The following is a 288,358-nucleotide window of genomic DNA, read 5'->3' on the forward strand; positions in this document are numbered from 1 at the left end:
CATTTGAATATTGTTTCCTGCCATCTTGGACATAATAATTCAAATGGTTTCCTCCAATATAGTCTTGCAGGATTAAATAATTTGTTGTACAGATACCAATTGATGACTAGATCTTCAGGAAGCTGCCAGTGATCTCACTTAATTAGTTTAGGTGCCTGTGATATGTGATTTTTTAAGAATCTATATTCCACTTTCATATAATTTAATTGTAGTAATTATTTATTTCTCTCCCTATAGACTGAAACCCCAATAAGGGAAAAGAGTGAGTCTACATTGCTCATTGTTTTATCTGTCACATAAATAGTGCCTGGTACATTTCATGTGTATCATAATGTTAAAACAATGAAAGTTAATAAACATTATCTTTCTTTATACTTTTATTCTTTTTTTCTGAATGATTTCAAAGGAAGATTTTAGAATTTGGGAGTTTGTGACCAACTTATCGTGGTTTTCCTGGAATTGCCTCAGTTTTATCATTGAGTCCCATGTCCCTAGAACCTACTCAGTCTTGGCCAAACCTGGATAATTGGTTACTCTATTAGTAATGGACATTACAAATATAAGACTACGTAAAAATAAGAATTATTTTGAATAACAATGGTCTATCTTTGAGAGGTCTCTTTCACTCGAAGAGTATCAGTAGAGACTGGCAACTACAGTCCATTCCAATGGCTACAGAGATTATAATTAGACATTTATATATCTATGAGGATGCCAATTTCTCAAAATGTGATTTATGGTCCTGGGTACTGCTTAAATATAGCCTTACCCCAGGTTAGCTCAATAAATACTTTTAGAGATAAGGCCTGAGTTTCTACCTTTTATTTTATTTTATTTTTTAAAGATTTTATTTATTTATTTGAGATAGAGATAGTGAGAAAGAGCACAAGTAGGGGGGAGAGGGAGAAGCAGGGTCCCCACTGAACAAGGATCCTGATGGGGGGCTCCATCCCAGGACCCCGGGATCATAACCTGAGCCAAAAGCAGACTCTAAACCAACTGAGCCACCCAGGTGCCCCAAGTTTCTATCTTTTAATAAACTGTATAGGTTAGTCTGATACACAGTAAAGTTTGAAAATGGAATTTAACACTAGAATTATTATTATTTATTATTTATTATTTATTATTTTTATTATGTTCAGTTAGTCAACTTATAGTACATCATAAGTTTTTGTTGTAGTGTTCAATGATTCATTAGTTGCGTATAACACTCAGTGCTCATCCCAACACACGCCCTCCTTAACACTGGAAATATGAGGTGAAAAGTAACACAATTACAACAATGTAATCCTATTGCTACTGAATGTGGACTGATTTTCTTGAGGAAACAAAGCAATAGGAGGAAAGAAATAAATCATATTTTGACCTACTGCCAATAATAAATAACTTTCTGAGTATTTACAATATACTAGGTTTTGAGAAAAATGTTACATTTATAGTCTCACTGAGGATCTGAGATTTGATCAAGTTAAATAACTAGCAACAAAATAAATTGGATTCCTCATTTTACAAGTCTTATAAACTGGGGGTCAGCATAAATAAAATGGAGGAAAGTTGCTATACGTTATATTAGAGAGTAAATAAAATGACACACATTCCAAAAATTTAAGTAGAAAATGTAACCAGCAGGAAATTGGAAAATAAATGAGGAATACTGTCATAACATTTGACATAGCTCACTTGGCAGCAAACCACACTATATCAGGGATAATTGGGACTCAGAAACGAGAATAGAATTATCAGATGTAAGAAATAAATGGTCATGGAAGAGAAACAAAAATCATATCATCCAATGGCAGTCTTTCCAATATTTGCAGCCATTATTGTGTCCTCCCTGTATCTTCTCTTTTCCAGGTAAAGCATCCACTATTGTTTTTATTACTTTTCATATCGCTTGGTTTCCAGACTCTAGTTGAGCTCTGCAATTTTATGCTTTTCTATTTCTTGTTACATTAATTAGGTAAACTGTACTTTTGACTCTCCTTTTACAAAATGAAGAAAGTAATGCTATCACAACACATGTTCAACAGCTTGGCTGCTTATAGACTTTTATAATAAAATCATTTTCCCTTATAAATTTGAAGGCATCACTGCATACCCTTCTGGAACTTAGCACTGCTGAGGAGAAATCTGCAGCTAATATGATTCATATTCTTTGGAGGTTATCTTTTATTTATTTTAAACTGTAGAAGTTTTTAGGATTTTATTTTTATTCTTATTGTTATCAAATTTTATTAGGAAATTACTACATGGGTCAGTTTTTCTCTTATTCTGAATGGCATGCTGCAAGCTCTTTCAATCTGACAATTTTAATCTCACTTCAGCTCTGATATATATTTTTCTATTACTTGTTCCATTATTTTCTGTTGTAACTCTTGGGTTTATCTTCTAAGACTTTCTTCTTCTGGTAGTGTGTATCTCTATGTCACATAATATACCTTCTGAGGTAATTCTTCAACTTTTTTTTCTAGCCCATAGGAGACTGGCACAATAATGCCATAGAGGAGTGAATAGAATTCAAATCAGGGTGGTGACCATAGAAATTGAATAGAATTGGTGAATCTGAGAGTGAGTTTAAGATTTAACTCACACTATAAACCAGTATTTCAAAAATTTCAGATGAACAAAAGACTTAATTGTAAAACTTACACCCAGGAGTGGTTGAAATTTTAAAAAAAGGGCAGGGGGGAGGAAATGAAGAAATTATTCCCTAACCTGGAATATAAATATTATATGTTTTCTGCTAAGTATAAAAGCAAAAGCAGAAAACCAACAAACTTGATTACATAGATATTAAAATAATCTCTAATTATAAAACAAAAATGTGTCTTAATAAAAAGCAAACTATATTCATCTGTTGAAGGGCATCTTGGCTCTTTCCAAAGTTTGGCTATTGCGGACATTGCTGTTTTGAACATTGGGGTGCATATGGCTCTTCTTTTCACTATATCTGTGTCTTTGGGGTAAATACCCAGGAGTGCAATTGCTGGGTCATAGGGTAGCTCTGTTTTTAATTTTTTGAGGCACCTCCACACTGTTTTCCAAAGTGGCTGTACCAACTTGCATTCCCACCAACAGTGCAAGAGGGTTCCCCTTGCTCCACAACCTCTCCAACATTTGTTGTTTCTTGCCTTGTCAATTTTTGTCATTCTAACTAGTGTGAGGTGGTATCTCAATGTGGTTTTGATTTGAATTTCCCTGAGGGCTAGTGATATTGAACGTTTTTCATGTATCTGTTAGCCATTTGTGTGTCTTCTTTGGAGAAGTGTCTGTTTATGTCTTCTGCCCATTTTTTGACTTGATTATTTGTTTTTTGGGTCTTGAGTTTGAGAAGTTCTTTATAGATCTTGGAAATCAGTGTTTTGTGTATAGCGTCATTTGCAAATATCTTCTCCCATTCTGTGGTTGCCTCTTTGTTTGGTTGACTGTTTCCTTTGCTGTGCAGAAGCTTTTTATCTTGATGAAGTCTCAAAAGTTCATTTTTGCTTTTGTTTCACTATCCTTTAGAGATGTATCTTGAAAGAAGTTGCTGTGGCTGATGCCAAAGAGGATACTGCCTATATTCTCCTCTAGGATTTTGATGGATTCCTGTCTCACATTGAGGTCTTTCATCCATTTCAAGTTTATCTTTGTGTAGGGTGTTAGAGAATGGTCAAGTTTCATTCTTCTGCATGTGGCTGTCCAATTTTCCCAGCACCATTTATTGAAGAGACTGTCTTTATTCCATTGCATATTTTCCTGCTTTTGTCGAAAATTATTTGACCATAGAGTTGAGGGTCCATATCTGGGCTTTCTACTTTTTTCCATTGGTCTATATGTCTGTTTTTGTGCCAGTACCATGCTGTCTTCATGATCACTGCTTTGTAATAAAGCTTGAAATCTGGCAACATGATGCTCCCAGCTTTGTTTTTCTTTTTCAATATTTCTTTGGTGATTTGGGGTCTTTTCTGATTCCGTACAAATTTTAGGATGAATGGATAAAAATGTGGTCCATATATACAATGGAATATTACTCAGCCATCAGAAAGAATGAATACCCAACTTTTACATCAACATGGATGGGACTGGAGGAGATTATGCTAAGTGAAATAAGTCAAGCAGAGAAAGTCAAGTATCATATGGTTTCACTTATTTGTGGAACATAAGGAATAGCATGGAGGACATTAGAAGAAGGAAGGGAAAAATGAAGGGGAGGAAATCGGAGGGGGAGATGAACCATGAGAGACTATGGACTCTGAGAAACAAACTGAGGGTTTTAGAGGGGAAGGGGGCGAGGAGATGGGTTAGCCCGGTGATGGGTATTAAGGAGGGCATGTGCTGCATGGAGCACTGGGTGTTATATGAAAACAATAAATTGTGGATCACTACATCACAAACTAATGATAAGTGTATAGCGTCATAACAAAATAAAATAAAATTTTAAAAAAACCAAACTGCAAAGTAAAGAAAAGTTATGGCATATGATGTGTTGATAGCCTTAATATAACAAAACTAGAGATTAGTAAGAAAAATAGATATAAGCCCCTAAAAAAACAAAGAATGGGAAGGGACAGTTTTTTTACAAAGGAAATAAAAGCAGCTCATAAAACATAGAGCAGGGATATTGTTATGTTTACTTCTATGGCTTCAGCAACTTTAAATAATCTTTTAGCTCAGAAGTTCAAGTAAGCAAATAATCAGCGATGTTTCAAAAGATTTACCTAAAGTATGCTCAGTACAGTGTATTTTATAATAAACCAATTTATAAATTACTTAAATGACCTAGTTAGTATAAAGATTTGACTAAATGAATTATGACAATCCAAAGGTTGGGATGTATTTAGGAATTAAGTCTTGTGTGATCAAAAATATATAAGAATCTGTAGAAATGCCAGTTTATAAGTGGAAAAGTAGTGTGAAAAGTAACAAATATTATTTCTAAACTTGGGCGCCTGGGTGGCTCAGTTGGTTAAGCGACTGCCTTCGGCTCAGGTCATGATCCTAGAGTCCCGGGATCGAGTCCCGCATCGGGCTCTCTGCTTGGCAGGGAGTCTGCTTCTCCCTCTGACCCTCCTCCCTCTCATGCTCTCTGTCTCTCATTCTCTCTGTCTCAAATAAATAAATAAAATCTTTAAAAAAATATTATTTCTAAACTTCACTGCTTTTAAGAAAATTGTGAGTCCTGTTTACTGAGGGCTGTTGCTTTCCTGAGCACCTTGATGGGAATGATCATGAACATTGGGGTAGCAAATTAGGCAGGACTGAATTATCCTGCAAAATACATGAGTGGAACAGTTGAAATTATGTTGGGAAAATCCTGATGGGAAAAAAAGGACCTAATAAGGAACTGCAGGAAGGAAAATTATTTTATACCTTTCTGAACTTGACCAGGACAAGATTTTAAGAATATAAATGTCTAAAATAAATTTTAAATTGTTTGTTCTAGGTATCTGTTCACTGGGGAGGAGTGACAGAAGGCAAGGATATCTGGGAATATGAAATCCCTATTCTGGTTCCTCTACAAAATCTTCAATAAAGTTGACATTTTTTAATATGGCTTTTATGCATGATAATTCAAATGGTGAAAACTGAGACTGTACACCATGTGAATGATGAAAGGAGACTTGTGTATTGGGAATAAAAAATATTTAAAAATACAGTATAATTCCTATATTTAAAAAATGATATGTGCAAATTTTATGTGTTATTCATGTGAGAGGTGTGTATATGTGTATGTGTGTAGAGAGAGAGATTGGGACTGGAAGTACATACACACACACAAAAATTGAGTGACTATCATTGAATTGTAGGTTTTTATGATTTTTTCATTTGTTCATCAGCATATTTCAATGATTTTATGATAAAATATTTTGTTTTTTAAATTAGAAAAGTATCCATTAAATGGCTGGAGACATTATGTTAACGTTATTGTAAAATTCCTCTCTGGTCTTTTTTTCCTTCATATAAATACCTCCAAAATGTATATTCAGAACAGTTTAAAGAACCAGAGAATTAAAGGTGCATGAACTTTGTCATAATATATTTTGAGTACTCTTTGAGCATTCTTCTCCTCTTCAGACATGGCACTACTTAAATCATTAAAACTAAAAAAAAAAAAAAAAAAAAAAAAAAAGAAGTTCTTTTTACAAAGTTACTGACAAAGAATTCCTCTTAATTTTCCTGGCACGGTGGTTATAGTTAGATTCCAAAAGGAAGAGAGCAATGTGACAGACAATTGCCTTTATCTGGGACAAATGATGAACTGTTTCAAGTCTCCCAAGCTTAATGAAATAGAAATAAATACCAAGAAAGCAGAATCTCTAAAGTAGTGCTTTTCAAGTTATCTGTGATGAAGAAGCAGTTTTTTTTTTTTCAATCTCTTGGGCATAAGTACATTTGTAAAATGTAATAAAATGAATTCCTATAAAAATATTGACTTCTTTATCTTTTACCAGAGCTCTAGAAAATATAAGGTGGAAAACTACAAAAACATTAAAAATGTAAGTTATTGTTAGGTTTAACAGATATAAAACAACATCAAATGATTAAAATTTCTAAATACTTAAAATTGCTGCATTTATTTCTTCATTGGACTGGTAATGGTTTGTGGGTCAGCATGTGTTATAGATGACAGTTTGAAGGGCTCAAATTATACAGTACAGAGAGTAAAAAACAATAAATAGAAAATCTTTTCTCCTGTTTTATTCACTTTACGTGGCCCATAATTTAAACACCTACAGCTGTGGGCTCTATTTTAAAGTGGATATGGAAGAATCTGGGAATTCTAAGAACAAGAAAAACTAATGGGTGAGAAAACAGTTTTCATAAACATAACAAAAGTGCTAAATTTAGGGAAAAGAAGAGAAAATATTTTCTTCAGAAATATAATGATTTGTTTGCTTTAGTTCCTTTATTACTTTTTTTGGTGAAAATAAAACATGGATGCAAGAAACTACACAAAACAAATTTATAGCTTACCTTATATATTTTTTTTTTTTTAAGTAGGCTCCATGCCCAACATTAAGCTTGAACTCACAACCCTGAGATTGTCATATGCTCTACCAACTGTGCCAGCCAGGCACCTGTATAGCTTACCTTATTATGAGGAAAACACCCTTGTAACCACCACCCAGATCAAGAAATAGAACTTTGTTAGCCACCCCAGAAGCATTTCTATGTGCCCCTCTCAAACCAGAGCTTCCTCCCTCCTTCCAAAAGTAACCACAATCTTCACTTTTAGAAGTATCTGGCTTGTATTTCTTCATGGTTATATCACTAAATTTTCCCTCCATCTCTTTCTTTTCCTTACAATTTGTCTGCTGAAAGACCTAGGTCATTTAACCTAGATTTTGCTGATTTCAGACTCACAGAACAATTCAAATTGTTCCTCTGATCTTTGTGTTTCTGCAAATAGCTGGATCTAGAGGCTTTATCAGATTTAGTTTCGACCCTTTTGCCAAAGCTATAGGAGGTTATGTGAGATTTTTAAGAGGAGATATAATAATATTCGATTTCATTCTTTAATTGTGGATTACAAAATGGTGATAATCTAGCATTTTGTTTTATTTTTTAGCTGGAATAATTTTACATGAAGACATTTTCCCTGATAGAATATGGGTTAGCCAGTGGCACAGAACATATATAAATGGCAGGAAGAGTTATTATTTTGTAAATTTTTATTTAGCTAGCCTTCAAGTTAATGAATTAGCTCCCCATCCTCTTCAAGTAACAATTAGTTTTTTTTTTTTTCTTGAGTTCATAATTCATACTTTGAATTTCCTGAGTTTCAATTCAGGACTAGACATTTTACTTAATCTTTTTCATATTAAATATGTAACTGCTTTCTCCCACAACAAAAATCTTGCTTCTCAAAGACACATGGAATTATATAAATATAAGAATCCATAATTGCTCATTTGCTTTATCCCAAAACACACATGAAACAGTCTCAGAATAACAATATTATTTACTACCACTGATTACTGAAAAGTAAGTGGGAAAAAAGCTTGCATATGCTTTCTGTAATCTTCTATTTTTTAAGGTTGTTCTATATCTACATTGTCAGATCATATAGCTATATTTTATTATAATTGCTCCCTTTAACTCTCATTTAGTCTTAGTTTTGCATATAGCTATATATTTAGTTCTCAGTACCAGCCTTATATTACTGTCTCATTGGTCATTTCAGATGTCTGAAACTTATTCTCCACAGATTACTTAGGAAGAACCTCTGGGAACTATATTTTCTATGTTCTTCCTTATTGGTAATTTGGGAGTTTGCCTGTGGGATTCAGGAAGACCCAAAACTGTGCTACCACCAGCATGGCCATTTTCCCAGAATTTCTTTCTTTTGTTTGTTTGTTTGTTTCTTTTTTTTTAAGAGCATTGAACTCTTTATTCTTCACAAAAGGCTGAGTGGAAATTGTCTTAAATTAAGGCTTAAAGTGTTTCAGGCCAAATTTCTTGGAATCTGTGAAAAGATAATAAAATAAATGTTCTTCTACCTTGGTACAGTTAGCAGACCATCTATATGAAATCTATGGGAATGAACTAGATGATCCTTTCAGAATTCTTCTAACTATAAAATTACAGGACATGGAATTAAGTTCTCCACAAAAGAATACGTCCAATTTTTATCTGAATATCTCTCAGATTGTTTAGCATGTTGGTCAAGATAGAGCCAGAAGTTGTTATTTTTGTTGTGATCCCCAGGGTTTACCAACACATCTTGTCAGACTTTTACATCCTGCAAAGTCTTCCACTATTTCTTCTAAAATAAGTCATCAAAACAATGTTTTTCAGTGCCATAGTATGGACTCCAGTGAGCTATAAGAAGGTGGGAATAAAATAAATAAGTTGAGTTGCTCTAAAGGTATATGCTGTTAAAAAGTAAACTAAGACATATTAAAATTTTTAAGAGCTTTGAGCAAAAATTTATTTGAATTGGGCAGCATCCAATCTAGCAGGCAGAAAGGAGCTCTGAGAATATGTACAAAATGAAATACTTTTATAGACAGAAGGGAGCAGGATCTAAGAAATTATACTAGGCAAAAAGGTGGTCAGTTATTGCAAAGTCATTTTCCTTTAGGGTATGGCAGGGGTCTATCAGATAGGTTACTTAATCAGTGCTGATCTGGCTATTCCTGACTGATTGGTTTAAGATTCCATTTCTGGGACAGACTGAGCTATAATTAATTATGGCTCAGTTTAGTGATGTGGGGCTTAGCATAAGTGATTCCATTTTGGGCCTGTTGTCTTGCTTTTAACAATGCAACACTATAGTCAAGGAAGTGAGAAATTGAAAATAAATTTGGCTTTACAGAAAGAAAATATATTTGCTTTTTGCATTTTTCACCAAGAAGAACTAATTCAATACTGGCACAATGGAAATCCAAGTATGAATGTAATACCTCTGCAAAAATTCAGCTCTTTATTCTGTAAAGAAAGTTTTCTCTGGTTATAATTATTTCTTCCTGTGCTACTAAGACACTTTTTTCTGTTATAATTCAGGCTGAAAATTAGAGATTTATTTATTTATATTAGTACCTTTATGACAATTCAAGGCTTGATGATCCCATATTATACACTTTATTTGATCTGTTCTGCATAAATTAGAGCAAACCTAGAATATTGTGCTTTATTGTGGATACTATTTAAAAGGTGCATTAATAAACTGGCATTTTTCCAACTACAAAGGTTAAGGGTCTGATACATGAGGGTAGTTGATACACAAATATTTTAGCCTAAAGAAGTCACTTTAATGATAGGATTTAAAACTTACTAAAAATATTTGATTCATGAGAAGAGTTACTCTCAGCTTACTCTGAGTCAAGAAAAGAGAAGTATCTACCAAAGAGTGAATACATTAGGGAAACAAATTTTTAGATTAATATCTGGAAAAACAGCAAGAACAATATACCAAATGAAATGGACTTTCTTAAAAAGTGTGTTTCTTAACACTGAAAGTAATTTATTGGAGGCTCGCTGAGAATGTTTGCATTTGTGAAAGATTTTATGGAATACTTGGAATGGAAGGAAAGGCAGTTAAATCTCTGAAATCTCTGAAAGGGAGATTTAATATGGCATATACGGTTTGTGACACACATTTTGAATCCAAAGTGCAACATTTTAAACTGGACCACAGATAACTTCTTCTATTGAAATCCTGTTTGGCTTTCACTTTTCCCTGTCATTTAAAATCAAGGCATCATAATATTCCCAGCCTAACATTTCATTGAAAACTTTAATCCATGGGCGCCTGGGTGGCTCAGTCATTAAGCTTCTGCCTTTGGCTCAGATCATGATCCCAGGCTTCTGGGATCGAGCCCCGCATCAGGCTCCCTGCTCAGCAGGAAGCCTGCTTCTCCCTCTCCCACTCCGCCTGCTTGTGTTCCCTCTCTTGCTGTGTCTCTCTCTGTCAAATAAATAAATAAAATCTTTAAAAAAAACACTTTAATCCATGGTATACATAAGGCTGAATTTCAATGCAGTGTCATTTTATTAAACCTTAGGACATTCATGTCTTTACATATAACCCAGATTTCTTCCATTTTTAAGATACTATGAAAAATGATTAAAATTTTTATAATATTCAAGTTTCTTAATCAACTATTTTCCCAAAATAATGTATAAAATAACAATGAACTAAGTTCAACAATTGGAAGTTATTTAGAATGCCCACAATGAGATACAACATCAGCGAGATTTTTATGGTGGTAAAATAGTCTGTATCTTGTTTGCAATGGTAGTTACATGAATCTACTCATGCCTATTTCCTGGTTTCATAAGATGTAACTATGGGAAACTAATTAAAGAGTACATGGGACTGCTTTGTACTATCTTTGCAACTTTTTGTGAATTTATGTTTATTTTCAAATATAAAGTTTAAAAATAAATAGTAATAAAATGCATTCCTAGGTACTTATGATCCAGCTGTATTTTGCTCTAAGTTTTGTTTAATCAGCAGTCCTGAAGGGCTTTAGGATACCTTTACACTCATAAAATTATTGAGGACCTCAAAGGGCTTCTGTTTAACCTGAGTTATATTTATAGATATTTACTGTACTAGAAATGAAATCTGAGAACATTTAAAAAGTATTCGTCAATTTTTAATTTAAATATAATAATAAATCCATTATATATTAAATTAACATTTTATAACTATGTTTTACAAAAATTGTAATATACAACATACCATAGTTTTCCACTTTTACAAATCTCTTTAATACCTGGGTTACTAAAGACAGCTGGATATTATGATCCACTTCTACATTCAACACACTGCACTGTGTTATGGTAGTGGAAGAATATGGAGAAAATTGGCTCACACAGATATGTAGCTGGGAAAAAGAATGTTAATAGACTTTTCAGAGTGTGTATATTCTTCTATAATACTAGACCAAAACTACACAAGTGGAAGTCTCCTGAAAGTTAGTCAAAATGTCTACTCAGAAGCCATATCAATGAACTTCTCATACTGTTTCCTTAAAATCTACTGTTTAATCTATAGTTTAGTGGCTTTTCCATGCATGTATTTGTAATAACATGTGTTGGTCATATGTTTAGTAACTTTTAATGTTATATTCATGTTCCTTGAAACTTCATCTGTACTAAATAATTAAAGCTTTTATTTAAGATGTGTTTCTTCAATGAAGGTTAGCATTTGTTTCTCTGTGTTACACTTGAAAACTAAAATTTCAATTTCTTAATTTTTTATGGAAGAGTCATGTTGGTTTAAGAAATGTGGTCTCAAATCTGCCTGATCGGTGTATTAATTTCTGTCAGTTGTAATAATAAATTTCCACAAACTAGGTAGCTTAAATGAACAGATTTTTTTTGTTGTTGTTTTATAGTTCTGGAGGCTAGATGTCTCATATAAAGGTGTCACCAGGGTCAGGCTCTCTGTGATGACTTTGGGGGAGGATTCTTCCTTGACTTTTCTTTTTGAAAAAAATTGATAAAATTTATAAACCTCTAGCCAAACATCAAAAGGAAAAGGAAAGGACCAAAATAAATAAAACCACAAATAAGAGAGAATAAATTATAATCAATATCACAGAAATACAAGCAATTATAAGAGAATATTATGAAAAACTATATGCCAACAAATCAGAAAACCTGGAGGAAATGGATATATTCCTAGAAACATATAAACTACCAAAACTGAAAAAGAAGAAATAAAACTTGAACAGACCAATGACCAGCAAAGAAATTGAATCAGTAATCAAAAATCCCCCAACAAACAGAAGTCCAGGGACAGATGGCTGCACAGGTAAATTCTACCAAACATTAAAAAAAAAAGTTAATATCTATTTTTCTCCAACTATTCCAAAACATAGAAATGGAAGGAAAACTTCCAAATTCATTCTATTAGGCCAGCATTACCCTGATTCCAAAACCAGATAAAGACCCCACTAAAAAAGAGAATTATAGGCCAATATCCCTGATGAACATGGATGCAAAAGTTCTCAATAAAATACTAGCAAACCAAATCCAACAAAACATTAAAAGAATCATTCACCAAGCTGAAGTGGGATTTATTCTTGGTTTGCAAGTGTAGTTCAATATTTGCAAATCAATCAACATGATACACAGCATTAATAAAAGAAAGGATAACCATATGATCCTTTCAATAGATGCAGAAAAAGCATTTGACAAAGTACAACATCCTTTCATGAAAAAAACCCTCAACAAAGTAGATTTAGGAGGAACATACTTCAACATAATGAAGACCATATATGAAAAACCCATAATTAATACCATCCTTAATGGGGAAAAACAAAGCTTTTCCTCTATAATGAGGAACAAGACAGGGATGTCCACTCTCACAGCTGTTATTTAACATACTACTGGAAGTCCTAGCCACAGCAAGCAGACAACAAAAAAGAATTAAAAGACATTCAAATCAGCAAGGAAGAAGTCAAATATCTGCTATTTGCAGATGGCATGATACTCTATATATAATACTTGAAAGACTCCACCAAAAAATTGTTAGAACTGATAAATGAATTCAGTAAAGTTACAGGATATAAAATCAATGTTACAGAAATCTGTTCCATTCCTATATACCAATAATTAAGAAGCAGAAAGAGAAATCATGGAATCTATCCCGTTTGCAATTGTACCAACAACCATTAGATACCTAGGAATAAACCTAACCAAAGAATTGAAAGACCTGTACTCTGAAAACTATAAAATATTGATGAAAGAACTTGAAGAGGACACAAAGAAATGGAAAGACATTCCATTCTCATGGATTGGAAGAACAAATATTGTTAAAATGTCTATGCTACCCAAAGCAATCTACACATTTAAAGCAATGCTCATCAAAATATACCCAGCATTTATCAGAGAGCTAGAACAAATAATACTAAATTTGTATGGAACCACAAAAGATCCTGAATAGTCAAAGCAATCTTGAAAAAGAAAAACAAAGTTAGAGGTATCATAATTCTAGACTTCAAGATATATTGCCAGGCTCTAGTGATCAAGACAATATAGTAGTGGCACAGAAATACACACATAGATCAATAGAACAGAATAGAAAACCCAGAAATGAACTCACAACTATATGGTCAACTAGTCTTTGACAAAGCAGGAAAGAATATCCAATGGGAAAAAGACAATCTCTTCAACAAATGGTGTTAGGAAAACTGCAGAGGAACACATAAAAGAATGAAATGGGACCACTTTCTTACACCATACACAAAAATAAATTCAAAATGACCTAATTGTGAGACACGAAACCATTAAAATCCTAGGGGAGAACACATACAGTAACCTCTTGGACATCAGCCATAGTAACTTTTTTTTTTTTTTCTTACTAGGTATGTCTCCCTAGGCAAGGGAAACAAAAGCAAAAATTAACTATTGGAACTTCATCAAGATAAAAAGCTTCTGCTCAGTGAAGGAAACAATCAACAAAACTAAAAGGCAACCTATGGCATGGAGAAGATATTTACAAATGATATATCTGATAAAGGGTTAGTATCCAAAATATATAAAGAACTTAAAAACTCAATACCTAAAAAACAAATAATCCAATTAAAACCTGGGCAGAAGACATGGGTAGACATTTTTCCAAAGAAGACATCCAGATGGCCAGCAGACACATGAAAAATGCTCAACATCACTCACCATCAGGAAAATACAAGTCAAAACTACAATGAGACTTCACATCACACCCATCAGAATAGCTGAAATCAATAATGCAAAAAACAACTGGTGTTGGTGAGGATGTGGAGAAAGTAGAACCCTCCTGCACTCTTGGTGGGAATGCAAACTGGTGCACCTACTCTGGAAAACAGTATGGAGCTCCCTCAAAAAGTTAAAAATAGATCTACCTTACTATCCAGGAATTGTACTCTTGGATATTTACCCAAAGAATACAAAAATACTAATCCAAAGAGATATATGCACCCTGATGTTTATAGCAGCATTATCTAGAATAGTCAAACTATGGAAAGCACCCTTGTATTCATTGACTGATGAATGCATAAAGAAGTGATATATACACTGAGATTTACTGAAAGGTGTTATGAATAGTAATTGGTTATTGGCATTCTTTAAAGCACTTTCCTTGGTCAGAAATGTGAGAAGCCTTTATATTTGAGTGGCTTCAATGGATTATGTTTAAATATATTTCTATTTATTATCTATCTATCTATCTACCTATCATCTATCATCTATATCTATCTATCTATCTATCTATCTATCTATCTATCTATCTATCTATCTATCTATCTATCATCTATCTGTCATCCATCTATCCTTATATATTGAGTGGTCTATAATATTTGCCCTGCTCTGCTAAGAGCCAAAAAAGGAGTAATGCATCTGAGCCCTGGTCTTCCAGAATGTGAGCTATTAGAGAAAAAGGAACTCTATTCACATGGAGCGTAAGCTAGGTTTAAACTGCAAAACCTGAGATGCGAGGATATCAAAGTACAGTCCTTTTCATCAGTTTGTTAACTTTAACAAAAGCTCAATACTAGATGGTCTGAATGTGCAAAGAGAGACATACACCTTTTTGTCCCTAACTCTTAATTCCAGATAACAACTAAATACATCATTGTACTTAAATTTAAAGGAATACATAATGTTTTATAGTGCCAAATCTGTCCCCCAAGTGCTACTTGTGATTACTGGAGAACTAATTTTGGCTCATTATCTTCAAACGGCAACATTTAAATCTGTTTCTGTGTCAGATGTGAAAATCTTACACAATGAAAAGATACACTATAAAAAAATACTATTAGTCTCGGGCGCCTGGGTGGCTCAGTTGGTTAAGCAACTGCCTTCGGCTCAGGTCATGATCCTGGAGTCCCGGGATCGAGTCCCGCATCGGGCTCCCTGCTTGGCAGGGAGTCTGATTCTCCCTCTGACCCTCCCCCCTCTCATGTGCTCTCTCTCTCATTCTCTCTCAAATAAATAAATAAAATCTTAAAAAAAAATACTATTAGTCTCATTTCTTTCAACTCTGCAGAGTGAAATGATGTATTCCAAAGGGGATGGAAGAAAGAACTTATACTATCACAAACACATCCTAGTTCTTCCAGTCTGGACTTTAGATGTAGAGCAGGAGCAGGAATAGAGAGTCACTGTCATTCAGCCAAAACTCATTTTCAATTTTAATTTTAATATTTCTCATATAAGTGGTTTGGGGGACTGTCATATCATTACTGAAAAAGGTTCAGAAAGTGTAATGGCCCTCAAGATCCCTGTGATTAGTAGGATTTAATCAGGGGTCTAGCTTCATCACTAGATTCTATTCCTTTTAAATATCACTGCATAAATTTCTCCCAAAAAACTTCCCTCAGGTTTGTATTGGTCCAAGAATGACAATCATAAATGCTGAATAAAAATCATTCACTAATTATATAACATAAAAATTGAGCCAGAATCTACTGGATGAGGAAACTACTCTAAGGGTATTCGTGGGACACTTTGGGCCACAAGGGAAGCATTTAGAACAATGTAGAATCAGGCTAATAAAAAGGTGATGTGTGAAAACCTATGTCACTATCTAACATCTGGCTTCCAAACTGGTTAAACCCTCTTACATATGTATGAAGAAATCAGTAGAAACCAGTGTTTCCCTACTTTGTGAGCTAAAAAGTAGATGCACAGAGACCATAGAAGATCGTCTCCCCATAACTTAGTGACAAATGCAGTAGTGGAATTCATGCCATTTATTTCTCAGTCTGAACCTCTGTGGCTAGGCTGTGTAGCTTTAGAATAACTGAGGAATCGGAAAGCACCTGGTTTACTTGAGTGACAATATTCACATTAAAAACATTTTGGTTGTGATTTATAGTCTCTACATAGACTATGAAGTGAAAAAAGGTACAAGATGTGAAAATGATCAGACCCTGAATACTGCTGATCACAATGACACTGGCTTACATTGTTTTGTTTTGTTTTGTTTTTTGTCCTCCTGGTGTGCATACCTCAGTGAACACTAAAAGAACTCCAGCTAGTGTCCTACAGAGCAGTCTACTTGAAGAGCGTTATGAGCCATAGGGATCAAAGCACACCTGTACTGCATTTGCCCCATTGAGTTTAACCCAGTGCATCAACTATTATGGAGGACTTTCTATGTTCACAGAACAATGCTAGATATGAAGGTAGATACAATAATAATTGAAACATGGTTCTTGCTTCTATAGGAATACTGACTTCAGGGTAAGTTAAAGGTTTGGGACCTTCTTAAAATGGTGTTTTCCTTATATTTATCCAACTCTGCCTATTGCCTTCAAGTGGAAATATTCACTGAATAATTTCAGTCATCCCTCTACCACGATCCATTTATTCATTTTAAATCATTTATGTGGCAAACATCATGTGCCAGGGGCTAGGCAGTGTGCTGGGGATAAAGATATGAGTAAATCACAAGTGCTGTCCCAATGGTACTCAGAGTCCATTAGAGGGAGACAGCATAAAAAGTAACCTTGACATTATATATTAATTTGTAAGGCACTTTTATATATGTAAATATTTACATGGGCATTTGATCAGAGAACATGCTATCCATGATATCTTGACTCTTTCATAAATAAACTAGATTATTCAATATGTGTGTTATTTTCTCCCTATAGAATTGAATTCTGAAGAAAAAAGGACATTTTAAAAAGACTTTTTGATACTTTCATTTAGAATAAGTCCAGATAAAATTCTTATGATTGGATCTCCATGGATCACATCTAATTTTGCTTCTAAACAGCCTTATCTTTAATATATAACCTTTTATTTATTTTTATTAACACAATAAAGGGGGAAAATTACTTCTTCAAAAATATAATTGATATACATTGATACAGTACTTATTCAGTAAAATCTACTTCAAAGTGTTTATAATATCCATAGAAAAGCTTTGCCATAGATATGCCATTTTCCCAATTGATTAAATAAATTTTAAAAGGAGCAAATAATAATTGAATAGGTTTAGTACATTATAGTTTTCCAAAAAATAATTTTTTACACTTTTGAAATATTTCAAAAATACATAACAGTAGAATACTTTATTGAATAAAATGACATAAGTGGGGTAAATTCATCAAAAATGCATTTTTTCTTACACTATTCTTTCAGACCCATTCAATAATAAATCTATACTTGGACAATTTCTTCAGATGACCCCCTACATTATGTGGTAAATTTCAGGTTTTAACATAGTTTTACTCATATATATTAAGAAGTCCAGTCCAATCCGAATAAAAAAAAAAATCTCACAATCAATTTAAACTGTATTCCTACACAGAGAGATCTTGCCCTGAATCAGGTTCAAAAACTTAGTGAAAAGATGGAATGACCTGTACCTATTCTTCCTGCTTCACCTCTTCCACAACTTGATTGACTACTTCTATTTCCCTCAGGTTCTGGTTGGAGAAGAGGGGGTGAAAAGGTTGAAAAAGTATTACCTGACTAAACAGAATCTATATTCTTGATTATTAAGTTGGGACCTGGAATTGGTGCCCACTGTGGGACAGATGCCCAGACTCTGGCTCTTTGTTTATGCAGCAATTTGGTGGCTTCATTGGGGGAAGTCTGTGGGGACTTCCCATTACACTATTATTTGAAAAGGCAACCCACTTTTTGCTTACTGCTTCTAATTCCCCTTAACTCCTGGTTCTGGCAGTAAATTCAGCACAGATCTCTCTGTTGGCAGATACATGTCTTTGGGTGGGATGCTAAGATGCTGTATGTCCAGCTATATTCTTTAGTGCACATTCTGGCTCATGGGAAGCATGGTCCACTCAATATTCACCCCTAACCCCTGCCCCTGTTGACCAATAATTTACTTTCTGTCTCTACGAATTTGCTTATTCTGGACAACTCATATAACTGAAATTGTACAATATGTGCCTTTTTGTTTTTGATTTCTTTCACTGAGCATATTTATAAGGTTCATCTATATTTTAGCATGTACCAGAACTTTACTTTTTATTGCCAAATAGCATTTCATTGCATGAATACATCACATTTTGTATATCCATTCACCTGTTGATAGATATTTGGGTTGTTTCTGCTTTTGGGATATTATGATTAATGCTGCTATGAATATTGGTGTACAAGTTTTTGTATGGACATATGGTTTAAATACATAGGAACAGAATCACTGGGCCATTTAGTGAATCAGTTTAACTTTTTGAAGATAGTGAAAGATTTACTTCTTTACCAATTTGGATGACTTTTATTTGTTTGTTTGTTTGTTTGTTTGTCTGATTGCTATGGTTAAGAAATTCAGTACTATGTTGAATAGAAGTGGTAAGAGTGGATACCTTGTCTTGTTCCTGACCTTAAGGGAAAAGCTCTCAGTTTTTCCCCATTAAGGATAATGTTAGTTGTGGGTTTTTCATATATGGCCTTTATTATGTTGAGGTTTGCTCCCTCTAAACCTACCTTGTTGAGGTTTTTTTTTTTTTTAATTTTATTATATTATGTTAATCACCATACATTACATCATTAGTTTTTGATGTAGTGTTCCATGATTCATTGTTTGTGTATAACACCCAGTGCTCCATTCAATACGTGTCCTCTTTAATACCCATCACCAGGTTAACCCATCCCCCCACCCACCTCCCCTCTAGAACCCTCAGTTTGTTTCTCAGAGTCCATAGTCTCTCATGGTTCCTCTCCCCCTCTGATTCCCCCCCTTCATTTTTCCCTTCCTACTGTCTTCTTTTTTTTTAAACATATAATGTATTATTTGTTTCAGAGGTACAGGTCTATGATTCAAAGGTCTTACACAATTCACAGCACTCACCATAGCACATACCCTCCCCGAGGATTTTTATCATGAATAGATGTACTTTGTCAAATGCTTTTTCTGCATCTATTGAAATGATCATATGGTTCTTATCCTTTCTCCTATTGATGTGAAGCCCTCTGTCTTTGGACTTTTGTTTGTTTGGAGATTTTTTGATTACTGACTCATTTTCTTTGCTGGTTAATTGTCTGTTGAAGTTTTCTATTTCTTCCTTCTCAGTTTTGGTAATTATATGTTCTAGGAATTTATCCATTACTCTTAGGTTGTCCAATTTGTTGGCACAATATTTTATAATATTCTCTTATAATTGTGTGTATTCTGTGGTGTTAGTTGTTATTTCTTCTCTCATTTGTGATTTTATTTATTTAGATCATTTTTTTCTTTTTGATATGTCTGGCTAGAGGTCTATCATTTTATTAAATTTTTCAGAGAAATAGCTCCTGGTTTCATTTATCTGTTATATTGTTTTTATTGTTTGTATATAATCTATTTCTGCTCTAATATTTATTATTTAATTTATAATTTAATAATCAAATGCCCATTTAATAATAATAACATTATTATTATATATTATTGCTTCCTTCTGCTGGCTTTAGACTTTGTTGTTCTTTTCCCAGCTCCTTTAGGTGTAAGGTTATATTGTTTATTTGAGATTTTTCTTGCTTCTTGAGGTAGGCCTGTATTGCTATATGCTTCTCTCTTAGAACCACTTTTGCTGCATCCCAAAGGTTTGGACCATGTGTGTTTTCATTTTCATTTGTTTCCATGTGTTTTTTTAAATTTATTTTCTTATTTCCTGTTTGACCATTCATTGTTTAGTAGCACATTATTTAACCTCCATGTATTTGTGGTCTTTCCACATTTTTTTTCGTGTGATTGACTTCACATTTCATAGCCTTATGGTCAGAAAAAGTGTCTCTGATTTTCGTGAATTTGTTTTTTGATTTGTGACCTAGTATGTGATCTATTCTGGGGAAATTTCCACATGCATTTGAAAAGAATGTGTATTTTGCTGGTTTAGGGTGGAATGCTCTGAATATACCTGTTAAATCCATTTGGTCCAGTGTGTCATTCAAATCCATTGTTTCCTTGTTGATTTTCTGTTTAGATGATCTGCCCATTGATGTAAGTGTGATGTTAAAGTCTCCTACTATTATTGTCTTACTATCAATTAGTTCCTTTATATTTGCTTTTAATGATTTTACCTATTTGGATGCTCCCATATTGAAAGCATAAATATTTACAATTATTATATCTTCTTGTTGGATGGTACACTTTATTATTATATAGTGCCCTTCTTTGTCTCTTGTTATAATCTTTGTTTCAAAGTCTAGTTTGTCTTATGTAAGTATGGCTGGTCCAGCTTTCTTTTGACATCCATTTGCATGATAAATGTTTCTCCACCCCTCACTTTCATACTTCGGGTGTCTTTAGTTCTAAACTGAGTATCTTGTAGGCAGCATATAGATGGGTCTTTTTTTTTTTTTAATCCATTCTGACAACATATGTCTTTTGATAGGAGCATTTAGTTCAATTACATTTAAAGTAATTGATAGATATGTAATTATTGCCATTTTATCACTTGCTTTGTGGTTGTTTCTAGACATTTTCTCTGATCCTTTCTTGTGTTTCTCTCTTTCATGTTTTCTATACTGATACATTTGGATTTTTTCCCTCTTTATTATTTGTATATATATATTAATTGTTGTTTTGTGGTTACCATCAGGTTTGTATATAATATCTTCTGCATATAAGAGCATATATTAAGTTTATGGTCATTTAAATTTGAACCCATTCTTTTCCCCTGTCCTTCCCACATTTTAGGTATGTTGTCATAAACTTACATCCTTTTATTTTGTTAGTCCCTTGACTGATTTTTTATAAACATATTCATTTTTAATGCTTTTGTGCTTCCTACCTTCATAACTGTCACATTTGGCCTTTCTTTTATTCAGAGTCCCCTTTATTAGTAATTGATGGGCTGGTTTAGTGTTCATGAACACAATTTTTTAAAGATTTTATTTATTTATTTGACAGAGAGAAAGATAAAGAAAGAAAAAGAGAGAGAACACAAACAGGGGATGTGGCAGGCAGAGAGAGAAACAGGCTCCCCACTGATCAGGGAGCCCAACATGGGGCTCAATCCCAGGACCCTGGAATCATGTCCCGAGCTGAAAGTAGATGCTTAACTGACTGAGTCACCCAGGCACTCTTCATGAATACCTTTAATATTTGTTTGTTTGTTAAACTCTTTATTTCTTCTCCTATTTTGAATGTTAGCCCTGTTGTATAAAGTATTATTCACTGCAGATTTTTCCCATTCAGCTATTTAATATATCATGCCACTCCCTTCTGGCTTGGAGAGTTTTTGCTGAAAAATCTTGTGATCACCTTATGTGTTTTCTCTTATAAATAACTATCTTTTTAAGATTTTTTTTTCTTTTTTACTATATTTTGCCAGTTTAATTACAATATGTCGTGGTGTTAGCTTATTTTTGTTGATTTTAGTGAGAGCTCTGTGCCTCCTGGATCTGCATATCTGTTTCCTTCTCCAGATTAGAGAAGTTTTCAGTTTATTTATTCAAATTAATGTCTTGCCCCCTTTTCTCTCTATTCTTCTTCTGGGAGTCTTATAATATGAACATTATTATATTTGATGGAGTCACTGAGTTCTTTACATCTAATATTGTTTTGCGTAATTATTTTTTCTCTTTTGTTCAGCTTGATTACTTTCCATTACTCTGTCTTCTAGGTCATTAATACCTTCCTCTGCTTCTTTCAGTTTGCTGTACATTGCATCAAGTATGTTTGTAATCTTGTTAATTGCACTCTTCCTTTCTGATTGTTTCTTTTTAAACTCTTTTATCTTTGTGGAAAGGGTCTCCCTGATGTCTTCCACTCTTTTCTTAAGTCTGATGAGTATCTTTATGATCATCACTTTAAATTCTCCTCAGGCATGTTACTTATCTCTGTTTTGCTTAGATCTCTGGTCATACCTTATTTTGTTTTTTCATTTGGGATAAATTCCTCCATTTAGTATTTTTTCTAAGCTTGTGCTTTATTCTCTGCATTATAAAAGCCAGTTATGTCTACTGATCCTGAAAGTAATGGCCTGATGAAGAAGAGGTTATGCAGTTCCCAGGGCTTAGCACTTCAGGGGATGTCTCTCTTGTGTTCTGTGTGTGCTCTGCTGTTGTGTTCTGACTGCTTTATCCTTCAGGCCAGTCATCTTCAGAGGTGCTCCTTGTCTACTGTGGGCAGTGTTTGGTCCCTGGCTTGAATTTGGTGAGGTGTGCTCTGGTCAGCTTGTAAAATGAGACCTGTCATCACCTCCTCTGGAACCAAGGCTACAAAACTGTCTGGTCAGGAGTTGTGCTGCTAGCAAGGGTTTGTACTGGTCCTCTGGGGGATGGTGTCTATCATGCTGGAACTGAGTAAATGTGACTGAGGACATAGGGAGAGTGGGGCTTAATGTAAACAAGTTAGGCAGCCAGTGTCTACACTGTGCTGGTTTTCACAGGTAGCTCTGTGTTTATGCTGAGGTGCAGGGGAGGGAAACGGTTTCAGCCATCTCCTTTGTTCCTAGAGAGGTCTTTCTATGAATGCTGCCTCTCAGGCACATGCTCCAAAAAGAACTAAAAATCTCCCCACTGTGTGCCCCAGGCACAATTCACATTGCTGTTCCATGCTGTATATACCCAGGTTGTTTGTCTGCCTTCTTTCCAGGAGCAAGGCAGTACCCTCTGGGCTCAATCCCAGCCAATCCCACTGACCTTTAAAACTACAAGCTTTGAACTATGGAAAGAACCTAGATGCCCATCGACAAATGAATGGATAAAGAAGATGTGGTACACACACACACACACACACACACACACACACACACAGAGGAATATTATGCAGCATCAAAAATGAAATCTTGCCATTTGCAATGATGTGGATAGAACTAGAGGGTATTGTGCTAAGTGAAAGGAGTCAATCAGAGAAAGACAAGTATCATATGATCTCACTGATATGAGAAATTTGAGAAACAAGACAGAGGATCATAAGGGAAGGGAGGGAAATGTGAAACAAGACAAAACCAGAGAGGGAAACAAACCATAAGAGACTCTTAATCTCAGGAAACAAACTGAGGGTTGCTGGAGTGGAGGGGGTTGGGAGGGAGGGATGGCTGGGTGATGGACATTGGAGAGGGTATGTACTATGGTGAGTGCTGTGAATTGTGTAAGATTGATGAATTACAGACCTGTACCCCTGATAATAATATATATTATATAATTATATAATATAATATATATTAACATATAATAATATATGTTAATAAAAAATTAAAAAAAAAAAAAACCCTCCAGGCTTTAAGCCTCACTGGTTTCAGGAGCTCAGGAAATTCAGCCCCTCTCATTTCCCAAGCCACTGTCTTTGGGAATGTCCTCCTTGTTCATTCCCTTATGTGTTGGTGTCTCTCTCACCCTTATCCACAACTGTATTACCCTCCCCTTGAAGGTAAACTCTACCCTCCAATATACAGTTGTCTTTTTTTTTTTTTTTTTTAAGAGAGAGTGCACAAGAGATCATGTAGCAGTAGGGGGACAGGCAAAGAGAGAGGGAGAAAATCTTAAGCAGACTCTATTCTGAGTTCAGAGCTCAATGCAGGGCTTGATGTCATGACTCTGAGATCATGACCTGAGCTGAAATCAAGAATCGGATGCTTAACTGACTGAGCCCCTTAACCCAGGTGCCCCTACAGTTGCCTTCTTGATGTTTCCATTGGGAAGACTGAAAACATTCTCAAACTTAAAATGTATGAACTTAAGCAACATAAATGTCCACCAATGAATGAATGGATATACAAAATGTGGTATATAACATACAATGGGATATTATCCATTAGATGTAAGATGAAAAGTTTCTGTAGATCTATTGTAATAAAATGTGAGATCTGCTAAACTGTATATTTTAAAAAGTTTAAAACTGTCAATTTATGAGTTTTTTTCACAATTAAAAATTATATATATATGTATCTGAAATTAACATAAACCTAATGATATATTTAAAAATCAGATATATATATGAAGTTAAATTTGTATTTTGCACCCCCAATCAACTTTTTTTAAGTCTCCATCTCTCCAGCATAACTCAGGTGAACATGCCAAACACTTGTGAGTCAAATAATAAATACCTCCCTATCATTTCCCACAACAAATCCATCATCAATTCCTACAAACTCTACCTGTATAGTATTTCATAAATGTATCCATTTATTTTGAGTTTCAGTGTCCCAAACTTGATGTAAGTCATTATCATTTCTTATGTAGACTCCTAATGTGTTTCCTAACCCTCAGTTTTGCTACACTCCAATATAGTATTCTCACAGCATGCAAAATCTTAAAAATAGCAGTAAATTGAAATATGCCATGTCACTTATTAAAATTCTTCTATGGCTTCCCATTACTCTTGAGACAAAGTTCATAATCTTTAACATGGTCTTCAGGGCTGTATACCAGCCTCATCTCATGTCATTCTCACTTTCAATTTTGACATTCCTGCCAGACTGGTCTCTTTTCATTTCCTCCAAAATGTCAAACTTTTTTCTACCTCAAAGATTTCATGTGTGGTGTTGCCTCTGTACTCGACTCTTCTGAAAAAAAGTCATATTCGTCTTTCTCATCTTACCTTAAATGTAACTTTTTCAGAGGGACTTCATTTAACTACTAAACAGTGTTTTGTTTCATTTTTTTTAACACAAACATGCACACAAAGTGCATATATCATAAGAGTAGAGCTCAGTGAATTTTTAGAACCTTAAAAACAAGCATATAACCAACACCTATATTAAGAAACAGAAGCATAAACTCTTTATTAGCCATGAACCCTATTTTTAACAGTATAGATTAGATTTGCCAGTATATAAATTGTATATACATGATATAATACTATGTATACTCTTTTGTGAATATTTTTTGCTTAATATTATGTTCATAAGACTCATGCATAGTGTTATTCTGGTTGTTGTAATTTTAATTGCCACATGGTATTTCATTATATAAGTAAACCCAAATGCATTAATCCATTTTATTTTAAATGGGAATTTGTTTCTAGATTTGCCTATTTCTAATAATATTGCTATACACATATACAGCATCGCTGTGTGTATGTGTTTGTGATCAAAAGTATAAAAGTCTGTTGGATATTTACTGAGGAGTGAAATTGCTAAGTCATAGAATAAAGCCTTGTTCACCTTTAGTAATATTGTTAAATGGTTTTCTAAGTGTGTGTACCAATTTACAATCTCACAAGTATTGTATGAGGGTTACAATTTCTCCACATTCTCGGGGCTCCTGGGCAGCTCAGATGGTTAAGCGTCTGCCTTCGGCTCAGGTCATGATCCCGGGTCCTGGGATCGAGCCCCACATTGGGCTCCTGGCTCAGCGGGGAGTCTGCTTCTCCCTCTCCCCCTGCTCATGCTCTCTCTCTCTGTATCTCTGTGTCTCAAATGAATAAAATAAAATCTTAAAAAAAAAAAAAAAACAATTTCTCCATATTCTCAACAACACTTGTTATGCACTGTCTTTCATTTTAGCAATTCTGGTGTGCATGTATTTACATTTTGCATTTTCTTGATAATTAGTGAACTTGAAGACCTTTGAATATGTGTTTTGGCTCTTAAGTTGCACTTTTTTTGAATGGTCTAATAAGGTCATTCTGTCTATATTTTGGTGGGTATTCTGTTTTTTATTTTCCTTTTGAAATTTATGTTTTTAAATAAATTTCAAAGAGAAGCTTATATATTCTGGATATAAGTTCTTTACTGGGTATATGTATTACAAATAACTTTTTACACTATACAACTTGCATTTTCATGCACTGCATAGTATCTTTCGATAAGTGAAAATTCTTAATTTAAATGTAGTCAGTGACAGAAACAATAAAAAAAACTAAAAAGCAACCCATGGAATAGGAGAAGATATTTGCATATGACATATCTGATAAAGGGTTGAGATTTAAAATATATAAATAACATACAACTTAACACCCAAAACTAAATAATCCAATTAAAACCTTGGTGGAAGACACAAACAGACATCCAGTGGCCCGGAGACAGATGAAAATAAGTTAACCATCAATCACCATCAGGGAAATACAAATCAAAATTACAATGAGATATCACCCCACACCTGTCAGAATGGCTAAAATCAACAACGCAAGAACCAAGAGGCATTGATGAGGTTGTGGAGAAAGGGAAACACTTTTGCACGGTTGGTGAGAATGCAAATGGGTATAGCCACTCTGGAAAACAGTTGGACATTCCTCAAAAAGTTAAAAATAGAACTACCCTATGATCCAGCAATGGTATTACTAGGTATTTACTCAAAGAATACAAAAATACTAATTCAAGGGATATATGTACCCTGATGTTTATAGCAGCATAATCTACAATAGCCAAATTAATGGAAAATGCCTAAGTGTCCATCAACTGATGCATGGATAAAGATGTGGTATATATATATATATATATATATATATATATATATATATATATATATATATATATATATATAACAGACTATCACTCAGCTGTAAAAAAGACTGAAATCTTGTCATTTACAATGATGTGGATGGAGATACAGATTATTATGCTAAGCAAAATAAATCAGCCAGAGAAAGACAAAGACCATATGATTTCATTTATATGTAGGGTTTAAGAAACAAATGAGCATTTGTTTTGAAAAAACAAGAGAAAGGAAGGCAAACCAAGAAACAGACTCAACTACAGAAAACAAACTGGGGGCGCCTGGGTGGCTCAGTCGTTAAGCGTCTGCCTTCGGCTCAGGTCATGATCCCAGAGTCCTGGGATCGAGTCCCACATCGGGCTTCCTGCTCAGCGGGAAGCCTGCTTCTCCCTCTCCCACTCCCCCTGCTTGTGTTCCTGCTCTCGCTGTCTCTGTCAAATAAATAAATAAAATCTTTAAAAAAAAAAAGAAAACAAACTGATGGTTAGTTATCAGAGGGGAAGTGGATGTGTGGTTGGGTTAAATAGGTGATATGGATTAAGGAGTGAACTTGTCATGATAAGCACAGGGTGATGTATGGGGTATGAGAGTGTTGAATTATGGTATTGTACACCTGAAACTAATATTACACTGCATGTTAACTAAATGGAATTTAAATAAAACTTGAAAAAAAATAAAGACCGGGGTGCCTGGATGGCTAAGTCAGTTAAGCATCTGACTTTGGCTCAGGTCATGATCTTGGGGTTTTGGGATCGAGCCCGGCATTGTGGGGGGGAGTCCCCACTCAGCAGGGAGTCTGGTTGTTCCTCTCTCCCTCCCCCCATTCATACTCACTCTTTCTCTCTTTCTTTCTCAAATAAATACATAAAAATCTTTATTTTTTTTAAATAAAGACAAAAATGGGGTCTAAAATAATTAAAAAGTAAAAACAAAAAAACAAATAAATAAATAGAGTCCACATTATCATTTTTCCCTTTATGGTGATCATATTCTCTGCCCCATTTAGGAAATCCTTGCTTAATTCTATTTTATGTAGATTCTCATATTTTTATAAAAGCTTAAATGGTTTAAATTTACATTTAGGTTATAAACTAAATTTGATTTTGTATATGGCATAAAGTAATATCAAGATTTTTTGATTCAACATGGATATTCAAATAACTCAGAAGAATTTATTGAGAAGACCGTTTTTTTTCCTCTACACCACAGCATTGTTATTTATTTATTTATTTTAAAGATTTTATTTATTTATTTGACAGAGTGAGAGACAGCAAGAGAGGGAACACAAGCAGTGGGGGAGTGGGAGAGGGAGAAGCAGGCTTCCCGCCAAGCAGGGAGCCCGATGCAGGGCTCAATCCCAGGACCTTGGGATCATGACCTGAGCCAAAGGCAGACACTTAACGACTGAGCCACCCAGGCGCCCCAACAGCATTGTTATTTTTGTCATAAATGGGTTGACCAATAAATGTGTGGATCTACTCCTGGATTCCACATCATGGCCTTTTAGTCTATTTGTATACACTTGCACTGATACAGTATACACTTAATTATATAATTTTGAAATTAGATATTAATTTATAGAAGTTTATTTCTTCCCGTTTTGTTTTTCTTTTTTAAATTTATGCACTATTTATCAAGATTTCCTTCACTATTCATGTTTTTTCACTTCCTTCTAAAATAACCATAATTTTCCACAATAAAACATGATAGCATACTTTAAAAAAAAAAAGATTGTATTTATTTACTTGAGACAGAGAGTGAGAGAGAAAGAGCATGAGTGGGGGGAGGAGCAGAGGGAGAGAGAGAAGCAGATTCCCCTCTGAGCAGGGATCCTGATGCAGGGCTTGATCCCTGGACTCCAGGATCATGATCCAAGCTGAAGGCAGATGCTTAACTGACTGAGCCACCCAGGCACCCCATGATAGCATACTTTTAAAATTTCACCATTAAGTATAATGTTTACTGTTGGGTTTTATAGATCATCTTTATCATACTAAAGATATTTTCTGGGGCATCTGGGTGGTTGAGTGGGTTAAGTGTCTGTCTTCAGTTCAGGTCATGATCCTAGGGTCCTGAGATTGAGCCCCACGTCAGGCTCCCTGCTCAGTGGGGAGCTTGCTTCTCCCTCTGCCTCTGCCCCTCTCCCAGCTTGTTTTCTCTCTCTCTCTTTCTCTCAAATAAGTAAAAATCTTTAAATAAAATATAAAATAAAAAAATAAAGATGTTTCCTTTCTTCCTAAGTGCATTTTTTGTCTTACCATAAATACATTATTTTAAAAAATATATATTTTTGTACATTGATCATGACTACCATGATTTTCTACTAAAAAAATGTAATGTGCATCAACCAAGAAATCAAAGAAGAAATAATACATTACATGGAAACAAATGAAAATGAAAATGCAATAATCCAAAATTTTGGAGATGCAGCAAAAGCAGTTCTAAGAGGGAAGTTATAGCAATGCAGGCCTATGTCAAGAAGTAAGTAAATCTCAAAAAAAAAAACAAAAACAAAACCTAACTTTACACCTAAAGGAGTGAGAAAAACAAAATCCCAAACCAGCAGAAGGAAGAAAATAATAAAGATTAGAGGAGAAATAAATTATATATAGAAACTAAAATAACAATTGAACAGATCTGTGAAACCAGGAGATGGTTCTTTGAAAAAAATCAACCAAATTATTAAATCTTTACCAAAATGAGAGAGAGAGAGAACCCAAATCAACGATATCACAAATGAAAGGGGAGAAATAACAACCAACTCCATAGAAATTCAAACAATTGTAAGCGAATATTATGAAAAACTATATGCCAACAAATTGGACAACCTATAAGAAATTGATAAATTCCTAGAAACATGTAAATTACCAAAACTGAAGGAGGAAAAAATAGAAAACTTGAATAGAGCGATTAGCAGCAAAGAAATTGAATCAGTAATCAAAGAGCTCCCATCAAACAAAAGTCTAGGGATAGATGGCTTCACAGACAAATTCTACCAAACATTTAAAGAAAAGTTAATACCCATTCTACTTAAACTACTCAAAAAAAAAAAAAAATACAAGAAGAAGGAAAACTTCCTAAGTCATTCTATGATGTCAGTATCACCCTAATACCCAAAATAGACAAAGACATCACAAAGAAAGAGAAATACAGGCCAATATCTCTGATAAGCATAGATGCAAAAATTGTCAACAACATTCTAGCAAACTGAATCCAACAATAAATTTAAGAAAATCACCCACCACAATCAAGTGGGCTTTGTTCCTGGGTTGCAAGGGTGATTCAATATTCACAAATCAATCAGCATGATATATCACATTGATAAGATAAAAGATAAAAAAATATGATCATTTCAATAGACTTGGAAAAAGCATTTGACAAAGTACAAGGTCCCTTCATGATAAAAACCCTCAACAAAGCAGGTCTAGAAGGAATATACCTCAACAAAATAATGGTGTATTATGAAAAACTTACAGTTAACATTACACTCAATGGTGAAAAACTGGTAGATTTTCCCCAAAGGTCAGCAAAAAGACAAGGATGTGTGCTCTCACCATTTTTTTAAAATATTTATTTATTCATTTGAGAGAGTGAGAATGAGAGAGAGTACATGAGAGGGGGGAGGGTCAGAGGGAGAAGCAGGCTCCTCGCTGAGCAGGGAGCCCGATGCGGGACTCGATCCCAGGACTCCAGGATCATGACCTGAGCCGAAGGCAGTTGCTTAACCAACGGAGCCACCCAGGCGCCCTCACCATTTTTATTAAATGTAGTACTGCAAGTCCTAACCACATCAATGACACAACAAAAAGAAAGAAAAGGCATCCAAATTGCTAAGGAAGAAGTAAAACTTTCACTATTTGAAGATGACATGATACTATATATAAAAAACCTGAAAGTCTCTACCAAAAAACTACTAGAACTGATAAATGAATTCACTAAAGTCACAGGATACAAAATCAATGTACAGAAATATATTGTATTCCTATACACTAATAATCAATCAGTAGAAAGTGAAATTAAGAAAACAATTCCATTGGGCACCTGGGTGGCTCAGTTGGTTAAGTGACTGCCTTCGGCTCAGGTCATGATCCTGGAGTCCCTGGATCAAGTCCCGCATCGGGCTCCCTGCTCGGCAGGAAGCCTGCTTCTCCCTCTGACCCTCCCCCCTCTCATGTGCTCTCTGTCTCTCTCATTCTCTCTGTCTCAGATAAATTAAAAAAAAAAAAAAAGAAAGAAAACAATTCCACTTACAGTTGCACCAAGAAGAATAAAATATTTAGAATAAACTTAACGAAAGAAGAGAAACAACTGTACTCTGGAAACTATGAAACGTTGATGAAAGAAATTCAAGATGACACAAAGAAATGGAAAGATGTTCCATGCTACAGATTAGAAGAACAAATACTATTAAAATGTCTATACTACCCAAAGCAATCTGCACATTTAATGAAATCCCTATCAAAATACTAATGCATTTTTCACAGAACTAGAACAAACTATCCTAAAATTTGTATGGAGCCACACAAGACCACAAATAGCCAAATGAATCTTGAAAAAGAAAAACAAAACTGGAGGTATCACAATTCTGGATTTCAAGTTATGTCGCAAAGCTGTAGTGATCAAACCAGTATGGTACTGGCACAAAAACAGACACATAGATCAATAGGACAGAATAAAAAATTTAAAAAATGAGCCCACAACTATACAGTGAATTAATCTTTGACAAAGGAGGAAGATTATACAATGAGAAAAAAAAAAAAACAGTATCTTCAACAAATGGTGCTAGGAAAACTGGACAGCAACATGCAAAATGATGAAACTGGACTACTATCTTACACAAGACACAAAAATAAACTCAAAATGGATGAAAGAGCTAAATGGGATACCTGAAACCATAAAAAATCGTAGAAGAGAGCACAGGCAGTAATGTCTCTGACATCAGCCATAGCAACTTTTTTCTAGATATATCTCCTGAGGCAAGGATAACAAAAGCAAAAATATATTATATATATATATTCTGTTTTTTTTGTTTTGTTTTGTTCTGTTTTTGTCTGTTTTTATCTTTTTCTTTCTCTTTTTTTTCTTTTTCTTTTTTCTTATTTTCCCTTTCTTTTCCCTGGCTTCAGGTCTCTTCCGATTTGCTTAGTGTATATTTTCTGGGGACATTGTTAACCTGTTAGCATTTGTTCTCTCATTCATCTATTCTCCTCTGGACAAAATGACAAGATGGAAAAAAGACCTCAACAAAAAGAACAAGAGGCAGTACCGACTGCCAGGGCCCTAATCAATACAGACATTAGTATGATGTTGGATCTACAGTTCAGAATCATCACTTTAAAGATACTTGCTGAGCTTGAAAAAAGCATGGAAGTTATTAGAGAAACCCTTTCTGGAGAAATAAAAGAACTAAAATCTAACCAAGTCGAAATCAAAAAGGCTATTAATGAGGTGCAATCAAAAATGGGGGTGCTAACTGCTAGGATAAATGAGGCACAAGAGGGAATTAGTGATATAGAAGACCAAATGATGGAAAATAAAGAAGCTGAGAAAAAGAGAGATAAACAACTACTGGATCATGAGGGCAGAATTCGAGAGATAAGCGATACCATAAGACAAAACAACATTAGAATAATTGGGATCCCAGAAGAAGAAGAAAGAGAGAGGGGGCAGAAGGTATATTGGAGCAAATTATAACAGAGACCTTCCCTAATTTGGGGAAGGAAACAGGCATCAAAATCCAGGAAGCACAGAGAACCCCTCTCAAAATCAATAAAAATAGGTCAACACCCCGACATCTAATAGTAAAACTTGAGTCTCAGAGACAAAGAGAAAATCCTGAAAGCAGCTCGGGAGAAAAGATCTGTAACCTACAATGGTAGAAACATTAGATTGGCAACAGACCTATCCACAGAGACCTGGCAGGCCAGAAAGGACTGGCATGATATATTCAGAGTAGTAAATGAGTAAAATATGCAAGAATCCTATATCCAGCTAGGCTGTCATTGAAAATAGAAGAAGAGATAAAAAGCTTCCAGGACAAACAAAAACTAAAGGAATTTGCAAACACGAAATCAGCCCCACAAGAAATATTGAAAAGGGTCCTCAAAGCAAAAAGAGAGCCTAAAAGCAATATAGACCAGACAGGAACAGAGACAATATACAGTAACAATCACCTTACAGGCAATACAATGGCACTAAATTCCTATCTTTCAATAGTTACCCTGAATGTAAATGGGCTCAATGCCCCAATCAAAAGACACAGGCTATCAGGTTGGATTAAAAAACAAGACCCATCAATATGCTGTCTGCAAGAGACTCATTTTAGACCCAAAGACACCCCCAGATTGAAAGTGAGGGGGTGGAAAACCATTTACCATGCTAATGGACACCAAAAGAAAGCTGGGGTGGCAATCCTTGTATCAGACAAATTAGGGTTTAAACCAAAGACTGTAATAAGAGACTAGGAAGGACACTATATCTTACTGAAAGGATTTATCCAACAAGAAGATCTAACAATTGAAAATATCTATGCCCCTAACATGGGAGCAGCCAATTATATAAGGCAATTAATAACAAAAGCAAAGAAACACATCGACAACAATAAAATAATTGTGGGGGATTTTAACACCCACCTCACTGAAATGGATAGATCATCTAAGCAAAAGATCAACAAGGAAATAAAGACTTTAAATGACACACTGGACCAAATGGACTTCACAGATATATTCAGAACATTCCATCCCAAAGCAACAGAATACACATTCTTCTCTAGTGCCCATGGAACATTCTCCAGCATCGATCACATCCTAGGTCATAAATCAGGTCTCAACCAGTACCAAAAGATTGGGATCATTCCCTGCCTATTTTCAGACCACAGTGCTTTGAAACTAGAACTCAATCACAAGAGGAAACTTGGAAAGAACTCAAATACATGGAGGCTAAAGAGCATCCTACTAAAGAATGAATGGGTCAACCAGGAAATTAAAGAAGAATTAAAAAAAAAATCATGGAAACCAATGAATATGAAAACACAACTGTTCAAAATCTTTGGGATGCAGCAAAGGCAGTCCTAAGAGGAAAGTACATAGCAATACAAGCCTTTCTCAAGAAACAAGAAAGGGGTCTCACATACACAACCTAACCGTACACCTAAAGGAACTGGAGAAAGAACAGCAAATAAAGGCTAAACACAGCAGGAGAAGATAAATAATATCGATCAGAGCAGAAATCAATAAAATAGAAACTAAAAGAACAGTAGAACAGATCAACAAAACTAGGAGCTGGTTCCTTGAAAGAATTAATAAGATTGATGATAAATCCCTGGCCAGACTTATCAAAAAGAAAAAAGAAAGGACCCAAATCAACAAAATCATGAATGAAAGAGGAGAGATCACAACCAACACCAAAGAAATACAAACAATTATAAGAACATATTATGAGCAACTCTCTGCCAGCAAGTTAGATAACCTGGAAGAAATTGATGCATTCCTAGAGATGTATCAACTACCAAAACTGAACCAGGAAGAAATAGACAACCTGAACAGACCTATAACCACTAAGGAAATTGAAGCAGTCATCAAAAATCTCCCAACAAACAAGAGGCCAGGGCCAGATGGCTTCCCAGGGGAATTCTACCAAACATTTAAAGAAGAATTATACCTATTCTTCTGAAACTGTTCCAAAAAATAGAAATGGAAGGAAAACTTCCAAACTCATTTTATGAGGCCAGCATTACCTTGATCCCCAAACCAGACAAAGACCCCATCAAAAAGGAGAATTACAGACCAATATCCTTGATGAACATGGATGCAAAAATTTTCACCAAAATACTAGCTAATAGGATCCAACAGTCCATTAAAAGGATTATTCAACACGACCAAGTGGGATTTATCCCTGGGCTGCAAGGTTGGTTCAACATCTGCAAGGTTGGTTCAACATCAGCAAATCAATCAACGTGATACAATACATTAACAAAAGAAAGGACAAGAATCATATGATACTCTCAATAGATGCAGAAAAAGCATTTGACAAAATACAGCATCCTTTCTTGATCAAAACTCTTCAGAGTATAGGGTTAGGGGTACATACCTCAATATCATAAAAGCCATCTATGAAAAACCCACCGCAAATATCATTCTCAATGGGGAAAAACAGAGTTTTCCCCCTAAGGTCAGGAACACGGCAGGGATGTCCACTCTCACCGCTGATATTCTACATAGTATTAGAAGTCCTAGCCACAGCAATCAGACAACCAAAGAAATAAAAGGCATCCAAATCATCAAAGAAGTCAAACTCTCACTGTTTGCAGATGATATGATACTTTATGTGGAAAACCCAAAAGACTCCACCCCAAAACTGCTAGAACTCATACAGGAATTCAGTAAAGTGGCAGGATATAAAATCAATGCACAGGAATCAGTGGCATTCCTCTACACCAACAACAAGACAGAAGAAAGAGAAATTAAGGAGTCGATTCCATTTACAATTGCACCCAAAACCATAAGATACCTAGGAATAAATCTAACCAAAGAGGCAAAGGATCTTTACTCAGAAAACTATAAAATACTCATGAAAGAAATTGATGAAGACACAAAGAAATCGAAAAACTTTCCATGCTCATGGATTGGAAGAACAAATATTGTGAAGATGTCAATGCTACCTAGTGCAATCTACACATTCAATGCAATCCCCATCAAAATACCATCCCCTTTTTTCAAAGAAATGGAATAATCCTAAAATTTGTATGGAACCAGAAAAGACCCTGAATAGCCAGAGGAATGTTGAAAAAGAAAAGCAAAGCTGGCGGCATCACAATTCCGGACTTCAAGCTCTATTACAAAGTTGTCATCCTCAAGACAGTATGGTACTGGCACAAAACAGACACATAGATCAATGGAAGAGAATAGAGATCCCAGAAATGGACCCTCAACTCTATGGTCAACTCATCTTTGACAAAGCAGGAAAGAATGTCCAATGGAACAAAGACAGTCTCTTCAACAAATGTTGTTGGGAAAATTGGACAGCCACATGCAGAAGAATGAAACTGGATCATTTCCTTACACCACACACAAAAATAGACTCAAAATGGTTGAAAGACCTAAATGTGAGACAGGAGTCCATCAACATCCTAAAGGAGAACCCAGGCAGCAACTTCTTTGACCTCAACTGCAACAATTTCTTCCTAGAAACATCACCAAAGGCAAGGGAAGCAAGGGCAAAAATGAACTATTGGGACTTCATCAAGATAAAAATCTTTTGCACAGCAAAAGGAACGGTCAACAAAAGCAAAAGACAACTGACAGAATGGGAGAAGATATTTGCAAATGACATATCAGATAAAGGGCTAGTATCCAAAATCTATAAAGAACTTATCAAACTCAACACCCAAAGAACAAAGAATCCAATCAAGAAATGGTCAGAAGACATGAACAGACATTTTTTCCAAAGAAGACATCCAAATGGTCAACAGACACATGGAAAGGTGCTCAGCATTGCCCAGCATCAGGGAAATCCAAATCAAAACCTCAATGAGATACCACCTCACACCAGTCAGAATGGCTAAAATTAACAAGTCAGGAAGCGACAGATGTTGGCGGGGATGCGGAGAAAGGGGAACCCTCCTACACTGTTGGTGGGAATGCAAGCTGGTGTAGCCACTCTGGAAGACTGTATGGAGGGTCCTCAAAAAGTTGAAAATAGAGCTACCATATGATCCAGCAATTGCACTACTGGGTATTTACCCCAAAGATACAAAAGTAGGGATCCGAAGGGGTATGTGCACCCTGATGTTTATAGCAGCAATGTCCACAATAGCCAAACTGTGGAAGGAGCCAAGATGTCCATCGACAGATGAATGGATAAAAAAGAGGTGGTATATATATACAATGGAATATTATGCAGCCATCAAAAGGAATGAGATCTTGCCATTTGCAACGACGTGGATGGAACTGGAGGGTATTATGTTGAGTGAAATAAGTCAAACAGAGAAAGACATGTATCATATGATCTCACTGATATGAGGAATTCTTAATTGCAGGAAAGAAACTGAGGGTTGCTGGAGTGGGGGGTGGGGTGGGAGGGATGGGGTGACTGGGTGATAGACACCGGGGAGGGTATGTGCTCTGGTAAGTGCTGTGAATTGTGCAAGACTGTTGAATCTCAGATCTCTACCTCTGAAACAAATAATGCAATATATATTAAGAGAAAAAGAAGAAGGTAGCGGGAGGGGAAGAATGAAGCGGGGGAAATCGGAGGGGTAGACGAACCATGAGAGACAATGGACTCTGAAAAACAAACAGGTTTCTAGAGGGGAGGGGGTGGGAGGATGGGTTAGCCTGTTGGTGGGTATTGAGAAGGGCACATTCTGCATGGAGCACTGGGTGTTATGCAGAAACAATGAATCATGGAACACTTCATCTAAAACTAATGATGTAATGTATGGGGATTAACATAAGAATAAAAAACAAAACAAAACAAAACCTCAATGAGATACCACCTCACACCAGTCAGAATGGCTAAAATTAACAAGTCAGGAAATGACAGATGTTGGCGGGGATGCGGCAAAACAGGAACCCTCCTACACTGTTGGTGGGAATGCAAGCTGGTGGAGCCACTCTGGAAAACAGTATGGAGGTTCCTCAAAAAGTTGAAAATAGAGCTACCCTACGACCCAGCAATTGCACTACTGGGTATTTACCCCAAAGATACAAATGTAGGGATCCGAAGGGGTACATGCACCCCAATGTTTATAGCAGCAATGTCCACAATAGCCCAACTGTGGAAAGAGCCAAGATGTCCATCGACAGATGAATGGATAAAGAAGAGGTGGTATATATATACAATGGAATATTATGCAGCCATCAAAAGGAATGAGATCTTGCCATTTGCAATGGTGTGGATGGAACTGGAGGGTGTTATGCTGAGCAAAATAAGTCAATCAGAGAAAGATATGTATCATATGACCTCACTGATATGAGGAATTCTTAATCTCAGGAAACAAACTGAGGGTTCCTGGAGTGGGGGGTGGGTTTGGAGAGATGGGGTGGCTGGGTGATAAACACTGTGGAGGGTATATGCTATGGTGAGCGCTGTGAATTGTGCAAGACTGTTGAATCACAGATCTGTACCTCTGAAACAAATAGTGCAATATATGTTAAGGAAAAAAAAAAAAAAAGAAGATGGCAGGAGGGGAAGAATGAAGGGGGGCAATCGGAGGGGGAGACAACCATGCGGGACGGTGGACTCTGAAAAACAAACTGAGGGTTCTAGAGGGGAGGGCGGTGGGAGGATGGGTTAGTCTGGTGATGGGTATTAAAAAGGGCACGTTCTGCATGGAGCACTGGGTGTTATGCACAAACAATGAATCATGGAACACTACATCAAAAACTAATGATGTAATGTATGGTGATTAACATAACAATAAAAAATTTTTAAAGTGTACAGATGCTCATCATTGAGGACATTAGAGACTGGTCTGTTTGTTTGTTTATTTGTTTGCTTTGTTTTTGTTGTATTTCTCCTTGGAGGGAAAGAATTTTAATAGCAGAGTCAGTTTGTTTAATAGACATAGGTAGATAATTTTCTATTTTGAATAGTTTAGTAAATTGTTCTTTAAAGGAGCTTGCTAATTTTACCTAATTTGTCAAAATGTTTTGTATAAACATTTTCATCATGTTGTCTTCACTGTTTATATTTGTAGAACCTATAGCAATGTACCTTTCTTTCATTTTTGAATTGCTAATTTTGTTTCTTCTCTTTTTATCTTGATTTATCTTGCCAGAATTCCATCAATTTTATAAATAACATAAGGCAACTATTGCTTTATTCATGATATATGAGAAAATAATTTCATAATAAATGTTTCTTATGTCTATAATGAGCTTGTAGATTGTCTCTATTTCAGTCTATGTGTCAGCTAGGCTTGGTTTAGTGTTTTTCATCCTCTTTTCCTCATTTAGTATTTTATTTTGCAATAAGTGGATATGCTTTACTGTGATGCTTTAGCTTGTTTATTTATAAACTATTTTCGGAAGGATTTTTTAAGTAGTTGCTCTAAAATTTAATATATACATCTTAGCTTATCAGAATATATTTCTAATTTACACTAATTCCAGTGAGATATAAAACTTTACTCTTACTTACTCTATTCTATCCCCAACTCCTGTTATATGCTATTATTGTTTTACATATTATGTCAGTAAATGTTACAAACCCGACAATACATTTTTCTAATTAATACTTTATGCAATTTTGTCTTTTAAATAACCTGAGAGATGAAAGGAGGGTAAGTACATATTTATAAAGATATTTTATTAACCATTTATCTTCACTTCTTCCTGTGAATTTATTATCTAGTGACATTACATTACTGCAGTATAGCTTTGTTCCCAACCTACACTTTGTGCTATTATATTCCAATACATTACATTTATAAGTGTTATAGACCTGACAATACAATTATATATACATACAATATTCTGTGCAATCTTTTAAAATCAGTTAAGAGAAGAAAGGATAAAATATGCATTTATACTCTATTCTATAATTACTTACATGAACATGTGTACCAAACAACCTTTATTTTTTTTTACATATGGACTTGTAATACTCTCTAATGTCACTTGATTCAGACTGAAGAACTTACTTTAGTGTTTCTTGTAATGTGGGTCTACTTGCAATATATTTTCAGTTTTTGTTTATCTGGGAATGTCTTTATTTCACCTTTGTATTTGAAAGATAGTTTTGGTGCATATAAGACCTAATTAACAGGGTTTGTTTGCTTTGCTACTTTTACTATGTCATTCTACTGCCTTCTGAACACCATTATTTATAATAAGAAGTTAGCTATAAATTTTATTAGAGTTCCCCTGTGCTTGATGAGTTGTTTTTCTCTTGCGGCTTTCAAGCATTTCTATTTGCCTTCAACTTTCAATATTTGACTTTGTTGTGTCTGGTTGTAGGTTTCTGTTCTTATCTTACCTGAAGTTTATTGTGTTTCCTGGATGTATAGATTAATGTTTTTCACTAAATTTGAGAAGTTTAAGTCATTATTCTTTCTTTTTTTTTAAGATTATTTATTTATTTATTTGAGAGAGAGAGAAAGAATGAGAGACAGAGAGCACGAGAGGGAAGAGGGCAGAGGGGGAAGCAGACCCCCCGCTGAGCAGGGAGCCTGATGCGGGACTCAATCCCGGGACTCCGGGATCATGACCTGAGCCGAAGGCAGTCGCTTAACCAACTGAGCCACCCAGGCGCCCCATGGTCATTATTCTTTCAAATAATTTTCTAATCTTTTCTGTATCTTCTACCCCCTGGTATTCCTATTTTATATATGTTTGTGTTCTTAATGGTGCCCCACATTTCTCTGAGGTGTTATTCATTTGTCCTCATTTTTTCTCTCTTAGCATAATTTATATTAATGTGTATTAAAGTTGGTCCATTCTTCAGCCAGCTCAAATCTACTGTTGATCTCCTCTATTGAATTTTCTATATTAGGTATCATACACTTTAACTGCAGAATTCCCATTTGTTTCCTTTTTATAATTTCTATAACTCTATTGGTATTCTCTATTTGATGAGAAATTATCATCATAACTCCTTTTAATTCTTTCAGCATGGTTTCCTTTAGATCTTTAATCATATCTATTGTAGTTGTTTTGGCATGTTTTCCTGCTTAGTTCAACCTCTGGGTTTCTCAAAGGCAATTTCTATTGCCTGCAGGTTTTCTTGTGCATGTGTCACACTTTCCTGTTTCTTTGCATATCTCATAATATTTTGTCAGAAACTAGAAAGTTTAGAAAATATATTGTAACCACTCTAATTCCTAATCCCCTGTACACAGGACTTGTTTTTGTTGTTCTTGTTTATTTAATGACAGGGCTAGACTAGTTCAGTGAAGTCTATTTTTCCCACAGTGTGCAGTCTCTGATGTTTGTCCTCAGAGGCCATAACTTTGTACAATCACATAATCTCTCTAAACACCAGGAATGACTGGTGTTATATGAGTTCTTTTTTATTATTTCTTCCCCTGACCTCCTGATTAAACTTCTGGTCTATCTGCAATATTGGTATCACACCCACCTGTTAGCTTTATCTAATTGATAACTCTATTAATTTTTGTTGTTTTGAATTTATGTCCTAAGGTATAAATTATTCCACAGTCTGATTCAACTGAAGTTGGGCCCTTTTAAGTTGTCAGACTTTGAGGCTTGTTCTGACGCTACTCTGGATAGAAACTCTGAGTTACCTGGAAATGGAGGAGGCAGAATGAGGAACTCAATCTTCATGGCTGCTCCACCTAGACCCTCCCTATGTAGCAGAATTTGTATGTATGTGTATGATTGGGGTGGTGGTGACACTTTGTTGCTGCCCTGCCCTTTATGGATTTTCTACAGCCCCAGCCCAGTAAGAATGAGATCTGTCAATGCTCACCAACTTCTGAGTTTACCAGAAATATATCTGCCATCTCAGTAAGCTGGAAATATGGGAGCTGCCATCAGCTAGTAAGTACATTGAAGCAGCTTTCCTACAACATAAAGCTATGCAGGAAAAGAGGGACTGCAGTCTTCACCAGCTACCCCACTGAGATCTTCATTACATGGTGGGAGCTGGGAGTGAGGAAACAAGTACCACCTGGCTGGTACTACTTATTCAATTTAAGCCATCAATGACACAGAGCTATAGAAAATGGGATTTGCTCATATTCATCAGCTAACAAAACCATCAGGAATCATTCTGAATGACTCTCCAGCCTCTTAGCATAGCTTATACAGCATATTTTGACTATAGGTGCTGGAGCTATAGATGATAAAGGCTATGGCAACTGCTTCAAGTGCAATGAGACATCCTTGTAAACATGTTCTTCCTCTAGTGCAAATGAATTATACAAGAAATAATTTAGAGAACTGCAGAAATTTTCTATAATTTGTAAATGAACATTTCTCTGTGTGTGGGTTCTAAACTACTGTAGTTAAAATTAAAATTTTAAATATCCTCGCTTTCATTCATCCTTGCTAGTCATAATTCCCATTGCTGCAAATAACTAAATGTTGACAATATGGTCATAATTATTCCTCAAAGGTAAGCATTTCAACATGAATATATGTAAGACATTATACTTTTCAGAACACCAGGGTGATTTCATCAATAATTACTTCAGTGTAGTCAATAATGTTTTAGTGGCCTGAAAACACCAAAGTGTGTTCCCAGTGTACTTTTTGTTCATTTAAGATATAGTGTATCCACAGGAGCCCCTGAATAACATATGGATAATGCTTCAGCAGAAATGTACAATATTTTAAGCTTGACGAAAATTAATTTTAAATAAATTTCCTTATTTCTCAATGATTTCAGTGTCTACTTCATATATGAATCAACACATATGCCTAGAATTGTTCTTTATATTGTGAACTATATATTTCCCATTAGAAATGTTTATAAACATCACTTTCTGTTGGAAAATACATTATATTTCTAGGTTTTACATCCATTTTCCTCCCTATACCTTAATAAAAGCTAATGGGACTAAGGGGATTTCTTAATTTATAAAATTAAGACTCTGATCCAAATTATATTGAGGAGAATAGATAGGATCTTATACAGAGGATATATATTTCCTTTTCATTGCCATATATATATATATGGCATATATATATATAAGGATATATATATAATGGAGAGAGAGTGAGCCTCTAGCAATGAGGCTAGAGACTCATATATATATATATATACATATATATGTATATATACATATATATGTTTGTTCTTTTATCTGCTTACTAATGTGGCCAGCTTAGCTGGCTTTAGTAAAATACAGATGACAGAACAGAGAAGAGTAGGCATAGCCATTCATTTCTACAACTGGAGGATGCTTTAGTCATAAAAAAGGAACCAAGAAGAGGTTCTCAAATTCAGGAGACCATGGAAATTTTACCAATGAATGGAAAACTTCAAGGGAAGTTACATTTGGTGACCCTGGTGGGGGGTGTGGTTAATGCACAAATTGATTCCATTCTCCTCCCTTGCTATACCACTGTGTTAATATTCATTTGTTTCTTTAGGTTATTATAAGGGAAAAAAAATAAAGGCAAATTTAATAAACAAACTCAGCTGTTCTTCATTTAAGGTGCTGATGAAATTATGCATTAAGCAGCTTAAGTGGAGAACATACACAATTTTTAAGTAGTCATTTTTCAATGTTAAATCATTTCCCACATGTTAATATTCTGTTAAAAATGTTCCAGTTCTGGGCAGGATGGAATAGGCTATTCCTCCCAGATAATCTTACAACTTCAAAAACCTTGAGATACAACATAATAAACAGGCATAAGAAAACTAATGAGTAGAAAGAAGTTAGACTACTTACGGAGCTCAGGACTTGACCAACAATATGCCAGTGACTTTCCTTACTTATTCATTCCCATATATCCGGAAAAGGTTGCTGCAAGAGGTTCCAATTCAGAACCACCAACAGGTACATTCAAAAGAAGCTTCAGGAAAAGCTTATTTGTTGTTGTTGTTTGTTTTTGTTTTTTTGTTTTTTTGTTTTGTTTCATTTTGTTTTGTTTTTTTTAGCCTCGGGACATAAAAAAGTATCTTAATAACAGAAAAGCTGTTTTGGCAATATCTATTTTACATTACCAGACACCAACAGGAAAAGCTCTTCCTTCCCTATCATTTCAGTGGGGCTGAATAAGAAACTAATATGCTACCACACCACACAAAAGCATGTTGTAGCACTCCAATTCTTTTCTTCTGCGTAGTAATGTTGGTATATCCCAAAACAGGGGGCTAAATGATCTCTTTGGTAGAAGCAAGTGATACTCTCATTTCCCCATTGGATTGTGTTGGCAGGGCTGAGGAGAGAGCTATTCCACTGACCTCTCATTGGAAGCAGGGAACTTTTTGGTTCCCTTGTTGGGGCAGCATCAGTGAAGCTGAGTAGGAGTTGATTTTCCATCTCTCATACAATGGAAGCAAGTGTGCTAGATTTCCCTGCCTGAATAGTGGTATTGGAGTTAACATCAATATGAACATCCATTCTCACTCATAAGCAAAGGGAGTTAATAAGACAGTATGAAACAGAGTTAGTATTCAATATGTTTCATCCTCACCCCAGTATCAGTGGGTTTCATTGAGGATCTGAGCCTACACCCCACTTGGGATCTATGATACAGAATAAGATGGTGTGAATCGAAGCTAGTCAACACTTCACTTTCCTTCTGCTGTCAGCAGGCCCAGGGAAAGTTAAATGTCCATAACCATCTGGCAACAATGACACTGAAAGAGAAAGTATGAAACAGGACTTCTTGGCACCCTGTCTCCCACCAGTGTCAGCAAGATCCAATGAGCAACTAAGCTTATACCACCATTCAGCATCAGTGTCACAGAATGAGGTGATGTGAGGTAAGGATAGTCATCACTCTACTTCTCTACCTCCCTTCATTCAGTAGGATCCCATAGGATGCTGAGCTTTTACCTTCACCTGGCATCAGTGAGGTAGAATATGGGGCTAGAATGACAACTGCTTCCTACTCCCCTCCACAATTATCAGCAAGGTCAAGTAGAGAACTCAGCTTTCCACTCCACCCTATAGCAACAAAATATTAGAGTAAGCCTTCCATTACTCCACTCCCTGGTGTCAGTGGGGCCAAGGAAGGAGTTGATCTTATACCTGTCTCACTCAGAGGCAATGAGGAGGTATGAAGAAACGCCCTACTTCCACTAGGAAGGTGTCAAGAGTGCTGAAGGAAGAAGCTTAACTCCCACCCATCCCCACCAGTCTGTAAAGAAACATTGTGAAAAAAAAAAAAAAAAAGAAAGAAACATTGTGAGCCAGCATTCCACTTTTCCTATGGTATATCAGGAGGTCCCAGAGGGAATTTAAACATGCATGCACACACACACACACACACACACACTCACCTGTCCCTTTTATTGCACTTCAACAGGAGATTAAATAGGACCACTGTCACATAAAATAATATCCAACAATGTCTGGGATACAATCATAATCACTTATTATATCAAGAACCACAGAAATTACTATATAAATGACAAAAGACAATCAACAAATGCCAACACAGGGTTAAATCAGAATTTGGAATTCTATGACAAAGATTTTAATAGAAGTCATCATAAAAATTCTTAAGCCAATACAAGTGAAAAAAAAAAAAACAGAAAATATCAACAAAACATATGAGTTATAAAAATGATCCACTTTTAGTTGCAGCAGAAGATGAAATAGACCACGTTACCTCACACTTTTCTTCTAAACACAAGAAAATTTCCTGAAAATAATTCAACAGACAGTTATAACTATGAAACGTGTAAAGAAGTTTGACTGGCTAAGGTCCTCAGGAGTTGAACTACAACACTGCAGTGAATTCCTTGTGTTTTATTTTTTTAATTTCTTTATACATGCAGTTCTGGGCAATAAAGAGCTCTACATGTGGGGCGCCTGGGTGGCTCAACCATTAAGCGTCTGCCTTCGGCCCAGGTCATGATCCCGGGGTCCTGGGATTGAGCCCTGCATCAGGCTCCCTGCTCTGCGGTAAGCCTGCTTCTCCCTCTCTCCCTCCCCCTGCTTGTGTTCCCTCTCTTGCTGTCTCTTTCTCTGTCAAATAAATAAAAAAATCTTTAAAAAAAGAGCTCTACATGTGGCAACCACAAGACATAGAGAGACAAACAAAAAATAGAAAAAAAAAAAAAGAAAAAGAAAAGAAAAGCCTAATCTTGTTAGGCAAGTCACTGGGAAAGGGAAAGCCCAGTGAGGACTTGGGAGGCAGAACCATACTCAATGACAGGAGTGGCTAATCTGCATACTGCAATATCACTAGCAAAATACAGTAAAGCTGCCCAATTCCCACATCACAGTGGTCAGCAGAAGTAGCAAAATCTACCATGAAAACATCACTAGCAAAACCTGAAAGGGCAAACCAATCACTGCCTTGCATCAGCTAGCTGCAATAGGTTGTATCTTCCTGCAGAAGCATCATGAACAGAATCTGGGTGGATCAAGACATGTGTTGCCTCAAAACTGCTGGCAGTGGTGAGTAAGCTCTGTATGCATCAGTGGCAACAGTGAAACCAAGGAGGGGAGAAGCCATCCCCTACTCCACATCCATGTACAGCCACAGAAGTATTTGAAGAAATAATGGCTAAAAAATCCCAAACTTGGTGAAATACCTAATCTGTTATCAGCATCATTACCAACAGAACCTGCGGGCCAACCCATTCTCCATCCCACAACCACTGACAACAACAGGCCTGATCTAGCCATAATGAGGATATTAGCAGAGCTCAGGAGAGCTGCCAGAATATATATGATAAACCCATAAAGAATGACTGCTTGGGTGGTGCTTGGGTGGCTCAGTCATTAAGTGTCTGCCTTCGGCTCAGGTCATGATCCCAGGGTCCTGGGATTGGGCCCCGCATTGGGCTTTCTGCTCAGTGGGAAGCCTGCTTCTCCCTCTCCCACTCCCCCTGCTTGTGTTCCCTCTCTCGCTGTCTCTGTCTCTGTCAAATAAATAAATAAAATCTTAAAAAAAAAAGAATTACTGCTTGGTAAAACAGAAATTGAAATGGGGTTAAAAAATCCCCTAATATAATATCCAATATGTTCCAGATGCCATAAAACATTACTAGTCATCTAAGAACAATGACAATCATAACTTAAATGAGAAAACACAATCAATAGAAAACAATAAGATATATCAAATATTGAAATTATCTGATGATTTTAGAAAAGACATTATAAAATTGTGTCAAGAAGTAATTATGATGATTCCTCTTGAAATGAATAAAAAAGAATCTCAGAAAAGAAACATAAGTTATTAAAAAAACACAATAGGAATTAAGGGTTGAAAAATAAAATAACCAAAATTTAAAATTACCAGAATTAATATGTAGAAGAGATGACAGAAAGAGTTAGTTAACTTGATGACAGATCAACAGAATTTCCATGATAAACAACAAAGAAAAAATAGACTAAAAATGGACAAAGACTCAGAAACCTGTGGGATAATAATCCAAGATCTAATATTCATATAATTTGATTTCCAGAAGTAGAGGATACAGTGATTGTGACTGAAGACATTTTTGAAGAAATAATGGCTGAAATTTCTCAAATGTGATGAAAAGAATGAACTTATAGATTTAAAAAGCTGAGTAAACATCAAATAGATGTATGCCAAATATGTCATAAAGTTCTGAAAACTAAATACAAAGAAAACAAATATTAAATGCAACCAGAAAAATGACGCCTTACCAGTAGGAGGATACCAATTCCAATAATTGGATTTCTCATTTGAAATCATGGAGATCAGAAAGAAGTGGTGTATTTCTTAAAATACTGAAAGAAAAAAAAAACAGTTAACTGAGAATTATACATTCAATGAAATTATGCCTCAGAAATGAAGGGTAAGAGGAGATATCCATGGACAAAAAAATACTAAGATAATTTGTCCCCAGCAAATCTACCTTTGACTAATGCCTAAAGGAGGCTCTTCAAACAAAGGAAATGATAGGTATTCATTTGCATCGACATGGATGGAACTGGAGGGGATTATGCTAAGTCAAATAAGCAAGCAGAGAAAGACAATTATCATATGGTTTCAATCATATATAGAAAATAAGGAATAGCAGGAAAGACCATAGGGGAAGGGAGAGAAAACTGAAAAGGGGGGGATCAGAGAGGGAGACAAACCATGAGAGACTATGGACTCCAGGAAACAAACTGAGGGTTTCAGAGGGGAAGGGGGTGATGGGATGGGGTAGCTGGGTGATAGCTTTTAAGGAGGGCAAGTGATGCGATGAGCACTGGGTGTTATATGCAACTAATGAATCATTGAACACTACATCAAAAATGAATGATGTACTATATGGTGACTAACTGAACATAATAATAATAAAAAAACACAAAGGAAATGATAGGAAATGTTGGAACTTAATAAATTAAAGAACAGCAGCCTGGGTAAAAGTAAAGGTAAATATAATCATTTTTTTCTTCTTCCAATGAATTCCTTAAATCATATCTGACTGTAGAAGCAAAAATTATATCTGTTGCAGTGTTTAATATTTGTGGATGAAATACTAAAAATATATATTTAATAGTTGGGGAGTGTAAGCAGAGTTTCAATACTTCATTTGAAGTGGTAAAACACTGAGTATCAGTAGTCTGTGATAAGTTACATATGAATAATGGAATATCTAGGGAAACCACAAGAAAGCTATAAAAATGATATATTCAAAACAAGTATAATTAAAGCAAAACGAAATCCTAAAAAAAAGAAGTAATCAACAAGAAACCATGGAAAGAGAAAAAGACAATAGAGGAAGAGAGGAAACAAATAGAACATAAATAATAATATGGCAGGCTTAAGTACTAACATATAAATAACATTATTATTATTTATTTCTTCCAATATTTTATTTAAATTCAAGTTAGCTAACATATACTTGGTTTCAGGAATAGAATTTAGTGGTCCATCACTTACATATAATATCAATTGCTCATTAAACAAGTGCCCTCCTTAACGCCCAACACCCATTTAGACCATCCCCTCCAGCAACCCTCAGTTTGTTCTCTACAGCTAAGAGTCTCTAAAGTCTTGCGTCCCTCTCTGTTTTTATCTTATTTTATTTTTCCTTCCCTTCCCCTTTGTTCATCTGTTTGGTTTCTTAAATTTCACATATGAATGAAATCATATGGTATTTGTCTTCTTCTGACTGACTTATTTCCCTTAGCATAATACACTCTAGCTCCATCCACATTGTTGCAAATGGCAAGATTTCATTCTTCTTAATGGCTGAATAATGTTATGTGTGTATATATATATATATATAGAGAGAGAGAGAGAGAGAGAGAGAAAGAGAGAGAGAGAGAGAAAGAGAGAGAGAGAGAGAGAGAGAGAGAGAGATACTTCTTTAACCATTCATCAGTTGATGGACATTTGGGCTCTTTCCTTATTTTAGCTATTATTGATAGTGCTGCTATAAACATTGGGATGCATATCTAATGGGAAAAATTATCTTCAACTAATTGTGTTGGGAAAACTGGACAGCACCACACAGAAGAAAGAAACTCACTACTTTCTTACACCATACACAAAAAATAAATTCAAAATGGATAAAAGACCTAAATGTAAGACAGGAACCCATCAAAATCCTAGAGTAGAAAACAGGCAGCGACCTCTATGACCTTGGCCCCAGCAACTTCTTGCTAGACACGTCTCTAAAGGCAAGAGAAACAAAATGCAAAATAAACTATTGGGACTTCATCAAAATAAAAAGCTTTCACACAGCAAAGGAAACCATATGGTAGACCAGATGGACTTAGGAGATATACATAGAATATTCCATCCTAAAACAACAGAATACTAATTTTTCTTGAGTGTACATAGAACTTTCTCCAGAATAGACCACATACTGGGTCTCAAATCAGGTCTCAACCAATACTAAAAGACTGAGATTATTCCTTGTATATTTTCAGACCACAGTGCTTTGAAACTGGAACTCCATCACAAGAACAAAATTGGAAGGAATTCAAACACTTGGAAGTTAAAGAGCATCCTGCTAAAGAATGATTGAATTAACCAGGAAATTAAAGAAGAACTAAACCAATTCATGCAAACTAATGAGAATAAAAACACATTGGTCCAAAACCCATGGGATACTGCAAAGGCAGTCCTAAGGGGGAACTACCTAGCCATCCAAGCCTCTCTGACAAAAATTGGAAAAATCCCAAATGCACAAGCTAACCTTACACCTAAAGGAGGTGGAGAAAGAACAGCAAATAAAACCTAAAGGAACCAGGAGAAGATAAATAATAAAGATTAGAGCAGAGATCAATGAAATAGAAACCAGATAAACAGTAGAACAGATCAACAATACTAGAAACTGGTTCTTTGAAAGAATTAATAAGATCAATAAACCTCTGGCCAGATTTATTCAAAAGAAAAGGGAAAAGACCCAAATCAATAAAATCATGAATGAAAGGGAAGAGATCATGACTAACACCAAGGAAATAGAAACAATTATTAGAAATTATTACCACCAACTATATGCCAACAAATTAAGCAATCTGGAAGGAAAGGATGCCTTCCTGGACACTTATAAAATACCAAGACCGAAACAGGAAGAAACAGACAATCTGAATAGACCAATAACCAGAAACGAAATTGAAGCAGTGATCAAAAACCTTCCAATAAACAAGAGTCTAGGGCCAAATGGCTTCCCTGGGGAATTCTACTGAACATTTAAAGATGAAATCATACTTACTCTACTGAAGCTGTTTCAAAAAATAGCAATGGAAGGGAAACTTCCAAATTGGTTCTATGAGGCCAGCATTACCCTGATCACAAAACCAGGCAAAGACCCCATCAAAAAGGAGAATTACAGACCAATATCCCTGATGGACTTGGATGTGAAAATACTCAACAAGATCCTAGCCAATAGGATCCAACAGTACATTAAGAGGGTTATCAATCATGACCAGGTGGTAATTATTCCTGGCATGCAAGGGTGGTTCAACATTCACAAATCAATCAAGGTGATAGAGCACATTAATAAAAGAAAAATACAAGAACCATATGATCCTCTCAACTGATGCAGAAAAAACATTTGACAAAATACAGCATTCTTTCCTGATTAAAACTCTTCAGAGTGTAAGGATAGAGGGAACATACCTTGATATCATAAAAGCCATCTATGAAAAGCCCACAGCAAATATCATTCTCAATGGGGAAAAACTGAGAGGTTTACTCTTAATGTCAGGAAGACATAAGGGATGCCCACTCTTGCCATCTTTGTTAAACACAGTACTAGAAGTCCTAGCCTCAGCAATCAGACAGCAAAAAGTAATAAAAGGCATTCAAATTGGCAAAGAAAAAGTCAAAATATCTCTCTTTGCAGATGACATGATACTTTATGAGGAAAACCCAAATTACTCCACCCACAAATTACTAGAACTCATTACAGCAATTCAGCAACGTGGCAGGATACAAAATCAATGCACAGAAATCTGTTGCATTTGTATACACTAACAGTGTGACTAAAGAAAGAGAAATTAAGGAATTGATCCCATTTGCAATTGCACCAAAAACCATAGCATGTCTAGGAATAAACCTAACCAAGGTGGTAAAGAATCTGTACTCTAGAAACTATAGAACACTTATTAAAGTAATTGTGGAGGACACAGAGACATGGAAAACATTCCACACTCATAGATTGGAAGAATAAACATTGTTAAAATGTTATACTGCCCAGAGCAATCTACACATCAATGCAATCTCTATCAAAGAGACATTTCATATCAGAGAGACTACAGACATTTGTCATAGAGTTGGAAGAAACAATCCTAAAATTTGTATGGAACCAGAAAAAACCTGAAAAGCTGAAGGAATATTGAAAAAGAAAAGCAAAGCTGGGGGCATCACAATGTCTGACTTCAAGCTATATTACAAAGCTGTGATCATCAAGACAGCATGGTATTGGCACAAAAAAACACATAGATCAATGGAACAGAATAGAGACTCTAGAAACAGACCCTCAACGTTACTGTCAACTAATCTTTGATAAAGCAGAAAGTAATTGAGGAGGACACAGAGACATGGAAAACATTCCATGCTCATGGATTAGAAGAATAAACATTGTTAAAATGTTATACTGCCCAGAGCAATCTACACAATCAATGCAATCTCTATCAAAGAGACATTTCATATCAGAGAGACTACAGACATTTTTCACAGAGTTGGAAGAAACAATCCTAAAATTTGTATGGAACCAGAAAAAAACCTGAAAAGCCAAAGGAATGTTGAAAAAGAAAAGCAAACTTGGGGGCATCACAATGTCTGACTTCAAGGGCACGTGGGTGGCTCAGTCGTTAAGTGTCTGCCTTCGGCTAAGGTCATGATCCCAGGGTCCTGGGATCAAACCCCACATCAGGCTTCCTGCTCTGCAGGAAGCCTGCTTCTCCCTCTCCCACTCCCCACGCTTGTGTTCCTGCTCTCTCTGTGTCTCTCTCTGTCAAATAAATAAATAAAATCTTAAAAAAATGTCTGACTTCAAGCTATATTACAAAGCTGTGATCATCAAGACAGCATGGTATTAGCACAAAAAAACACATAGATCAGTGGAACAGAATAGACACTCTAGAAATGGACCCTCAACGTTATGGTCAACTAATCTTTGATAAAGCAGGAAAGAATATTGAATGGAAAAAAGACAGTCTCCTCAGTAAATGGTGCTGGGAAAATTGGACAGCCACATGTGCAGGAATGAAGCTGGACCATTCTCTTGCACCATACACAAAGATATACTCAAAATGGATGAAAGACCTCAATGTGAGACAGGAATCCATCATAATCCTAGAGGAGAATATAGGCAATAACCTCTTCCACATTGGCCACAGCAACTTCTTTCAAGACACATCTCCAAAGGCCAGGGAAACAAAAGCAAAAATGAACTTTGGGGACTTCATCAAGATAAAAAGCTTCTGCACAGCAAAGGAAACAGTCAACAAAACAAAAAGACACTTCTTCAAATAATACATACAAATGGTTAACAGACACATGAAAAAATGTTGAACATCACTCACTAGTCATCAAAGAAATACAAATCAAACCACAGTGAGATACCAACTTACATCTGTTAGAATGGCAAAAATTAACAAGCAGGAAACAACAAATTTGGACAAGGACGTGGAGAAAGGGGAATCCTCGTACACTGTGGATGGGAATGCAAGCTGGTACAGCCACTCTGGAAAACAGTATGGAGGCTCTTCAAGAAGTTAAAAATAGAGCTAACCCTATATCCCAGAAATTGTACTACTAGGTATTTACTCCAAAGATACAGATGTTGTGAAATGAAGGGACACATGCACCCCAATGTTCATAGCAGCAATGTCCACAATAGCCAAACTGTGGAAAGAGCTGAGATGTCCATCAACAGATGAATGGATAAAAAATATGTGGTCATTTATACAATGAAATATTAATCAGCCATCAGAAAGGATGAATAACTACCATTTGCATCAACATGGATGGAACTGGAGGGGGTTATTCTAAGTCAAATAAGTCAAGCAGAGAAAGACAATTATCATATGGCTTCACTCATATGTGTAACGTATGAATATCATGGAGGACCATAGGGAAGGAAGGGAAAACTGAATGGTAAGAAATCAGAGGGGGAGACAAACCATGAGAGACTGGACTCCAGGAAATAAACTGAGGGTTTCAGATGTCAGGTGGTGGTGAAATGGGGTAACAGGGTGATGGGCATTAAGGAGGTCACATGTTGTGATGAGCACTGTGTGTTTTATTCAATTAATGAATCATTGAACACTACATCAAAAACTAATGATGTACTATATGTTGGCTAACTGAACATAATAAAAAAACAGTTAAAAAAAAAAAAGAATGGATGCTGTATTTTTTTAAATGCTTTTTCTGGGGGTACCTGGGTGGCTCAGTCATTAAGCATCTGCCTTCAGCTCAGGTTGTGATCCCAGGGTCCTGGGATCAAGCCCCACATTGGGCTCCCTGCTAGGTGGGAGGCCTGCTTCTCCCTCTCCCTCTCCCCCTGCTTGTGTTCCCTCTCTCACTGTGTCTCTCTCTGTCAAATAAATAAATAAAATCTTTTAAAAAAATGCTTTTTCTGTATCAATTGAGAGGATCATGTGGTTCTTGTCTTTTATTAATGTGCGCTATCACATTGATTGATTTGCGAATGTTGAACCACACTTGCATCCCAGGAATAAATCCCACCTGGTCATGATGGATAATCCTTTTAATGTACTGTTGGATCCTATTGGCCAGGATCATGATGAGTATTTTGGCATCCACGTTCATCAGGGATATTGGTCTGTAATTCTCCTTTTTGATGGGGCCTTTGCCTGGTTTTGGGATCAGGGTAATGCTGGCCTTATAGAATGAATTTGGAAGTTCTCCTTCCATTTCTACTTTTTGGAACACCTTCAGTAGAATAGGTACGATTTCATCTTTAAATGTTTGGTAGAATTCTCCAGGGAAGCTGTCTGGCCCTGAACTCTTGTTTTTTGGGAGGTTTTGGTCACTGCTGCAACTTCGTTTCTGGTTATTGGTCTGTTCAGATTTTCTACCTCTTCCTGTGTCAGTCTTGGTAGTTTATAAGTTTCCAGGAATTCATCCATTTCTTTCAGATTGCCTAATTTGTTGGCATATAGTTGCTCATAATATGTCCTATAACTGTCTGTATGTCTTTGGTGTTGGTCATGATCTCTCCCTTTTCATTAATGATTTTATTGATTTGGGTTCTTTCTCTTTTCCTTTGGCTATGTCTGGCCAGAGGTTTATCGATCTTATTTAATTCTTTCGAGGAACCAGCCTCTAGTTTTGTTGATATGTTCTTCTGTTCTTCTGGCTTCCACTTCATTGATTTCTGCTCTAATCTTTATTATTTCTCTTCTCCTGCTTCGTTTAGGTTTTATTTGCTCTTCTTTCTCCAGGTCTTTTAGGTGTAGGGTTAGGTTGTGTATTTGGGATTTTTCTAATTTTTTGAATTAAATTGGTTTGCTTGGGTTCCTATGTATTTCCTTCTTAGGATCACCTTTGCTCTATCCCATAGGTTTTGGACCAATCTGTTTTTATTCTCATTAGTTTGCATGAATTGTTTAAGTTCTTCATTTATCTCCTCATTGACCCATTCATTCTTTAGCAGGATACTCTAACCTCCAAGTGTTTGAATTCCTTCCAATTTTGTTCTTGTTACTGAGTTCCAGGTTCAAACATTGTTGGTATGAAAATATGCAGGGAATAATCTCAATCTTTTGGTATTCATTGAGACCTGATTTGTGACCCACTAAGTGATCTATTCTGGAGGAATTTCCATGTGCACTAGAGAAGAATAAGCATTCTGTTGTTTTATGGTGGAATGTTCTGTATATATCTGGGAAGTCTGCCTGGTCCAGTGTATCATTCAAAGCCCTTGTTTCCTTGTTAGATGATCTGCCCATTGTTGTGAATGGGGTGTTGAAGTCCCCTACTATTAATGCATCATTATCAATATGTTTCTTAATTTAGTTAGTAATTTGTTTATATAATTGGCTGCTCCCACCTTGGGGGCATAGATATTTACAATTGCTAGATCTTCTTGTTGGATAGACCCTTTAAGTAGAATATAGTGTCCCTCTATGTCTCTTATTACCATCTTTATTTTAAAATCTAATTTATCTGATTTGATCTGATTTATCTAATTTATCTGATATGAAGATATGAAGCTACCCTAGCTTTCTTTTGAGGTCCATTAGCGTGGTAAATGGTTCTCCATCCCCTCACTTTCAGTCTGGGTGTGTCTTTAGGTCTAAAATCAGTCTCTGGCAGACAGCTTATGAATGGGTCTTATTTCTTCATCCAAATCTGATGCCCTATGTCTTTTAGTTGGAGCATTTCACCCATTTACATTCAGAGTAACCATTGAAAGATATGAATTTAGTGCCATTGTATTGCCTATAAAGTTCAAGCTCCTGTAGATTGTCTCTGTTTCTTTCTGGTCTATGTTACTCGTTGGGTCTCTCTTTGCTTACAGCAGCCCCCTTAATATTTCTTGCAGGGCTGCCTTGGTGGTTACACATTCTTTCAGTTTCTGTCTGTCCTGGAAGCTCATAATCTCTCAATCCATTCTGAAAGATAGCCTTGCTGGATAAAGTATTCTTGGCTGCATGTTCTTCTCATTTAGTACCTTGTATATATCTTGCCAGCCCTTTCTGGCCTGCCAGGTTTCTGTGGATAGGTCTGATGTTATTCTGATGGTCCTCCCTCCATATGTAAGGAACTTCCTCTACCTAGCTGCCCTCACGATATCTTCTTAGGTTCTAAGATTTGCAAGCTTTACTATTATGTCAGGTTGTTGATCTATTTTTATTGATTTTGGGAGGGCCCTCTCTGCCTCTTGGACATGAATGCTTGTTCCCTTCACCAGATTAGGATAGTTCTCAGCCATGGGATTTGCCCCAATATACTTTCTATCCCTCTTTCTTTTTCTATGCCTTCTGGAATCCCAATAATTCTGACACTGGTTCATTTCAAGGCATCATTATTTTTTTTTTATTTTATTTTTTTTAAGGCATCATTAAATTCTTGAAGCCTTTCTTCATGGGCTATTAGCTGTCTTTCTCTCTTTTCCTCAAGTTCCTTCCTTTCCATCAGCCTGTCCTCTAGATCACTTATTCTCTCTTCTTCCACATTGACCCTAGCTGCTAGAGCATCCAATTTACACTGCATCTCTTTCATAGCATTTTTAAGTTCAGCCTGATTAGATCTCATTTCTGCCCTTAGAAATTCTGTACTATTACTTATGCTTTTCTCAAGCCTAGCTATTAAATTTATAATTGCTATCCTGAATTCCATCTCTGACATCTTGCTTATATCCATATCAATTAGCTCTGTGGCAGAGAATATTGCCTCTGGTTCTTTCCTTTGTTTTGAATTCCTCCTTCTAGTCATTCTGCCCAGGAATGATGGTTGAGTGAATGAACAGAGTCCAAAATATCATCTATGACCCAAGCAAAATGCACCCTAGAAAAAATCCAAATTGGTCAGAAGACACTACAGGAAAGCAAACAAAGCCAAAATGAAACAAAACAATAAAAAGCCAGGGAGAGACTATAATGTCACAGGGTGGACAAAGCAGGGTGATCCACTTGTTCCTGATTGAGTTTTGGTCTCTGTGTTAGAAGATACTACATCCATAAATAAATAAATAAATAAATAAATAAATAAATAAATAAATAATAAAAAATTAAAAAAAGAAGACACTACATCCCAAAATTACAAAGAAAGCAAAATTACATATATGTTTATATATAAAATTAAGTAGAGTGGAAAAAGGACTAGAATGAAGCATACAGCTATAAAATGTGATGTGAAAAAATAAAAGTTAAAAAGCAACTTAAAAAAATAAGTTGGTAAAATAAGAATCTGGTTGAAACAGGAAAAAGGGGAAAAAAAAAGACAAAGAAATGGAAAATTTTAGACTGAAGGGAAAACGAGTTGCTAGGAAACAACTAGAGCTCAATATACTATTTGCCTCCGGTGCAGGAGTTTTACATTTTGGGATCCATAAGCTTGTCATTTACCTGTTCTTCCAGTCTGTCTTCTTGGGGAGGGGCCTGCTGTGCTGCTTTCTCAGGTGTCTTTACCTGGGCAGAGTTGCCCCACCCCTTGTCAGGGGGATGGGCTCAATGTAAGCTGGTCATCTTTGTGGCTTTTTTCCCTTCGTGGCTTTTCTAGCCTCTTCAGAGGGTCAGAGCAAAAATGGCCATGCCTGTATATTGTGGTCTCCCTCTTCAATAAACCCTCCAGGGCAACCAGTTTCCACTTCTGTGTGTGCCAAACTCTGCAGAGTCCCACTGTTCATGCCCACTGCAATCCTCCCAGGGGGCATCCCAGGGACCTGGGAGCATCACTGAGGTTTGTGTCTTTGTGACTGCAAGCAGTTGTGGGCTCCCACCTGCACCCTGCTCCTCTGTTCCCGGATCATGGCTGGGTGCCACCCTACTGTCCTTTCCAGGGCCACCACTACCCTGAGAGGTGTTGCCCAGTCGTGGGCACAGCCCTTTTGTCCCTCCCAGGGGATGGTAAATGGCCCACACATTCCAGTCCTTTTCAGGGTGCTCAGGCAAAGAGCCGTCTCCTTATTGGCCTGGCTCATGGTTTATGGAGACCAGAGCTGAGATTCCCTCCTGGGCTCGCTGACCATAACCAGTTTCCCTGCTCCACTGCTTGCATACTCTATCGGTTCAGGCACCCCCATTCTTTCTGTGTCTCCTGGAATCCTGAGACCACAGTGACCCACCCAGAATTCTGCCCTTTTCATCCCCCAAGCATCTTTCAGAAAGGGATGTCTCTCAGTAGAGCAGATTTCTAAGGGTTCCAAATTTGCACTCTAGTGTTATATCATTTTCCAGTAGCCAGCTATAAAGACTCCATCCCTGCTCCATTTATCTTCCATTATTTCCCCACAGATTCACGACTCTGTACCTCCTACCTTGCAAAAAGTTGTTTTTCTGCTTGTAAAGTTCTAGATATATTTTCTTATCTCTCAGGCTGAATTCATGGGTATTCAGAATGGTTTGATAGATATCCAATTAATTCGAGGGACCAGATGAAATGAGGTCCCCTACTTTCACCATCTTGCCTCCCCAGTGTTTGTTCTTCCAATCCATGACCAATTGAATGCTTTTCCATATCTTTGTGTCATCTTCAGTTTCTTTTATAAGTGTTCTATAGTTTGCACAGTATTGATCTTTCACCTCTTTGGTTAGGTTTATTCCTAGGCATCTTATGGTATTTGGTGCAATTGTAAATGGGATGGATTCCTTGATTTTTCTTTCTGCTGCTGCATTATTGGTGTATAGAAATGCAACAGATTTCTGTACACTGATTTTATATCCTGTGATGTAGCTGAATTCAAATATCAATTCTAGCAATATTTTTTTTGTGTGTGGAATCTTTCAGGTTTTCTACATAGAGTATAATGTTATCTGTGAAGAGTGAAAGTTTGACTTTTTCCTTGCATATTTGGACGTCTTTTATTTTGTTGTCTGATTGCTGAGGCTAGAACTTCCAGGACTATGTTGAACAACAGTGATGAGAGCAGACATCCCTATCCCGTTCCTGACCCTAGAGGAAAGCTCTCAGGTTTCTTTCTTTCTTTCTTTCTTTTTTTTTTTTTCCCCATTGAGGATGATATTAGCTATGGGTCTTTTGTGTATGGCCTTTATGATGTTGAGTTATGTTCTTTCTATATCTACTTTCTTGAGAGTTTTGACCAAGAAAAGATGCTGTATTTTGTTAAATGTTTTTTTTTTTCTGCAACTTTGAGAGAATAATATGGTTCTTATCCTTTCTTTTATGAATGTGGTGTATCATGGTAATTAATTTATAGTTATTGAACCACCCCTGAAACCCAGGATTAAATCCTATGACTGTGGTGAATAATTCTTTTAAAGTATTGTTGGATTTGATTTGCTAGTATTTTGTTGAGAATTTTTGCACCCATATTCATCAGGGATATTGGTTTGTAATTCTTTTTAGTGTGGTCTTCATCTGGTTTTGTAATCAAGGTAATGCTGGCTTCATAGAATGATTTTAGAAGTTTTCCTATTTTTTGGAATAGTTCAGAAGAACAGTTATTAATCTTCCTTAAATGTTTGGTAGAATTCTCCTGGGAAGTCATCCAGCCCTGGATTTTGTTTGTTGGGGGATTTTTGATTACTGATTCAGTTTCTTTGCTGGTTATGCATCTAATCAGATTTCCTATTTTTTCCTGTTTCAGTTTTGGTAGTTTATATGTTTCAAAGAATATATCCATTTCTTTCAGATTGCCCAATTTGGTGGCATATAATTGTTTGTAATATTCTTGTATAATTGTTTGTATTTCTGTGGTGTTGGTTGTGGTCTTTCCTCTTTCATTCATGATTTTATTAATTTGGGTCTTTTCTCACTTATCAATTTTGTTAATTCTTTCAAAGAACCAGCAGCTATTTTTGTTGATATGTTCTACTGTTTTTTTTTTTTTTTTTTAAGTTTCTGTATCAATTATTTCTGCTCTAATCTTATTATTTCCCTTCTTCTGCTGTTTTTAGGCTTTATTTGCTGTTCTTTTTCCAGCTGCTTTAGGTGTAAAGTTGGGTTGTGTATTTGATATTTTTCTTGCTTCTTGAGGAAGGTCTGCATTGCTATATACTTTCATCTTAGGACTGCCTTTGCTGCATCCCAAAGGTTTTGGACTATTGTGTTTTCATTTTCATTTGCTTCCATGTATTTTTTAATTTCTTCTTTAATTTCCTGGTTAACCCATTCATTCTTTAGTAGGATGTTCTTTCTTCCATGTATTTGTGGCCTTTCCAAATTTTTTCTTGTGGCTGATTTCAAGTTTCATAGCCTTGTGGTCTGAAAATATGCATGGTATGATCTCAGTCTTTCTGTATTTGTTGAGTCCTGATTTGTAACCCAGTATGTGATCTATTCTGGAGAATGTTCCATGTTCACTCATAAAGAATGTGTATTCTGCTCCTTTAGTATGATGTGCTCTAAATTTATCTGTTAAGTCCTTCTGGTCCAGTGTGTCATTCAAAGACATTGATTCCTTGTTGGTTTGCTGCTTAGATGGTTTGTCCATTATTGTAAGTGAGATGCTAAAATACCCTACTATCACTGTATTATTATCAATGAGTTTAAGTTTATTATTAATTGATTTATAGTATATGTGCTGCCGAAGCAAGCACTATTATTAATTGATTTATATATTTGGGTCTTACCAAGTTGGGGGCATAAATATTTACAATTGTTAGATCTTCTTGTTGGATAGACCCTTTATTATGATATAGTGCCCTTCTTCATCTCTTATTATAATCATTGTTTTAAAATCTAGTTTGTCTGCTATAAGTATGGCTACTCCAGCTTTCTTTAGATGCCCATTAGCACGATAAATGTTTTTCCATTCCTCACTTTCAATCTGGAAGTGTCTTTGTTTCTAAAATGAGTCTTTTGTAAGGAGCATATCAATGTGTCTTTTTCCCCCCCTCTGTTCTTATATCTTATGTCTTTTGATTGGAGCATTTAGTTCATTTACATTCAGAGTAATTATTGATAGATGTGAATTTAGTGCCATTTTATTACTTGTAAAGTCACTGTTCCTGTAGATTATCTCTGTTCCTTTCTAGTCTTTGTTGCTTTTGGTCTCTCTTTCTCACTCACAGAGTCCCCTTTAATATTTCTTGCAGAGCTGGTTTAGTGTTCATGAACTCCTTTAATTTTTGTCTGGGAAAATCTATCTCTGCTTCCATTCTGAATGACAACCTTGCTGGATAAAGTGTTTTGGGCTGCATATATTTCCTATTTAGTACATTGAATATATCATGGCACTCTCTACTGGCCTGCCCAATTTCTGTAGATGGGTCTGCCACTAAGATCATGTGTCTACCTTTGTTGGTTAAGGACCTTTTGTCCCTAGCTGCTTCTTGAATTTTTTTTCTTTGTATTTTGCAAGTTTCACTATGATATATCTTAGTGTTAACCTGTTTTGTTGATTTTGAGGTGGGTTCTTTGTGTCTCCTGGACTTGAATGAACATTTCCTTCCCCAGATTAGGGAAATTTTCAGCTATAATTTGTTCAAATAAGCCTTCTGCCCCTTTTTCCCTCTCTTCTTCTTCTGGATATCCTGTGATAAGATATTATTGTGCTTTATGGAATCGCTGAGTTCCCTATGTCTATATTTATGATCTAATAGTTTTTTCCCCCTTCTTTTCAACTTTGTTATTTTCCATAAGTTTATCTTCTATATCACCTATTCATTCCTCTGCTTTTTCCATCCTCATTGTGATTAAATCCAGGCAGTTTTGCATCTCAGTAATACCATTTTTTTTCTAATTTGACCTGACTAATTTTTAGGTCTCTTTTCTTCATAGCAAGTGTTTCTCTGATGTTTTCTATGCTTTCTTCAAGCCAAACTAGTATTCTTATGACTGTTGTTCTGAAGTCTTATTCAGACATATTGCTTATATCTGTTTAGAGCAAATCCTTGGCTACGATTTCCTCTTTATCATTCTTTTGGGGAGGATTGCTCCATCTTGTCATTTTGTCTAGAGTTTTTTTGTTTGTTTTGTTTTGTTTTGTTTTTTAGTGTTATGAAAGCTTTTTATGTTTCCTGCTACTGAGAGTAATGCTATATTAAAAAGGGGCCATACACTGTCCAGGGTCTACTGCTTCAAGAAGAGTTTCTGGTGTATGCTGTGTGCACTCTGCTGTTGTGTTTTGTCCACTCATTCCCAGAGGTCAATCCTCTGCAGAGTTCCTCCTTGCTTGCAGTGGGGAGCGTTCAGACCTTTAGCAAGATGTGCTTTGATTTGTTTGTTAAAATTAGAGCAATTAAAAAAAACTGATAAAAAAAAGAAAAAGAAGAAAAAAAGCAAACAAACCAACAAACAAAAATGATAAGGCTGATTCCAAAGAAAAAGAGGGAAAAAAAAGAAGTCTGATCTAAAAAACTGAGAAAAAGAAACAAACAAACAAGCAAACAAAAAGCTATAAGCCTGATTCCAAAGACAAAAATAAATAAATAAATAAATAAATAAATAAATAAATAAATAAATAAACAAACAAACCTGGTCCTATTTCCACCATAACTGAAGTTGATGTTTTGGAGCACTCTATGATTAGTAGATTTGGTATAAGTGGGGGACTGTGTTGGTCCACTGGGGGAGAGGCCTACTGCACTGGCTCATAGTCCAACCTGCCCTAGTAAAGATGCCCTTGCAGGGTGCAGGGTGGTGGGGTTTGGTGCAAGTGCCTCCAGCCTCCATTGGGGGTTCTGTGTTGTTTGCTGAAGTCCAACTGTGCTAGTGGGTGTGTGGGGGCGGTGGGGAGTGGAAGATGGTTTCATCCTGCCCTCTCACCCCAGGGAGGGGAACTTGCTCCTGCCACTGTTCAGAAAGTTCTCACAGAAAAGCAACAATCTCCCCTCCATCTCAGGTTTCCATCGGATACCTGCCCTCAACCTGTCTGTGCCCAGACCACCAGCATGACCAGCACCTCAGTTCTGTGTTTTATCTCTGGTGCACAGATGGGATTCCAAACTCCAAATCTTAAAGGACCTGGCAAGGTGGGGACCTACTCCCTTCCCCTGGAGGAGAGCCTCACAGCATTGCACCAGGCGTCAGTCTGTCCCAGAAAGGCAGTTGCATAGTCTTGCAAGTGCCTGGAGTCTATGGTGAAGCATAGCAAAAAGCTGCAACCAGGTTATCTGACCTGTGTGCATGTCTCTGTCCCCTGCTGTTGAATGACCACTCAATGACACCTGCTAGGTCCCTTGTCTTTGGAAAGGAAATATAGCCTCTTTCAAATGAACTGCAGAAAGGGGAACATTCTCTTCCAGTGCAACCCAGGGGATGCCCACACCATGCTGTCCACACTCTGCTCCAGGCCTTTACGCTCCCTTTCCCTGGGAGCACTCCAGTAAATGGTGTGGACTTCTAAAACCTCAGAATTTGAGATCAACTGTTTGCAAAAAAACTTGGTATCATCAGTTCCTCTCAATTCCTCAGTCAATGGTCTTGAAGTGTTTTTCTTGCATGAACCTGACACACTGTTCTTTCTCCCCCCCCCACCGTGCCCCTCTCTCCCTGTCTTCTCTCTTGAAAAGGGTGCCCTCCCCTCTGCAGCACCATGGCTTTTCTTTCCCCCAGTTCATGTCTCTGCACCTCGCACCTGCCACTTTCTCTCCCTCTGATTGTACAGATTGTTATTTTAATTCTCAGATTGATTTCCTAGTTGTCTAAAATGATTTGATGTTGATCTAGCTGTGTTTGAGGAATAAGGCAAGTCCAGGGTCTCCCTATTACTCTGACATCTTAACTTCGTACCCCCCCAAATAATAACTTTAAATGAAAATTGTAACTATACTCCAAATAAAATACAGATTGGCCAAGTGAATTTAAAAATTGACTCTACTGGGGTGCGTGGGTGGCTCAGTCTAAGTGGCTGCCTTTGGCTCAGGTCATGATACCTGGGTCCTGGGATTGAGCCACACATCAGGCTCTCTGCTCAGTGGAGAGACTGCTTCTCCCTCTCCCTCTGCCTGCCACTCTGCCTACTTATGCTCTCTCTCTGTCAAATAAGTAAACAAAATCTTTAAAAAATGACTCTACTATAGGCTGAATAGAAGAAGTACACTGCAAAATAAAACATAGGTTGCAAACAAAAAGATAAAAAAATATGTCATGCTAACATTACTCAAAAAAGCAGGAATGGCTTATTACTATCAGAAAAACTTCATAACAAAAATATTCTAGTGACAAAGAGGCACGTTACATAAAAGGATAAGCCCACCAAGACATAGCAATCCTAGATGTGTATTCAAATAACAAGAGGGCTTCAAAATACATGATACAAAATCTGGTGAAGCTGAAAGGAAAAATAGATGAATTCACAAATATAGTTTGATATTTCAAATTCCCATTACCAGTAATTGGTAGAACTACTATATAGAAAATTAGCAAAGATATTGAACTCAACAACATATTAGTTAATAGGATCTAATTGACATCTATGGAACACTTTACTTAATAACAGAAGAATACACATTCTTTGCAAGTGTCCATGGAATGTTCACCAAGATATATCATGTCTTGGATATTCAACTTCAACTTATTTTTAAAAGTTGAAATAATACAAATATTTTCTCTGATCATTATGGATACAAAGTAGATATGATAATAGAAAGACAACAGGAAGATCTACAAATACTTGGAAATGTTCTTAAAAATATACATTCAAAGAAACCAAAGAAGAAATTCAAAAGAAAGAGGTCAAAGTGAAGTCTAAAGAAAATAAAATGTTAAACAGAACTAGATGAAAATAAAACACATAAAAATTTTGGGATATAACTACAGCAGTGTTGTAAAGGAAATTTATAGTACAAAATGCTTACATTAGAAAAAAGAAAGTTGTCAAAAAAGGAGGAAAGGAGAAAGAAACCTAACACAAGCAAAAAGAAATATATAGTAAGAGCAGAAATCAATGAGATTGCAAACAGGAAAATAATAGAGAAAACAAACCATTAACTAGTTATTCAAAAATTTTGATACAATTCATAAATCTCTAGCAAAACTGAAAAAGATACAAACAGAAAAGACACTGATAGCCAAAATCAGGAGCAAAACAGAGATTTCAACACAGAACTAGCAACTATCAAAAAAAAAATAATAATATAAAAAATTATGGTATTAAACTGGGCAATTCAAAAGAAATGGACCAATTCTTTGAAATTCACATATCACCAAAACGCAACTAAGATGAAATAGTGTAAATAGTCCTATAACAATTAAGAACATATAATTTATAATTAAAAATCTTCAAACAAAATTCCAGTACCAGATGGTTTCACTGGACAATTCTATAAAATATTTATGAATACCAATAGTACACAATTGTTCAATTACCTTCTATTCATATATTGGTGAAGGAGGAGCTCCCACCCAAAATAATAAGAGATGGCAGAACACCCAACACCCAGCAATGGAAAGATTATATTTGCAGTTTATTAGTGACATATACTCACATCCTGGGGAAGAAGAACATGGCAAACCATGCAGGGCTGCATAAGGGTTGTACTCAGGAATAGATTGAACCAACAGAGGTTGTGGAAGGCAGGCTTTATAGTAATTAAAGGGTGATGTGATCTTTGTTTTTGTTTGTTTTGTTTTGTTTTAGGAGGATGCAATTTTCTTGTTTGAATAATTTCAAAGGCACACAGTAAAGTGAAACCCATTAGTTTGAGGACTGGGTGGGTGGCAGCTGATCTGGATGATAGGGGAATTAGATAGTTCAGGAAACTTTCCCTTTGCATGGGGGCCTATCTGGTGAAAGCAAGAGAATGCATGGCTAAGCTTTTGAGGCCATATGATCTTCAAAGTTAGAAAGGCAGCATATGAAATTTTAGTGCTTATAATACAACAGCTTCTTCCAGAAAATAGGTGAGAACACTTTTCAATTAATTTTATGAGGTCATTATACACTAATAATAAAACCAGACAAAAGCAGGACAAAAAGAAAGTTACAAACCAATATCTCTCATGAACTTATATGCGAAAAGTAATCAATATAATATAAGGAAACTGAAGTCAGCAATGTATAAAAAAAATTATGCAATATGACCAACTGGGATTTATTCCAAGTATACAAGATTGGCTCAACATTAAAAAATCAATCAATGTGGCAGGGCTGACACAAGCTGCTGAACTTGCTCAGAGGAAGTCCCGCAGCCTTATGCTCTGGTGAGAATGCCCTTCTCAGTCAAGCTGCTGCACTCCCAGTGCAGCAGGCCCCTCAAGAAGACCAGCACAAGCCATTGCCCACATCACATCTTTAAAACCTGGAGTTTTAAAGGTCAGCCTTCTTGTCAGGGATAGAACCAGGAGGGCACTGCACTGCTCCTGGAGAGAACGGAGGCAAAAAACCTGGAGGCAGACAGTGTGAAAACAACAAACTAAAAAATGCCTGGGACACACAATGGGGAGATAATTTTCTCTTCTCAGAATGCTTCCCTGAGAGCAGTGTGCACAGAGACCCCTCTCTGGGGAAAATGGAGCTAGCTGGTGTTATTTCCCTCCCTCCCCCAGAATAAAAACAGAGATACCCACAGGAAACAGCACAGGGCCAACAGAGCCTCCATAACTTACAAGTCCCACACCCCTGCACTCTGAAAGGACTGCCCTTCTCAGTCAAGCTGCTTGAGTCTCATTACAGGCCCCTTCCCCAGAAGACCAGCAGAATCCACTGCCTACACCACATCTCCTGACCAGATTCTGCAGGGCTTCTTTTTTACTGGAAGTAGTATCAGGTCTCATTGAACAAACAGACAAGTGCACACTTAGTTAAAACTCATCTCATTCTGGTCAAAGACCAGATACTGCTCACTGCAGACAAGGAAATCCTCTGCAGATTACTGGCCTGAAGAATAAAGCAGCCAAAGCACAACAGCAGAGCACACACAGCACACACCAGAGACATTCCATGAAGCACCAAGCACTGGACACTATGTGATCTCTTCTTCACAAAGCCATTACTCTCAGAAGCAGGAAACAACTGGCTTTTCTAACACAGAAGAAGGTAGAAACTCAGACAAAATGCCATGATGAAGGAATTCATCCCAAATGAGACAACAATATAAGGCCATGGCCAGAGCTCTAAATGAAACAGATGTAAGTAACAACCTGATGGAGAATTTTAAGTAACAATCATAAGGATACTCATTGGGTTTTGGAAAAGAATGGAAGAAACAGGTAGACACTGCAGATATAAAAGAGTTAAAAAAGAGGGGCGCCTGGGTGGCTCAGTTGATTAAGTGTCTGCCTTAGGCTCAGGTCATGATTCCAGGGTCCTGAGATCAAGCCCCACATCAGGCTCCTCACTCTCTCTCGCTATCTCTGTCTCTCAATTAAAAAAATAGTTAAAAAAGAATAAATCAGAAATTAAGAATGCAAAAAATGATTTGGAAACAAGTTTGATGCAATGAACAACAGTCTGGAAGAAGCAGAGGAAAGAATTAGTGATGCAGAAGACAAAATAATGGAAAATGATGAAGCTGAAAAAAAGAGAGAAAGATTTATGGAACATGAGAATGGACTTAAGGAACTCCGTGACTCCATAAAACATAATAACATTCAAATTATAGGAGTCCCAGAAGAAGAAGAAAGAGAAAAGTGGCAAAAATGTTATTTGAGGAAATAGCTGAAAATTTACCTAACCTGGGGAAGGAATCAGACAACCAGATCCAGGAGGGACAAAGAAGTCCCATCAAAATCAACAAAGGGGGCGCCTGGGTGGCTCAGTTGGTTAAGCGACTGCCTTCGGCTCAGGTCATGATCCTGGAGTCCATGGATCGAGTCCCGCATAGGGCTCCCTGCTCGGCAGGGAGTCTGCTTCTCCCTCTGACCCTCCCAACCCTCCCCCCTCTCATGTGCTCTCTCTCTCAGTCTCTCTCAAATAAATAAATAAAATCTTAAAAAAAAAATCAACAAAGGCAGGCCAACACCAGGACATAATGCACTTAAATTTGCAAAACAGAGTGATAAAGAAAAATAATCTTAAAAACAGCAAGACAAAAGAAGTCCTCAAATTACAAGGGAAGACCCATAAGGCTAGTTGGAGATTTCTCAACAGAAACTTGGCAAGCCAGAAGGGAGTAGTATGATGTATTCAAAGTGCTGAATGGGAAAAATCTGTAGCCAAGAATACTCTATTCCAAAAGGCTATCATTCAGAATAGAAGGAGAAATAAAGAGTTTCCTAGACAAAAACTAAAGGAACTCTTGACCACTAAACCAGGTCTGCAAGAAATATTAAAGGGAACTTTTTCAGTGAAAAGGAGAGACCAAAAGTGACAAGAACAAGTAAGTATCAGAGAAAATCTCCAGAAACAATGGCAAAGCAAGTCATAAAATGACACTAAAAACATATCTATCAATAATTACTCTGAATGTAAATGGACTAAATGTCCAATCAAAAGACATGGGATGTAAGAATGGATGAAAAACAAGATCCATCTGTATGCTGCCTACAAGAGACTCATTTTATATTTAAAAACACATGCAGATTGAAGGCATGCAGATTGAAGGTGAGAGGATGAAGAAATGTTTATCACAAAGATAAACATCAAAAGAAAGCCAGAGTACCAATACTTATATCAGAAAAACTATATTTTAAACCAGAAACTGAAACAAGAGATGAGGAAGGGCACTATATAGTAATAAGAGGAAAGATCCGACAAGAAGATCTAACAATTGTAAATACTTATGCACCCAACATGGGAGCATCCAAATGTATAAAGCAATTGATAACAAACATAAAGGAGCTCACTGATAATAATACAATAATAGTAGGGGACTTCAACACCCCCATCACATCAATGGAGAGATCATCCAAGCAGAAAATCAACAAGGAAACAAAGGCTTTGATTGACACACTGGACTAGATGGATTTAACAGATATATTCAGAAGATTTCATCCTAAAACAGCAGAATATGTATTTTTTTTCAAGTGCACATGAGACATTCTCCAGAATAAATCACATACTGGGTCACAAATCAGGTTTCTACTGCTACAAAAAGATTGAGATCATACCATGCATGTGTTCAGACAAGAATGCTATGAAACCTTAAGTCAACCACAGGAAAATATTTGGAAAGACCACAAATACATGGAGGTTAAAGAACACCCCACTAAAGAATGAATGGGTCAGCCAAGAAAATTTAAAAATAAATTAAAAATTACATAAAAGCAAATGAAAATGAAAACATGATGATCCAAAACATTTGGGATGCAGCAAAAGTGGTCATTAGAGGGGAGTATATAGCAATATAGGCTTACCAAAAGAAGCAAGAAAAATATTAAATAAACAATCTAATCTTACACCAAAAAGAGCTAGAAAAAGAGCAACAAACAAAGTCTAAAGTCAGTAGAAAGATGGAAATAATAAAGATTAGAGCAGAAATGATATAGAAACTAAAAAACAATAGAAAAGATCTATGAAATCAGGAGCTGGTTCTTTGAAAAAACAATAATAAATTGATAAACCTCAAGCCAGATTTATTAAAAAGAGAAGAGAAAGGACACAAATAAATAAAATCACAAATAAGAGAGGATAAATAACAATCGTCAACAAGAAATATGAACAAGTATAAGAGAATATTATGAAAAACCATATGGTAAAATTTGACAACTTGGAAGAAATAGATAAATCCCTAGAAAAATATATACTAATAAAACTGAAACAGGGAGAAATAGAAAACTCAAACAGACTGATAACCTGCAAAGAAATTGAATTAGTAATAAAAAAATTGCCCAACAAACAAAAGTTCAGGATGAGATGGCTTCACAGGCAAATTCCACCAAATATTTAATGAATTACTTCCCCTTCTTCTCAAAATATTCCAAAAAATAGAAAAGGAAGGAAAACATGCAAACCCATTTTAAGTTGCCAGCATTACCCTGATAACAAACCAGATAAAGACTCCACTAAAAAATAGAACTAGAAACCAATATACACCTGATGAACATGGATGCAAGAATTCTCAATAAAATACTAGGAAAACGAACCCCACAATACATTAAAAGAATCATTCACCATGCTCAAGTAGAATTTATTCCTGGGTTGCAAATGTGGTTCAATATTGGCAAATCAATCAATATGATATACTACATTAATAAAAGAAAATATAGGAATCATATGATCATTTCAATAGATACAGAAAAAGCATTTGACAAAGTACAGCATCCATTCATAAGAACCCTCAAACATGTATGTTTAGAGGAAACATAATTCAACATAATAAAGACCATATATGAAAACCCAAAGCTAATATCATCCTCAATGGGGAAAAACTGAGGGCTTTTCCTCTACATTCAAGAACAAGAGAGAGGTGTCCACTCTTACTACTGTTATTTAATATCATAGTGGAAGTCCTAGCCATAACAATCAAACAAGAAGGAATAAAAAGCATCCAAATAGGCAAGGGAGAAGTCAATCTTTCACTATTTGCAGATGCATGATAGTCTACATAGAAAACTTGAAATACTCCACCAAAAATCTTTTTAGAAGTGATACACAAATTCAGTAAAGTTGTAGGATACAAAATCATTGTTACAGACATCTGTTGTATCTCTGTACACCAATAATGAGGCAGTAGAAAAAAAGGAACTAAGGAATCAATCTCATTTATAATTGTGCCAAAAACCAAAAGATACCTAGGAATAAACCTAAACAAAGAGGTGAAAAACTTGTACTCTGAAACTATAAAATACTGGTGAAAGAACTTGAAGAAGACACAAAGAAATGGAAAAACATTCCATGCTCATGAAGCAGAATAACAAATATTGTTAAAATGCCTATACTACCCAAAGCAACCTACACATTCAATGCAATCCTCATCAAAATACCACCAGGTTTTTTTCAGAGAGTTAGAACAAACTACCCTAAAATTTCTATGGAACTACAAAAAATCCCAAATAGCAAAGCAATCTTGAAAAAGAAAGCAAAGCTGGATTCCAAACTTCAAGTTATATTACAACGCTGTAGTGATCAAAACAGATTGCTGGCACAGAAATAGGCACATGGATCAATAGAACAGAATAGAAAATTAAAAAATGAACCCACAAATGTATGGTGAATTAATCTTCGACAACACAGGAAAGAATATCCAGTGGAAGAAAAGCAATCTATTCAACAAATGGTGTTGGGAAAACTGGACAGCAACATGTGAAAGGATAGAACAGGATGATCTGAGTATACATACCATACACAAAAATAAACTCAAAATGGATTAAGGATCTAAATGTGAGACATGAAACCATTAAAATCCTAGAGAACACAAGCAGTAACTCCTTTGACATCTGCAGTAGCAACTTCTTACTAGATATGTCTCCTGAGGCAAGAGAAATAAAAGAAAGAAATAAACTATTGGAACTTCATCAAAATAAAAAGTTTCTGCACAGTGAAGGAAACAAATCAACAAAACTAAAAGGCAACCTACAGAATGGGAGAAATATTTGCAAATGACATATGTGATAAAGGGTTACTATCCAAAATATACAAACAACTTATACAACTCAACATCCAAAAAACCAAATAATCCAATTAAAACCTGGGTGGAAGACATGAATAGACATTTTTCCAAAGAAGATATCCAGATGGCCAACAGACACAAGAAAAGATGCTCAACATCATTCACCATCAGGGAAATAGAAATCAAAACTGCAATGATCTAACATCTCACACCAGGCAGTATGGCTAAAATCAACACAAGAAACAACAGGTGTTGGCAAAGATGTTGAGAAAAGGGAGCCCTCCTACACTGTTGGTGGGAAAGCAAACTGGTGCAGCCACTCTGAAAAACAGTATGGAGGTTCCTCAGAAAGTGAAAAATAGAACTATCTTACTATCCAGCAATTGCACTACTGGGTATTTACACAAAGAATACAAAAATATGAATTCTAAGGGATACATGAACGCCAAAATTTATAGCAGCATTATCTACAATTGCCAAACTATGTAAACATCCCAAGTGTCCATGGACTGATAAATGGATAAAGAATTGGTGTATGTATATACAATGGAATATTACTCAGCCATAAAAAAGAACGGAATCTTCCCATTTGTAATGATGTGGATGGGGCTAGAGATTATTGTCAGTCAGAGAAAGACAAATACCATGTGATTTCACACATATGTGGAGGTTAAGAAACAAAACAAATAAGCATGGGGGGGAAAGGGGCAAGAGGCAAACCAAGAAACAGACTCTTACATACAGAGAACAAACTGATGGTTACCTGAGGGGAGGTGGGTGGGAGTATGTGTAAAATAGGTGATGGGGATTAAGGAAGGCACTTGATGTGATGAGCACCAGGTGTTGTATGGAAGTGTTGAATCACTATATTGTACACCTGAAACTGATATTACACTGTATTTTAACTAGATAACATTTTATCAAATATTACTGGAATTTAAATAAAATTTTTAAATAGATAAAAAAAATAGATCCATGTAATAGAAATGGTAACCCAAAAATACAAAACCCATCCAAATCTGCCCAATTGATATTTGAGAAAGCAAAAGAAAAGAAAAATCAAAGGAGAAAGGATATCATTTTCAACAATTAATGCATGAGAAATGAGACATCTATAGGCAAAAATAAATAAAAATGCATACACACACAACACCACCACCACCAGCAAAACCTCAAATCAAAGCAGAAACAAACCAAAATTTTAAAAAGCATTCTCTATCTAAATGTCACACCTCATACAAAAATTAACTTGAAATTGATTATGGACTTGACACAGAAAAAATTATCAATAGAACAAAAAATTGATAAATTGGACCTCATCAAAATTAAAAAATATATATTCTGGGGGCACCTGGGTGGTTCAGTCAGTTAAGCACCTGCCTTCAGCTCAGGTCATGATCCCAGGGTCCTGGGATAGAGCCCTGAGTCGGGCTCCCTGCCCCCAACCTGCTCTAGCTCTCTGTCTCTGTCTCTGTCTCTGTCTCTCTCAAGTAAATAAATAAAATCGTTAAAATAATATTCTGTAAAAGATCCTGTTAGGAGAATAAAAAGACAAGCTAAAGAATGGGAGCAAGTGTTCAAAAACCATATATCCAACAATGGAGTAGTATTTTGAAAAGAACTTTGAAAACTCAATGGTAGAAATCAAATTAGAAATGGACAAAAGGCATGAAAAGATATTTCACAAAGAGGTTATACAGATGACAAGCACATAAGATATTCAACTTCATTAGCCATTAGAGAAATGCAAATTAAAACCATAACTAGTTATCATTATAAACCTATCAGAATGGCTGAAATAAAAGAAAAATAGTGACAATACCACATTCTGGGAAGTATGTAGTAAAATAAGATAACTTGGGCGCCTGGGTGGCTCAGTTGGTTAAGCGACTGCCTTCGGCTCAGGTCATGATCCTGGAGTCCCGGGATCGAGTCCCACATTGGGCTCCCTGCTCAGCAGGGAGTCTGCTTCTCCCTCTGACCCTCCTCCCTCTCATGCTCTCTGTCTCTCATTCTCTCTCTCGCAAATAAATAAAATCTTAAAAAAAAATTAAGATAACTCATACATTGCTGGTGGGAATATAAAATGGTATAGCCACTCTAGAAAATGTTTTGGCAGTTTCTTATAAAATTAAACATGAAAATACTATAGACCCAGCATTGCACTCTTAAGAAATTTACCCAGAGAGGGGCGTCTGGGTGGCTCAATTGGTTGAGCGTCTGACTCTTGGTTTTTGGCTTAGGTCATGATCTCGTGGGTGGTGGGATTGAGCCCCAAGTCAGGCTCCACACTCAGTGGGGAGTCTGCTTGAAGATTCTCTCCCTCTGCCCCTCCCCCCACTCGTGTTTTCTCTCTCTCTCTGTGGGATAAATAAATCTTTAAAAAGGAAAAAAAAAGAAATCTACCCAGAGAAATGAAAACTTATTTTCATATAAAAATATTTATGGAAATGGTAATAATAGCTTTATTCATAATAACCCAAAGTGGGAACAACCCAAATATCCTTCAATGTGTGAATGATTAAACAAAACTGTAATACTCCCATACTAACAAATACTCAACAATACTCAATAATAAAATGAATGAATTATTGACACACACAGCGGCTTGGATAAGTCTCCAGGGAATTATTCTGAGTGCAAAAAGCCAATCACAAAGGTCACATATTATATAACTTGATTTATATAACATTTTTGAAATGACAAAATTATAAAAATGGATAACAGATTAATGGTTGCCAGCCATTTGGGATAAAAGTTGGGCGTACTGGTAATACCTGTGGCAAAGAAAGGGTGAGGGATCCTTGTGGTGATGCAGCTTTTCTGTACTAATATCAATAACCTGAATTCCAATATTAAACTATAGTTTTGTAAGATGCTGCCATTGTAGGAACTTGGGAAAGGGGCACAAGTTATCTCTGTTATTTCTTACACCTATATGTGAATTTAAAATTATCTCAGAATAAGATGTTTAATTTAAAAAAAAGTTCTCCACCCACCAGTGATGTGATTGTATTACCCAAAGTGGAAGAGAAGTGGAAGAACACACAGCTTTTATTTACTGAAGCAGTTGCTTGGGCTGGAAAATGTTACCCTTTCTGATAATGTTCCCTTCTGCACACTCCTTTACTGAAATAGCATGCAGCTAATTAAGTTTGTAAACACAAATATATCTCAAGTTCCTGAGCTTTTTATATTTCTTCCAGCTACATGTTCAGAATTTTATGTTTTTTAAAGGATTATTCTTAATGCATATATTTCTATGTAGTTGTTATATGATGCAATTTATTATTATTATTATTACTATTATTTTATTTAGCTCAAACCTTGTGTTTAGCAAATAATAATTTGAGTAACATAAACCATGATAAAGAAACCAACAGGAACTTATGAGCTAGCAATTATTTTGCATAAAAGAAAGATAACAGGCCAGAACACTCATGTGTTATCTGTTTTGTGCTGCTGCAAGCAAACCTAGTTTGTAGAATTCCCTGTTATAGCTATACTGTTTCTCGGTGTTTTTTTTAATCATTTTGCATAATTATCACCAAGTTTCCTGTATCCTATTTCTTTGCTCTTTCTTGCATGCAGAACATGTTTCCTGCAATCTGTTCTCTTTTCCCTGAGTGTTTCTCTTAAAGAAATCAGTTTGCATTGACACTGCGTAGACATTAGAAGAGTCCTGCTGGGTGCCCTCACCATAACCTAATTTCCTTCCTATTTGTTCCATGGGAAATGGTTACCTGCAGTGTTTAAACACACTTTTAGATTGCTGATTCAGAACTAAACAACTTAATAAAAACATATAGAAAGGGGATTTGCAGGATCATTTGGAACATTAGAGCTTTTGCTCAAAGAATTTTTGAACAACAGAAGTAGTTATTTTTATAGTGACAGCAAAGTTTGGGATGCAGAAATTCAATTTTGTTATCATAGTTATGATATACTATGCATGACTCTTAGGTGACATTCCGCATCATGTTGGCATGTGTAATTATTTTAAACGTTCTTATTCACATAATATACTTCTCACAGTTTCTTAAAACAATATATTTTATTTCTGATGCATTTCTAATTTTTTAAAGATTTATTTATTTATTTGAGAGAGAGAGTGCACTAGCGGGGGAGGTGGGGCAAAGGGAGAGGGAGAGAGAATCTCAAGCAGACTCTCTGCTAAGCACAGAGCCTGACATGGGGCTTGATCTCATGACCCAGAGGTCACAACTAGGAATCAAATGTTTAACCAACTGTGCCACTCAGGCACCCATGAAGAAATTTCTAATTAATCCTACAGACACTTCAGTAGGCTCTGGAGAGCTCTTGAGATTGATATTAAGCTTGGAATCATTTGAAGATGTGGTTATGGTTCAAGCAAAAATTTCTCATTATCAGATAGCTCTTTGGTGACTTCTGTGAAAAGAGATGCCAGGGTCTTGGTCATGTTCCTGAAGGAGAGGTAATCACTAAAGGGTAATTGTTCCCAGTTACTGTGAAACTCGAAAGTCCAAGAACTTAATGAATCGTAAACACAATACAATCCAGCAGTGAGGTGAACTCACACGGTTTTTCCACATTCACGATGTGCTAGCTAAAAGTAAGATTCATTGCCAGAGGTTGTTAAAGTAGCAATTCTTAGCATTACCAAGGCCATCCATTAAATAAATAAATAAATAAATAAATAAATAAATAAATAAATAAATCTTTGAGTAAGAAATGTAAGTCACAGATTTCTAGGTCATGTAACCAACACAAAGATCCTAGAGTTCTAGTTATTGGAAGATTAAATTTCCAATTGATTAGAAAAGATTATGTGTTGTGCCCATGCCATAAGCTAGTATATCAAAATAGTCTGTGGTGGTAATTTTTTCCTGGGATTGTGATTATGGACTGAATATTTATTCTTTCAGAAGTTTCAGGAATTTTTAATGATAAAATCTGATAGAGGTAGAATTCCATTAGCTTATTTTTTTTCCATGTACCACTTGATCTTAATTACTTTGGTTTTATAGTAAGTTTTGATTATTGGTAGGGTAAGACTCTTTATATTTTTTTTTCTTTATAAAAACCTTTGTTATTATTGGCCCTCTGCACTTCCATGTACATTAGAATCATTTTGTTAATGTCCACAAACTGCACCCTTGGCATTTTATTGTAATTGCATTAAATTTACAGATCAGTTTGGATAGAATTGATACCTTTACAATATTGTCTATAATGAACAAGGTATATCTGTACATTTACATTAGATCTTTTTAAAGTTTGAAGATTTTGTTTTTACTGAATATGGTAACTTTAAATGTTCTAACAGTTGCTGGTGTAAATAAATAAGCATTGGCATATTAATCTTACATGCCATGAACATGCTATATTATTTTCTAAATTTTAATAATTTCTCTGCAGATTGCATTGGGCCTGTATATATGCACAATCATATAATCTTTCAATATTGAGTGTATTTTTCATTTCTGCTCTTTTTTAAAAAAGATTTTATCTTTATTTGAGACAGAGAGAGAGAGAGAGCACAAGTGGGGGAGCAGCAGGCAGACGGAGAAACAAGCTCTTCCCCAAGCAAGGAGCCTGATGCGGGACTTGATCCCAGGACCCCGGGATCATGACCTGAGCCAAAGGCAGATGCCTAACTGACTGAGCCACCCAGGCATCCCTCATTTCTACTCTTAATAGCTTCATTTTTATTTTTACTTTTTTACTGGTCAAGACATCAATTTTGAAATAGAATAAAAGAACTGACAGAATATATTCTTTTCTTTTTCCAGATTTTAAATTAATTGCTTTCAATATATACCATTGAGTGCAATGTTTATTTAGATTTTGAGTAAATGCATTTAATTAGTTTGAGGAACTTTTTTTTTCTATTCCTAGCTTGCTTGAGTTTTTATCATGAAATAATGTTGAAGTTTTTTTAAATGTTTTTTTTGTACATATATTAAGAAGTCAAATGTTGTCTCATATGTGTTAATGTGGAAAATTACACTAATTGGGTTTCTAAAATTGAACAAAATTTGTTAATAATATCCATTTATACATTGTTGGGTTTAGTTTGCTAATGTTTTATTATTCATTTATAATTAAGTTTTTTAATATTTTTGGTGTCCAGGTTACATTTGTGACATGAAAACTGGATACTCCCTTCTTTTTACCTTAACTGTAAGGGCACATAAAAATTTATTTTTATGTTTCTTGAATATTTGCTATAAAATTTTTTTCTATATAATGATCTGGGCCTAGTATTTTGTTGTTTGTGAGATAACTTTTAACTATGTATTTATTTATTAATAAAGAAATGTTTACTTTTTGCAATTTATATTCAAGAAACTTTTTCACTGTGATTAAGTTTTCAAATATACTGATATAAACTTGCTCAAAATTTTGATTAATCTTTTCAGATGTTTTGACTTTATTATTTTTTTCTAAACACAATTTTTGGCAATGTTGAACCTCTCCAATATATTCATATATCAATTCTGTTTTAGTTGCATCAAGACAGGTTTATGTGATTTTCATTTGCTGCAAGTTCTAAATACTTTAATATTTATTTGTGATTTATTCCTATGTTTATATATATAATTTTTATTTTTTTATTTTTGTGTTTTTTTTGGCAAATTGAGATCAACTTTATTTTATTTATTTATTTTTTTTATTTTTCATTATGTTCAGTTAGCCAAGTTTTTCATTATCTTTTTGTTGACTTCTTAATTATGTTTTTTCAGAGAATGTGTTCTTTATGATACCAATTCTTTGAACCTTTTTGAGAAACTTACATTATAGGCTAGGATACAATTGAATTTTGGAAGTGTTTTTTCAAAAATATGTGTTTTATATTTGATGAAATTTATTGTAATTTGTTGTATTTCTACTCTTTTAGTTTTTGTTTCGTATAAATGATACTCTGCTGTATGTTATGTGCTGGATGTCTAGTTTGTGCAAGTACACCCTGAATGTCCCTGTTAATCACAATCTTGAAAATGTAGAGATCCCATCTTCAATCTATATTCCCATCAAGGAGAATGTGTAGAAGACTGTGTTGTTTAGCATTCAAGGTTGGGGACCAGGAGTGGGGTGGCCAACCCTGAGCATATCCCTTTTAAGGAAATGTGCCTGAATGACAGGCCTTGATTTCCTTGGAATACTGGCCAAGCAAGGAGGGAAAGGGCTACAGATAACTTACTAGGCTAAGTTGCTGCATGATAAAAGCTTGAAGCATGTAGATCTCAGCAGCAGATGCTTTGTCCAGTTGGCTACTCCTGACTCCCTGTAAAAAAGTTCCCCCAGTAAATCTATGTCTCCATCACAGTCTCAGAGTCATTCTTCATCTTCACTGGACCATCATCCACCCTTGCCTTTCAGTCTGCTGGGGTGTTGAGACACAACATATTTTTTTTAAGAAATTTGAAAACTATATATATTATTTTTAAATAATAGATATATATGTTCATCTTAATGAACAATACAAGTGCTTTAAAATACTTTATTTCCAATCACCTCTATAAACTTGTATGATATTTTTGTTCTTTGTTTTAGTTTTATCTTATATTTTTAAATTCCAGAAATTAGAAACCATTGGTATTGTCCTATCTTTTGAATTATTAAGCTAATCTTATATTTTTGAGACAAATATACTTAGTCATTTAATCAATTTAAAATATTGTTGGATTCAATTTGTTAATAAATCATTAAATGATTTGCATCTAAGTTCATGAGAGATACTGATCTATACTTTTATTGTAATGACTTCTTCAGGATCAAAAGAAATAGGTTATAAAATAAAATATGTTGAGAAGTGTTCTCATCTCATATATATATATATTAGTGGGTTTGTGGAAGATTTGTGTTATTTCATTATTAAATGATATGTGGGCTTGGCGGTTTCTTTGTAAAGAGATTTGTGATGATAAATTCAATCTTTTACTAGACAGAGGACTATTCACATTTTCAGTTTTATCTTCTGTCACTTTTAATATTTTCAAGGAATGTGTCTGTTTTAACTAGATTGTCTAATTTGATAGCATAAAATTGTTTATAATATTCTTACTTTCTTTAATGAGTATAGAATCTGCAATGATAAGCCCCATTTCACTCTAAATAGTGATGATTTGTATTCTCTTCCTTATTACTGATCAAGCTAAGGGTTTGTAAATTCAGTCAATCATTTCAAAGAACTATATTCTGTTTTTTTATTTCACTGATTTTTAACCATATCTTTAATATTCCCTTTCTTTTTCTTATCTTGGAATTAATTTTTCTACCTTTGTAAGGTAAAACATTAAATTATTGATTTAGACCATTTTTCTTTATGTTTTTACACTTTTAAAGCTATACATTTTTCTTTAAGCACTGTTTTACTGCAACCCACAATTTTGATATGTTTTATTCTCATTAAGTTTGAAAAATTTCTGATTCCAATTATAATTTTTTTCTCTAACCCATGGAATTTATTGCATTTTCTCTAAATATCTTATTTTTCATGATTTTTAATTTAATTCTGTTGTGGTTAGAGAACATACTCTATATGATTTTAATCTTTTTAAATTAGTTACTTTTTTTTTAATAACCAAACATGTGGTCTATCTTGGGAAAGCATTAAGTTCACTTGAAAAGAAAATGTATTGTGAAGGACTTAAGTGTAGTGTTCTGTAAATATTATTCAAGTCAAAGTGGTGAACAATAGCCATCTGTGGAAGGAGTCGAGATGCCCTTCAACAGACAAATGGATAAAGATGTGGTTCATATATACAATGGAATATTACTCAGCCATCAGAAAGGATGAATACCCAACATTTGCATCAACATGGATGGAACTGGAGGAGATTATGCTAAGGGAAATAAGTCAAACAGAGAAAGACAGTTATCATATGGTCTCACTTATTTGTGGAACATAAGGAATAGCATGGAACACATTAGGAGAAGGAAGGGTAAAATGAAGGGGGGGTAATCAGAGGAGGTGATGAACCGTGAGAGACTATGGACTCCAGGAATCAAACTGAGGGTTTTAGAGGGGGATGGAGAATGGGTGAGCATGGTGATGGGTATTAAGGAGGGCACATATTGCATGGAGCACTGGATGTTATACGAAAACATTGCATCGTGGATCACCACATCAAAAACTAATGATGTACTGTATGGTGGCTAACATAACATAATAAAATATATATATAATTAAAATTAAATAAATAAAAGGTATAATAAATCAAACAAAAAACAAAAAACAAAACAAAACAAAAAACCCACAAAGTGGTGAATGATGTTATTCAGATCATTTTTATCTTCATTTTTTGTCTATTCTTTTTTCTATAAAATGCAGTGAGAGAGAATGAGAGAGAGGTATTAAAATCTCTTATATTATAGTTTTGGCTATCCCTTCAATTCTTTCAATTTTTGCCATATTTATTGTGAGTCTCCATTATGACGTACATGCATACTTCTGATTGTCAGTCTTCATGATGGATTATTTTATCATTATGAAAGTGTCCCTATTTTCATTTTACATCAAAGTCTATTTTGTCTCACTCCAACATATCTTTGTTAAGTCTACTGATAGCTTTAAATCTATTTTCCCATCTATTTATATTTCATGTCGTCTATTTTAGATAGTTATAGTATCCTCTACTTAGTAAATCCAATATACACAGTCTTTGAAGTCTCAGTTTCATATTTTTTTTCTGATTCTCAAACAAGATGGCTTGTTTGTTTAGAGATTTATTGATTTATTCATTTATTTACTGTGAACTTATATTTGGTCAAATGTTATCTGTGAGACATTTTGAAGTGAGAGTTTAAATTGTATTCCTGTATAGGAGATTTTGGCTGCTCATGACAGTTTTTTTTTTTTTTTTTTCCCACAATCAACACAGAAAAATGTAAACTAAAGTTTCAGCTTTGATTATCTTCTGCAGTTCTTCTCTAGACAACGTGTGAATTTACACAGTATTAAGGGACCAGTCTTTGGTAATGAACATTTCCACATTTTGGTTACCAAGTTATAGGTTCTGAAAATCATAATTTTTTTTTTAAGATTTTATTTATTTATTTATTTGAGAAATTACGAGAGAACAAGAGAGAGTGAGCAAGGTGAGGAGCAGAGGGAGAAGCAGGCTCCCTGCTGAGCAGGGAGCCCGACGTGGGGCTCGATCCCAGGACTCTGGGATCATGACCTGAGCCGAAGGCAGCTGCTTAACTGACTGAGGCACCCAGGTGCCCCTGAAAATCTTGATTTCTAAACATTTTGTAATTATAGGCAGCATGAAGACAATGTTTAACTCATTGATTACAAACTTAGTGCATGTTACATCAATGGTTTGATAATCGAACTTCTACTTTTGGACTTGTACTCATTGTTCAATTGGGCTTTCCAAATCTCTCTCCTTTTGGAAATTTTATTTGTTGGAAGAATAAGGAGAAAAATTCTGGAGATATAGGGTGGGGTATCAATACAAAGACATTGGATATACAGTTGCTTATAGAAAGGAACAGAGAAATTCCAGTCAAGATGGTAATATAGAAAGACCCTGAATTTACTTCCTCCATGGAACGCATCAAATTACACCCATTTATATGGCAATTTCTCCTAAAGAAGAACTGAAGGTCAACTGAACAGCTTCTGTACAACAAAATGTAAAGAGAATGGCAAAAGAGAACAATAGGAGATACAGAGACATGGTAACAAAGGGAACCCCCACCCTTAACACCGGGAATTGCATTGGGGAGGGGTAGTACTGAGGGTCCAGGAATAGATTCATCTTTCCTTCAGCACAGAAAGCAAACAAACCAGCACAGTTTAAAAGATCAACTAGTATATAAAAGAGCCAGCCCTAGAACTTGCTAAACTGCACGGGAGCTGCTTGAACTCTCTCTGGATGGGAGGGACTGACAGACATGTTTTATGCTCCCCCTCCACCTTAAAAGCACAGACCAGTACATGGTCCAGACAACTTAACCAGCCTGTCACATCAATGAACCCTAGGCGCCTAACACACCAGCCCCAGCAATTCCCACCAAGGTGGTCACAGGGTGGTGTACATGGATGGGGACACCTCTGGTTAGCACTCAATACAGCTCCAGTCTTCCTGCCAAGAGGACATAAGTACAAATTACCCCAGAACTCTCTAGGCTCACACCACTTTGACTTCAGATGGTTTGCTAGGGCACCTACAGAGCAAAGTGCTCTGGAACCTCCTGGTTGACGTCTGCTTTGGATCCATTTCCCCTGCCAGGGTGATCCCTTTGCAGAGCACCCTGGAAACCCCTGGCATATGCCTACTTCATTTCTAGCCATCTTGTGAAGGAATTCCCAGCATGAAGTGAATAGGATACTCCAATGTGCACTCACTTCAGCTTCAGCTATCCTGCCAGGGTGTGCTCTACATGTCCCCCCATGTAGAACTATGGGACCCCCCAGCCTACACCCACTTCAGCTTTAGTTGTCCTGCCAGAATTCCAGCTGTGAAGAAAGCTCTTGGGCCTCCCAGTGTGAATCCTGCTTCAACTCCATCCATCTCAACAGGACACCATATGTGCAGAAAGCCCTGGAGCAGCTGAGATAACCTACTTCAGCTTCAGCTATCCTTCCAATGAGCCCCCCTTTATGCATAGCCTTGCAAAACACTGGCTTGCACTCATTTCAATTTCAGCTGTCCTGTCAGGGCATCCACAAGTTGGAGAGGCCAGGGAACTCCAGCCCATACCAGGCACAGCTCAAGCCAGACAGCAAAAGTCACCAAGAACACATATTCTACCTAGGGGATACCCATTCACAAGACCAATCCTTCAAGTTTAGGAGAAGTAGCTGTTCTGCCTAGTTCTTAGAAATAAGCACAGAGGGTGCCTGGGTGGCTCAGTTGGTTAAGTGACTGCCTTCGGCTCAGGTCATGATCCTGGAGTCCCGGGATCGAGTCCCACATCGGGCTCTCTGCTCGGCAGGGAGTCTGCTTCTCCCTCTGACCCTCCCCCCTCTCATGTGCTCTTTCTCTCTCATTCTCTCTGTCTCAAATAAATAAATAAAATCTTAAAAAAAAAAGAAAGAAAGAAGCACAGAAAGTCAAACAAAATGCAGATACAAAAAAATATATATATATATGGTCCAAACAAAAGAACAAGACAAAACCTCAGAAAAAGAACTAAATGGAATAGAGATAAGCAATATGCCTGATAAAGAATTTAAAGTAATGGATGGGGGGGCAAGATGGAGGTGGTTTCATCTGGTCCCTCGAATTTAGCTGGATATCTATCAAACCATTCTGAACACACACGAATTCAACCTGAGATGTAAGAAGATTTATCTGAATCACTACAAGCAGAAAAAACAAATACTTTTTGCAAGGGAGGAGGTGCAAAGCATTGAATCTCCAGGGGAAATATTGGAAGATAGAGGGGAGGAAGCCTCCATGAGCAGAATGAGTAGACACCGGAAAGTGATATAGCACCAGAGCAAAAGATCAGGACCCTTGGAAATCTGCTTTGGTGAGAGACACTCCTTTCTGAAAAGGGCACAAGGGATGAACAGGGCAGAATTCTAGGTGGATCACTGTGGTCTCAGGATTCCAGGAGACTCAGAAAGAATGGAGGAGCCCGAACTGATAGAGTGCCTAAGAAATGGAGCAGAGAGATTGGTTATGGTCAGTGAGCCCAGAAGGGACTCTCAGCTCTGGTCACCATAAACCATGAGCCAAGCCAGTATGGAGACTGATCTCTGTCTGAGCACCCAGAAAAGGACTAGAAGGTTCAGGCTATTTAACATCCTAAGGGAGATACAAAACGGCTTGTGCCCACAACAGTACAACAGCTCTCAGGGCGGTGTGGCCCATGAGAGGACACTGGTGCAAAACCCAGTATGAGCTGGGAGCTGTGGAGGAGGGTGCACATGCAGGCCCACAACCACTAGCAATTGCAAAGTCACAAAGTGCAGAGACACCCGTGGATCACTGTAACTATCCCCTGGAGAGGTGCAGCAGGCACAAATAGCGTGAGTCTGTGGAGTTCGGTACACAGAGGAAATAAAGATAGTTTGACCTGGACGATTTATTGAAGAAAGGGGACTGCAACCTTGTGCTCTGGGCCACAGATTCCCAATGGCCATATTTGTTCTGACACTCTAAAGAGAAGCAGAAAGCCACCAAGGAAAAAAAAGCCACACAGATGACCAGCTCACATTAAGCTCATTCCCCTGACAAGGGGTGGGACAACTCCACCAAGGCAAAGACACCTGAGAAGCCAAGCAGCAGACCCTCTACCAGAAGACAGACTGGTGAATGATAAGCTTATTTCCCACAGGACTGTAAAACTCCAGAGCCAGGGCAAAATAATATAGGGAGTTCCAGGTGTTCACTCACGACTCATTTATACTTCAGGCTAAAATTTTACATTTCTTCTTTTGTTTCTTTTCTTATTCTTTCTTTTTTTTTTCTTTTTCTTTATTTTTTACCCTGTTCCCATTTCAAATAGATGCTTATTTCCCAGTTTATGTTTTTAAGTCACTTTTTAACTTTTATTTTTTCATATCTACTTTTTACAGATTTATGCACCATACTAGCCCATTTTTCACTCTATTCAATTTTATCTTGATATATATAAGTTCTGATTTTGTTACAGTTTTGGGATATAGTGTCTTCTAAAACACAGACCAAAAATCAATCATAAACAGGCAGATCACCCTGCTTTCTCCACCCTGAGGGATTATAATCTCTCTCCCTACCCCCCCCCTTTTTTATTGTTTTAGATCACATTGGTTTGGTTGCGTATCTGTGGTAGATTTCAACCACTTCAGATTTTTTCTAGGGTGCATTTTCTTGGGTCATGGTTAATATTTTGGACTCTGTTCATTTGCTGAACCATCCCTCAACAGAATGACTAGGAGGAGGAAATTTCAACAAAGAAAAGAATCAGAGACAATGTCCTCTGCCACAGAACTAATGGATATGGATATAAGCAAGATGACAGAGATAGAATTCAGGAGAGCAATCATGAATCAATAGCTAGGCTTGAAGAAAGCATTACTGACAATATAGGATCTCTAAGGACAGAAATGAGATCTAATTAGGCCAAAATTAAAAATGCTATGAACGAGGTATAATCTAAACTAGATACTCTAAGAGCCAGGGTGAATTAGGCAGAAGAGTGAATCAGTGATTTAGAAGATAAGCTGATAGAAAGGAAGGAAGTTGAGAAAGAGAAATGGGCAATTAGTAGACCATGGAATTAGACTTAGAGAGATCAATGATGCCATGAAATGTTCCAATGTCAGAATTATTGGGATCCCCGAGGGGGTGGAGAGAGAGAGGACTAGAAGGTATATTTGAGCAAATCATAGCTGAGAACTTCCCTAATCTGGGGAAGGAAACAAGCATTTGTGTTCAAGAGGCAGAAAAGACCCTTCCCAAATCAATAAAAATAGATCAACACCCTGACATATAATACTGAAGCTTGCAAATCTTAGAGCTAAGGAAATTATCCTGAGAGCAGCTAAAGGGAAGAGATTTCTTTTTTTTTTCCTTTTAAACAAAATTTATTGAGCTTATTGTTTGCTATGTCCCAGATTATGTCCTTTTTTAATTTTTTTTATTATGTTATGTTAATCACTATACATTACATCAATAGTTTTTGATGTAGTGTTTGATGATTCATTATTTGCTTATAACACCCAGTGCTCCATGCAGAATGTGCCCACTTTAATAGCTATCACCAGACTAACCCATCCTCCCAGCCCTCTCCCCTCTAGAACCCTCAGTTTGTTTTTCAGAGTCCAGCGTCTCTCATGGTTAATCTCCCCGTCCGATTTACCCCCCTTCATTCTTCCCCTCCTGCTATCTTCTTCTGCTTCTTCCTTTTTTTTTTTTTTAACATATAATGCATTATTTGTTTCAGAGGTACAGATCTGTGATTCAACAGTCTTGCACAATTCACAGTGCTCACCATACCACATACCCTCTGCAATGCCTATCACCCAGCCACCCTATCCCTCCCACCCCCCACCACTCCAGCAACCCTCAGTTTGTTTCCTGAGATTAAAAATTCTTCATATCAGTGAGGTCATATGATACAAGTCTTTCTCTGATTGACTTATTTCACTCAACATAACACTCTCCAGTTCCATCCATGTCATTGCAAATGGCAAGATTTTATTCCTTTTGATAGCTGCATAATATTCCATTTTATATATATATATATATATACCACATCTTCTTCATCCATTCATCAGTCGATGGACATCTTGCTCTTTCCACAGTTTGGCTATTGTGGACATTGCTACTATAAACATCGGGGTGCATGTACCCTTTCGGATCCCTACATTTGTATTTTTGGGTAAATACCCAGTAGTGCAATTGCTGGTTCATAGGGTAGCTCTATTTTCAACTTTTTGAGGAACCTCCATACTGTTTTCCAGAGTGGCTCCACCAGCTTGCATTCCCACCAACAGTGGAGGAGGGTTCCCCTTTCTTCACATCCCTGCCAACATCTGTCATTTACTGAATTGTTAATTTTAGCCATTCTGAATGGTGTGAGGTGATATCTCATTGAGGTTTTGATTTGGATTTCCCTGATGCCGGGCAATGCTAAGCACTTTTTCATGTGTCTGTTGGCCATTTGGATGTCTTCTTTGGAAAAAATGTCTGTTCATGTCTTCTGCCCATTTCTTGATTGGATCATTTGTTCTTTGGGTGTTGAGTTTGATAAGTTCTTTACAGATTTTGGATACTAGCCCTTTATCTGATATGTCATTTGCAAATATCTTCTCCCATTCTGTCGGTTGTCTTCTAGTTTTTTTGACTGTTTGTTTTGCCATGCAAAAGCTTTTTATCTTGATGAGGTCCCAATAGTTCATTTTTGCCTTCGTTCCCTTCCTTTGGCAATGTTTCTAGGAAGATGTTGCTGTGACTGAGGTCAAAGAGGTTGTTCCCTGTGTTCTCCTTTAGGATGTTGATGGACTGCTGTCTCACATTTAGGTCTTTCAACCATTTTGAGTCTATTTTTGTGTGTGGTGTAAGGAAATGATCCAGTTTCATTCTTCTGCATGTGGCTGTCCAATTTTCCAAACACCATTTGTTGGAGAGACTGTCTTTTTTCCATTGGACATTCTTTCCCGCTTTCTCGAAGATTAGTTGACCATAGAGTTGAGGGTCCATTTCTGGGCTCTCTATTCTGTTCCATTGATCTATGTGTCTGTTTTGTGCCAGTACCATACTGTCTTGATGATGACAGCTTTGTAATAAAGCTTGAAGTCAGGAATAGTGATGCCACCAGCTTTTCTTTTCTTTTTCAACATCCTTCTGGCTATTCAGGGTCTTTTCTGGCTCCATACAAATTTTAAGATTATTTGTTCCATTTCTTTGAAAAAAGTGGATGGTATTTTGATGGGGATTGCATTGGATGTGTAGACTGCTCTAGGTAGCATTGACATCTTCACAATATTTTTCTTCCAATCCATGAGCATGGAACGTTTTCCCATTTTTTTTGTGTCTTCCTCCATTTCTTTCATGAGTATTTTATAGTTTTCTAAGTACATGTTCTTTGCCTCTTTGGTTAGATTTATTCCTAGGTATCTTACGGTTTTGGGTGCAACTGTAAATGGAATCGACTCCTTAATTTCTCTTTCTTCTGTCTTGTTGTTGGTGTAGCGGAATGCCACTGATTTCTGTGCATTGATTTTATATCCTGCCACTTTACTGAATTCCTGTATGAGTTCTAGCAGTTTTGGGGTGAAGTCTTTTGGGTTTTCCACATAAAGTATCATATCATCTGCAAAGAGTGAGAGTTTGACTTCTTCTTTGCAGATTTGGATGTCTTTGATTTCTTTTGTTGTCTGATTGCTGTGGCTAGGACTTCTAATACTATGCTGAATAGCAGTGGTGATAGTGGACATCCCTGCCATGGTCCTGACCTTAGGAGGAAAGCTCTCAGTTTTTCGCATGGAGAATGATATTCCCTGTGGGTTTTTCATAGATGGTTTTTAAGCTGTTGAGGTATGTACCCTCTCTCCCCATACTCTGAAGAGTTGTGATCAAGAAAGGATGCTGCACTTTGTCAAATGCTTTTTCTGCATCTATTGAGAGGATCATATGGTACTTGTTCTTTCTTTTATTAATGTATTGTATCACATTGATTGATTTGTGGATGTTGAACCAACCTTGCAGCCCAGGGATAAATCCCACTTGGTCATGGTGAAAAATCCTTTTAATGTACTGTTGGATCCTATTGACTAGTATTTTGCTGAGACTTTTTGCATCCATGTTCATTTTGAATATGGGTCTGTAATTCTCCTTTTTGATGGGGTCTTTGTCTGGTTTGGGGATCAAGGTAATGGTGGCCTCATAAAACGAGTTTGGAAGTTTTCCTTCCATTTCTATTTTTGAAACAATTTCAGAAAAATAGGTATTAATTCTTCTTTAAATGTTTGGTAGAATTCCCCTGGGAAGCCATCTGGCCCTGGGCTTTTGTTTCTTGGGAGATTTTTGATTACTGCTTCAGGTTTTCTTAGTGGTTATGGTCTGTCCAGGTTTTCTATTTCTTCCTGGTTCAGCTTTGATAGTTGATACATCTCTAGGAAAGCATCCATTTCTTCCAGATTATCTAATTTGCTGCCATAGAGTTGCTCATATGTTCTTATAATTGTTTGTATTTCTTTGGTGTTAGTTGTGGTCTCTCCTCTTTCATTCATGATTTTGTTGATTTGGGTCATTTCTCTTTTCTTTTTGATAAGTCTGGCCAGGGGTTTATCATCAATCTTATTAATTCTTTCAAAGAACCAGCTCCTAGTTTCATTGATCTGTTCTACTATTCTTTTGGTTTCCATTTCATTGATTTCTTCTCTGATCTTTATTATTTCTCTTCTCCTGCTGGGTTTAGGCTTCATTTGCTGTTCTTTCTCCAGCTCTTTTAGGTGTAGGGTTAGGTTGTGTATTTGAGACCTTTCTTGTTTCTTGAGAAAGACTTGGATTGCTATATATTTTCTTCTTAGGACTGTCTTTGCTGCATCCCAAAGATTTTGAACAATTGTGTTTTCATTTTCATTGGTTTCCATGATTTTTTTAAATTCTTCTTTAATTTCCTGGTTGACCCATTCATTCTTTAGTAAGAGGCTCTTTAACCTCCATGTATTTGAATTCTTTCTGACTTTCTTCTTGTGATTGAGTTCTAGGTTCAAAGCACTGTGTCCAGAAATATGCAGGGAATGATTCCAATCCTTTGGTACTGGTTGAGACCTGATTTTTGACCCAGGAGGTGATCTATTCTGGAGAATGTTCCATGGGCACTAGAGAAGAATGTGTATTATGTTGCTTTGGGATAGAATGTTCTGAGTAAATCTGTGAAGTCCATTTGGTCCAGTGTGTCTATTAAGGTGTTTATTTCCTTGTTGATCTTTTGCTTAGATGATCTGTCCATTTCAGTGAGGGGGATGTTAAAGTCCCCCACAATTATTGTATTGTTGTTGATGTGTTTCTTTGCTTTTGTTATTAATTGCCTTATATAATTGGCTGCTCCCATGTTAGGGGCATAGATATTTACAATTGTTAGATCTTCTTGTTGGATAGACCCTTTAAGTATGATATATTCTCCTTCCTCATCTCTTATTACAGTCTTTGGTAAAATCTAATTTATCTGATATAAGGATTGTCACCCCAGCTTTCTTTTGGTGTCCATTAGCATGGTAAATGGTTTTCCACCCCTTCACTCTCAATCTGGGGGTGTCTTTGGTTCTAAAATAAGTCTCTTGCAGACAGCATATTGATGGGTCTTGTTTTTTAATCCAATCTGATAGCCCGTGTCTTCTGATTGGGGCATTTAGCCCATTTACATTCAAGGTAACTATTGAAAGATACAAATTTACTGCCATTATATTGCCTGTAATGTGACTGTTACTGTATATTTTTTGTGTTTCTTTCTAGTCTATGTTGTTTTTAGGCTCTCTCTTTGCTTAGAGAATCCCTTTCAATATTTCTTGTAGGGCTGGTTTTGTCTTTGCAAATTTCTTTAATTTTTGTTTGTTTCAAAGCTTTTTATCTCTCCTTCTATTTTCAAAGACAGCCTAGCTGGGTATAGTATTCTTGGCTGCATATTTTTTCTCATTTAGTGCTCTGAATATATCATGCCAGTCCTTTCTGGCCTGCCAGGTCTCTATGGATAGGTCTGTTGCCAATCTAATGTTTCTACCATTGTAGGTTACAGATCTCTTCTCCTGAGCTGCTTTCAGGATTTTCTCTTTGTCTCTGAGACTTGTAGGTTTTACTATTAGATGTCGGGTTATTGACTTATTTTTATTGATTTTGAGAGGGGTTCTCTGTGCCTCCTGGATTTTGATGCCTCTTTCCTTCCCCAAATTAGGGAAGTTCTCTGCTATAATTTGCTCCAATATGCCTTCTGCCCCTCTCTCTCTTTCTTCTTCTTCTGGGATCCCGATTATTCTAATGTTGTTTCATCTTATCGTATTGCTGATCTCTCGAATTCTGCCCTCGTGATCCAGTAGTTGTTTATCTCTCTTTTTCTCAGCTTCTTTATTTTCCATCATTTGGTCTTCTATGTCACTAATTCTCTCTTCTGCCTCATTTATCCTAGCAGTTAGAGCCTCCATTCTTCATTGCACCTCATTAATAGCCTTTTTGATTTCGACTTGGTTAGATTTTAGTTCTTTTATTTCTCCAGAAAGGGTTTCTCTAATAACGTTCATGTTTTTTTTTCAGTCCCAGCTAGTATCTTTAAAATCATCATTCTGAACTCTAGTTCTGACATTGTACTAATGTCCGTATTGATTAGGGCCCTGGCAGTCGGTACGGCCTCTTGTTCTTTTTGATGCGGTGACTTTTTCCATCTTGTCATTTTGTCCAGAAGAGAATAGATGAATGAGAGAACAAACTGCTAACAGGTAACAATGTCCCCAGAAAATATACACTAAACAAATCAGAAAAGACCTGAAACTGGGGGAAAAGAAAGGGAAAGAAAGAAAAAAGAAGAAAAAAAAGAAAAAGATAAAAACGAACAAAAACAAAACAAAGGAAAAAAAGAAAAAACAACAGAATATGATCAAATATGATCAGGCTGGTGCACAGATCAGTGCCACACACTAGATTTTGGGTGTATTTTGGTCTTTTAGAAGAAAGTGCCTCCCAAAATTTTAAAGAAAGAAAAACTTATATATGTACAAAAATAAGGGTTAATACAATGAAAAGATGGTATATGCCTGTAAAGATGAAAATTATAAAAGATTTTATCAAAGGAATTGATAAGAAGTTGGTTGAAAAAAGTAAGAAGAGGATTAAAAACAAAAAGAAAAAAAAGGGAGAGAATGTGGTCAGGCAGAAGACTAGAACAAAACCATACACTAGAGATTTAGGGTATATTTTGATCTGTTAGAAGAAACTGTATCTCAAAATTTTAAAGAGAGAACAACTTATATATTTATACCAAAAATAAGGGTAACTACTATGAAGTGATAGAATATGGCTCTAAAAATGAAAAATGAAAAATATATATATATTTTTTTAAAAAGGGATTGATAAGATGTTGGTTTAAAAAGGGAAAAAAAATTTTAAAAAGACAGTTAAAAAAATAACTGAAAGACTAAAGAATCATGGTAAAAAAAAAAAAAAAAAAACATGAATTCTATGTGCAGTATTCCCCTAGTGCCGGAGTTCTGCCATTCTCATTGATTGGTAAACTTGGTCTTGGCTGGCTGTTCTTGCTGATCTTCTGGGGGAGGGGCTTGTTGCTGTGGTTCCCAAATGTCTTTGCTGGAGGCAGAATTGTCCCGCCCTTGCCAGTCCAGGCTAAGTAATCTTCTAGGGTTTGCTCTCTTGCTTTTGTTCCCTGCAAGCTTTCAGTACAGCTTTGGAGGATGAGAGTGAAAATGGCAGCCTCCCAATCTCCGCCCCGGAAGAGCTGAGAACTCAGGGCCCCACTCCTCAATGAGTCCCCGGAGAAAAGCAGTCAATCACTCCTGTCTCCTGGGTCTCTGGCCACACTCCGTGCTTACCCGGCCTGTGACCAAGTGTTTCTATCTCTAGCACCCAACCCCGTGTGGCGTCTCCAAACCCAGCAGATCCCTACAGTACATTCTATGAAAGTCTCCTTCTACAGTTTGAGTATTGTGGACATTGCTGCTATGAACATTAGGGTGCATGTGTCCCTTCTTTTCACTACATCTGTATCTTTGGGGTAAATACCTAGTAGTGCAACTGCTGGATCATAACGTAGCTCTATTTTTAATTTCTTGAGGAAATTCCATACTCTTTTCCAGAGTGGCTGTACTGAATATATATGTATCAGGCATTTATTTATTTATTTATTTATTTATTTATTTATTTATTTATTTATTTATTTATTTATTTATATACTACACCTTATCTATCACTCATCAGTTGATCATTTGGGCTCTCCATAGTTTGGCTATTGTTGATAATGTCACAAAATAGTGGGGTACATGTATCCATTAGAATCCGTATTTTTGTAGCAGTTGGGTAAATACCTAGTAGTGCAATTGCTGGGTCATAGGGCAATTCTATTTTTTAACTTTTTGAGGAATCTCCATACTGCCTTCCAAAGTGCTTGCACTAGTTTGTATTCTGAGCAATAGTGTAAGAGCATTCCCCTTTCCCCACATCCTTTCCAACATCTGTTGTTTCCTGTGTTGTTAATTTTACCCATTCTGACAGGTGTTAGGTGATATCTCATTCTAGTTTTTATTTGTATTTCCCTGATGACGAGGAATTTTGAGCATCTTTTCATGTGTCTGTTAGCTATCTGAAAGTCTTCTTTGGAGAAATATCTGTTCATGTCTTCATTTCTTAACTGGATTATTTGGTTTTGGGGTGTTCAATTTGACAAATTCTTTATATAACCTCTTATCACATACATCATTTGCAAATATCTTCTCCCATTCCATAGGTAGCATTTAGTTTTGTTGATTAGTTCTTTCACTGTGCAGAAGGTTTTATCTTGATAAAGTCCTAATACTTCATTTTTGCTTTTGTTTCCCTTGCCGTTGGAAACGTGTCTAGCAAGAAGTTACTGAGGCCAAGGTAAAAGAGGATGCTGCCTGTGTTCTCCTCCAGGATTTTCTTGGGTTCCTGTCTCACATTTAGGTCTTTCATCCATTTTGAATTTATTTTTGTGTATGGTGTAAGAAAATGGTCCACTTTCATTCTTCTGCATCTTACTGTCCAGTTTTCCCAATACCATTTGTTGAAGAGACTGTCTTTCTTCCATTGGATATTCTTTCCTGCCTTGTCAAAGATTTAGTTGATGATATAGTTGTGGGTCCATTTCTGGGTTTCCTATTCTGTTCTGTTGATATATGTGTCTGTTTTTGTGCCAGTACCATACTGTCTTGTTCACTACAGCTTTGTAACATAACTTGAAGTCTGGAATTGTGATGCCTCCAGCTTTGTTTTTCTTTTTCAAGATTGCTTTTCTATTTGGGGTCTTTTGTGGTTCCATACAAATTTTAGGATTGTTTGTTCTAGCTCTCTGAAAAATGCTGGTGGTACTTTGATAGAGAATGCATTAAATGTGTAGCTTGCTTTGGGCAGTACAGATATTTAAACCATATTTGTTCTTCCAATCCATGAGAATGGAATGTTTTTTTTTTTCATTTTTTGTGTTATCATCAATTTGTTTTATACGTGTTCTATAGTTTTCAGAGTACATATCTTTTACTTCTTTGGTTAGGTTCATTTCTAAGTGTTATATTGTTTGGGGTGCAATTGTAAATGGGATCAATTCCTTGATTTCTATTTCTGTTGCTTCGTTATTATTGTAGAAAAATGCAACAGATCTCTGTATGTTAATTTTGTATCCTGTGCCTTTGTTGAATTCATGTATCAGTTCCAGTAATTTTTTGGTGATATCATTCAGGTTTTCTACGTTGAGTATCATGTCATCTGCGAATAGTGAAAGTTTGACTTCTTTGCTGATCTGGATGAGTTTTATTTCTATTTCTTGTCTGATTGCTGAGGCTAGGACTTCCAATGCTATGATAAATAACAATGGTGAAAGTGGACAACCTGGTTTGTTACTGACCCTAGAGGAAAAGCTCTCAGTTTTTCCCCATTAGAATGATATTACCTGTGGGTCTTGTGTATATGGCTTTTATGGTGTTGAGGTATGTTCCCTCTATCCTCACTTTGCTGAGAATTTTTATCAAGAAAGGATGTTATACTTTTTCAATTTTTTCTGCATCTATCGAGAAGATCATATGGTTTTTATCCTTTCTTTTATTAACATGGTGTACCACATTGATTAATTGACGTATGTTGAACTACCCTTGCAACCAAGGAATAAATCCCACTTGATCGTAGCAAATAATTCTTTTAATGTACTGTTGGATTTGATTTGTTAGATTCTTCTTGAGAACACTTTGCATCCATGTTCATCAAGGATATTGGCCATTAATTCTCCTTTTCAGTGGGGTCTTTGTCTGGTTTTGACAAAGTAATCCTGGCCTCATAGAATGAGTTTGGAATTTTTTTTTTCCATTTCAATTTTTTGAAACAGTTTGAGAAAAATAGGCATTAATTTCACTTTAAATGCCTGGTAGAATTCCCCTGGGAAGCCATCTGGCTCTGTACTCTTGTTTGTTGGGAGATTTTTGATTACTGATTCAATTTCTTTGTGGGGTTTGGGTCTGTTCAAATTTTCAGTTTCTTCCAGTTTGTTTTGGTAGTTTATATGTTTCTAGGAATTTATCCATTTCTCCCAGATTGCCCAATTTGTTGACATAGAATTGCTCATAATATTATCTTATAATTGTATATCTGTGGTGCTGGTTGTGATCTCTCCTCTTTCATTCACAATTTTATTTATTTGGATCCTTTCTCTTTTTAATAAATCTGTCTAGGGGGTTATTAATTGTATTAATTCTTTTAAAGAATCAGCTACTAATTTCATTGGTCTGTTATACTGTTTTTTTGTTTGTTTGTTTCTTTTATTTTTTTAGATTTATTTATTTATTTGACAGAGAAAGACACAGCAAGAGAGGGAACACAAGCAGAGGGAGAAGCAGAATTCCCCTGGAGCAGGGAGCCCGATGCGGGGCTCTATCCCAGGACCCTGGGATCATGACCTGAGCTGAAGACAGACACTTAATGACTGAGCCATCCAGGTGCCCCAGTTTTTTGTTTGTTTCTATGTAATTTATTTCTTCTCTCATCTTTATTATTTCCCTACTTCTGCTGCTTAAGGTTTTATTTGTTGTCTCTTTTCTATCTCCTTTATGTGTAAGATTATATTGTGTATTTGAGACTTTTCTTCCTTTTTGAGGTAGTCCTGTGTTATTATATACTTCCTTTTTCAGACCACTTTTGCTGCATCCCAAAGGTTTTGGACCATCGGGTTTCCATTTTCATTTGTCTCCATGTATTTTTTTTTTTATTTCTTTAATTTCCTTGTTAACTCATTCATTATTTAGTAGGATGTTGTTTAATCTCCACATATTTGTGGTCTTTCCAAATTTTTTCTTGTGGTTGATTTCAAGTTTCATAGCATTTGGTCAGAAAATATGCATGGTATGATCGTGATCTTTCTGTACTTGTTGAGGGATGATTTGTGACACAGTATGTGATCTATTCTGGGGAATATTCCATCTGTACTTCAAAAGAATGTGTATTCTGCTTCTTTAGGATGAAATGTTCTGGATATATCTGTTAGGTTCATCTGGTTCAGTGTGTCATTCAAAGTCATTGTTTCCTTGGTGGTTTGCTTCTTAGATGATCTGTCCATTGTTGTAAGTGGGGTATTAAAGTCCCCTACAATTATTGTGTTTTGATCAATGAGTTTCATTATGTTTTTTTATTAATTGATTTATATATTTGGATGCTTCCAAGTTGGGGGCATAAATATGTAAAATTGATAGATTTTCCTGTTGGATAGACCCCTTTATTATGTATGATATAATGCCCTTCTTCATCTCTTTGGTTTAAAATCTAGTTTGTCTAAGTATAAGTACTCCAGCTTTCTTTTGATGTCCATTAGATTATAGATGGTTCTCCATCCCCTCACGTTCAATCTGGAGGTGACTTTAGGTCTAAAATGAGTCTCTTGGAGACAGCATATAGATGGCTTTTTAAAAAAAATCCATTCAGATAGCCTATATCTTTTGGTTGGAACATTTAGTGCATTTACTTATTGATTATTATGGATATGTATGAATTTAGTGCCATTTTATTATCTGTAAAGTCATTGTTTCTGGAGATTTTCTTTGTTCCTTTCTAGTCTTTGTTACTTGTAGCCTTTCTTTCCCACTCATATAGTCCCCTTTAATATTTCTTGAATGGTTGGTTTAGTGGTCACAAACTCCTTTAATTTTTGTTTGTCTAGGAAACTATCTCTCCTATTCTGAATGACAGCCTTGCTGGATGAAGTATTCTTGGCTGTGTATTTTACCCATCAGATCATTTGAATATATCATGCCACTTTCTCTGGCCTGCCAGGTTCACGTGGAGAGATCTGCTGCTAACCTTGTTTTCCCCTGTAGGTTAGGGATTTCTTTACCCTGCTGCTTTTAGAATTCTGTCTCTATGTATTTTCAAAATTTTACTACAATATGTCTTGGTGTTGGCCTCCTTTTGTTGATTTTGATGGGAGTTCTCTTGGATTTGGATACGTGTTTCCTTCCCCAGATTAGGGATATTTTAAGCTATAATTTGCTCAAGTAAACCTTGTACCCCTTTTTCCCTCTCTTTTTCTGGGGCCCCTATGATATGTACATTATTATGCTTTTTGGATTTGCTGAGTTCTTCTAAGTCTACATCTGTGATACAATATTTTTCTTTTCCTCTCTTTTTCAGCTTCATTATTTTCCATAATTTTATCAGTTAATCATTTCTCTCCTTCTTCCATCCTTGTAGCCATTACATCCAGTCGGTTTTGCATCTTGGTTTTCACATTTTTTATTTCAGCCTGAATAGTTTCTATATATTTTATCTCTGTGCTAAGAGACTCCTTAATTTTTTCTTTGCTTTTCTCAAGCCCAGCTAGTATCTTTATGATTGTTGTTTTAAATTCTGTTTTAGTCATATTACTTGTATTTGTTTTGATTATATCCCTGGATGTGACCTTTTCTCATTCTTTCTTTGGGATAAATTCCCCCATCTTGACATTTTGTCTAGGTCTCTGTCTTGTGTGTGTTAGGAAACCCTGTTATATTTCCTGCTCCTGAGGGTAATGGCTATATTAAGAAGAAGTAATATACTGTCTAGAGCCTGACACTTTAGGAAGTGTTTCTGGTGTGTGCTGTGTGCACTCTGCTATTATGTCTTGGCTGTTCTTTCCCTCAGGTCAGTCCTCTGCAGAGTTTCTCCTCACCTGCAGTAGGGAGTGTTTGGACCTTGTCCACTGTGTGGTGAGTTTTAACCAAATGTGTTTTGGTCTACCTTTTAAAAGAGGCTAGATCATATTTCCCCTAGAGCTGAATCTTTGCAGCACCCTATTGTCAGTAGACTTGGTGGGTGGAGAGGGCTTGTGCTGGTGTTCTGGGGGAAGGACCACTGCTGTTTTGACTCTAAGGCACACCTGTTCTAGTAGAAAAACATCTGCAGAGCACAGGGGTATGCAGGGCTTGGTGTAAGCGGCTCAAGCCTACTCTGTGGGTGCTGTACTGCTCACTGCAGTCTGTCCATGGTCATGGGCAGGTATAAAAATGGAGTCAGCTGGCTCTCTCATCACTGGAGAGGGGGTTTGCTCCCACTGCTGTTCAGGTAGCCCTCACAGACAATTTCTCCTCATGGGTCCCAGGCATCCCTTAGATCTCTGCACTCACCTTTTTGTGCCCGAGCTGTCTGCCCACCCAGTGGCAGTGCTTCTGTGTTTTATCTCAGGCATGCTGGCAGGGTTTCAAAATTCCAAATTTTAGGGACCAAATGGTCATGGACACTCACTGATCCTCCGGGGGTGGGTCTTGCCAGACTGTGGCCCCTGCCATTTTGTCCCATAATGGCAGTTGTATGAATTGCAGGGGTTGGAGTTTATGGTAAAGTGCAGCAAAGAGCTGCCATCCAGGTTGGCTGCCCTCAGCAGCTGTCTCTGCTCATATGTCAATGAACAGGGCAGCTCAATGGTGACCAATGGCTCTTTTGTTCCCTGAGAGGCAGTGAAACCTCTCCCTAATGCACTCCAAAAAGGGTAATTGTCTCTCCCAATGCAAACCAGGCGATCCTCGAACCATGCTTTCCAGTCCTGGGTCTCTGCCCTCCTTCACAGAAGCACTGCTATGCCTCTCAGGCTCCACCCTGGTGATGCTGCAGACTTCTAAAATTTCAGACTTTGAGCTCTGTTACTTGTAAATATTTGCAATTATCAGTGCCTCTCATTTTCATCAATTGTTTTGGAGAAGTATTTTTCTTGTGCAATAGCCTGTCTATGCTCTCTCTCTCTCTCTTTCTCTTTCTCTCTCCCTCTCTCTCCTTTTCTTTCCTCTCTCCCTGATTCAGGATCACTCCCCTCTGCAGTCAGTGATTCTTTTCTCTCCCAGATCACATCTCCACACCTCCTACTTTCCATAATGTGACCTATTTTCTCCCTCTAGTTGTCTACTTTGTTCTCTCATTCCTCAGATAGATTTCCTCTCAATAACCACTTTAATGTAAATGGCCTAAATGCTCAAATCAAAAGACATAGGGTGGAGGAGTGGATGAAAAATAAGATCCATATTTATGCTGCCTACAAAGGGCTTACCTCAGACCTAATGGCACACATGGACTGAAAGTGAAGGGATGGAAAAACATTTACTATGCAAAGGGAAGAGAGAAAAGCTGTAGTAGCAATACTTACATCAGACAAAATAGAATTTAAAACAAAGACTAACGAGACAAAGAAGGGCATTACTTAATAATAAGTGAATCAATTCAAAAGTCAATATAACAACTGTAAATATCTTTTCACCCAACATTGGAGCACCTGAATACATAAAGCAAATATTAATAGACTTAAAGAGATAAATTCATGGTAATAGAATAATAGTAGTGGATATTAACACCCCAGTTAAATCAATGGATAGATTATCTAGGCAGAAAATCAACAAGGAAACAGTGTCTTTGAATGATACAATAGACCAGATGGACATAACAGATATATAGAGATCATTCCACTCCAAAATAAGAGACTACATGTTCTTCTTAAGTGCACATGGAATGTTCTCAAATGTTAGGCCACAGAGCAAATTTCAATAAATTTAAGAAGTTTGAAATCATACTATACATTTTTTTTCTGATCACAATGGTGTGAACTAGAAATTAACCACAAGGGGAAAAAAAAAGAACTGGGAAAACACAAGCACATGGAGGCTAAACAACATGATTCTAAACAACTAGTAGGTCAACAAAGAAATATAAAAAGACATAAAAAAATGCACTGAGACAAATAAAAATGTAAGCACAATTGTCCAAAATGTTTGGTTCATAGCAAAAGCAGTTCTAAGAGGGAATATATATAATAATACAGATCTATCTCAAGAAACAAGTAAAAGCACATTTAAACAATCTAACCTTACACCTAAAGGAACTACATAAAGAAGAACAAGCAAAACTCAAGTGAACTAGAAGGAAGGAAATAATAAAGATCAGAAATAAATGACAGAGACTAAAAAAGGAGAGAGAGAGAAACAATGAAATCAAAAGCTGGTTCTTGGAGAAGATAAAATTGATAAAACCTTAATAAGACTCAAGGAAAAAAAAAGAATCTAAATGAATAAAATCAGAAACAAAAGAGAAGTAGCAACTGACACCACAGAAATATAAAGTATTATAAGAAAATATTAAAAAAAAAATATGCCAACACCTTAGTCAATCTAGAAAAAAAGGATAAATTTTTAGAAACAAACAATCTTCCAAAACTGAATCAGAAAGCAATAGAAAATCTGAGAATATCAATTTTGAGTAATGATATTGAATGGGTAATTTAAAAAATATTAAAAATTAAAAGTCCAGGACAAGATGGATTCACAGGAGAATCCTACCAAACATTTAAAGAAGAGTTAATACCTATGCTTGTCAAAATTTTCCAAAAAATAAAAGAGGAAGAAAATTTTCCAAATTCATCCCCCACCCCACCCACCTCCCCTCTAGTAACCATCAGTTTGTTCTCTATTGTTAAGAGTTTGCTTCTTGGTATGTGTCTCCCCCACCATGTTCCTTTGTTTTATTTCTTAAATTCCACATATGAATGAAATCATATGGTATTTATCTTGCTCTGATTGACTTCTTTCATTTAGTATAACACTCTAGATCCATTGGCATCATTGCAAATGGCAAGATTACATTTTTTTTATGGCTGAGTAATATTCCATTGTCTATATATGCCACATCTTCTTTTTTTTTTAAGATTTTATTTATTTATTTGAGAGAGAGAATAAGAGACAGAGAGCACGAGAGGGAAGAGGGTCAGAAGGAGAAGCAGACCCCCGGCTGAGCAGGGAGCCCGATGTGGGACTCAATCCTGGGACTCCAGGATCATGACCTGAGCCAAAGGCAGTCGCTTAACCAACTGAGCCACCCAGGCGCCCTATGCCACATCTTCTTTATCCATTCATCAGTTCTTGTACATCTGGGATATTTCCATAACATTTGAGTAAGTATAGCACCCATTCATGATAGAAACTCTCAAAAAAGTAGGTTAAGAGTGAACATACCTCAACATAATAAAGGTCATTTATGAAAAATTCATAGCTAACATTATACTCAATGGTGAAGAACTGAGAGGTTTTCCTGGATTAAGATCAAGAACAATACAAGACTGTCCACTCTCACCACTTTTATTCAACATAGTACTGGAAGTCCTAATCATAGCAATCAGATGATAAAAAGAAATAAAAATCATCTATAATTGGTAAGGAAGAAGCTAAAGTGTCACTCTTTGCAGATGACACATTTTTGTACATAGAAAACCCTAAATACTCCACTGAAAAACTACTAGAAGTAATAAATGAATTCAGTAAACTTGCAGGATACAAAATTAATATGTAAAAATTGGTAACATTGCTATACACTAATAAATTAGCAGAAAGAGTAATTAAGAAAATAATTCCACTTACTGTTGTAGCAAAAAGGATACAGTACTTAAAAATAAACTTAACCAAGGAGGTGAAAGGCCTCTGATCTAAAAACTCTAAAACATTGATGAAATTGAAGGTGACACAAACAAATGAGAGAATATTCCATTTTCATGGATTTGAAGAACCAATATTGTTAAAATGTCTATACTATAAAAAGCAATCTATATATTGAATGCAATCCCTATCAAACCACCAACACTTTTCACAGAACTAGAACAAATCATCATAAAATTTGTATAGAACCACAAAAGACCCAGAATAGCCAAAGCAATCTTGAGAAAGAAGTAAAAAGCTGGAGGTATCACAGCCCCAGATTGCAAGATGTACTACAAAGCTGCAGTAATGAAAACAGTATGGTACTGGCACAAAAATAGACACATATATCAATAGAACAGGATAGAGAGCCCAGAAATAAACCCACACTTATATGTTTAATTAATCAATGACAAAGGAGGCAAGGATATACAATATGAAAATTCACATTTTCAATAAACGGTGCTGGGAAAACTGAGCAGCTACATGAAAAAGAATGAAACATGACCACTTTTTTACACCACACACAAATATGAACTATAAATGGATTAAAAATCTAAATATGAGATTAAAGCCATAAAAATCTTAGAAGACAGGCAGTAATTTGTTTGGCATCTACTGTAACAACCTTTTTCTAGATAAGTTTCCTCAGGTAAGGAAAACAAAAGCAAAAATCAACTATTGGGACTATCTTAAAATAAAAATCTTCTGTACAACAAAGAAAACTATCAGCAAAACAAAAATTCAACTACTGAATTGGAGAAAATATTTGCAAATGATGTATCCAATAAGGGGTTAATATCTAAAATGTATAAAGAACTTATACAATCAACACCAAAACGCAAACACTCTGATTAAAAAATGGGCAGAAGACATGAAAAAAAAAGACATGAATAGACATTTTTTTCCAAAGAAGACATACAGATGGCCTTAAGACGCATAACAAGATTCTCAACATTACTAATCATCAAGGAAATGCAAATTGAAACCACAATGAGATGTCACCTCACACCTGTTAGAATGGCTAGAGTAAAAAACGCAGGAAATGCAAAGTTTTGGTAAGTATGTGAAGAAAAACAAACCTTCATGCACTTTTGGTGGGAATGTAAATTGGGATAACCAATGTAGAAAACATTATGGAGGTTCTTCAAAATAATTAAAAATAGAAGTACATATGATTTAATAATTCTACTGCTGGGTAAGAAACAAAAACACTAATTTGAAAAGATATATGCCCCTATGTTTATTGCAGGATATTTACAATAGCCAAGATATAGAAGCAACCTAAGTGTCCACTGATAGAAAAATGGGTATGTCCATAAAACAGGATGAGATCTTGCCATTTGTGACAACATGGATGGACCTAGAAGATATTATGATAAGTGAAGTAAGTCAAACTGAGAAAGACAAATACCATAAGATTTCACCCATATGTGGAATCTAAAAAAACAAAACAGGGGGCGCCTGGGTGGCTCAGTTGGTTAAGCGACTGCCTTCGGCTCAGGTCATGATCCCGGAGTCCCGGGATCGAGTCCCACATCGGGCTCCCTGCTCAGCAAGGAGTCTGCTTCTCCCTCTAACCCTACCCCCTCTTGCACGCTCTCTCTCACTCTCTCTCAAATAAATAAATAAAATCTTAAAAAAAAAATTAAAAAACAAAACAAAGAAACAAAAAGCAGAATTAGACCTATAAATACAGACTGATTAATTTTCAGAGGGGAGTAGGGGATGGGAAAAATAGGTGAAGAGGAGTAGGAGATACAGACTTCCAGTTATGGAATGAATAAGCCGTAGGAATAAAAGGTACAGCATAGGAAATATAGACAAGGGTATTGTAATAGCATTGTATGGTGACAGATGGTAACTATACTTGTGGTGAGCATAGCATAATGTATAGATATGTTGAGTCATTTTGTTGTACACCTGAAACTAATGTAACATTGTGTGTCAACTATACTCAAAAAAATAAAGAATATCAATAAAAAAAAAAAAAAGAAAGGAGCAGATAAGAGGAGGAAAACCGAGAAGAAAGACAGACTAAGTTCTTGGCTGATAAGGGGACATAAGTCCTGAAGATAAAAGGACATAATGAGTAAAGAGGAGGGAATGAGAGATCAAACAAAAGACAGCAGGAAATAACACTGGGTAGAATTGATGAAGAAGGGGCAGATATGAATACGTGAAGTAGGTCTGGGTCTTCTGGATGCAAGAAGAGCTGAAGGTTTGCCTTAAAAGTCCTCTCTCTTTAACCTCACAGGCCCCCAATGGAGGTTGGGAAATCATTCTTAAGATTGACAGTATATCCTGTTAGTATAATTCATGGCTTTATTTCACTAATTTTATCTATTTATCATATCATATCTATCATCTATTTATCTATCTATCATCTATCTATCATCATCTATTTATCTATCTATTTTGCTGAGAGGTAGTTTTGCTTCTCTCACAGAGTAAAATTCATGATCTTTATAATACACATTTTCTGATTAAAATATACTTTACTTTCTAATTTGTGTTTTTGTTCCCTGTAGATAAAGCTTCCCAGAATTCTGGCCTATGGATAAATAGAGACCTGACAATTTGGAAAATGAGCAGGCATCACATTTGTTACTAAGGGCTTCCATTATCACTATGACAGACTTACAGCTCTTTAAATTTCAATCTCTTTACCCTGATAGTTATTCTTTATTCAAGAGCTTTCTGGTCTGAGTTAAACATCTGTGGGTACACTAGCCAAAACCTCAACTTAATTATGCCTTTCTCCTTGGATTATAAACTGCTTAAGAATTTCTTGATGTCATTTTCAAGCCAGTGGCTATACTCAAACTAGAATTCTCAGTTGAGAAAAAGCATGAGAATGCATCTTATCCTTATCCTTATTCAAAAATTCCTACCATGTTTTTATCAACCGAGCATCAAGTCAGCATTCTATTTCTTCTATCCTTTCCTGAAAGGACCAAATTTTCATTGGCCTTGGGATCTTTCCTATTATGCCAACTTTCAGAAAAGAAGATGACTGCAGTAGTGGTTGTTTGTGGAATTTGTGTGATATTTTAAAATAAAAATAAAGTCTTAAGTCATGAGTTTTATAATCCTATACATAACGGTTTCTTTATGGGTGTATATAATCTAAGTATTACATCTACTAATGTTTGTCTCTGGCTTAATTTGAGTCATAAAATATAAAAATAAAACTATGTCACCTGAAAAGATATTATCTTTGACACATTTTCTTATCCCATTAACTGCCTGCCATTTTTTAATGTTAATTAGACTATTAATCCTTGTTTTGTCTTTTTTTAGTTTTCTCATGCAGCACAAGTTGGAGCATTTTGAATCTTCCATATGTACCAGGTCTTTCCTTTCTGCCATTATTAAAGCACTGACCATGGTTAAGTTCTACAAGTTATAAATTGATAAACCACTTTTAAAGATAAGTACATTACAGAATGAAACATAGCTTTTGAAAAACTCAGCTTCATTTTCCAAAGCCTTTTAAAACAAATGATTCCCCCAGCCCCCCCTCCCCCCCCGGCCAAAAAAAGTACCAATAGCTTCATGGAAGAATGAGGTTTGACAATTAACTGAGTACTTATCAATTCCATGACAGTACAAGTTCCAGAATTTGAGTTCAAGCTAATAGAGTCAAAACTTTTAAACTCAGTATTCACTCTTTTATTGTTTCAATACTGTATTTTATCATTTCATCTATACTTAGTTACAATGTTCCTGACTTAAAAAAACATATTTCTGACTGTTTAGCACTTTTTTTCAAATATACTATAAGAAAAATCAAGGTATACACTTTTGTTATTTAAATTTTGTAGGTTAGATTAATATTTGGAAAAAGATACAGGTAAAATATTATTTTACTTTTCTGCTACTAACTTTAAACTCATCATGTATTTATAACTTGCAAATAAGGAATCCAGACACCTTCAACAATGAACATTAGGCCCAGTTCCAACATATATTATGCCAGAAAAATTGAAGAAGACAGTAACATGTGATACCATGTGATAATTGACAAAATCATATTGGCCAAATCAAATCAAGCTATTGATCAATCTGCTGTGAAGTACCAGTGAAAGTTTTCTTTCTCTAGGATCATTAGTTGTTTAAGTCATCTCTGTTTAGATCTTTGAAATACTTCAACTTGAAAAATCTTACTATGAAATAGACATCTTTTTTTTTTGCCCAAGACCTTTCTTCTGTTAAGACATGCACCTAGTATTTCCTATTTATTTATTTATTTATTTATTTATTTATTTATTTATTTATTTTATTATATTATGCTAGTGAACATACAATACATCATTAGTTTTTGATGTAGTGATCCACGATCCATTGTTTTCATATAAAATACATGCCCTCCTTAATACCCATCACTGGGCTAACTCATCCCCCCACCACCCTCCCCTCTAAAACCCTGTTTGTTTCTCAGAGTCCATAGTCTCTCATGGTTCATCTCTCCCTCCGATTTCCCTCCCTTCATTTTTCCCTTCCTTCTCCTAATGTCCTCCGTGCTATTCCTTATGTTCCACAAATAAGTGAAACCATATGATAATTGACTTTCTCTGATTGACTTTTTTCACTTAGCATAATCTCCTCCAGTCCCATCCATGTTGATGTAAAAGTTGGGTATTCATCCTTTCTGATGACTGAGTAATATTCCATTGTATATATGGACCACATCTTCTTGATCCATTCATCTGTTGAAGGGCATCTTGGCTGTTTCTACAGTTTGGCTATTGCAGACATTGCTGCTATGAACACTGGAGTGCATATGGCCCTTCTTTTCACTACATTTGTGTCTTTGGGGTAAATACCCAGGAGTGCAATTGCTGGGTCATAGGGTAGCTCTATTTTTCATTTTCTGAGGCACCCCCACACTGTTTTCCAAAGTGGCTATACCAACTTGCATTCCCACCAACAGTGTAAGAGGGTTCCCCTTTCTCCACAACCTCTCCAACATTTGTCGTTTCTTTCCCTGTCCATTTTTGCCATTCTAACTGGTGTAAGGTGGTATCTCAATGTGGTTTTGATTTGAATTTCCATGATGGCTAATGATGATGAACATTTTTTCATGTGTCTGGTAGACATTTGTATGTCTTCTTCAGAGAAGTGTCTTTTCATATCTTCTGCCCATTTTTGACTTGATTATTTGTTTTTTGGGTGTTGAGTTTGAGAAGTTCTTTATAGATCTTGGATACCAGCCCTTTGTCTGTAGTGTCATTTGCAAATATCTTCTCCCATTCTGTGGCTGCCTCTTTGTTTGGTTGACCGTTTCCTTTGCTGTGCAGAAGCTTTTCATCTTGATGAAGTCCTAAAGTTCATTTTTGCTTTTGTTTCACTAGCTTTTGGAGATGTATCTTGAAAGAAGTTGCTGTGGCCGATGTCAGAGAGGTGACTGCCTATGTTCTCCTCTAGGATTTTGATGGATTCCTGTCTCACATTGAGATCTTTCATCCACTTTGAGTTTATCTGTGTGTATGGTATTAGAGAATGGTCGAGTTTCATTCTTCTGCATGTGGCTGTCCAATTTTCCCAGCACCATTTATTGAAGAGACTGTCTTTTTTTCCATTGCATGCTTTTCCCTGCTTTGTCAAAGATTATTTGACCATAGATTTGAGGGTCCATATCTGGGTTCTCTATTCTGTTCCATTGGTCTGTATGTCTGTTTTTGTGCCAGTACCATGCTGTCTTGGTGATCACAGCTTTGTAATAGAGCTTGAAATCGGGCAACGTGATGCCCTCAGCTTTGTTTTTCTTTTTCAACATTTCCTTGGCAATTTGGGGTCTTTTCTGATTCCATACAAATTTTAGGATTGTTTGTTCCAGCACTTTGAAAAATGTCATTGGAATTTTGATCGGGATGGCACTGAAGGTACAGATTGCTCTGGGTAGCATAGACATTTTAACAATGTTTATTCTTCCGATCCATGAGCATGGGATATTTTTCCATCTTTTTGTGTCTTCTTCAATTTCTGTCATGAGTGTTCTTCTTCACATTCAATTCGTATGGTCAAATTGAGACTGCATCTCTATAAACTGAAGATTGTAATTACTACTTTACAAATTTGAAAAATGAGGTTCTGAAGTTTAAACAATTTGCCTTAAATAACATAGCTGGTAAGTAGCAGAACAAGATTTCAACTTTTCTGTCTGATCCCATTACTAGGCCCTTAACCACTATGTCCTCGAGTTCCAAAGTCTTAAACACTATTCAAAATTGTCTTTAAACCAAGTGGTCAAACCAAACAGGCAAATAAAACACTATGTATCCAAGAAGAGGAGAGGGAAGATAGATAATAATGATGTACCAGAAGATAGTGAAGTATAAAATATATTCAATAACAAAAACAAAAACAAAAACAAGCAATGCATAAAAATGGACAGAGGAACTAAACAGACATTTTTACTAAAACATACAAGTGGCCAACAGGTACATGAAAAGGTACTTAACATTACTGGTTGTCAAGGAAATGCAAATCAAAAACACAATGAGTTATCACCTCATACCATTTAGAATGGCTATCATCAAAAAGACAAGAGATAACAGTGTTGATGAAGGTGTGGAGAAAAGGAACATGTGAACTGTTGGTGAGAGTATAAATTGGTACAGCCACTATGGAAAACAATATAGAAGTTTCTTAAAAAATTAAAAATAGATTTACCATATGATCCAGTAATTCCACTTCTTGGTATATACCCAAAGGACATTAAAACAAGATATCAAAGAGGTATCTGTACTTCCATGTTCATTGTAGCACTAGTCACAATAGCCAAGATATGGAAACAATCTAAGTGTCCATCAACAGATAAATGAATAAATAAATTCAGCCATGCAAAAGAAGAAAATCTTATTATTCCTGGCAACATAGATGAACTCTGAGGACAATATACTGAGGTAAGTCAGAGAAAGATAAATATATGATATCACTTATATATGGGATCTAAAAAGCCAAAATCATGAAAACAGAGAATAAAATGGTAAGCTGGGGAGTGGGGGGGGCATAGAAATATGTTTTTTAAGGGTACAAACACACAATGAGTAGCAAATAAGTTCTAAGGATCTAATGCACAGTATAGTGAATAGGTAACACTATGTATTATAATTATCAAAGTTACAAAGAGACTAGATTTTAATTATTTCAACCACAAAAAATCATAATTATGTGATTTTATAAAAGGGCAATCACTACAATAACAATCATATTAAAATATATAAATGTATCAAATCAATATGTTACATACTTTAAACTCACACAATGTAAAATGTCAAATATATTTCAATTAAAAAAGAGAAAATCATGAGTATATAATGAGAGAAATAAAATATAATTCAAGTAAAGTCTTCATGTCCTACATTTTGGAATAGAAAATGTCTAGTATTATATACAAATACATAAATTAACCCAAGTTCAGAATGAGATGTTAAAGTAAAATTTAAAGTAAAATACTCAAGTCTGAAATAAAATATGACAGATTTTACTCAAGAATTACCTAAGGGGATAACACATTTTGGTGACATATGTTAAGTTTTGTACAAAGAACGAACATTTACAATAAAATACAGCTCTCTTAAAAATAAACTATGCCAGATTCCCCCATGAGATTTCTAAAGTTTCTGTTACTGAATTTGCATACTGTTTCATAATATTTTTAAATTTAAAAAAAGACTTCTAAAATGTGATTTTCAGTTGGATCATTACAAATGTGCATGACAACAAATACATGATTTATAGTTTCAATGATTTTCACATATGATTAAAATCATAGTAATGTCAGATAGTAGAACATGTTGACTAAAATAATTAATATTTATTATATGCTGTTCTTCTTGGAAATGAAGGTCGAATCATTCAGATACAGCTAGTTTGCTGCTTCAATATCTAGGTCTATATCTTCTTGTTAGAGTTCTTCTCTATGACTACCAATTTTTTCCTAATCTAATTTCTCTGATACTTCAAGGAATGATCTAGTCTAAGAATACAGTTAGAGTACACCAATAAAGATGAAAAACATGGAGATCATATACCAGCCTTCAACAGAGGAACTCTATGGGGAAAAAAAAAAAAAAGATTTCCAACAGTATTTCAGATTTGACCATGTTCATAGAATTTGGTGTACTCAAGCTGATTTTGCCTGAGTTGGATTTATTCACCAAGAGGAGGTAAACTGAATCAAAATGGACTATATGTACTTGAAATTACAGGGAGAGAACATGGCTCTAATTTGTTAACTTCCACATGAAATTTAAGATCTACTGATTAGTAGATAATGGCCAATTTCCTATGCAATATTGAGACCTGAATTAGGATATCATATATGGTCTTATGAATGAATTCAACAAAGTCAATTATAAGGCCAAATTCAATTGTAAACCAAGATCCATTCAAATCAATTCCATCATGATAATCATTCAGCAAAAGATTGAGACCTTTGAGTGACCACAATGTAGAGAAGATGAAATGGTGTGAGGTCATAATGATATATCAAAAGAATGTTGGAACATAACTTTAAAAACAAAGGCACCATTTTTCAGCAACTCTTGAGGAGTTCGAACCTCTAATTGGCAATGATAAGGATAGCCAGAAAAGCAGTCTGTATCTAGGTGAGTGTGGAATCACACAAGCTAACATCTTGATTTGATACTTTCAAGGAGGTAAAGTAAGTCCTCAACTTTAGAGGATGTGGATATTATTGATGGTCTTAGCAAGATCAGTTTTGTGAAGTGATGAGGGTGAGGAGAAGTCAGATTAGAAAAAGATGAGAAAGTGGATAAATTGAAAATGGCTTTGAAATTTGTCTCTACCAACTTATACCTTGGCAAGGCATTTGATCACTCTCAGACTCCATTTCCTTATCTCTTCCATGAGGATAGGAATTCATAGACACAATGTTTATTAGAAACATTAAAGAACACATTTAGCACATTGATTTCACATGATAATAAATCAACTTTGAGATTTAATAAACATGACTGTCACCCAACATGTATTTATTTTATTTAACAAGAGTGATTTTTACCAGCTTTGCCCTGCGCTGTCAAGGGGTGTGGGGGGGGATTAACATGCACTCCTACCTCACCAGTCACCAGTAAATCTTATTCTCAAAAGTATTGTGAAACTACCAGTTAAATAACTTAATGAATTATTGATATAGTGTCTATAATAATCCCTGGATCCTAAAATCTCTCAAAGAGAAGAGTGATAGTTTTTTGTTTTGTCTTGTTTTGTTTTTGAAATAATGTATCTATAAAAAGATATGTAAGTGTTAGGATGAGATACTTAAGATCAGCATGATTTGCTGATGCAATCAATACGGTACAATGAAAATAAATATTTTCTCTGAATTCAAAATTAGTAAAGAGGCAGATTCATGGACAAGCTGTAATTTCCCCTTTAAAGTTGAGGAAAGCTTCCATGTGAAATATTACCCTAAATTTGATCTAGGATACACTACAGGGTAAATCAATGTCTCAAAAGTAGTGAGGCTTTAACCATGTGTCAAGATAATTCAAAGACAGGTAACGTAAGGCACACGATACAAAGGTGTTTTAAAATATGATAGGGCCTGGGGCGCCTGGGTGGTTCAGTTGGTTAAGCGGCTGCCTTCAGCTCAGGTCATGATCCCGGGGTCCTGGGATCGAGCCCCGCATCAGGCTCCCTGCTCAGTGGAGAGTCTGCTTCTCCCTCTCCCTCTGCCTGCCTCTCTGTCTACTTGTGCTCTCTCTCTCTCTGTCAAATAAATAAATAAAATCTTTAAAAAATATATATGATAGGGCCCTACAGGGGGAAAAGGTACAGATCAAGCAAGTCCCGAAGTTGCATGCTTTATACTATCATACATAGAGTTGCAATATCACCAAAATTACGAGGTAGTGGTGGAGTCATAAGGATCTTTGCAAACACTTGCAACTGTAGGATTGATCACATTTGGCAGGGCCAAGACCAGGGCCAATAGGTACAGCTCTCAACTCTCCGCAAAGCTCCTTTTTGAAATAAATGGGTGGAGGTAGCATCTGGACACAACCTGGAGAAAAGCAATTTGTTAGAAAGAACAGTTATTCATAAGTGTGTTATTTTGTGTTTCCCCTCAGATATACCAAGATCCATGATAATAAAAGTCATTATTATATTTGGAAAACATAATAACAACAAAAAGCAAATAATGAGCAAATATCCAAATCAATTGCATGTGTGACAACTAAATTAAATGTAAAAAAAAAGAAGTCTTCAGTGACTTTTTTTGACCCTGTGGCATATATTGTTATTGCAGAGCATAGGGATGTTTCTGGAAAAGAAGAGTTATAAAAGATTTGATAGACATCTTCTAAGTTACAAAGAGGGTAGGTAATAAAATCTTGTCAGGCTCCCTTTTAGTTCTGTTCAGTAACATTAAAATCAAAGTGTCATTTGACATTAATGGCTGACAAATTTGGATATAATAAAAAAATTACCATTGCTTTGGTCAATGTGAGACAGTGTGAAGGACTGTGAAGGTCACAGAGGCCAATTCTGTAGTCAGTTCTGGGAAGGACTTGGCAATTTTATGACCATTAATAATGTTTGTGGATTTCATGCAAGCTAAGCTAATGAACAGGGTAGTCAAAGCCATGCTGCAGTGTTTAAAATAGCCATCTTCCATATGTTAAAGGAATAATTTCACTTTCACCTTGCACCATTAACTCAGACAAAAAGATTATTTTCTCCATCTGGGAGATTCTAACCTAGGCACTGTGTGCATAGAATCACCATATGACTACATTAATGACATTAATAGAAATATTTCACATTTTTACAGTAATTAACACTTTACAAAATACTTTCTAATTATTCATTTAGTTTTCATAGTACCTCAAAGTAATGATAATCACATGGGGTATTATTCCTACTTTTTGTTTGTTTTTTTAACATGAGTAGAATTAAGGCCAGACATTTTTTAGAACTCAAAGTCCTTTACTATTGTTGGCTATAAAATCAGAGCACAGGGTTAAGGAGGCTAAGTAATTTCATTGCTTTCAATCTCAGTTTTCTCGCCAGTAAAATGGAGAAGATGATCCTTAAGGTACCTCCAGCTCTAATATTACAGAAAACTATGAGTCCGGTTTACTGTCAAGGCCAACCTCATTTTAACATAAAATCCTTCCAGCCTGATAGTTTAATAACCCTCTATCATCCTTGTAATACTGAGGAAAACATGCATGATGTGCCCATTTTCTCATTAATATATTTTACTTCTTAGGCAGCAGACTGTCAATATTGCATGGATTAAAATCTGTTTTCTTTTACTTTTATTCTCTATTAAAATAAAATCTTATATGGAAAGCTGGTATATTAATACCATGTTCAAATTTCAAGGTATGATGAACTTAGGTGTTTAAGTATGTAACATATTTTTTTTTCAAAAACTAAAATTAATTTCTACTAGAGTCCCCATTTTGTGTGAAACAGAAATGATGATCAAGCTACTGTTCAGACAAACTCAGCCACTTTTATTATGTTTCACAGTTATTTTTATTTAACTATGATCAACTTCATGATATTCTTCTTGCCTCTCCCTTCTCCCCATGGTATATTCTAAGCTTAAGAGGGGGTTTATGCAAATGCCACAGTGACATCACTTATCAATTATGATGTGCCTTTGGTATGCTCAGAACCTTCATTACCATGAGTTGCTATGTATTGTCTCCACAATCATACGCCATTTATACAAAACCTTTTCTTCATCTTCTCTGTCAAAATTTACCCTTCGTTCAAGATCTTGACCTCTCCTGCTCCATTCCTAATAATTCCAGTTATCTTAGCAAGGATCATCTAGAAGCAATGATCCAAATTAGATTAGCAACACTACTTGTGTAAATTGAACTCTAATTGTGGATATTAATGTTGTGGGAAGGTATTTGAAAAAATTAGTGGTGACAGCAGAAGTAGAAGAAGCAGGGTAGGTGGTCAGGGAAAAGGTCTTTTAGTATATCATAAATAACACCAAATTTTATTAAATTGAGCTCAGTCTTTATATATTGAAAAATGTATTGATCTAGAAAGAAGGCATGGTTAGTAATCTTGAATATTCATCAAAGGATTACTATCTGGATAATACATTAGTGTGTGTGCGTGTGTGTGTGTGTGTAAAATCTGTGCACACATACCAGTGATTGGGAAAAGGCAATATAACTTTTTCTTTCCATCAAAATTTAATCTGTTTCAATTCAAACAAGATGTTACAAACATTTAACAGAACAGGGGAAACCAGCAATAGAATCTGCAAGAAATGAAGTAAATGACAGTATCACTGAGCTAAAAACATACAAAGCATTTTGGAACATGCCACTACTTTATTGAGTCACTTCTTTCCTCTGCTGTGGTTTCAAGTCCCATGCACAGATTAGAAATGTCCCCAGTCTACAATTTCCTATTGCTTTATGGTTTAGACAGACCGAGGCATCATTCAACAGGGACATAGCCCTTGACTATATTTCTTGGATGGCTCCATATTCAATTAGCTTTGCCATGCTTTTCAAAAACAGACATATAGTTGAGTCTGGTATAAAATACCTTTTGTGGTAGAAGGTTAAAAAATCTGATCAAAATCTTGCCATGTCTGTTCCCCAAAGAAATCATCTTTAAAATGATTTAAAATGTATCTTTAAAAAAAATCTTTAAAAAAAAATAACTTTCCCTTACACAGGTTATCAAAATAATCTTCTATATATATTCTAGCATTTTCTTAATTTTTGTTTACATTTATATTTTTACGTGGAATTTTTTTTAAAGATTTTATTTATTTATTCATGAGAGACAGAGAGAGAGAGAGAGGCAGAGGGAGAAGCAGGCTCCCCGCAGAGCAGGGAGCCCGATGCGGGACTCGATCCCAGGACCCTGGGATCATGACCTGAGCTGAAGGCAGACGCTTAACCGACTGAGCCACCCAGGCGTCCCTATGTGGAATTTTTAATGTTAAGTCAATATATTCATTATTATACTATAAATACATTGCTCACTGATTAGCTAGTAGTGTACTATGTTTACATTTTCTTTTTCAACTTGTTTATTGATTAGCCTGATAATTTTACTATTAAAGAATTTAAAGTTCAAAATAGTAACTTCTTATAATTTTAATGAAATTTAATGATTTCTCCACTCTTTATAGTTTTGCTCTTGAAAAGTCTAATATCAATATAACCAATTTCAATTTTACATGATTTTTTTTTTACTTTCTGAAAATTATAAGGATATTGTCTCCATTTCTCACATCCAAAAATATCAGCAAGTGACTTAGCATGGTTCTGTATTTATTGTATAGAACATCAGATGTGCCTTTTCCATCTGGAGAGTAGTATGTTTTAGTTTGGAAAAATTTTCCTATAATATGACATATTTAGAATTTTTTCTTCCTCAATTTTGTATGCAGTATCTGAACATGCTAATAGTCAGATGTTAAACCTCCTAAATTTATCATGTAATTTCCTTACATTTTTATTATACATCACTTTGTATATATATTCAATATTTAAAATTTTCTGACCTAATCATCCAGAACTATCATTGTTTTCTTATATAAACCTTTTCATATTGAAAGATTTATATTTAGACAAAGATCACAATGATAGTAGACAGAACTCTCATATTTATCACACCCAGTTTCCCCATTTGTTCACATTTTACATTCCCATGGTACATTTGTCAAAATTAAGAAATTGACATTGGTATATTACTATTTTTTTTAAAGATTTTATTTATTTATTTGAGAGAGAGAGAATGAGAGACAGAGAGCATGAGAGGGAGGAGGGTCAGAGGGAGAAGCAGACTCCCTGCTGAGCAGGGAGCCCGATGCGGGACTCGATCCCGGGACTCCAGGATCATGACCTGAGCCAAAGGCAGCCGCTTAACCAACTGAGCCACCCAGGTGCCCCCGGTATATTACTATTATTCAAATTGTATACTTTAGTCAAATTTCCGTAGGTTTTACCAATGTTCTTTTACTATTCCAAAATAGCGTCCACTATTGCACATTACAATTAGTCTTTTATTAGTTTCCTACTGCTGCTGTAACAAATTATCACAAATTTGGTGGCTTAAACAACATAAATTTATAATGTTACAGTTGTGGAGGTCAGAAGTCCAAAATGAGTCTTACAGGGTAAAAATAAAAGTGTTGACAAAGCTACATTCCTTCAGGACACTCTAGGGTAGAATCTATTTCTTGCCTTGTCTAGTTTCTAGGGGCTACCAGCATTCTTTGGCTGTTAGTGCTCTTCAGCAATTGCATTCTTCAGACCTCTGCTTCCCTCATCACATCTGCTCTGATTCTGAAACACCTATAGTTTTGTTTCACTTTTATAAGAACCTTTGTGATTACAGTGCCCCCACCCAGATGATTCAGGATAATAGGATAATTTCTTCATTTCTAAATCATCACTTTAATCACATCCTCAAAATCTTTATTGTCATGTGTGGTAACATATTCACAGACTCTGGAGCCTAGGATATAGACTTCTTTGAGGGGGAATGTCATTATTCTGCCTACCACAGATGTCATGTCTCCTTAAGTTCTTCTTGGCTGTGACAGTTTCTCAGATAATCCTTGTTTCTGATTACCTTAACACTGTTGAGGATTTCTTGTCAAGTATTTGTCAGAATGTCCCATAATTAGGATTGTTTTGATGTTTTTCTCATGATTAGACTAGAATTAGGAGTTTTGGGGAGGTAGTTTGAGGAGGCAAATGTAGTCATGATTCCACCATTAAATTATCACACAGAGTAGTTTCACATCCTTAAATACTCCCATTGCTTCAATTCTTCAATCCTTCTCCAAAACCCTGGTAACCATTGATCTTTTTACCATTGCTACACTTTTCTCTATTCCAGACTTAATATAATTGGAACAATACAGTATATAACCCTTCCAGATTAGCTTTTTTTATTTACCAATATGTGTTGGTAAAGTGCCATTTTTTTAAAATATCAACATGACCTATCATTGTTACTATTGACCTTCATCACATTTCTGAGGTGGTATTGATCAGGTCAATCCACTGTAAAGATAGTCCCCCATATTTCCATTCTAGAAGGGAGTCACTATGTGCAGACCACATTTGAATACTGGGTAGATATGCTCTACCTCCTTCAGAGAAGAGTATCTGTAAAAATTATTTAGAATTCTTCCACAAAGGAAATTCTTTCAATTTTAAAATTTTATTTACTCAATCATTTATTTAAATAAGTATGGATTCATGGATATCTAGTTCATATTTTGTGTTATAATACAATAATATTTTGTTTATTTTTTTGTTCAATTATTTCCAGGTTTGCCCATTGACAATGCTTTCAGTTGATTTCCGTGTCCTTTTGACATGTCCCTATTTGTGTATGGGTGTGTGTGTGTGTGTGTGTGTGTTTTGTGTTATTTTGAGAACTCCCTTATTTTCTGGCACCACAAGATGTTCCAGGACCATCTTGTGCATTTCCAAGTGGTAGTCCTAGAAATCAGCCATTTCTCCAAGGAGCCCTGGTCTGTTTTTATTGGAGAAATGTGTTAGAAACCAAGATCTAGGTGCTAGATGTGCTTAATACTACTGGATTGCTATTTCTTTTAGACCCTCACAGTGTACAGAGCAAACGAACATATATGGGTACACTAATGTGGGTACATATCTATATCTATGTCTCTTTTCTATGTAATCATTCATAGCAATATTAAGAAAAGCATGAATTCTTACTAATGTCTCCAGCTCTAATCCATTGTCACACCCACTTCAACAGTCATAAACTTGCCTCTACCAGCTGCCATCATTTAATTGTTCAATTTCAGTATATATGTACCATCATATCAAAATCATTAACCTCTACCCTCATGAAAAACAATTTTATCAATGAGAGTATAGTGATTATGCACAGCTGCTTTTATCTTTAGTTTTACAGACTCCACTCATTTCCAAAATGATTTAAATCAACATCATTTTTTCCCATACATTTCAGAGACTCTGATTCATGTTTGTAATAAGTTACATTCTTTTGTCACATTCTGCATTACATCCAGAGATTCCCTGATCTACTAAGTGGTTTTACTGATTTGCATATATGAAGGTTTACTTTTTTTTAACTATTAAATTTTATGGTTTTGGCAAATATAGTCATGATTCCACCATTAAATTATCATGCAGAGTGGTTTCACATCCTTAAATATTCCTTTTACTTCACTTCTTCAACCCTTCCCCGAAACCCTGGTAACCATTGATCTTTTTACCATTGCTACAATTTTCTCTATTCCAGACTTAATATAATTGGAACAATATGGTATATAACCTTTCCAGATTAGCTTTTTTTATTTACCAATATGTGTTTAAGAGTTATCCAAGTCTTTGTGTGGCCATATAGCTTATATATATTTTTTAAATTGCCGTATATCATTCCATTGTATACTACTATTTATCTGTACACTTACTGAAGAACATCTTGGTTGTTCCCAGCTTTGGGTGATTTTCAATAAATCTGCTATAAACATTTGAATGCAGTTTTTTTTAATGGATACAAGTTTTTAAATCAATTGGGTAAATACCTGTGAGTGTAATTGATGGATCATGGAGTGAAAGTATGTTTAGCTTTAGAAGGAACTGCTGAACTGTCTTCTAAAGCAGCTGTTCCATTTTACATTTCCAGCAACGATGAATGAGAGTTCCTTTGTTTTGCATTTGCACCAGCATTTGGTATTGTCAGTTTTTATCTATCTATCTATCTATCTATCTATCTATCTATCTATCTATCTATCATCTATCAATCATCTATCCTTCCATCTTTTATTTATTTGTTTGTTTGTTTGTTTTGGATTTTAGTCATTCTAGTAGGTGTGTAGTGGTAAATCATTGTTGTTTAGTTTGCCCTTCTCTAATGACAAATGATGTTGGCAATATTTCATTTGCTTATTCGATATCTGCATATATATGTTGATGAGGTATCCAGATCATTTTCCGATTGTTAATTGGATCATTTGTGTTTTATTATTGAGATTTAATGATTCTTTGTATACTTCACATAAATCCATTATTAGTTGCTTTGAAAATAATTTTCTGCCAGTCAGCTTGTGTTTTATTTCAAAAACTTTAATAAATACAAACATTATTTTTCTTTTATAAGTCATGTTTTTGGTGTTGCATATAAAAACTCATAACCAAACTCAATGTCGTGTGATTTTCTCCTATGTTTTATTCTAGAACTTTTATATTTTTGCATTAGAAATTTAGGTTTTTTAACTACTTTGAGTTACTTTTTGAGTAAAGTTTAAGGCAACTGTGTAGGTTTTACATTTGTTTTTGTGTATGGACATCTAATTGTTCTATCAGCATTTGTTGAAAAGATTATTCTTGCTCCATTGAATTGTTTTTGGCCTTTGATAAAGTATCAGTTGACTATATTTGTGTGGGTGCATTTCTGGGCTCTCTTTCTGTGGCATTTATTTTGTGCTTATTCTTTTCCCCATTCTTTTAACTGGTTAGTGTTTCTTTATAATTGGTCTTGAAATCAGGTAGTTTGAGTCCTCTGGTATTACTTTCCTTCTTCAGTATTGTGTTGGCTATTATAGTACTTTTGCCTTTCCATATAATCTTTAGAATTAGTTTGTGGGTATATACAAAAGAGCTTCTGAAATTTTGGTTGGGATGGCATTGAATATATAGATCTTGTTGGGAAAAATTGACAATTCATCAATATTGTATTTTCTAATCCATAAACAGAATTCTCTCTCCACGTATTTAGATGTTTGATTTTTTTTCATAACTGTTTTTTAACTCTCCACATAGAGATCTTATACATATTTGGTTACATTTTTACTTAACAATTTCAATTTTGGGGGTGCTATTGTAAGTGGAATTTTTTTATTGTTTTTTATTTTAATTCCAGTACAGTTAACATAGAGTGCTATATTAGTTGCAGGTGTACAATATAGTGTTTCAACAACTCTATGCATTACTCAATGTTTGTCATAAGAGTACTCTTTAATGCCCATCCCCTTCCAAGTGTTTGAATTTCTGCCAAATTTTTTCTTGTGACTGAGTTCCAGTTTTAATGCATTCTGGTCTGAGAATATGCAGGGAATAATCTCAAACTTTGGTATTGGTTGAGACCTGATTTGTGACCCAGTATGTGGCCTATTCTGGAGAAAGTTCCATGTGCATTTGAGAAGAATGAGTATTCTGTTGTTTTAGGGTGGAATGTTCTGTAAATATCTATGATGTCCATCTGGTCCAGTGTATCATTCAAAGCTCTTGTTTCCTTGTTGATTTTCTGCTTAGATGATCTGCCCATTGCTGTGAGTGGAGTACTGAGGTCTCCTACAATTAACGTATTGTTATCAGTATGACTCTTTATTTTGGCTAACAGTTGGCTTACGTAGATGGCTTCTCCCATGTTGGAGGCATAGATATTTACAGTTGTTAGCTCTTCTTGTTGGATAGACCCTTTAAGAATGATATAGTGTCCTTCTGTGTCTCTAATTATGACTTTAATTTAAAATCTAATTTGTCTGATATAAGAATTGCTATCCCAGCTTTCTTTTGAGGTCCACTGGCATGGAAGATGGATCTCCATCCCTTCACTTCCAGTCTGGATGTATCTTTAGTTTCAAAATGAGTCTCTTGTAGGCAGCATGTGGACGGGTCCTGACCTTTTATCCAATCTGCAACCCTGTGCCGTTTTATGGGAGCATTTAGGCTATTCACATTGAGAGTGATTATTGAAAGAAATTGAAGAAGACACAAAAAGATGGAAAAATATTCCATGCTCATGGATCGGAAGAATAAACATTGTTGAAATGTCTATGCTACCCAGAGCAATCTGTACCTTCAATGCCATCCCAATCAAAATTCCAATGACATTTTTCAAAGTGTTGGAACAAACAATCCTAAAATTTGTATGGAATCAGAAAAGACCCCAAATTGCCAAGGAAATGTTGAAAAAGAAAAACAAAGCTGAGGGCATCACGTTGCCTGATTTCAAGCTCTATTACAAAGCTGTGATCACCAAGACAGCATGGTACTGGCACAAAAACAGACATATAGACCAATGGAACAGAATAGAGAACCCAGATATGGACCCTCAAATCTATGGTCAAATAATCTTTGACAAAGCAGGAAAAAACATGCAATGGGAAAAAGACAGTCTCTTCAGTAAATGGTGCTGGGAAAATTGGACAGCCACATGCAGAAGAATGAAAGTAGACCATTCTCTAACACCATACACACAGATAAACTCAAAGTGGATGAAAGATCTCAATGTGAGACAGGAATCCATCCAAATCCTAGAGGAGAACATAGGCAGTAACCTCTTTGACATCGGCCACAGCAACTTTTTTCAAGATACATCTCCAAAAGCTAGTGAAACAAAAGCAAAAATGAAATTTTGGGACTTCATCAAAATAAGAAGCTTCTGCACAGCAAAGGAAACAGTCAACCAAACAAAGAGGCAAGCCACAGAATGGGAGAAGATATTTGCAAATGACACTACAGACAAAGGACTGGTATCCAAGATCTATAAAGAACTTCTCAAACTCAACACCCAAAAAACAAATAATCAAGTCAAAAAGTGGGCAGAAGATATGAGAAGACACTTCTCTGAAGAAGACATACAAATGGCTACCAGACACATGAAAAAATGTTCATTATCATTAGCCATCATGGAAATTCAAATCAAAACCACATTGAGATACCACCTTACACCAGTTAGAATGGCAAAAATGGACAGGGAAAGAAACAACAAATGTTGGAGAGGTTGTGGAGAAAGGGGAACCCTCTTACACTGTTGGTGGGAATGCAAGTTGGTATAGCCACTTTGGAAAACAGTGTGGAGGTTCCTCAAAAAATTAAAAATAGAGCTACCTATGACCCAGCAATTACACTCCTTGGTATTTACCCCAAAGACACAGACTTAGTGAAAAGAAGGGCCATATGCACCCCAATGTTCATAGCAGTAATGTCTGCAATAGCCAAAGTGTGGAAAGAGCTGAGATGCCCTTCAACAGATGAATGGATCAAGAAGATGTGGTCCATATATACAATGGAATATTACTCAGCCATCAGAAAGGATGAATACCCAACTTTTACATCAACATGGATGGGACTGGAGGAGATTATGCTAAGTGAAATAAGTCAATCAGAGAAAGTCAATTATCATATGGATTCACTTATTTGTGGAATAGCATGGAAGACATTAGGAGAAGGAAGGGAAAAATGAAGGGGGGGAATCAGAGGGAGAAATGAACCATGAGAGACTATGGACTCTGAGAAACAAACAGGGTTTTAGAGGGGAAGGGGGAGGGGGGATTGGTTAGCCTGGTGATAGGTATTAAGGAGGGCACGTACTGCATGGAGCATGGGGTGTTATATGAAAACAATGAATCATGGATCACCACATCAAAAACTAATGATGTATGGTGACTAACATAACATAATAAAATTAAAAAAAAAATACCCATCACCTATTTCAGTTTAGTGGTGTAACACCTGGTACTCATCACAAGTGAACTCCTTAATCCCCATCACTTATTTGACCCATCCCCCACCCACCTCCCCCCGGTAACCATCAGTTTGTACTCTATAATTAAGGGTCTGCTTCTTACTTTGCCTCTCTCTTTTATTCTCTTTGTTTATTTGTTTTGTTACTCAAATTCCACATATGAGTGAAATCATATGGTATTTGTCTTTCTCTGACTTATTTCACTTAGCATTACACTTTTTTTGTTGCAAATGGCAAGATTTCATTCTTTTTATGGCTGAATAATATATATATAAATACATATATATAACTATATACATATATAATGTCACTACTTTTTTATCCATTCATTTATTAATGAACACTGAACACTTGGGCTGCATCCATTATTTGGCTATTGTAAATGCTACTATAAACATAGGGTACATGTTTCCCTTTGAATTAGTGTTTTTGTATTCTTTGGGTAAATACCCAGTAGTGTTATTACTGGATCATAGGGTAGTTCTATTTTTAACTTTTTGAGGAAACTTCATACTGTTTTCCACAGTGGCTGCACAAGTTTGCATTCCTACCAACAGTGCATGAGGGTTACTTTTTCTCCACATCCTCACCAACATCTGTTGTTTCTTGTGCTGTTGATTTTAGCCATTCTGACAGGGGTGAGTGAGGTGGTTATCTCATTGTAGTTTTGACTTGCATTTTCCTGATGATGAGTGATGCTGAGCATCTTTTCATCTGTCTGTTGGTCATCTGTATGTCTTCTTTGGAGAAATGTTTGTTACTGTTTTTTCCCCATTTTTTAATTGAATTATTTATTTTTTGGGTGTTGATTTGTATAAGTTCTCTATATATTTTGGCTACTAACCTTTTCTTGGATATGCCATTTGCAATTATCTTCTCCCATTCAGTAGTTTGTCTTTTAGCTTTGTTGATTGTTTCCTTCACTGTGCAGAAGCTTTCTATTTTGATATAGTCCCAAATAGAATTGGAAATGGGGTTATTTTAAAAAGTTTTAAAATGTTGGCTTTTATTAAGATTATTATATTACCAATATTGCCAAAGTCCATTGAAATACATATAAACACCTAACATATTAGAGATCATCACTACCTCTCTTTATATTATTTATTTATTTTATGGCTTTAAAGGTAGTCATATTCCAACTATTATCTGAGAGATAGTTCTATTGTTGTCTATGAGGGATATTATCTATAAGAAAAATAAAACTCATTACGATATTGTCAGCAAATTGATCAACACAAGCAGGTAAAGAAGAATCATGACACGACACATTCATTTATATATTGCTTGTAATGTACTCTGAAACATGGTGGGGTTACATAGTGTTATATATGTATGTGTAATTTGGCTTAAATTTGTGTATTTGGTGGGTAATTAGCCAATGAACTACCATAACCTGAGATCTGCCCCATGTAATTTACTAATGAAGACATTCAATATTCCAAATCTATGACAGAAGAATCATTAATAATGATAAGAGGTAACAGGGATAGTTTTATTATTTCCAGCTTTATTGACTTACAGTTGAAAAATAAAATTGTATATATTTAAGGTGTATAAGATGATGTTTTGCTATACATATACGTTGTGAAATGAGTACCACAATCAAGCTAATTAACGTATCTATCATCTCATATAGTTACCATTTTATATTTGTAGTGAGAAAAATTGCGATATACTTTCTTAAAAAATGTCAAGTATATTATACAATATTAGTAACTATAAAAGGTCTTCAGACTTTATTCATCTTATAACTGAAAGTTTGTACCCTTTGATCAGCAACCCATCACTTCTCCCAACTCCCAGTCGCTGGTAACCACCATTCTAATCTCTGTTACTATAAGTTTGACTTTTTAAGATTTCACATATAAGTAAGATCATGCATTATTTGTCTTGTGTCTGGTTTATTTCACTTAGGAGAATGTCATCTAAGTTCATCCATACTGTCACAAATGGCAGGATTTCCTACTTCTTATTTTATAAGACTGAAGAGTATTTAATTGTACATATAAAGCATATTCCTTTATCCATTCACTCATCAACAGCACTTAGGTTGTTTCCATACTTTGACTACTGTGAATAATGTTGCAAAAATATACTTTTATTTGATGGTAATAAATGGCATTTTCCTAACAATAGTTAGCCCCCTCAAGGTCCTGGAAACCTTGCTTCCAAAATTCTTGAGAGACTTACCCTATCCCTAACCCCTTCCCAACTTAAAACTATATAATGAGCCACTCCTCATGACCTCAGTGCAGCTCATTCTGTCCACGGTCCTGTCCCTGTACTTTAATAAAACCACCTTTTTTTCAACAAAGATGTCTCAAGAATTCTTTCCTGGCCATCAGCTTTGAACCTTAATATCTTTCCTACATCAGTTTCATTGTAACCAGAAAATAAATCCAACTTTCATAAATTAATATAATGCTAAAACAAAACAAAACAGGGGTGCCTGGGTGGCTCAGTCATTAAGCGTCTGCCTTCGGCTCAGGTCATGATCCCAGAGTCCTGGGATCGAGCCCTGCATCGGGCTCCCTGCTCCGTGGGAAGCCTGCTTCTCCCTCTCCCACTCCCCCTGCTTGTGTTCCCTCTCTCACTGTGTCTCTCTCTGTCAAATAAATAAATAAAATCTTTAAAACAAAACAAAACAGAACAAAAAACAGTTAATCTGGTCATCTGTTAAAATACTTTGTAAAGTGTTAAAAATCAATCTAATAATTTTTATATAATTTAATCCATTGTATAATATTTTCCAGGTCTCAAATTGCATATTTAAAAGATACTTTAATTTTTAAATTTGAGTATAGTTTACCCAAAGAAAACAAAAAAAAAGTTAATTCAAAAAGATATATGCGAGGAGGAGCAAAATGGTGGAGGAAGGGGGGACCGAAATTTCATCTGGTCCCAGGAATTCAGCTAGAGAAGTATCAAACCATTCTGAACACCTACAAACTCAATAGCAGTTTGAAGAAAAGTATAGCATCAACTGTCTGAAAAGCGACAACTTTCTGGAAGCAGGAACCCAACAAGTGGAAGGTCCGGGGAGACCCCTCTTCCTCCCCTGGGAGGAGAAGCGCAGGAGAGCACTGCAGGAATCTGCTGGGTTTGGAGACTCCAAATGGGGTCATGTGCCAGAGATAGAAATGCTTGGTCACAGGCTGGGTGAGCAAGGAGTGCAGCAGGAGACCAAGGAGACAGGAGTGATTGACTGCTTTTCTCTGGGGGCTCACTGAGGAGTGGGGCCCTGAGCTCTCAGCTCCTCTGGGGCAGAGATTGGGAGGCTGCCATTTCCTTTCTTGTCCTCCAAAGCTGTATGGAAAGCTTTCAGGGAACAAAAACTACTAAGAGCAAACCCAAGCAAATTACCTAGCCTGGCCCCGGCAAGGGAGGGGCAATTCCATCTCCAGCAAAGACATTTAAGAACCACTGCAACAGGCCCCTCCCCCAGAAGATCAGCAAAAACACCCAGCCATGACCAAGTTTACTGATCAATGAGACTGGCAAAACTCCAGCACTAGGGGAATACAGCACATAGAATTCATGGCTTTTACTCCCATGATTCTTTAGTCTTTCAAAGTTAATTTTTTAAATTTCCTTTATTTTTTCTTTTTCTATTTTCTTGGAATCTTTCTTTTTCCCTTTTTCAACCAACATCTTATCAATCCTTTTTTTTTTAATCTTTTTTTATTTTTTATTTTTAGAGTCATAGTCTATCCCTTCATTGTAGTTAACCTTGTTTTTTGTATACATATAAGTTGTTCTCTCTTTAAAATTTTGGGAGTCAGTTTCTTCTAAAAGACCAAAATACACCCAAAATCTAGTGTGTGGCACTGATCTATTCATCAGCCTGATCATATTTGATCATATTTTTTTTTTTTCTTTTTTCTTTCTTTCGCTTTCTTTTCCCCCAGGTTCGGGTCTCTTCTGATTTGTTTAGTGCATATTTTTCTGGGGTCACTGTTACCCTGTTAGCATTTTGTTCTCTCAATCATCTATTCTTCTCTGGACAAAATGACAAGATGGAAAAACTCACCTCAAAAAAAAAAAAAAAAAAAAAAGAACAAGAGGCAGTACCGACTGCCAGGGACCTAATCAATATGGACATTAGTAAGATGTCAGAACTAGAGTTCAGAATGACAATTATAAAGACACTAGCTGGGCTTGAAAAAAGCATGGAAGATACTAGAGAATCCCTTTCTGGAGAAATAAAAGAACTAAAATCTAACCAAGTCGAAATCAAAAAGGCTATTAATGAGGTGCAAACAAAAATGGAGGCTCTAACTGCTAGGATAAATAAGGCAGAAGAGAGAATTAGTGATATAGAAGACCAAATGATGGAGAACAAGGAAGCTGAGAAAAAAGGAGATAAACAACTACTGGATCACGAGGGCAGAATTCAAGGGATAAGTGATACCATAAGATGAAACAATATTAGAATAACTGGGATCCCAGAAGAAGAAGAAAGAGAGGGGCAGAAGGTATATTGGAGCAAATTATAGCTGAGAACTTCCCTAATTTGGGGAAGGAAACAGGCATCAAAATCCAGGAGTCACAGAGACCCCTCTCAAATTCAATAGAAATAGGTCAACACCCCAACATCTAATAATACAACTTACAACTCTCAGAGACAAAAAGAAAACCCTGAAAGCAGCTCAGGGCAAGAAGTCTGTAACCTACAATGGTAGAAATATTAGACTGACAATAGACCTATCCACAGAGAACTGGCAGGCCAGAAAGGACTGGCATGATATATTCAGAGCACTAAGCGAGAAAAATATGCAGCCAAGAATACTATGTCCAGCTAGGCTGTCACTGAAAATAGAAGGAGAGATAAAAGGCTTCCAGGACAAACAAAAACTAAAAGAAATTCTGAACACCAAACCAGCCCTACAAGAAATATTGAAAGGGATCCTCTAAGCAAAGAGAGAGCCTAAAATTAACAGAGACCAGAAAGGAATAGAGACAATATACAGTAACAGTCACCTTACAGACAATACAGTGGCACTAAATTCATATTTTTCAATAGTTAACCTGAATGTAATGAGCTAAATGCCCCAATCAAAAGACACAGGGTATCAGATTGCATAAAAAAACAAGACCCATTGATATGCTGACTTCAAGAGACTCATTTTAGGCCAAAGGCACCTCCAGATTGAAAGTGAGGGAGTAGAAAACAATTAACCATGCTAATGGACATCAAAAGAAAGATGGGGTGGCAATCCTTATATCAGACAAATTAGATTCTAAACCAAAGTTTATAATAAGAGATGAGGAAGGACACTATATGTACTTAAAGGGTCTATCCAACAAGAAGATCTAACAATTGTAAATATCTATGACCCTAACATGGGAGCAGCTAATTAATGACAAAATCAAAGAAATACATTGACAAAGATACAATAATAGTAGGGGACTTTACACTCCTCTCACTGAAATGGACAGATCATCTAAGCAAAAGATCAAAAAGGAAATAAAGGCTTTAAAGGACACAATGGACCAAATGGACTTCACAGATATATTCAGAACATTCCATCCCAAAGCAACAGAATACATATTCTTCCCTAGTGCCCATGGAACATTCTCCAGAATAGATCACATCCTAGGTCACAAATCAGGTCTCAACCAGTACCAAAAGATGGGGATCATTCCCTGCATATTTTTGGATCAAAATGCTTTGAAACTAGAACTCAATCACAAGAGGAAACTTGGAAAGAACTCAAATACATGGAGGCTAAAGAGCATCCTACTAAAGAATGAATGGGTCAACCAGGAAATTAAAGAAGAATTAAAAACATTCATGGAAACCAATGAAAATGAAAACACAACTGTTCAATATCTTTGGGATGCAGCAAAGGCAGTCCTAAGAGGAAAGTATATAGCAATACAAACCTTTCTCAAGAAACAAGAAACGTCTCAAATACATAACCTAACCCTACACTTAAAGCAGCTGGAGAAAAAAAAAAAAAAAAAAAATAAAGCCTAAACCCAGCAGGAGAAGAGAAGTAATAAAGATCAGGGAAGAAATCAATGAAATAGAAACCAAAAGAACAGTAGAACAGATCAATGAAACTAGGAGCTGATTCTTTGAAAGAATTAAAAAGACTATGGTGAGCATTGTGAATTGTGTAAGTCTGTTGAATCACAGACCTGTATCTCTGAAACAAATAATACATTATATGTTTAAAAAAAAGAAGAAGAAGAAGATAGGAGGAGGAGAAGAATGAAGGGGGGGAAATCGGAAGGGGAGATGAATCATGAGAGACTATGGACTCTGAAAAACAAACTGAAGTTTCGAGAGGGGAGGGGGGCGGAGGATGGGTTAACCTGGTGATGGGTATTAAAGAGGGCACGTTCTTGGGGTGCCCGGGTGGCTCAGTCATTAAGTGTCTGCCTTCGGCTCAGGTCATGATCTCAGGGTCCTGAGATCGAGCCCCACATTGGGCTCTTTGCTCCGTGGGAAGCCTGCTTCTCTCTCTCCCACTCCCCCTGCTTGTGTTCCCCTTCTCACTGTGTCTCTCTCTGTCAAATAAATAAATAAATAAAATCTTAAAAAAAAAAGGGGGGGGGCACATTCTGCATTGAGCCCTGGGTGTTATACACAAACAATGAATACATGATATAATGTATGGTGATTAACATAACATAATAAAAATAATGATAAAAAAAGATAAAAAACAGATTGACAAAACCCTGGCTAGAAGTCCTAGCCACAGCAATCAGACAACAAAAAGAAATAAAAGGCATCTGAATTTTCTTATCAAAAAGAAAAAAACGACCCAAAAAATAAAATCCTGAATGAAAATAGAGAGATCACAACCAACACCAAAGAAATACAAACACCTTAAAGAACATATTATGAGCAACTCTATGGCAGCAAATTAGAAAATCTGCAAGAAATGCATGCATTCCTAGAGATGTATCAACTACCAAAACTGAACCAGGAAGAAATAGAAAACCTAACAGGCCCATAACCACCAAGGAAATTGAAGCAGTAATCAAAAATCTCCCAACAAACAAAAGTCCAGGGCCAGATGGCTTCCCAGGGGAATTCTACCAAACATTTAAAGAAGAATTAATACCTATTCTTCTGAAAGTGTTCCAAAAAATAGAAATGGAAGGAAAACGTCCAAACTTGTTTTATGAGGCCAGCATTACCTTGATCCCAAAACCAGACAAAGACCCCATCAAAAAGGAGAATTACAGGCCAATATCCTTGATGAACATGGATGCAAAAATTCTCACCAAAATACTAGCCAATAGGATCCAACAGTACATTAAAAGGATTATTCACCACGACCCGGTGGGATTTATTCCTGGCTGCAAAGTTGGTTCAACATCTGCAAATCAATCAATGTGATACAATACATTAATAAATGAAAGAACGAGGACCATATGATCCTCTCAATTGATGCAGAAAAAGCATTTGACAAAGTACAGCATGCTTTCTTTAAAATTTTTTTTTTAAGATTTTATTTATTTATTTGAGAGAGAGAGAGAGAGAGAGAGAGAGAAACAGCATGAGAGGGGAGAGGGTCAGAGGGAGAAGCAGGCTCTTTGCTGAGCTGGGAGCCCGATGTGGGACTTGATCCCAGAACTCCGGGATCATGACCTGAGCCAAAGGTAGTTGTTTAACCAGTTGAGCCACCAGGCGCCCGAGCATCCTTTCTTTATTAAAACTCTTCAGAGTGTACGGATAGACGGTACATACCTCAATATCATAAAAGCAATCTATGAAAAACCCACAGCAAATATAATTCTCAATGGGGAAAAACTGAGAGCTTTTCCCCTAAGGTCAGGAACATGGCAAGGATGTCCACTATCACCACTGCTATTCAACATAGTCCTAGAAGTCCTAGCCACAGCAATCAGACAACAAAAAGAAATAAAAGGCATCCAAATCGGCAGAGAAGTCAAAATCTCACTGTTTGCAAATGATATGATACTTTATGTGGAAAACCCATAAGACTCCACTGCAAAACTACTAGAACTCACACAGGAATCCAGTAAAGTGGCAAGATACAAAATCATTGCACAGAAATCAGTTGCATTTCTATACACCAGCAAGACAGAAGAAAGAGAAATTAAGGAGTTGATCCCATTTACAATTGCACCCAAAACCATAAGATACCTAGGAATAAATCTCACCAAAGAGGCAAAGGATCTGTACTCAGAAAACAATAGAATACTCATGAGAGAAATTGAGGAAGACACAAAGAAATGGAAAAACGTTTCATGCTCATGGATTGGAAGAACAAATATTGTGAAGATGTCAATGCTACCTAGAGCAATCTACACATTTAATGCAATCCCTATCAAAATACCATCCACTTTTTTCAAAGAAATGGAACAAATAATCCTAAAATTTGTATGGAACCAGAAAAGACCCCGAATAGCCAGAGGAATGTTGAAAAAGAAAAGCAAAGCTGGAGGCATCACAATTCTGGACTTCAAGCTCCATTACAAAGCTGTAATCATCAAGACAGTATGGTACTGGCACAAAAACAGACACATAGATCAATGGAACAGAATAGAGAGCCCAGAAATGGACCCTTAACTCTATGGTCAACTAATCTTCGACAAAGCAGAAAAGAATAACCAATGGAAAAAACACAGTCTGTTCAACAAATAGTGATGTGAAAATTGGACAGCCACATGCAGAAGAATGAACCTGGACCATTTCCTTACACCACACACAAAAGTAGACAAAAAATGGATGAAAGACCTAAATATGAGACAGGAGTCCATCAACATCCTAAAGGAGAACACAGGCATCAACCTTTTTGACCTCAGCTGCAGCAACTTCTTCCTAGAAACATCGCTAAAGGCAAGGGAAGCAAGGGCAAAAATGAACTATGGGGACTTCATCAAGATAAAAAGCTTTTGCACAGCAAAAGAAACAGTTATTAAAACAAAAAGGCAACCAGCAGAATGGGAGAAGATATTTGCAAATGACATCAGATAAAGGGCTAGTATCCAGAATCTATAAAGAACTTATCAAACTCAACACCCAAAGAACAAATGATCCAATCAAGAAATGGGCAGAAGATGTGAACAGATATTCTTTCCAAAGAAGACTTCCAAATGGCCAACAGACACATGAAAAAGTGCTCAACATCAGGGAAATCCAAATCAAAATCTCAAGGAGATATCACCTCACACCATTTAGAATGGCTAAAATTAACAAGTCAGGAAATGACAGATGTTGGCAGGGATGCAGAGAAAGGGGAACCCTCCTACACTGTTGGTGGGAATGCAAGCTGGTGGAGCCACTCTGGAAAACAGTATGGAGGTCCCTCAAAAAGTTGAAAATAGAGCTACCATATGATCCAACAATTGCACTACTGGGTATTTACCCCAAAGATACAAATGTAGGGATCCTAAGGGGTACATGCACCCCAATGTTTATAGCAACAATGTCCACAATAGCCAAACTGTGGAAAGAGCCAAGATGTCCATTGACCGATGAATGGTTAAAGAAGAAGTGGTATATATATACAATGAAATATTATGCAGCCATCAAAAGGAATGACATCTTGCCCTTTGCAACAACGTGGATGGAACTGAAGGGTGTTATGCTGAGCGAAATAAGTCAAACAGAGAAAGACATGTATCATATGACCTCACTGATATGAGGAATTCTTAACCTCGGGAAACAAACTGAGGGTTCCTGGGTGGGGGGGGGGCTGGGAAGGATGGGGTGGCGGGGTGATAGACACTGGGGAGGGTATGTGCTATGGTGAGCACTGTGAATTGTGCAAGACTGTTGAATCTCAGATCTGTACCTCTGAAACAAATAATGCAATATATATTAAGAAAAAAAAAAAGAAGAAGAAGATAGCAGGAAGAATGAAGGGGGGGAAATCGGAGGGGGAGACAAACCATGAGAGACGATGGACTCTGAAAAACAAACTGAGGGTTCTAGAGGGGAGGGGGGTCGGAGGATGGGTTAGCCTGGTGATGGGTATTAAAGAGGGCATGTTCTGCCTGGAGCATTGGGTGTTATGCACAAACAATGAATCATGGAACACTACATCAAAAACTTATGATGTAATGTATGGTGATTAACATAACAATAAAAAAATTTTAAAAAGATGTGGTTCATATATACAATGGAATATTACTCAGCCATCAGAAAGGATGAATACTCACCATTTGCATTGACATGGATGGAACTGGAGGGGATTATGCTAAGTGAAATAAATGAAGCAGAGAAAGACAATTATCATATGGTTTCACTCATATGTAGAACATAAGGAATAATGTGGAGGACAACAAGGGTAGGAAGGGAAAACTGAATGGGAAGAAATCAGAGAGGGAGACAAACCATGAAAGACTATGGACTCTGCGAAACACATAGGGTTTCAGAGGTGCAGAGAGGAGGGGATTGGGGAGATGGGGTGGCTGGGTGATGAGTATTAAGGAGGGCATATGCTGTGATGAGCACTGGGTGTTATACGCAACTAATGAATCACTGAACACTATATCAAAATCTAATGATGTACTCTATGGTGGCTAACTGAACATAATAAAAAAAAGAGTAAGGTTAGAGCTGACATTGGAAAAAAAATCCACTGACAGACTCTCATTCTAAGTGCAAGCTATCATTAGAGGATCAAATGGAAATGCTAGAAATGAAAAAGAAAAAGTACCCTTGATAAAGAATGATTTTAACAGACATCTTAGTAGAATTAATACAGCCAAGGAAAGAATTAATGAACTTGAAGATAGGCTTTTAGAAATCACCAAAACTGAAATACAGGAAGGAAAAAAAAAGGGGGGGGGAGAGAGAGCAAATCATCTAAGAGCTGTGGAACAATAAACAGTTGTCTAACAGATGGACAATTGGAATCCCAAGAGAAGAGAGAGAGGATGGAGAGAAATATTTAAAGGACATAGGATAAAATTTTTCTAAATTAATGACAAACACCAAACCATATTCAAAGGGTTCAGAAAACTACAAGTAGGATAAATAGCAGCACATATATACACACAAATACATCCCTAAGCATATACAATTCAAACGACTTAAAAAATGTAAAGATAATCTTAAAGGCAACCAGACAAAAAGGAAATACAGTTGACCTTTTAACAAAATGGGTTCGAAATACACAGATCTATTTATATGCACAGTTTTTAAATAAAAATACAAGAAACATTTTTGGATATCTGTGACAATTTGAAACACACACACACACACACACACCATGTAGCATAGAAATACAAAAAAAAAAAAAAGAAAGAAGAAAGAACGAAAGAAAGCAGAAGTTACTATTTTAAGACTACAGATTATAATACATACACAAAATATGTGTTAACTGTTTATGTTATTGTAAGGCTATTATTAGCTACTAATAATAGTTTTAGGGAAGTTAAAAGTTATACACAGATTTACAAATGTATGGAGGTTTGGAGCCCCTAATCCCTATGTTGACCAAGGGCCAACTGTATTACACACAGAAGCAAAGAGTATTATATACAAATAAAATATAAAACAGGAGAAAAGATGGCAGGGGAGTAGGGGACCTTATTCCAACTGGTCCTCAGAATTGAGCTAGATATCTACCAGACCACTCTGAGCACCCCAAAATCAGCCTGAAATGTAAGAAGATCTGGATCTCTATAAACAAAAGATCACAGGTGGTTGATTTTGAGGTACAAAGCAGGGATCTGTGATACCACGGGCAGATATCAGAGGATAAACGGCAGCGGGAGGGAGCCTGGCCATGGGGATCCTACACCACTGGTGAGCAAGAGCCTCCCTCACTGGGGATGGGGCACAGACTCGCAGACTGGTAGCAGCGGGGAAAGGACTTTAGGGCAGCCCCCAGGATGGAAACCAGAGTGGTGGGGCTGTGTGTGCGAACTGGGGCAGCTGGTGGTTTTAGAAAAACAAAAGGCAGAGACATTCCCCGACCTAGAGGCGAGGACTGGGAGTGCTGCAGAGGGGCACACAACCCAGGATGCTGCAGTTTATAGCAGCACAGACAGAAATGGAGACAGTGTAGCCTGGAGAGCTCACTGAAGAACAGACTACGATCTCTCTGCTCTGAGGCAGAGGGTTGGAAATGGTGTCTTCTGCTCTGACTCTTGGAAGAGATACAGAAAGCCACCAGGGAAAATTGCCAGAGAACAAAAGCCCCAAAAAACTGATTCCCACGGAGCCCATCCTCTGCCACAGGAGGGCAGGGCAATTCTGCCCAAAAAGGGTTACCTGAGCAACAGAGTGGCAAGCCCCTCCCCCAGAAGACAGGCTGGGAAAATAATAGGCCAGCAACCCTAAGGTCCCTCAAAAACAGGTGCATCTTGCTTCAGTTGTGGTCAATAATTTGGACTCTATACATTCCCTCAACCATCCCTCAACAGAATGACTAGGAGGAGGAACCCCCAAAATAGGAAAGACTCAGAGACTATGACATACATATGCCACAGGTTTACAAATGGATGCAGATATAACCAAGATGTTGGAGATGGAATTCAGGCTAGCAATTTTGAAGAGAATAGCTAGAATGGAGAAATCAATTAATGGCAACATAGAGTCTCTAAGGGCAGAAATGAAAGCTGAATTGGCAGAACTTAAAAATACCATCAATGAGATCTTATCTAATCTAGATAATCAAACATCTAGGGTAAGTGAGGCAAAATAACGAATTAATGATCTAAAAGACCAACTGTTAGAAAAGAAGAAAAAAGAGGAGGCCAGGGAAAAAGAACTCAAAATCCATGAAAATAGAATCAGAGAAATAAGTGACACCTTGAAGCATTGCAATGTCAGAATTCTTGGAATCCCGGAGGGAGTGGAGAGAGAGAGAGAATTAGAAGATATATTTGAGCAAATTGTAGCTGAGAACTTCCCTAATCTGGGGAATGAAACAAACATTTGTGTCCTAGAGGCAGAGAGGACCCCTCCCAAGATAAAGGAAAACAGGTCAACGTCCCGGAATGTAATACTAACATTTGCGAATCTTAGAGCCAAGGAAACCATCTTAAGGGCAGTTAGGGGGAAGAGATTCCTTACGTACAGAGGGAGGAACATCAGAATAACGTCAGACTTATCCACAGAGACCTGGCAAGCCAGAAAGGGTTGGCAAGACATATTCAGGGTACTAAACGAGAAGAACATGCAGCCAAGAATACTTCATCCAGCAAGGCTGTCATTTAGAATGGATGGAGAGATGCAGAGCTTCCAAGAAACTGAAAGAATATGTGACCACTAAGCTGGGCCTACAAGAAATATTAAGGGGGATTCTATAAAAGGAGAAAGACCCCAAGAGTGATATACAACAGAAATTTACAGAGACAATCTATAAAAACAAGGTCTTCACAGACAACATGATGACAATTAATACATATCTTTCAATAATCACTCTCAATGTGAATGGCCTAAATGCTCCCATAAAAAGGCACAGGGTTGCAGATTGTATAAAAAGACAGAATCCAGGCATATGCTGCCTACAAGAGACTCATTTTGAACCTAAAGATACATCCAGACTGAAAGAGAAGGGATGGAGATCCATCTTCCATGCCAGCAGACCTCAAAAGAAAGCTGGGGTAGCGGGTACCTGGGTGGCTCAGTTGGTTAAGCGACTGCCTTCGGCTCAGGTCATGATCCTGGAGTCCTGGGATCGAGTCCTGTTTCGGGTTCCCTGCTCAGCAGGGAGTCTGCTTCTCCCTCTGACCCTAACCCCTCTCATGTGCTCTCTCTCATTCTCTCTCTCAAATAAATAAGTAAAATCTTAAAAAAAAAAAAAAGAAAAAAGAAAGCTGGGGTAGCAATTCTTAGACAAATTAGATTTTAGACTAAAGCCTAGTTAGAGACAGAGAAGGACACTCTATCATTCTTAAAGTGTCTATCCAACAAGAAGATCTAATAATTGTAAATATCTATGCCCCCAACATGGGAGCTGCCATCTACATAAGCCAACAGTTAACCAAAATAAAGAGTCATATTGAAAACAATACATTAATTGTAGGAGCCCTCAATACTCCACTCAGCACCAGACTGATCATAGCAGAAAATCAACAAAGAAACAAGAGCTTTGAATGACACACTGAACCAGATGGACCTCATAGATATATACAGAACATTCCACCCTAAAACAACAGAATACTCATTCTTCTTGAGTGCACATGGGACTTCCTCCAGAATAGACCACATAGTGCGTGACAAATCAGGTCTCAACCGAACCAAAAAATTGAGATTATTCCCTGCATATTCTCAGACCATAATGCTTTGAAAATGGAACTCAATCACAAGAAAAAATTTGGCAGAATTTCAAACACTTGGAAGCTAAAAACCACTCTGCTCAAGAATGTTTGGGTCCAGCGCCTGGGTGGCTCAGTCAGTTAAGTGACTGCCTTCGGCTCAGGTCATGATCCTGGAGTCCCGGGATCGAGTCCCGCATCAGGCTCCCTGCTCGGCGGGGGGTCTGCTTCTCCCTTTGACCCGCTTCCCTCTCGTGCTCTCTGTCTCTCATTCTCTCTCTCAAATAAATAAATAAAATCTTAAAAAAAAAAAAAAAGAATGTTTGGGTCAACCAGGGAATCAAAAAGAACTTAAACAATCATGGAAATCAATGAGAACAAAAACACACTGGTCCAAAACCTATGGGATACTGCAAAGGTGGTCCTAAGGGGGAAATACATAACCATCCAAGCCTCACTCAAGAAAATAGAAAAATCCCGAATTCACCAACTAATCTACACCTTAAAGAACTAGAGAAAAACAACAAATGATGCCTAAGCCATGCATTAGAAGAGAAATAAAGATTAGAGCAGAGATCAATGAATTAGAAACCAGAAACAGAGTAGATCAGATCAATGAAACTAGAAGCTGGTTCTTTGAAAGAATTCATAAGATCGATAAAGCACTGGCCTGACTTATCCACAAGAAAAGAGAAAGAACCCAAATTAATAAAATTATGAATGGAAGGGGAGTGATCATGACTAACACCAAGGAAATATAAACAATTATTAGAAATTTTTATCAAAAACTATATTCCAATAAACTGAGCAATCTGGATAAAATGGATGCCTTCCTGGAAACCTATAAGGTGCCAAGACTGAAACAGGAAGAAATTGACAACCTGAATAGGCCAATAACCAGTTATGACATTGAAGCAGTGATCAAAACCTCCCAAAAAACCAGAGTCCAGGGCCTGATGGGTTCCCTGGGGAATGCTACAAAACCTTCAAAGAAGAAATAAAACCTATTCTTCTGTGCTGTTTCAAAAAACAGAAATAGAAGGAAAGCTTCATACTCATTTTATGAGGCCAGCATTACCTTAACCCCCAAACCAGGCAAGGACCCCATCAAAAAGAATTTCAGACTGATATCCCTGATGAATATGGATTCCAAAATCCTCAACAAAATCCTAGTTAATAGGATCCAACAATACATTAAAAGGATCATCCACCACGACCAAGTGGGATTTATCCCCAGGATGCAAGCATGGTTCAACATTCCCAAATCAATCAATATGATAGAACACATTAATAAGAGGAAGAATAAGAACTGTATGGTCCTCTCAACTGATGCTGAAAAAGCCTTTGACAAAATACAGCATCCTTTCCTGATTAAAATTCTTCAGAGTATAGGGATAGAGGGAACATTCCTCAAGTTCATAAAATTCATCTATGAAAAACCCACAGCCAATATCATCCTCAATGGGGAAATGATGAGAGCCTTTCCCTTAAGATCAGGAACACTTCAGGGATACCCACTCTCACCACTATTGTTCAACATAGTACTAGAAGTCCTAGCAATAGCAATCAGACAACAAAAAGAAATAAAAGGTATTCAAACTGGCAAAGAAGAAGTCAAACTCTCTCTTTTCGCAGATGACATGATACTTTATGTGGAAAACCCAAAAGACTCCACCCCCATATTACTAGAATTCATACAGCAATTCGGTAATGTGACAGGATACAAAATTAATGCACAGAAATCTGTTGCTTTCTTATACACTAACAACACAACTGTAGAAAGAGAAATTAGAGAAAAGATTCCATTTACAATACCACGAAAAACCGTAAGATACCTCAGAATAAACCTAACCAAAGAGGTAAAGGATCTATACTCTAGTAACTCTAGAACATTCATGAAAGGAATTGAAGAAGACACAAAAAGATGGAAAAACATTCCATGTTCATGGATTGGAAGAATAAACATTGTTAAAATGTCTATGCTACCCAGAGCAATCTATACCTTCAGTGCCATCCCAATCAAAATTCCAATGACATTTTTCAAAGTGCTGGAACAAACAATCCTAAAATTTGTATGGAATCAGAAAAGACCCCGAATCGCCAAGGAAATGTTGAAGAAGAAAAACAAAGCTGGGGGCATCATGTTGCCCAATTTCAAGCTATATTACAAAGCTGTGATCACCAAGACAGCATGGTCCTGATACAAAAACAGACATATAGAGCAATGGAACACAATAGAGAGCCCAGATATGGACCCTCTACTCTATGGTCAGACAATCTTCGACAAAGCATTTTGCAATGGAAAAAAGACAGTCTCTTCAATAAATGGTGCTGGGAAAAAGAAGAATGAAACTCGACCATTCTTTAACACCATACACAAAGATAAACTCAAAATGGATGAAAGACCTCAATGTGAGACAGGAATCCATCCAAATCCTAGAGGAGAACATAAGCAGTAACCTCTCTGACATCAGCCACAGCAACTTTCAAGATACATCTCCAAAAGCTAGTGAAACAAAAACAAAAATGAACTTTGGGACTTCATCAAGATAAAAATCTTCTGCCACAGCAAAGGAAACAGTCAACAAAACAAAAAGGCAAGCCACAGAATGGGAGAAGATACTTGCAAATGACACTACAGATAAAGGGCTGGTATCCAAGATCTATAAAGATCTTCTCAAACTCAACACCCAAAAAACAAATAATCAAGTCAAAAAGTGGGCAGAAGATATGTGAAGACACTTCTCTGAAGAAGACATACAAATGGCTACCAGACACATGAAAAAATGTTCATCATCATTAGCCATCAGGGAAATTCAAATCAAAACCACACTGAGATACCACCTTACACCAGTTAGATTGGCAAAAATGGACAGGGAAAGAAACAACAAATGTTGGAGAGGTTGTGGAGAAAGGGGAACCCTCTTACACTGTTGGTGGGAATGCAAGTTGGTACAGCCACTTTGGAAAACAGTGTGGAGGTGCCTCAAAAAATGAAAAGCAGAGCTACCCTATGACCCAGCAATTGTACTCCTGGGTATTTACCCCAAAGACACAGGTGTAGTGAAAAGAAGGGCCATATACACCCCAGTTTTCATAGCAGCAATGTCCGTAATAGCCATCCTGTGGAAAGAGCCAAGATGCCCTTCAACAGATGGATGGATAAAGAAGATGTGGTCCATATATACAATGGAATATTAGTCAGCCTTCAGAAAGGATGAATACCCAAGTTTTACCTCAACATGGATGGAACTGGAGGAGATTATGCTAAGTGAAATAAGTCAAGCAGAGAAAGTCACTTATCATATGGTTTCACTTGTTTGTGGAACATAAGGAATAGAATGGAGGACATTAGGGGAAGGAAGGGAAAAATGAAGGGGGGGAAATCAGAGTGAGAAATTAACCATTAGAGACTATAGACTCTGAGAAACAAACAGGGTTTTAGAGGGGAGGGAGTTGGGGGGATGGATTAGTCCAGTGATGGGTATTAAGGAGGGCTCGTACTGCATGGAGCACTGGGTGTTATATGAAAACAATGGATCATGGATCACCACATCAAAAACTAATGAGCTATTGTATGGTGACTAACATAACATAATAAAATAAAAAAATATATAAAACAAAAATTGTAGGAATATATTGTCAGCAGATCTAATCTATTAGAATTTTTAAAGGAAGATCTTCAGGCAGAAGGAATGCTATACAGAAACTTTACTGTGCAAAATTTAAAAGAAGGAATTGGAAATTTAAAATTAAAGGTAAAGTAAAAATCCCTTTTTGCTAATTGTAATTGCCCTAAGATGTAACTCTTTAATGCAAAAATAGTAGTAAGGAAGTTTGTGTTTATCATAGGTAAAGATAGCATGTATGAGACTACTGGTATTAAGAATGGGGGTGAAGAGGGGTGAAGATTAGTAATACATTGTTTTAAAGTTCCTATATTACATAAGAAGTGTTATATTTTTATTTGCAGATAGACTCTTAATAATGGTTAAGCTGTAGAACAATCATGGATAAAATTTTTGAAAGATTTATAAATAATTAATCAATAGGGAAATCAAATGAAATCACAAAAATGCTCAATTTAACTAAAACAAAAAAAGTGAGAAAAATAATGAACATATGGAACACATAGAAAATACCTAAAATAGTGCAATTTAATTCAAACACATCAATAATCACAATAAGTATGAATGGTGTAAGCACACGAACTAAAAGCTATAAATTGTCAAACTGAATACAATATGCTGTCTACAACAAATTTGCATTAAAGATAAAGACATAAATAAATTAAAAACACAATGGTGGGTAAAGATATCCGTTGCAAAACTAATAGAAACCTGGAATATTTATATTAATATCAGATAAAGTAGACTTTAGAAGAAGAAATAATATTATCAAGGATACAAATGCACTTTACATTATGATAAAAGGTCAATTCTCCAAGTAGATAAAACAATCATAAAAGTGTTTAGCTAACAGCAGAGCTTTATTTATTTTTTTTTCTTTTTTCATGTTTGTATTTAAATTCCAGTTAGTTAACATACATTGTAATATTAGTTTCAGGTGTAGAATTTAGTGATTTATGATTTATATACAACACTCAGTGCTCATCCCAAATGCTCCCCTTAATATCCATCACCCATTTACCCCTCCTTCCCACTCACTTCCCTCCAGCAACCCTCAGTTTGTTCTCTATAGTTAAGAGTCTTTTTTCTGGTTTGCCTCTCTTTTTTTCCTCATGTTCATCTATTTTGTCTCTTAAATTCCACATATGAGTGAAATCATATGGTATTTGTATTTCTCTGACTGATTTATTTTGCTTAGCATTATACACTCTAGTGCCATCTACATATTGCAAATGACAAGATTTCATTCTTTTTTATGGCTCAGTAGTATTCCATTGTGTATATATATACCACAACTTCCTTATCCAATAATCAGTCAACGGATATGTGGACTCTTTCCATGATTTGGCTATTGTTGATAATCCCGCTGTAAACATCAGGGTGAATGTATCCCTTTGAATCAGAATTTTTGTATCCTTTGGGTAAATACCTATTAGTGCAATTGCTGGATCATAGGGTAATTCTATTTTTAACTTTTTGAGGAACCTCTATACTGTTTTCCAGAGTGCCTGAACCAGTTTGCATTCCCACCAACATCTGCATCTCCGTATCCTCACCAACATCTGTTCTTTCCTGTGTTGTTCAGCAGAGCTTTACAATATATGAGTCAGAAGCCAATGTAACTTAAGGAAAAAATGGATCCACAGAGTTAGAATGTTAAACACTTCTTCCTAAAACAAACTGATAGAAAAAAGAGGCAGAAAATCTGTAAGACTATACATGACTTGAATGATACTATCAACCAAGTTGTCCTTATTGGTATTCAGAGGGGACAGAGGAATAACAAATAATGAACTAAGTAACTTGAAAACTATGTTCTGTCTTGATACTGTAAAACTAAATTTGTGTCTCATCAAAGTAGGGGTTAGAAATTCTGAAACTACTTTACCTGTATCAAAAAACAAAAACAGAAACAAAACAAGCACATTACACTAGGGTTTAACAAATGAGTAAGCATATTGGAGATAATGTAACCCAAGTTTCTCACTGTCATGAAAGAAAGTTACAAAGGAAAGGTTAAAATAAACTCAGTTGAGTTGGATTTAAAATGGACATATTATGGTGATAGCTTTGTAATGTATATAAATATCAAATCACTTGGTTGTACACCTGAAACTAATACAATATTTATGTCAAATTTTACTTCAATAAAAAATAATAATAAAAACAAACTCATGGTATACTAAAAATGTACATATCAGGAAAAACTAATATTTTAAAATAGAGAAGTGAATGTTGATATGTATAGATACTTGCCTTAGATACATTCTAGTTCTGTCTGCTGAGAGGGCCTAAAACTTGTGGACACCCCAGTAATAATAAGTACACATAGTACCCAGATTATAGCTTCTAAATACCATTCTTCAATAAAAGTACCCAGTACTCCTTGGAGAACTACTTAATCACAAGTCTAGGAAAAGGAAAATACAAGATAAATATGGGATATCTTATGGTGCCAGAAAGTAAGGAAGTGCTAGGAAAAAAAAAAAAGGTTTGTTGGGGGGATGATAGAGGCATATCAGAAAGACACAGGAGCCAACTTGAAGAGCTCTCAAGGACTGAAACAGGATCACTTTGACCAAAAAATATAAATAAGGTTGCTGATAGATTATAACCCAAAGCATGGAGTAAATATTCATGAGTTTACACTGATATAAATAAATGACTAAATAAATAACTAAATGGAGAAAGTGTGAAAACTCTTTTCTTTAAAAGACTTTATTTATTTATTTGACAGAGAGAGAGTGAGAGAGCACAAGCAGGGGGAGCAGGAGAGGGAGAAACAGGCTCCCCACTGAGCAGGGAGCCTGATGCAGGGCCTGATCCCAGGACCCTGGGATCATGACCTGAGCCAAAGGCAGACACTTAACCAACTGAGCCACCCAGGTGCCCCTGAAAACTCTTACAGAATAATCTAGTTAATCAATGTAGTATAAATGGGGAAAATAGAAAATCACCATGAGAATGCTAAGTAATAATTGCTAAAAGCAAGATCCACCAATAAATGCTAAAATTAGTGGGCAGAAATTTAGGTAAAAAAATCTTTTGTCTTAGCCTCAAAGTATCTATCACAAAATATTTATTAATTACAAATTGGAAAATAGAAACTTTAGTGGAGAAAATTGGGTGACACCACCTTAACCAAAATTAATGTGACCAGTAATAAAACATATACTCTTTATACTGAAAAGGGAACCTATGTGGTATTTTTCACCATAACAACCTCAACTAATCATCCAAAAGCATCAGCGAAACTCAAATGAAGGGACATTCTACAAAATAATTGATGAGTATTCAAAATGTCAAGGTAATGAAAAAGAATGGAAAACTGGGAAACCATCATAGATTGAAAAAAAGTAAGGGGACATAGAAAATGTAATGAGAGATCCTGAATTTGATCTTGTAACAGGAAAAAAAAATGGTGAAGTCTGAATACTCTGCCATTTAGTAGTAGTATTGTAGTAATTTCTTAGTTTTGGTAATGTTACTATAGCTATATAAGATTCTAATATTAAAGGAAGTTGGATAAAGGGTACACAGAAACTTTTTATATTATCTTCGCAACTTTTCTATAAATCTAAAGTTATTTAAATATAAAAAGTTAAGAATAATAAAATGAAATGGTTATAGTTCACTATTCTGAAGGGCAGCCACAGGAACATATAGTGTCTTGGATTTTGAGGTAAATTTTCACACTTGAAACTTGTCTTACAAGTTTAAATATTTGGAGAATAAGAATGGAAACATCTTTGGGAAAAAAAAAAAACAGAATAAAATAAAACAAATAGCTTATCTGTATAGTGTTTTATAGTTTCAAACAGCAACTCTTTGGTCTTGATTTTAATTATCCTGCACAAAACCTGTTAATAATAAGTATCATTTCTTATTATACAAAGAAGAAAACTAAGATTAAGAGAAAGTTCATTCATGCAAATCACATAGCTAATTAGTCACAGAATCATGAATTTAAAACAAATATTCTGTCTTGAAATTTTGTGCATGCATGTTTTATATATGTATGTATGTATTTATTTATGTATTATTGTTTTATTTTTTTAAGATTTATTTATTTAGCTGACAGAGAAGGGGGAGTGGCAGGCAGAGGGTGAGGGATAAGCAGGCTACCCACAGAGCAGGGATTCTGATGTGAGGCTCAATCCCAGGACCCCAGGACCCTAACCTGAGCTGAAGGCAGGAGCTTAACCAACTGAGCTACCCAGGTGCCCCTTCTGCATGTTTTATTAACCAAACCTAATATGAATTTACCCTACATTATTGCTAAAATATACACCATGCATTTAGAAGTTCTTGGCTAATGTCTTCTAATATAGTACTGGTTTTCCTAATATGTTCACAAGCTTAAGGACATCACTTTCCTCTAACTAAAGAAATAAAGTTGACAAAAACAAACTCTTAAATTATGAGCCTCTGAAATCACTTTTTAAGAAATAACTTTATTTTGCGGGGAGCCTGGGTGGCTCAGTGGTTAAGTGGCTGCCTTCGGCTCAGGTCATGATCCTGGAGTCCCGGGATTGAGTCCCACATCGGGCTCCCTGCTCGGCATGGAGTCTGCTTCTCCCTCTGACCCTCCCCTCTCTCATGCTCTCTGTCTCATTCTCTCTCACAAATAAATAAATAAAATCTTAAAAAAAAAGAAATAACTTTATTTTGCTTTAATTTTAATAATGTTTACAGTAAGTGTTTGATATATATTCATAATATTTGTCTTTAAGGTACACACACACACATATGGTAGTGTCAGGGAATAGATCTGTTTCTATTTATTCCATAGTGTGTTGCTAATTTAAAATGTGTCTCATTAAACTTGTAAAAAAAAAAAGACAAGAGGTGAATGAACATGCTGAAATTAAAGACCCCTAGGCTATAAAATAACTTCAAAAGTTGAGCTGTTAAAAATAATGTGGGCAAAAATAATAATAATAATAATAATAATGTGGGCAGCAAGAGTGTCAAAAGTATCTATCACTTACTATAAAGTGTACATGTTAGATATGGCAGGTAATGTTAAAGAGTAGTTCCTAACTCAGACTATAAAGAGGGATTTGAGTCCCTTGGCTTGTGGCCAATTTCTTTCATCTTAATATCATATCTACACATGTTGTACTTTTGATTAACCTGGTAGAGTTCTTGATTATACAGTTGGGTCAAGAATGTCATTATTAATAGAAACATCATCGTTGTCAATTATTTACTATTAAGTGTTAAAGTTGGTAATGATTGGATTGTGTTATTTTTAAGTCATTGCACTTCAAGAATGAATTAATATACCTCTATCCCTGATTTGCCCTTGGGTAAATTGTGCAATAGGTGAATTTTGCCTTTGGCACACTTGCATAATTTTTATGCATTCTGGAGTTGCTCTCTTTCCATTATTTCTATGCTTTCCAGCTCTCTCAATTTCTTTGCTTTAGCAAATTCCCCAACAATAGTGTCCTACTAAGAGTACATATGCCCAGTGTGATTCATGCTCCAAAATTTCATGTCCATTCTTTACAGCTGTCATTCAAAATCCTTATTTTTTAGCTTGGAAGAACTAAGCTAGGTTCTTGTCTGTAAATAATCTATTATGACTCACAATTAAATAAATTATTGTCCCTAGTCATCCTACAAATAGAGGATACTTGCTAACACAAAAGCATTCTTGGGTACAGTGATGGAAAAAATGAACAAAACAGTGGAAAGATCTACAATCCAAACAGATTTAAAAGTGAGGTGCTGAAAAGGTAGGAATCAATCCTCCAGATTAGAAAAAAATGAACCTGCAAATATCAGTCTACAGAAATAAACAGCAAAATCCAAGGTACTTTGAGCATCACCGATGGATAAGTAGACAAAAATGAAGAAAGAAAGAAACAAAACAAAGCAAAACAAAACAAAAACAGTGGCAGTTATTGCAAGTATGAAATATACTAAAGTATTATTTCATTTATTTATTTATATATTTTTGCATAAAATATATATTGAGTCTCTACTATGTAATGATTTTGTGCAAGATGCCAAGGGTAATAAGGTAAGTGAAACTGGACATATTTTACATTTTCGTGAAATTGGCTTGTTGGGGGAGACAGACATTGGTCAAATAATCATTTCTATGATGCAAAGATTTATCGGTCAAGAAAGAACAAAGAAAGGAGATTTTACTACTTTAGGGAGTTAAGAAAAGTCTTTTCTGAGGAAGTGATGTGTAAGCTGAGATCATAAAGATTAAAGAAAAAGATGAAAGAATGTGGATGCTGAAGGAAATTGCATGTTGAAAAGCCTAGTGATGAGAGAAAGCTTGGCTAATAGAAAAGAAAGTAGGCTAGTATGGATAAAAAAAAGATGTGATACATAAACACAATGGAATATTATTCAGCCATAAAAAAGAAGGAAATCTTGCCATTTGCAATGACATGAATGAAGCTATAGAGTATACTACTAAGTCAGTCAGAGGAAGACAAATATCATGATTTTACTCATATGTGGAATATAAGATACAAAACAAACGAGCAAAGGGAAAAAGAGAAACCAAGAAACAGACTCTATAGAAAACAAAGTGATGGTTACCAGAAGGGATGTGGGGGAGTGAAATAGGTAATGGGGATTAAGGAGTGAACTTGTCCAGATGAGCACTGGGTAATGTATGGAATTGTTGAATCACTATATTGTACACCTGAACCTAATATAAAATTGCCTATTAACTATACTGTAATTAAAATAATGATAATAACAACAACAACATTAAAAAAAATAGAAAGCAGACTAGTATGGTTGCCACAAGGACACAAAAGAGATACATAGAAATGAAGCCTAATTGGAGTTATATCACACAGGAATTTATAGGTTAAGTTCTCTTTTTTTCTTAAGAGCAACAAGAAGTCATTGAAAGGATGTAAATAGGTGGATGGAATGATGAAAAGTGTAGTATTCAAAGGGATAGATTAAGTAGAATGCACAGAGTGCCATAGGGAGCAGAAAGTAGTGATAGATTCAAGACATATTTCAGCAATAACAAGAATTGTGCTCTAAATCTGTGTGATTTTGCTGTCCTTGCTGCAGCCATGCTATCCTACATTTTTTCAAGTGGTTGAGGAACAGTGAGGTGACTACAATAATTCCTAAATTTCTGTGTAGCACAAAAGGATGAAGGCCTTCTTTCCATTAGGTATCTTCAACTGTACTGGATCTTTTCTACTCACACAATCTGAGGAGAAATGGGACTTCTGGCAATTTCTGTCCTTCATAGGTTTATTACTGTAAAGCCATTTCATAAAGGTCTATTAGGAAACTAACCACACAACCAACCATAGAAAATTATACTGAATAATATAGTCCTTAATTTAAACATATGAAATAGGGGTGCTGGGTAACTCAGTTGGTTAAGTGTCTGCCTTTAGCTCAGGTCATCATCCCAGGGTCCTGGGATTGAGCCCCATGTTAGGCTCCCTGCTTTGTCTGCTTCTCCCTCTACCCTTCCCCCCTGTTCGTGGTATCTCTCTCTCATGCTCTCTCTCAAATAAATAAAATCTTTAAAAAAAACTGCATAAACATATGAAATAAAAAATTACTAGAATTTTCATGAAAACCAACAACATTAAATAGAAGAACATATATTATAAGCAGAAGAATTGCCCCTGGAAAAATAAAGAAAAAATCCAAGGAACCAAAAATACTTTTAAAGGTATAAATAATACATTTTTTCAATTCTTAAAAGTGTTTAAGATATTTCATCAAATCAATTAAAAAATATTTACAAATTGGTTAAAAGTGTCTATTGGACAGCTTGGGCTGCCATAACAAAATGCCATAGATTGAATGGCTTAAAAAAATGGAAATTTATTTTCTGGCAGTTCTGGAGTTCTGGAAGTTTAAGACTAAGGCACCAGCATGGTCAGATTCTTGTGAGAATTCTCTTCCTATCTTGCAAATAACTGCCTTCTTGCTGTGTCCTCACAGGGTGGAGACAGAAAGGAAAGGTGAGTTCTTTGGTGTCTCTTGTTATAAGGACACTCCTATTGTATCAGAGCCCCACTCTTACCTACCTAATTTAACATGAATTATCTCCTTGTAGGTAATTCAGATATAGTCACATGGGAGTTAAGGCTTTATCGAATGAATTTGGTGGGGACAAATCTTATCCATAAAAAGGCGTATACTTATTTTAGAAACATAAAGCAAAAAACAAGTGTGTATATCAGAATCTAAGAGATTCCAAAAGATATTGTATGCATAAAAAATATCAGGATGCTTTGAAAAAGGAGGGATAAAAAATAAAAATTTATTTAAAATTAAAAATGAACTAGTTTCAGGTGTACAACATGAAGATTCGATATCTCTACACAGTATGCTATGCTTGCCACAACTGTAGCTACCATACCATTGTCATCATGTAACACTATTACCATATCATGGGCTATCCCTAATCTGTACCTTTTATTCCAATGATTTATTCATTCCATAATGGAAGCCTATATCTTCCACTACCCTTTACCCATTTTGCCCATCACCCAACCCCCTCCCCTTTGGCAACTATCATTTTGTTTTTGTATTTATAGGTCTAATTCTGCTTTTTGTTGGTTTTTTAATTTTTTTTTAGATTGCAAATATAAGTGAAATCCTATGGCATTTGTCTTTCTCTGATTTATTTCCCATAGAATAGTACTTTCTAGATATATCCATGTTGTCTCAAATGGCAAGATCTCATCCTTTTTATGACTGTGTAATATTCTACTGGACATATATACCACATTTTATTTATTCATTTGTCTATCTACGGACACTTAGGTTGTTTGCATATCTTGGATATTGTAAATAATGTTGCAATAAACCTTTGGGTGCATATATCTTTTTTTTAAATTTTATTTTATTATGTTATGTTAGTCATCATACATTACATCATTAGTTTTTTGATGTAGTGTTCCATGATTCATTGTTGCGTGTAACATCTAGTGCTCCATTCAATACATGCCCTCCTTAATACCCATCACCAGGCTAACCCATCCCCCCTCTCCTCTAAAACCCACAGTTTGTTTCTCAGACTCCATAGTCTCTCATGGTTCATCTCCCCCTCTGATTTTCCCTCCTTCATTTTTCCCATCTTACTATCTTTTTTTTAAAAACATATAATCTATTATTTGTTTCAGAGGTACAGGTCTGTGATTCATTAGTCTTACACAGTTCACAGCACTCACCATAGCACATATCCTTTCCAATGTCCATCACCCAGACATCTCATCCCTCCCACCCCCACCATTCCAGCAATCCTCAGTTTGATTCCTGAGATTAAGAATTCCTCATATCAGTGAGATCATATGATACTTGTCTTTCTCTGATTGACTTATTTCAATTAGCATAATATCCTCTAGTTCTATCCACATCCTTGCAAATGGCAAGACTTCTTTTTTTTTTTTTGATGGCTGCATAATATTTGTGTGTGTGTATGTGTGTGTGTGTGTGTGTGTGTGTCACATCTTCTTTATCCATTCATCTTTTGATGGACATCTTGGCTCCTTCCATAGTTTGGTTATTGTGGATATTACTGCTATGAACATTGGGGTGCATGTGCTCCTTCGGATCACTACATTTGTATCTTTGGGGTAAATACCCAGTAGTGCTATTGCTGTGTCATAGGGTAGCTCTATTTTCAACTTTTAGAGGAACCTACATATTGTTTTCAAGAGTAGCTCCACCAGCTTGCATTCCCACCAACAGTGTAGGAGAGTTCCCCTTTCTCCACATCCTCACCAATATCTGTCATTTCCGGACTTGCTATTTTTAGCCATTCTGACTGGTGTGAGGTCGTATCTCATTGAGGTTTTGATTTGGATTTCCCTGATGCTGAGTGATATTGAACACTTTTTCATGTGTCTGTTGGCCATTTGGATGTCTTCTTTGGAAAAATGTCTGTTCATGTCTTCTGCCCCTTTCTTGATTGGTTTATTTGCTCTTTGGGTGTTGAGTTTGATACATTCTTTATAGATTTTGTATACTAGCCCTTAATCTGCTATGTCATTTGCAAGTATCTTCTCCCATTCTGTCGGTTGTTTTTTGCTTTTTTTTGACTGTTTCTTTTGTTGTGCAAAAGCTTTTTATCTTGGTGAAGTGCCAATAGTTCATTTTGCCCTTGCTTCCCTTGCATCTGGCAATGTTTTTAGGAAGAAGTTGCTGCAGCTGAGATCGAAGAGGTTGCTGCCTGTGTTCTCCTCTAAGATTTTTCATCAATTTTGAGTCTATTTTTGTGTGTGGTGTAAGGAAATGGTCCAGTTTCATTCTTCTGCATGTGGCTGTCCAATTTTCCCATCACCATTTGTTGAACAGACTGTGTTTTTTCCATTGGTTATTCTTTTCTGCTTTGTTGAAGATTAGTTGACCATAGAGTTAAGGGTCCATTTCTGGGCTCTCTATTCTGTTCCATTGATCTATGTGTCTGTTTTTGTGCCAGTACCATACTGTCTTGATGATTACAGCTTTGTAATGGAGCTTGAAGTCCAGAATTGTGATGCCTCCAGCTTTGCTTTTCTTTTTCAACATTCCTCTGGCTATTCGGGGTCTTTTCTGGTTCCATACAAATTTTAGGATTATTTGTTCCATTTCTTTGAAAAAAGTGGATGGTATTTTGATAGGGATTGCATTAAATGTGTAGATTGCTCTAGGTAGCATTGACATCTTCACAATATTTGTTCTTCCAATCCATGAGCATGAAACGTTTTTCCATTTCTTTGTGTCTTCCTCAATTTCTCTCATGAGTATTCTATTGTTTTCTGAGTACAGATCCTTTGCCTCTTTGGTGAGATTTATTCCTAGGTATCTTATGGTTTTGGGTGCAATTGTAAATGGGATCAACTCCTTAATTTCTCTTTCTTCTGTCTTGCTGGTGTATAGAAATGCAACTGATTTCTGTGCAATGATTTTGTATCTTGCCACTTTACTGGATTCCTGTGTGAGTTCTAGCAGTTTTGCAGTGGAGTCTTATGGGTTTTCCACATAAAGTATCATATCATTTGCAAACAGTGAGATTTTGACTTCTCTGCCGATTTGGATGCCTTTTATTTCTTTTTGTTGTCTGATTGCTGTGGCTAGGACTTCTAGGACTATGTTGAATAGCAGTGGTGATAGTGGACATCCCTGCCATGTTCCTGACCTTAGGGGAAAAGCTCTCAGTTTTTCCCCATTGAGAATTATATTTGCTGTGGGTTTTTCATAGATTGCTTTTATGATATTGAGGTATGTACCGTCTATCCGAACACTCTGAAGAGTTTTAATAAAGAAAGGATGCTCGGGCGCCTGGTGGCTCAACTGGTTAAACAACTACCTTTGGCTCAGGTCATGATCCCGGAGTCCTGGGATCAAGTCCCACATCGGGCTCCCAGCTCAGCAGAGAGCCTGCTTCTCCCTCTGACCCTCTCCCCTCTCATGCTGTTTCTCTCTCTCTCTCTCTCTCTCAAATAAATAAATAAAATCTTAAAAAAAATTTAAAGAAAGCATGCTGTACTTTGTCAAATGCTTTTTCTGCATCAATTGAAAGGATCATATGGTCCTCGTTCTTTCATTTATTAATGTATTGTATCACATTGATTGATTTGCAGATGTTGAACCAACTTTGCAGCCAGGAATAAATCCCACCGGGTCGTGGTGAATAATCCTTTTAATGTACTGTTGGATCCTATTGGCTAGTATTTTGGTGAGAATTTTTGAGAATTTTTGCATCCATGTTCATCAAGGATATTGGCCTGTAATTCTCCTTTTTGGTGGGGTCTTTGTCTGGTTTTGGGATCAAGGTAATGCTGGCCTCATAAAACAAGTCTGGACGTTTTCCTTCCATTTCTATTTTTTGGAACACTTTCAGAAGAATAGGTATTAATTCTTCTTTAAATGTTTGGTAGAATTCCCCTGGGAAGCCATCTGGCCCTGGACTTTTGTTTGTTGGGAGATTTTTGATTACTGCTTCAATTTCCTTGGTGGTTATGGGCCTGTTAGGTTTTCTATTTCTTCCTGGTTCAGTTTTGGTAGTTGATACATCTCTAGGAATGCATGCATTTCTTGCAGATTTTCTAATTTGCTGCCATAGAGTTGCTCATAATATGTTCTTTAAAGTGTTTGTATTTCTTTGGTGTTGGTTGTGATCTCTCTATTTTCATTCATGATTTTATTTTTTGGGTCGTTTTTTTTCTTTTTGATAAGAAAATTCAGATGCCTTTTATTTCTTTTTGTTGTCTGATTGCTGTGGCTAGGACTTCTAGCCAGGGTTTTGTCAATCTGTTTTTTATCTTTTTTTATCATTATTTTTATTATGTTATGTTAATCACCATACATTATATCATTTATTCATTGTTTGTGTATAACACCCAGGGCTCAATGCAGAATGTGCCCCCCCCTTTTTTTTAAGATTTTATTTATTTATTTATTTGACAGAGAGAGACACAGTGAGAAAGGGAACACAAGCAGGGGGAGTGGGAGATAGAGAAGCAGGCTTCCCACGGAGCAAAGAGCCCAATGTGGGGCTCGATCTCAGGACCCTGAGATCATGACCTGAGCCGAAGGCAGACACTTAATGACTGAGCCACCCGGGCACCCCAAGAACGTGCCCTCTTTAATACCCATCACCAGGTTAACCCATCCTCCGCCCCCCTCCCCTCTCGAACCTTCAGTTTGTTTTTCAGAGTCCATAGTCTCTCATGATTCATCTCCCCTTCCGATTTCCCCCCCTTCATTCTTCTCCTCCTCCTATCTTCTTCTTCTTCTTCTTCTTTTTAAACATATAATGTATTATTTGTTTCAGAGATACAGGTCTGTGATTCAACAGACTTACACAATTCACAATGCTCACCATAGTCTTTTTAATTCTTTCAAAGAATCAGCTCCTAGTTTCATTGATCTGTTCTACTGTTCTTTTGGTTTCTATTTCATTGATTTCTTCCCTGATCTTTATTACTTCTCTTCTCCTGCTGGGTTTAGGCTTTATTTGTTCTTTTTTTTTTTTTTTCTCCAGCTGCTTTAAGTGTAGGGTTAGGTTATGTATTTGAGACCTTTCTTGTTTCTTGAGAAAGGTTTGTATTGCTATATACTTTCCTCTTAGGACTGCCTTTGCTGCATCCCAAAGATATTGAACAGTTGTGTTTTCATTTTCATTGGTTTCCATGAATGTTTTTAATTCTTCTTTAATTTCCTGGTTGACCCATTCATTCTTTAGTAGGATGCTCTTTAGCCTCCATGTATTTGAGTTCTTTCCAAGTTTCCTCTTGTGATTGAGTTCTAGTTTCAAAGCATTTTGATCCAAAAATATGCAGGGAATGATCCCCATCTTTTGGTACTGGTTGAGACCTGATTTGTGACCTAGGATGTGATCTATTCTGGAGAATGTTCCATGGGCACTAGGGAAGAATATGTATTCTGTTGCTTTGGGATGGAATGTTCTGAATATATCTGTGAAGTCCATTTGGTCCATTGTGTCCTTTAAAGCCTTTATTTCCTTTTTGATCTTTTGCTTAGATGATCTGTCCATTTCAGTGAGAGGAGTGTAAAGTCCCCTACTATTATTGTATCTTTGTCAATGTATTTCTTTGATTTTGTCATTAATTAGCTGCTCCCATGTTAGGGTCATAGATATTTACAATTGTTAGATCTTCTTGTTGGATAGACCCTTTAAGTACATATAGTGTCCTTCCTCATCTCTTATTATAAACTTTGGTTTAGAATCTAATTTGTCTGATATAAGGATTGCCACCCCATCTTTCTTTTGATGTCCATTAGCATGGTTAATTGTTTTCTACTCCCTCACTTTCAATCTGGAGGTGCCTTTGGCCTAAAATGAGTCTCTTGAAGTCAGCATATCAATGGGTCTTGTTTTTTTATGCAATCTGATACCCTGTGTCTTTTGATTGGGGCATTTAGCTCATTACATTCAGGTTAACTATTGAAAAATATGAATTTAGTGCCACTGTATTGTCTGTAAGGTGACTGTTACTGTATATTGTCTCTATTCCTTTCTGGTCTCTGTTAATTTTAGGCTCTCTCTTTGCTTAGAGGATCCCTTTCAATATTTCTTGTAGGGCTGGTTTGGTGTTCAGAATTTCTTTTAGTTTTTGTTTGTCCTGGAAGCCTTTTATCTCTCCTTCTATTTTCAGTGACAGCCTAGCTGGACATAGTATTCTTGGCTGCATATTTTTCTCGCTTAGTGCTCTGAATATATCATGCCAGTCCTTTCTGGCCTGCCAGTTCTCTGTGGATAGGTCTATTGTCAGTCTAATATTTCTACCATTGTAGGTTACAGACTTCTTGCCCTGAGCTGCTTTCAGGGTTTTCTTTTTGTCTCTGAGAGTTGTAAGTTGTATTATTAGATGTTGGGGTGTTGACCTATTTCTATTGAATTTGAGAGGGGTCTCTGTGACTCCTGGATTTTGATGCCTGTTTCCTTCCCCAAATTAGGGAAGTTCTCAGCTATAATTTGCTCCAATATACCTTCTGCCCCTCTCTTTCTTCTTCTTCTGGGATCCCAGTTATTCTAATATTGTTTCATCTTATGGTATCACTTATCCCTTGAATTCTGCCCTCGTGATCCAGTAGTTGTTTATCTCCTTTTTTCTCAGCTTCCTTGTTCTCCATCATTTGGTCTTCTATATCACTAATTCTCTCTTCTGCCTTATTTATCCTAGCAGTTAGAGCCTCCATTTTTGTTTGCACCTCATTAATAGCCTTTTTGATTTCGACTTGGTTAGATTTTAGTTCTTTTATTTCTCCAGAAAGGGATTCTCTAGTATCTTCCATGCTTTTTTCAAGCCCAGCTAGTGTCTTTATAATTGTCATTCTGAACTCTAGTTCTGACATCTTACTAATGTCCATATTGATTAGGTCCCTGGCAGTCGGTACTGCCTCTTGTTCTTTTTTTTTTTTTTTTTTTTTTTTTTGAGGTGAGTTTTTCCATCTTGTCATTTTGTCCAGAGAAGAATAGATGATTGAGAGAACAAAATGCTAACAGGGTAACAGTGACCCCAGAAAAATATGCACTAAACAAATCAGAAGAGACCCGAACCTGGGGGAAAAGAAAGCGAAAGAAAGAAAAAAGAAAAAAAAAAAGAATATGATCAAATATGATCAGGCTGATGAATAGATCAGTGCCACACACTAGATTTTGGGTGTATTTTGGTCTTTTAGAAGAAACTGACTCCCAAAATTTTAAAGAGAGAACAACTTATATGTATACAAAAAACAAGGTTAACTACAATGAAGGGATAGAATATGACTCTAAAAATAAAAAATAAAAAAAGATTAAAAAAAAAAGGATTGATAAGATGTTGGTTGAAAAAGGGAAAAAGAAAGATTCCAAGAAAATAGAAAAAGAAAAAATAAAGGAAATTTAAAAAATTAACTTTGAAAGACTAAAGAATCATGGGAGAAAAAGCCATGAATTCTATGTGCTGTATTCCCCTAGTGCTGGAGTTTTGCCAGTCTCATTGATCAGTAAACTTGGTCATGGCTGGGTGTTTTTGCTGATCTTCTGGGGGAGGGGCCTGTTGCAGTGGTTCTTAAATGTCTTTGCTGGAGATGGAATTGCCCCTCCCTTGCCGGGGCCAGGCTAGGTAATTTGCTTGGGTTTGCTCTTAGTAGTTTTTGTTCCCTGAAAGCTTTCCATACAGCTTTGGAGGACAAGAAAGGAAATGGCAGCCTCCCAATCTCTGCCCCAGAGGAGCTGAGAGCTCAGGGCCCCACTCCTCAGTGAGCCCCCAGAGAAAAGCAGTCAATCACTCCTGTCTCCTTGGTCTCCTGCTGCACTCCTTGCTCACCCAGCCTGTGACCAAGCATTTCTATCTCTGGCACATGACCCCATTTGGAGTCTCCAAACCCAGCAGATTCCTGCAGTGCTCTCCTGCGCTTCTCCTCCCAGGGGAGGAAGAGGGGTCTCCCCGGACCTTCCACTTGTTGGGTTCCTGCTTCCAGAAAGTTGTCGCTTTTCAGACAGTTGATGCTATACTTTTCTTCAAACTGCTATTGAGTTTGTAGGTGTTCAGAATGGTTTGATACTTCTCTAGCTGAATTCCTGGGACCAGATGAAATTTCGGTCCCCCCTTCCTCCACCATTTTGCTCCTCCTCGCATATATCTTTTTGAATTAACTTTTTTTTTGTTTTCTTTGGGTAAACTATACTCAAATTTAAAAATTAAAGTATCTTTTAAATATGCAATTTGAGACCTGGAAAATATTATACAATGGATTAAATTATATAAAAATTATTAGATTGATTTTTAACACTTTACAAAGTATTTTAACAGATGACCAGATTAACTGTTTTTTGTTCTGTTTTGTTTTGTTTTAAAGATTTTATTTATTTATTTGACAGAGAGAGACACAGTGAGAGAGGGAACACAAGCAGGGGGAGTGGGAGAGGGAGAAGCAGGCTTCCCACGGAGCAGGGAGCCCGATGCAGGGCTCGATCCCAGGACTCTGGGATCATGACCTGAGCCGAAGGCAGACGCTTAATGACTGAGCCACCCAGGCACCCCTGTTTTGTTTTGTTTTAGCATTATATTAATTTATGAAAGTTGGATTTATTTTCTGGTTACAATGAAACTGATGTAGGAAAGATATTAAGGTTCAAAGCTGATGGCCAGGAAAGAATTCTTGAGACATCTTTGTTGAAAAAAAGGTGGTTTTATTAAAGTACAGGGACAGGACCGTGGACAGAATGAGCTGCATTGAGGTCATGAGGAGTGGCTCATTATATACTTTTAAGTTGGGAAGGGGTTAGGGATAGGGTAAGTCTCTCAAGAATTTTGGAAGCAAGGTTTCCAGGACCTTGAGGGGGCTAGCTATTGTTAGGAAAATGCCATTCATTACCATCAAATAAAAGTATATTTTTGCAACATTATTCACAGTAGTCAAAGTATGGAAACAACCTAAGTGCTGTTGATGAGTGAATGGATAAAGGAATATGCTTTATATATACAATTAAATACTCTTCAGTCTTATAAAATAAGAAGTAGGAAATCCTGCCATTTGTGACAGTATGGATGAACCTAGATGACATTCTCCTAAGTGAAATAAACCAGACACAAGACAAATAATGCATGATCTTACTTATATGTGAAATCTTAAAAAGTCAAACTTATAGTAACAGAGATTAGAATGGTGGTTACCAGCGACTGGGAGTTGGGAGAAGTGATGGGTTGCTGATCAAAGGGTAGCTCTATTTTCAAATTTTTGAGGAACCTCCATACTGTTTTCCAGAGTGGCTCCACCAGCTTGCATTCCCACCAACAGTGGAGGAGGTTTCCCCTTTCTCCGCATCCCCGCCAACATCTGTCGTTTCCTGACTTGTTAATTTTAGCCATTCTGAATGGTGTGAGGTGATATCTCATTGAGATTTTGATTTGGATTTCCCTGATGTTGAGCACTTTTTCATGTGTCTGTTGGGCATTTGGAAGTCTTCTTTGGAAAGAATATCTGTTCACGTCTTCTGCCCATTTCTTGATTGGATCATTTGTTCTTTGGGTGTTGAGTTTGATAAGTTCTTTATAGATTCTGGATACTAACCCTTTATCTGATGTCATTTGCAAATATCTTCTCCCATTCTGCTGGTTGCCTTTTGGTTTTAATAACTGTTTCTTTTGCTGTGCAAAAGCTTTTTATCTTGATGAAGTCCCCATAGTTCATTTTTGCCCTTGCTTCCCTTGCATTTAGCGATGTTTCTAGGAAGAAGTTGCTGCAGCTGAGGTCAAAAAGGTTGATGCCTATGTTCTCCTTTATGATGTTGATGGACTCCTGTCTCATATTTAGGTCTTTCATCCATGTTGAGTCTATTTTTGTGTGTGGTGTAAGAAAATGGTCCAGTTTCTTTCTTTTTTTAAAAAAGATTTTATTTTTATTTATTTGAGAGAGAGAATGAGAGACAGAGAGCATGAGAGGGAGGAGGGTCAGAGGGAGAAGCAGACTCCCTGCTGAGCAGGGAGCCCGATGCAGGACTCGATCCCGGTACTCCAGGATCATGACCTGAGCCGAAGGCAGTCACTTAACCAACTGAGCCATCCAGGTGCCCCAGAAAATGGTCCAGTTTCATTCTTCTGCATGTGGCTGTCTAATTTTCCCAACACCATTTATTGAAGAGACTGTCTTTGTTCCATTGGACATTCTTTCCTGCTTTGTCGAAGATTAGTTGACCATAGAGTTGAGGGTCCATTTCTGGGATCTCTATTCTGTTCCATTGATCTATGCGTCTGTTTTTGTGCCAGTACCATACTGTCTTGATGATGACAGCTTTGTAATAGAGCTTGAAGTCCGGAATTGTGATGCCACCAGCTTTGTTTTTCTTTTTCAACATTCCTCTGTCTATTCGGGGTCTTTTCTGGTTCCATACAAATTTTAGGATTATTTGTTCCATTTCTTTGAAAAAAGTGGATGGTATTTTGAGGGGGATTGCATTGAATGTGTAGATTGCTCTAGGTAGCATTGACATCTTCACAATATTTGTTCTTCCAATCCTTGAGCATGGAACGTTTTTCCATTTCTTTGTGTCTTCCTCAATTTCTTTCATGTGTACTTTATAGTTTTCTGAGTACAGATCCTTTGCCTCTTTGGTTAGATTTCTTCCTAGGTATCTTATGGTTTTGGGTGCAATTGTAAATGGGATCGACTCCTTAATTTCTCTTTCTTCTGTCTTGTTGTTGGTGTATAGGAATGCCACTGATTTCTGTGCATTGATTTTATATCCAGCCACCTGACTGAATTCCTGTATGAGTTCTAGCAGTTTGGGGTGGAGTCTTTTGGGTTTTCCACATAAAGTATCATATCATCTTCAAACAGTGAGAGTTTGACTTCTTTGCCGATTTGGATGCTTTTTATTTCTTTTTGTTGTCTGATTGCTGTGGCTAGGACTTCTAATACTTGAACCATATCTTCTTGATCCATTCATCTGTTGAAGGGCATCTTGGCTCCTTCTACAGTTTGGATATTGTAGACATTGCTGCTATGAACATTGGGGTGCATGCACCCCTTCTTTTCATTACATTTGTATCTTTGAGATAAATACCTAGTAGTGCAATTCCTGGGTCATAGGGTAGCTTTATTTTTAACTTTGAGGAACCTCTAAACTGTTTTCCAAAGTGGCTGTACCAGCTTGTATTAAGAGTTCCTTTTGTAGGGGCACCTGGATGGCTCAGTCATTAAGCATCTGCCTTCGGTTCAGGTCATGATACCAGGGTCCTACGATTGAGCCCTGCACTGAGCTTCCTGCTTAGCCAGGAAGCCTGCTTCTCCCTCTCCCACTCCCCCTGCTTGTGTTCCCTCTCTCACTCTCTCTCTTTCTCTCTCTCTATGTCAAATAAATAAATAAAATCTTAAAAAAGAAAAAAGAGTTCCCTTTGTATTGTGCCTCAGAGAGGGTATCTGTCTTGCATAGTACTTATTTTTCAATGCTTTTTTAGTCTTGTAGAGGTTTGGAGTGGGATGCATTCATTGTTTTTATTAAGACTTAGTATTAAGCAGGCACTTTGTTCCTGGTATATATGGACACCCTTATTGGTGTCCCTCTCCTGGCATAGGTCTGAATCCAGAACCTATTCTTGCCCTTCTTTACTATTCCTCCCTCCTTTCCCCTTCTAGATGCAATCAGATTTCACTAGTACCCTGTGGATGACTTTGTCCCTTCTACCACAAATTGTGGTTATCATTTGGTGGAGAAGATAAGAAAGTGGAATCCAGGTGGAGTTTCTTGTCCTTCCTGCAGTGTCTATTGTCACTATCCCTCATGTATGTGACACAAGGAAGAATTTATCAGGACTCTCCCAATCTAATTTGTGATCACCAAGTGGGGTCTGTGATGAAAAAGCATGAGAAATAATGTGGACTCTCTGTATTTGTAACCAACATGGGTCTCACACTATCAAATAGATAGTTTACTGAACTCCACTTATTTGCCAATCATTCCACATGAACTACTTTTACTACTGTCCCATTGCATCTTGCCCAAATAATCCAGTGCTTAGATCTCATCTCCCCCAGAAAGTGCTTGTCTTTATCTAGGTTCTGGGATTCTTGATTGTCTTAACATGTCAGTACTATGATGGATTGAAGAAAAGTTGTGAACTTGCTCTTGGTCCAGCTTCTTTCACTGTAAAGTCAAGAGTAATTCTCTCCCTGTCTTTCATATCTAAATGAATAATAGAAGTGCCAACCTTAATAATTTTTATTCTTAGTTTTTAAAATTTAAAGTCTCATTGTTTCCAAATTTTAATCAAATGTTCCTAGGCTTTTCGCTATGCTGGCATATCTCCCCCTCTTTCTAAGGTACCAACTATCAATAAGCCTCATATATTTGTTCTTTCTGGATATCACCACCTACATGAGCCAGCAGCAATATCAAAAGCAAAACAATAATCTCTTCCTTCCCATATAGGTGTCTATTTTCCCAATATATTTATTTTGTAAAATTAAAAGAACAAAAATGAAAAACTATATATACTGTATCTTAAAAAATGTTATAGTTAAAATTTTATCTAGCTATGATCTTTTTTTGGAAAATGAATCCAAATGCAAATAAGATTGTTGATGTCTACAATGCTAGCTTACTAAGGGATGTTTGTGATGCTATGAGTTTAGCATTGTCTACAAAACTAAAACTTTTTTATCTTTTCATATTGCTTACAAGAATGTATTTCCTGGATTCTGGATTTTGATAATGAATATACAGAAAAAAAAGTAGAAGCTGCAAAATCAGGTAATTACCAGTTGTGCAATTTTGGGTAACTAATTCAACTATTCTCAGACTGTTATTTTAATACTTATCATACTTCCAATTTAACATGGGTTGCAGTATCAAGTAAAATGTTATGGGCAAAATGAAATGGAATCAAACTTTTCTTTTTTTGAAATGAATTAAGTGTATTGCTAAGTCACACAGTAAGTTCTCAACTCAAATACCAGTATTCTGGAGCTGGCTCACACATGTTCACGAGATCTGATTGTTAAATTTCCAGGAATTTTGTAAACTGGTACTGCAATTATTAGAAGCTTAAAATTGTCTCATGGTAGAAGTGCTTATACTAGAAAATGCTACAAATCAGAGGTCCTTTTCCTCTATTAGAGAACCACTGGGCAACTCAGGCATATGAAAACCATAAAACCTCAGATGGATTAAACTGAGCTCTCCATCTAATAGCTTGTTCATGATCAGAAAAAATAGATCAGTTGGTTGACAAGTAAAAATAATGATGGGTCATTAGTCCATCTTATTCACTGTATAATAGCAATGTTCATAGAAGTATGACAAAGTAAGGCAGTCTGGCTTTTTCTTCTCTGATGTTACTAAGCAACTTCAGGTAAACCTGCATTTACAAGTAATAAAAGAAGCACAAAAATTTACAAAACTATCTTGTTTTATGTAAATTAACTAAAAACTGAAGACGTACAGAATAAGGGTACAATTGTAAGTGTAGAATGTTGTGAAGTGTTAGACATAATTTTTCTGTAAGAGAAATTTTAATTTCAATTTTGACAGCTTTAATGTTTTTAAATGTTTTAATGTATTTAATTTTATTCTAAAGTAAATAATGCTATTATTTATTTATTTATTTATTTATTTATTTATTTATTTTTATTGAAATATACTTGACATATAATACCCTGTTAGCTTCAGGTATACATCATAATGATTCAATATTTCTATACATTATGAAATGATCCCCATAAATCTAGTTACCATCTGTCATTACACAAAGTTAGTACAATATTATTGACTATGTCCCCCATGTTGTACATTACATCCCATGATTATGTTATTTTATAACTAGAATTTTGTACCTCTCAATCCTTTTAATCTATTTCACCTACTCTTTAATTTTAACAGATTTTTATTGAATTTCAGGAAAAGAATCCTCAAATTATCTTTTTCTCTTAAAAGAAAGGTTTGTTTGTTCTTACAATATAAACTTAGTACCACAGTCATTATAGAACATTTGGAAGTAGTAAAGTAGCAGAAAAATACATCACCCAGCTTTCACCCATAAAGATAACCACTGCTAGTATTTCACTCTGTTACATTCCAAATTTTGCTTTATTTTTCTTTTCTCTTTTATTTTGAACTTATATTTTTCCACTCTTTGCATTACATATACTTATAATCATATGACATGTAGCATATATACATATACACTTATGTACATAGTTTTGAAATGAATTCATATTATAAAAGTAATATATTCTTAGTGTAGAAAACACAGAAGAGTACATTAAGGAGAAGTACATTAAAATAAGGAAAATATAACCTAAATTATGTTAATTATATTAACAAGATTTTAGGGAAATGCACCAAAGTGTTAACAGGGTTTATTTCTGGGTGGTGGTGATTTTTAGTCTTTTTAAAATGCATAACATAAAAATGCATTAACATAATTGAGAATAAATTGTATATACAGATAGTTAAGCATAGTAATCATAAACATTCGCAGGTATTTGGTGAAAAATAGTGAAAGAAGGCTTGTTACAGAAAATAGCTACCAATTGCAAATTGTTCCTCTTGCCCAATTAAAAACAAGCTATTTAATATGTTTCTATAATGCAGAAAAATCACTTCTCAAGTATTTTGATAATGAAAATGGTTACTATATTCCTATGCAATTTTACTTTTGTGGAGTATTTAAAAACAAGTTTCTTGTTTACAAATTTTCCTGGCAGAATGCAAATGTAGCAATGATTGTTAAATATTAGAGCAAAATACTACTTCTTGTTTTTAGTGGTCAAAAATACACACAGAGATTTTAAGTGCTTACTGGGTGAATATTTTAAAGTAACCCACTTTCTAAGATAGAAAAATCAATTCCAAATACAAATGGAAAATCCCGTATGCCATGCACAGCTTAGGGCAAAGGCTACTCAATTCTCTCGGCAATTTTGTGACCAGCTAAGCACATTATGCTCCATATTTTATTTTCCTTGGTCACCTTCTGTGGTAGGCAGAATTCTAAGATGGCATAGAAACATTCTTGCCATTAGGTATACACATACCTTCCTCGTTTTACTCAATGAGACACTAATCTAAATACTGCTAGAAAGGGATTTTGCAGATGTAATTAAGGTCCCAAATCAATTGACCTTAAGATAGGGAGATGATCCAGGTGAGCTTAACCTAATTAAATTAGCTAATTAAAAGCAAAAAGCGTTCTCCAGTTGGTGAAATAAGAGGGTGCAACTACGTCTGCTGGGAACAAAGCAAATATCCATGTTGTTATCTATTTATGGGCGCCACATAACAAAGTACTGTGAGAGTCCTCTAAGCATGTAGAGAGTAATCCCTACTGACAGTTAAAAGGAAAACAGAAGCCTCAGTCCTACAATCATAAGGAACTGAATTCTGTCAACCAGTGAGCTTGGGATAAGACTCTAAGCCATAATTAGAACTGCAGCTTCTGGGGCACCTGGGTGGCTCAGTCGTTAAGTGTCTGCGTTCAGCTCAGGTCATGATCCCAGGGTCCTGGGATCGAGCCCCACATCGGGCTCCTTGCTCGGCGGGAAGCCTGCTTCTCTCTCTCCCACTCCCCCTGCTTGTGTTCCCTCTCTCACTGTGTCTCTCTGTCAAATAAATAAATAAAATCTTTAAAAAAAAAAAAAAGAACTGCAGCTTCTGCTGATGCCTTGATTTCAGTTGGTGAGACCCTGAGCAAACTATCAATCCATATCATGCTCAGACTTCTGACCTACAAAAACTGAGATTTAAAAAAGAGAAAGTTGGGTTGGACTTCCTTGAAAATCCCTTTAGAAACGGAGAAAATTCAACTGGCATGCTTTTTTTTGCTACTCTCCCTTCTTCTTTCTTCCAGGCTAAAACTTAGTTGCACTATATTTTTGGCAGGGGATTTGAAAAAAAGTAGCTATCTTACAAGTAGACTAGATTCACTTCTAATGACTAGTGGGCCCCCCAAACAAATGAAGATTGAAAACATTGATGGCAGTATGAAGGCCCCACATTAGCTCTGAATTATCTACCTATAGGTTTCTACTTATGTCAGAAAAACAAACCAAAAAAAAAAAAAGCCCTGTTTATTTGTTTTTATTTGTTTCTTTAAATTAAGTTTTCTGTTACATGTAGCTAGACCTGTTCTTATACAGCATACTTTACATTAATTAATTAAACAAGCACAACAGCATTGTAAGGTGAGTAAAATTATCTTCATTTTAGAAATGAAGAAACAGTCATGGAGAGTATATGTAAATTTTCTAAGGTCGCACAGCTACAGAAGGAGCCATCATTTAAACCTAGACAATTCAGTTTCAGATTCCACACTCTTTTAACTCCAATGCCATACTGTCCAATTCTATGCTAACACTTTCAAATCAGTAGTTTTCCACCATAATGTAAATTCTTGCTTTTTTGAAGTTTTTGCAATATGGCTATATTGGCCTGGAATAGTCACATTCCTGTCATGTACTCAGCTTCTAAAAAATTACCTACATTTATTGAAAACTTTGATGTGTTTTAAAATCTGTATCTCTAATCTAGACCTTGTTATTTATGTGCATGCGTTCCTTGAATTTATTATCTTCAGAGTCTCACTGCACCATTTAGCCACACATCCACCACATCCAATGGGTATACTGCACAGCCTGTTAACCTTTACAATGACATTGCCTCTGAAATTTTGAACTCAGATATTTCATCATGTGACTACATGTTCTGCTCATCTATTCTCTCATTCAATCATTCCTAATATATTTGTGCCTCTTACTCAGGTCACTGAAGCCTACTACATTTCTCCCATCTGTCAACCATTCATCCTCTTTTAATTGATTTTCATATTCCATCTAAATTCTTCAACTTATCTTTCAATCACTTCTGTGCCAATATATTCAAATTCATTGCTTGTATCCCATTGTCCTGGTAGAACTCTACTCCTGCAAACTTCATACAGATTGTTAATCAGGAATAGAGAAAAGTACATAATCATGAAGGCGAACCAATAGAAATCCATAGTCTACAAATTTATCTTGAACTTTTCCTTATCCATAATAAATTTTGAAACTCTCCATTTTTCTCAAAATTCTAAAATTTTTATTATCACTTTTACCAGACACCTTTCCTTCTAATTCAGAGAGAAAATGAACAAGCCAAATGAAAACCCCCTTAAATTTCTTCTACCAAAGCTATTTATGTATACCATCCTCACACAGTCCAAGTACCATTTCAGCTCATGTCAACATAAAAATTTTAATCGGATCCTTAAATATCTTCTCAACTTATTTCCCCCAAAATTTTCCTGTTCTTTAAGGTAGTAGAATTTTAGGTCAGTTCTCAGTGTCCTTTTTTTATAATTTTATGAAAATTAGGGTATATTAAGCAAATACATTTCTTTGTTTTAGTATATGTTTGAAATCACATCCTTGTTTTAATTAAATTAAAATTTCTTTTTATTGTTGTTTTTTTGCTTATTTATGTAGAATTCAGAATCAAGAGAGTAAGAACATGCTCCTACATTACTATCTTTACTAAATGTTGCAGGTCTTTTAAATTTTTAATTAGGAAAGATTGCTTTTATTATTATAGTTGTGACCAAACTTTTTCAGTTTTCTTCTTGTAGTAGATCCCATTCTTTTTCTTTCATATTTACATACAGTGACATCACATTTATCTCTTTGTTATTAAGGACTACATTTTCAATATCATTGATTTAATTAAAATACACACTTAATTATAACTTTACAGCCTCATTACTCATTTAGTTTTTTTTAATTTTCCCTGTAGTCCTTCTTATTCTCATCTTAATCAGTTATCTATTCATAGCAAATTGTTCTCTTTTTAGCTTTTTATCATTTCAGAGACCTTGAATATGTTTTGTTTTGATAGAGACTGTAACAATGTTCCACTCTTTCTGGTTATTTTAAGAGGTTATTTACAAAAAAAAAGAGGTTATTTACCAAATTCATTTTTATTTTTGAAATCTCTGGGAAAGTAAAGAATTTCTTCACAGGGTCTATGTTGTTTTGATATTATTGTGCTGCTTTCTTTTCTATTCATTCTCAAATGAAGCTACTGCTATATAGTTTCTACAGTGGAAATTACTTGGCTGCATTCTCATTCCATTTAATTCTGGGAAAATCCCTCTCTTAAATCTACATTGGGAAATGAATTAGATATGCCCAGTTCCTGGTTCAGTTTTCTGTCTTTCATTTAAGATTCATACAATGAACTGGAAAAAAAAAATCCTATTTCCATTGATTGGATTTCAGATATTCTAAAATAAACTATAATGAAAAGTGCAATCTCTCACCCACACCTTTCACCAGACTTTTCATGTCATCGTGCCTTTCCCATCCCCCACTTTCAACACCATTTGGTTGGAATAAATTATTGGAGATTCTAAGATTCAAGGTACCAGAATGTATTCTCCCCCTCCTAACAGGTCAATTGTTTTCTTTAAGTTTCAGTCTATGAATTTGGTACAGGTGCACAGGGAACAAAACAAGAAACTAAAACTGGCTTCTTCAAAGACATTGTGCATTGCAGGGGTTATGTGCTATAGATACAGACCTTCTGTAACTAACAGAATGTTCTTTCTTAAACATTGCTTTCATCATATTTCATCACCTAAATAAGAACAATCCATTCCTATCTCAGCACTTTTGCTTATACTATCTTTTTTTTTCTTCCTTTCTGCCTGCCCCTTAATTTTTAAGTCAGATTACAAAGCTTATGTTTGTTGCCAAGATTCTGTCTTTTGAAATGCATAGCACTTATTTTTCAAACTCTATGCCCTATAGGAAGTAAGCTCCATGAAAGCAAGAGTTGTGCTTAACTTGTTCTCCTTTCCTTTTTATTCTGTTTTACTTGCCAGAACCTACAAAAACCTGTGTCTTATGCTCATTTTTATCTCAAAGACAATGTAATTCTTATTTAGAATTATCAACAAGTATTTGTTAAATGCACAGATTTTGATTGAATGAATGCCTTTGTCATAGACTTTGAGAATTTTTCATATTACATATTTATGAGAACTAACCTGTATCTTTCTATAAAGATAGATCACCATCACAATTTCAAGTGATAATTATTTTTTCTATATTTAAGAAAGTATTGTAGGAAATATACATTTATAATGCTATGTCTCTATTGGAACTGATAAGTAGCATTACTGTACTGAAAAAGTGGAAAGAAAAAAAATGGTTTCACTTTCTTTGAGGAAAAGATGTAAGGTATATTATGTACTTCAGAAATATGTTGGAAAATTGCTCAGATAAAAGGTTTGCTTTTGTAATGTTTATGTTTTTTATTTTAAATAGTGAGGGAGCACCATACCATATTCTAAAGAATACTGGAGAGCTCTCCAAACCTGAATTTCAATCTGATCTTTGCTACTAACAGAACATGTGACCTCAGGAAAGTCACAAAATTTCTACAAGTTCAGTTTCATCATTTATAAAGTGCATATTCCTACCAATCACAGGGTTTTGTGAGAAGCAAGTGAAATAATAAACATTAAATAACTTAAAACTGTTAAACGTTAGGGGCTCCTGGGTGGCTCAGTTGGTTAAGCGACTGCCTTTGGTTCAGGTCATGATCCTGGAGACCCGGGATCGAGTCCCACATCGGGCTCCCTGCTCGGCAGGGATTCTGCTTCTCCCTCTGACCCTCCTCCCTCTCATTCTCTCTCTCTCAAATAAATAAATAAAATCTTTAAAAAAAAAACTGTTAAACGTTAGTTAAATATAAGAAATTATTATCATTACCAATAAATGATCAAACGAAGAAATCTCAGTTTAAAAAAATGAGAATGATGTGATGCCAAGTGCCATGCAATACCTTATTAAAATCCTGAATTGCAAGAGATAGCAAGCTTATTAATAGAGAGTTGCCAGTGTCTCTGTGTCCCAATTTCATATTCCGTCAGGAGAAAAGCTGTTTGACTTTTGTCTAACCAATACAGTAGTAGTTTGTTCAGCATAGTGCCAGGTCAATCTGTCTACAAAGTTATCAATCACTCAGAATATTTGACTTAAATATCTCAATCTTAGTGACTTCTTAAAACCATGCCCAGTGCACACAACTCCCTTAGATTGTCTTTGTTCTTATTGGTGGAATGTTTCTATTAAAGAAATTTAGTTAAGACACTGTTTTAATGTTTGAAGCACCAAATAAAAGTCAACATATTAGCATTTCATTAAAATATTCCCATTCTCACATATACAATATATGTATATGGGATATATATATAATATATATATAATATGTATACAATACATATACAATGACAATATTTTTTCACTTAGAGAACTGAAAATTTGATAGTATATTGAAAAATATCTTGATGTTATATTGAGAAGGAGCTTCCCACAGAAATATTGATTGCATTAAGAATTCGATCCTAAATATACATGAACTATTATGGATGCATCAGTCATGTATGAGAGATGAGTTTTCTTCATACAGAGCTACTTGAAGTTTTTTTGAATGTTAGTAGTTGAAAAACAAAGTCAAGCCAAGCATCTCTTCCAAGGACCAAATGTTACACATTTTGAATTGCCAGTTATATTTTTGTCAAACAAGTAATTTGAAATGACAATAAATCTCTTAACTAAGTTTATTATCTGGTTAACCACAGTCAAGGCTATTAAAATTAAATATACAAATGCACACCGAAAGGCATATGCTTTCTTTGTGCAGGTGACAGATGACCTTCATTATCATTAAAAATTACTAACATGTCAAGTAAATTACCATTTCCCAGCATAATTTTCATTCATTTTAGCTTACTGCCTTATTCCTTTTTGTAAGTACTGACCTAGAAGGACTACTTTCTCCCCTTGTCTATTCTGCAGCTGTGAGCCCTTCTTTATAAGCCAATATACATCTTCTATATACTCATAAATCTAGGTGTCAACCATCCCAGGCTATATCTTCTTCACTACACTCAGGCAAGATTGGCCGCCTGAGTTGTTTGTTTGTTTTGCATTGTTTTTAACTAAAGCTTAATTTAACATTTATAAACATATAGACAATATGTCACATACTTTTCTTCTATTCTGTACTTGTAAATCAATCATCCTAGTCACTAACATGGGGAAAATCACCAATGACTGTTAAAGGTACATTAATTAAAATGATTTTAATAATTCTTTCAGGTTTATCAAAGATCTATTATGTATAAGACACTATACTAAGCGCTTTGGGAACTTTGAAGGTAAAGTAAATATGACATACCTCCCTAAAGACCTACAGTGCAATAAAATAGATAAACATGAAAAAATATAGTATAAAATTGATAGGAAACAGAATGTCTAAGAGGAAGAGTTTACTTCTATCAAAGAATATTTTTGGATTAATTGTATTTTTTAAATTATAAAATGTATCTTTTTTTAAGTTTAAATTCAATTAGCCAACATATAGTACATCCTTAGTTTCAGATGTAGAGTTCAGTAATTCATCAGTTGTGCATAATACCCAGTGCTCATCACATCATGTGAATGTATCAGAAACACAAAAAATGAGTAATAATATATCAATTACTCAGGGATCCACTACCCAGATTTAATAAAAGATAATATTTTACTATCTTTGCTTCAGGTCTATTTGAAAATAAATAAATCATTACAGATGGAGGAAGGCCCTTTTGTGCTACTCACTGATTCCAAATTGCTTCTTTTAGAAGTAACCACTAAATGTGGTGTAGTATTCTTTTCCATGTTTTTATATTTTTTACATTAACATGTACTCATAAACCATATACCTATATCTATAAGGAATTGGCAAGTGCATTTTTAACATTTATGTAGTTACTTATATATATTTTCATAGCTTGCTGATTTACTCAACTTTTTATATTACGGGTATCTATGTTTACAAATGTAGAACATTTATTCACATTGCTATATGATATTCCTTTGTGTGAATAAATATACCACAAGTTATCCATTTTACTATTTATGGATATTTGTGTTCCCAATTTCACTTCAATGAATATCCCGTTATTTGTTTTATTGTATGTTTGTCAGTGATCTTAAGCTATGCACTGGACTCTTTGCTATTCCTCATATAAGTTAGTCATGCTCTCATCTTAGAGCCATTGCACTATTTCCTCTGACTGGGATGCCCTTTTCTTTGACTATCTAAGTCACCTTCTTCAAGTCTTTGCTCAAATGTCACATTCTCAATGAGGTCTGCTCTGACTGCTCTATATCCTGGTATTACTGGTAACACTTTTTTTTTGAGCTACTTTTTTTTTTTTTGCACGACCCCTATTTTTACCTGTTTTGACTATTGTTTGTCTTCCCTACTGTTGTTATTATGTTGCTGTTGTGAATGTGATTTTTTTAAAGAGAGATAGAGAGAGAAAGCAGTGGGGGAGAGGCAGAGGGAGAGGGAGAGAGAATCTCAAGCAGAATCTATGCCTAGCACAGAGCCCAAAGTGGGGCTCCGTCCTGCAATCTTGAGATCATGACCTGAGCCAAAATCAAGAGTCAGACACTTAATTCACTGATGATTACCCAGGTTCCCTGAATGTTATCTTTTTGATGGTATATTTTCTTTATGGATATGGATGAACTTCAGGAATTTAATTGATTTTTTTATTTTCTTGATTTTATTTGATTTTCTTGATCTTTTATCCACCTTCCTTCCTGGAGTCAATCATTCAATTCTTAATTCTAACACATCTGTAGATTTTCTTAGAATGTTTATGTAATCATATTGCTACTGAATAACAATTTTGAGTCTTACATTTTAATCTTATTACTTATCAATTATTTTATCTACTACAATTTTAAAAAGAAGTGGTGAGAGAAGGCATCCTAATCTTGTTAACAATAATTGATTATATTTTCACCATTAAGTATGAGAATTAGTATGCATTTTGATGAAATTTCTTTATCAAAAGAAGTTTCTTTCTATATCTAGTTTGCTAAGATGTCTTAACAAAAATAAGTGTTCCATGTAAAAGGATTTTTTTTTAAGATTTTATTTATTTGAGAGAGGGAGAAGCAGGCTTCCTGCTGAGCAGGGAGTGCTATGTGGGGCTCAATCCCAGGACCCTAGGATCATGACCTGAGCTGAAGGCAGACACTTAACCAGCTGAGCCACCCAGGTGTTCCATAAAAGGATGTGTTTTAATGCAAACACTGAAAAGATAATATGTTCCTGTGGCAAATTTTATATTTATATATGTTATCTGAAATTATACATATTAAATTAATATTGTATCTAATATTATATACAAATTAACTCTAATGGATCACAGAAATAAATGTAAAATTTTATAGTATAGGGAGGCCTGGGTGGCTCAGTCAGTTAAGTGACTGCTTTTGGCTCAGGTCATGATCCCAGGGTCCTGAGATCAAGTTCTGCATCAGGGTCCTTGTTCAGTGGGGAGTGTACTTCTCCCTCTGCCTGCCGTTCCCCCTGCTTGTGTGATCTTTCTCTCTGACAAATAAATAAATAAATAAATATTTTTTTAAAAAAAAGTATAGTATAAAACTTTTAGTAGAAAACATAGGAGAGGAGGTGGTCCAAGATGGCAGAGGAGTAGGAGATCTAAATTTCAGCTGGTCCCAGCAATTCAGCTAGATAGCTATCAAACCATTCTGAACACCTACAAACTCAACAGGAGATTGAAGAAAAAAATAGAAGCAACTCTATGAACAGAAAAGTGATCACTTTCTTCAAGGTAGGATGTGCAGAGAAGTGAACCTGTGGTGATATATGGGAATACAGACTGAGGGGGAGGGAGCCTCTATCAGTGATGGAGCAGAAGAGCACAAAATCAGAAATTTTAGAAGTTTGCTCCAGTAAGGGACGTCACTCTGGTGGCTAAGCAGAGGGTGGAACACTCACTGAGACAGTGAAGTCTCTGGACCCTCAGGGTCACAGAAAAACTGGTGTTGCCTGAGTATAGCAGAGCTTCCTGGTATCAAAGTGGAGAAACCAGCTGCAAAGATGAAGCTGAGGAGTGGGCTCTCAGCTTGGGGTTGACATAAACCAAGATCCGAGGCAAAGTTGAGCCACTGCTCTTTGAGCCCCAACAAGGGGCAGATCCAGGGAGACTCCCCTTCTTCCCCCAGGGAGGAAAGAATATGCTGGGTTTGGAGACTCCAAACAAGGCCTTGTGCCAGAGATAAAAATGATTGGTCACAGGCCAGGTGGGCACAGAGTGCAGACAGAGACCATGGAGACAGAGTGATTGATTGCTTTTCTCTGAGGGCTCACTGAGGAGGGCGACCCCAAGCTCTTGACTCCCCCAGGGCCAGAGATTGGGAGGCCACCATTTCCATTCTCCTCCTCTGAAGCTGTGCAGAAAGTCTTCAGGGAAAAAAAGCTACAGAAAGCAAATGGAAGCAGATTACTTAGCCTGGCCCCTGGCAAGGGAACTGCAATTCCGGGGGTAAAGACATTTGAGAATCAATGCAAGATGCCCCTCAGGTCCCAACTGGTACCAAAAGATTGAGATCATTCCCTGCATATTTTCAGAACACAATGCTTTGAAACTGGAACTCAATCCCAAGAGGAAAGTTGGAAAAAACTCAAATACATGGAGATTAAAAAGCATCCTACTAGAGAATGAATGGGTCAACCAGGAAATTAAAGAAGAATTTTAAAAATTCATGGAAACAAATAAAAATGAAAACACAACTGTTCAAAATCTTTGGGATGCAGCAAAGGTGGTCCTAAGAGGGAAGTATATAGCAATACATGCTTTTCTCAAGAAACAAGAAAGGTCTCAAATACACAACCTAACCCTACACCTAAAGGATCTGGAGAAAGAACAGCAAATAAAGCCTAAACCCAGCAGGAGAAGAGAAATAATAAAGATCAGAGCAGAAATCAATTAAATAGAAACCAAAAGAACAGTAGAACAGATCAATGAAACTAGGAGATGGTTCTTTGAAAGAATTAATAAGATTGATAAACCCCTGGCCAAACTTATCAAAAAGAAAAGAGAAAGGACCCAAAAAAATGAAATCATAAATGAAAGAGGAGAGATCACAACCAACATCAAAGAAATATAAACAATTATAAGAACATACTATGAGCAAATATATGCTAACAAATTAGACAATCTGGAAGAAATGGATGCATTCCTAGAGACATATAAACTACTAAAGCTGAACCAAGAAGAAATAGAAAACCTGAACAGACCCATAACCAGAAAGGAAATTGAAGCAGTAATCAAAAGTCTCCCAGCAAACAAGAGCCCAGGGCCAGATGGCTTCCCAGGGGAATTCTACCAAACATTTAAAAAAGAATTAATACTTATTCTTCTGAAACGGTTCCAAAAAATAGAAAAACAGAAAAAAATTGAAAGTAGAAATGGAAGATTGGTTCAACACCCACAAATCAATCAATGTGATACACTACATTAATAAAAGAAAGGACAAGAACCATATGATACACTCAATAGATAAAGCATTTGACAAAATGCAGCATCCTTTCTTGATTAAAACTCTTCACAGAGTAGAGATAGAGGTTACATACCTCAATATCATAAAAGCCATCTATGAAAAACCCACAGCGAATATCATTCTCCCATCCAAGTACTAACCAGGCCCGACCCTACTTACCTTCTGAGATCAGATGAGATCGGGCACATTCAGGGTGGTATGGCCATAGATACAAAAATCATTCTCAATGGGGAAAACCTGAGAATTTTTCCCCTAAGGTCAGGAACATGGCAGGGTTGCCCATTATCACCACTACTGTTCAACATAGTACTAGAAGTCCTAGCCTCAGCAATAAGACAACAATAAAAATAAAAAGCATTGGAATCAACAAAGAAGAAGTCCAACCCTCACTCTTTGCAGATGATATGATACTTTATGTGGAAAACCCAAAAGACTCCACCCCAAAACTGCTAGAACTCATACAGGAATTCAGTAAAGTAAAAGGATACAAAATCAATGCACAGAAATCAGTTGCATTTCTATACACCAACAAGACAGAAGAAAGAGAAATTAAGGAGTCAATCCTATTTACAACTGCACCAAAAATCTTAAGATATCTAGGAATAAATCTAACCAAAGAGGCAAAGAACATGTACTCAGAAAACTATATAATACTCATGAAAGAAACTGAGGAAGACACAAAGAAATGGAAAAACGTCCCATGCTCATGGATTGGAAGAACAAATATTGTGAAAATGTCTCTACTACCTAGAGCAATCTACACATTTATTGCAATTCCTATCAAAATAACATCAACTTTATTCACAGAAATGGAACAAGTAATCCTAAAATTTGTATGGAACCAGAAAAGACCAGAGGATTGTTGAAAAAGAAAAGCAAAGCTGGCGGCATTACAATTCAGGACTTCAAGCTCTATTACAAAGCTGTGATCATCAAGACAGTATGGTACTGGCACAAAAACAGATGCATAGATCAATGGAACAGAATAGAGAACTCAGAAATGGACTATCAACTCTATGGTCAACTAATCTTCAACAAAGCAGGAAAGAATGTCCAATGGAAAAAAGACAGTCTCTTCAACAAATGGTGTTGGGAAAATTGGACAGTCACATGCAGAAGAATGAAACTGGACCATTTCCTTCCACCACACACAAAAATAGACTGAAAATGGAAGAAAGACCCAAATGTGAGACAAGAAACTATCAAAATCCTAGAGGAAAATACAGGCAGCAACCTCTTCGACCTCAACTGCAGCAACTTCTTCCTAGAAACATCACCAAAGGCAAGGGAAGCAAGGGCAAAAATGAACTATTGGGACTTCATCAAGATAAAAAGCTTTTGCAAAGCAAAGGAAGCAACCAACAAAACCAAAAGACAACCGACAGAATGGGAGAAGATATTTGCAAAGGACATATTGGATAAAGGGCTAGTATCCAAAATCTATAAAAAACTTATCAAACTCAACACCCAAAGAACAAATAATCCAATCAAGAAATGGCAGAAGACACTAACAGACATTTCTGCAAAGAAGACATCCAAATGGCCAACAGACACATGAAAAAGTGCTCAACATCACTCGGCATCAGGGAAATACAAATCAAAACCACAATGAGATACCACCTCACACCAGTCAGAATGGCTAAAATTAATGTCAGGAAATGACAGATGTTGGTGAGGATGCAGAGAAAGGGGAACCCTCCTACACTGTTGGTGGGAATGCAAGCTGGTGGAGCCACTCTGGAAAACAGTATGGAGGTTCCTCAAAAAGTTGAAAATAGAGCTACCATACAATCCAGCAATTGCACTACTGGGTATTTACCCCAAAGATACAAATGTAGTAATCTGAAGGGGCACCCGCACCACAATGTTTATAGCAGCAATATCCACATAGCCAAACTATGGAAAGAGTACAGATGTCTATCAACAGATGAATGGATAAAGAAGATGTGGTATATGTACACAATGGAATTTTATGCAACCATCAAGATAAAAAGCTTTTGCAAAGCAAAATGAAATCTTGCCATTTGCAATGACATAGATGGAACTAGAGGGTATTATGCTAAGGGAAATAATCAGAGAAAGAAAATTATTATATGATCTCACTGATATGTGGAGTTTGAGCAACAAGGCAGAGGATCATAGGGAAAAGGAGGAAAAAATGAAACAGGACAAAACCAGAGAGGGAGACAAACCATAAGAGACTTAATCTCAGGAAACAAAATGAGGGTTGTTAGAGTGGGGGGGGGTGGGAGGGATGGGTGCCTGGGTGATGGACATTAGGGAGGGTATGTGTTGTGAGCACTGTATATTGTGTAAGACTGATGAATCACAAACCTGTATCCTTGAAACAAATATTACATTATATGTTAATGAAAAAAAAAAAGAAAACATAGGAGGAAGAAAAACTGTGACATTAGATTAAGAAATGAATATCTACCCTTGACACTAAAAGAAAGATATAATTTAAAAAATCATAAATTGGGAACGCCTGGGTAGTTTAGTTGGTTAAGCGTCTGCCTTTGGCTCAGGTCAGATCCCAGTGTCCTGAGATCGAATCCCACTTCGGGCTCCTTGCTCAGTGGGGAGCCTGCTTCTCCTTCTGCCTGCTCTGCCTGCTCTGCCTGCTGCTTCCCCTGTTTGTGCTCTCTCTCTGACAAATAAATGAATAAAATATTAAAAAAAAATAATAAGTTGGACTTTATAAAAAAACACTACATCAAAAACTAATGATGTAATGTATGGTGATTAACATAACATAGTGAAAAAACAAAGATATAAAATTTTGCTCTTTGAAAAACATTATTTAGATAATAAAAATATAAGCCACAACCTGGGAGAAAATAACTGTGAATCACATTTCTGACAAAGGATATATATTAAAAATGTGCTAAGCTTAACAACAAGAAACAAATAACACAATTTTTAAAATGGGCAAAATCCCAGAAGACATACTTTTCCTGGGAAATATATAGATGAGAAATGAACATAATAAAATGATACTTAATATGACTAGCCATTAGAAAAATGCAAAATAAAACCGTGATCACATACCACTAGACACCAATCAGAATGGCTTAAAAAATAAAAGAAAAGAGAAAAAAAAGGAGACAATACCAAGTGTTGGGAACAATATGAAGCAATTGAAACTCTCATACATTGCTGGTGGTTATGCAAAATGGTACAGTTACTTTGAAAAAGTTTCTCAGTATCTTATAAAGTTATATGAATACCTACCATATTACCCAGAAATTCTACTCCTGGATATTTTTCTTTGAGGGATGAAAACCAACGTCACATAAAACTTATACATGAATATGAAGATGGAGGCACAGTAGCTAATTACCAAACTAGATAATTACCAAATCATTCTGAATATCCAAGAGATTGAGTTGAGGACTGATAGAAAAAAAAAAAAAAAAAAAAAACCTGCACTATTAGAGGGAAAGAAGAGGCCACATTGAGGAAATGAGGAAGTATGGAGATGTGATTTGGAGGAGAACTGGATCATGGGTCCTGTGGAGGGGAGGGAGCCCTGGTCACAGAGAGAGAGAGGAGCACATAAGGGAATGCACAAGGAGCACACTTTCCCAAAGCCATTGGATGGGAAAATCAGAGGGGCTGATTTTCATGAGTTTTTGCAACCAGATTGAAGACTGGAATTTTAATGGTCACCAGGCTTGGCTGGGATAGAGCCCCAAGGGTGCTTCCCTGCTCCTGAGATAAAGCAGGCAAACAACCAGGGACAGATGGCAGGATCTGAGGAATTCCTGGTGCACACAGTGTGGGGGGTATGTGGAGATTATTCCCTCTTCTGGGAGAGGAGGCATTCACAGAGACCCCTCTCTGGAGACAAAAGAGCTGGCAGGTGCCATTTCCCTCCACCACCTCCTGCCTAGGGCAGCTTGGCCCTTACACTGGCTGACTAGCCTACTTGCTCCAAGTCCCACACCCCTGTGCTCTGGTGCAACTGGCATTCTTGGTCAAACCTGTCTCAGTCCCAGCAAGACAAGACCCTCCCCCAGAAGACCAGTGCAGGCCGCTGCCCACACCATGTCCCTAAAGCCTGGAGTTTTAAAAGTCAGCAGGCTTGCCTGGGATAGAGCCCAGAAGGCACTGCACTGCTCCTAGAAAGAAGGCAGGCAAACAATCAAGAGGCAGGCAGTGTGAAAATGACAATCTGAAAAATCCCTGGGACACATGGGTGGGGGAGATTATGCCCTCTTCTGGGAACACTTCCCTGAGAATTGCAAGCAGGGAGACCCCTCTCCAGGGACAAAGGAGCTGGTTGGTGCCATTTTCCTCTCCACCCCTCAGCATAAATGCAGAACTATCTATAGTAAACACCACAGCACAGACAATAGCTGCCTAATCTGCTTACACTATGTCTTGTCCCCCTGTACTCCTCCAGTATTGCTCTTCTCAGGCAAGTGTGCCTCAGTCCCAGCTTGGCAGGCTCCTTCCACAGAAGACCAGAAAAAAAAAAAAATCTGCTCACAACACATCTCCCAACCAGACAGTTCTCCAAGGCTTCAGTTCAAGTGGAAGTAGCATCAGATTTTATTTACAAGCAGACCAGAACACACCTAGTTAAAACTTGCTACACTCTGGCTAAAGTCCAAACACTGGCCACTGCAGGCAAGGAGAGCCTCTGCAGACAACTGGCCTGAGGGAAAGAGAAGCCAAAACACAGCAACAGAGTGCACACAGCACACACAAGAGTCAGTCCTGAAGCACCAAGCAAAGCACAGGATACTATATGACCTCTTCCTCATAAAGCCATTACTCTCATGAGCAGGAAACATAACAGGCTTTTCTAACACAGAAAAGAAGACAGAGACTTAGACAAAAAAAACAAGATGAAGGAATTCATCCCAAAAGAAAGAACAAGATAAGGTCACAGCCAGAGATCCAAGTGAAACAGATATAAGTAATATGCCTGATGGATAATTTAAAGCAACAATCATAAGGATAGTAGCTGGGCTTGAGAAAAGAATGAAAGACTTCAGGGAAACCTTTACCACAGAGATACAAGAGTTAAAAAACAATCAGTCAAAGATGAAAAGTGTAATAATGAGATTTGAAACAGAGTGAATGCAATGAGCATAAGGATGGAGGAAGCAGAGGAACAAATGTATAAGATAAAATAATGGAAATTAATGAAGCTGAACAAAAGAGAACAAGAATTATGGAACATGTGAGCTGACTTAAGGAATTCAGTAACTCCATCAAACATAATAACATTCATATCTAGGAGTCTCAGAAGAAGAGAGAGAAAAGGGGCAGAAGGTGTATTTGAGGAAATTATAGCTGAAAACTTCCCTAATCTGGGGAAGGAAAGAGACATCCAGATCTAGGAGGCACAGAGAACTCCCATCACAATCACTGAAAGTAGGCTGATAATAAAACATACTGTAATTAAATTTGCAAAATACAGAAATAAAGAAAAAAAATCCTAAAAGCAGCTACACAAAAGAACTTCCTAACTTACAAGGGAAGACCTATAAGGATAGCATCAGATCTCTCCACAGAAACTTGGCAAGCCAGAAGGGAGTAGTGTGATATATATTCAAGTTGCTGAATGGGAAAAACCTGCAGCCAAGAATAATTTGTCTAACAAGGCCATCATTCAGAATAAAAGGAGAGATAGTTTCCTAGACAAACCTAAAGGAGTTTGTGAACACTAAACCAGCCCTGCAAGAAATATTAAAGGGGACTCTTTGTATGCAAAGGACAGACCAGAGACAAAGATAAAGTATCAGAGAAAATCTCCAGAAACAATGACAAAACAAGTAATGAAATGCATCAAATACATATCTATCAATAATTACCCTGAATGTAAATGGACTAAATACTCTAATCAAGGACATAGGGTGTCAAGGAGGGATAAAACAAAACAAACAAAGAAAAACCTCTGATTATGACACTTTACATTCAATTTTCAAGTAATCATTCACAATCTGTTACTGTCTTTCTCCAGTACATGAATAAGCCCTAAGTTCTACCTATGTCATATCCCACCCCATGCTATTCTACCTACTTCCCTTTTCCCATCCCCATAAATCTTAAAATACCTGAGATATTGCATCAACCTGTGTGTTCCTGTCTATAAGTATCTTTTTGTAGTATGAGTACAAAGTAACTTTTTGTAGTATATCACTGTTAAAAGTTTTAATAATCATTCCACTACTGCACTTAACAAGGGGCTGTTTTCCACCAATCATAAATGGTGAAGTCCTTGCTGACACCTGAATGGTGGTTAAACAAGTGCCAAAATCTCATTTTAGTGTCTGCTTCCTAGGAACCCTTCTGGCACAAACTGTCATTGCTTCCATTTCCCTGAAAGAAGAATCTGAGGTGACTTACTGTATTATCTGGGGGGAAAAACACTGTTAGGGATGAAGGAAAGGAGGATTGAGCAGAATGTTAAACTCTGATACTGGGTCAAACTTTCAGAATGTCCCAAATTGAGGCAGGAGGATCAGGGTCTTGCATCCCAGCATCAAAGAGTCTTTAGATGTAAGCTGACCCCAAGGAGGGTCATTTGTTTTGACCAAAGCAGCGCCCTTGAACCAAGGGCAATTTCCAGAGAACCACTCAGCAGGTATAACTCCTAGCACCTGGTGTAATGAGTGACTCAGTTCTGAAGGGGAGACCTTATCAGTATAATTCAGCATCCAATACAATGCCTCACGTGGGTAACAAACTACTCTGAGCCAAACATTTTCATCTTGCAAAATTTCAGGTGCCATAAGAAGCAGGCATCCATCTCTGCAAATCTTCTAATTATCATTGACTCCATAATGATTACCACTATATTGCTTGATTTCCCAAAGCTTCACCCTCCATATGTAGCTTATATCAATTAACCACAGGTAAAGGCTTAAGCAGATGTGAGGTCACTGCATGTCAGAGGTTACCATCCCATTTATCAACAGGAATTGAGTCTTTATTTCATTCAGAGGGTGGACAGAAAAAAAATCCAAAACCTCATGCTAAGGGTCTATCTTTAGGAAACACTTCCCCTACCAATTATATTAGCTCAAATTCCCTAGAATACAGAACCCAAGACAATGATTAAGTGTTATGTCTTATTAAGGAAGCAGAATCCCAGTATAGTAAACAAACAAACAAACAAACAAAGGAAACAGGGAAGTAGGGGAAACCATATAAAGTGATATAGTAATGTGCTAGCCTCTGTTTCACAAAAAGCCCCCAAGAAACATTGCTGGCCATTTAGCTGATGCTTTAACTTAGTCACCCAGGAGGACTCTGAAGCTGATCATGGGATCCTGTTTTCCACTGGTGAAAATTTATCCCACAGGGAGTGAAGTCAGCTGTACTCTCAAATGGCATCATGCCACACTACCAGTGCTTACTCAGGAAGCTAAATCTCAGTGAAAGTCACAATTTCAGGCTATGTGGCTATCAGCCTGGCCATATAAGATCAGTGAAAAGAAGACCCTTCTGGTAAATGATTTAAGAGTCCCCAGGTTGCAGAATCATATAGGTTCAAGCAAAATTGACTGGCCTTTGCATCACTGCATTAACTAACTGAAGTTCCCGGAGATTATGGCACTGAGATAATCCAACACATATTGTACAAACAAGCAGATGAAAACTTTTATTTTAGTAGAAGTCAGAGAGAAAATCCTGGGAAAATAAATTAAAAATACATAAATTACTGCACAATTTATTGAAATCCCTGAGTGAATAATTGTAGAAATAATTTTGTTGCAATAAAAGGTGTGACTTTGTTCCTGTTTTTTCCTTCAATCCAAGACAAACATATTTTGGGGGAAGGATGAAATTATTTTAGGCAAAGTAAACAGACACTTCACACATCCAAATCTCCCTATTTAATAAAAACATAATTACATACAAGAATGCAATTTTTTTATGGAGCACCTGGGTGGCTCAGATGGTTAAGCATCTGCCTTTGGCTCAGGTCATGGTCCCAGGGTCCTGGGATCGAGCCCCACATTGGGCTCCTGGCTCAACGGGCAGCCTGCTTCTCCCTCTCCCTCTGCCTCTCTCCCTGCTCATGCTCTCTCTCTCTCTCTGTATCTTTGTGTCTCAAATGAATAAATAAAATCTTTAAAAAAAGAATGTAATTTTAGATGCAATTTAGTAAGTATGCAAAGCAAATGGTTTGTGATACAATTTATACATGAGGAAATACAAACAACTGTATGGAAAATGCACTGTTATCTTGTCAATCATACTGATGCAAATTAAAATGAAGATGCCATGACAAATTTGTTAAAATAAAAAAGTTAATCAACATATATGAATAAAAATCAATAGTGCTAGGGCTGTAGGAAAACAGTCTCATATTGATGGTTACACTATAAATTAGATAAACTTTCTGGATAGAAATAAATTACATTGTACCAAGAACCATCAAACCATTTATATAATTTGATGGAGCCATTATACCATTATAATAAGCAATGACAAAATGGTACAATGACTCAAACATGACAAAAGTAAACTGTTTCACAGCCCTCCTGCAAATTGTCATTCTGGACCCAGATTGTATTCATCTTGATGTTACACTGTCTTCGATACATGGCTTCCAATGTCACCATGCTCATTTGCATCTAGCTAACAGAAGGGGAAAGAGCACGGGGGTAGGGCATATGTAGGAGGCTTTAAATGACCTAGAAATGGAACATCTTGTTTATACTTAATTCTGTTATTTGCAATTCAATCACATGACCACACCTAACTGGGAAGGAGGCTGAGGGAACATATACTAGGTGTGTGCTAAAAAAGAAAAAACTAAAAAGTGGATTTGGTGAACCAGCTAATTTTTCACTTTTTCCCACCACAACTGATAACCCAGAAAGGCCTAAAGATTATTTTTATAAAGGTCTACATAGCAGTGCTTTTTAATAAGTTGAGTGTCAGAACTTTCTCTTCCCTCACTAGAATGTAAGTTCTATGAGGACAGAATTTTTGTAGGCTTGGTTTACTGCAATACTCCATATTTGGAATAATTCCTGAAATTTTGTATGAATTTGTTAATTGAATGAAACATGACTCAACTTATTTGTCAATAGCAAAATAACCCCAACAAGAAGAGTCAGGAATTAGATACCACAGCAATACAGATTGTGGTTGCACACAGTAGTAGCTGATGAAGTTAAGTTCAGGCAAGTATGCAAAACTTGACTTCAAAAAAAAGTTACAGAAGTAAATGATGGTGTAGATAATCAGACAATTCTTTTCAAGGAGATAGAGTAGGTTTTAACAAATATTTGGTTATAAATTGCAGGCTGCACAATCACAGGGGAACCTATTAGAAGACCTTGCTAAATCTGTGGCAGGCTGGAATTCATTGAGAGAACACCAATTGTCAAGAGAACTGGTAAAACTAAGACAGGGTAATGATTCCAGAGAACTAGGTAGTAGGTAAATTTTATTTTATTTTTATTTTTCAATTTAATAATTTTGACATCTTACATTTTATAAATTTAAAGTGTACAGTGTGTTACTTTGATATGTTTGTATAACATGATCGCCAATTGAAGTGATATTTATCACATTAAATCATTACAGAAATATTTTATTGTCTATATTTATTACACTGTGTATTAGATCTCTATGGCTTATTTACTACTTGTTATAAGTTTGAACCCTGAACATAACTAATCATCATGGAGATGCAAATAAAAACTATAATGAGATATCACCTCACACCTGTTAGAATGGCTATCACCAAGAAGACAAGAGATAAGTGCTGCTGAGGACATGGTGAAAAAGTAGTAAACTTTTAATTTGGAAATTCAGGCACTGCAGATGATCCAGAAACTGAAATCATGGAACCAGAAGACAAGTTTAGAAGTAAGCCTGAAATAAATTTAATTTGACTCTAAACCTAACTCCAGAATTGGTCCAAAAATTTAAGATGAGTATAACTCAGTCAATGTGAGTTTAAAGCTCTGGTATAGGTTTTTAGGAAATATCAGCTAGGAAGCAATGTGTTCTATTATAGCAACAACATGAAATAATTAATACGGAGTGGATAAGCAGAGTAAGAAATATCATGATATATACCATGATATAATAGTTTGTGTCAAATAAAAATGACAATGGTGTAAAGTATCTAGCACATAAAAATATATGTGTAAAATAGTGTCCAATGGAAAAAAGCAAATTACAAAAAATACATGGACTTTACTGATGTTTAAATGCATATGTACTGGGGCACTTGGGTGGCTCAGTCAGTTAAGTGTCTGAATCTTGATTTTGGCTCAGGTCATAATCTCAGGGTCATGGGATCAAACCCTGCATGGGGCTCTGTGCTCAGCTGAGTCAGCTTGAGATTCTCTCTCTCCCTCTGCACCCCTACACTCCTTCTCTCTCTATCACTCAAATAAATAAATAAATAATCTTTAAAAATTAATAAATGCACATGTATTGACAAAAACAAAAAATTGAATTTATATAAAAATGTTTAATGTTAATAAAATTAAAATCTAGTTTAATAATAGTAGTAATAAAATGTCTAAAGAAGATATAAATATGGTTTCCATCCTGGAAATATAAGCAGACGCTTAACGACTGAGCCACCCAGGTGCCCTGGTCAATGCACTTTTGTGAGTCATACATTTATAGGTTTTTGTTCTATCACAAAGCAAATAAGAAACAGGTCTCTGAGAAGAGATAGTGTCTGGTTCTGTTTTTGAATCTAAACACTAAAAAAAAATGATGCTTTGTGATCCTTATATTATTTAAGAATAGTATGTTTTAAGGAAACTATTAATCCACTCAAAATATTCATTGAAGGGTATAGTGATATTTTGTTTTATTCCTGATATAGATAATTTGTATTGTCTCTTTTTCTTCTTTGTTAGTATTGACAGAATTTTATTAATTGTATTGCCCTTTTCAAAAAAATGCTTTTTGTTTCATTGATTTATCTTGTTTCTCCACTTTTAATTTTATTGATTTCTGTTCTAATCCTTATTATTTATTTCCTTCTATATGCTTGATTTTGCTCTTCTTTTTCTAGCTCCTGGAGGAAGAAAGTTAGATTTTATTTTTTTAATTTAATTTTATTTTATTATGTTCTGTTAGTCACCATATGATACATCATTGGTTTTTGATGTAGTAATCCATGATTCATTGTTTTCACATAACACCCAGTGTTCCATGCAGTACATGCCCTCCTTAATACCCATCACTGGGCAAACCCATCTCCCCATGCCCCTCCCTGCTAAAACCCTCAGTTTGTTTCTCAGAGTCCATAGACTCTTATGGTTCTTCTCCGCCTCTGATTTCCGCCCCCCCTTCTTTTTCCCTTCCTTCTCCTAATGTCCTCCAAGCTATTCCTTATATTCCACAAATAAGTGAAACCATAGGATAATTGACTTTCTCTGCTTGACTTATTTCACTTAGCATAATCTCCTCCAGTCCCATCCATATTGATGTAAAAGTTGGGTATTCATCTTTTCTGATGGCTGAATAATATTCCATTGTATATATGGACCACATCTTCTTTATCCATTCGTCTGTTGAAGGGCATCTTAGCTCTTTCCACAGTTTGGCTATTGTGGACATTGCTGCTATGAACATTGGGGTACATATGGCTCTTCTTTTCACTACATCTGTGTCTTTGGGGTAAATACCCAGGAGTGCAATTGCTGGGTCATAGGGTAGCTCTATTTTTAATTTTCTGAGGCACCTCCACACTATTTTCCAAAATGGCCATACCAACTTGCATTCCCACCAACAGTGTAAGAGGGTTCCCCTTTCTCCACAACCTCTCCAACATTGGTTGTTTCTTGCCTTGTCAATTTTTGCCATTCTAACTGGTGTAAGGTGGTATCTCAATGTGATTTTGATTAGAATTTCCCTGATGGCTAATGGTGATGAACATTTTATCATGTGTCCATTAGCCATTTGTATGTCTTCTTTGGAGAACTGTTTGTATGTCTTCTTTGGAGAAGTGTCTGTTAATATCTTCTGCCCATTTTTTGACTGGATTATTTGTTTTAACAGTGTTGAGTTTGAGAAGTTCTTTATAGATCTTGAAAATCAGCGCTTCATCTGTAGTATCATTTGCAAATATCTTCTACCATTCTGTGGGTTGCCTCTTTGTTTTGTTGACTGTTTGCTTTGCTGTGCATGTAATAGTAAAACTCACAAATCTTAGAACCAAGGAAACCATCTTAAAGGCAGTTAGGGGGAAGAGATTCCTTACGTAGAGAGGGAGGAACATCAGAATAATAGACCTATCCACAGAGACCTGGCAAGCCAGAAAGAGCTGGCAAGACATATTCAGGATACTAAATGAGAAGAACATGCAGCCAAGAATACTTTATCTGGCAAGGCTGTCATTTAGAATGGATGAAGAAATGCAGAGCTTCCAAGACCAGCAGAAACTGAAAGAATATGTGATCACTAAGCTGACCCTGCAAGAAATATTAAGGGGGGTTCTATAAAAAGAGAAAGACCCCAAGAGTGATATAGAACAGAAATTTACAGAGACAATCTATAGAAACAAGGTCTTCACAGGCAACATGATGACAATAAATTCATATCTTTCAATAATCACTCCCAAAGTGAATGGCCTAAATGATCCCATAAAATGGCACAAGGTTGCAGATTGGATAAAAAGACAAGACCCATCCATATGATGTCTACAAGAGACTCATTTTGAACCTAAAGATACATCCAGACTGAAAGTGAAAGGATGGAGATCCATCTTCCATGCCAGTTGACCTCAAAAGAAAGTTGGGGTAGCAATTCTTGTATCAGACAAATTAGATTTTAAGCTAAAGACTGTAGTTAGAGACACAGAAGAACACTCTATCATTCTTAAAGGGTCTATCCAACAAGAAGATCTAACAAATGTAAATATCTACACCCCCAACATGGGAGCAGCCATCAACATAAGCCAACATTTAACCAAAATAAAGAGTGATATTGATAACAATACATTAATTGTAGGAGACCTCAATACTCCACTCAGAAGTAGACAGATCATCTAAGCAAAAAATCATCAAGGCAACAAGAGTTTTGAATGACATACTGGACCAGATGGACCTCATAGATATATACAGAACATTCCAACCTAAAACAACAGAATACTCATTCTTCTCGAGTGCACATGGAACTTTCTCCAGAAGAGACCACATACTAGGTCACAAATCAGGTCTCAATCAATACTAAAAGATTGAGATTATTCCCTGCATATTCTCAGACCATAATGCTTTAAAACTGGAACTCAATCACAAGAAAAAAATTGGCAGAAATTCAAACACTTGGAAGCTAAAGACCACTCTGCTCCAGAATGTTTGGGTCAACCAGGAAATCAAAGAATAACTTGAACAATTCATGGAAACCAATGAGAACGTAAACACATTGGTACTAAGGGGGGAATACATAGCCATCTAAGCCTCACTCAAAAATATAGAAAAATCCCAAATTCACCAACTAACTCTATACCTTAAAGAACTAGAGAAAAAGCAACAAAGGATGCCTAAGCCACGCATTAGAAGAGAAATAATTAAGATTAGAGCAGAGATCAATGAATTAGAAACCAGAAATACAGTAGATCAGATCAACAAAACTAGAAGCTGGTTCTTTGAAAGAATTAATAAGATCGATAAACCACTGGCCAGACTTATCCAAAAGAAAAGAGAAAGGACTCAAATTAATAAAAGGAACTTAGATTTTAATTAAATTATTGATTTAAGACCTTTTTTCATTTCTGATAAACATTTAGTCCTATAAATTTATTTCTCAGCACCACTTTAGATAGGTCTTGAATATTTTGATAAGCTGTATTTTCATTTTCATTCACATCAATGTATTTTTATCCCCTTTCAGACTTATTTGACCCATGGACTATTTTAGGAGTGTTATTTAATATCCAAATGTTTGGCTATGTTCCTCTTCCTTTTCTGTTATTGATTTAAAGTTTGATTCCATTATGGCCAAAGAACAGACTTTGTATGATTTCAATGATTTAAAATTAAATTTGTTTATTACACTGGTGAATGAATTTAAATTTAAATTTGTTTGTTTATTATCTTGGTGAATGTTCCATGAGCATTTGAAAAAAAAAAAAGTGTATTTTGCTGTCTTGGGTGGCATGTTCTATATACGTCAATGTGAGCATGTTGGTTCATTTTGTTATTCATATTTTCTACATGTTTTCTGATCTTTTGTCCAATAGTTACATCAATTGCTGAGAACACTTTGTTATAGTCTTCAACTATAATTGTACATTTGACTCTCTTTTTAGTTCTATCAGTTTTTGCTTCAAGTATTCATATTCTAAGAATCCATTGTTTGGTGCATGCATGTTTAAGATTGATATAGCTTCTTGGTGGATAGATCCTTTTATTATAATTTAATGTCTCTCTTTTTCTCTAGCAATTTTCTTTGCTCCAAAGTAACCATTATGTAGATTAATATAGCCAGTCCTACTTTAATTTGATTATTTTTCTATGATACATACTTTAAAAATCATTTTATTTTCAACTTATTAGCAATGTCATTCTATTTGAAGTGAATTTCCTGTAGACAACATATAATTGGGCCAAGTTTTTTTATCCACTTTGCCACTTTTTGTCTTTTATTTGGTGTAGACTATTTACAGTTTAAGTAACTATTGATATGTTAGGACTTTGGTGTGCCATTTTATTACTTGCTTTGCATTTGTTTCCTCCATTTACTCTTTGTTTCTTTTTTGTTCCTTGCTTTCCTGTGAGTTACAGGAATATTTTTGAATTCCATCCTTTCTTTTTCTCTTCTTTTCTGTACTTTTCTTATCTTCTTTCTTTCTTTCTTCTTATTCAAGTATAATTAACATACAGTGTTATATTAGTTTCAGATGTACAATATAATGATTTAATCTATGGAATTATTGCTTATCAAGTTAAGTGTACTCTTAACCTCCTTTCTCTGTTTCACCTATTCCCCTACTCACATCCCCTCTGGCAACCAGAATTTCATCTTAATGTATTTATAGTATTTTGAGTATATCCCTTTGTTTATTTATCTTGGTAGTTGTTCTACATATTAGAAATTATATATGTAACTTATCCTAGTATACTGATATCAATATTTTATTATTTCATACAAAAGGAACCATTTAGGCCACTTTAATCTACCCATTTAAAAATATAAGTACCTTAAATATTTCTTCTAAATACACTGAGCACAACATCAGATGGTGATTTGGTTTCAAACATGAAATATGATTTAAAAGACTCAAGGAAAGAGGGATAGTCTATTTATATTAACCCTTACTTTTACCCATCCTGATGGTCTTCATTCAAAAAGTTTCAAACCTTCTTCTGTTCTGTATTTTCTTTTCTGTTTAGAGACGATTTTTAGCTTTAATTTAAAAGTAGATTTACTAGCCACAAATTTTTGTAGTTTTCCTTCATTTAAGAATATCTTTATTTCCCCATATATATTCCTTAAATATGTTTTTACTGGATATAGAATTCTGAATTAATAGTTCTTTGTTTCAGTAAATACCAGTAAATACCAAAAAATAATGTGCTACTAACTCATGAAATTCATGGTTTCAGATAAGAAATCCACTGTTATTCAAATTGTTATTCCCCTAAATGTAATGTAATTTCCCTCTGGAAGTGTTCAATATTTTTTCTTTTGTATTTATATTTCAGAGTTTAATTATGGTATGTCTTGGTGTGAATTTATTTAAGTTAGTCCCATTTGAGGCTCACTCAGCTTCTTGAATCTGTGGGTTTATGTCTTTTGGCAAATTTGGGTAGTTTTAAGCCATTATTTCTCTGAATATTTTTTTCAGTCCTACTCCCCCTCTACAGAAGAGAGTGGCATGATATATTCACAGTGTTGAAAAGGAAAAAATCTGCAGCCAAGAATACTCTCTCCAGCAAGGCTATCATTCAGAATAGAGGGAGAGATAAAGAGTTTCCCAGACAAACAAAGGTTAAAGGAGTTCATGACCACTAGACCAGCCATACAAGAAATGTCAGAGGGGACTCTTTGAGTGGAAGGAAAGATTAGAAGTAAGAGTAAGGAAAGTAGGAGACACAAAATCAGTAAAAATAAGTATCTGTAAAAATCAGTCAATAGATTCACAAAATTAAAAAAAAAAAGTAAAGTATGACACCATACACTTAAAATATGGGAAGGAGAGGATATGGGGAAGAGAGGAGTAAAGAGTGGGTTCAAACTTAAGTGACCAACAAATTAAGAACGACTGCTATATGCAGAAAATGTTATATACAAAACTAATGGTAACCACAAATCAAAAAAAAATAGTAATATATATGCAGAAAATAAAGAAATCCAAGCTTATCACTAAAGAAAGCCAACTTATGTTGAGAGAAGAGAACAAGAGAAGAAAGGAACAGAGAAGATTCACAAAAACAAACCCCCTGCAGCCCAGAAATAAATTCCACTTGATTGGGGTGAATAATTCTAATTTACTGTTGAATTCAATTTGCTTGTATGTTGTTGAGAATTTTTGCATCCATATTCTTCAGGGATATTGGTCTGTAATTCTCTTTTTCAGTGAGGTCTTGGTTTTGGAATCAAGGTAATGCTGGCATTGTAGAATGAGTTTGGAAGTTTTCCTTCCATTTCAATTTCCTGGAACAGTTTGAGAAAAGGTATTAACTGTTCTTTAAATGTTTGGTAGAATTCACCTGGGAAGCCATCTGGCCCTGGAAATTTTATTTGTAGGTAGATTTTTGAGTACTGATTCAATTTCTTTGCTGTTTATCAGTTTGTTCAAATTTTCTCTTTGTTTCTATTTCAGTGTTGGTAGTTTGTATGTTTCTAGGAATTATCCATTTCTCCCAGATTGCCCAGTCATTTATTTCTGCTCTAATCTTTATTATTTCCCTTCTTCTGCTGGCTTTAAGCTTTAATTGTTGTTCTTTCTCTAGCTTCTTTAGTTGTAATGTTAGGTTGTATATTTGAGATTTTTCTTGTATCTTGAGGTAGGCCTATTTTGCAATATACTTCCCACTTAGGGCTGCCTTTGCTGCATCCCAAAAGTTTTAGACTGTCATGTTTTCATTTTAATTTGTTTCCATGTATTTTTTAATTCCCTGGTTAAACTATTCATTCTTTAGTAGGATATTCTTTAACCTCCGTGTATTTGTGGTCTTTACAAATTTTTTCTTGTGGTTGACTTCGACTTTCATAGCACTAGGGTCAGAAAATATGCATGCTATGATCTCAATATTTTGTACTTTTTGATGGATGATTTGTGACCCAGTATGTGATCCATTCTGGAGAATGTTCTCTGTACACTTGCAAATAATGTGTATTCTGTGGCTTTAGGAGGAAATGTTCTGAATATATCTGTGAAGTCCTTCTGGTCTAATGTGTCCCTAAAAAAACATTGTTTCCTTGTTGATTTTCTGCATAGATGATCTCTCCATTGCTGTAAGTGGGATGTTAAATTCCCCTACTATTATTGTATTATTATCAATAAGTTTCTTTATGTTCACTATTAATTGATTTATATTTGGGTCCTCCCAGGTTGGAGGCATAAATGTTTAAAATTGATAGATTTTCTTGTTGGATAGACCCCTTTATTATGATATAGTGCTTTTCTTCATCTTTATTACAGTCTTTGGGTTAAAATCTAGGTTATCTCTAAAAAGATGGCAGAGGAGTAGGGGACCCTATTCCAACTGGTCCCTGGCATTGAGCTGGATATCTACCAGACCACTCTGAACACCCACGAAATCAGCCTGAGATGTAAGAAGATAGATCTGGATCTCTACAAACAGAACATCGCAGGTGGTTGGTTTCAAGGTATGAAGCAGGGAGCCATGATTCCACGGGCACATATCCAAAGATAAACAGAAGGGTGAGGAAGCTGCCATAAGCGTGGCACTGGGAAGGTGAAATTACACAGGAGTGCAAAAGCCTCCTGTGCTAAGGACCAGGCACAGACTCACAGACCAGTAGTGACAGGGAAAGGACTTTAGGGCAGCCCCCAGGCTGAGAGTGGCTGGCAGGTTTAGAAGCACAAAGGGCAGAGATGTGCCCCGACCTAGAGGCAAAGACTGCGAGTGCTGCTGAGAGGTGCACAACCCAGGATGCTGCAGTTCATAGCAGCACAGACAGAAAGAGAGATAGTGTGGCCTGGAGAGCTCACTGAAGAAAAGACTGTAATCTCTCTGCTCTGAGGCACAAGGCTGGAAATTATCTCTTCTGCTCTGACTCTTGGAAGAGACGTGGAAAGCCACTAGGGAAAGCCACCAGAGAACAAAAGCCCCCCAAAACCAGTTTTCACTGAGCCCATTCCCCGCCACAGGGGGCAGGGCAACTCTGCCCAAAGAGGGTTGCCTGAATAACAGCCCAGCACACCCCTCCCCCAGAAGACAGGCTGGGAAAACAAGAGGCCAGCAACCCTAAGGACCCTAGAAAACAGGTCCATCTAGCTTGGATTGTGGTCAATAATTTGAACTCTGTACATTTCCTCAACCAGCCCTCAACAGAATGACTAAGAGGAGGAACCCCCAAAATAGGAAAGACTCAGAGACTGCTACTTCTGCCACAAATTTATAAATGAATACAGATATAACTGAGATGTCGGAGAAGGAATTCAGAGTAGCAATTGTGAAGACAATACCCAGAATGGAGAAATCAATTAATGGCAACATAGAGTCTCTAAGGGCAGAAATGAAAGCTGAATTGGCAGAACTTAAAAATGCTATCAATGAGATCCAATCCAATCTAGATAATCTAACAGCTAGGGTAAGCAAGACAAAAGAATGAATTAGTGATCTAGAAGACCAACTGATAGAAAAGAAGGAAAAAGAGGAGGCCAGGGAAAAAGAACTCAAAATCCATGAAAATAGAATCAGAGAAATAAGTGACATCATGAAACATTTCAATGTCAGAATTATTGGGATCCCTGAAGGGGTGAAGAGAGAGAGGACTAGAAGATATATTTGAGCAAATCATAGCCGAGAAATTCCCTAATCTGGGGAATGAAACAAATATTCGTGTCCTAGAGGCAGAGAAGACCCCTCCCAAGATCAAGGAAAACAGTCCAATGCCCCAGCATGTAATAGTAAAACTCACAAATCTTAGAACAAAAGAAACCATCTTAAGGGCAGTTAGGGGGAAGAGATTCCTTATGTACAGAGGGAGGAACATCAAACTACCGTCAGACCTAACCACAGAGACCTGGCAAGCCAGAAAGGGTTGGAAAGACATATTCAGGATACTAAATGAGAAGAACATGCAGGCAGGAATACTTTATCCAGCAAGTCTGTCATTTAGAATGCATGGAGAGATGCAGAACTTCCAAGACCAGCAGAAACTGAAAGAATATGTGTCCACTAAGCCGGCCTTGCAAGAAATATTAGGGTGGGTTATATAAAAGGAGAAATACCTCAAGACTGATACAGAACAGAAATTTACAGAGACAATCTATAGAAAAAAGGTCTTCACAGGCAACGTCATGACAATAAATTCATATCTTTCAATAATCACTCCCAAAGTGAACAGCCTAAATGCTCCCATAAAATGGCACAGGGTTGCAGATTGTATAAAAAGACAGGACCCATACATATGATGTCTACAAGAGACTCATTTTGAACCTAAAGATACATCCATACTGAAAGTGAAGGGATGGAGATCCATCTTCCATGCCAACGGACCTCAAAAGAAAGCTGGGGTAGCAATTCTTATATCAGACAAATTAGATTTTAAGCTAAAGACTGTAGTTAGAGGCACAGAAGGACACTCTATCATTCTTAAAGGGTCTATCCAACAAGAAGATCTAACAAATGTAAATATCTATGCCCCCCACATGGGAGCAGCCATCTACATAAGCTAACTTTTAACCAAAATAAAGAGTCATGTTGATATGTTAATTGTAGGAGACCTCAATACCCCACTCTCAGCAGTAGACAGATAATTTAAGCAGAAAATCAGCAAGGCAACAAGAGCTTTGAAGGACACACTGGACCAGATGGACCTCATAGATATATACAGAACATTCCACCCTAAAACAACAGAATAGTCATTCTTCTCGAGTGCACATGGAACTTCCCCCAGAATAGACCACATACTGGGTCACAAATCAGGTCTCAACTGATACCAAAAGATTGAGATTATTCCCTGCATATTCTCAGACCATAATGCTTTAAAACTGGAACTCAATCACAAGAAGAAATTTGGCAGAAATTCCAACACTTGGAAGTTAAAGACCACTCTGCTCATGAATGTTTGGGTCAACCAGGAAATCAAGGGAGAACTTGAACAATTCATGGAAACCAATGAAAATGAAAACATTTTGGTGGTCCTAAGGGGGAAATACATAGCTATCCAAGCCTCAGTCAGAAAAATAGAAAAATCCCTTATTCACCAACTAACTCTATACCTTAAAGAACTAGAGAAAAAGCAACAAACAATGCCTAAGCCACAATTTATAAGAGAAATAATTAAGATTAGAGCAGAGATCAATAAATTAGAAACCAGAAACACAGTAGATCAGATCAACGAAACTAGAAGCTGGTTCTTTGAAAGAACTAATAAGATTGATAAACCACTGGTCAGACTTATCCAAGAGAGAGGAGAAAGGACCCAAATCAATAAAATTTTGAATGAAAGGGGAGAGATCATGACTAACACCAAGGAAATAGAAACAATTATTAGAAATTATTATCAACAACTCTATGCCAATATGTTAAGCAACCTGGAAGAAATGGATGCCTTCCTGGAAAACCTATGACTTGCCATGACTGAAAAAGGAAGAAATTACAACATGAATAGGCCAATAACTAGTAACGAGATTGAAGCAGTGATCAAAAACCTCCCAAAAAACAAGGGTCCAGGCCCTAATGGATTCCCTGGGGAATTCTACCAAACATTCAAGAAGAAATAATACCTATTCTCCTCAAGCTGTTTCAAAAAATAGAAACAGAAGGAAAGCTTCCAGACTCATTCTATGAGGCCAACATTACCTTAATCCCCAAACCATGTGAGGACCCCAACAAAAAGGAGAATTTCAGACCACTATCCCTGATGAATATGGATTCCAAAATCCTCAACAAAATCCTAGCTAATAGGATCCAACTGTACATTAAAAGGATCATCCACCAAGACAAAGTGGGATGTATCCCCAGGAAGCAAGGGTGGTTCAACATTCACAAATCAATCAATGTGATAGAACACATTAATAAGAGGAGAGAGAAGAACCATATGGTCCTCTCAATTGATGTAGAGGAAGTATTTGACAAAATACATCATCCTTTCCTGATTAAAATTCTTCAGAGTATAGGGATAGAGGGAACATTCCTCAAGCTCATAAAATCCATCTGTGAAAAACCCACAGTGAATATCATCCTCAATGGGGAAAAGCTCTGAGCCTTTCCCTTAAGATCAGGAACACTTCAAGGATGCCCACTCTCGCCACTATTGTTCAACATAATACTAGAAGTCCTAGCAACAGCAATCAGAAAACAAAAAGAAATAAAATGTATTCAAATTGGCAAGGAAGAAGTCAAACTCCCTTTTCACAGATGACATGATACTTTATGTGGAAAACCCAGAACACTCCACCCGCAAATTACTAGAACTCATACAGCAATTCAGTAATGTGGTAGGATACAAAATCAATGCACAGAAATAAGTTGCTTTCTTATACACCAATAATGCAATTGTAGAAAGAGAAATTAGAGAAATGATTCCATTTACAATAGCACCAAAAATCATAAGATACCTCGGAATAAACCTAAGCAAAGAGGTACAATATCTATACTGTAGGAACTACAGAACAGTCATGAAAGAAATTGAAGAAGACACAAAAAAATGAAAAAACATTCCATGCTCATGGATGAGAAGAATAAACTTTGTTAAAATGTCTAATCTACCCAGAGCAATCTATACCTCCAATTGCATCCTGATCAAAATTCCAATGACAGTTTTCAAAGTGTTGGAACAAAGAATCCTAAAATTTGTATGGAATCAGAAAAGACCCCGAATCGCCAAGGAAATGTTGAAAAAGAAAAACAAAGCTAGAGGCTTCACATTGCCTAATTTCAAGCTATATTACAAAGCTGTGATCACTAAGACAGCATGGTACTGGCACAAAAACAGACATATAGACCAATGGAACAGAATTGAGAGCCCAGATATGGGCCTGCAACTCTATGGTCAGTTAATCTTCAACAAAGCAGGAAAAAATATGCAATGGAAATAAGACAGTGTTTTCAATAAATGATGCTGGGAAAATTGGAGCGCTATATACAGAAGAATGAAAGGAGACCATTCTCTAACACCATACATAAAGATAAACGCAAAATGGATGAAAGACCTCAATGTGAGACAGGACTCCATCAAATTCCTAGAGGAGAACATAGGCAGTCACCTCTTTGACATCGCCCACAGCAACTTCTTTCAGGATACATCTCCAGAGGCTAATGAAACAAAAGCAAAAATGAACTTTTGGGACTTCATCAAGATAAAAAGCTTCTGCACAGCAAAGGAAACAGTCAACAAAACAAAGAGGCAAGGCACAGAATGGGAGAAGATATTTGCAAATGACACTACAGATAAAGGGCTGGTATCCAAGATCTATAAAGAACTTCTCAAACTCAACACCCAAAAAAACATACAATCCAGTCAAAAAATGGGCAGAAGAAATGAACAGACACTTCTCCAAAGAGGACATACAAATGGCTAATAGACACATGAAAAAGTGTTCATCATTGTTAGCCATCAAGGAAATTCTAATCAAAACCACATTGAGACACCACCTTACACCAGTTAGAATGGCAAAAATAGACAGGGAAAGGAACAACAAATGTTGGAGAGGATGAGGAGAAAGGGGAACCCTCTTACACTGTTGGTGGGAATGCAAGTTGGTACAGCCACTTTGGAAAGCAGTGGGGAGGTTCCTCAAAAATTTAAAAATAGAGCTACCCTATGACCCAGCAATTACACTACTGGGTATTTACCCTGAAGACATAGATTTAGTGAAAAAAGGGCCATATGCACCCCAATGTTCATAGCAGCAATGTCTGCAATAGCCAAACTGTGGTAAGAACCAAGATGCCCTTCAACAGATGAATGGATCAAGAAGATGTGGTCCATATATACAATGGAATATAACTCAGCCATCAGGAAGGATGAACACCAAACTTTTACATCAACGTGAATGGGACTGGAAGAGATTATGCTAAGTGAAATAAGTCATGCAGAGAAAGTCAATTATCCTATGGTTTCACTTATTTGTGGAACATAAGGAATAGCCTGGAGGACATTAGGAGAAGGAAGGGAAAAAGGAAGGGGTGGAAATCAGAGGAGGATACGAACCATGAGAGACTATGGATTCTGATAAAGGAACTGAAGGTTTTAGAGGGGAGAGAAGTGAGAGGATGGGTTACCCCAGTGATGAGTATTAAGTAGGGAATGTACTGCATGGCGTACTGGGTGGTATATGAAAACAATCATGGAATAGTACATCAAAAACCAATGAGGTATTGTATGGTGACTAACATAACAAAATAAAATTAAATTAAAAAAAAAAAGAACATAGATGTGAAAAGTCTACAAACCATACTAGCAAATCAAATTCAATTATGTATTGACTAGATTACACACGATAATCAATTAGAATTTATCCCATAAATATGTAAATGGTTCAACTTAAGAAAGCCTATCAATATAATAGATCTTTTTAATAAAATCAAGGAAAATAAAACTGATGTTTCAACTGACACCCAAAGAATATTTTACAAACTACAACACCCTTTTATTATAAAAGGATTCATTAAAGTAAGAAAAGAATGGCACTTCCACAACATGATAAAGGACATTTATTTAAAACCCACAGTTAACATTATGATCAATGGCTAAAGATTAAAAGTCTTTCCACTACGTTCAGGAATAAGAAAAGAATGTCGACTTTCAAAGTGTCTATTTAACATAGCAGTGGAAATTCTAGCTAAAGCAATTAGGCAAGAAAGAAAAATAAAATGCATCCACATTGGAAAGGATAAAGTGAAACTATCTCTAATCATAGGAAGGCATGTTTCTATATATAAGAAATCCCAAAGAATCAAAAAAATAAAAATAAAAAAACAAATAAACCCAGGGGTGCCTGGGTGATGCAGTCTGTTGAGCACCCGACTCCTGGATTTGTCTCAGGTCATGATCTCAGGGTTGTGAGATTGAGCCCTGTGTTGGGCTCCTCACTCAGTGCAGAGTCTGTTTGAGATTCTCTCTCCCTCTCTTTCTGCCCCTCCTGCTCGTGCTCTCTCTCTCTCTGAAATAAATACATAAAATCTTTAAAAAAATAAATAAACCCAAAAAACTACTAGACCTAATAAAAAAATTCTGCAGTTATAAGGTACAAGATCAATTAAGGAGTGCACTTGCCATGATGAGCACTGGGTGATGTATGGAATTGTTGAATCACTATATTGTACACTTGAAACTAATACAGCAGTGTATGTTAACTAACTGGAATTAAAATAAAAACTTAAAAAAGAAAAAAACCCATAAAAATACAGTTGTATTTTTATACACAAGCAATGCACTTACAAAAAGGGTAATTAAGAAAACAATTCTATTTACAATAACATCCAAAATAATAAAAATACCTACAAATAAATTTAAGTAGGCTAAAATCATATATTCATTGAAAATTATAAAACATTGCTGAAAGAAATTAAAGAAGCCCTAAATAAATGGAAAAGCAATTCTGTATCATGAGTTGGAAAACTTGATATTGTTAAGATGTAAATAACTACCCCCAAAAATCTACAGATGAGATGCAATCTCTTTCAAATATTCAATGGCCATTATAGCAGAAATGGAAAATCTTATCCTCAAATTCAAGTGAAATTACAAGTAATATATCAAAACAGGCCCTTGGGCTTTCTAATCAATAAGAATTGACAAAAGGTTGACTGGAATATCCAGGCAAGGCTTTTTGGGGGGTTATGCTCAAGCACAAGGGAGATATCACAAAGGAAGCAATCTTCAGGTTGACTCCCCAAGGAGAAATTGGGGAGAGTTTTAAAGAGGCTTATGTGGGATAAGGGTGATGTTTAAGGGATGCCTGGGTGGCTCAGGGGGTTAAGTGTCTGCCTTCAGGTCAGGTCATGATCCAGGGTCCTGGGATCAAGTCCTACATCGGGCTCCTTGCTCAGTGGGGACCCTGTTTCTTCCTCTGCCTGCTGCTCCCCTTACTTGAGCTCACTTTCTCTTTCTGACAGATAAATAAATAAAATATTTCTTTTAATTATTGTTATGTTAATCACCATACATTACATCATTAGTTTTTGACATAGTGTTCCATGATTCATTGTTTGCATATAACACCCCGTGCTCCATGCAGAACGTGTCCTCCTTAATACCCATCACCAGGCTAACCAATCCCCTACCCCCTTCCCTTCTAGAACCCTCAGTTTGCTTTTCATGGTCCATAGTCTGTAACGTTTCATCTCCCCTTCTGATTTCCCCCCCTTCATTCTACCCCTCCTGCTATCTTTTTCTTTTTCTTCTTTTTTTTAACATATAATGTACTATTTGTTTCAGAGGTACAGGTCTGTGATTTAACAGTCTTACACAATTCACAGTGCTCACCATAGCACATACCCTCCCCAATGTCTATCACCCAGCCACCCCAACCCTCCCAACCCCCAACACTCCAGCAACCCTCAGTTTGTTTCCTGAGATTAAGAATTCCTCATATCATTGAGGTCATATGACACATGCTTTTCTCTGATTGACTTATTTTGCTCAACATAATACCCTCCAGTTCCATCCTTGTTCAAATTGGCAAGATTTCATTCATTTTAATGGCTACATAATATTCCGTTGTATATATAGACCACATCTTATTTACCCATTCTTCTGTCAATGGCCATCTTGGCTCTTTCCACAGTTTGGCTATTGTGGACATTGCTGCTATAAACATCGGGGTGCACGTATCCCTTCAGATCCCTACATTTGTATCATTGGGGTAAATACCAGTAGTGCAATTGCTGGATCGTATGGTAACTCTATTTTTAACTTTTGAGGGACCTCCATACTGTTTTCCAGGATGGCTGCACCAGCTTGCATTCCCACCAACAGTGGAGGAGGGTTCCCCTTTCTCTGCATCCCTGCCAACATCTGTCATTTCCTGACTTGTTAATTTTAGCCATTCTGACTGGTGTGAGGTGGTATCTCATTGAGGTTTTGGTTTGGATTTCCCTGATGCTGAGCAATGCTGAGCACTTTTTCATATGTCTGTTGGCCATTTGGATATCTTCTTCGGAAAAATGTCTGTTCATCTCTTTTGCCCATTTCTTGATTGGATTATTTGTTCTTTGGGTGTTGAGTTTAATAAGTTCTTTATAGATTTTGGATACTAACCCTTTATCTGATATGTCATTTGTAAATATCTTCTCCCATTCTGTCAGTCATCTTTTGGTTTTGTTCACTGTTTCTTTCACTGTGCAAAAGCTTTTTATCTTGATGAAGTCCCAATAGTTCATTTTTGCCCTTGCTTCCGTTGCCTTTGGCAGTGTGTCTAGGAAGAAGTTGCTGCAGCTGAGGTCAAAAACCTTACTGCCTGTGTTCTTCTCAAGGATTTTGATGGATTCCTGTCTCATATTTAGGTCTTTCATCCATTTTGAGTCTATTTTTGTGTGTGGTGGAAGGAAATGGTCCAGTTTCATTCTTCTGCATGTGGCTGTCCAATTTTCCCAAACCATTTGTTGAAGAGACTGTCTTTTTACCACTGGACATTCTTTCCTGTTTTGTCAAAGATTAGTTGACCATAGAGTTGAAGGTCCATTTCTGGGTTCTCTCTTCTGCTCCACTGATCTATGTGTCTGTTTTTGTGCCAGTACCATACTGTCTTGATGATGACAGCTTTGTAATACAGCTTGAAGTCCGGAATTGTGATGCCGCCAGTTTTGCTTTTCTTTTTCAACATTCCTCTGGCTATTCAGGGTCTTTTCTGGTTCCATAGAAATTTTAGGATTATTTGTTCCATTTCTTTGAAAAAAGTAGATGGTATTTTGTGGGGATTGCATTGAATGTGTAGATTGCTCTAGGTAGCATTGACATCTTCACAATATTTGTTCTTCCCATCCATGAGCATGGAACGTTTTTCCATTTCTTTGTGTCTTCCTCAATTTCTCTCATGAGTATTTCATAGTTTTCTGAGTACAGATTCGTTGCCTCTTTGGTTAGGTTTATTCCTAGGTATCTTATGGTTTTGGGTGCAATTGTAAATGGGATTGACTCCTAATTTCTCTTTCTTCTGTCTTGTTGTTGGTGAATAGGAATACCACTGATTTCTGTGCATTGATTTTATATCCTGCCACATTACTGAATTCCTGTATGAGTTCTAGCAGTTTTGGGGTGGAGTCTTTTGGGTTTTCCACATAAAGTATCATATCATTTGCAAACAGCGAGAGTTTGAGTTCTTCTTTGCCAATTTGGATGCCTTTTATTTCTTTTTGTTGTCTGATTGCTGTGGCTAGGACTTCTAATACTATGCTGAATAGCAGTGGTGATAGTGGACATCCCTGCCGTGTTCCTGACCTTAGGGAGAAAGCTCTCAGTTTTTCCCCATTGAGAATGATATTTGTTGTGGGTTTTTCATAGGTGGCTTTTATGCTATTGAGGCATGGACCCTCTTTCCCTATACTCTGAAGAGTTTTGATCAAGAAAGGATGCTGTACTTTGTCAAATGCTTTTTCTGCATCTATTGAGAGGATCATATGGTTCTTGTTCTTTCTCTTATTAATGTATTGTATCACATTGATTGATTCATGGATGTTGAACCAACCTTGCAGCCCAGGGATAAATCCCACTTGGTCGTGGTGAATAATCCTTTCAATGTGCTGTTGGATCCTATTAGCTAGTATTTTGGTGAGAATTTTTGCATCCATGTTCATCAAGGATATTGGTCTGTAATCCTCCTTTTTGATGGGTTCTTTGGTTTGGGGATCAAGGTAATGGTGGCCTCATAAAAGGAGTTTGGAAGTTTTCCTTCTATTTCTATTTTTGGAACAGTTTAAGAAGAATAAGTATTAATTCTTCTTTAAATGTTTGGTAGAATTCCCCTGGGAAGCCATCTGGCCCTGGGATCTTGTTTTTGGGAGATTTTTGATTACTGCTTCGATTTCCTTAGTGGTTATGGGTCTGTTCAGATTTTCTATTTCTTCCTGGTTCAGTTTTGGTAGTCGATACATCTCTAGGAATGCATCCATTTCTTTCAGATTATCTAATTTCCTAGCATATAGTTGCTCATAATATGTTCTTATAATTGTTTGTATTTCTTTGTTGTTGGTTGTGGTCTCTCCTCTTTCATTCATGATTTTGTTTATTTGGGTCATTATTGGGTCAACAAAAGTACAGCATTGGGTCATTTTTCTTTTTCTTTTCTTTTTTTTTTTTTTTTTTTTTGATAAGTCTGGCCAGGGATTTATCAATTTTGTTAATTCTTTCAAAGAACTAGCTCCTAGTTTCGTTGATCTGTTCCACTGTTCTTTTAGTTTCTATTTCATTGATTTCAGCTCTGATCTTTATTATTTCTCTTCTCCTGCTGGGTTGAGGCTTTATTTGCTGTCCTTCCTCCAGCTCCTTTAGGTGTTGGGTTAGGTTGTGTATTTGAGACCTTTCTTGTTTCTTGAGAAAGGTTTGTATTGCTCTATACTTTCCTCTTGGACTGCCTTTGCTGCATCCCAAAGATTTTGAACAATTGTGTTTTCATTTTCATTTGTTTTCATGATTTTTTAAAATTCTTCTTTAATTTCCTGGTTGACTCATTCATTCTTTAGTAAGATGCTCTTTAGCCTCCATGTATTTGAGTTCTTTCCGACTTTCCTCTTGTGATTGAGTTCTAGTTTCAAAGCATTGTGGTCTGAAAATATGCAGGGAATGATCCTAGTCTTTTGGTACCAGTTGAGACCTGATTTGTGACCTAGGATGTGATCTATTCTGGAGAATGTTCCATGGGCACTAGAGAAGAATGTGTATTCCGTTGCTTTGGGATGGAATTTTCTGAATATATCTGTGAAGTCCATTTGGTGCAGTGTGTCATTTAAAGTCTTTATTTCCTTTTTGATCTTTTGCTTAGGTGATCTGTCCATTTCAGTGAAAGGGTGTTAAAGTCCCCCACTTTTATTGTATTGTTGTTGATGTGTTTCTTTGCTTTTGTTGTTAATTGGCTTATATAATTGGCTTGTCCCATGTTAGGGGCATAGACATTTACAATTGTTAGATCTTCTTGTCGGATAGACCCTTTAAATAGGATATAGTGTCCTTCCTCATCTCTTATTACAGTCTTTGGTTCAAAATATAATTTGTCTTATATAAGGATTGCCACCCCAGCTTTCTTTTGGTATCCATTAGCATGGTAAATAAAATATTTTAAGAAAGTGTGATGTTTAAGCATGTAGAGGCATAGATTTATTGGCATCGTGCACTTAAAGGTCATGCTTCTTCACATATCACATGTTTAATTAGCATGTTAAATCTTCATCCCTGGATGTGATTTTTAGTATTTTAATGAGGAAAAAAGTCAGTGAAAGTTCAGCACTATGGTTTATCTTGGTGCACACTGGTTTGGTTCAGTCTTGGCCTGTCTTCCTAGTCAAATCTTTCCTTTTTATAAGAATCCTGCCTCCACATTCCTTCAAGATAAACTACTCAAGGAGAATAGACTTTCAACTATCCTACAAGATATATAACTCAAGAGGCTATAGTTTCAGCTTTCAAGGAACAGTGGATTTTGTGGTTAGCATTGAGGGGACCTGAGTCCAGTCCCTGCTCTGTTTCACAAGGGCCCCAAATAGCTAAAGTAATATTGCAAAGGAAAAGAAAGGTCTTATATTTCCTCATTTCAAAACTTATTATAGAGTTACAGTAATCAAGAGTGTTGTACAGATATAAGGATAGAGGCATTGATAAATAGAATAAAATTAAGAGTCCAGAAATAAACCCAAACACCTCAGGTCAATTGATTTTCAGCAAGGGTGTCAAAATCACCCAATGAGGAAATATAATGGTCTCTTTAACAAATAGTGCTGAGACAACTAGATATCCACATACAAAAGTACAAAGTTGGACACGACTTTCACATCATATTAAAAAAAATAACTCAAAATGGATCAATGAAATAAATATCAGAGCTAAAACCATAACACTCTTAGAAGAAAATATAGGGGTAAATCTTTATGACTTTGGATTTGGTAATGGCTTCTTAAATATGACACCAAAAGTATAAGAAACAAAGAAAATAGATAAATTTGATTTCATCAGAATTAAATATATTTGAGCATCAAAGGACACTATCAAGAAAGTGAAAAGACAACCTATAAAATGGAAGAAAATATTTCCAAATCATATATTTGGTAAAGTTCTAGTATGCAGAATATATAAAGGATTCTCACAACTCATCAATAGAAAGGAAAATAGCTCAGTTTAAAAATGGGAAAAGCACTTGAATAGACATTTCTCAAAAAAGGACATTTAAACAGTTCTATGCACATGGAAAGATGTGCATTATTTATCATCAGGGAAACATAAATCCAAACCCTAAAAGATAACACTTCACACCTATAAGGATGGCTAAATAATTTTTAGTTAAAAAAAAAGAAAATCACAATTATTGGTGAGAAACTGGAACTCTTATATATTACTAGTGGGAATGTAAAATTCTTCAGTTACTATGGAAAGCATTTTGGTAGTTCCTCAAAAAGTTAAACATAGCATTACCATATACTCTAACAATTACACTACCAACCATACACCCCAAAGAACTGAAAACAGGTACTTGAACAAATATTTGTATGTGAATGTTCCTAGTAGCACTATGCAAAAGAAAAAAAAAATAGTGGAAATAATCTATCTATCAACAGATGAATGGATAAGCAAATTGTGTTATATACATGTAATGGGAAAATATCTTGTCATAAAGAACAATGAATTACTGACACATGCTACAATGTGGATAAACCCTCAAAGTATTATGTTAATTGAAAGAAGCCAGACACAAAAGAGTACACATTGTATAATTCCACTTATATGAAATATCCAGAATAAGTAAATTCATACAGGTAAGACAGGTAGTTGCCAAGGGCATGGGGGAGAGAATGGATAATAACTACTTAATGGGTATAGGGTTTTCTTTTGGAGTGATGAAAATGATTTGGAATTAGATAGATTAAGTGCTTGAATAACATTGTGAGTGTACTAAATACCAATGAATTGTCCACCTTAAAATGGTTAATTTTATGTTATATTAATTTTTCCTCAATACAAAAGATATACTGATATCCATGTATAGTCATTTATGATGGAATATCTCGGGCATAATATATAAGGGAGTGGATTCAGCATTTGTCTCTCAGGATCAAACAACTAAGGATCAGAAGAGGATGGGAGACATACAGATTCTATATAACTTTTGTGGTTCTTGAATTATTTACCTTGTGCATAATTTATCATTATAATAAAACATTAAAACAATTTTTAAAAATAAGGGAATACATGAGTTACTCTAAAAGTCATACTAGCAACATTTGCTGATAAAATTCTTGAGATAAAAGAAAGGCTAGTAAGATAAAGTAAAAGACCATTTCTGGCAATATTAAGAAGGTGGATGAAGGGCTATGGTTGAGCAAACCTTAAAGAAAGTTTAGGAAATGGGGATGGAATGGGAAAATGCATATTGACTACATGAAGTGTAGGAGCTTGAAGAAATTTAAGAAGATCACTTTACCCTATATCTTTTGCAGCAGATAAATAGGGCCATAACTCAATTATGCAAAACAAAAGCAAAACAATAACAGTGCATCCTCACAGAGCAAATACTGTATAAAAGATTAATTTTAGCAAACATTTTTGAGCAACTACTAGAAACAAGGCACTATGAACCATTAAGTAAAGGAATCAGCAGTATTACGCTGAAATAATTTGTATCAGGGGTATCCACTAGAATCAAGATATGGCAGTTGTATTCCCAAAGTCAATTCTCTTTAGAGTCATCTAATCTTGCAGTTTTCTAGGAGCACAAAGGCATTAGTATTACAAGGTGATCTGGTGCTAAAAAAAAAAAAAAAAGAGTATGGATGCTAAAATTTGCCATCAAAACAGTATTCACAGTGCATCATAGAAATCCACAGAAATGTGTCTCTAAAGGGAACTCCAGTGAGACTGGCTCCTTTTGTAAGGAAAAGATTCTTTTAGAATGGGACTCCTACTTCATGAACATAATTAGAGTATAGAGCTTCTCTTCAAAGCAAATTCACCAATAATCCATGATTAAAAACTTTATTTTACTATGTGCATATTTCTACTGTGCAATATGAGCAGAAGATTTTTCTGTTTCCAAAAATGAGCATCTTACCCCTATAAACAAAAAAACATGCAACACACACCCAGAGTAATGATAAATAGTTCAACCTTACTGTTTAGTGAGAAAAAGCTGTCAGAACCTGAACAAATTAACCAACCTTAATTTAAAAAAAGGAGACCCTACCAACAACAGAGATTGTGAATGAGCAAGAGACTTTAGAACTAGATGAAGAAAAAAAAAATTGGATTCTTTCAAAAGGATTCATTTTCAGCTTGGATAATGTCCATCTAAAGATTTTTACCTTAAAAATTAATAGTATAAAAATCCCAGGCTGTGATAACTCTAATTCAGAGCTATTTTGTATTTACTAAATGGAATGTGACAGGGATCTGAAATAGTTCTATAATACAGAAAATAATGAGAAAACTTGATAATTTTACCACTGAGAATAATGAACTGAAATCCACCTTCACTTTAATTATGTATAAAGAAGAAGTATAATTACTACATAGATAGTAATCAGGAAAAGTAAAAGTACTTTTTTCTGTTATCTGGTAGATAGCAAGCTAGCTTGTTTAATCTGTTCACCTCTTGTATAATAAAGATAACAAATTAATTACTGCAATGCCATCACAATCTTACCCCATAGTAAAACTTTAAGAAAAAAATGATGATTTTTTTTTCCCAATGTAATAATATACCTTTTTCTCTGTTGATATGCAGCCTAACCAGGTAAATTTAAGGAATTTCCTTATGAGAATTCTTCCCAGGATATTAAGATAACAACATCTCAGTAAAGTCACAAATTACTGGAGACTTCAATCCAGGCACAAAAACATTAAAGCCACTAGAGTAATATTACGTTTGTTTCATCCTGATTTAAATTCATTGGCTATTGCTTTTTTAATGATAAAAAATGGGATTTCTCTGGATTTTAGATATCAATACATACCATGGACATTTGGATTGTGTCTACACACTCAATGGCAATATTGCATTCACAGAAATTTGTGTTGACCCAATCAGCTGCAGCATGCATATACAGCAGCAGAGTTGGCAGAGACATCCAGTGCTCTTAGCTGCTCCTATCACAGGCTAGTCTGTTGAGCTGCAAGTTAAAGCCAAGTTGCTGAGCCACCATACGTGAGGCTGAAAAATCCTACAATGCTTGGTGAAACAACTAGAAATTTGGATATCCACATCAGGCAGGGTGAAGCATGCAAGGGAAACTGCAGGAGGTCTTTCTGAGAGTTGAGTGTTCCAACTGTCAAGCCATTGGTACAAATTCACAATGTCTATCTAAAATGCTAGGACAGGTGGCCATATTCATCAATTTCACATTTCATCTGCAAGCCTGTTCTTTAACTCAGGGCTGCCAAGAGATGATGGTCTAGTTGGGCAGTAAAGATGCCAAGGAACAGACTTCTTCACGTCCTACCACCACAACAATTTTGTATGTGCTAAAATCATGCTGTTTTCATTTAATGCCTTTCATCTGTGTCCCTAATCCCTCTAGATTATGAGAAATGACAACTCCACAGTTTAAGAAGGACTACTTTGAGACAATGAGCTGCCTAATATCAATTCTTCACAGTTCCTCATGACTTGCCTTATATGTTAAGTACTATACAAAATAAATCTGCTTCACATGATTAAAATATCTGAGACTTAAAATCACTGACAGAAATAGACTGACACTTAATAAGGACTCCATTATGTTTTCATAGCAATTAGATGAACTGACAGCTAGATTAATCTTTCTTCCAATTAGGACCAAAAGTATTGTCGTGGGGGGGCGGAATAAATAGTCTCCAAACATTTTGAGATTAAGGGAAGAGGTTCCCATTCTTGATACAGTCTCCTATCTATGGCATTTTTAAAAAGTGTGAAAAGAGGAAAAAAAAAGAAAAGGAGGTTATTAGAACAATGCGTGGTATGAGAGAACAAAAGGAAGCAGGAGGGTAATGCAGGTGGCTAGAATCAGTAAAAACCACAGTGGATATTATCTTCTGACTGAATGTGTTATAACCACCTGCAATCTTAAAAGAGATGCTAAGGAAGATTACTGCTTTAATCATGTAAATGCGGGGTTTCTTAATAACTCCTTGGAGAAAAGGGAAGCATTTATTGCCACATGAGGCAAGTTTAAACAAAAACAACAAAAAAAAGGAAGATGAAAAGAAAAACTCTGAAATCTAAAATTATGCACTATTTTTCCCTCTGGGTGGTAGAAAAAAAACCAGAAATATTAATAGAGAGTAAAATCACAGAAACTTCAGGGAACTAAGAACTTGTCAAAGTAGCCAATGAATATTCAGAAAGGCCACTCAGTCAGATAGATAGAATTTTACAAATTCAGGCTGGAAACAAAGATGTTTTGGGATAAAGCTGGCAGAGGTGAAACCAACTCTAGATATGCACAAGAGATCATATATTTCCCAAAATTCCAGGCAGAATGAGTGATCTGAGAAAGAAAAGTTTGGCTTGAGAGAATTGCAAGTATGGGGATCAAATAAAGGGGCTCAACTCTTCTTATTTATGATTTTTTTTCTGATCCAAAGAAATGTATTTGGAACACCAGCTGGTGGGCTCAGGAAAATTAAGAGGGAGGAGCAAACTTAAATGTTAGCACACAAGTTTTTCTTTGGCAGGTTATATTGAAATGTTGCAAGTAGACAGACCACAGAACAAATCAGTGTGTCTAAGGTTTAAGGTCATATGGCTTCCTATGTACTCATTCATTTGTAACTTATTCTCTGCTGCTTACACTTATCCCTTCTTAATTCTGAATCTTGTACCCCAATGTATAGAATTGATCACTATATCATATTAAATTAAAACTCTACTAGAGGAAATAGATGAATGGTTCAATGAACTATTTAGAGAAATGCCAAAGATATGTAATGAAAAAGCAGGTTTAGAATTTCATATATAAACCAGCTAGAGAATAAAGCCAAGTGTATGTCTTCTGGATTCTAGACAGGAGCTCATGTTTTCAAGTGAAGTGTGACAGTTTACATATAGAATGGTACCACAAATGACTCCAAACCTAAATGCACACACACACCAAAAAAACATTAAAATAAGAGAACTGTGTTCATTTCACTCCTACAAAAAAAGGGCATCAAGAAAATATAATTATGACAAAATGTGAAATTAATAAGAACATTAATTTTACATTTGAAGATCCAACAAAACTTCTTTTTGCACCTGGATTTGTGTCAACTCCAAGGTGAAGAAAACTATATATCTCTGATCATAAGAGCATTATAAGGAAAAATAAAAATGATTGTGTGAAATATATATATATATGCCTTATACGTTAAAATATTACCGATAATTGAAAGCTCCTTAATAATATTTATAGCTTACTTATACCAAAGATTGCTTTTTTTTTTAAAGATTTTATTTATTTATTTGACAGATAGATACATAGCGAGAGAGGGAACACAAGCAGGGGGAGTGGGAGAGGGAGAAGCAGGTTTCCTGCCGAGCAGGGAGCCTGATGCGGGGCTCGATCCCAGGACCCTGGGATCATGACCTGAGCCGAAGGCAGACACTTAACAACTGAGCCACCCAGGTGCCCCACCAAAGATTGCTTTTAACAAACATAATTAGAGAGTGGGGGGAAGAATGGCTTCTGTGCCTTATGAAGTTTATTTTGTTTTTTATGCTTTAAAATATAAAATAGTTCCTTATTGAGGGGGCTATTGCTCAGATTTGTGTCTCCCATGTGGGAATTTTTTTCCAGCTTTATTGAGATATAACTGGCATATAACATTGTGTAAGTTTAAGATGTACAGCCTATTGATTTGATATGCTTATATATTGCAGAATGATTATCACCATAGCATTAGCTGCCACCTCCATCATGTTCAATAATTACCATTTCTTTTTTGTGTGTGATGAGAACATTTAAGATTCACTAGCTTATAAACTTTTAAAAATTTTTTTGAAATAATTTTGAAATAATTCCAAAATTACAGAAAAGTATCAAGAATGTTACAAAGAACACCCACATATATTTTATCTAGATTTTCCAAATTTTAAATTTTTGCTTTATTTGTGTCCTTTCTCTATTATCTATCATCGATCTATCATCGATCTATCATCTATCTATCATCTATCTAATCTATCATTCATCTGTATCCACAGCCAGAATACTACATAATGCTCTGTCTTCACTTCTCAATGTGTCACAACTAGAAGCACACAATGACAATCTGTGCCTTATTGATGTTAATTTCGGTCACCAGGTCAAGACATTGTTAGGTTTCTCCACTGTATCGTTACTACCTTTTCCCTTGCAAGTAATAATCTGTCTTTGTAGAGACACTTTGAGGCCATGCCATTACACAGCTCCTTGTCAATCTCTCACCCTTCTTCCCTGGATTTGACATCTACTGATTATTCTTGCCTGAACCAATCTTTAAGATAATGGTTATACAATGGTGATTTTTCCCCAACACTACTACTTCCTTCACATTTATTAGTAAGCATTCTATTGTAAGAAAGCACTTTCCCACCCCTCTTAATTTATGTATTTATTATCTATTCATGATCAGCATGAACTCAGATTCCTATTTTTAAAAATATAAATAGATAGGTTATATTACATTCCTCCAATTGTCCTAGATTTGACCAGTGGGAACCCCTTCAAGCTATATTTTTGATATGCCCTTTCTTTCAATACTTTCTTTAATTAGTGGCAGAAGATGTTCCAGGTTCATCTTATGCTTTCCTTGATGTCAACCCCGGCATAGAAATCTCTTCAAAGAGCTCCTATTAGTGGGGATTGATAGTTAGAAATGGAAATCTGGGTGCTATGCAGAATATTATTGCTTTTATGCCCTTTCAGTTGACAGAGCTAGAAAATCACAGGTTTATACTTATATCTCCAATTCCAGTCTATCCCCACATAGTTCTTGGCCTTTTTAATTCAGTTGTATCTCCTCTCTTCCATAATAAAAAATTCAAGCTCCCACTCCAAAATAAAGTACACATTTACATATTTGATTGATCCAACAATACATACAAACTCTTTTCAGAATATTTACCTATTATCTATTATCTATCTTTCTATCTATATCTCATTTATCTGCCTATTGAAAGGTGTTCAAGAGTTATTTGCAATTCTATTTGAAGCTTTTTTATCCCCTTACACTGAAAGTACTATATATAGTCAAAGTACTATTTTGAAATGTTGCATGGGTTAGTTCTTCATTCCCTTGACGTTTGATTATGTTATTCATTTGATATACACCTGGGTACATCTGTTTCTACCTGCATTCAATTTTAAAGAGTTTTACCCCATTCTAGTTTATTTAAGTTTATTCTTTGTGTATATAGAACAACACAATGATTTTTACTTACTCCCCATTCTTTCCACAGAAAAGTATCTCACACACATGACTTACAGGTAACCAATTTCATAGATTCTTATTTATCCATCTATGTTATTTTTAGAAGATATATGCATGTTTTCAATTTTACCTTTTTCATTACAAAAAAAAAAAAAGCATATTATGGGGCGCCTGGGTGGCTCAGTCATTAAGTGTCCTGCCTTCGGCTCAGGTCATGATCCCAGGGTCCTGGGATTGAGCCCTGCATCGGGTTCCCTGCTCTGCGGGAAGCCTGTTTCTCCCTCTCCCACTCCCCCTGCTTGTGTTCCCTCTCTCGCTGTGTCTCTCTCTGTCAAATAAATAAAATCTTTAAAAAAAAGCATATTATAAATAATGATAGAGGCTTTTAACATATCTTATTATATGTTTTCTGTAAGCCATAATGATGATAATCAATTTGTCATAATTTCTGAATTTATCTATAATATATATTATTAGATGAGGTTAAACCATTGTTTAACCATAACTATTTGTACCCATGAAAATGTCAAAATGCAAAGGGAAGAGTGAAATAAATTAGATCTAAGCAGCATTTGGTCTTCCTTATATAGTTTTTGTTGTTGTTCTATTCTAATAAGAATATAAACTAAGGTATTACCATTAGTGATCAGATATTTTTTATGGTTTTGGTAGATTTACAAGGTAATCTGTTATTATAACAAAACCATATACTGTATTTCATCACAGTTCTATATATAACATTACTCAAAATGTTATACATAGACAGATACATAGACATAAGACCATCTGAAAATTACAGTAGAGAACTGGAATTTAAACTACAGGATTTGATTTTATAACCAGATGAATCTCAAATTATCTTCATGGTAGTTCTTAATATTTAAATTTTAGACAAATTAAAAAATCTCATTAAGTTTGAGTCTCACACAGGAAAAATGTACATATACCAATTTTGGGGAATTCACAAATATCCCTGAGTAAGAACCACCAGTTTTTTGTTTTGTTTTAATCATAAACTGATGTGAGTTCCTTCAAGACTTATGTTTAACTAGCTGGGAGATACCTGGATGCCAGGGAGCAGGCAAGAGTAAACTTGTTTCTAGGTTGCCCAAAGGGAAATCACAAAGTAAATCATCTCTTTTTCATAAAATGATCATTTTTACAAGTCTCCTATGGCTCTTTAATTGAAACTCCTGTTGGGGGGTGCCTGGGTGGCTCATTTGGTTAAAGGTATCTGCCTTCAGCTCAGGTCATGATCTCAGGGTCCTGGGATCAAGCTCCACATCAGGCTTTCTGCTCAGCAAGGAGCCTGCTCCTCCCTCTCCCTCTGCCTGCCACTCTGCTTACTTGTGCTCTCTGTCTGTCAAATAAATAAATAAAATCTTAAAAAAAAAAAAAACTAAAACAAAAACTCCTGTTGGAATGTGGATGAAACAAGATTCAGGAGGGAAATGTCAATTTGAAGCTATATATAATGAGTTGGTAAGTAATTTAAAAAGGAGCTCATTTTTTTTCTGTAATACTTAAGAAAAAGGAAATATTGAGAATCTAAATTCAAAAAGTGTCAATCTTTACATAACCAATATTTTCTCTTTCCCAGCTTAAAATATTTAAATTACACTCTCTCATCTTAGGGCAAAGTTTAAATTTCTTTGGATAATATACAATACCCTGCTATAAGGTGCTGTCTACTGAAGCAGCTTAATCTCCTGTTACTAATCTAAAAACATTCTATACTGAAATCCATACTGAAATTCTTTTTAAAAGCCATACTGAAATTCTTAAGTCCTTTAAATACAGCATGATCTCAATTCTTTCAAGTCATTTCATTTGTTTTCCCTGGGATGCAATTTCTCCCTTAAATATGTTGCCAATTCTAACTCTTCTTTTCAGAGCTAACTCATATTTTATTTCCAACAGAAAGATTTCTTAGTTTTAGTTTCCACATCTGTAAAATTGAAGTTAATAGTGTCTTTCCAAAATTTTTGCCCTTAGTAGATATGCAATAAAAGTTAATTTATTTTCCCACCTTTCTCTTCTCTCTTTCACCTTCTATACTATAAATTCCTGTAGGGCACAGGTTATTTTTCATTTGTCTCTCTATTCACAAGGTCTTGCACATATTAAATGTTCAATAAATATTATCTGAATGAAATTGTGCAAAGACATACTTAATAATTATAAATTATTTTGTAATAAACTTGTACTCTTGTGACTGTACTCCCTGGACATCAACTAGACCAGCTTAAAGGAATTTAATGAGATGTACAATGAAACGTGAGATATAGAAATTCTTCTTTAGTAGAGATAATACAAAATATTCAGGCCTGGAAAATAAAGAAACTTTTAAAAAGGAATTGAAGGAGAGGAGTTAAGATGGCAGAGGAATAGCGGACCTCAGTTTCTTCTGGTTCCAGGAATTCAGCTAGATAGTTATCAAATCATTCTGAACACCTGCAAAATCAATCAGAGCTCTGAGAAAAGAATTGCTGCAATTCTACAAATTGAAAAGCAACCACTTTTTGTAAGGTAGGGGATGCAGAGATGTGAATCCAGAGTGATATATATATGAAGATATATGGAGGGGAGGGAGCCTACTTAAGGAGGCTACCACAAAGTTTTATAAGAAGCAGAGTGCAAAATCAGAACTTTTAGAAATCTGCTAGGGTGGGGACATCCCTAGTTTAAATGTGCTCAGGTGGTGAAGTGGGGCAGAATCCCACATGAAAGAGCATGGTCTCAGGATCCCCAGGGTCACATGAAGAAAGGGGGTGCCTGAGAGCAGCAGAGTTCCCAAGCATCAGAGTGGGGAAGCCAGCTGAAAATAACAAGTCTAGGTGCCGGCTTTCTGCTTGGTGTTGCCATAAACTAGGGACCACAGCACAGTTGCATGACCTCTCTCCAGGCAGGGGCCTGACAAAAGGCAGAAGCATAGCAGGACCTCCCTCCCTCCCCCTGGCGTGGATTACCACTGCAAGACTGTAAAGTTTGGAGACTCGACTGAGTTGCATTCCTGGGATAAAAACCCTCGGTCACAGGCTGGGTGAACAGTTTGGTCAGAAACCAGGGAGAGAAGAGTGAGCTTCTCCATGAGGGCTCACTGAAGACTGAGGGGCACGAACTTTCGGCTTTGGGTCTAGAGATTGGAGTGCCACCATTTTCGTTCGCCCCTCCATCAGTGCTGAAAGCCTTCAGGAAAAAACAACAACAACAACAACACCACCACCACCATATAGTGGAATCCAGAGTGGCTTATACTGAGCCCGGGTCCCTAATAAGGGAGGAGCAATTCCACCAGGGCAAGGACAACTGAGAATCAGTGCAACAGGACCCTCACCCAGAAGAACAGGAAGAACAACTATATAGTGCCAAGTTTACCAATCATAGAGAACTGCAAAACTTCATGTCTTGGGGAAAACAGTATATAGAATTCCTGTGTGTTTTTTTGTTTTTTTGTTTTTTGGGCTTTTTTTAATTCCTTAGTCTTTCAGTTTTATTTTTTTTTTCAGCTACTTTCTCATTTTCTTCAATTCTTTTTTAATTTTTGTTTTTTCTCTATATTACATATGTATATTTACTTTTGGTTTCCTTTCACTGTATTTTATTTAACTTTATTATTTTTGGTATATATATAACATTTTTCTTTCCTATTTTGGAATCTAGTTTTTTGTTTTGTTTTGTTTTGCTTTGTTTTTTTTAACAAACAGACCAAAATATGCCCAGGATATAGTTTAGTGCTTTGTTCTGTTTTACTGTTTGTTTGATTTTTTTATTTTGTTTTCTTCTGGTTTGTTTTGTTTGTTTGTTTCTGGTATTATTCTTATTTTTGACTTTTCTCTCTTTTTATTCTATTCATTTCTGGACATAATGATGAAATGGAGAAACTCACCCCAAAAGAAAGAATAAGAGGTAGTACTCACTGCCAGGGACTTAATCAATATGGATATAAGGAAGATGTCAGTACTTTCAAAACAATGATTATAAGGCTACTAGTTGGGTTTGAAAAAAGCATAGAAGACACTAGAGAATCCTTTACTGTAGAAATAAAAGAACTAAAATCTAATCAGGCCAAAATTAAAAATGTCATTACTGAGATGCAGTCACAAATGGAGGCTCTAACAGCAAGAATAAATGAGGCAGAAGAGAGAGTCACTGATAGAGAAGACAAAATGGTGGAAAATAAGGAAGCTGAGAAAAAGAGAAAAACAACTACTGGATCATGAGGAGACTTCAAGAAATCAGTGTTACCATAAAGCAAAATAATATCTGAATAATAGGGGTCCCAGAAGATGAAAGGGGGGGGCAGAAAGTTTACTTGAACAAATTATAGCTGAGAACTTCCCTAATCTGAGGAAGGACACAGGCATTCACATTCAGGAGGCACAGAGAACCCCCATCAAAGTCAATAAAAATAGGTCAACACCTGACATATAATAGTGAGGCTTGCAAATTTCAGAAATAAAGAGAAAATCTTGAAAGCAGATAAGAACAAGAGATCCTTAATCTACAAGGGTAGAAACATAAGGCTGGCAGCAGACCTGTCCACAGAGAGCTGGCAGGCCAGAAAGGACTGGCATGATATATTCAATGTAATAAATAGGAAAAATATGCAGCCAAGAATACTTTATCCAGCAAGATGTTATTCCAAATAGAAGGAGAGATAGAGTTTCCAGGGAAAATGAAAACTAAAGGAAATTGTGAACCCTAAATCAGCCCTGCAAGAAAAATTAAAGGGGATCCTTTGAGTGAAGACAGAGCCCAAGGGTAACAAAGACCAGAAAGGAACAGAAACAATCTATAAAAATGGTGACTATACAGGTAATACAATGGCACTAAATTCACATAGTTCAATAATTACGCTAAATGTAAATGGACTAAATGCTCCAATAAAAAAACATAGGGTATCAGATTGGATAAAAAAAAAAAAAAGACCCATTGACATGCTGCTTACAAGAGTTCCATTTTAGATGTAAAGACACCTGCAGATTGAAAGTGAGGCAGTGGAGAAAAATTTATCATGCTAATGGACATCAAAAGAAAGCTGGGGGAGCAATCCATATATCAAAAAACTAGATTGTAAACTAAAGATTGTAATAAGAGATGAAGAAGGAAACTATATCAAAATAAAAGGGTCTATCCAACAAAAAAAACTAACAATTGTAAATATTTATGCCCCTAACTTGGGAGCACCCAGATACATAAACCAATTAATAACAAAATTAAGGAAACACATTGATAATAATGTAGTAAAGGTATGGGACTTTAATACTCCACTTGCAGCAATGGACAGATATCTAAACAGAATATCAACAAGGAAGCAAGGGATTTGAATGACACATTGAATCAGATGGATTTACAGATATATTCAGAACATTTCATTCTAAAGCAAGAGAATACACATTCTTCTCAAATGCACATGAAATATTCTCCAGAATAGATCACAAACTGGGTCACAAATAAGGTCTCAACCAGTATAAAAAGACTGAGATTATGCCATGCATATTCTCAGACCACAATGCTTTAAAAGGTGAAGTCATTCACAAGAAACCGTTTGGTAGGAACACAAATACATGGAGGTTAGAGAACATCCTACTAAAGAGTGAATTGGTCAACCAGGAAATTAAAGAAAAATTTAAAAATATATATATGGAAGCAAATGAAAATGAAAACACAACAGTTCAGAACCTTTGGGATGCAGCAAAAGTGGTACTAAGAGGGACGTATACAGCAGTACAGGTCTTTCTCAAGAAACAACAAAATCTCAAATATACTACCTAACCTTACACCTAAAGGAGCTGGAAAAAGAATAGCAAAAAAGATCAGCAAACAGCAAATCTCCTCCTAAACCCAGCAGGAGAAGAGAGATAATAAAGATTAGAGCAGAAATCAATGATATGGAAATAGAAAAATAGAACAGATCAACAAAACTAGGAGTTAGTTCTTTGAAAGAATTAGTAAGATGGATAAACCCCTAGCAAGATTTATCAAAAGGAAAAAGGAAAGGATCCAAATAAATAAAATCATTCATGAAAGAGGAAAGATCACAACCAACACCAAAGAAATATGATTATAAAATAATATTATGGGCAATTATATGTCAACAAATTAGGCAATGTGGAAGAAAAGGATGCATTCCTAGAAACATATAAACTACCAAAAATGAGAAAGGAAGAAATAAAAACCTGAACAGACCCATAAGCAGCAAGGAAATTGAATCAGTAATAAAAAATCTCCCAAAACCAGAGTCCAGGGCCAAATGGCCTCCCAGCAGAATTCTACCAAACATGTAAAGAAAAATTAATACCTATTCTGAAACTGCTTTAAAAAATAGGAATGGAAGGAAAACTACCAAACTCATTCTATGTGGCCAGCATTACCTTGATCCCAAAACCAAAAACCTCACCAAAAAGGAGAATTACACACCAATATCCCTGATGAATATGAATGCAAAAATTTTTACCAAGATACTAGCTAATAGGATCCAACAGTATGTCAAAATGATTATTCTTCACAACCAAGTGGGATTTATTCCTGTGCTGCAAGTATGGTTCAACATCTGCAAATCAATGTGATACACTACATTAATAAAAGAAAGACACAAGAATAATATGATCCTCTCAGTAGATGCAGAAAAAGCATTTGACAAAATGCAGCATTCTTTCTTGATAAAAAAAAAAGTCTCTGCTGTGTAGAGATAGAGGGAACATTCCTAAATATCATAAAAGCCATATACAAAAATCCCACAGCAAATCTCATCCTTAATGGGGAAAAACTGAGAGCTTTTCCCCTAAGGTCAGGAACATGACAAGGATGTCCACTCTTACCACTGTTGTTCAACATTGTACTGGAAGTCCTAGCCCCAGCAGGCAACAAAAAGAAATAGAAGGCATCCAAATTGGCAAAGAAAAAGTCAAACATTCACTCTTCACAGAGGACATGATATTCTATGTAGAAAACCCAAAAGACTACACCAAAAAATTGCTAGAACTGACAAAGGAATTCAACAAAGTCACAGGATATAAAATCAATGCACAGAAGTCAGTTGCATTTCTATACACTAACAATGAGGCAGCAGAAAGGAATCAATCCCGTTTACAATTGCACCAAATACCATAAGATAGCTAGGAATAAACCTAACCAAAGACGTAAAGGATCTGTACTCTGAAAACTATAGAAAGTTTATGAAAGAAATTGAGGAAGACACAAAGAAATGGAAAAACATTCTATGCTCTTGGATTGGAAGAACAAATATTGTTAAAATATCTATGCTACCAAGATCAATCTACACATTCAATGCAATACCTATTAAAATACCACCAGCATTTTTCATAGAGCTGGAACAAACAATCCTAAAATACATATGGAACCAGAAAAGACCTGAAATAGTCAAAGGGATGTTAAGAAGAAAACCAAAGCTAGAGGTATCACAACCTCAGACTTCAAGCTGTATTACAAAGCTATAGTGATTGAGACTGTTTGGTACTGGCACAAAAACAGACACATAGACCAATGGAACAAAGTAGATTACCCAGAAATGGACCCTCAATTCTATGGTCAAATAATCTTTGACAAAGCAGGAGAAAATATCCAAGGGAAAAAAGATAGTCTCTTCAACAAATGATGTTGGGAAAATTGGACAGCTACATGCAGAAGAACGAAACTGGACCATTTTCTTACACCACACACACACACACACACACACACACACACACACACACACACAAAATCTCAAAATGGATAAAAGATCTAAATGTGAGACAAAAATCCATCAAAACCCTAGAGGAGAACACAAGCAGCAACTTCTTCAACCTAGGCCACAGCAACTTCTTCCTAGACACATCTCCAAATTCAAGGGAAACAAAAGCAAAAGTGAAATATTGGGACTTCATCAAGATAAAAAGTTTTTGCACAATAAAAGAAACAGTCAACAAAACTAAAAGAACAGCAGATGTTGGCAAGGATGTGGAGAAATGGGAACCTTCTTACAGTGTTGGTGGGAGTGCAAACTGGTGCAGCCACTCTGGAAAACAGCATGCAGGTACCTCAAAAAGTTAAAATAGAGTTGCCCTGTGACCCAGTAATTGCACTATTAGGTACTTATCAAAAGGATACAAACATAGCGATTTGAAAGGGCACATGAAACCTGATGTTTATAGCAGCAATGTCCACAATAGCCACAATATGGAAACATCCCAGATGTCAAACAACAGATGGATAAAGAAGATGTGGTATGTAATGGAAAATTACTCAACCATCAAAAAGAATGAAATCTTGCCATTTGCAGCGACGTGGATTGAACTAGAAGGTATTTTTCTAAGCGAAATAAGTCAGTCAGAGAAAGACAAATACCATAGGATTTCACTCCTATGTGGAATATAAGAAACAAAACAGATGAACATATGGGAAGGGGAGGAAAAATAAAATAAGATGAAACAGAGACAGGGACAAACCATAAGATACTCTTAACTATAGGAAAAAAACTGAGGGTTGCCAAAGGGGAGGTGAATAGGGGGTGGGTAACTGGGTGATGGGCATTAAGGACAGCACTTAAAGTAATGAGCACTGGGTGTTGTATGGAACTGATGAATTACTAAATTCTACCTCTGAAACTAATAATATGGTATAAAATATTTTTTTTATTTTTATAATATTTTTTATTTTTATATAATTTTTATAAAATTATATTTTTTTAATTTTTATTAAAAATTTACTTTTTAATAAAAAAAGAAAAAAAAAGAAAAAAAAAGAATTGAATAGGAAGACAGGTCGTTATTTGCTTCTCACGACTATGATAAAAACCAAGTACCCAAAATTGCAAGAATAAATTCTAACAAACTTCTTTCAATCAATATTTAAAAGTAATAAGCTATTTTTAGGATTTTTTTATTTTTAAACTACCTTAACTTTAACTTTTTATTTTATTTGAAAAATTTGTAAAATGGTATACATAAATTCCCTGTATACCCTCTATCTAGCTTCCCCAAACTTTGCTCTCTTACATGACCACATTATACCACCAGTTCCCTCTGGTCAATATACGTATCAACATCAGGAAATGAATACTGATGCAACACTATTAATTAGCCTGCAGGCCTCATTTAATATCACCAATTGGGCCACACAAATGCCATTTTTATTTTCCAGCATATATTTGAGTATCTCATATGTTTAGTTGTCATTTTTTTTTTTTTTTACTTTCCTTCAATATGGGACAATTTCTCAGTCTCATTTTGTGTTTAACTGTATTAATTTGCTAGGACTGTCATAACAAAGTACTACAGAAAGGATGGTTTGTACAAGATAAATTTATTTCTCATTGTTCTGATGCCTAGAAGTCTGAGATCAAGGTTTTGGCAGGGTTGATGTCTTCTAAGGTGTTGCTCCTAGGCTTGTAGATAACCATTCTCTTCCAGGGTCTTCACATGGTCTTCTTTCTGTGCCCTGTCTCCTAATCTCTTCTTTTAAGTATACCAGTCATATTGAATTAGAACCCACCCTAAAGACTTCATTTTACCTTTGTTTCCTCTTTAAAGGCCCTATCTTTGAACATAGTCATATTCTGAGGTACTGGAAATTGGAACTTCAACAAATGAATTTGGAGGAGGGGTTCACAGTTCAGCCCATAACAATGAGTTTGACATTTGAAAAGAATACTGGCCAGTTATTTTGTAAAATATCCCTTAATTTGAGTTTGTCTGATGTCTACTCATGTTTATCTTCAAGTTATGCATTTTTGACAGTAATACCACAGAAGTTAAGACTGTGACTTTCTCAGTGCATCATATCAGCAGGTATATGATATTGATATATCTTATTGTGGTGATTTTAACTTTGATTACTTTGTTAAGGTAGTGTCTACCTTACTATTTTTCTCTTTGTAATTGATAATTATCTTATAGAAAGATATTATGCAAATATTCTAACCATTTTTTTGTGTACAATTTTAGCACCCATTGATGATTCTTGCCTATGGCAATTATGACATACCAAATAACAATTTTCTAGTTCCATCATTCATTTTCCATTTATCCGTTGGAATACTATCCTAAAAAAGAGTTTTCTTTACTTCCCCATTTATTTTAGTAATATTTACCAATATGAATTCTTGGATATTTATTTATTTTACAGGTTATATTCCATTACTATTATTAATTTTGTTGTTTAAATTGTTCCAACATTGAGCATTGGAAGATCCTGCAAGTTGGCTCATATGTCCTTTCAACAGGTTCCCAACCTTTTTTGAGCATTTCCTTACTTCTTTGCATAGCAAGATGATCCAGACTTATTTAGTACTTTCTGTGACCCAATCCTAGATCAGCCATTTCTCTAAAAAGCTCTGTTTCCTTGTAGTAAAGAATTTTATTTAAAATCCAAGCTTTCCATTTCTATTATCAGCAAAGGAAAGTCCACATATCTCTGTAACAACTACAAGAAATTTGGCAAGATGACTAGTTTAAATGATTTACACTACTCTTCAATTTTTCAAACATTTAATTAGACCAAATTTGAAATAAAATTGTAAGATCCAATCATTTGGGACTAATTTTGTCAATCATATTATTTCCTCTACTGAAACTCCAGAGGCATGTAAGTCTCTAATCATCAAAGAATATATGTGCCATTCAGAAGTTATTTTTTCACCACAATGGGGAAATAGATTCACTATTCTGTGCACAATATATAGTTAAAGGATTTTGAAGAAGGGCTAATAATATAGTCTAACCTGTCTCATTACTTATTTTGTCACCTGCAGGATTCTTTACATTTTTTTCTTTATGAGAATTAATCCCCAATCCCCTCACAGCTGTTTTTACAAGGCATGTTGAATTCCACACAACACAAGAAAGCCATGTGAGAAAATTAAAAAAAGAAAAAAGAAAAGGAAAAAAAAAGAGGAGAAAAGAAAACATTTATAGAGGGAACAAATTACTTCTCTTTATTGTGGTTTTGTGTGTACAATCTTAGTTTGGCAATCACAATACCATCCATTAACTTCTTGATGAGTAAAATGTGTCACTCATAAACACTTCCAGAAATGCTCCGATAATTGTCAGGAAAGTATTTGCCAGCTATTCAAATAAAGACAGATTACTTGGATAGCAAAGGCAATCTGACTTTCAATACCAGCATCTGGCCCACTTAGTAATATCTTTATCTCCCTGAAATCTCTAGATTAAAGTTTTCCTGAAGTGGAGTCTCAGGTGTTCATTTTGTAGCTTAGCCCAGATTCCAGCCCTTCATTCCCCAGCCCAGGATACTACAGAGGAGAGTGTTCTCTGTAGTTTTCAGAGATCATTGGGCACTCTCACAAATAGATGTCTTTTAAACTAAGCATAAACTTCCAATTTTGTGTTAAATTTAACCTGTATCCCATTTGGAAACAATAAAAGACATCATTTTTGATAACACTACAGTGCATAGCCCCCACACAAGCTGTGAAAGAATTTATTTAATGCTTTAATTAATGGGTTTATTTTTCATGCAGGATGTGTGTAAGGAAACCACCCATGTTTCTCCTTCCCCCAACTGCAAAGAATAGTTTTCTTGGACTTGGTTTGAGTGTATCCGAAATGGAAACTTCACTTTTAAAAGTTTTGGGAGCTCTTAAAAGGTTCTCAGTTGTTTTCAATTTTGTTTTCTCTTTTCAAAGTATGCCAGAGTGTGATTTCCTAGACAATATATTTAGGAATGGCAGAGGAAGATAGGATGGAGTGAGCTATGGTCTATGGCTATTTTGAAATTTGATTTTTAACTTTTTCCCTTCTCATCTCTTTATGACACTGGAACTCTGCTTCTATCAGTGTGTCTCTTTCACAGATGATTGTCTCAATATCTCTACACCTCTTTAGTTATTGATCAAATCTTTTGTAACTGTTTATATATTTTCAAATGTTACACAGATTATAGGAATCAACAGTACATAGGCAAAGAGAATGAAAATATAGATTAAGATTTCTTTTTGTATTAGCATGTCTACTTGGTATAATACCATATTATTTAAACTTCAGTAAATTCCACTAGGACCCTGGGCTTACAATCAGTGTTGTTTTGTATAGTTTAATACATATACCTATCTATTTCTTGAAATGGTGTAAAAGGTATGAATAGTACTTGAGATTATGTTGGTTGATCAATTAGACATGCTTTTTGAAAATAATATAGGATTTGCACTAGATCTAATTTGCATTAAATTGGGAAAGATGGGAGGAATTCAATTACCTTCCCCTTTTCCCTAGCTTGCAAGGACTAAATCTTAAGAGTAATTTGCAACCTCCACGTGGTACAAATGCCTGAGGCAGTAATGAGAAACGTGAGAAATCCCTTGCTCAGAAGTCCTCAGAGAATGTTGGAAACAAGGGTGAGACCATGAATCCAGACTGTGGGAGGCTGTTTACTGCCAGTTCTCCTCTGTTTTGCCTAAGAAAATGGTCAGGTATCAATGTTCCATGAAAAGAGAGCCAAGTGTTCATATAGCAGGGAAAAAAAAAAAAAAAAAAAAAACAGGGGCTATTCTTTAGCTTACATCTCCCCTAGAGTTAGGTGCTTCTACGGCAAATCATCTGTGCTGGCTATAGTTTGCATTAGAATTTCTGGAATAGTTCATAAATTAAACTGTAGCACATTCCTACCCCATTAAAGAATACCTTTCTGGAATATCCTTGTCTCTTAATATTTAAAAGTATAAAATATGCCTACAGCCAATGCAAAATACTGTTTCTGTAATTACCTGTGTAATTGGAGCCAAAATAATTAAAAAGGAATGTCCCTCATGGTTGCTACTTTCTTGGGTGAGGAAAAGGGAAAAATAAGAAATTAATTCCCTTGTACAACCTGATTCATTTTCCTATGGAAGGAATACTTTAAAGCCTGAACTAAAATTAATAATAGTTACCCAAATAGACAACAATTTATGGGTAACATACCATTGCAAAAACAAAAATCTTTAACTTACAAAGGATAAAGAAAATGTTAATAGCAAGAATCCCCACATTCAGGGTAGTCCATGAAATGTCTGACTTCTATGTCACTTCACATAAGTTAGAAGCACTTTCTTAGCAGTACAAAACATGCTGTTACCACTTTCAGAGGCCTTAAAAAGTTTTCTTGGGGTAGGCACCACTAAGTTCCTCTCATTTATAATAACACTCCTTATTCGGTTTCTTCCTTTCTACCTCGCCACCTCCCTTCCTATTTTTTGTCTTCCCCCACTCCAGGTGAATGAATGCCTGTGGTATAAAGCCAATAATGAAGGAAACAAAATATAATAGCAGATACATAATGCATACTTGCATAAATAAATTTGCATAAGTCCCAAAGAGCTGGAGCAGAAAGAAATATTACAGTTTAGAATTGTGAAGAAAGTAATTGTCTCATCTTTTCAAGGGCTGAACACTTTAAAGAGAATACTAAATCAACTACCATTTGTGCTGTTATTCCAGGATTTTCACTAATAATATAGTTCTCTGCCTTTTTTTTCTATAGCACTTGATTTGAGTTTCTTGTTTTGTTTTGTAACTCAATATTTCTCTTTCCTCTGTGGAATGTTGTTGTTGGTGTTGTTAATTAAGGGTACAGTGTTATTTCACCATTTTTTCATTCTTTCCATTTCATAAAAATTACTGAAAGGAAAGTCTGTAGAGCCCAGTGGAGGTGGAGGCTCATATAAATACCCGAAGCCAATTGTTTACAAGCAATGTAGCCTACATGAGGAAAAAGAAAAAAAAGGAAAAACCTTATTCCAAAAAGTTTTCTTTCAAACGTCATTAATCTCTGTTATCTCTGTTTACCATTCTGGATGAATCCTTTAGGTGCGTGGTGTGTGTGTGTGTGTGTGTGAGAGAGAGAGAGAGAGAGAGAATAAATGTACACAGATTGAAAATATGGCACACCTCACTTTATTGTGTTTTGCTTTATTGCACTTTGAGATAGTATGTTTTTTTATTTTTTATTTATTTTTTTTTAATAAATTGAAGGTTGTGGCAAACTTGCATAAAACAAGTCTATCAGCACCATTTTCCCAATAGCATTGCTCATTTTGTGTCTATGTGTCACATTTTGGTAATTCCCACAGAATTTAAACTTTATTATTATTATTATTATTATTATTATTATTATTATTATATTTATTATGGTGATCAATGATCAGTGGTTTTGACTCACTGAAAGCTCAGATGATAATTAGCAATTTTTAGCAATATTTTTCATTAAGTTATGTACACTTTTTTTTAAGATTATTTATTTATTTATTTGAGAGAGAGAGAACAGCAGTGGGGAGGGCAGAGGGAGAGAGAGAAAAAGAAGCAGACTCCATGATGAGCAGGAAGTCTGATGCAGACCTAGATCCCAGGACCAAAAGATTATAACCTGAGCTGAAGACAGACACTTAACCAACTGAACCACCCAGGTGCCCCAAAGTTATGTACACTGTTTTTTAGATATAATGTTATTTCACACTTGATAGACTACAGTATAGTGTAAACATAACTTTTATATGCACTGGGAAACCAAAAAATTCATTTGACTCACTTTAATTTGATATTTGCTTTATTGTGGTGGTCTGGAACCCAACTCACAATACGTTCAAGGAATGCTTATACATATGCAAATAATATATGAGGGAGAAATCTATCCATTGATATATTAAAATAAGGCAACAACATAGTTCTTCATGGTTCCTAAATGTATCCATTTTTCACAGAGTGTATAGATGGGTGGGAACAATGTTGACTATGGATTCTATAATGTTATTAAAAACCACACAAGTCAAGAAGTGCACAGAGACCGGAATTTGGCTGGGGTGGACTTCATACTTTCTATCTGTTCACTTAACCCCCTTTCCTAGAACTAATTGTTCTCATATTTAACCAAATTTCTGACCTGAACTGGAATAGCAACATAAATAACAGTCTTCAGAAGAGTATTAAATGAAAAGGGCTTACAAAGCCTTCTATCATAAGATCTCAAAACCTGAGACAATGTAAAAAGATCACTACTTTTTAAAATCATATAAATGCCCAATTAAAAGATATTATAAGAAGGAATTCAGGGGCGCCTGGGTGGCTCAGTTGGTTAAGCGACTGCCTTCGGCTCAGGTCATGATCCTGGAGTCCCGGGATCGAGTCCCACGTCGGGCTCCCTGCTCAGCAGGGAGTCTGCCTCTCTCTCTGACCCTCCCCCATCTCATGCTCTCTATCTCATTCTCTCTCTCAAATAAATAAATAAAATCTTTAAAAAAAAAGAAGGAATTCAGATCTTTCAATTTTATGAACAGAATTATGTCCTGTATCTTTACAACTAAGGATTTTCCAAAAATCTTGAAGGGTTTCCTGGCAGCCCCCCCCCCCCCAACTTTGGCATGTGGACTATTTTGAGCTGAAGGCACTTTAGACTTTGTGGGCTCAAAAGAACTTTTGCTCCTCCCTTAGATACATAGAAGAATCTAAATTGGGGGTCTTTCCCAGATAGGGTTATTAGCTGAGATAAATTTTATCTGAGAGACCCATCTATATTGTAAGGACAAACATCTAATTACTAAACATCTACTCTTCTTATCACCCTGTAAAATGCATTCCTTTCCTTTGAAATGCCAGGCCCCTACCCCCTTCTTCTTAGTTCACAGTGACATCTATACCTCATTTTGCCTGTCTGTGGAATTTCCATGTCTATATGGATTCCCTGTATATACACCTATTAAATTGGATTTTTTTTCTAATAATCTGTCTCATGTCAATTTGATTCTTAGTCCAGCTAGAAGGACCTTTGAAGGGACAGGAATTCTTATTCCCCAACAGTTGGCATAGTTGGCAGGATGACTTTAACCTGCTGGATACTGCTCACCCTGGACACTGCTACAGGTGAGAGATCCTGACATACAGACGACAAAAGATAAGATTTCTTACACTGCCAGCCTCCTGTAATGTCTATCTGCGGAGTCTGATGGAGCAAGAGTGGTGAGAGTGCTTTTTCTCTCTTTCTAAATCTAGATTAGCAGGAGAAAATATCTGTAGAACTAGTTCCTTGGGCCTAGCAACTCTGGTTAAATTTGGTAGAGTACTCTTTGGTTACTGATTTATTTCCAGAACATCCAGAGATGTTCTTTGTTTTCCTTTGCCAGTGTTTTTTATGTTGTTTTACATCTGTTGCTAAGGGACGTCTTGGATGCCAAAGCTGCAAAATTGGTGGGCATGGGTCAAGCATTTAAAAGCTGTTAGAACGGGGCACCTGGGTGGCTCAGATGGTTAAGCGTCTGCCTTCGGCTCAGGTCATGATCTCAGGGTCCTGGGATCGAGTCCCACATCGGGCTCCCTGCTCCATGGGAAGCCTGCTTCTCCCTCTGCCTCTCTTTCTCTGTCTCTAATGAATAAATAAATAAAATCTTTTAAAAATAAATAAATAAATAAAAGCTGTTAGAACACTCACCACTTCAAAAAGTCTCCCATGATAGAATAAGTTGGCCTTAGAATGGGTTATATTGACACTAGGTCACCTGCCAACCTCAAGAAAACTTCTGTGCATCAAGGTACAGTGTAAAAAAACACATAATCCCCAACCCTATAACATACCCTTCCTAGGTATCAGCTCCAAAAGAACCAAAACTTTGGTAAAACTTTTAGAATTTTCCTTTTGTCTTATTCTCTGTCTTAAGAGTTGGCTTTGTGACCACTAAGAATATTCTCTTTGGTCTCCACCATCTGGAGACAGCACTTACCTTGAGAATGCACCTTCATAGCCAGTCAAAGAGACTGGGAATCCAAGTTTCTTTTCTGTCTGCTGTGCCAGCTCTCAGAGGTGCTTGTCATGAGAGGTTCCAGCCCATAAGAACCTTTGTCATCTCAACCTTTGTTACTTGTTAGTACTGGAAAGTCCCATTCCAGAAGTACCTGTCCAATTCACAGATTAGTGGGATTGTGACTGGAGGCATTTCATGGAAGACCAAAGACACCATTTTCACTATACCATCCTTACTGTCTGTGCAACAAAGGTCTTTGCTTTCTTAGACTAATTTTGGGAGTAAACTTTTGGATCATAGGGGCTACATCATCTACATCCTCTCTGGATGCCTCCTGAGTCTTTGGTTAAGCCCCCAAAAGGCTTATTGGTTTGAGTCACTATTAAGAGATCCTACTTGTCAATGGCCAGATGATGGATCCTTTAAATTGGCTATGTTAACACACACACACACACACACACACACTCTTTATATATAATATAAAGAACTCTCAATTGTCTTATTAGTATAATGGCTAGCCTTAGGGATTTCCTTGACAAGATGAAAGAAGTTAGACTTAAAACAAAAAGAAATGTCCCCATTCAATGTAAATTCCCCTTCTTAAAGTTGGACCTATGTGTTTATTTTAACTTCCCTTTCCCTGCAATATTTACAGAGATCATTCTGGCCTAATCTCTAGGTTCAAAACATACAGGTTGTTCATGTAAATTCTGAAAGCCAGAAAATGAATTTAACAAAAGCACCCAAGACTGACAACTAAGCTCACTTTGCTCTTACCTTCTAGGGCTCTGTAATCAGGCTCTGTCTATCCTCAAGCACTCCTATACAATGTCCTTTGAAAGAGTATCCTAGGGGCGCCTGGGTGGCTCAGTTGGTTAAGCGACTGCCTTTGGCTCAGGTCATGATCCTGGAGTCCCGGGATTGAGTCCCACATCGGGCTCCCTGCTTGGCAGGGGGTCTGCTTCTCCGTCTGACCCTCTCCCATCTCGTGCTCTCTGTCTCTCCTTCTCTCTCTCAAATAAATAAATAAAATCTTAAAAAAAGAAAAAAAAAAGAGTATCCTAGAACTCCCATCACAAAAAAATTTCTGTCCCCTGGACAACATCAGAGCTTTTAAATTACAAAGCCCTTTTACCTTTACATTCAAAAGATTATTTGGCTATATTCATAATCTTCTGTTCTGAGGAAATAGATGACCAAAATTTCTCCTAGGCCTTCCTAGAAATGATCTACAAAAGGCCAATATTCAGGGGCTAATAGAAGCTGAGGTTAAATTATACACCCAGAAAAAAAGCTTTTGTTAAAATGCTACATACAGGGGCACCTGGGTGGCTCAGTCGGTTAAGCATCTGCCTTTGGCTCAGGTCATGATCTCAGGGTCTTGGGATTGAACCCCACATTGGACTCCCTGCTCAGCGGGGAGCCTGCTTCTTCCTCTCCCTCTGCCTGCTTGTGCTCACTCTCTCTCTCTCTCTCTGTCAAATAAGTAAATAACATCTTTTTAAAAAATGCTTCATATAGACTTCATAAAGGCATAAGTCTTCTGATTCCCATTTTAGTTAAAAATTCTCCCTGATATAAAGAAGTAAGTTTAGTTAAAAATATGGGTCAGTCCCTTGATATTCAGGTTGCCATCCAGTTCTTTGGATAGTTAGGATCAACTGTCTTTATTTTACCAATCTCTGCAAAACCAGAAATACAACTCTAAAAACAAGTTAAAGTCCACCTATCTTTACCAAACCTTGCATATTCCTCTCAAAATGTTTGTGGATATTTTTAAAAAATCAGTACATTGGAACAAAATTATTCTGTACTTTTAGAAAAGGGTAGATTTTAAGTAGCAATTATTCTGAAACTCTAAAAAAAAAAGATTTCTTTACATTTTTTCCTCTGTCCCTTGAAATTATAAATCTTATCGTGTCTTTGAAATGTAAACACAGCCCACAATTTCCCTAGGCTGAAGGGGAAAATAAAGATAAAAAAGGGAGGGAGGAAAGAAGCCTTTTTAAAATACAAATTGCTATGGGCGCCTGGGTGGCTCAGTTGGTTAAGTGACTGCCTTAGGCTCAGGTCATGATCCTGGAGTCCTGGGATCGAGTCCCACATTGGGCTCCCTGCTGAGCAGGGAGTCTGCTTCTCCCTCTGATCCTCCCCCCTCTCATGCTCTCTCTATCTCAGTCTCTCTCTCAAATAAATAAATAGATTTTTTAAATTATTTTTATTTATTCATGAGAGACAGAGAGAGAAAGAGAAAGAGAGGCAGAAGGAGAAGTAGGCTCCCAAGGAGCAGGGAGCCCGATGTGGGACTCCATCCCAGGACCCTGGGATCATGACCTGAGCCGAAGGCAGACGCTTAACCACCTGAGCCACCCAGGCATCCTCAAATAAATAAATAAAATCTTAAAAAATAAATTAATTAAATAAAATACAAACTGCTGAAAAGGATTTTATGCACAGACTCTAGCACCTCTTTTATTTTTTTTTATTTTTTTTAAAGATTTTATTTATTTATTTGAGAGAGAGAATGAGAGAGAGAGAGAGCACATGAGAGGGGGGAGGGTCAGAGGGAGAAGCAGACTCCCTGCTGAGCAGGGAGCCCGATGCGGGACTCGATCCCGGGACTCCAGGATCATGACCTGAGCCGAAGGCAGTCACTTAAACAACTGAGCCACCCAGGCACCCTCTAGCACCTCTTTTAATAAATAGATATGCTCCAAATATCTACCTTGTAGAAAACTTAGATACTCTCTTTCTGCATTTGATATAAATTTTCTAATCCCATCTTCTCTAAGACCTAAAAGCTATCCTTTGGCATGCAAATTTTAGGAAAAAGTTTTTCATAAAAATAGATAGATGATAGATAGATAGATAGATAGATAGATAGATAGATAGATAGATAGATAAACAAATACATGGAAGAATTTAAAAATTGGGCCTATGGGGGCACCTGGGTGGCTCAGTTGGTTAAGCATCGGTCTTCTGCTCAGGTCATGATCGGACTCTCTGCTCAGGTCATGATCGGACTCCCTGCTCAGTGGGGGGCCTGCTTCTCTTACCTGCTTCTCCTCCTGCTTGTGCTCTCTCTCTGGCAAATAAATAAAATTTTTTAAAGAATAAAATAAAAATAAAAATTGGGCCTATAATGTCCTCTCCACAAATACTAACAGAAACAAAATTAAAATTTTATTTGTATTTTGTCTGTGTGTGTGTGTGTGTGTGCATGTATGATGTAAATGTGAAGTATTTTCTCTACCTCAAGATGGTACTGCTAAGGGACGCCTGGGTGGCTCAGATGGTTAAGCGTCTGCCTTCAGCTCAGGTCATGATCCCAGGGTCCTGGGATCAAGCCCCACATCGGGCTCTGTGCTCAGCAGGGAGCCTGCTTCTCCCTCTGCCTGCCTGTCTGCCTACTTGTGATCTCTCTCTCTCTGTCTGTCAAATAAATAAATAAAATCTTAAAAAAAAAAGATGGTACTGCTAAAATTAATATGTAAAAGAGCTCTGTTTACTTGGTTTGAAGGCAACCACTTTTAAGGATTGTCCATTCTAAAACTCAGATAGTACTTAATCCAAATGTTTTTTTCAAGTTCATGGTTTTGGAATATAGGTGAGGTTTGTTGGGGTGGGGTCCAGAGCCGATGGCCAAGAAAGAATTCTTGAGATGTCTTTGAAGCAAAAAGGTGATTTTATTAAAGCACGGGGACAGGACCCATGGACAGAAAGAGGTGCTGCCCTGGGGTTGTGAGGGGTGGCTGGTTATATACTAGGGAGTTGGGGGAGGTAAGGAAAAGGGAGGTTTCAAAAGAATTTTCATATGTTAAAGAAGACTCACAGGATTCCAGATGTCTTGCCATGCCTTGCCATTGTCAAGTTAAGGTTGTTTTTCCCTCTAGCAATGCATTAACATTGAGACAGTTGGGAGCTTCATGGAGAAATGTCACACAAATCCCACCCAGGAGTGGGAAAGGAGGTTGCAGGGTGTCAGATTGTGCTTTGTCCTTAGCTAGCCTCCTGCACCCTCATCAATGTGACTTGGGAAGATATTCGATATTAAAAACTAATTTAAGTTTTGTGGTTTACTTAAACATGTCTTTAGAGTTATCAACATTAAATATAAAATTTTATTCTGCTTGTGTTTACTAAAAGTCAAATAATTTCAAAGTTGCTAATAATTTCTTTTGCAAAAATTGTCAGAAAGAAAGAAAAATTTAGAATAATGATTGGTTTTGTCTAATGCCTCATATTTTTGTGGGTAGTCTGGGCATAGCTGTTAAAAACAAATAAAGTAAATAGATGTAAATAAAATAACAATATTTGTAGGTAAACTTTTAAATACCTTCCAAAATCTCTGGTAACCTAAAATTTTAAAATTTTGCTAAATTGAAGTGATGTAGAAAAGACATTAGGGTTCGAAGGTAATGGCCAAGAAAGAATTCTTGCAGCATCTTTGGTGCAAAAAGGTGATTTTATTAAAGCACTGGGACAGGACCTGTGGGCAGAAAGAGCTGCACTGGGGTCATGAGGAGTGGCCTATTAACATACTTTCAAGTTGGGAGGGGATTTGGGATAGGGTAAGCCTCTAAGGAATTTTGGAACCAAGGTTTCCAGGACCTTGAGGGGACTAGCTATTGTTTGGAAAAGGTCATTTATTACCGTCTAATAAAACCTTAGTTATAAGACCCTTCAGATATATATCGGGCCGTGTGCTTGGGGGATGATTACCAACATGTATATTGGGAGATTTAGAGATAAAGTAAGTTTCCAAAGGAATTTTTATATGTTAAAGTAAACTTACAGGATCCTGGGGGAGGGGCTAAGATTGTCTTTTGCCCTTAACAAAGTATTAAGAAGAAGAAGATAGCAGGAGGGGAAGAATGAAGGGGGGGAATTGGAGGGGGAGATGAACCATGAGAGACGATGGACTCTGAAAAATAAACTGAGGGTTCTAGAGGGGAGGGGGGTGGAAGGATGGGTTAGTCTGGTGATGGGTATTAAAGAGGGCACGTTCTGCATGGAGCACTGGGTGTTATATGCAAATAATGAATCATGGAACACTACATCAAAAACTAATGATGTAATGTATGGTGATTAACATAACATAATAATAATAATAAAAAAATCAAGGCAGTTGAGTCCCTAGAGGAATGTCACTCTGCCTGTTTCAAGGATTTGTCAGTGGACTATAGGTAGTAAGGAAATTTAATTTTTCTTCTGTCTTTGTTTCCTACATCAGAATGATGAGTAAAAATAAATTCATTGATAATCTAGATCATTTTCAAATAAGATAGAATAATGAAACACCAAGTACTGAACATGGTTTATCTACTTTTGTCTGATTATAGAGAAACTACAGATAAATTTGGGTCTGTTAGGGGTGCTTGGGTGGCTCAGTCATCAAATGTTTGCCTTCGGCTCAGGTCATGATCCCAGGGTCCTGGGATCAAGCCCCGCATTGGGCTCCCTGCTCCATGGGAAGCCTGCTTCTCCCTCTCCCACTCCCCCTTGCTTGTGTTCCCTCTCTTGCTGTGTCTCTCTCTGTCAAATAAATAAATAAAATCTTTTTTAAAAATTGGGTCTGTTAGTAAATATCTTATGCTTTATTAAAAGATTGTACTATGAAAGAATATGTATGTTTCTAAAAATTATGAAATATATTCATAAATTTGCCAATCTAAGGAATTCTGGTGTAACAGTTCAGAAATGCTTACTGCTTAGTGTTCACTAGAAATTAAAGTTTCTAAGCATTACAAATTCCTATAAATGTAATTAAAACTACTGGAAATAACAACTCTGTATGTGAGGAAAGTAAGATACATGTTTTTGGTAAGAAAGGTATGAACGATGGGAATACATTTTTGTTGAAGAAAAAGAAAATAATTTGGTCCTAAAGTAAGCCTGGTTATTTAAAGAGAGAAAATTTCGGACAAAATCTGAATGCAGTAAAAAAGAAAGTTGTAGATTTATAAAGAAAGAATATTTGGGAATAAATATTATGTGTGGTCAATACCAGCTAACATTAAGATAAATTTAAATAAGTAAATGAGTTTTAACATCAAAGCACACTAGTGCAAAGTCTTTGTTTTCTCTTTGTTAAGGGCAAAGTTTTCTTAAACTATTGCTCTGCTCTTTATAAGAAATTGTAAATTAAAGTTTTTATTTACCTTTTAATTAATCTGCCTAAAAGCAAGCAAGCAAACAAACAAAAACAGGGATTCTGTTTGCCAAAATAATTTCCTGTTTATCAGGTCTTGGATTACTTAAGAAAACTTACTCTTAATATTAAAAGAACTAAGTTTTACTGACAACTATGTAACCTTCTGTATTTTCCTTTGATTTTTTTAATCACTTTGGTTAAATGGATAGTTAAAAATTGTTTCATAATGATTGCAATCTTATTTAATCAAATGTTCATACTTTTTGATGTTTTCTTTTGATATATTTCCCAAAAATCAAACATTAAAAATGTAGTCTTTTGACCACAATCTAACTGAAATTTTCCAATGAAATCCTGGAACATTTCATGAGAAAAAATATTTGTGAGAAATTAAACTAATTAGGCTTATAGGGTATATTAAATTACATGGAAAGCATTGTCAAATAAGTGATATTAAACCCTCTTAGATTATGCTTATATACATATATTATTAAAACCAGTGTTCTAGGGCGCCTGGGTGGCTCAGTTGGTTAAGCGACTGCCTTCGGCTCAGGTCATGATCCTGGAGTCCCGGGATCGAGTCCCACATCGGGCTCCCTGCTCCGCAGGGAGTCTGCTTCTCCCGCTGACCCTCCCCCCTCTCATGCTCTCTCTATCTCATTCTCTCTCAAATAAATGAATACAATCTTTAAAAAAAAAAAATTTAAACAAAAAAACAAAAACAAAAAAAAAAAACAACAGTGTTCTAAAATTATTTGAAACTCCTACAAATTTGATGTCCTGGTATGTTATTATCTTGAAATGTTGTACATCACAAAAATAACCAAAGTTCTTGTCAATTGCATTATAATGAACTCTAATCAGACCTTTAACAATGGCAATTTTTAAGTCTTATCATTTCCAGACAGTTATACTTTTACTCAGGTACCTCTATAAATTTTTCCTGAAAATGTGCTTCATCTTTAGTGAGACTCATGGAAAAAAAAAATATCTGAGTACAGGTTTTTGATAACCTTAAGATAATAAGGGAAAAATTTCCAAAGTAGTGGAAAAACTGGATTAAAGAAGAACAAGAATTAATAATATGGGCTTGACTAAATTGAAGATAATTATAATTTTATGACATTTTGTTTGAAACATTGCTGATGTTTTTAAAAATTGTTTTGTTTTGTTTTCTAGATTTAAGAAAACTTTCTCTTAAGCTAACTAAATTACATCAATTTGATAAAATATACCATTATGAAAAAAATTGAAATATTTGTATTTTCTCCCTCCCTGAGCCCTCCAGAATTCAGAAACTCCCCATAAGTATTATATTTTTATGGCAATATATTTGTTTGCCTAAGTTCAATAAGAAACTGTTCTTATGGCAAGATAAAATTGGAAACACTTGTTATATTATAAGGGTTTGACTTGAATTCATCTGAGAAGAATCTGCATAGACTCAGATATGTCCAGACAGCTTTAAGGAACAAAGGTTGATGTTATGGAGCCAATAAAGTCCCTTTGGAAATTTCATCCTGATACCTTGCTTAAATGGCAATAAATAAATATCTATCAATATGTCCTGCTCGCCAATGAAAGCTTCTCAGGGGACAACAAAGGGAAAGTGCCCTGCAGTTTGGTACTACTACATCCCTGATAAACACCCAGTCTGACTGAACTCAAGACCAAGGCAGCCACAGAAGGGGCCCCTAACATGATAGGGACAAAACATTGTCCACAAAAAGCAAAGAGAGTCATTGCAGACAATTGAACTAAAGGAAAGAGTGGCTCAGCTACAACAGCAGTGAGCACACATCACACATAGGAGATACTCCTGAAGGGCCAGGTTCTGGTGAACAGGGGACAGAGCACTGCAAGGCAATACAGGACCCCTTCTTTATAATGCCATTACTTTCAACAACAAGAGAAAGCTGACATTCCTAATACAAAGAAGCTGACACAGAAAGAAAAATTAAAAGACAGAAGAATATGTCCCAAATGAAAGAACAGGACAAAATAACCACAAGAGACCCAAGCAAAACAGAGATAATTTATATGCCTAAGAGATAACTTAAACTTATGTTCATAAAAATACTCACTGGACTTAAGAAAAGAGTAGAAAACATCAATGAGACCTTTAACTCTGAGATAAAAAAAGAACCAATCACTGATGAAGAACACAATACATTAAATTTAAAATACACTAAATGGAATAAAGGAAATAGATCAAATCAGCCACCTGGAGGACAGAGTAATGGAAAACTAACAAACTGAGCAGGTGTGAGAAAAAAATTATGCAAAATGAAAAAAGACATGGAGAACTCAATGAGAACATCAAGTATAATAACTTATCATTATAAAGATACCAGAAGTATAAGAAAAAGAAAAATAAGGGCAGAAAATTTATTTAAAGAAATAATAGCTGAAAACTTCCCAAATCTGGAAAAGGAAACAGAAATCCAGATCCAGGAGGCACAGAGAGCTCCTAACAAAATCAACCAAAGGAAGTCCACACCAAGACACATAGTAATTAAAATGGAAAAAGCAGGGGCACCTGGGTGGCTCAGTTGGTTCAGTGGCCAACTCTTGATTTCAGCTCAGGTCATGATCAGGGTCTCAAGATTGAGTCTTGAGTCAAGCTCCATGCTCAGTGGGGAGTCTGCTTCAGATTCTCTTTCCCTCTGCCCTATCCCCTCTCTCTCTTTTTCTAAAATAAATAAACAAATCTTTTAAAAAAATGAAATGGAAAAAGTAGTGATAAAGACAAAATTTTAAAAGAAGCAAGACAAAAGAAGATAGTTACATACAAAGGAAACCCCCCCATAAGGATATTAGCAGATTTTTTTTCAATTTTAAACTACTTTATTGAGGTAGGATTGATGTACAAAAAGTCATATATATTTAATGTATACAACTTGATGAGTTTGGAGATAAATACACATCAATGAAACCATTATCACAATCTCTGCCATGAACATTTCCATCACCACCAAAAGATTCCTCCTGCGCCCTTTATAATTATCATTATTAGTGATAAGAATACAAAGTAATGGAATGCCTGGGTGGCTCAGTCATTAAGCATCTGCCTTTGGCTCAGGTCATGATCTCAGGGTCCTGGGATCAGGTCCCACATCAGGCTCCTGCTCAGCGGGGAGCCTGCTTCTCCCTCTCCCACTGCCCCTGCTTGTGTTCTCTCTCTTGCTGTGTCTCTCTCTGTCAAATAAATAAATAAAATCTTAAAAAAAACAACAAAGTAAGATACACTCTCAGCAAATATTTAAGTATATAATTTGGTATTGTTAACTATAAGCTCTATGATATACAGCAGCTCTCTAGGACTTACTCATCTTGCATAACTGAAACTTCATACCCTTTGAATAATACCTCCCTGTTCCCTCCTCACCCAGCCCTTGGTGACCCACCATTCCACTCTCTGCTTCTATGAGTCTATTTTAGATTTCTCATATAAGTGGGATCATGCAATATTTGTCCTTCTGTGACTGCCTTATTTCACTTAGCAGGATGTCCTCCAGGTTCATCCATGTTGCCACAAATTTCAGGATTTCCTTTTTTTCTAAAGCTGAATAATATTCTTTTATATGCATATACCATATATTCTTTATCTATGCATCTACTGATGGACACTTAGTTGGATTCCATATTTTGGCTATTAGGAATAATGCTGCAGTGAACATGGGTGTGCAGTATCTCTTTGAGATCCTGATTTCATTCCCTTTGAATATATACCCAGAAGTAAGATTGCTTGATCTTATGGTAACTCTATTTTTAATTTTTGAGGGACCTCTATACTGTTTTCCATAGTGGTCACATCAATTTATATTCCCACCATCAGCAGATTTTTCAGCAGAAACTTTACAGGCCAGAAGAAAGTGGCACGATATATTCAAAGTGATGAAAGGGAAAAAATCTGCAGGCAAGAATAGTCTATCCAGCAAGGCTATCACTCAGATGGGGTGCCTGGGTGGCTCAGTCAGTTAAGTGCCTGCCTTTGGCTCAGGTCATGATCCTGGAGTCTTGGGATCGAGCCCCATGTTGGGCTCCCTGTTCAATGGGGAGTCTGCTTCTTCCTCTCCCTCTGCTTATCCCCCTGCTCCTTCTCTCTCTCTTAAATAAATAAATAAAATATTTTTAAAGGGCTATCATTCAGAATAGAAAGAGACATAAATAGCTTCTCAGATTAACAAAAGTTAAAGGAATTCATGACCACTAAACCAGCCCTACAAGAAATGTTAAAGGGAAAGCTTTGAGTGGAAAGGGAAGACCATAAGCAAGAGTAAGGAAAGTAGGAAGCACTAAAGCATCAAAAATAAATATATCTACAAATATCAGTCAAGAGATTCACAAATTAAAAGGAAGTATGATACCATATACCTCAATGTGGAGAAATGAATAGGTTCAAACTTAAGTTACCATCAACTTAATATATATTGCTATATGCAGATGTTATATACAAACCAAATGGTAACCATAAATCAAAAATCAGTAATAGATATACGAAAATTAAAAAGAAAGGAATCCAAGTATATCACTAAAGAAAAAGCCAACTAATCATGAAAGAAGAGAGCAAGAGAAGAAAGGAACAAAGAAAACTACCAAAACAACCAGAAAATTGGAAACAAAATGACGATAAATACATGCCTATCAATAATTACTATGAATATAAATGCACTAAATGCTCCAAATAAAAGACATAGAGTGACAGAATGTATAAAGATACAAGACCCATCTGTATGCTGCCTACAAGAGACTCAGTTCCAACCCAAAGACACCTGCAGATTGAAAGCAAAGGGATGGAGAAGCATCTATCATGCAAATGGTTGTGAAAAAAAAAAAATCCATGGTAGCAATACTTATTTCAGATAAAATAGACTTCAAAACAAAGATAGTAACAAGAGACAAAGACAGAGACTATATAATAAGAAGAAGAACAAACTAACAAGAAGATATAACAAGTGTAAATATTTATACACCCAACATGGGTGCACCCAAATACTTAATAGTCAATAACAAACATAAAATAAGAAATCAATAGTAATTCAATACAGTAAGGGGACTCTAACACACCACTTACATCAAGGGACAGATAGTCTAAACAGAAACTCAACAAGAAAAGAGTGGCTTTGAATGACACACTGGAACTGATGGATTTAACAGATATATTCAGAACACCCCATCCTAGAGCAGAATACACATGCAAGTGTACAAGGAAAATTCTCCAGAATCGATCACATATTAGGCCACTGACTTGAAATCATTTGAGAACTAAAATATTTCTTTTTCTTGGAGCTCTGCAAACTAAATTTAAATGACTTAGGGTAAAGAAATAACCATAATAGCTCATGCATAGACAATCTTTGTGCTGTTGCTCTATGGGCCACTCAAAAGATCACCAGAGACATTTGAACTATAAGCAAGGAAGATCAGTCAAGTTGCCACTAGCTGTCCTCACTCTATCTGAAGTTGTTTCCAGTCTGACATCTACAAGTCTTATCAACTGGCTACCCTCAGAACTCAGAAACAGGCTTAACATTTGATCTAAACATTAACCATTGTTTTTCTTTTGTTTCCATAGAAATGCCTCTTATTTAACACCTGGTTACTGGAACCATAGGCCTAACTTTGAGAATAAACCTGCATCATTACCTCCTGAAATGAATTTAACTAAATTGACCTATTGTCAGAACTAAGAGACTACATCAAGGAGATGAAACCACCTACCAGTTCAACTTTTAATATGTGAAAACCCCAAGGACGTTTCAGATGGGGGAACTGAAGGGGTTCAGGACAGGTCCTCCCGCCATAATGTGTCACTTTGGCATGTGGACTCTTTTGAGCTGAAAGCACTTGAGACTCTGCAGGCTTAAAAGAAATGCTCCCCCCCCCTTAACTACATAGAACAATCTAAATTGGGGGTCTTTCCCAGAATAAGGGTTATTAGCTGAGATAAATTTTATCTCAATGACCCATCTGTATGATAGGACAAACATCTAATTAGTGAACAACTACTCTTTTTATCACCCTGTGAAATGTATTCCTTTCCTCTGAAATCCCAGACCCTTACCCCCTTCTTCTTAGTTCAGAATGGCATCTATACCTCATTTTGTCTGTCTTTGGAATTTCCATGTCTATGTGGATTCCCTGTATGTACACCTATTACACATGATTTTTTTTTTTTCTGTTACTCTGTCTCATGTTAATCTGATTCTTAGTCCAGCTAGAAGAACCTTTGAGGGGACAAGAATTCCAACTCCCTGACAAGCCATATTCGCTAATGTACTATGAGATTTTAAATGTCTCCAGAAGTGGGACTTCCATCCACTCTTTCACCATCAATTAGAAATATGGAATTTTTACCTAAAATTAGATCCACACAAATTCACTATTTTTCTTTTTCTTTCTTTCTTTCTTTCTTTCTTTCTTTCTTTCTTTCTTTCTTTCTTTCTTTCTTTCTTCTTTCTTTCTCTTTCTTTCTTCTTTCTTTCTCTTTCTTTCTTTCTTTCTTTCTTTCTTTTTTTAAAGATTTTATTTATTTTTTTTTAGAGAGCGAGCGAGAGAGAAACAGCATGAGAGGGGAGAGGATCAGAGGGAGAAGCAGGCTCCCCACTGAGCGGGGAGCCCGATGTGGGACTCGATCCCAGGACCCTGGGATCATGACCTGAGCCGAAGGCAGACGCTTAACCATCTGAGCCACCCAGGCGCCCTCTTTCTTTCTTTCTTTCTTTGTTTCTTTTTCTTTCTTTCTTCTTTCTTCTTTCTTTCTCTCTCTCTCCCTCTCTCTCTTTCTTTCATTCTTTCTTTCTTTCTTCCTTCCTTCCTTCTTTCTGTTCTTTTTTTTTTGAAACTTCCCTAACTGCTTTTATTTTCCCCTCCTTTATGGTTCTATACCTTTCACAGATGTGATTAAAATGCCATGTCCTGACTTTTTATGCTTACTACTAGTAGTAATTCTGCAAAACTGCATGTTATTAGCACAGGTAGTACATTATACAGGTAAAAAGCCTAGAGTCCAAAATAAGACTGCCTGGATTTGAGTCCTGGCTCTGCCACACACATCACTGTCTCATTTTCCTCATCTATAAAATGGGGACAGTGCTCACTTCAGCAGAACATATCCTAAAATTAGAATGATACAAAGAAGGTTAGCATGGCCCCTGTACAAGGATGACACACAAATTCGTGAAATGCTCCATATTTTTTGGACCTTAAGGAGGGAACGTGATGTAATGAGCACTGGCTATTATATAAGACTGATTAATCACTGAACTCTACCTCTGAAACTAATAATATACTATATATTAATTAATTGAATTTAAATTTTAAAAAATAAAATAAAATAAAATGGGGACAATCATAGCACATGTGTAACTCTTAGAAGACTAATTAACACATGCATGCTCACACGCTAATTTTAATTATGATCTCCAGAGTATAACAAAGAACATGTTTCTCAAAGGAAAACAGTTTATGGTATAAATATATATTAATTTTATATATGGTATAAATACAATCATATGTATAGATAAATACGGTCATTAAATTTTAGTAAAATCATCTACAGATTATTTATATAATGCATTTTTCTACTACTACTTATTAAAAAAAAAAATCCCAACCACTTCAAATTATCTTGGATATGGTATGGTAGAAGAGAAAGAGCAGGATTTTTATTTAGAAAACCTATACAGGTTTCTCCCACTATTCAAAATTAGAGCATTCCGGTGAAACCTTTCATAAGCCAAAAGGTTTCACAAACCTTTTTATATCACATAAAGCAAAGAGTAGTCCCTGGTTTCCAAAAGTTTGCATTAAGCCACTTCATTTTTAAGAAAGACCTGCATTAATACCTGTTTTTGCTAACCAAAGTAAATCTGAGAGGATTTTCACTTTTACAGAAAAAATCCGTTAGCATACTAATGTAGGTCTTTTGTAAAAGCAAAGATGGGTAATATTTGTACTCAAATTTTAGCTCTAACATTTACTTACTGTGTGCCTGCATGCAAAATTCTTACCTCCCCGAGACTCATTCTCTTTGTAAAGTAAGGATAATAATAGTACTCACTTCATAAGATTTTTATGAGGTTTAAATAACTTTGGAAATACTCAATAATATACATTTTTATGTTAAATGTTCAAAAATATTCAGAACTCTGTGTAGTTTGACTTCCTGGCTTGATATTCATGATGGTTAATTTTATGTGTGAACTTGAAGGGTGTTTTTGGATGAGATTAATATTTAAATCAGTGGGCTTTGAGTAAGTACATTGCCTTTCATAATGTTTATGGACCTCATCCAATCAGTTGAAAGCCTGAATAGAACAACAACAACAACAACAACAAAACCCCCCAGAGAAAGAAAGAATTCTCCAGAAGCTTGTTTTTGGGCTTTATCTGCACCATGAGCTCTCCAGGGTCTCAGTACTGCCAGTCCACACTGCAGATTCGGACTAGCAAGCCATTGCAATTGCCTGAGCCAATTCCTTATAATAAACCTTTCCCCAAAAATATGCACATTCTATTGGTTTTGTTTCTCCGCAGAACCCTGACTAACAGAATATCCCAGCTCTACAACTTACCGTGACTTTGTACAAATTACTTAACCACTCTTAGCCTTATTTCTTCATCTACAAAATGAAAATAACAATGCTTACCTAACTTGCTTGTTGTGAGAATTAACTGAGTTAAAATCTATAAAGTGGCTAGCCCACTATTTGGCACCTAGGAAGTTCTCAGGAAATGCTTCATGGAGTACCTGAAAGCAGGAGACACTATTTCCCCAGATAAGGATGTGGCTGTTTTCCATTATTTTGTTCAAGAACTAAAAGAACATGGGTTTATAAACAGTCTCTTTAAAGCAAAATACACAATCGCCAGGAAAAATTCTTTCAGAAAAGTGAGGTAGGTCCCACAGATAAAAATTTGGTATATGAAAAATGTTTCACTATTTTCTCAGATGCAGCCATTTTCTCAGACCTACCAGAGCCACATCATGTGTGGTCAATGTAATCTTAGGGCACTGGAGCAATGAGAAAACTAAGCTAATATATGCCTCATCTTGTCTGCCCTATGTGGTCCCTACTTCAGGTAAGTTTCTATATCCTAAGTTTGTGTATCACCATTTTCTGAGAAGGCATTTATGTATCCCCATGACACCAATTTATTATTTTAAAAAAGAACATACCAAAAAAGATTTGTTTATTTTGTAGTCTAGTCCAGTCTATTACATCTTGCATTGCTAGTTTCAACCTACTCAATTAATTTTACAATTCATTGGTTGGTTGCCAACCAGAGTTTGAAAATCACTGCTCTTTATATTGTTTAATAAAAAAATGTATTTCATTTTGCTACCCCTCCCTGCTGTATATTCTAGTCAAGACTCCTTTTCCACATGGGAGGCCATTCATTCCTGCTGAAAAGCCACTCTTATTCACTTCCTTCCTGGCACCTTCTGCTCATTCTACATACTCTTCCTGGTTGTTTATGCATGGTAATTGGCTCTGTCACACTTCAAGCATATGATTCTTAGAACAAAAATGCTATACGTCAAGAAAAATGACCTTTTTTAAGTATAAGAAATGGTGACAAGTCCATAAATTTTGTTCCATTCTGGAGTGGAAAACAAATACTCTTAGTTTTTTATTGCCATGTAACAAATTGCCACAAAGTTAGTGGTTTTGAAAAAATACATTTCCATGGGCCAGGTGTCCAGAAACAAGTTAGTTGGGTCATCTGCTTAGCATCTCACCAGAGTGAAATCAAGGTGTTGGCTGGGGCTGTGATCTCATTTGGGGCTCAAGTTCCTACTCCAAGCTCATTGGTTGTTGGCAGAATTCAGGTTCCTTGTTGCTATGGCTATAGAACTCATGGTGGCTGGCTTCTTCAAGGTCTGCAGTAGGATATCTCAGGAATGGCTTAGTCCCTTTTTGAAAAGCCCACAGGATCACACCACACCTACCCAGGATAATCTCCCTTGTGATTAGCTATAAGTCAACTGGTTAGTAACCTAATCATGATAGTGTTATCGCGTTCACAGTTCCTGCTCATGCTCAAGGGGTATGGAAATCATAGAGGATATATATATCAAGTCTTAAGAATTATCTCAGAATTTAGTCTACCACACTAAACATCTCAGTTTTCCAAGATAAGTCCTGGGTTTAGCACCGAAAACCCCACATCCCAGGGAAGACCTTCAGTCACAGGCAAACTGGTATAGTTGGTCACATTATCCGCAGAACCTGGGCATGGAACTTGTTCCTGTTCTTCTCTGATACAATGTTTGTAAAGAACGTTGAAATGTGTCGATAGTCAGATGCTCGAGTCAGTATCGTAGAAACACTTGACCAAAACCCTATATTTTTCTTGGTCATATTCCACCTACCGTACACACTAAACAATGTTTATAAATGAAACACTTTGGAGAGGGAAGGAATATCACATTTTCAGGGCTCCTTTTGGATATGCTATGTGTGTCAGTTAATAAATACAGAATTATCTCAGTGATGTGATATAAAACTTTTTTTTCTAATTGTAGGCAACAAGAGGTAAAGTCAGCAGTATTTTTAGAACAACTCTAATTAATTTTAAAAATTACTAGTGTGCATAAATTTTATTTTTTTATCCCCCTGAATTTGTTTTACACACTCCTACCTAAATTCAACAAACAGATTATCTTAATAATATTGAAGAATTATAGAATAATAAATGTGGTACTGAGTAAACCATTAAATTATAGTTTATTATCACTTTTTCTATTTTCTTGGTCCTCACTTTTAAATATTATTAGGCAAGTAAAATCCAAAGGAAGATGGGACTTTCTGAGAAAAAGAAAACCTGAATTTTATATTTTGTTATGCATTTTGCTCTCTTCCCATGAGTGGGAAATTATTTTCCTAAATCAAAAACTGAAACCAAGATAATTGTTTTCTATTAATTTATTTCTACTTAACTTATTTTACAACATTTAAAAATAGAATACAAATTGCAAAGGGAAAAAAATCTAGAATATTTATCCCCATAGTAGAATATACGTTTCCAGCTTCTATTGGTTATTGGTTCCCTGGAGTTCTTGATATTGAAATGTGATACGTTTGTACTACTGTTCTCTATTTGGAAAGATACATCAATGGCCATTGTTCTTTTTATTATTTGATTTTAGCTTGAACTTCTCCCTCTCTTTCTTCTGTCAGAACAAATTCAGGTGCATAAAAAGATAGTCCTCAGGTACCTAGTTATTATAAATGACTTCTCATTCTACTTTACATAGGTTTTACTATCAGCTCAAGAAATTTCTTTAAAGTATTAATGGACTTAAGCAATTCTACTCAAAATGACATTTGACTTTTTATTTAAGTTTCAGATGCTTTTCCTTTTCATATAAATATTCAGTGCCCGTGTCTCCTTCCATTTATTTTCCAAAGGCTTACTTCAGTGTACATGTACATGTGTTCAGTATCATTTGTTGCTTCATGCCAAATATTTCTAATATAATGAGTTTATGTGTTGATTTGGGGGTTTGGGTTTTTTGGTTGTTTTTCCCCTGTATAAGAAGAATTTCTTTTGCTTTCTAGTTTGACCAGTAGACAAACACCAGCGAGATAATACTTCACTGTCCTGATGACTTGTCATCATAAGCAAGGAGGTTATTTCACCACCCCAAACTTGGGAGATCATTTTCCTCTTTCCATTTTCTAGAAGTTTAAGTTAATTTATTTTAAGAAGCACTCAGAAGGAAGGAGGGCAAGGATTTAATACACAACATGGAATTCTGCACTATATGCCTTACTATATCTTAGTAAAACATATTTTGACATAATTGGTGGTTCTGGAATTCTTCCCAGAAGCATAGAAGTGCCTACAATGGGGATAAAACTGAACTACCGACGCTAAATCTAGACACTCATTTCAGACTTTTAATTCTGCCATATGTAAATGTCTTTCCAGGCCTTAAAAATAAAGAAAAAAAGCTTCATTCAGAATGTTTAAGTATATCAAAGAGCACTGTTTCATGGTTACTGCCAATGTTCATTGTTAAACACAGAGGGCCTTGAAGGAAACACAGACTGCTTAGAAATAGAATATTCATCAAGTTATAATGGTTGATGATTATATTGCTACATTCGCAAGTTGTTTCCCAAATATATTGCAAAACAACACTTACATGTTGGCATCATATCACCACAACTGGCCAAGAGTGTTTACTAGGAAAGTTTACTAGAAAGAAAATCAATGTTTACAAGGAAACAAAAAGAAATAGACAAAAAATAAAAAATAACACATCCAGTATTTGATAAACTCATGGAAAAGCCAAATGCTCCTGAAGTTGCTTTTTTTTTTGGTGTCAGTTGAGATTAAATTTCAACAACTTCAAATCTAAGGAATGTCGACAGTTGAGATTCCATTATTTTTGCAAGTAAGTCCACCATTTGTCAGTCTTTTAACCTTAACAAATTGTGAAGAGTTGGTTCACTAAGTTTTTTCACTCCTTTATGAACCCTGTCCAAAAAGACTATTTAATGTTTTCATTTGGTGACATTAGCTGAACATTCCAGCCCTTTTATATAGGCTTCTGCTTTCTGGCAGCTGATTAGACTTCGTTTGAATCATCCAGATATACTTAAGGGTATTTCTTCTCTACTGTGTTATCTAGCTAATCCATGTACACAACTTAGAAAGTTTCACTTGGCAATGAAAATTTCCAATACCTGGCTTCCAGAGAAATTATCAACTTATAAAACTGAAAACCTGATTGGACTTATTAACCCAATTCACTTAGGGTTTACAAATAACATATAACATTCTTAAAGGAGCCTACACTACTTACCCAGAAATGATATATTTCTAGTTTTTATCAAACCCTCAGTTTCACCTTTTCACTGGCAGAACTCATCATAAAACATACCATGTAACTTGCAGATATTTCTACTTTGTATATGTGTGATCAAAGACATATATAGATATGTATATAGAAAACTATAATCCTTTTCACAGTGATGACCTTTAGGTTTGTTTAGATGATTATGTCAGCTATTTCCTCTTAATATTTCCTTCATTCTTAATACAGCTATTTGCCTCTGGGCAAGGGAAATAAGGCTTCTGAGAGGTTAACTAGTATAGATAGGCACATAAATATTGCTATCCTATTTGACTGTGTCCTTGTCTTCCAACTTTCTTCTGTTCTCATTCTCTACTAAAGGAAGCATGGTTTCTAATAGCAATCAGATTTAGTCCTTTGTCTCAATTCTGGTTTCCAGTATTTCTTGTCTTGTTTGCAAGATTATAATAATCTCCAAACTAAATTCTTAGTCTCAGGTGTCTTTGCCCTTGAATCCACTCTCTATTTCATTGTCAAATTTATCTTTTCAAGCATCACTTACAACTTGTAATCCTCTGTGACCACGTTCTTACAATGGTATTCTGTCGTTACTGAATCAAATCCAAACTTATCATTAGAGAATTCAAACCCCATAATCTAACAACACTCCCTCTCTCTAGCCACTGATGTTGACCTTCATTCTGGTTAAATACCTCTTCTTTTCATCCCATCCATACTCTTTATGAATGTCTTGACATATTTATGTGATTCAGCTATTCATTCATACTGCAAAATGAATGTTATATTAAAATAACAGAAAAATCCAAGAGAAATTGCCCACAAGCCTATAACAATAAAATATTTTGACTTTTTTTCTTCATATAATAATAACAGCAAGTAGTTATATGGTGTTTATCAGGTATCAGGCCCTATTTTTTAGAAAACTTTATTTATTTGAGAGAGAGAGAGAGAGAATGGGGAGAGGGGAAGAGAAAGAGGGAGAGAGAATCTCAAGAAGACTGCACTGAGCATAGAGTCCAATGTGGAACTCAATTCCACAACACTGAGATCATGATCGGAGCTGAAATCAAAAGTTAGATACTTAAACCACTGAGCCACCCACGTGCCCCTGTCAGGCCCTATTTCAATGGCTTTAAAAATATTATCTCTACAGCCAGCATCTATTTTGATTGGTTTGGTGCCTGTGCCATACTGCTTATTAAATATAGTGGATACCATCCTTAGAAACAGAGGTGGTCAGAAAAGGCTTTCATCTGTGCTAGGTTAAAAGCAGGAGTACTAGAAAAATTCAGGCCCGGGAAGGAATATGCTAAGGAGCACCAGAGTTCAAGATAACATAGAAAATTTTAAGTAGGCTAGTATATGTGGAGTGAAAAGAAAGTAGTGGATTGAGAAAGAAAGCTAGAAATGCATGTTCCAGAAAGATCATGATGGGCCTTGAAAATTATTAAATCCAGTAAGGGACCAAAGTACGGAAATGCTATGTTCAGATTAGTATTTTAGAAACTTTACTTCTCCAGCACTGTGGAGATTTAAACAGTTAGGTTGTAGGCAGGATTACTTGTGTGGGAAGAACTTTTTCTAACTCTGTCACATTTGTCTATCTCAAATTCTGTCAACAGCATTGAGTTTTAAACCTCTTTTCCAAGTTCAAGTGGGACACAGCATTTTTTCTTTTCTCCAAAAACTGTCTTATGTCAGTCCATCAGGAATGCCCATCTCTATTCTGTATTCACGTCATTTTCCAGATCATTTTTTTTTTCTAAAGACTTGTTACCAAACTTAAAACCTAAAGTCCTTTTAGCTTACAAAGTCTTATATAATCTTTTCTCTGGTCATGTCCATGAGTTCATCTCATATCACTCTTACACTCACTTACTATGGTCCAGCCACACTGGACTTATTTTATTACATGAACAAATGAAGGACTTGGCATTAGTTGTTTACTTCTGCCTGGAATCCACCAACACCCTCCCCCTTTCTCCAAAACTACTATAGCTGGATCCTTCTCACTCTTCATATCTCAGCTTAAATATCACATCAAAGAAGCCTTTCCTAACCAGTATTTACTAAAGAGCAAATAAGACACCTTATTATTCTTTTAAACTTCTGTGCATAGTAGATATTCTCTGCTACTCTTCTCATTATTTGTTAGCGTGTTGGTTTGTATATTTGTTTATTATCTGTCTTCCTTCAACACTAGAATATACACAATGAAAAGACAAGAACCTTGTCTATCTCACTTAATGTTGAATTGCCAGGGACAGGGACAAAGTAGGTGTTCAATAAATATTTGTAGAAGGAATAAATGAATCAAGTGCACACTGCCCACATTGATTCACCTAAAAAAAAACAAAAAACAAAAAAAACTAGAGCTCTGTTGACTGAATGACAATAAGCAATTGTTTATAAAATCTTCATGGGATTAATTATTTATGCTTGATTTATTTTACATATCAATACACAACTGATGCATATACACAATGTGAATATCAAAGAATAATGCTGTTATTTTATACCTCAAAAGCCCTTAAAGCGATGGAGTTTTTAGAGCTTCTCAAGTTGAGAGAAAAGTACGACAGAAATATGATAAGCTACTAATAATTTATGAACAAAAAATAGAGAGAAGATGTCAATGCACAATTTTATGGACCTTGGTTCATGTTTGTCAACATTTCTTGAATGTACACACGGTATTACTTAAACAAATTTTATCACACAAATGTAGGATATTTTCTGGTGGATATAAATAATGAGATGCTTCCTATTACTTTTGGTTATAAAATAAACCAAATTTTTCACAATGCCCTATTGTTTCCTTGAGGCTTTATTCTTGCACATGTTGTGCAAATAAACCCTGTATACACTCCTATATTCAATAATTATTGATTACTGCAAACAAAGAACACTGGCCAATAAGAGAGAAGAGAAAGTGCAGAAATAGATCTACATATTTACTAAAATGTGATTTATGACAACTAAATAGAAACATTGAAAGACGATTTGAACAGAAAATTCACAAAGTTGGTATCTAAGTGATTAAGAAATGCATGAAAATGTGCAAAGCTTATCAGTTATCAAGAAAAATGCAAATTAAAACCACAAAAACTACAAATCCACCAATATAACTAAAATGAAAAAAAATAAAAAATATATGTTGGCAAGGATAATATAAAACAACTATAACTCTCTTACTCTGTTGGTGGAAGTATAAATTGGTGCAACTACTTTGGAAAACTGGTAGTACCTACTAAAGCTGAACATATGTCTACTCTAAATCAGCAATTCTACTTTGGCACTTTGGCATGTAATTAACAGAAATGCCTACATCTTGCTCACCAAAGAATATGAATTAGAACATCTATGGCAGCACTATTTGTAAAACCCTCAGACTTGAAGTTGTTTATATATAGTAGAATGAATAAATATTGGTATATTCACAGAATAAAATATTACATAGCAATCATAAATTAAAAAATGCAACAACACCAAGTGGCATGGGTAAGTCTTACAAATGTAATGCTGAGTGAAAGAATTTAGACACAAAAAAGTACCTACTGTATTTTCCAATTATATAAAGTACAAGAACAAACAAATAAATGTAATTTATTATTGTAATTAACTACTGAATGGATATGTAAATCATTTAAAAAACTTAAACCCTACATTATACAAGCATCACTGATAATTGATTTAATACATTTATTTAAAAAGTATGGTCATTGTACCCTTTACCAGTAATGTAATCTCTTATTATGAAATTGCTCCTAGGAGAAAATAATATTGTACTTAAATTATTTCATCTTGAGGGGCGTCTGGGTGGCTCAGTCATTAAGCATCTGCCTTCGGCTCAGGTCATGATCCCAGAGTCCTGGAATCAAACCCCGCATCCGGCTCTCTGCTCAGCGGAAAGTTATGTACATAACTTCCCTCTCCCACTCCCCCTGCTTGTGTTCCCTCTCTGGTTGTGTCTCTCTCTGTCAAATAAATAAATAAAATCTTTTTTAAAAATTTCATCTTGAAATTCTTTATGGGAAAAATCTACTATTTGAAGATTGTATTTGATTAAGGAAAAAGTCTGGTACTCAAGAAGGATACTGTGACATTTGCTATTTTTGAATGGACTTTAATCTGTCAAACATACTTCTCAAAATTCTCTTATGAGAAGTTACCTTTAAATGCAAGAATTTCTCCTTTAAAGTTAAATGTATTACATCAGTATCTTTTTTTTTCACAAATGGAAAAAAGAAAGCCCAGTTACATTTTTTCCCCAAAATACTTGTAATATATATTTATGAATCATAGAAATTTATGATGAATTGAAAGGATACAGAAGAGTAAATACCACTTTAAAACAAAAATACTTATGAAAGTAAGTCCTAAGCATCTTGGATATATTCCTTTGATTATTTTATACTGTCTACTCTCATGAGTATCAATATGAGGCTGTATTTGAAACTAACCTACAAATACACTGCTTCCCATAACTGCTTACATTTGGGCTTTGTGCTACATCCTTAATTACTTACTATTATTAATTTGGTGTTCTAGTTGTCAGAAGTATACATAAGGCCAGAAATGTATGAACATTTCAATTTACTAAATTACTGTACATAACTTCACTGTTTAAGTGAGGCTATCAATGTAAAGAAACTTATTGATGTAGCAGAAACATTTTCTCCCTGCATGTGCTCAGAGCATTTGCAATACTCTAAGGGAAACTTAAATAGAAAAACAAACAAACACAAAAAATAATAATTATTGAGTCTCAACACTACAGCCTATTCAATTCTATACTTCTAAACCAAATTCCCATTCTGTTCTCAAGACCAATGAAAAGTGTACGTAAAGACATAGCTAAAAATGGTGAAGTTAACCTGGCATTTTTTTCCCTTTCTCTTTATAAATCAGTGCAAACAAGGAGAAGAGTGAAAAACAGAAAAACAAACTTCATTTGCAACAAAATAAGAGATATCTCAAATTCCAAATGGCAAATCTGGAGAAAGACTGCCAAAATCATTGGTGGTCAAGTAGAATTGAAATCAAGGAGACAGAATGCCTGTGGCTAAAGATCTCAGTAAAACCTGGTAAATAAGTTGGATAGCCTGAAATACAAAACCAGTGATGACTTATTTTCTACAACAGGAAAAGTATTAAAGAGTAGTAGTTGAAGCTTTCTTGGACTCCATTAAACATGAAGTCTTGAGAAGCTGTGGAGATGAGACTAAATCAGAAATAATGTAAACATGTAGCATTTACAGGAAATTAATAATTACTAATATATTAATTATATAAATTAGATACCTATATTATATAATTATATGCAAATTTTAATCTATAAATTATTAATAGTTATTATTAATAACCAATCAATGAGTCAGGGAAAAATAGACTCCACCTGTCCTGATTCTAGTTTCCTGAGTCTAAAAAAAATCACACTCTTACGTAGTCCTTTGACATCAGGAGAATATCTGATAGTTTAGATCATCTTCTTGCTTCCTCACTCAGAGAGAAGAGCGACCATTTTGACATACATGCAAAGTATGCTCCTCACCTAAGAGGGGAAAAGCCAAGAAATGCATTTGAAAGTCAACCCATAAGGACACATGTCTATTGAAAGACTGAGATTTAATCATAATGTAATTGAATGTTTCCCCTCTTCCACATCTTACCTTCACACAACAGAGCTCCAGTATAATCACAGAGCAGAAATAGCTATAAAATTTAGACGTTCTCTGAGGAGTAGTCCAAAGTCAAGAGAGGAGATGAAAATGACGTTAGAGGAATTTGAAGTCATTGGTACATCTAGCTACAGCCAAAATTAAACAAATCCAACTCCTAGCCAAATGAACATAAACCATCATGTGAGATGTCTATTCAGTTCCTAATACTTGAAACATGTATGGATTTTTTCAAGGTTTTATTTAAATTCCTGTTAGTTAACATACAGTGTAATATTAGTTTCAAGTGTACAGTTTAGTGATTCATTACATACAACAACCAGTGCTCATCACTACAAGTGCCCTCCTTCACCCATCACCCATTTAACACCCATTTAACACCCACCTCCTCTCCAGTAATCCTCAGTTTGTTCTCTACAGTTAAAAGTTTTTTTCCTGGTTTGTCTCTTTTTTACCCCCATATGTTCATCTGTTTTACTTCTTAAATTCCACAAATGAATGAAATCGTATGGTATGTGTCTTTGACTGAATTATTTCGCTTAGCATAATATTCTCTAGCTCCATCCGCATCATTGCAAATAGCAAAATTTCATTATTTTTTATGGTTGAGTAATATTCCATTATACATATTTATGCCATCTCTTCTTTATCCATTCATCAGTCGATGGACATGTGGGCTTTTTACTTAATTTGGCTATTGTTGATAATGCTGCTACAAACATAGGGGTGCATGTATCCCTTTGAATTAGCATTTTTGTACTTTATGGGTAAATTCCTAGTAGTGCAATTGCTGGATCTAAGGGTAGTTCTATTTTTTTACTTTTTGAGGAAGCTCTATAGTGTTTTCCAGAGTGGTCGTACCAGTTTGCATCCCCACCAACCGTGCAAGAGGGTTCCCTTTCTCTGTATCCTCACTAACACCGGTTGATTCCTGGGTTGTTAATTTTAGCCATTCTGACTGGTGTGAGGTGACTTGTGATTGTAGTTTTGATTTGTATTTCCCTGATGATCAGTGATGTTGAGCTTCTTTTCAAGTGTCTCTTAGCCATCTGTATGCATTCTTTGGAAAAATGTCTATTCATGCCTTCCACCCATATTTTAACTGGATTATTTGTTTTTGGGTGTTCGTTTCATAAGTTCTTTATATTTTGGATACTGAGATGGTGTAGGCTTGTAGACCCCTTGCAGGCCAGGGTCATTTGAGGACTGCACTGAGGTTAAGGTCGGCCGGGCAGGCCTAGGCCAGGAGGAGAAAATGTTCTCTTCCCCTTACCTCATGTTGCAAGGCCTAAATGCCTGGATCAGCAGGAAGTGGCTCTTGCCTAGCTTAAAGTGTATCTCTCTAAACAGGAGTGTTCTTTCTAAAGACAAAGAACATGTTGTCTCCAAAGGAAGGATGGCTAAGAGAATTCTTTATTCTGCAAGCATAAGCAGGATGTATTTTGTTCTTATTGAATTTCGTGTATATTTCACTTCACAGATGTTGGCTTGATACTTTAAGTATACATTGTTATGTTTATCTGATCACTGCGAGTATATAGCTATGTGAGTAATAAACAGCAGTATGCAGTTGCAAGTGCTGCCTTTGCTCTGCATCCCCTGTGTCCTGGTGATTTCGTAGACCCTTACCCAGGGACCCCAACGCACTAGACGTTGACAATTGGCGCCCGAACAGGGACCCTGAAGGACGTACAGGAAGGGTGAGTAACTTAATTAAGTACAGGGTGATGGGACAAGAAACTTCTACTCCTTATGTTCGAATGCTGAAGCATTCTCTTGCTGTCTATGGTATCACTGTTGCTTCTAATGATATTGAGCTGTGCTTGAAGGTGGTTCGGGAATGGAATCCTTGGTTTCCAGAGGAGGGAATCTTAGACATAGATAACTGGCAGCGAGTTCGACATAATGTCGAGAAGGCAATGAGACAGGGAGAAAAAATTCCCGTGCGGTTTTGGTCTATTTGGTCGATTATTTTTACAGTGCTTAAAGCTATGGAGGATGACCGCACGGTCGAAGACTTCCATAAGGAGATGGCTCCTTCAATACAAGACCTCCCTTTAGATACGGATGAGAAAAGGGCGGTAGAGAAAGATACCTTTAAGCTTACACCATCCCGTGAGCCTAGTGAGTGTGGTAATGAAGAACCAAAACCGAAAGTAAAGTCGGATCCCGAGGTGGAGCGTGTGTGGAAGGTTTTTCAGCAGGTTATGGCTATGACGGAGGAGTCTAAGAAACCCTCTAGGAAGCCCTCTGCTCCGCCTTTGCCGTCTGTACCAGCTCTTTCTTCTAAAAATCCTTTCCTTTCTGCTGCTTTAGCTGAGCTTGATGCGCTAGAGGATAGCGATGATGAGGCTGGCGCAGCTAATTCTGTCTTTGCTTTTCCTGTTATTAGGCCTCCCCCGGTCCAGGGAGTGGCACAAGCACCATATTATGAAGGAATAGGTATAGAAGATATTGGTCGCTTGAAAAAGGCAGTGTCTTTATATGGACCACAATCACATTATGTTAAGGAGCTAGTTAATGGTCTGGCTCGACATTATAATAATTTTTCTCCTGAGGACTGGAGGGTCCTCTGTCGGGCTCTTTTAAAGGAGCCTGAATATCTGCAGTGGCAGATGTGGTTTTCTGAACTTTGTATGTATGTACATGTGGTAATAGATACATATTCCCAATTTATATGGGCCACAGCACAAAGTGGCGAAACTGCACAACATGTTATCACCCATCTTTTAGAAACTTTTGCTGTGATGGGTTTACCATCTATTATTAAAACAGATAATGGACCTGCATACAGCAGTAAAAAATTTCAAACTTTCTGTGAACAATATGGTATCATGCATAAAACAGGCATTGAATACAATCCTCAAGGGCAAGCCATTGTAGAACGTGTGCATAGTACTTTAAAGTTGCAAATTAAAAAATTAAAAAGGAGGAAAAAGGATCATATCTTAGCATTCACTCAATCAAATGCACGTTCCATTTTGCAACAAGCTCTGTTCACATTAAATTTCTTGAATCTTCCGCAGGGAGATATCCTTTCCCGTGCAGAGAAACAGTTCATAGAGGGAGAGGTCGCTCCCCCTCCATTAAAGGAACATATATGGTTTAAACCGACTGCAGATGCAGAATGGCAACCGGGGCTATTGCTCTGCAGAGGGAAGGGTTATGCTTATGTCTCCACAGAGGATGGACGGACCTGTTCCTGGCTCCCCGCGCGATGGATCCGGTCAAGGGCCAATTCGAATGGCACCGTATCCCACCAGACGACGGATGGGGAATCCAGACCAAGATGAACTTCCATTACAGGCCATGGCACATCTGAATTTGGGAGGACGACGTCGCTGTCGGCAGATATTTGCTACTGCTTTGCCGATTTGGGGGCAAATTAAAAAGCTTAGTGGGGAAGGGCAAAAAATCCTGCAGCGAACAGGGAAGGCTTGTACGCCTGAAAATTTATTTTTGGCTATGTGTGCCTTGCTTACTGTATCATCTTCTGCCGATTCAAAGTTTGGGGCACACTGCTGGAGGAATGGGATTTGTATTGTTGATTGTTATCTTATGCTTTATGCTGTTGCATTTTTGCTATCTAAAGCCTTCCCAGAATTCTATGGCCATCCTTTGGAGGGCACTTTTATTAAAACAAAAGAAAAAAGAGGGAATTGAGATGGTGTAGGCTTGTAGACCCCTTGCAGGCCAGGGTCATTTGAGGACTGCACTGAGGTTAAGGTCGGCCAGGCAGGCCTAGGCCAGGAGGAGAAAATGTTCTCTTCCCCTTATCTCATGTTGCAAGGCCTAAATGCCTGGATCAGCAGGAAGTGGCTCTTGCCTAGCTTAAAGTGTATCTCTCTAAACAGGAGTGTTCTTTCTAAAGACAAAGAACATGTTGTCTCCAAAGGAAGGATGGCTAAGAGAATTCTTTATTCTGCAAGCATAAGCAGGATGTATTTTGTTCTTATTGAATTTCGTGTATATTTCACTTCACGGATGTTGGCTTGATACTTTAAGTATACATTGTTATGTTTATCTGATCACTGCGAGTATATAGCTATGTGAGTAATAAACAGCAGTATGCAGTTGCAAGTGCTGCCTTTGCTCTGCATCCCCTGTGTCCTGGTGATTTCATAGACCCTTACCCAGGGACCCCAACGCACTAGACGTTGACAGGATACTAGCCCTTTATCAAATATGTCATTTGCAAATGTCTTCTCTGATTCTGTAGGTTGCCTTTTAGTTTTGTTGATTTTTTTTCACTGTACAGAAGATTTTTATTTTGAATAAATCCCAATAGTTTATTTTTGCTTTTGTTTCCCTTACCTCAGGAGACCCATCTAGTAAGAGGTTACTACACCCTATGTCAAAGAGATTACTGCCTGTGTTCTCTTCTAGGATTTTGATGTTTTTCAGGCTCACATTTAGATATTTCATCCATTTTTAATTCATTTTTGTGCATGGTGTAAGGAAGTGGTCCAGTTTCATTCTTTTTCATGTGGCTGTCCAGTTTTCCCAACACCATTTGTTGAAGAAACTTTTTTTTCCCACTGGATATTCTTTCCTGCTGTGTAGAAGATTAGTTGACCATATAGCTGTGGGTTCTTTTCTGGGTTTTCTATTCTGTTCCATTGATCTATGTGTCTGTTTTTGTGCCAATAACATACTGTCTTGATCACTACAGCTTGGTAATATAACTTGAAGTATGGAATGGTGATACCTATAGCTTTGCTTTTCTTTTTCAAATTTGCTTACCATATTTGGGGTCTTTTGTGGTTCCATAGATTTTTTAGGATTTTTTTTTCTAGCTCTGTGAAAAATTCTGGTGGTATTTTGATAGGGATTGCATGAAATATGTAGATTGATTTGAGTACTATAGACATTTCAACAATATTTGTTCTTCCAATTCATGAGCATGGAATGTTTTTCCATTTCTTTGTGTCATCTTCAATTTTTTCATCAGTGTTTTATAGTTTTCAGAATAAAGGCCTTTTAACTCTTTGGTTAGGTTTATTCCTAAGTATCTTATGGGTTTTGGTACCATTGTAAATGGGATTGATTTCTTGATTTCTCTTTCTGCTGCTTCATTATTGGCATATAGAAATGCAATAGATTTCTGCACATTTACTTTGGATCCTGCAACTTTACCGAATTTTGTGTATCAGTTCTAGTAGGTTTTTGGTGGAGTCTTCCTTGTTTTCTGTATAGAGTATCATGCCATCTGCAAATAGTGAAAGTTTGACTTCTTTCTTGTCAATTTGGATACCTTTTATTTCTTTTAGTTGTCTGATTGCTGTGGCTACAACTTCCCGTACTATGTTAATTAACAATGGTGAAAGTGGACATCCCTGACTTGTTCCTGAACATAGAGGAAAAGTGCTCAGTTTTTCCCCATTGAAGATGATATTAGTTGTGGGTCTTTCATATATGGCCTTTGTGATGCTGAGGCATGTTTCCTCTATCCCTACTTTGTTGGGGTTTTTTACCAAGAATGTATCTTGTACTTTGTCAAATGCTTTTTCTGGATCCATTGAGAGGATCATGTGGTTCTTATCCTTCCTTTTATTAACGTGAAGCATCACATTGATTGATTTGCATATATTGAACCACCCCTGCACCCCAGAAATAAATCCCACTTGATCGTGGTGAATGATTCTTTTAATGTAATGTTGGATTTGGTTTACTAGTATGTTGTTAATTTTGCATCCATGTTTATCAGGGTTTTCTTTTTTAGTGGGGTCTTTGTCTGGTTTTGGAATCAAGGTAATGCTGGCCTTGTGGAATGAGCTTGGAGATTTTCCTTCCATTTCTATTTTTTGGAATAGTTTGAGAAGAATAGATATTAACTGCTTTTCAAGTGTTTGGTAGAATTTCCCTGTAAAGCAATCTGGCACTGGACTTTTGTTTCTTGGGAGACTTTTGATTACTGATTCAATTTCTTTGCTGGTTATTGGTCTATTCATGTTTTCTATTTCTTCCTGTTTCAGTTTTGGTAGTTTATGTTTCCAGGAATTTACCTATTACTTCCAGATTGTCCAATTTGTTGGCATATAATTTTTTCTAGTATTCTCTTAGAATTGTTTGTATTTCTGTGGCATTTCTTTCTCTCATTTATGATTTTATTTGCTTCCATTATCTTTTCTTCTTGAGAAGCCCAGCCAAGGGTTTATCAATTTTATTAATTCTTTCAATGAACCATGTGCTGGTTTCATGGATCTTTTATACTGTTTTTGTTTGCTTGTTTGTTTAGTTTCTATATCATTTATTTCTTCTCTAATCCTTATTATTTCCCTTCTTCTGGGGCTTTAGGCTCTGTTTGGTGTTCTTTTACTACCTCCTCCAGGTGTAAGATTACATCGTCTATTTGAGTTTTTTTCTTGCTTCTTGAGGTAAGTCTGTACTGCTATATGTTTCTTATGAATGCTTTTGCTACATCCCAAACATTCTGGACTGTTGTGTTTTCATTTTCATCTAGTTCCATGTATTTAATTATGTCTTCTTTGATTTCCTGGTTGACCCATTCATTTTTTACTAGCATGTTGTTTAACGTCCATGCATTTGTGGTTGTTCCAATTTTTTTTTTTTTTCTTGTGTTTGACTTCAAGTTTCATAGTGTGGTTTGAAAATATGCATGGTATGACCTCAATCTTTTTGTACCAGTGGAGATCTGATTCGTGACCTAGTATGTGATCTATTCAGGAGAATGTCCCATGCACACTTGAAGAGAGTGTTCTGCTGCTTTAGCATGAATCGTTCTGAATATATCTATTAAGTCCCTCTGGTCCATTGTGTCATTCAAAGCCATTGTTTCCTTGTTGATTTTCTGCTTAGATAATCTGCCCACTGCTGTAAGTGGGGTGTTAAAGTCCCCTACTATTACTGTATTATTATTAATGAGTTCCTTTATGTTTGTTATTGTTTTATACATTTGGGTGCTTCCATGTTGGGTGCATAAATATTTACAATTCTTAGATCTTCTTGTTGGATAGACCCCTTTTATGATATAGTACCCTTCTTCATCTCTTGTACAATTCAGTTTAAAATCTAGTTTGTCCAGAGATGCCTGGGTGGTTCAGTGGGTTAAGCATCTTCCTTTGTCTCAGGTCATGATCTCAGGGTCCTGAGAACGAGTCCTGTATTAGGCTCCTTGATCAGTGAGGAACCTGCTTCTCCCTCAGCCTGCTGCTCCCCCTCTCTGTGCTCTTGCTCTCTCTCCCTCTCTGACAAATAAATAAAATCTTAAAAAAATAAAATCCAGTTTGTCTGATATAAGTATGGCTTTTCTAGCTTTCTTTTGACATACATTTGCACGATAAGTGTTTCTCCATTCCCCCTGCTTTCAATCTGCAGGTGTCTTTAGGTCTAAAATGAGTCTCTTGTAGGCAGAATATAGATAGTTTTTTTTTTTTTTAATCCATTCTTACACCGTATGTCTTTTGATTGGAGCATTTAGTCCATTTATATTCAGAGTAATTATTAATAGATATGTATTTAGTGCCATTTTATTATTTGTTTTGTTGTTTCTATAGATTTTCTCTGTTCCTTTCTATTCTTTGTCACTTGTGGTCTTTCCTTCCCACTCAAAGAGTCACCTTTAATATTTCTTGCAGGTCTGTTTTAGTTGTCAAGAACTCCTTTAGCTTTTGTTTGTCTGGGAAACTATCTCTCCTTCTCTTCTGAATGATAGACTTGCTGGATAGAATATTCTTGGCTGTAGATTTTTCCCTTTCAGCACATTGACTATATCATGTTGTTCCCTTCTGGCTTGCCAGATTTCTGTGAAGAGATAGACTGCTAATCTTCTTTGTCTCCCCTTGTAAGTTTAGGAAATCTTACCCTTGTTGCTTTTAGGATTTTTTCTTTATCACTAAATTTTGCTAACTTAATTACCATTTGTCTTGATATTGACCTGCTTTTGTTGATTTTGTTGGGAGTCCTCTGTGACTCCTGGATTTGGATGTCTGTTTCCTTCCCCAGATTATGGAATTTTCTCTATGATTTCCTCAAATTTTCTGCCCCCTTTCTCTCTATTTTTCTTCTGGGACTCCTGTGATACAAATGTTATTACACTTCATGGAGTCACTGAGTTTCATAAGTCTACTCTCATGTTCCATAATTCTTTCCCTCTTTTGTTCAGCTTCATTATTTTCCATAATTCTGTCTTCTATATCACTTATTCAATCCTCTGATTCTTCCATCCTTGTGGCCATTACATCCAGTCTGTTTCAAATCTCAGTTATTGCATTTTTCATTTCTGCCTGATTTTTTAAAAATTCTTTTATCTCTATGGTAGTGGTCTCCCTGATATCTTCTATGCTTTTCTCAAGCTCAGCAAGTATCCTTATGATTGTTGCTTTAAATTTTGGATCAGGCATATCACTTACATCTGTTTCAATTAGATCTGTGACCATGACCTTTGTTTGTTCTTTCTTTTGGGAAGAATTCCTCCATCTTGGCATTTTGTCTAGGTCTCTGTATTTTCTGTGTGTTAGGAAAGCCTGTTATGTTTCCTGCTCATGAGAGTAATGGCTTTATGAAGAAGAAGTCATATAGTGTTCAGGGCCTAGCACTTCAGGGAGTGTCTATTATGAGCTGCATGCACTCTGCTGCTGTATTTTGGCTGCTATATCCCTCAGGTCAGTCATTTGTAGTTCCTCCTTGCCTCCAGTGGGCAGTGTTTGGACCTTGCCATAGTGTTGCAGGTTTTAACTAGGTGTTCTCTGGTCTGCTTGTTAAATGAGAACTGATGATACTTATACTAGAATTGAAGCATTGCAGAACTCTATGGTTTATAGATGTGGTGCATGTGAGGATTTCTGCTGTTCTTCTGGGGGAGGGGCCTAATGCATTAGTTCTTAGGCATACTTGCCCCCCCAAAAATTAGTGCAAGCAGATTGTGTGTGTGTGTGTGTGTGTGTGTGGTGGGGGCATGGGGACGGCCTTAGTATAAGTAATTTAAACAGTGTTGGTGCTGTTTACTAAAGTTGGTTTATGCTGAGGGGTGGGGAAAGAAATGGCACCAGTCAACCCCTTTGTCCCAGGAGAGGGAATTCTGTGCTTGCTGCTCTCAGGAAAGCACTCCCAGATGAATGGATAATTTCCCTTCTTGCCTCCCAGGCATTGCTTTTTTTGTTGTTTTTGTTTTTGTTTGTTATGGCTGTTTTCATGCTTTCTTTCTCTTGTTTGCTTCCTGCTTGGGGCAGCACAGTGTACTTTAGCTCCAACCCAGCCAAGCCTGCTGACTTTATAACTCCAAACTTTAGGGACCTGTTGTAGCAGGGACCTGAATTGTTCTTCTGGGGTGGGAATCACTACACTGGAACTGATGCAGCTTTGACCCAGAAGGGCAGTTGTACCAGAGTGTAGAGGTGTGGGATTTGGAGAAAAGCAGACTATACAACCAGTGTCTGAGATAGCTGCCCTCAGCAGGTGTCTTTGGGCAGAGGAAGAAAATGACATCCACTGGCTCTTTTGTCCCCAGAGAGGCATTCTGCAAATGCCATCTTTCACAGATGTTCTCCAAGTAGAGTGAAGTCTCTCCCTTTGTGCTTTAGGTGATCCACAGATCATGCAGTCTGCCCCAGGGTTGCTCGTGGGCCTTCTCCCCAGGAGTAGAGCAGCATCTTCAGGGCTCTATCCCAGCCAAGACCACCAACCTTTACAACTCCAGTCTTTGATCCCAGATGATTTCAAAAACTCATGAAAATCAGCCCTTCTCATCTTCCCAACTAATGGATTTGGGGAAGTGTTCTCTTTGTGTGTATCCTTGCACACTCCAGTCTCCCTCTTGCCTTTCTCCAAGACCAGGGCTCCCTCCTCTCCATAACACCCATGATCTGTTTCTTCCCCAAACCTCCTCTCAGCACTCCCTACTTTCCTCGATGTGGTCTCTCCTTTCCCTCTACTTGTGCAGTTTGTTCTGTCGGTCCATTTCTTGGGTATTCAGAATGACTTTATAGTTCTCTAGCTATATATGAAAGGCAAGGCAAGCCTAGGGTCCTCCTACTATGCTGCCATCTTAGCTCCCCTCCCTGATACATGTCTGGCTTCAAGCATTACTAGATACAGCAAAACACATTATGTAAATAAATAACACTTACTAGATACACATTCTGTAAATAAATAACACTTACTAGATACAAAGATAATATGACAAAGATGTTGGAATTATCAACTGGTAGCTAAAATAACTTGATTAATAAATTAAAGGTACTATGGAAAAGATAGATAGCATGCCAGAAAAGATGGGTACCAGAAGCAGAGAGATTTAAATGCTAAAAAAGAATCAAAATGAAATATTAAAGTCAAAATCACTGTTACAAAAATGAAGAATGCCTTTACAGGCTCATCAGTAGACTGAACACTGCTAAGGAAGGAATCAGTGAACATGAAGACAGGCCGGTAGAAACTTCTGAAAATTAAATACAAAGAAGAAAATAATTTTAAAAAGAACAACACATCAAAAACTGTGAGTAAATAACAAAAGATGCAATGAGTAATGGGCATACCAAAAGGAGAAGAAATACAGATAAGATTAAAATAAATATTTGAAGTAGTAATGGTTGAGGATTTTCTACACACCAAACCACAAACCCAGGAATCTCAGAAAACACTATGCATGATAAGTATAAAAAAATACACTTAGGCATATTTTATTCAAGCTGTAGAAAACTGAAGAAAAAGACAAAATCTTAAAGGTCATCAGAAATAAAATGCTTTATAGAGTGACAAGGATAAGATTTCCATGGATTTCTCATCAGATATCATGGAAACTAGAATAAGTGGAATTAAATATTTAAAGTGAGAAAATAAAAACAAACAGCATTCTGTATTCAGTGAAGTTATCCTTCAAAAGTTAAGGAGAAATAACAGATTTCTCAGACAATTGAAAAGTGAGAGAATTCATCACTAGCAAAATTGTCCTGCAAATAAGTGTTAGAAGTAGCTACTCGGGAATAGACAAATGACATAGGTCAAAATGTGGATCTATATAAACAAAGAAAAAGTATCAGAGAATTAATAAAGGTAATTTTTTTTAAAAATTCCTTATTTTTAACTGAAATAAAATAACTGTTTCTTGAAATCAGTGACAGTAGTAATGTATTATATGGCTATAGCAGATTGATAATATAATGGATAATTACAGCATATTGATAAGTGAAATAAATGACAACAATGTCACAAAGGATGGGAGAGAAGAATTGGAAATACTGTAAGAAGGTCCGTGCAGTACATGTAAAGTGACGTACTGTTATATGCGGGTGGACTTCTTAAAACAACAAATTGCAAACTCTAGGGCACCTAATAAAAATATTTTTAAAGAAGTACAATATGCTAAGAGACAGATAAAATAAGTTTATATAAAATGACCAATTTAAACCATACAAGGCAGAAAAACAGGGGGAAACAAAAATAAATACAATAAATAGATAATAGTTATAAACATGGTAGAGGTTAATCTAATTCTATCAATGATCATTTTAAATATGAGTGGTCTAAATACACCAATTTAAAGACAGACACTGTCAGAATGAATTAAAAAAATGAGAATTATATGTTTTCTTTAAGGATTCCACTTTAAATATAGAAGCACAGAAAAGTTGAAAGTAAAGAAATGGAGAAACATGCATCATATCAACATTAATCAAAAGAAAGCCCAAGTAGATATATTAACTTAATACAAAGCAGTTATGAGAACAAAAAAGCTTGTCAGGGATGAAAGGAGCTATTATATAATGAAAATGAGGTCAAATATGCACAACGTCTAAATAATTATAAATATGTATGCATTAACATACCTATCAAAATACGTGTGGTGGTAAAAAAAAAAAAAAAAAAAAAAAAAACTGATGGAAGTGCTAGAAAAAAGGAGACTTCCAGGGAAGATGGCAGACTAGGAGGATCCTAAACTCATCTCATCCTATGGATACAACTAAGAGATATAGATAACAACCATATCAGTGTAAGTAACCCAGAAAATGACCCACAGATTGGCAGAAAAGCCTCTACACAGCTAAATTTATAGAAGAGTTCATATCAAAGAGGGTAGGAAGGGTGGAGAGGTGGTCAGGAGGCAAGACTATCTGCAGAATGGAACCACACAGTGGGCATGTAAAGGACAAGGACAAGACCCCCATACCCAGGCACTCCAGGCATAGGGGATCTGCATGGGGAAGACAAATCCCCATAACATTTGGCTTTGAAAACAAGAGTGGCCTAACAATCAGTGGGGCTTAACACTTAGAACTTTAAAAATCAGCAGACTCAGCTCTAGGAGAGCCTGGAAAGCAGAGTCCCTGCCCTTAAAGAGACAGCACAACAAACAGCCCCACTGAGATATAGCATAAAGGAAGCAATTTGAAAAATGCCTTGGGTAAACTGGAAGATCTATTTACCAATCTCATAATGTACTAGAGGAACAGGTATCCTTGGAAGACTTCTCCAAGAACAAAAGAGCTGGTGTGTGTCATTTCTCTTCCCAGATCCCAACATAGATACTTGGACACCTGTGGGAATGAGTACAGCATCAACACTCTCCAACTGGCTTGCTAACAGCATATGCCCTACCCCCACATTCTCCTGTGGACCTGCCCCTGCAACCCAGAGGACCTAGGCAAGAGTTTTTCCAGGAAGCTTGAGGTCCCCTCCCATAGCAGACCAGGGTGGACCTTGCTGGCACTGCATGCCCTGTCCTTGTGTTCTCTTGGAACCTGACCCCTCCAATATACCCTTGGGTTCAGCCCATCCAGAGAAGTGCCACAAGCCTAGCAGTGTGAAAGCAGCCCTGACAGGGCCCAGCAACTCTCCAAAATGACACCTCCACCAGTGAAATGGAAATATAACTGCACATACCAGTTCAACTGCAGGCTCACCCGTGGTCTGGGGGTAGACATCAGGTCTGACTGCAGGCCAAGCTCACCAATGAAAGCTTCTCCAAGGACAACACAGGGAAAGCACCTTGCAATTTGGTGATACTCATCTCTGGAAAATGCCTGGTCTGGCTCAATTTAAGCCCAAGGCAGCCCCAGACCGTCTCACTAACAGCACAGGGACCAAACTCTGACCATATCAGGCAAAGAGAGCCACTGCAGATGCTAGACTGAAGACAGATGCAGTTCAGCCACAGTAAAGTGCCCGCAACACACATAGGAGACATCCCTGAAATGCTAGGTTCTGGTTAACAGAGGACACTGTGCTGTAGGGTATGACAAGAACTCTTCTTCATAAGGCCACTAGTTTCAAGAGCAGGAGATATAGCTGACTTTCTGAAAACATAGAAACATGAGTAGCTGACTTTCCCAACACACAGAGATTTAGACAAAATAGGAGACAGAGGAATATGTCCCAAATGAAAGAACAGGGCAATATCACAAAAGACCTAATGAAATGGAGTTAAATAATATGTCTGATAGAGAATTTAAATGAATGGACATAAATATAATCACTGGACTTGGGAAAAGACTGGAGGACCTCAGTAAGACCCTCAAAATAGAGACAGAAAACATGAAAAAGAAGCAATCAGAAATGAACAATCAATAACTGAAGTTAAAAATACACTAGTTGGAAAAATAGTAAACTAGAGGAAGCAGAAAAATGAATCAGTGACCTGAAAGACAGAGTAATATAAAGGAATCAAGCTGAAGAGGAGAGAGAATAAATATGAAGAACATGAAAATAGACTAAGAGAACACAGTGACACCATCAAGCAAAATAACATTCACATGATAGAGATCCCAGAGGTGAAGGGAGAGAAAAGGGGGTGGAACAATTCTTGAAAGAAATGCTAGCTAAAAACTTCCCTAATTTGAGGAAGTAAACAGAAAACCAGATGCAGGAGGCACAGAGAGCCCCCAACAAAATCAACCCAAGGAGGTCCAAGCCAAGACACATAAACCAAGACAATTAAAATGGCAAAAAGTAGTGATAAAGGGAATTTTAAAAAGAAGCAAGAGGAAAGAAAGCAGTTACATACCGGGGAAAAGCCATAATGCTATCAGCTGAATTTTCAGCAGAAACTGTGCAGTCCAGAAGGGAGTGGAATAATATATTCAAAATGTTGAAAAAAAAAAAAAAAAAAAAGAACTGCAACCAAGAATACTCTATCCAGCAAGGCTATCATTCAGAATAGCAGGGAGAAAAAAGACTTTTCCAGACAAACAAAAGTTAAAGGAATTCTTCACCACTAAACCAGCCTACAAGAAATATTAAAAGGAAGTCTTTGAGTGGAAAGGAAAGACCGTAAGTAGGCTACCATAAGAAAAGTAGGAAGCACAAAAGCATTAAAAGTAAGTGTATCTATAAAAATAAGTCAAGGGATTCAAAAATAAAAGTATGTAAAGTATGACACCATACACCTAAAACTAAAACATGGTGTGTGTGGAGGGGGAGTGAAGAATGGGTTCAAACTTAAGCAACCATAAACAAAATATAGACTGCTATATGCAGAAGATGTTATATATAATCCTAATGGTAACCACAAATCTAAAACCAGTAACTGATATGCAAAAAGTAAAGAAAAAGAAATCAGAGTATATCACTAAAGAAAGCTAGAAAACCATGAGAGAAGAGACCAAGAGAAAAAAGGAACAGAGATGAATTACAAAAACAATTATAAAAAAGTAACAAAATGACAATCGATACATACATATTGATATTTATTTTGATTGTAAATGCACTAAACACCCCAATCAAAAGACATAGAGTGACAGAATGGATAAAAAAGCAAAACCCATCTATATGCTACCTACAAGAGACACATTTCAGACCTAAAGACATATGCAGATTAAAAGTGAAGGTACAACAAATAATTTATCATGCAATGAATGGACATGAAAAGAAAGCCAGTGTAGCAATACTTATATTGGACAAAAAATACTTTAAAACAGACTGTAACAAAAGATATAATCATAAAGGGAACAATCCAACAAGAAGATATAGAAATTATAAATATTTATGCACCCAAAATGGGAGGAACTAAATAGATGAAGCAGCTATTAACAAGCATAAAGGAAGTAGTTGATAGTAATACAATAATAGTAGGGGACCTCAACACCTCACTTACATCAATTGGTAGATCATCCAAACAGAAAATGTACAAGGAATCAGTGGCTTTGCGTGACACATTGGACCCAATGAATCTAACAGATGTATTTACAACATTCATCCTAAAACAACAGAATACACATTTCTTTCAAGCACACATGAAACATTCTCCAATATAGATCACATATCAGATGGACACAAAACAAATCTTAACAAATTCAAAAAGATTGAAGTCATATCATGCATCTTTTCCAAACACAATCCTATGAAACTAGAAATTAACCACAAGAAAAATATCTGGAAAGACCACAAATACATGGAGGTTAAATAAAATGCTATTAAGTAATGAATGAGTCAATCAAGAAATCAAAGAGAAAATCAAAAAATACATGGAAACAAGCAAAAATAAAAACACAAATTTCCAAAATCTCCAGGATACAACAAAGTCTGTTCTCAGAGGGAATATAAGCCTATCTCAAGAAGCATGAAAAATTGCAAATACACAATCTAAACTTACACCAAAGGGAACTAGAAAAAGAATGACAAACAAACCTCAAAACAAGTAAAAAGAAGGAAATAATAAACATTAGAGCAGAAATAAACAAAACAGAAACAACAAAAAAAATAGAACATGTCAACAAAACCAGGAGCTGTTTCTTTGAAATCATCAATAATATTGATAAACCTTTACCTAAACTCAGAAAAAAAAAAAAAAAGAGAGTGAGGGAGGGAACTCAAATAAACAAATTCAGAAATGAAAGAGAAGCAATAACAACTAACACCAGAGAAATAAAAAGGATTATAAGGGACTGTTATGAAAAAATTACATGCCAACAAATTAGACAATATAGAAGAAATGGATAAATTCCTAAAAACATATAATCTCTCAAAACTGATCAGGAGGATATAGAAAATTTGAACACACCAATTATCAACAAGAAATTGAATCAGTAATCAAAAAACTCCCAACAAACAAAAGTCCAGGACCAGATGGCTTCACAGGTGAATTCTACCAAATATGTAAAGAAGAGTTAATATAATGGAGAGAGGAACATGGGGATATGGGAGAGAAGGAAGATCCTGAGTTCACCCTGTTCCACGTTTATAACTAGATATGATCCACATCCAAATCAACAAACTAGAGAGTGATCTGAAGACTGGGAAGGACAAACTGCACAACTAAATAGAGAGAAGAAGCTGCAGCTGAAAATTAAAGGTCAGAAAAGTGGAGGGAGGCTGCCTGCAGGAGGGATGGAGCTGTGTATGCTCAGAGAGAGAAGAGAAATAGGCCCTCACACCAGAGAACTCACCCGAGAAAGACTAATTCTTGTAACACATTTGGCTTCTTAACCAGACGGGCTGAATTCCATCAGTTTATAAAAAAAACAGTGGGACTTGGTGGCTAGAGCTTTCAAAGTCTGCTGACTCAGTACTGGGCAAGCCAGGAGGGTGAGTGATAACTGGGTCACTGACCTTAAAGAGATCACAGCCTGTGCAGAGAGGCAACAACAACAAAAAAGCAGTTTGTACAATGCAAGGGGAAATGCCAGGACAATGTCCACAATAGCCAAACTCTGGAAGAGGCTGAGGTTCCCTTCAACAGATGAATGGATAAAGAAGATGTGGTACATACATATAATGGAATAGTAGCCATCAGAAAGGATGAATACCCACCATCTGCATCAACATGGATGGAACTGGAGGGGATTATACTAAGTGAAATTAGTCAAGCAGAGAAAGACAATTATCATATGGTTTCACTCATATGTGGAATATAAGGAATAGTGAAGAGGACCATAGGGGAAAAGGGAAAACTTAATGGTAAGAAATCAGAGAGGGAGACAAACCATGAGAGATTCTGGACACCTGGAAACAAACTGAGGGTTACAGAAGGGAGGGCAAATGGGGGGATGGGGTAACTGGATGATCGGTATGAAGGAGGGCATGTGATGTGATGAGCACTGGGTGTTATAAGCAACTAATGAATTATTGAACACTACACCAAAAACTAATGTACTATATGCTGGCTAATTGAACATAATAAATAAAAAAACTGTATATAATATGTAACCTCATGTAAAAAATGTGGGGGTAGTTAAATATATAGTCATACTTGTTCATATGTAAAAAACTTTATGTGTACACACATATATGTTTATATATAACATAAATGCTATATATTTATGTGTGTTTGTATATATTAATATAAATAGTTGAATAAAAAAGGCAAAGTGACTATACATATAGACATATATAAGCATAAATTGCCTCTGGAAGGAGAGACAGGAAACACATAACAGTTATTAATGCTGGGGAGGGGAACTAGATGGTTGTAGAATAGAAAAAGGAAGAATGACTGTTAATAATATATTTTAATACATTTTAAGTTCTGTATTATGTGCTTAAAATATCTATTAAAATAGTTTTAAGTGTGAAGAGATTGACAGAAAAGTGTGACATACTTTCATATGGCTTGACTCCAGGTCCACTGACTACAGGATTTATTTGGACTAATTTTCCTTTATTTTCTGTAAGAGGTCAATTTAACAAACAATGGAAACTGTTTACTTTTCTTGCCTTTGGTAGGAAACCCTGATTGCCAGTTAAAAGGCAGTTTACTGGGGAGGAGCAAGATGGCAGAGGAGTAGGAGACCTAAATTTCGTCTGGTCCCAGGATTCAGCTAGATAGGGATCAAACCATTCTGAACACCTACAAACTCAACAAGAGATTGAAGAAAAGAAGAGCAGCAACTCTCTGAACAGAAAAGCGACCACTTTCTGGAATAGTAATCTTCTATCCCTTCAGAGTAGTTAACCTTATTATTGGTATATATATATATATATATATATATATATATATATATATATATATATATATATATATATATATATATATAAGTTGTTCTTCCTTTAAAATTTTAGGATACAGTTTCTTCTACAAACCAAAATATACCATAAATCTCTAGTGTATGGCTTTGTTCTAGTCTCCTGCCTGATCACATTCTCACCCTTTTTATTTTTTAAATCCTCTTCTTTCTTTTTTCAACCAACTTCTTATCTTATCAATTCCTTTTGTAAAATCTTTCATAATTTTCATCTTTACACTCATATTCCATCCCTTCATTGTATTTATCCTTATTTTGTACATATATAAGTTTTTCTTTCTTTAAAAATTTTGGGAGGCACTTAATTCTAACAGAACAAAATACACCCCAAATCTAGTGTATAGCACTGATCTATGCACCAGCCTGATCATATTTGATCATATTCTGGTTCTTTTTTGTTTGTTTTTTTTGTTTTTTAATCTTTTTCTTTTTCTTTTTTGTTTTTCTTTTTTCTTTCTTTCCTTTTCTTTTCTCCCGGTTTCAGGTCTCTTCTGATTTGTTTAGTGTACATTTTTCTGGGGTCATTTTTACCCTGTTAGCATTTTGTTCTCTCATTCATCTATTCTCCTCTGGACAAAATGACAAGATGGAAAAAATCACCTCAAAAAAAAAAAAAAAGAACAAGAGTCAGTACTGACTGCCAGGGGCCTAATCAACACAGATATTAGTAAGATGCCAGAACTAGAGTTCAGAATTACGATTTTAAAGATACTAGCTGGGCTTGAAAAAAGCATGGAAGATATTAAGGAAACCCTTTCTGGAGAAATAAAAGAACTAAAATCTAACCAAGTCAAAATCAAAAAGGCTATTAATGAGGTGCAATAAAAAATGGAGGCTCTAACTGCTAGGATAAATGAGACAGAAGACAGAATTAGTGACATAGAAGACCAAATGATGGAAAATAAAGAAGCTGAGAAAAAGAGAGAGAAACAACTACTGGACCACGAGGGCAAAATTCGAGAGATAAGTGATACCATAAGACAAAACAATATTAGAGTAATTGGGATCCCAGAAGAAGAAGAAAGAGAGAGAGGGGCAGAAGGTATATTGGAGCAAATTATAGCAGAGAACTTCCCTAATTTGGGGAAGGAAACAGGCATCAAAATCCAGGAGGCACAGAGAACCCCCCTCAAAATCAACAAAAATAGGTCAACACCCCTACATCTAATAGTAAAACTTATGAGTCTCATAGACAAAGAGAAAACCCTGAAAGCAGCTCAGAATAAGAGATCTGTAACCTACAACAGTAGAAACATTAGATTGGCAGCAGGCCTATCCACAGAGACCTGGCAGGCCAGAAAGGACTGGCAGGATATATTCAGAGCACTAAATGAGAAAAATATGCAGCCAAGAATACTATACCCAGCTAGGCTCTCATTGAAAATAGGAGAAATAAAAAGCTTCCAGGACAAACAAAAACTAAAGGAATTTGCAAACACGAAACCAGCCCTACAAGAAATATTGAAAATGGTCCTCAAAGCAAAGAGAGAGCCTAAAAGTAACATAGACCAGAAAGGAACAGAGATAAAGTACAGTAACAGTCACCTTACAGGCAATACAATGGCACTAAATTCATATCTTTCAATAGTTACCCTGAACGTAAATGGGCTAAATGCCCCAATCAAAAAACACGGGGTATCAGATTGGATAAAAAAACAAGACCCATCAATATGCTGTCTGTAAGAGACTCATTTTAGACCCAAAGACACCCCCAGATTTAAAATGAGGGGATGGAAAATGATTTACCATGCTCATGGACACCAAAAGAAAGCTGGGGTGGCAATCCTTATATCAGACAAATTAGATTTTAAACCAAAGACTATATTAAGAGATGAGAAAGGATACTACATCATACTTAAAGGATCTATCCAAAAAGAAGATCTAATAATTGTAAATATCTATGCCCCTAACATGGAAGCAGACAATTATATAAGGCAATTAATAACAAAAGCAAATAAACACATCAACAACAATACAATAATAGTGGGGGACGTTAACACCTCCCTCACTGAAATGGATAGATCATCTAAGCAAAAGATCAACAAGGAAATAAAGACTTTAAATGACACCCTGGACCAAATGGACTTCACAGATATATTCAGAACATTCCATCCCAAAGCAATGGAATACACATTCTTCTCTAGTGCCCATGGAACATTCTCCAGAATAGATCACATCCTAGGTCACAAATCAGGTCTCAACCAGTACCAAACGATTGAGATCATTCCCTGCATATTTTCAGACCACAATGCTTTGAAACTAGAATTCAATCATAAGAGGAAAGTCGGAAAGATCTCAAATACATGGAGGTTAAAGAGCATCCTACTAAAGAATGAATGGGTAAGCCAGGAAATTTAAAGAATTAAAAAAAATCATGGAAACAAATGAAAATGAAAACACAACTGTTCAAAATCTTTCGGATGCAGCAAAGGTAGTCCAAGAGGAAAGTATAGAGCAATACAAGCCTTTCTCAAGAAACAAGAAAGGTCTCAAATACACAAACTAACCCTACACCTAAAGGAGCTGCAGAAAGAAGAGCAAATAAAGTGTAAACACAGCAGGAGAAGAGAAATAATAAAGATCAGAGCAGAAATCAATGAAAGAGAAACCAAAAGAATAGTAGAACAGATCAATGAACCTAGGAGCTGGTTCTTTGAAAGAATTAACAAGATTGATAAACCCCTGGCCAGACTTAGCAAAAAGAAAAGAGAAAGGACCCAAATAAAATCATGGATGAAAGAGGAGAGATCACAACGAACACCAAGGGAATACAAACAAGTATAAGAACATATTATGAGCAACTCTATGGCAGCAAATAAGATAATCTGCAAGACATGGATGCATTTCTAAAGATGTATCAACTACCAAAATTGAACCAGGAAGAAATAGAAATCCTGAACAGACCTATAACCACTAAGGAAATTGAAGCAGTCATCAAAAATCTCCCAACAAACAAGAGCCCAAGGCCAGATGGCTTCCCAGGGGAATTCTACCAAACATTTAAAGAAGAATTAATACCTATTCTTCTGAAACTGTTCCAAAAAACAAAAATGGAAGGAAAACTTCCAAACTCGTTTTATGAGGCGACCATTGCCTTGATCTCCAAACCAGACAAAGACCCCATCAAAAAGGAGAATTACAGACCAATATCCTTGATTAACATGGATGCAAAAATTCTCACCAAAATACTAGCCAATAGGATCCAACAGTACATTAAAAGGATTATTCACCACGATTTATCCCTGGGCTGCAAGGTTGGTTCAACATCCGCAAATCAATCAATGTGATACAATACATTAATAAAAGAAAGAACAAGAACCATATGATCCTCTCAATAGATGCAGAAAAAGCATTTGACAAAGTGCAGCATCCTTTCTTGATCAAAACTCTTCAGAGTATAGGGACAGAGTGTACATACCTCAATATCATAAAAGCCATCTATGAAAAACCCACAGCAAATATCATTCTCAATGGAGAAAAACTGAGAGCTTTCCCTCTAAGGTCAGGACCACGACAGGGATGTCCACTATCACCACTGCTATTCAACATAGCATCAGAAATCCTAGCCACAGCAATCAGACAACAGAAAGAAATAAAAGGCATCAGAATCAGCAAAGAAGAAGTCAAACTCTCAGTCTTTGCAAATATGATACTTTATGTTGATTATAATTTCTAATAATTGTTTCTATTTCCTTGGTGTCAGTTGTGATCTCTCCCCTTTCATTCATAATTTTATTAATTTGGGTCCTTTCTTTTTTCTTTTGGATAAGTCTGACCAGTGGTTTATCGATCTTATTAATTCTTTCAAAGAACCAGGTTCTAGTTTTGTTGATCTGATCAACTGTGTTTCTGGTTTCTAATTCATTGATTTCTGCTCTAATCTTAATTATTTCTATTCTAATCTGTGGCTTAGGCATCATTTGTTGCTTTTTCTCTAGTTCTTTAAGGTGTAGAGTTAGCTGGTGAATAAGGGATTTTTCTATTCTTTTGAGTGAGGCTTGGATGGCTATATTTCCCCCTGAGGACAGCCTTTGTAGTATCCCATAGGTTTTGGACCAATGAGTTTTCATTCTCATTGGTTTCTGTGAATTGTTTAAGTTCTTTTTTGATTTCCTGGTTGACCCAAACATTCATGAGCAGAGTGGTCTTTAGCTTCCAAGTATTTGAATTTCTGCCAAATTTTTTCCTGTGATTAAGTTCCAGTTTCAAAGCATTATTGTCTGAGAATATGCAGGGAATAATCTCAATCTTTTGGTATCAGTTGAGACCTGATTTGTGACCCAGTATGTGGTCTATTCTGGGGGAAGTTCCATGTGCACTCGAGAAGAATGACTATTCTGTTGTTTTAGGGTGGAATGTTCTGTATATATTTATGATGTCCATCTAGTCCAGTGTGTCTTTCAAAGCTCTTATTTCTTTGTTGTTTTTCTGCTTAGATGATCTGTCTATAGCTGAGAGTGGAGTATTGAGGTCTCCTACAAATAACGTATTGTTATCAATATGACTTTTTATTTTGGTTAACTGTTGGCTTATGTAGATGGCTGCTCCCATGTTGGGGGCGTAGATATTTACAATTCTTAGCTCTTATTGTTGGATAGACCCTTTAAGAATGATATAGTGTCCTTCTGTGTCTCTAACTACAGTCTTTAGCTTAAAATCTAATTTGTCTGATATAAAAATTGCTACCCCAGCTTTCTTTTGAGGTCCATTGGCATGGAAGATGGATCTCCATCCCTTCACTTTCAGTCTGGATGTAGCTTTAGGTTCAAAATGAGTCTCTTGTAGACAACATATGGATGGGTCCTGTCTTTTTATCCAATCTGTAACCCTGTGCCATTTTATGGGAGCATTTAGGCTGTTCACTTTGAGAGTGATTATTGAAATATATGAATTTATTGTCATCATGTTGCCTGTGAAGACCTTGTTTCTATAGATTGTCTCTGTAAATTTCTGTTCTATATCACTCTTGAGGTGTTTCTCCTTTTATAGAACCCCCGCCCTTAATATTTCCTGCAGATCCAGCTTTGTGGTCACATATTCTTTCAGTTTCTGCTGGTCTTGGAAGCTCTGCACCTCTCCATCCATTCTAAATGACAGCCTTGCCGGATAAAGTATTCTTGGCTGCATGTTCTTCTCGTTTAGTACCCTCAATATGTCTTGCCAGGCTTTTCTGGCTTGCCAGGTCTCTGTGGATATGTTTGATGTTATTCTAATGTTCCTTCCTCTGTACATAAGGAATCTCTTCCCCCTAACTGCCCTTAAGATGGTTTCCTTGGTTCTAAGATTTGTGAGTTTTACACCTACATGCCGGGGCGTTGGCCTATTTTCCTTGATCTTGGGAGGGGTCCTTTCTGCCTGCAGGGAACGAATGTTTGTTTCATTCCCCAGATTAGGGAAGTTCAAGTTACAATTTGCTCAAATGTATCTTCTAGTCCTCTCTCTCTCTCCACCCCCTCAGGGATCCCAATAATTCTGACATTGGAAGGTTTCATGGTGTCACTTATTTCTCTGATTCTATTTTCATGGAATTTGAGTTGTGTTTCCCTGTACTCCTCTTTTCCCTTCTTGTCTATTAATTAGTCTTCTAGATCACTAATTCATTCTTCTGCCTCCCTTATCCTAGCTGTTAGATTATCTAGATTAGATTGGATCTCATTGATAGCATTTTTTTTATGCAGTGAATATTTATCTGTATCACAGAACAGTATCTTGTTTATTTCGTTTGCATGACACTGATTACTATTGAGTATGAACTTCATTTAATACGTTCAATGAGTAAATACCTATTCCCTTCTTGAGCCCATTATTTAGAGAATGCCTTGTGTATTTATAGCTTTAACATTTTATCCAACATATATGTAACAAATGTTGTATTTTAATTATTGTATCATTTCTGTATAGAAGTTTAAAATGCATTTGTTATCAAATAAATTAATCTTTTTTTTTCAATTCTGAGATTTTTTTAAGTTATGTTAATCACCATACATTACATCATTAGTTTTTGATGTAGTGTTCCATGATTCATTGTTTGCATATAACAAACACCCAGTGCTCCATTCAATATGTGCCGTCTTTAATACCCATCTCCATGCTAACCCATTCCCTCACCCCCTCCCCTCTAGAACCCTCAGTTTCTCAGAGTCCATTGTCTCTCATGGTTCTTCTCCCTCTCTGATTCCCCCCCTTCATTTTTCCCTTCCTATATCTTCTTATTTTTTTAACATATAATGTATTATTTGTTTCAGAGGTACAGGTCTGTGATTCAACAGTCTTATACAATTCACAGTGTTTTTAAGTTCTGCCAATTCAGCTTTCATTTCTGCCCTTAGAGACTCTATGTTGCCATTAATCTATTTCTCCATTCTAGCTCTTGTCTTCACAATTGCTACCCTGAATTCCATCTCTGTCATCCTGGTTATATCTGAATCCATTTGTAAATTTGTGGCATAAGTCATAGTCTCTGAGTCTCTCCTATTTTGGGGGTTCCTCCTCCTAGTCATCCTGTTGATGGATGGTTGAGGGAATGTATAGATTCCAAATTATTGACCACAACCCAAGCAATATGCACTTGTTTTATAGGGACCTTAGGGTTGCTGGCCTCTTGCTCTCCCAGACTGTCTTCTGGGGGAGGGACATTCTGTGCTGCTACTAGGGCAAGTCTGTTTGGGCAGAGTTGCCCTGCCCCCTGTGGCAGGGGATGGGCTCAGTGGGAACTAGTTTTGGGGAGCTTTTGTTCTCTGAGAGTCAGAGCAGAAGAGATCGTTTCCAACCCTCTGCCTCAGAGTGGAGAGATCACAGTCTGTTTTTCAGTGAGCTCTGCAGGCCACACTAACTCCATTTCTGTCTGTGCTGTTACAAACTGCAGCATCCTGGGTTGTGTACCCCTCAGCAGTGTTCCCAGTCCTCGCCTCCAGGTCAGGGCATGTCTCTGCCCTTTGTGTTTCTAAAACCGCCAACTTCTCCCAGTTCAAAACCAACTGCCTGTGATATTCTGTTTGTAGAGATCCAGATCTATCTTTTTACATCTTTTTACATCTCAGGCTGATTTCATGGTGTTCAGGGCGGTCTGGTAGATATCCAGCTCAATTCCGGGGACTGGTTGGAATAGGGCCCCCTACTCCTCCACCATCTTTTCCCTCCTCCTCAAGAAACGTTTTTAAAGCTTTATTTATTTATTTATTTGTCAGAGAGACCACAAGCAGGGGGAGCAGCAGACAGAGGGAGAAGCAGGCTCCCTACTGAGAAAGAAGTACCCTTTAGGACTCAATCCCAGGACTCTGGGATCAAGACCTGAGCTGAAGTCAGACACTTAACTGACTGAGCCACCCATGTTTCTCACATTGTAATGTTTCTTGATATTATCAAAACAACTTAAATGTTTTTCTCCTAATGTGATGTTGAACAATATATGTTTTAAGTACTTTACACCATGATTCTTCACGTTAGTAAGAGCACTTGTTTTGTTTCCCTTGTGGCTGCCCAAATAAATTAATAATGTTCTTATTTGAAAATTAACTAATTCTGAAATAGTGCATCATTAACTCTGGGGGAAAATATTTCTACATCAAAAACTAATTTGTAATGTGTGGTGATTAACATAACATAATGAAAAAATATTTCTAAAAAGTGAGTACACATTTCTAAATAAAAAACATGGGAGCCAATTTATTCACCAACAGATTTCAACCACATTAAAGAAACATACCACATAATTTAATATTCTTCTGCTAGTGATAGATGAATAGGATTTCCTCTGTATTATGGTTTCATTTGACATGTGTTGTTTTAAATTCTGTGTAGTCCATAAATACCTGGGTACTTCCAGCTTTAATGAGTTTTAATTTCATTTTTTCTCCTACATTATTATGCAGTTATACTTCCACCCACACTCCATTATCTTCTATCTACTTAAAAATACCTATCCCAACTTCACTTACAAAAAATCCTCAGCCAAGCCTCATTTAATTTGTTCCTATTACCAACTATAGACATTAACCTCCACCTTCTGTATTTTTAGAAAGAAGACAACTGAATGAGAAGATGCAACATTGCAATTAGGTCGGTGTTCATTTAAATAATACTTTAATTTAGGGCAATGTAATTTTTTTTACATTAACAAAATGATCAAAATGATTCTTAACATCTCTAAGAACAAATATGAAAATAATCAGAAAAATTGATTAAAAAAACAGGAGTATTGAACAGGGATTCTCTCACTAGATTATAAATATCTTGGAAAGTTACACCATTCAAAATAATGTGGAACAGGAACCAGAAAAAAAAAATAATAAAATAAGATAATATAATACCTAAAGAAATCTAAACAGAAATAACAAAATGTACATCATGACAAATGGCATAAAGAAAGAGAGTTTTTTCAAAGTAGAAAGCCTATGTGGCCAGAAAAATATGAAGAAAACATTTAACTTCAGTAGCAATAATTTTGCAAAGTAACTAAGTATTTAAGGTGTGAAAACTAGTCAATTTAGCCATATCTATTAAATAATGAATATAAATAAGGATCTTCATTTGTTACTAAAATCTCACTTGTATGTTGAATCAAAAACAAAACAAATGAACAAATGAACAAAAAAAGCAGAAACAGACCCATAAATACAGAGGACAGACTAGTGGTTGCTAGAGGGGTGGGGGTGAAGGATAGACAAAATTGGTGAAGGGGAGTGGGAGGTACAGGTTTCCAGTTTCATAATGATTAAGTCATAGGGATGAAAGGTACATCATAAGGAATATAGTTAATAGTATTGTAATAGTGTTGTGTGGTGACACATGGTATCTACAATTGTGCTGAGCATAGCATAACTTATAGAGTCTTTGAATCACTATGTTGTACACCCAAAACAAATGTAACATTATATGTCAACTATACTTCAATTAAAAAAATAAATAACAACAACAACAAACAAAGAAATTAATCCAATGTACTACTTGGGCTTTAAATCTTGATCTAAACAAATTATTTATTTTATTGAGGTATATTTACCATATAATGTTATAATAGTTTCAGGTGTACAACACAGCCATTCAACATTTGTATATATTGTAAAATGATCACAATAAATCTATTTACCTTCTATCCCCATTCAAAGTTAATACAAAATTATCGACTATATTTTCCATGCTGTACTTCACATCCCTATGACTTATTTTAAAACTGCAAGTTTGTACTTTTTGATCCTCTTCACACATTTTGCTCCCCCAACCTTCTTCTGCTCTGACAACCACCAATCTGTTCTTTGTATAAACAAATAAATTCTAAAAATATTTTTTATACTGCTAGAGGAAGACAAACAGCTCCTGATCAGTTAATTATATTAAGGAACTATCATTAATTGTGTTAAAAGTGATGATTTCTTTAAGGTTTTGCTTAAAAACGAGCTCCTATCTATTACAGATATATTCTGTAATTCTTTTAGGTAATGTTTTATAATATCTAAGATTTATTATAAAATAATCATAATGGGTATAGAAAATGGATGTATAAATGCAGTAAGACTGGTAGTATATTGGTAATTGCTGAAGTAGGGCAATAGGTACAGGGAATGGAGGGTTCCTATCACTCTAAGCTTTACTCTTACAAGCATTCAAAAGTCCCATTATAAAAAGTTTTTAAATGATCAAATAACATTATAGTATAATTCCATATTTGTGTGTGTGTGTGTGTTTGTGTGTGTGTGGAGAACATACTTCATAAATATATTTTTATTTTAATCCTGAAACAATATATAAAAAACTTGAAAATTGTGATAATTCTTGGATACCAGAAATTTGAACTCACTGCAATTATTTTTCATTTTGATTTCTATATATTTAAATTTTTCTGCAGTGGAACTTACTACTCAAGTAATTAAAGTACATATGAATAACTATCAAAAAAGTAATTACTTTATTGTCAAATTGCAATTATGTTATTTTTTATTCAGAAAATGAGTCAATAATACTCCCAAAGAAAGTTTTATGTACATTTTGCTGGAGGGCATAATTTGACAATGTTCCTTGGACTGTCACTCTTCTTGGTTTCTTTTTTCACAAGATTGCCAACTATGATAGCATTCACTTTTTTGCATCTCTACTAACTCTATCCTGCATTTGCTTTTGCATCACTTTTCCTTGACTAGTTTGAAATGCCAATCTCCTGTATTCTCAGATCACTTCCTTTAAATTTCTACTATGTCTTTGACTGCTAAAAGATTGACATTTAACTTCCTACACAATATAATTCAAACCAAACCTTCAAGTCTTATGTACCGCAGTGCAGTAAGGAGACAGCATCATTTGGTCAAAATGTATGTGCTTAGCAAAAAGCCGATGAATAAAAATCACAACCCTGACATCAGCAGAGTATCTTTGAACAAATTACTGAACTCCACTGGGCCTCAAATATCTTCACTTTGAAAAGAGAAATAAAAGTATTACCTCACAGGACTGTACAGTAAATGTACTGAGATAAGGAAATATAAGAAAGGATGTGAAATTTTAAAAACATAACAGGTTTTCAATAAATGTTAATTATCTTTTCCTCTAGCCCCATACATAACCACTATGTGCCATCCACATTTTATTAAACTCATTGTTCTTAAAAAACAACTCTAAGCATTAGCACATTTAAATGAAGTGATATGAAAATCTGAGACATTTCAAACTAGTCAGTAAAAAGAGAGTAAAAAGCAAATGTAGGGTAAGATTGGTAAAGATATAAGAATCTCCACTTGAAATGTGTGTCAGCAGGATTATACATCTTTCAAGGTTCTATCTAAATAACACCACTTCCATAGGGCCTTTCCTGATTCCCAAATTAAATGTGGTTTCTCCCTCCTTTAAATTCTGCTTTAAACCACACACCTTTATTTTGACACACGCCTTGCCTTATTTATTATTGTCACTTTCTTAGGCATATTTATTAGTTAATAATATTCTTTTGTAAAAAAATTATTATTGAAGTAGAATTGACATACAATGTTATATTAGTTTCAGGTATAAAACATAGTGATTCAACAATTCTATACATTATGCAATGCTCATCATGATAAGTGTAATATTCCTAATGTCAGAAACTGTCTCAGCTGTTTTTGTGTAAATTATAGTGTTCATCACAGTACCTTTAACAATGAAAACATATGTTATGTGATTTGGGAGTAGGAGTGGGACACTATAAGAATGGAGGAATGGTGATGATTAGAATAGCAAGGGTCTTATATATGAAATATATGACATAAAAAGGACTTTTCTATATTGCAAAAAAGAGGCAATAAACATGGGCACAGGAGAGGTAAAGATAAATATATGTGTTAGCATATCTATAGTAATTAAGAAAGAAAATATGTAAACAATATAGAATGAAGAAGTTGACCTAGTGTGGCTGGATCAGAGAATAATTGACTAAAGACCAAAAAACAGTGTATTTAAGTAGAAAACATCAAATTTAAAATTGATTAATTTCCTAGCTTCAAAGTGGCAGCATTCAATATTACATCAGCTTTCAGGATACAACTATTGATATTAGCACTATAAAAGTTCTCAAATAAATATATTAATGTAGAATACGCAATGATCAACTTTGATCATTGACAGTAGAAAGCCATATTCTAATTTCCATGCAGGCCACTACATAACAAGATGATGGAAATCATCTCCTAAGATTCTGTAAGACAAACTAATATGTGTCTTCCTCCTAAATTGGATCCTGATAGATAAAAATATACTTCAGGAAGTACTGGTACAGATACCAGAAAGAAAGGAATGATTTTTTTTTTTTCTTTCAAGTATGATGGAATAGTTTGTAGCAGGCCAATAATAGCACTGGAAGCAACCAGAAAAGATGAAATTTTTAAGGCATCAGAAAGATACAAAAGGAATGAGGATTAGAAGGAATAGCATTTCAGAAATGAAAAAAAAATTAGAAGCTAAGGATCTGCAATTGCCTCCTCTCTGAGGAAATTAGAAAAATCTGGGTATGGGCCAGAATTAAAAATCTGGGTGTAGTTCAGGCAGAGGGCTACTGCCTGGGACAAAGAAACCAGCAGAGAGTTTGATAGCCCTATGGGGCTGGAGTGACAAAACTGGAGAATTTAGGATTTTAAATGCACAGCCAACAAATTTGCTATACTATGAATAAATGCTGTAGGAGACAAATAATTAGGCCAGAATCCTGTGAAAAATACAGGGGAAATTTTCTGGTCTTCCACCAGCTGGGGACAAATACCTACCAGGATAGAAGCCTTAATACACAAGAGATGAGAATTGAAATCCTAGAACTATTTTCTCTAATAGTATGTGCCATTTAGGCATGATAGAAGACTGAGAATCTAGGTTTGGCCCCTAGCAAAGGACATTTCCTGGAGGATGGAAAAACCTGCAGATATTGTGAGCATTGCTAGACATTTTAGTGGCAAAGTTGGAGACTTGAAATAGTTCAAACAGCCATTATTGCCTTGGAGACATCTGCTAAATTCTAAAGCTGACCAGGGTGTGATAAAACAAAAATCTCTGAAAGTCAGAGCAAAGCTTTCCATAAATATGTCCTGAGGAGGGAAAGACCTAATAGATTCTCAGATGAAAGCCTTGGATAGTCACATTCACCAGATGGGAAAAACCAGACGTAGATGGTGCCTTACCAAAACTATGATAGAGCCTCAACACAGTTCTGTTTCTGATTTGATTAAGGTAATAAACTCCTCCTCTCATATGTACTTAACAGACAAAATGTTAAACCTTCTGTGATAAAAGATAACATTATCAGGAGTTGATATAGCTCTTTTATATACAATGTGCAAAATCCAATAAAAAAATCAATAGGGACAATTACATGTGACCAATAACCAAGAAGAAATAAAACAGGCAACACAGACAAATCATAGGTGATTCTGGCATTTGAGCTAACAGATAAAAATGTCATATATTATTGATTATCTGATTATACTCTTACTGTAAACAACTATAAAATATACACACACATTATACATACATACATACATGTATGAATTTTGTCCTTCCAAGAGATATGTCCCAATACCTGTGAATGAGACTTTTTTGGCAATAGGGCATTTTTAAATGTACTGAGATAAAGATGAGGTCATATTGAATCATGTTAAGCCTTATATCCAAAGATTTTTTATTGTCTTTATAAGAAGAAACAGACATATAGACACACATAGGGAAGATGGCTGTGTAATGACAAAATCAGGAATTGGAGTGATGCAGCTATTAGCCAAGGAATACCAATGACTATCATCAACAACCAAAATCAAGGAAGAGGCAAGATAAATTCTTTCTTAGAATACTTAGAGGGAGCATTGTCCTTCCAACACCTTGATTTCAGATTTTTTAGCCTCAAGAATTGAGAGAATAAGTTTTTGTCATTTTAAGCCACCCAGTTTATGGTATTTTCTTATGGTGCTCTAGGAAACTGATACGCATACATAAGTATACATGTTCGCTGAGATTTAGGAGGCAAGGTAGAAAAAAAGAGGAGACCATAAAGAATAAGTCACAAACCTCTACATAAATATTCCTCTTATATCCTTGGGAATATCTTAATCTACATTGGTGCAGGCAAGACTCTATTAGGGAGTCTAGAGAACTTAGCAAAAATTAAGGAGAAATTAAGAAAGGTATATGACTGCTATACAGAAAAGTACAAAATATCACTGAGAAAAACTGATAAAAGCCTGAATAAGTTCATGATTATGAATTAGAAAGCTCCATATTAAGATGTCTTTTCCCCAAAATCTCAATAGGCTTTTTATTGAGTATGATGGGTTGATTTAAAAATTTATATAGAAATGCAAATGGCAGAGAATAGTCAAGGCAATCTGGAAGAAAAAAAAAAGCTGGAGGGCTTATAATTCCAGAGACATGACCTCTTTCAGAAATTAAGAACGTGTGATACTGACACAAGAAGAGACAAGTAGACTAAAGGACTATCTAGGAAGGTCCAGAAACAAACAACACCTATGTAAATTACCTGGTATATGATGAAGTTGAAACTACATAGCACTGTGAAAAGCCTGCCTTTTCAGTAAATTATACTGGGGTAATTTGCCATCTGATGTGGAAAAATGAATTTTGCTCTTATATATCATTATAAAAATTAAAAGACCAGATAAACAGAATATTTAAATATGACATATTAAAAAATAGAACTTTTATAGGACTTATATAAGAACATCTTCATAACCTTGGAGTAGGCACATATTTTCATACGAAAACTAAAATTACCAATCATAAAGAAAAAATTGATAAATTGGACTATATTATGATTTAGAACTACTGTGCATCAAAAGATACCAATGAAAGAGTGAAAAGTAACCCATAAAGTGGGAGAAGGTATTCCCAAAATATACAAATCCCCCCTAAAAACATTGATATCCATAATATATTTAAAAAAAAACATTGGAAATAAATAGGAGAGACAGTCCTTTTTCTTAAATAGGCAAAAGACTTAAAAAATTAACAAAAATGATATTCAGGCATTCTTAATTTCAGGAAACAAACTGAGGGTTGCTGGAGTGGTAGGGGGGGAAAGGATGGGGTGGCTGGGTGATAGGCATTGGGGAGGGTATGTGCTATGGTGAGTGCTGTGAATTGTGTAAGACTGCTGAATCACAGACTTGTACCTCTGAAACAAATAATACATTATATGTTTCAAAAAGAAGAAGAAGAAGAAGATAGCAAGAAGAGAAGAATGAAAGGAGAAATTGGTGGGGGAGATGAACCATGAGAGACTATGGACTCTGCGAAACAAACTGAGGGTTCTAGAGGGGAGGGGAGGGGGTGGGGGGATGGGTTAACCTAGTGATGGGTATTAAAGAGGGCACATACTGCATGGAGCATTGGGTGTTATATGCAAACAATGAATCATGGAACACTACATCAAAAACTAATGATGTATGGTGATTAACATAACATAATAATTTAAAAAATGATATTCAGGCTAGTGAAAAATGAATTTTGCTCCTATATAACATTATAAAAATAAAAAGACCAGATAAACAGGGTATTTAAATATGATGTATTAAAAAATAGAACTTTTATAGGAATTTATAAGAACATCTTCATAAACTTGGAGTAGGCACATATTTTCATACAAAAACTAAAATTACCAATCATAAAGAAAAAAATGATAAATTAGACTATATTGTGATTTAGAACTATTGTGCATCAAAAGATACCAATAAAAAAGTGAAAAAATAACCCATAAAGTGGGAGAAGGTATTCCCAAAATATATAAATCCCCCCTAAAAACATTGATATCCATAATATATTTTAAAAAATTGGAAATAAATAAGAAAAGAAAGACAGTCCTTTTTTAAAAAAAAATAGGCAAAAGACTTAAAAAAACTAACAAAAATTATATTCAAGCTGGTGAAAAAACTAGCAAAAATGATATTCAAGTGCTAAACTTCATTTTACATGAAGATAAATTCAAATTAAAACCAGAAGCTGATACCAATACATACACTGAAGAATGGTTAAATTGAAAAAAGATAACAACTTATGTTTCTGTGAACATTCTTATTCCTGTCATTTGGTGAAAATACATAATTTACCTGTTGGGTATATATTTAGTAGTGGAATTGCTTTCTGAAAATGTGTATATGTTCACTTTAGAATAAACTGTGAAACTTGTTTCCAAGTTGTTTCAATTTACTTTCCCACAAGCAGTTTATGACAGGTCCAGTAGCTGTTGAACCTTTGTCTTTATCAACATTATTTATAATAAGCAAATAATAGGTACATTGTGGTATGTTCATAAAATGAAATGCTACATAAAGCAAGGAGAATGAAAAAAATTACAACTACATACAAAAATATGGTTGAATCTTACAAATATAATATTGTATAAAAGAAATCAGGCATGAACTACGTACTATTTCATATATATAAAGTTAAAAAAATTAAATGTATACTGTTAGAAGTCAGGTTTCCTTTGATGGTGGTGGGGAAAGGTGGGTATTAACAACAAATATCAATTTTTGTAGAAACAAAGACAGGTAAGAAAGGTTACAATGTAACTGGCAGAAATTAAGCACATATTCACAGGCTTTGGTGTTACAGAAAATAAAGGCTTTGGGGTCATACCAAAGTGGATATTTTTTATCAAGTTTTTATTTAAATTCTAGTTAGTTAGCATATAGTGTAATTGGTTTCAGGAATAGAGTTTAGTGATTCATCACTTACATACATATAATGCCCACTGTTCATTCCCACAAGTGCCCTACTTAATACCCATCACCCAACTACCCCATCACCCCCCCACCTCCCCTCCAGCAACCCTCAGCTTGTTCTCTATAATTAAGGGTCTCTTATGGTTTGCTTCCCTCTTTTTTTTTCCTTCCCCTATGTTCATGTTTCACTTCTTAAATTCCACATATGAGTGAAATCATATGGTATTTGCCCTTCTCTGACTGACTTGATTTGCTTAGCATAATACACTCTAGCTCCATCCCCGTCATTACAAATAGCAAGATTACATTCTTTTTGATGGCTAAGTAATATTCCATTCTATGCATATACCACAATTTTTTTACCCATTCATCAGTCAATGGACACTTAGACTCTATCCATGAAATGGCTATTATAGAAAATGATGCTATAAACATTGGGGTGCATGTATCTCTTTGAATCAGTATTTTTGCATCCTTTGGGTAAATGCCTACTAGTGCAATTGCTGGATTGTAGGGTACCTCTACATTTAAATTTTTGAGGATCCTCTATACTGTTTTCCACAGTGGATGCACCCATTTGCATTCCCACCAACAGAGTAAGAGGGTTCCCCTTTTCCTGCACCAACATCTGTTGTTTCCTGTGTTGTTAATTTAAGCCATTCTGACAGGTGTAAGGTGCTATCTCATCATGGTATTGATTTGCATTTCCCTGAGTGATGTTGAGCATCTTTTCATGTCTGTTAGCCATCTCAATGTCTTCTTAGGAAAAATGTCTATTCAAGTCTTCTGCCCATTTCTTAACAGAATTATTTGCTTTTTGGGTGTTGAGTTTAATAAGTTCTTCGTAGATTTTGGATACTAACCCTTTATTAGATATGTCATTCACAAATATCTTCTCCCATTTCATAGGTTGCCTTTTAGTTTTGTTGACTATTTCCTTTGCTGTGCAGAAGCTTTTTGTCTTGATGAAATCCCAATAGTTCATTTTTGCTTTTGTTTCCTTTGCCTTTGGTGACATGTCTAGCCAGAAGTTGCTGGGCCGAGTTTGAGGAGGTTGCTGCCTGTATTCTTCTGTACGATTTTGATGGTATCCGGTCTCATATTTGGATCTTTCATCCATTTTGAATTTATTTTTTTGTATGGTGTAAGAAAGTGGTCCAGTTTCATTTTTCTGCATGCTGCTGTCCAGTTTTCCCAAAACCATTTGTTGAAGAGACAGCCTTCTTCCCATTGGATATTCTTTCCTGCTTTGTCAAAGATTAGTTGGCCATATAGTTGTGGGTCCATTTCTGAGTATTCTATTCTGTTCCATTGATCTAAGTATCTGTTTTTTGTTTTGTTTTGTTTTGTTTTGTTTGCCAGTACCATATGGTTTTGATCACTACAGCTTTATTATATAACTTGAAGACCAGAATTGTGATGCCTCCAGCTTTCCTTTTCTTTTTCAAGAATTCTTTGGCTATTTTGGGCCTTTTGTGGTTCCATACAAATTTTAGGATTGTTTTTTCTAGCTCTGAGAAAAATGCTGGTAATATTTTGATAGGGATTGCCTGAAATGTGTAGATTGCTTTGGGTAGTATACACATTCCAAAAATATTTGTTCTTCTAATTCATGAGCATGGAATGCTTTTAGCATTTCTTTGTGTCATCTTTCATAAGTGCTCCATCATTTTCAGAGTACAGATCTTTTACTTCTTTGGTTAGGTTTATTCCTAAGAATCTTATGGTTCTTGGTGCAATTGTAAATGGGATTGATTTCTTGATTTCTCTTTCTGCTACTTCATTATTGGTGTATAGAAATGCAACAGATTTCTTTATGTTCCTTTTGTATTCTGCAACTTTACTGAATTCATTCATCAGTTCTAGCAATTCTTTGGTGGAGTCTTTCAGATTTTTTGCATAGGGCATCATGTTGTTTGCAAATAGTGAAAGTTTGACTTTTTCCTTGCTGATTTGGATGCCTTTTATTTCTTTTGGTTGTCTGATTGCAGAGGCTAGAACTTCCAGTACTATTTTATTTTATTTTTTATTTTTTTTCCAGTACTATTTTTTTTTAAGATTTTTTTAATTTATTTATTTGAGAGAGAGAGTGAGAGAGAGAAAGAGCACAGAGGGGGGAGCCGGAGAGGGAGAAGCAGACTCCCTGCTGAGCAGGGAGTCCGATGCGGGACTCGATCCTGGGACTCCAGGATCATGACCTGAGCCGAAGGCAGTCGCTTAACCAACTGAGCCACCCAGGCGCCCCTCCAGTACTATTTTAAATAACAGTGTTGTGAGTGGACACCCCTGTCTTGTTCCTGACCATAGTGTAAAAGTTCTCAGTTTTTCCCCATTGAGGATGAGATTAGTTTTGGATTTTTCCTTTGTCCTTTACGATGTTTAGGTATATTCCCTCTATCCCTACTTTGTTGAGGGTTTTTATCAAGAATGGATGCTGTGCTTTGACAAATGTTTTTTCTACTGAGAGGATCATATGGTTCTTATTCTATCTTTTATTATTGTAGTCACGATTAATTTGCAAATATTGAAACATCCTATAGCATGGGAATAAATCCCACTTGA

At 36.0% G+C, this 288,358-nt stretch overlaps 1 non-coding gene across 1 annotated transcript; it reads left to right on the top strand.

Annotated features, from left to right (window-relative positions):
- Nucleotides 1–240,276: 240,276 nt before the first annotated feature.
- Nucleotides 240,277–240,383, top strand: LOC123851385 (U6 spliceosomal RNA). Its single transcript, XR_006792570.1, has one exon. It is a non-coding gene; the product is annotated as a U6 spliceosomal RNA (small nuclear RNA).
- The last annotated feature ends 47,975 nt before the right edge of the window (nt 240,384–288,358 follow it).

The sequence above is a fragment of the Mirounga angustirostris genome, unplaced genomic scaffold (assembly GCF_029215605.1).
Source record: "Mirounga angustirostris isolate CCGP_5_RB_7025 unplaced genomic scaffold, mMirAng1.0.hap1 SCAF_11, whole genome shotgun sequence".
Classification (NCBI taxonomy): domain Eukaryota; kingdom Metazoa; phylum Chordata; class Mammalia; order Carnivora; family Phocidae; genus Mirounga; species Mirounga angustirostris.